The sequence below is a fragment of the Ambystoma mexicanum genome, chromosome 6p (genome assembly GCF_040938575.1).
Source record: "Ambystoma mexicanum isolate Mex_15411 chromosome 6p, UKY_AmexF1_1, whole genome shotgun sequence".
Classification (NCBI taxonomy): Eukaryota; Metazoa; Chordata; class Amphibia; order Caudata; family Ambystomatidae; genus Ambystoma; species Ambystoma mexicanum.
The window spans coordinates 1453509813-1453798170 of NC_090935.1; the positions used below are offsets into that span (position 1 = coordinate 1453509813).

General features: G+C 45.5%; 1 protein-coding gene across 1 annotated transcript; it reads left to right on the top strand.

The window, feature by feature from the left end:
• The first annotated feature begins 4018 nt into the window (after positions 1 to 4018).
• Positions 4019 to 195787, top strand: LOC138510845 (zinc finger protein 25-like). The gene is made up of 10 exons (XM_069626520.1): positions 4019 to 4544; positions 9570 to 9625; positions 23010 to 23096; positions 29598 to 29724; positions 86965 to 87051; positions 145307 to 145414; positions 154321 to 154431; positions 155977 to 156093; positions 161723 to 161812; positions 194444 to 195787. Exons 1-10 carry the CDS (start codon positions 4019 to 4021, stop codon positions 195157 to 195159), a joined length of 2025 nt encoding a protein of 674 aa, XP_069482621.1. The 3' UTR covers positions 195160 to 195787.
• The last annotated feature ends 92571 nt before the right edge of the window (positions 195788 to 288358 follow it).

Genomic DNA, 288358 nt, shown 5'->3' on the forward strand with positions numbered 1-288358 from the left:
CTGACTTTGCCTGACCCGATTAGCGGGACATGTCCTGTACAATGTGTAAAAGTTAATGCTGTTACTCTCCGTCACTCTCTTCCTTGGCTTAGTGTTTGTGGAAAAAGGGGGCGGGAGGTTGGGACAGCAGATAATACTGAAAAATAGGATGGGATGGATAAACAAAATAGGGGGGAATACCACGTCTCATAATCAGCTGCCTCACCCCCGTCCCCGAAGACCCCCTCACCCAGGTGATCCTCCCACACTGGTCCACCCACATGGTCTGGATCCAAATGAGATGGCCGTGCCCTGGCCACCTGAGGGAGAGATCCCCGGGGACTAGCTGGTGAGACACTGTATGGTTTCTCACATTATGCACATGTGGAGGTGAAGATTTCTTTGAGGCAAGGGTCTAGGGGGGAGCCGGAAAATCGGCTGTCAGATAGTAGTTTGATTAACTCCCCGCTCGAGATGGGGTTGAAAGAGAATAAAACTGAGGGGTCTTCGAGGGCTGATTCTTGAGGAGTAGGTTTTGGGCAGGTGGTGAGGTTGGAAAGTGTTGAGTTGAGGAATGCCATGCTGTGAAGGGCTGTTTTGTAGAACTGTTCAGCAAGGGAGTTGCAGAGCGTTTGCGAGGAGGTGGTCGGGGCAGAGGTGCAAGAAGGGTTTAGGAATTCCATGATGATCCTATGGAGCTGTTAGCTGCTTCTGCAGCAGCTAAGGATTCTTTTATTGTAATAGGCTTTTTTGGCCTTTCGGATTTCTGATTTATAGTTTTGTTGATGGTGGGCAATCACTGAGTTGGCTTTGAGAGGTTCTGGAGGGTCACCATGTGCACTCAGGGGAGGGGTTTTGAGTTTTGAACTCCTTCTGGTCGGGGTTGAACCACTTGGGGTCGGTCCTTTGCGGCAAGGAGCGGAACTGGAAGGTGCGAGAGAGGAAGGAGTGAGTCGTTTGGCCAGGAGTCAAAGAGCATGATGGGTTGGCATCTATCTGAGGCCGGGAATGAGTGGAGGGTGCATAGAGGGCTTCTGCCAGGTCAGGTATGATCTTGCCCTTGTTCCAGAATTTGAACTGAGATGGAGGAATTGAGCAAGCCTTGAGAGGTGGGGTTGTGTGGAGAGAGAAAGATATGGCCGAGTAGTCTGTCCAGATGAGGGGTCTAGGGGTGGATGTGCAAATGAGGTTGGATGAGCTGAAAATGGCATCAAGGGTGTGGCATCGGTGTGGGTGTGTCCTGTGATCTGCTGGGTACGGTTGAGTGCCTCTAGGCTGTCGACCAGAGGTTGAGCCATGGAGTTATTTAGCATGTCAAACCAGATATTGAAGTCCCCCAGTAGGGTGATTGCTGGGTTGCTGTCTCGATCTAATGTCCAAATGGATTATTATACCTCCATCCCCAAGTACCAGTCCGAGAAGAGCAAACAACTTGCTGACCGGTTATTGGGGCCACAGGTGGCAGGAGCAGAGAACACTGGGTCCCGGGTTGCTGCAAGGGAAACGCAACGTTAGGTATGCAAGGTACAGGGACTCTACAGCTGTGTATAAGCAAATAGGCACAAAGACACCTACCCGTGGGGATGACCGATGGCAGCTCTTTACCTAACTGTTCCCCCTGAAAGTGTTGAGGGTTGAGATAGAGGAGATGGGAGGGTAGCTCTATTGTGACAGGGTCCAACGTGGTTTTGAAGGAATACAACGTGATGCTGGGAACAAAGTACTTGATTCCTGATTCTTGAATCCATAAATGTCAGGGCCAAAGGAAGTGAGAGAAAGCAATCTAGGTGAGCAAAGTCCAAAGGTAGCAGCAGTTCAAGTAGGCAGTCCAAAAACATACACCAAATCCAAAAATGGGCAAAACCAAGCGCAGCCCAATCCAGAAAACGAGGTCCAGAATCCAGAGATCGCAGTAAACAAAGCACAGAACACAGAAATAGGCAAACGCCGTCAGAATAGCTGGGAAGCGCCGAGTAACAGGATCGGGTTCCTTTTATCTCGCAACTTCCTGGTCACGTGACCACCTTCCGTGATGGGCTTCTATCACATTGCGAGGAACACGTGACCGCCTTCCGTGTTGTGCAGTGTCACATGAGCGGCTGAGAAGTGGGGCGGAAGTCCAGCGTGACTGCAAGCGCCATGGCAACCTCCAACGCGAATTGGGCCAACAGCGCCAGGGGTGCCACAGCACGCGGGACCCACCAAGCTGCTGGGCAGGCACGAAGACGGAAGGCAACCACGGTCCGCGCCACCCTAGGACTGGACTCCCAGTGTGCAGACATGCAGGTGGACCAGGTGATTGCTTGAGTCGATGCATGACAGTGGCTAACTAATGTGGCTGCTAATGAGTTGTATATGGTGTTGCAAAATGTCTGTCTTATCCGGGGGGCCTGTAGATGAGTAGGAAGCTGCAGGAGAGAGTGGTTGTGAGAGAGAGTTTGACTAGTAGTGATTTTCAGTTAGCTGCACAAGGCTGTGTTTCGGTGAAGGTGATGGATATGTGAGGCTTGTGGAGGATGGCTCCTCCACCGCCTCTAGAGTGTCTGTTGTGGGTGATGAGTGAGTAGTATGGTGGGAATGCTTTATGTGCGATCAGTTTCAAATCGTCCGAGAACCATGTTTCAATAACGAAAAATGTGCGGAGCCAAAAACACGCTCGCCTCTCCCTCTTTGCTTCATTGTTTAATCACTGTCTGGCTGCGGTGGACTCTCTTCTGAGGGTTTAAAGACAGCAGTGTTTTTACATGCGGCTCCATTGGTGACAGCTGTGATATATGAGCCTCTTGACCTGTGTTCCATTAGAGCATTCACTGCTCGCAGCATTACACTTCTAATTATCAGTATCTTTAAAGAGACAGTATTTGTTGACATTTCTGCCTGGGTCCCTGCGGCTCGTGTGAAAGCCGGTGGGGTGCTGCGGATCTCGCACGCCTTTGTGTATTTTACCATACCTGGGCAGCATTTTAAGCTTTCTACCCTGTTGTTGAGCAGCAGGGTGGGGGCGCACAGGGGTGGTTTCCTTAGCCTGGCTAATTCAGTTTGGCTGGGGATCCCTTCAGCCCAGGTTATCACGATATCATCCTGGAAAAAAAAAAAAATTAAAAATCAAACTCACTGGAAATAAGCCTCAAAAACGTTACAGTGGGGACTGCAGGTTTTTGAATCTTTGACCCACGTGTATCTTTTGCTGAGAAACAAGCCCCTTTAGGCCAAGATGTGTAAAACCTACAACTTACGCAGTGCCCCTTTAGGGGCTGATGCCATCGCCTCAATTCCTGTGGGGGAGTCAGTCTCACCCCGACTGAATAAGGTGGGGGGAAAGTGCACCTTTGAACGTTATAAATCAGGGGGTGGTGTCTTTACTCCACCAAAAGGCATATACCCTGCTGATTTGGAATCCCCCTTCTGTTCAGGTCTAACAGGGACATTGTGTGATGCTAATTCTGTAGTTGGAGCTTCTACTCCGTTCAGTCACCCACTGAAGGATAATTGTGCCACTAACTTGAACTATACTCTAACAATTCCTCAATGAAGAACACTATTGGCTCCATGTTCGCGAGAGGGGAAAGAGTGCAACCCCCTGAGGTTATGGGTTCACCAGAGGAAGCCATAGGTGCTCCCATAGGATTAGGGGTTTCACTGGTCAATGTTCAAGATGGGGCGGATGTACTCGATGTTGAACTCTTAGAACTGGAAAGTCGTGACATGATTGAGTCCTCCTTTACATTGAATACTGCACCCATGTCTAGAGCTCAAGAAACTGGTACCCAGTTCTCTGGTGCTAAATCTCCGGACAACCCGGTAAATCCTGAGGCCCCTCGTAAGTCCATACCGGTGAATACTCCTAAGGAACTAGTGCCTCCCACTATCATGGCTCTTAATTTTGTCCTAACTTCACTGGTTAAGGTTTTTGAAAATCTCAAATCTGAAGTGCAGCAGCAGGCTGCAACGTTATTGAAAATAACAAAAGACCTGGAATTGAGCGAAATATCCATGGTGGCTATAAAAAACGGCTCTGAACGAGGCAATTTTTGAGATCATGGGGGAAATACGTTCTACTGCCAGCCTGCAATCTACCAAGCTGGAGTATTTGCTTGAGAGATGGACTGACTCGAGGGAGGAGATCAGGGTCTTATCTGAAAAAATTGATTTGTTGTCTCAACAATCCCCTGCTGCTATTAGTCCTATCCCTGCAAATGTTCAACTGGTTGACAAAATGATTGACTCCCCGCTTTCAGCCTCAGTGATGGAGGAGTTTCTTCACCTGGCACAAGTGGTGGAGTCCGAACTACTCAATGATAGTTTGGCTAAAGAGGGTGATCAAATGTCTTTGTGGACTGGGGAGCTTGAGAAAGAGCCCAAAAAGAAGAAATCAAATGGGAAAACCAAAAAGCGAAAGAAAAAAGCAAATAAGCCTCTATCTGATCCTCTTCCAACATCAGGGGAGAAAGTGAAGAAGACAAACCAGAAAAATCAGTCAACAGATACTAATCGGTTCATTAAAAACCTGAAAGGGTTGACCACAATGCCAAAGATCTTTGATGGGTCAAGACTCCCACAGGCTGGTAAGGGTAAAAAGGTAAAATCTCCTCCAAATACTCAGAAAGAACGGCTGGAAGTACCATCAGAGACGGAGGCGAAACTAACAAGTGCAGTGGCAATTCAAACTGATCCTCTCGTCCCCCAATGAAAATAGCCCCCATTTTTTAAAAAAAAGTTCCTCAAAAAGCAAAGCCGAAGGAATCCTTGCTCAAATTGGCTCCTATCTTTTTGTAAGCTGCGTCTAAACCTAATGTTATGAATTCAAGTTTACCAGCTCAGTCTACGGCTGAGGATAGGATCTTGGGGTGGCAGCCTTAAATCAACCGGGGTTAACAATCATTTGCCTCAGGGTGCCTTTGGAAGTATTCCAGGACAATTACCTGCAGCAGGGCCGGGTATCAGCTGGCCCAATGTCTCCGATCCTCAGTCCAGCCAACAGAGGAAAGGTAATCCCATTGACTTTCGACAACCAGCCCCAAAATCAGCTCTATAAAAGATGGATCTTAAAGTCTATCTTTCAAGAAAGCTGCCGAATGTTCCTGGCAACTTTCCTTTAAATCGTTTGGCGATTTGGAAGGATATGAGATCTGTCCCTTGTCTCAAGTATTTTTTAACAGCAGACATTAAATTGGTTACTTTTACATTCAGTCATAATACCAATATAGCTGAACTGCAGTTAAACTCAAGATTGGGGAAAGAAATGATTATGGGTGCTCAAGAGGATTGGAATCAGCTGCATATACTTGTTTCGGAACTGTGCCCTCAGATGATGAATGCAAACCGGGGTGTAGTCCCTGAATTAGGACCAAGCTCTTTTGCCAGTTGTCCGGTTGCTTCTACCTCGAATACTTGGGATCTGGTTCCAGAGATTATCACCCAAGTTCTTCTCAAAATGGGTATCTCTCAGCACAGACTCTAGTCAATCGGCAGCTTACTTTACTTTCTTGGAACTTTAGGGGTTTTAATTCTCTCTCTTCTGACCCCATGAGATTTCGGACCATCCAAAGTGCAGATCTGATATTTCTCCAGGAAACCTGTCTGATGTATAATGTGGGAATTGATGGTTTTTCAACTTTTCAACAGCTGGTCCAGCAACTGGGGGGGGGGGGGCAGGCCAGCGGGGGGTCTGCTTGTCGCATGTAGAAATTATGTTTTTGTGTCTTCCAAACTGTTATCAAATGAGAGACAGGGTATTCAGATTGTGAGAGTGACCATGTCGGGTGTTAAGGTAGATGAGCACTGGTTGGTGGTTAATTTGTACTGGAACCCTTTGGGCTGCAATCATTGGGAGTTTTTACAGGACTTATCGGATCATCTTGTACAATATGTCTCCTTATTCCCAGCAGACCAACTCATAATAGCAGGTGATCTAAATTCCCAATGTGTTGATGCCTTGGATAGAGCATCGGGCCTTAGGAAATCCAGCACAAGGAATGGGAAAGTCTGTATAAAATTTATGAGGGAAAGGGATCTCTGGTTATTAAATGGAAATGTGTTGGGTGATCTCTCCTGTGAACCCACGTGGCATAAAGGTGCCTGCTTTTCTACATTAGATTACTTTTTTGTATCTGGAATGATCTTTGATAGATGCTCAGAATTTGTTGTGACAAGAGGAAATATAGATGATCATGATATATTGATTGCCACAATTTCTCGAGAAAGGGCGTTGGTCCAATTAGTTTACCAGCCAGAGGTTGTAGTAAACTCTGCAATAAGAGAATTTGATAGAGGGGGTGTGACTCTCATAAATAACTTGTCTGGACGAGTTAAACAGTTATCTGACAGAGAGCGCTACTCTTGTTGCAACCCGTCAATTTTCAAGCATTCTTGTGGGAATTGAGTCCTCAATGGGTCACAGTAAAAAAACCTGTGACCCATAAGCATGTTTTTGATTCACAGTTTCACGAGTGGTCATTGGTAGGCTCGTGGGATGGCCTAAAATCTGATAACCAAGAGTCGATCTTGCAGGAGCAGGTGTGGGTCCGGCACTTTACAGAGGTTTATGGTGATTCCATTACATCAATCCAAAAAACGGATTTGGGAGGTGCATGGGCCTTATCCTTCTCATGTGAGTCTATTGAAAAACAGATTAATAAATCGTCCAGTTCTAGAGCGGTTGACCTTAGTAATAGTATTCTAGAAAGGAATCCCTCCCTATAGGCACGGCTTTTGAAACATCTATTCGATAACATTCTATTGACCAAAGAATTTGTGGAATCCTGGAGATCTTCAGTGGTGATCCCCATCTTTAAAAGGGGGGATGGTTTGGCTGCCTAGAATTACCGTCCGATATCTCTTTTAGATGCGGACAGCAAAATCTTTGTGGGCTTGATCTTGGCAGAAATGGAGATCTGGGCCAAGTCAAAGGGCATCATCCCTAAACAACAAACAGGGCTTAGAAGGGGGCTGTCAACCTCCCTCAATGGACTGGTATTGAGTTGTCTCTGTGCTCATTCGGGAGGGAAAGGTGGGTTGCCCCTTTTTGGAGGCTGGATTGACCTATCCCAGGCGTTCAACATCATTAATAGAAATTTGCTTTGGAAAAAATTGAACGCCTGGGGTGCACCTCCTCATCTCCTGTCCATACTCATCGAACTCCATGAGAACACTTCTATGCGAGTTAGATTATCAAGAGCTGGTGCCCTTTCGGACCCAATCAAGATAAAACGAGGTGTCCGCTAGGGATGCTTGATTGCCTCCTTTCTATTCATTCTTTTTATCTCAGACTTGACCCTATGGTTGCATGACAGGGGTCTGGCCTCCCCAAAAGCTGGTGATCTAAAAATTAGTTGGCCTGCTTATGCCGATGACGTGGTTGTCTTGGACCACACTCAAGTGGGTCTCCAGCATCTGTTGGCCCTAGCAGACTATGCCAAGTGACTCTGGGCGAGTGTGATTCTGATGGGAAAGAATTGTGTGGGGGCGGTGGTTTTGGTTGTTGATGTGCCCAGCTCGAGTGTGCGTTGGCAGTCGGGGTGGTGTTTGGAGTCTGGCTTGGGTGTGTGACTGGGTCGAGGCGGAAGGGACAGCAGTGCTAGGCCACTCCATTTGACAGTATCAGTAAAGGGGTGAGTGCCTAGGTTACAGATCTAGCAGTAATGAGAAACCCCTAGAGGCGACACACAACGGTAACGGAACAACAACCTAAATTTGAAACATGCCCGCAGAGGAAATACTTAGAAACACCTAAAATTGAAACATGGCGGTAAGTAGGATGGATAACCTACATTTCCAAATGTACCAGAAGTGGTAAAAAGCCTTGAATTGATGCAAGCAGTTGTGGGATGAACAACCTGGAATTGAAACACACTATCAGGGGGAAACCCACCTAGAATTGAAAAACAGTAGCAGTAGGAGAAATGCCTAGAATTGTAAAGCATTAGCAGTAGGAGAAAAGCCTAGAATTGAAACACATTAACAGTGGGAGAAATGCCTAGAATTGAAACACACTAGCAGTAGGAGAACTGCCTAGAATTGAAACACAGCATTAAGAGGGGTTTTGGGGGTGGAATTAATCAAATTGAAACACACTAGCAGTAGGAGAAATGCCTAGAATTGAAACACAGTAGCAGTGGGAGAAATGCCTACAATTGAAACATAATAGCAGTGGGAGAAATGCCTAGAATTGAAACACAGTAGCAGTGGGAGAAATACCTAGAATTGTAGCACAGCAGTAGAGGAAGAAACGCCTAGAATACAAATAGACAAGTAGTGGCAACAACTATAATTGGAACACAGCAATAAAGAGGGAACTAATTACTAGCGTTATAGTAGGTAGTCAGAGTGGTGGGGCTTTACTGGAGTACAGTAATGGCTGTACTCCCCACCCATACCACAGTTACCGTCCCAGTCACTGCTGGTTGACTGCGGCAGGCTTCTCAGTAGAACATGGGCAAACATGGACTGGTTCTGCTTCTTCAGGAGCTGCCCTTTGCCTTGGGCCCTTAGTCGAGGGCTGCCCGGGCAGGGGGGCTGCCCTGGGTGCCTCTCTACAGAAAATGACACCAGGCCCAATCAGAGGTCGGGGTGGTGGGCGGGAGTTGCAGAGGGAAACCAGGAAGAGGGCTCTGGGAGGTGGTGGAGCACAAATGGTCACCGCAGAGCGAGAAAATACAATTTAAAAAGCTTCCAATATAAGCAAAGTCACACAGCAGTAATGCCAAAGCAGGCACTCACCAGGTCGGGCAGTGACTCTAAAATGCTGCAAGGAGCGCAACAATGTAGTTTGGGTTGCTTTAATATGTGATGTGTAGTTTGCAAATAAAATTAGCAGAGTGCTCAAGTTACCATCCCATGCATGAGAGGACCATCAAGTCCTGGATTCTGGCATTTGAAGTTTTTTCCCCACTTGGAATTTAGGAGAACTACAAGTTCCAGAATTCCAATCAAAAACAGGACTGGATGACTTTCGCACAAATGGTCATGGGAAACTTTAGAGCTCTCTCTGTAAGGCACTATTAATGCAGTCTTTGAAATTGTTACGCTCACCTGGCTCCCACAGGGGCGTTGGTCGGACCCGGACTGCTGCGGTTTCCACCCACGTGATGCGTAGTGCAGCAATGACTGACTGGATCTGCCCTCCTAATCTTGTCTGCTTAACCCTTAGAAATATTCTCCTGCAAGTGGAGAGATGGATTTAGCCACTTGTGGATTCAAGTGATGGCACCCCCACAGTCCTCCCCAACTAATCACCTCCGAAATGCCCTCACAGCAATCTCACCTTATATTCTTGAAAGATGAACTCTCCATCCTGCGTGGATTTACAGGGGCGCGTCGATTCCAGTTACTTCACTGGTTTGAAGGCTCGGGAGAGTTCCGGAGAGTATTGACTCTTAGGTTCCTGGTGAGGACCAGTAAGTATTAAGTTCATAGAGTTCAATATGTCCGATGTTCACTCTTGTTCCCCCCCTTCCTTTCTTGTCTTGCAGCTGGCTCGTGAAAAGATGCTCTTGTGGCAGCTGGTGGCGCTCAGGTAATAGTCTGTATTACCTGGCGCTGTCCGGTAAATGTTGCACGAGGAAAACGTGTTGTTTTGTCTCTCTTTACAGATGTGGCACGCGAAAATATGGAGAGTCACAAAAGGATGCCTCCGGTGGTAAATCAGGTAAGTCTATGGTTCCCTCGGCTTACCTTGTGGTTTTTCTTTTGTCTCCTAGGTGCCGAAGTTCGGCGAAGAAATGATGGAGGCAGCGCCGACCCGAAGGATGCTGTGAAGACTGGTGATTATGGTGCGGCGCTGCAGATGGAGGTGCGGCGCATGCAGAAATGATGTTCTTTACAGGTCCGGAGACAAGATGGATCCAGAATCAGGTGTGGAATAGAAATAAGTTTGTTTTCTAACATTGTCCCTTTCTTTCCTCTTTGTTTTAGGAGCTCCGGATTCAAGGCGAGAGTGGCAGAAGACTGTATGCAGGCTGCAGGCACGGTGAGTGTTACGCTGCTGGATGCAGAATAACATGAAGCGTGTGTTGCTGGTTGGGTGTGGTTTAAATAGCCTCAAAAGTAGTCCCAGGTAAGAAGTCCCTAGAACCACACCCGAGTAAAAAATAGTCCCTGTAGAAAAATAGTCCCTTTCAGGCTTCATGTTGGATTGGAGTCATTTGCAGCATGGTCTGCCTGAGGTAAGTAATGACTATGAGCCTGGTGCCTTAGGCGCCAGAACTGATTCCTACTATGAGCCTGGCGCCTAAGGCACCAGGACTGACCCCAGATAGCCCCTAGCCGGGGCTGCTGAGGTTTTACTAAATGTCTAGATGCCTGCTCCCGGGGCTGATGGACTTGGTCCGGATGCCTGGGGGTAGGCATCATGACAGAAATACAACATGAAACTATTTTTTACCAAGTGCAGCATGAAAGGTAGGCATTCTAGTGCCAAAACTGTACAGTGGGTTAAAATTTCAGCTTCACTGTTTTAACAAACTGTGTGATCCTGGGCGAATACTCTCTTCTAGTAAAAAGCAGTGCCCTGAGCAGAGCCAACATTAATTTCCTCCCTTTTTTCTGCAAGTCACCAAAGTACATGAGTTGTCCAGATTACTGCCACACAGGAGAATGAGTGAATCTCTTTGATATGCCCTGTTATGCTATGTCTTGTACAGCACACTGTCTAACATTTTCACTTTTTCTCTGAATTTCCGGATCTGCAGGAGGTGGTGTATGGGCTAACTTAGCAGTATGTAAGGTTGCTTTGTAGCAATGTTTTATGAGTGCAGATTTGAAAAGAGAGGGCTCTCTGTGGTGTGTACGTTTTATTCATTTTTGTCTGGAGCAGTAGATAATGTGTGCTCAAGGTTGGTAATGTAAATTGTTTGTCTGACTGTAGTGCATGCTGGACTGGTGTTTGAGGAGTGTGGAGGATTGAGTTTGTGCATCTCTCATGAGCTAGGGTACTATTTAGAGACATTTAGTGTGGACACATACCTTCTGGTGGTGTTCATTCCATTGTGTCACCTGTTGTTTCTGTGGGGGAGTTAGGTTTAGAGAGGAGTTGCTGGTGAAGGTGGGATATAGAACGACTTTCATGTGCTTACTGTTACCATATATTGCACAACAGACCACCTAATAACTGTGGACAACCTTTTTCACTTTGACAACATCGAGTTGGGCACATTTATCTGCTTATGTCCATGCCTTGTTATGCCATATAGAATGTTAGGCTAACCCTTGCAAAATCAGGTCATAAACCAGTAAGCCATGGTGAAAAAATTTAGGGCTCACAGTTTCTATTCAGTTTCCCAGGACCTCTGTTATTACTGCGCACTGACTCTTCTGACACTCCAGTTGTAGCACTGCATGCATGCCAACATGCCCCACTGCATGCAGTCCCAGTTTTAACTTTGTATTCTGGCACTTTTACTCCTAGATTTATAGTATGTAAATCCGGGTCTGCAAATCCCAGAACACAAAGTTAAAACCCGGACTGAACTAGTTTTTCCCCAAATGGAATGAGGCATGTTCGCGAGTATGTCAGCGCTCTGGCGGGGGAACGCGCCGACGTAGGAGGCATGGCGGGCACTGCCCCTTAGTGGGGGTTGCCCAGCCAACCTCCTCCCCCTCCTCGGTTACCGGGGAGTGGGCTCCTTAAACAGGGGAAAAGCCCGCCCCCGGATGAACTAGGGAAGGTCGCTGGAAGAAGGGCGGGGCTGGGAACCGAGGGAGAGGGAGGCCCTATAAAGGGTCGGGGCACAGCCAACACACTCTCTATTCCTTGGCACCTGCCCCCGCCCAAGAACGCATTTTGTTTTTTCTGTTCAAAAGAGATCCTTGGAATCGTGTGCAGCTCAAGGATGATGAGGGTGTCCGGGTTCCCGCGGCTGGAGTTGCAGGTTCCAGAGGAAAGGAGTACGTTGTCATTGGAAGCGATGCAGCAGAAGGATCGAGGTCGACGTAGGATGGGGTTGGTTGAGTTCGTAGTGCGGAATAGAAGGTACGGTCGTCGAGGCGATGCGAATCTATGAGCAATGGTGGAGGCTAGGGGAACGCGGGTAGTGCTTCCGGCGTTATGGGGAGGAGGGGCTATAGCGTGGGCCTTGTATTAGTGCGGCTATTATCAGGATGCCAAGAACGGCCACCATGACTTTCGTGCAAACACATGTGTCGGCCGGTAAATGTTGAACATTATAGTCATACGTATTAGTTTACTCCATATTTACCCGTGGGATCAAAGAGTTGAGGGGCCAGGGCCACCGCACGAGTGAGGACGCGTTTGGCACTACAACCCCTTGGGAAGATCACCCGTGCTGTGCTTGCTTCAAGGTAACAAAGCATTGCCGCAACATACTTGGGGCCAATGGCGGGAAGCTTGAGCGAAAGGGTGGGGGGGGGTGGGGGTTAAAAGGTGGTCGGGTCAGGTAGCCGATAATGGCGAGCAAGGTTCAGCCCAAATGAGAGGGCGCACATGTATATGATATGCCATTGATCTGGCATGTATAACGCCCCGACACACAAGCAGGCCAAGATTGCTTGATGCACGCATAGGAAACATAGCGCCCAGGTAGTGGGAGCATCAGTGGCGTCGGTTTTCAAACAGAGGGAACTAGCAAAGAAAGGGCATTTTGGTCCACTGGGGAAAGGGGCTGCCAGTAGGGCAGCGCGCGGTTGTGTAACAAAGGCAGCAGGCATGAGCTTTGGAGCGTTTTTGAACCATAGGAAAGGTCGAGGGTGAAGCCGTAGTACTGGGTTGGTGAGGCCTTTCCGTGCACCATTTCAGTGGCTTTGGCAAGCGCAGGAATGGTGAGGAGTAAGGGGGTGGCTGGGGGTGATAAAATGAGGAAACGAGCCCAGGTGAGCATCTGGCTTTGAGAGGCGGAAGCGACTCACGATGCGGCCACTACAGTTCAGGAGTTGGGGGGGGGGGGGGGGGGTGCGCAGGAGGGAGGGCGGGGGGGTTGCGCGGGCTGCCTAGAGGGTAATGGCGACTGTGCCTATTGACGGGGCCACAGCGCCACCACAAAGGGGGCGGGGGAAACGACAGGGAGAAGCACATAGGGCCAATTTAAGGGCAAAGCAATAGTTAACCAATAATCGGTATCACTCGCTTGGATCATCATTGAAACAGAATAAATCACCTAACACACGGCAGGGTTTAAGAGGTAGGGTGGGCAGGGGGCCAAGGGAGAGGCATGGGAAGTAGCTGCGGCATAGCCTGGGTTGCGGTCGAGCTCGGGGAAGGGGTGTTGGAATTCCGCGCGGCTGTGAATGCCAACATGACCCCTGAATGGCGTCGGGTAGTATACATGGGCAGGGAGTGCAGGGCCCTCGGTGCGCAGCGATAAATATATGCACATATTAGGTATAAGCAACATGGGAGGAGGAGGGGGGTGGGCAGCCTCGTGGTAATGGCGGCGGAAGGGCTACCCATGCCACACGATATAGCAACTAGATGACGACTTTGGGTTTGGTGCGGATTAACCATGGTGTTGTGTTGGGTTTTCTTTGCGCTTTCAGTTAAAATATATAAGGCCATGCAGGAGTAGAGTGGTAGACGAGTATTCAAGTTGAGTAATGTCGAAATGCTCTTCAGGCGCTTTTATCACACAGGTTTTTCATCTACAGTTGGTAGCATATTACCACGAATGCATAAGAAATGTCAACCGCAGCCGTAAAAATAATGTGGGCCTTCAAATGGTACTTGTATATCATTCTGACTAGCGCAAGAATGAAGAGGGTAAGGGGACTTAACGGGGGTATACGTCCTTAATTTTAATGCTGGAGGGCTGTATAGCAATCTATGGGATGTGATTGTGGCAGGGTGGGGGGGACGGGGCAGATATTCTTGATCCCTTCATTCTATTGGTTTGGTGGAGGGGAGCCCCAAAGATGTCCGTGCCCAGGGCCCCAAAAGTGCTTAAGATGGCCATGCCTCCCCCCCGCCGCCTTCCACCCTCTCCGCGCAGCTGACGCCTGGCAGTGCTTCCAGGAGTAAGGGGACTCCGTCCTCCCTGTTGAATGCTGCCTTTCATACAACTTCTAAACATTCAATATTAAAGGAGACATCAGAGGATGATTTACGGCCACGGAGTAATTCATTAGCCGTGGATGGGGAGCCTGGCAACTAAATCGATGGTGCATTACAGTTCAATGGTCGCTTACTTCAGCATTTCCCAATTATACAATTATAGACGCCTAGGTCAATTGGTATGCGACGACACTGTTTGTTATACGAAATGTGTGCCGGATTGCGCTGGAGGACACTTCGATGTCCCTCTAGACCCTCTTCACTTATGTTCACCAACAGCTACTGGGGACCACTAGGAGGCAAAACAGCATGTACTGGGCAATGCGATCCAAGGTTGTGGTAGATGGGTACAGGGAAGCCATTACCACCTTGCGCAACACATCTTCCAGAATATCTTCCTTTCTAAACATTGTCAGGCTCGGAAAGGGGATAGGTGCACCTCGCAAGTCAGGTGTACGAGGAAAAACGACAGAGGGTGGCTGGCGGGTACATTTTCGGAAGCTAGACCATACGGAGCACCACACATTGGTTTCGAGCCCCCTCACCCCAAGCAGAGAGTGCTGGGGAGCGGGGTGCTCGGTCCGATGGAGCGGGGGGCGTAGTGAGGTATAATATTAAAGGGTACGGAACTGGGCACCGTGAATGGGGGTTGCAAGGATCAGGGCTCTAAGAACACAGCTAAGTGTGTCCGGTATGGCGCGCACAGTTCGAATAAACCAACACATTAATTAATTTTCTTAAAGCAACGCTACCATACGTGGAAGTGCGGTTTAATGAAATGTTCATCTCCTTGTAGGGGGCATAGAGAATCTACCATAACAAATTTCCAACCCACAAGGGGGGGTCCTAGGAAGAAGCCAGAAGACACAGGGGGAAGAATACAGTAAGCCAGCGTTGGCTTCCGGACAAGACATTGGAAAGGGCTAGGACAGGTATTGCCTCCCTTACTAATCAGTGATTATTCCTCAACTTTGCACAGTGGACCAACCAACCAGGCCCATATTCTCAATCTGGTAATGCGCAAGGGCATTAAATAACTGAGATCGCATCGCAAATTTTAAGGGCACCCATCCCTCTACTTTCCCTCGCCGGTATATCATATTCCCAAGGGCGTTCAACCAACCAGCGCCTTGAGATCATACCAATGATACTAAGGCCCTATATAAATGCAAAACACATGTCGCTTTAATCACCGAGCATTGCAGGACTATAAATTCAAGGGCAATATGCTAGCCTTGGAAGCAAGATGACATGAGCCACAGTAGTGGGTAAACTATTAGTAGGAAAAGTAAACAAGTAGGTTTGCTACATTTGGCAATGCAGAAACGGATGGGTCTGGGCAATTGGGGTTAAAATAGGGCGGGTAGGCTCGATCCCCCTCTCCCTTTCAGGGGAGGGGTGCTCTGGCTGGCGTACGAGGAGGGACAAAGGAGGGGCATCCAGGAGGGGGCAGGAAACGGCAAACAGTGGTAGGGCGCTGGTCAGGAAAGTGGCGAAGGGAAGAGTGAACAAATGGGTGGGGGAATATAGAAGGTAACGTTGCACGCGGTTTACACCCCGGTTGGCGGACGCTTTGCCCTGTTGGAAGCAAGACCACACAGAGTACCACACATTCCCTTCGAGCCCCTGCACCCCGAGCAGAGAGCTGCTGGGGAGTGGGGTGCTCGGTCCGGTGCAACAGGGGGCGAGGGAGGCACAATATTAAGGGGCACGGTACCGGACACCGTGATTTGCGGTTGCAGGGGGTAGAGCACAATAACGCATCTAAGTATGTTCAGTATGGCGCGTACAATTCAAATGCGGGGACACGCAGGCGGGTACAGGTGTGGAGGACCGGAGGACGAGCAGCGAACATGAGCGCTGTAAGAGGAGCGACCTGCGCAGGCTGGGGGGAACTCTCCGCCGCCAGAAGCAGACAGAGAGTCTTGGAGGAGTCACAGGTCGATCCCTCTAGCAAAGTACTGGCAGGCCCATAGGGGAATGCTCAGCCAACAGATTAGATCTTACGGCGCCCCAAGAGTACTAGACTCAGGGGAGGCCCTGGGAAAAAAGGGGAGGGATTTAGGGGACTTGGAAGCCATTTCCAACCTCAAAAAATGGGGGGGCGGAGGAAAGAAAAAATGGAAAAACAAGGTGAAAACAAAGATCTACAAGGGAAGTTGGGGGGGGACTGAGATGAAGGTATAGTGGCACAAGCGGGGTTGTCTAAGAAACAGGTGGGGGGAAGGGATAATGGAAGGAAGGATACAAAGAGGAATGTGGGGGGGCAACGTTGGGCTCGAGGGATGACAAGAGGGAACCGGGGGGGCACAAGGTTCAAGAAGGTGAAGAGGGGGGAAAGCGCAAGGCTGGGGGGCAAACAGATGGGGGTACTTGGGGAAAAATGAGAGAACGGGGGTGGGAGTCTTCAGGGAGAACTGAGCACAGGGAACTGTAGGGGGAGAAAGTTGGGGGGGGCCCAATGCAAAAGAACATGGCACCGCGAGAGGGGAAGAGCAAGCTGGGGGGAGGGAAGGTTTAGGGCTAGGTTTACGGAACCTGTCGGGGGTGAGGGTGCTGGGTAAGACCTTGGACGAGGGCCCAGGGGGAGGGCACTGGGAGCACGGGTATTAAGGCGATGTCCTGCCCGGGGGACAGTAAGCCGGTATGTGGACACCTGGGGCCCGAAGCTTGGAGGTAGGGCTAGGGTAGAAGTGGCACAATTGGGGACGGGAGCACAGTGTAGTGTAGAAATGTGCGCTAGGACAGCTGGACATCGCAAAGCGATGACTGTAGAGGCAGGTAGAAACGTGCTAGTCGGCACCGGAAGGTGGTGTCGGCTAAGAACGAATATGTGATGTGGGGTAAGAGTTGTGTTGGGGCACCGAAAAGTGGTGACTGTATAGGAACCTACGTAATAGCGTGGCACCGCGTGGCTGCCTGTTTTAGCTAGAACTAGACATAGGACACTGTGCAGAGTGTCTGGGGGGGGTTACTAACAGGTACCTTAGAGCAACGGGGGTATAAATGTGAAGAAGTGTGATACATGGGAACAGGAAATGTCAAGAAGTGTGAAACAAGGGAACATATTGAATGGCCATGGGTAGAGAGAAGTTGATAGCAAGGGCCGGGCTCAAACTGAGGCGTCCAACGGACGCGGACGGTGGGGGGGGGATGAACAAGGGACGCATACCTAGGTAGCCTCACACAGCGTAGAAAACCTGTGGTGTGGTGAATTATGGATCGCCTGTAAGATAACTTTAAGACTTTATACAAATAAAGCTGCTGTGGCATTAACACTTCCAACCTTTACAAAATTGTCTGGCGTGTTCTTTCAGGTGGTTTCGAATTACTGGCTGATGCTGGCCGGTGGTGGGGGGTGGGCTGGCCCGAGCAGGGCAGGTTGTACGGGTCAAGGAAGGAGGGGGAGATGCAGCATTGGGATGCCCCCGCTAAGTCTTACATGAGATAATGGTAGAATGTAGATGGATTTTGACCATCAACTAGCAACTGAAAAAGCCAACAAGGCACCACATGCTAAGCACCAGAGAAATGATTGCACAGAGGAGAAACTCACAGGGAAGACAATGACCAGAGATCTGATGGACCACGAACCAGAGGACAGCAACCCGCTGAGGACCAGAAGGGTGACTGACCAGAGGAAAATGACTCACAATGTAGTCAAAGATCAGAGGCGTGACAGACCAAAGGAGAAGCTCACAAGGGAATAGCTGCCCAGTAAGCCCTTTTCAAGCCTGATGATATGAGCCAGTCCTTGGTTTTCACTTGCATTCTGGCAGGGGCGCAGAGTACGGGGGGCTACGGGGCCCGAGCCCCCCCACCCCCGCAAGTCGGGGCTGAGGCCCCCCCCCGCCAGAGAGAAGTTATGCAGCATCGATGGCCCTTTCCATCGATACTGCATCACTTCTCTCCGGCCGGGTATAATGGTGAAAATGTGCGACTAAGCCCTCCCCTCTAGGACTCATTGGCGTAGGGTCCTGGAGGGGAGGGTTTAGCGCAGCGGTATTCAAACTGTGGGGCGCGCCCCTCTGGTGGGCCACAGCCTCATGCCCAGGGGGGGCATGCATCCACAGTTTGAAAAGAAAAAAAAAGAGGTTAAATGACCAAAGGGTCGGGCTGTTGCTTCATTGACAAGCAGCAGCCCGATCCACGGCCCCTGCCACACATGCTTAGTGCGACAGGGGCCGGGCCTTTGTGAGGTCTCGGGCTCCATTAGGAGCCTATTAATGAAGACAAAAGAAAAAGCGCACACCTTCTTTTGCCTTGATGATGGTCATCACGGCAAAAGAAGGTGTGTGCTTTTTTTTGTCTTCATGAATAGACTCCTAATGGAGCCCGAGGCCCCACAAAGAACCGGCCTCTGTCGCACTATGGGTGGTGGCAGCAGGGTCGGATTGGCCCCTGGCCGGGCTGAAATCGTCCCTGGGGAGTAAGGGCCGGTTTCAGGCCATGCTTGGGTCGGTTTGAAAAACATTTTGGGGAAAAATTCATTTTTTTCAAATTCATTTTTTCATTTTTTATTCTTCAAAAACCTTTCATCCTTCTTGGGTCGATATGAGTACCAACACAGGTTGGGTGATATTGTATGCATATTTGTTCTATAAAAAAGAGCTTAAGGCTAAGTGCTATATAATACCATATTATCATGTGGCCTTGGACTTCTGCTTGGAGTCACAGTAATTTGACAATATGGATCTATACACACAGATATTAATGATACGTATGGTGATCCATTCTTGTATGAAATGTATATCACCTTAGTGAAATCATAACCATATTTTTCGTAATGTAGTTTACATAGGAACAATGCTATTTGATGCCACTTCCTATTTTGTCATGGGGTGAAAGGTTGTGTTTAATCGCTTCCCGGGATGTCACTTTAGTGTGGGGTCAAATTACATCACTTTCGGTGATATCATCAGAGGTCAAGTGTCGTGAGGCGAGGGGTGGCCCACTTTTTTGAGGCGAGCAGTGGGCCACTTTTTTTTGTTTTTTTGGGTGACCGGCCCTATTTCTTGTCCCAGTCCGACCCTGGGTGGCAGCAGTGGTATGGAACTGCCCAAGTGTCACAGAAGTGCTAGAACATATTTGGGCACAGACACCTACTGTTTTACAAATTAAACACTTGGTATACACATGCAGTTGCAATTTAATGTTCATTAAAAAAAGTATGCCCTGAAGAGTATGCTATCACAGAGAAACGGGGACCCCAAAGCCAGTTCAACTACCCACTCCCAGGTGTGCTACTGAACAGGTAGATGTAAGTCGAGAGCCAACCAACCTCTTTCTCCTATCTGTGCTACTGTACCATACAAATAAGGGTGAATTGCTCTCCTGCAGCCTCTCTCCCAGTCAACGATTCTTGATGATTTACTGGTGCAGTCACAAAAAAAAGATTTTTTGGGGGTTCATTTTGTTTACAAAAGTAGCGCATTGCTAAAACCCCCTGGCTGCCAGTTCATTGTCCTTCGAGCGTCCCAGGCTCCCTACCCTCTGAGAGCCAACAACCTTGGGTGCTGTTTTATAACAAATGAAAGACGCAGACAGAACAATAACTATGTGAGTCAACTGAGAGATGAATGCACTCATGCTCCATTCAGAGAGAGGCTTTGAAAATGTAGCTCTGACAAATCAGAGAATCAGGGGGGCAAAGAAGCACTGCACATCTCCGCTCCCTCTTCATGGATTTACGGTTACCACCTGAAAGGTTGCCAGCAGCTAACCTGCCATCCTGTCCCAACTCCATGCCTCGTGTGCTATTCCCTGGTCAACCAAACCCTGTGAACTTATAGGCGCATACAACCCACAGAAGTCTTTTTACCGCCCGTCCTGAACGTCTGTTTCTTGCACTAGTGCTATTAGCGCGTGCATCTCCAAGGTATAATATTAACAACCAGTGTTTGTGGGTAAAGGGCCGGCATAAAGTCTCTATTTCAGAGCCAGAGTCAAATGATAAGGTGCTTGTGGCAGTATGGAGTTCCAGGCCTCTGCTTGGACGCCGGGTTCTGCAACCTTTAGCTCTGCAGATGTGTTGGACTACAATGCTCATCAGCCCCAGCCAGCATAGCCAATGGTGATGGATCATAGGAGTCGTAGTCCAAAACATATGGAGAGCCACATGTTTAAGACCCCTGGCTTTAAGGAACAGGAAGTAAAATAATCCATGAAAGTAACAGGAGTATGACGTTCCTGGATCTACATGGGTAGAATAAAAGTAGAATAGAAGATCAACAGCCTGGGGGCTTCAAGTTTATGTAGGATGGAATGGTGGGGGTCTGAGTCACCTGAGGAGACAGGGGTATCTTACGGGTCTGAAACCTGGTAATCCACTTTACAATAGTTCTATTTTGGGCGGTATGGTGGAGGAAATACCTCCAGCTTTTTGCTGGAGGATTTTCCTCCACCTTTGCCCTCAAACTCATAGTTGGGCGGTGCAATAATGTGGCTCTATACGGTATTACCAGTGTTGCCAGTCAGAACTCATTTACCTCAGCAATGTATTCAGTTCTCTCTTTTTTGTCCTGACGCTTAAAATGTGCGATTTGCATTACAAACTGTGTGCCGCAGACTGCTTCCACTCTAAGCGGGGGAGAAGTTAGGACTGTGGGGACTGAGACGGCAGGACTTTTCAACCTTTTGACACGAGGGGCCTTCACTGAGTCTTGGGGGGGTATCACCTCCCACGGGATATGGGACAGTATAATTACCTCATTGCTTTCTAACACTGGTTACTCTACATCAGCCTCTTGCTGACATAGAATGGTTTATAGCTGTTCAGTGGGCATTCAGTGGTTAAGATCTATGCTGGCCTGCCATCTTGTGATAAACGGCAGCTATTAACCTTAAATTTGTCGCCATTGCAAGTCTCACTTCTCCCACAGCAACAGCAGAGCCCGCTTGCCAGTGCCTGATAATCCCAAAATTCTCTGTAATTTTATGCAAAGCTGCATTTTATTTTTATAAGGTTACCTTACTCACTGAATGCTGATCAAGTGTTTTAAGTCTGGACATTATTAACAGGGTGCTTGAAATTGCAGCACAAGCACTCTCTACACTCTAAACTAGAGGTGTGTTTATAATGTTGATTGTTCCAGAATACATCTCCTAGTATGCTGCTTTGGGTCAGGTGGCCCCCTTTAAGCTGTACACAATGATACATTGTCTGGTTGACATACTATGTGATTTGTGTATTTTATAAAGGAAACTAAGACCACTAGAACTCACCACCCCAGAAACTCCCAATCCCACCTTTGGGGGCATTCCTGTGGACATGGGAACACAGAGAAAAGAATTAATAAAAACGTATTTGCCTTCAAGAGGAAGCTAGACCTTTGCAAATGAACAGTTGGAGCCGGGCAAGCCACCTAGCAACATTAAGGTCCAGCTTTGATGAATACTTCCCTGAAATAAATGCTGGCATTAATGACTGGGTGATGCAGACTTTTCTGGCAGAGGAGGTGGTGCATCATCCATTTGATGCCCAGGAAGAGCTGATTGAGGTTCAGTCGGACACTACTCTGCAATCTGAATTTAGGGACATTGCAGTGGGTGAATTTTGACTGAAGGTAATCCTGGAGTATCCTACATTGGCATGGTCTGCTATACAGTCGCTCTTACCCTTTGGGTCTTACTACTTTTGCGAAATAGGCTTTTCAGCATTGGCTTTTTTACTGACTCCTTCATGTTTTGAATAAGGGGTGTTTCAAATGAATGTTGAAAACCCGGAACGTGGGAGTTTTCAAAACATGGAGACAACCATGGCTGCAACATTTAGACGCGAGTGCTTCCATCAGTCCCAAACATCACCTGGGTGCAGGCTGAGACTGGGTAACTGCTTTTTAACATTGTACACTACTTTACCAGAATTTCTGGTAAACTACAATGTTAAAAGCAGTTAACACTCTTCCCCCCCAAGTCTGAAACCACACTTGATTGCATTATACTTCAGCCAGGATTGCATTATAATTCAGCCAGGATTTCATTATACTTCAGCAGCACATCTGATGTGTCCACTGAAAGGTTTAAGATTAAGCTAAATCCCTAACTCTATCTGGTTACCCAGAGGTAACATCTTAGCAAATGTCACTTGTGGCTGGCCAATCTACAGCAGCACTATTGTAAGTTTGAATTGTTGATGTTTTACTGAACTATGGCACCACACACGTCTTGCTTGGTACTTTTTAATCAGGAAACGTCTTTACTTCTCGTTTCCCTTGAATTGGGAACTTTTTTTTTTGGTGGTGGTGGTACTCCACCTTGCAGCTGTACCTTCTGTTTAGCAAGCATTTCATTCTCCCATCCTAGTTGTGTTGCTGGGCGATTATAGAGCGGTGGAGTAGGGGCAGTGATGTCTTACTGGAATGCAACTCGAAGGCTTAAATCTCCTTCTTTCGTGACTTTAGTATATGCAGTGCATACTAGCCAATGTTTCCACTGTTCTGCGCTGCACGCACCAACACACGCCCCCCGTTGCAACAAGTTGGCGACTACATGCAAATTTGCAGTCATATAACTGCCAGTGATGTCACTTCCTGTATTTGTCTCCCCCCCCCCCCTCCCCCCGAAATTCATAAATCGGCTCCCCTGCATGCTGGTCCTTGTAGACCATTTCTATGATGGTAAAAAATGGCAGTCCAGCATTCAAGGGAGATGCTCAGACTGGCCCACATTGTCATACACGTGGGACTTCCAGGGAACTATACAAGGGAGCCTAGGACCAGAAGGGTGACGCACTCAAGAAGCTGAGTACCAAAGGAGAGCGACTCACCAAGGAGCTAAGGCCCAGTTGGTTGGTCGACTGACCAGAGAAGCCAATGATATACTTTTAAATAACATGTATTCACGAGAAGGAAACAAGAGATACTAAATGTCAAAAAATGCAATTACAAACAACGTTCTTATTGTAATACACGATGTCTGTGTTCTCTCTACATATGTTCATGCTGTTGTGCTATGTTTCTTACTTTTGAGACCAACCACTGCATTTTAGGGGTGCGCTTGTTTTTTTCTGCTTATTTGAATTGGGAGGCAGCTTGTTTTGGGCTTGTTTTTGAATGGCATCCAGCTTGTTTTTTCCTTTCGACCTGGCAACACTGAAGAGAAGAGCGAAGGAGATGAGGTCAGAAATAAAGGAGTTAATTAATGGACTTATGTGTGTGCGTCGTGGTGTAACAACATCCTTAACTTTCAGTCCCCTTGCAGTTTTCGGAACGATAGCCGTGCTGGCCCCTGAAGGGCTCAACCTTTCAGATGAATGTGAGTCTTTTTCGCATCATTCAGCGTGGCGCTTCCTTTTAAACGTAACCTGTGAGCAGTGTCTCCGGGTCTGGGCATGTACGTGCATCACGCTCTTTTGTATTTCCGGTGGGTTTTTTTGGCCAATGATACGGAGCTGTGTGTCGTGGTTCCGATGCCCACGCCTCACCTTCTGCTGGCAGGGATCTTGCACCCCCGGAATATTCAGTCAAGGCAGGACGAGGGAAATGTCACGGCAGCGTTTACAAAAAGTGAGTGGCGCCCACGTGGGTTTGGTACCCTGTAGCAGCATTCAAAACACAGAAACTGTCTGTAATGCAGGGAATATGAGAAGTGTTTAATCATGATTTACAGCGAGAACCTGGACATCGCCAAAAAGTCTTAATTATCGCGACTTCTAGGTGGCGACGCTAAGAAACGTGTATTATATGTGGTTTACAGGTGGTTGTTGAAGTTAACGGTCGCGAAAAAACGTGTAGCACGACAAAAAGGCGTTAAGCCTGGGATTGAAATTTGCAATGTTTTAAGGAGGTGTGGCAAGGACAGCAGGATAGAGTAATGTTCCCCTACTGAAAGTTTTGGCTTCTAACAAAACAATGTTTTAAGTAGAAGCGATCAAGGGGGCTCCCGAAATCAAACCCCAAGAATTGCAATTTAGCAAGCAAACTAGCAAATTTCGGCAGCTGCCAGGGGAGCATCCCCCACCTCATAGATGTCCAGTAGTGCCTGTCCCCCATCTTGTTCCTTTACTTTCCCCATTTAATACATGTGGGGAAAGCAGTAATACAGCTTTACTGTTAGACCTATCCACCGTGTTCGATTTAGTCAATCGCCAACTTTTGGTGGATAGACTGATTACAATTGGTAAATGCTCGTGTAAAGCATCAGCTTGGTTCAAATCATTTTTGGGTCCCCGAAATATGAAGGTAACGAAGGACAATGCTCCCTCTTTGGCATCTCTATTATTATGTGGTGTCCCGCTGGGCTCATGCCTTTCGCCCTTACTTTTTAATATTTACTCACGTCTTCTCTGTTCCCATCTGTCAGCCATGGGCATTTATTTCACCAATTATGCTGACAATACGCAGATTGTTATTAAACTTTCTGGTGCGTATTTAAAATATTTGGAGCACATTAATTACATTTTTGCTGAAATTCAGAAATGGATGGTGTTAAACTCTCTGGCTCTACGCCAAAACTGAGCTGTTGATTCTAGGTACTCGGCAGAGGTTAAAGAAACTGGATACAAAATATGACAACTTCTTGATTGGTCAACTTGTTGTTCCTATATCAAAATCTGTAAAAACTTTAGGGGTCTTTTTTGGCTCTCAATTGTCTTTTACTCGACAGACTAATTATCTTAAATCCTCCTGTCACTATTATATTCAGCTCTTGAGGCAGATACGTCCATACTTGTCTAAAGAAAACCTGGCTATGATCGCAGCTGCGATTGTGAATTGCAAGTTAGATTATTGCAATAGTCTCCTGATCGGTACCTCGCAGGCCAATCTTAAGACTTTACAGGTAATACAGAACAGAACAGTGCAGTGCGAGCTGTAATATGACTCTAGCGCAATATGCATGTCTCCGATGCCAGGCGCAGTTTACATTGGTTGCCAGTCCAACAGCAGTTACAACATAAAGGTTTGACCATTGTATATAAATGCCTGTATGGTAAAGCTCCACCATATCTTTCCGCCAGGTTAAAAAAGAAATCGGTTAGTCGCTCTTTGCGTTCAAGTAGCGACACTATCCCGGTTCAACCCTTGTTCATCTTAAAAAGATTTGGAGGAACAAGTTTGAATTCCTGGTCCCCGGCCTTATGGAATTCTATGCCTAAACACCTTGCTAACAGTGGTTCCTTGTATCTATTTAAGAAACAACTAAAAACCTCCCTGTTTGTCAAAAGTTAAGGTTAACTATCCCCCTTTCATAACGCTGGTGCTCTGAATCCTGTATCTCACTGTATGTACCCTTACATCGATATATTGTGAGTTCTAGATGTACATGGTTCTTTCATGTTTTATGCTTTTTTTTCCTCTTTCTTTCTTCCTTTTGAACTTTCCATGTTATCTGTTGTCTGTCTTTTTCTTTCTCTTGTGTGCGCCCTGAGGCCTTCGGGTTAGTGGCGCAATACAAAAATTTAGATAGATGTAACCACGTCTGCCTCTCCCTGCTGGGTAAGTGCACCATGCGATTAACTATAAACTTTGTCTTCCTTGGTCTGCTACAGTTGCTGCTTGGGCATCTGGTGAATCGGGGGTTGGGAAGGCACATGGATTCCTGAATCTTTCCGCATGATTGTCTCTTGGCTAAAGGGTCAGTTACATTCTGTGGGTAATGTTGGGGAATTCTTGCGGCTTTCTGTTAAAGGGCCAGTAATACTCTATTGTGTTGGGAGGGTTGAAGATTCCCTGTCCGTTGGAGGGGACTAAGTGGGTGCAACGAAGGGATTCTCCATGTACTGCCTTTGGCCCCATCCTCCAGTAGCTTGGTGAGGCTTCTGGCCCTCTGAGACTCCCCCAAAAAAGAAAGGGCGCTTTGTTGTATACCTCTCCATCTTCTAAGGAGCCCATCCATAGCTCAGTAATGTAGGGATGGGGGTTTTACCCAGGTGGTTTGGGTTACATCCCTTCAAGGAATTCCAAGGGTCTATCCTTAACCCGATTGGCCGGATGGGATCCCCTCGCCTGATCCCCTCCCCTGGTTATCACCTCTGTCTGCCAACTCTTTTACTTGGGCCTGCCCAAACAAGTGTTAAAGTGCATGCAGTAAGTCTGTTCCTAAGATTATTTTTCTTCTTTTCTGGGAAGGGCAGCCATTGGTTTTAAACAGAGAAATCCAGTCTGGCCTTGGTATTGACTGCCCTATACCTATGGACACAGGTGGTGGGGATCAGACTTTTCTAATGTACCTGTACTGCGAGTAACAAGTTAGACTGGGCAGCTGTTTGACGATTTCAGAGTCCAGTATGGCCTTGACCTCTTGATTCGCGATCTTGATTGAGAAGTGATTACTTCAACCTGGCCTCCCTTGTGCTAGTATTTTATTTCCACTGCTATTTCAAAGTTCTGATATTCAGGGGCAAGACATCTTGTCTTGGCTGGTGTCTGCTGTCTCCTCTGGAAGGGATTGACTCATGTCCATCGGTTCAGGTTGGGAAATGTTGGGACATGAACTATCTGTATGGCTAGGTTTCACGCAAGCGTGTGGCTTCTGTGCCATGGGACGACATTGGATTTTTAGTTTTCCCCTCTTGTTGATGGTTTCCTTTGTGAGTAAGGTAAATATAAACTTTGGCTTTCTTTTCTGAGCTTTCCTGCATGACTGTCTTTCAAGTAAAGGGCTAGTAACATTCTTTGGGGAAACCGAGTTTGGTAATTCTTGAGGCTTCCTTTGCGACTATCATTGAACATTATGGCAGACCACATTGTTCATTTCTGTTGTACGAGCATGTGTGTAGAAACTGTCCTAAGCACCCGAGGTTCTCCCAGGGGTAGAGCTGGACACAAGCCCCAAAGAGGTCGTTTTAAGGATGAATCTGACTCGCCCTCCCGAGAAGCTGATTTTGACGACCGATTACTTCTATTGTTTTTGCCGACATCCCTATTTTCATCTGGCAATCCTTTACATCTTACCACTGATTATGACACAATGATGTCCATTCTAAACTGAGCCGTTCCTGCCAAAAGGACCATGCTGCTTTGTGGAGACCAAGCTAATCACGTGACTTTCGACCCTTAGTTGAGGTACCCAACAATGTTTCAGCAAAAGGTTCATCTTCTCAGACTCTTCTAAGGATTGAGACGTCCAGCTTCATCTGTCAGCAGTCCGACCATTCATGAATGTCAGCAGCACAAGTAAATTGGACTCAAGGGAACGGTTTCATGTGTGTAAAAAGAAGATGCGTTCACGGCATGTCCAACCTTCACAGAACGTCTTTACCAGGCAGGGCTCCCGAAAAGCAACCACCCTGCTTATTTTACTCCCTAAAATCAGAGAAATACTCCCAGCAAAGAAAGTTAGACAATAGAAGGTTCGCAATAGTTTGGCCTCTTAGGAAACCTAGAGTGCTGTGCTCAGATCAGTGGCATGAGCAGCACATTCCACTGAGAGAACCTCGGCTAGAATGCTAACTGATGAAGACGGACTATAGGATATATGTTTGTCTTCATTTATAGGAAGGGCAAGCTACGAAGAATGTTTGAAACCAAACAGAAATGGCTAATAAAAAACGTGACACTTTGACACTGTCCTCTCACCTTTGCAATAGGGGCTGCTGTTGGAGACCTAGCCACACTCTACCTACTTTCGTTTTGGCAAAAAGACACACATGCATTTTATCACTCCTTTCATTACATCTCAGCTCAGACTACGGTCTTCCAAAGGGCGTTCATCGAGTGCAGTGCTTCAATGCCATACCAATGGCAGCAGGTACTATAGAAATATCACCTTATATAGCATTTATAATGCTCCTGTACACAAGGTTTCTAGGCAAGACCAGGCAGGGAAGAGAAGACAAATGATCTTGCTAGGTCATGTGACATTCAGATCGTGCAGGGGAACGAGTGGGGGAAAGTGCAAGGGAGATGGTAGGGGGAAGTGCGGTCAGGACTTGAAAGGCTCTGGGTAAGTGCAAGTCAGCAGAGGGGCTGCAGAGTTGACAGATTACAGCCCCTAAGTGCGCAGTAGGCCAGGTGGCAGTGCAAAGGAGGACTAGCCGTAGAGGAGCCTGGAACCCAATGAGTTTGAGGGTACCAAGCAGCCAGTTGGTGCATCAGACAGGACGGTTAGCAGGGGAGTGAGAGAGGGAAGGCAGAGGAGAACATGAGGGTCTTGAGTTGCTTCCAGAACTTCAGGTGGTCTGGCTCAAGTCTGAGAAGGGCAGAGAAGCCGTTCCAGAGGGAGGCACCATCAGAGGAGAGGGATCTACCCCTACTCTGTCTGGAGAAGCGTCTAACCCTTGGAGAGTTGGAGGTAGCCGAGCGAAGGGCTCGAGAAGGCGGATACTTAGGCAAAGAGAGTTGGATGTAGTGCGGGCCCCAGCTCCAGAGAAGCTTTGTGGACAATGCAGAGGGTCTTGAACTTGATCCTTGCAGCCACCGGGAGCCAGAGGAGAGATTTCAGGGCTGGAGGCCAGGGATAAGACTTGCAGTCCAGTTCTGGATTAGTTGTAGAGTGCACTGAGTAGAGGCAGGCAGATTCAGAAAGAGGCTGTTGCAGTAGTCCAGCCTGGAGAGAACCAGATTTCTGGAGAAAGTGAGCTTCTGGGGGAAAGTGAGAAAAGGTAGAATACGTCTAAGGAAGTGAGGCTGGAAGTAGGCCTTCTTGGCAAGGTCTGTGATGTGTGGAGTTGAGGTGATGCCAAGGATTTTGCCTTACAGGAAGGCAAAAGTAAAGGGCCCAAGGAGGGCGGCCAGAGTGAGAGAGGGAAAGTGGGAGCAGGGGTCCCAATGAGAAGGATCTCAATCTTACTGGCATTAAGGCAGAGATAGTTGGAGGAGCACCAATCCTGAATCGCAGACAGACAGACAGGAATGAGCGAGGAAGGAGAGGTGGCTGAGGTAAGCCTGAAGGAGAGATGAGTGTCATCCGGATAACACTGAAAGTTGGAGATGGTGGCGATCGGGTGGCCCAAAGGGGCCAGATAGATATTGAAGAGCCAGGGTGAGAGGATAGATCCCTGGAGACACCACATGTAGAGAGTGGTGGTGGAGAGGAAGGAACCAAGTTGGACCTGGGAGGGTCAGTCCGAATGGAAGGAGGTCAGCCTTGCGAGAGCCTGATCCATGATGCCCAGGTTCTCACGGAGTCGCTTGATAGGGGTGAAGCGATTGACCTTGTCGAAAGGAGAAGAAAGGTCAAGGAGAATGAGGACAGAAGGAGAGCTAAAGTCAAGTGTTTACTTGCCTCGAAACACGCTATTCAAGAATGAGAACTATGTATTATTTCTAAAAATGCCTTTTCTCCCAACTTCTCAGACAAAGGAGTAAAATACACTGTCAAGTTCCTATCTTGATCTCTCTGGTCGGTATTGGGTAAAGAGAGCGTGGATATATTGGTAAACCGGGACACAAAATGTGCACCTGCCACACCACTAGCCATTGCCTAGTGATATTGGACTCTTGGCGATTTAAGAAATGGTGTGTTTTGCGTATGTATAGCATTGAGGTGGTGAGTGTCTTTTTTAATTTTTTTTATTTTATTGCTGGCTAGTAGCTTGCAACATGACTTGCACTGTGGTAAATACAAGAGCTGGGGTTGAAAGATGGCACAGTGTCTCCTGTTTTTGAATTAATATATTTCCTTTTGCCATTATGGATGTTTACTAAAATAATTTTTCTAAAACGTCCCGTTTCCTCAGGTACCAGCTACATTCTGCGATGTCGCTGCCTGCTTCTCAGTGGAGGAGAGGAAGCTGCTGCATGAGTGGCAGAAGGAGCTGTACAGGAACGTGATGAAGGAAATTCACCAGGCCCTGAGTCTGCTGGGTAAATATAGAGTCGATGTTTAGGCTGCCTCTTCTCCAAAACACGGGCTTGTTCCTGGTGGCCGTTTTTTGCATGTTGAGGATTTCCTGTTTTTAGCTAGTTTTGTGAGCTCTGCTGGTGTTTCCAGTGAAATGCAAAAATCTTTTTTTTTATCAGTGTTTTCCCCGTCCTCGGACAAGAACATACCTGCAAAGGCAAAGTTGCTTTGATTGTTGAATCTATACCATGTGTCATTCTTTTACAGTGGAAATATCACAGATTATATGCAGGTCTTTGTGCTGCAGAAATATTACCGCACATATTGGAGAGGGGTAGAATGTGTGAGATCACAATGTTGGGAGCTAGGCAGAAAACAGAATAGACGGAGACGGAGGAGAGATTGTGAGGAGGCACAAAAGGTACAGAAAAGGATGACCAGAACTAGTGAGGGAGGGAGTGAGAGAGAAAGAGGGGGAGAAGGAGAGAAACATAGATGACTGGTTTGCAAGAGGGAGTTCAGGTTCTGCAAGAACATCGTCATTGGACGGTGCATGGTTATATGGATACCACACTTCCAGTCTGACGTTTTCCTTTTAATTATCACTTCCGTTAATCTCATTGGTTTAATTAACGCAGCCCAATTCCCAGAATGATGTTTGTTTAAAAAACAAAGACCCAGCTTCCAATAAGTGTGCTTCATCTGGTCAACCTGCACAGGAACAGAGTGCATCATGTTTGAAACTCACAGCCCACCCACTCCTCTGCCCTCTGCTCATCAATAAGACCGTGCATTGCACTAGGTGACTAGGAGTGGGAATAGAGAGGCTGCAGACCCCATGAAATGTTCAACTCTGCCGGAGTTAAGCAAAGAAACATAATTGCAAGGAACCTTAAATTGCTGCAAATAACAAGGGTTACTATTACCCAACTCAATAGTACTCTTTATTAACCTCAGTAGGATGACAAGCTGAGTTGACAAAACCAGACTACAAACATGTGGGGATTGCACCCTGATATCTGCATAACCCCACAGATTGCAGATTGTTGTTGGGCTGCATGAAGTATCTGAACTCCTGCAGTGAATTTAATTGGCAACAATTAATATTTCTCTACCCTCACGCAATGGTTATCTGCATGCAAATCACTAACGCCACTTCTAACTTCATACTCTGTTCTTAATAAATAGGCAGACAAAGAGTGCTCAATTCATGTTCTCCAAAACCAATTGTTTTGTCTTCTAAATAATCGTGCTAGGTGTGGAGTTTTTAATGAACTCACGTTCTGAATGTATGACATGCCATGTTTGGTGTTAAGAATCAACACTAGTACCCTTACTCCCGTGAAGTAATGAGCTGTAAGGGACAAGAAGACTGTAACCACAAGGAAACAAGGGGTGCATTAAAGTAATGACATTGAATATTTGCGGAATGGGCCAGGCTGCTAATAGAAAATTGTTCGATATCAAAAAAGATGGGGTAGCGGTACAGATTGCGTTTATACAAGAAACTTACCCTACACTAATAGACCTCAATAACGTGAAAGAGAGTTTGGGAGAATTGTACATGGTATGACTTATTCATCATTTTCAAGGGGGGCCTATTACTAAAGGAGTCCCATTACAGATATCCAAAGTACTCAAAGATGAGGAAGGGAGAACACTGATAATGCTTGGTGAATTGGATGGGAAAGAAGTGTGCATGGTCAATTTTATGCCCCCTACATAGACAATGGCACATACTTCCCTGGGATTACTGAGTTGATAGGTCAGAGGTACAGGGAGCTTATTTGGGGTGGCGAGTTTAACTGCCTGCTCGATCTACACATTGATAAATGTGACATAAAAAACGCCTATAAAATCTGAGCATCCAGATCTTTAAATCAAATAGTACAGGACCTAGATTTGGTTGAATTGTGTCAGGAACATAAAGGGGATAGTAGAGGGTACTCTTTTTAATCAGACCCACATGGGACGCACGAGGATTGACTATATTTTGGTGGCAAGAGATCAATTTCCCGGTCTTAGCGAAGGGAGTACATGGGGGAGACTCTCTCCGACCATTCCCAGATGACCGCTATAATGGCCTGGAGGGACTTTTGAGGGAGGTGGGGAGGAGGCAGGTGGGGGGCAGCATACCCAGCCAGAGGCTTCGGGCTGAGGCTCTACTAGATGTAGCCTACAAAGACACGCTTCAACAAGCCATTGAAGAATACAGTTTATTTAATGAGGTGTCTTTGGAAGATATAGGGGTTGTTTATGGGGAGCGTTCACGTTTACAATTGGAGGGTAATGCCTGGGCACCACAAATGGGGTCTGGGCGACGCTCCTGATAATGCCCAAGGAAGCAGAAGGGAACATCCACGAAATTGGAAATGGTGAATTGATCAGGGAGCGTATGCTACTGAAACAGGCACAAGAATGGTTAGGAAAGCGTGATTAGATGCTATACACCGGGAAGATCTACAGCACGGTGGATACATCTGAACGCCTGCTATTCTGGCTCCTGAAGACAGAACAGATGTAGGTCATCGTGCAGATGCAACAGGTGGATGGTTCCCTTGCTATGATGCAAAAAAGGTAGTGTTAGGGAGTATTCTCATATCCGTTCTAATTCCCTTCAACTCTAGAGACCCCCAGCTCTTTTGCTGGATTTATGGACTTTTTTCATTTTAACCTTGGAGCGAGTGAGCCTTTTCCTCACTCTCACGTGTGTTTTGACCTCATTTTGGTTATGTGTGTCCTTTGTTTTTTGAGTCGGACAAACTCGATAGGCATCTACTTTTTGTATGGTGACGCACAGCAGCTTCAGTGCAGTGTCACAGAGGAATCCTTTAGATTTCTCATACGGTTTAAATACCCTTGTATGAACTACTGTTCCCAAGAATAGTAACGTGAAATTAACTTTACTTACCTTTTCTCTTTGTAGGTCCAGCACACACCATTTTATGTGGAGTGCTGGAGGGTTACATAGTAGCCCCTTATACTACCTACCTATGTAACATTTTATATGTTGCCCTCAATACTTTAAATGGCTGGTGGCAGTGGTATAATTTTCCTACCATTGTGCTTTTCTACCACAGGCTGAATCCTCGGCTGCAGTATCGCACCCATGGGTGACGATTTTGTCAAAATGGCCCCGGTCTTTTTTCACAGTTTTTTCTGTTTTTGAGGCCCTTCTTTGGTTTTACTCTGTGCGCCAAGCCAGGTTTGAGCCCTTTGTTCGTATTGAAAACCGCCTCTGGCTCCAGTTTGTCTACAAGGGCAGGATGTGAGGGAGGTGCCCAAAACTGTCCTGTCCTTTGTCTCTTGGAATGCCTGAATGCACCCAGTCATGATTGGTTGCTGGCTGTCCTGCTGTTTGAGTGACAGCCTAGGCTGTGCATGAATGGGAGAAACGTGTTTAAAAGGCAAGGGTTTTGGGACTAGAGGCAGTCGACCACTGGTAAGAACACCCGACGAAGAAACTGTGAACAAAGCTTGCTGCATCCTCCTGGACTTTTGAATTGCCCGGTGAAGTCCTGCTGCTGTGCTGAAACTCCTTTTTCTGATCAACAAGAGAAACTCCGGAAGGGACGACTTCTTCCCTTGGGTTATTGGGACAAACTAACCCCAAGACGAACTCCACTTGACCATCTTCCTCGACTGGCTATACTTTTGCTGCTACAGGAACAGAGTGCCAGGAGGTGAGAAATCCGTAGTCGAGTGCAACGTCTGCAATCCAGCCAGAAGCTCAAGGAGTCTCTCAAGGACCCTCCAGAAGCAGGACGACCAGAGCTTGAGCCCCCTCGCCAGTGTGCAGCGCTCGAGGAGTGAAGGAAGCCCAACCAGTATCCAAGATCCACAGAGGTGCGATTTGTCGAGCGCTGAAACTACGAAGTGCCGCTGATCCGAAAAGAGCCTGTAGCTGCTGCCGACCTCCAAATTGCTGCTGCAGGAGTCGTCCAGACGTCTCCCCTCCTCCTTGGTTTTAAACTATTATTGCTGGGGAAGGTTTTTGTCTAGACTTCATTGGAAGATTTAAGTACTTGCATATTCTGAGAACCTTTTTTTCCTTCCCTTAGCCTTTCCTTTCTACAAACTTCAGAATCTACAAAGTGTACCACTGATATATAAATGCCATTACTGTCCTTGTTAGTTAAGTCACCTAAGTGTGTAAAAAGCATCTCTAAAGAATATCTACTACCTTTTGTGTTGAATCTGGAGTAAGTATATTTGGTTGTTACATATATTGCCCTTTTTAAAGAATGCTTATTTAAAAACTGATTAATTATAGCTAAAACCTTCAGTGTAAGTGTTACTTGCCTACTTGTATTTTGCGAATTCCGTTGCTACAGCTCACGTTTACCCCTCTTTAAATAAGCCTGGCTGCTCAGTCACACTGAACAGAAGAAATCCAAAATATGGAAAACTGTGTCCCCTGCACACTTTCTAAAAGGCCATACAAGCCTAATGAAGGTAAAGATAATTGAGCAAAGATTTACAAAAATTGTTTACACTTTGAAACCTACGTATAGGTAATTTCCATAATTAGCTTAAAGAAATTCAATGATTCCTTTGTGTTAAAAGAAACCATTTTTTCTTATTTTTTTCTTAGTTGGCCCAACGCGTTTCGAGTTAGATATACTCTTCATCAGGGGCAGCATATTCAACAAATTTAATCTACAAAAAAAATTTGATTCATCATTTAGATTTACATTTTATTTTTTTAAGTGCTCAAATAACAAAAACTTAATAATTGGCAAAGATCTCAGATTCTTAATGACATCCTGTCACATATATACATTAGATCAAAATTCAAACTCAAGATAGGTAGGGAGCTCAAGCTAATTAGGACTACACTCCGTTCTATTTACTCAACAAAATGATCCAATCATTGTAAAGTCATAATTTTTGGCAATGACCTAGTTTATCTGTCAGATTTGAAGAGAAAGGTATGTATATATAGATTGCTCAATACGAGTTTGGATCTTACCTAAAACAATAGAACAATTAATGAGGAAGTATGTCTAGTCATGAACATCAAAATAGATGGAAGCTAGTTCCAGGGCCAGTTGTACCTAAAATCAAAACAATAATTGGGATGATTCTAGTATCCAAGACTGTAGTATGATGGGGAGATTAAGGCGTGTTAAAAGAATAATCTAAGGTCATGGGAGCAGAGGGGTAATTCCAGAAAGGGATTTACCCAAACTACAGGATAGAATAGATCAGAGCTGTAGAAGGCTGGGTAGATGCACAGTTGTACTGGTTTATAAGGAAGCAGCAAGAGGGACCACGGTCACCTCGCGTTGTAGCCTTAGCAATTCCTGGTCACCCAATCTGAAAGAAATGAGTGACCAGATATGTAGGGAGAAACAAACTAATAAAGCCTAATGTCGAGTTACTAATCTGATAGTACTTACTTGAGGAAAGAAGTTCTGGACGAAAAAGCCCATCTGGATGCGGTCATGAGCCGCTGCTTACTGCCCTTACCTGTTCTTGGCAGTATTTATGTGAAATTTGGGGGCATGACATCATCCGCGCATGCGCGGTAGACGTAAACAATGACAAGCGGGGAAATTAAGTAATTTCTCCTCGCGTATATGGCATAGATGAAAAAAATAAATGAATGAAATAATGATCCTTGACACTACTCGTAGATGTTTGGGAGACATCAATAGTGTTAAAGGCAGATGATATAATGAGGTGGGTAACATCTAGTGTAGATTACGTGCTGTTGAAGGAAAGAAGGGAATACCTAATGCAATTGGTAACCTCATGTGTTAATGGAAAAAAGGCGGAAATGGGTGATATATCATGTAAATGACGTAATACATTTACCCGTATGAGAAGTACAAATGCTGGCGGCGGACATAACAAATGGTACACCCTCTAGGTACCGAAATGGGTAAAGCCAATTCAAAATAGATGGTACTCTCCATCAATACAAATGTTGGATTCCAAAAAAAGGGGGCCAGTTATGTTGTATAGAAAAGGAAGAACAGTTAATGGTATCAAATTGGTGTTAATGTAAAAGCTTCCGAGGTAGTATAGGTAAAATAGGATGTGGGCAGAAATATGCCATATCAAGTGACATTTTGAAAACTGTAATGGTCAGTCACACTACCAACTTGTGCAGCACAGGCCTATACCAAAAGGTGGGTTACCTAATACCAAGAGAACAAGGGTTGTGTAGTCTCCCACAGGGTTACTACATCAATTCTTGCCTAACGGGTATCAATGCCTTTTATGACTATGAACATACTGACACCCAGGCTCAAACTGTTTGAAGGGACGCTACCAGCATCCATGAGAGACATGCTTATTGTAGTGATACAGAAAGGTGACATGTTGTTAATCTTATTGCCCCATCTCTCTGAACAACCTAAAACACAAAAATACTAGGTAAGGTCCTTGTTAATAGGTTACTAAGGAAGGTTTAACATTGAATACACCCAGACCAATTTGGATTAGTCTGGGGAAGCAATAAAACTATGAACCTGTGCCGTTTGCAGCATATCGTAGACATTGTGCTAATGAGAGAAGAGTAGATGGCAATAGTCTTACTAGACGCTATTCAAGCGCTCAACTCCTGTCAAATAGGCTCTTTCGGGTGTTAGAGAGATATGAGATTGGTACTAACATACCGACTTGGGTCAGACTACTATACTACAAACGGTCAGCAAGAGTGAAGACGGGCAGAAAAGTCTCACCATGTTGGCAACTAGAGAGGGGTACACAACAGAGCTGTCCTGTCTCCTATTCGCTTTGGCACTAGAACCTCTGTCAAATACTTTTAGAAAACAATTCAAAGAGGCAGACATGCTGATGCAGAGGTATCCACATGTGATATCCCTGTATGTAGATGATGTGCTTTTATATGTAGTATACCTGAGACAGCCTATCCCATATTTGTGGTAGATCCTGGAAAACCTCTGGAACGGTCAGGCTTTCAAATCAACTACAAATCAGTGGTCTTCCTGCTGGCAGTGTATGATTTTAGAAATCATTTTATTTCTCCTAATAAAAAGAACAGAGTGACCATAATATATCAAATCAGAAACATGTGACAGTTCAGAGTACAATATAGTTTTTTTTCAGTTACCATAGTAAGTATATTAGTAACAGTACTCGATTTCCTATCCCTAAAGTTAGGTTGGGGTTTCCTTGTGGGTTCTTCTATTGGTGAGTACAAAACTTTCAGATGGTCTTCATCACTCATCCCGTAGGTGGAGACCAGCAGAGAGATGGTACTGCCCCCACAGGACACTCCTCTCGATGTGGTATAAATCCCAACCAAAGATCTACTCTGCATTTCCATGATCCATTTAGATTGCACATTTTTCCTATCCACCGTTTCTTATACCACGGCCAAGCTTTTACATCTGGCAATGTCACAAAATGAGTCTTTAATTTCTAATATGCTCTGTACAATAATCCGGTTTTCATAAAACTAAGTTAATATAATCTAATACAGAAAAACAAATTGGCCACAAAAAGGCTGTAAAACTATGGGGCTGGGGCTACCACCCGTTTGTAGTAGCTTTCACACACCCATGTTCACTAGCCCTGAACATTCACAGCTGAGTCAGAAGTCCATAGTATCAGGTAGGGCCTTTTCCACCTTGGTGCTAGAGCAGTCTTTCTCTGGTGGACCTTTATCAGGACACTGTTCCTGGGTTGTAAGGAATGACCTGGAGAGTCTAGTTCCTTTGCAGAGCAGTTTGAACCTCACTGTGAATGAGACTGACGGAGGACATTAGTGTCTTAATATATTCCATCAATCCTCTAATTGCAAATTATCTGGTACACTTTTCATAGTGGTGACCCTTGTCTATAGGAGCATAATAAATAACAAATAAATCAATCTTCCATAGAGGATTTCGTATGGACTCAACTGAGTTTTCCTGGAGGGTGTGCATCTCAAGCTAAACCGAACTAGTGAGAGGTCCTCTGGACACTTCAACCCTGTTTATTGGCATAGGTTTTCCAATTTTATTTTTCAATGCTCCATTTCATCCGTTTTGATAATATTCATTTTTCTTTATTGTGCATTTGGTTAATATTTAAAAGCTTTCACACAGTCAACATATGTACATCAATTTTACACATTAAAATGTAAACATTATTTATACATTATTTAATTTAACAAAGTACATCTCAAATACATTTAAGTACAGGTTAAACATTTCATTTTAATTCAAGTCAAGGGATAAGATTTTTTCCAAAAATTTCAAAATTGCAATTAAAAGACTTCATTCAGACTTAAAATGCTGATCCATAAGTGATCCTCGGGTATAACCCTGCGGTTGTAGATACATCTACCCAACTTCTCATGTCGGAGTTGGGCAATCCTGGGGCATTCCACACATAAGTGCAGCCCTCCAGATATGGTGCAGATCAGGCCTGTTTATGCACATAAATCTTGTCAATAAGTCTCTTTTAATTATTCTTTCTGTACCACATGCAATTTATGGCATCACCCCCATAAATCATGGAGCTCACTGGTGACAGCCTGGCTAGCAGCAGCTTGTAAATCCACTCTTTACATTAGTAATCAACACAGTTCCTTGAAATCAACTAGGAGGAGTTCTGGTCTGTTTAATTTTTTTAACACTCTCCTTTTAATTATTCTATCAAGATAATACTTTCTGAGTAATGTAAAAGGGAATTTTGTTTTTTTGTTAACTTTGTTCAACTGCCTGCACTTTTCAGTTTACAGTGTTATTAAAGCATCTTGAATCATGAACATGCGTTTCCCTTTGCTTTATGCCACAGGTAGTATTGTGTAAAATTAAAATTGTCTTAAACAAGGACTGCTTTCTGCTTAATTGGCTTTAATGGAGGCAGCGCAGTTGCAGCAGCATGGGCATTTCACAGAAGCAGACCAATTGCTTAGCTAGGCATGTGGTCTGAACTTTAACTCCCTTTCTGACCATCCACCGCAAGCAGGTATAGTGGATACAGGTAGAAGCAGTGCTGTTTATATTTTCAGTGGCACTGATTGTACCCCCCCTCTACAGGACTGCTATATATTCAGGCAAAGTAGCCTAATTTATCAACAGAACTTCTATACTGTACGCATGTCATTGCACAATGTCAAATATTTACAACAAAGCTGATAGCAGTCCAGCTAAGAAGCGGTGGCATGATGCAATGTTTTGGGACAGGACCTGAATTTCTTATCAGAGCTGCTGTTAAGAAAGCACGCACATGTGTTGAGATTTCTGCAGCGAGCTAAAGTACAGAGCAACTACAGTGTTTGAGCTCTTTCCACCAACTTCCGACAGTGTGAGAAGATGGCATTGCTGTCATATATACTTCAATCCCTTCTACTCGATCTTGCGCTTTTCAAAACTTCTGCTTCTCCCATGTTCGATTACTGAGTACCACTACCAAAAATCTAGCACATTTCAAAGCCTCATTATGAATCTCCTGACTAATCTAGGATAGTCCACAGGCTTAGAGATTTTGACAAGTCATTTATGTCAGGCAAGCCTCACATGGAACTGCAGTGCCCTAACCCTACGTGCCTTTCAGTGTTAAAAGCCTGTTGGGCAAGGCAGCTCAGTGGGTCAATAACCCTGCTGCAGAGATTATTGTGTGACCGGTTAGTTCAAATCATTTTAATAGGTGAGTTAATGAGTCTGCATCAGAGCATTTGAGATGCAGGTAACATTCAACTGTAACACAGTTGACTTAACATTCAACTTATTAAAAGGACTACTAAATGTTCAGTGATTCAGAACACAAACATTTAATCCGTGATGCTCTACTTGTAATGGCTCCTAACGCACAACTCATCAGAGCTGCTATACCTGTAATGGCTCAAAACACGCAGCTCTTCAGGGCCGCTGTGCTTGTCATTCCTCAGAACAGACGCATCTCATTTGGGCTGCTATACTTTTAATGGCTCAGAAGAAGCACATCTCATGAGGACTGCTATATGTGTGATGGCTCAGAAGTAGAACACGCACATCCCATGAGGACTGCTATACTTGTAATGGCTCGTAACAGACACATCTCATCTGGGCTGCTATACTGTTAACAGCTCATCACACAACCCTTCAGGGCTGCTATAATTGTAATGACTCAGAATACACACCCCATCAAGGCTGCTATACATGTAATGGCTCAGAACACACATCTCAATATGGGCTCTGGTACTTGTAATGGCATACAGTGTTGCATCTGGTAAGACAATTCTATAACTATAATTCCCAGCCTAATGGCCAAAAGAAAGTTTGCACGCATCTAAAAAGGAGCACCCAAAGGTGAAGCTGCACTAGATTTTTAAATAGAAAAGGCATTTTCAGCTTTTTGGATATGTATTGGTGCTATGTTAAAAGACAAACAGAAAAAACGAGGGGAAGAGAAACTCTGAACCCAAGCAATACAAAAGAACAAAGGTGTGGCGGGGAGTGGGGCAAAGGGACAGAGAATATACTGGACAATCCAAAACAGGAATTCGAGCAACAGGAAGAGAGCAATGAGCTACATGATAGGACAACAAGGAAACCGAGCGTATGACATGATATTTTATTTGTATCGCGCTCGTACACAAGTGTTTCGAACCGCAACTAGACAAGGGAGGGGAACGGGAGAACACAACAAAATAACAATCTTACTAGGCCCAGTGACATTGAGAACGCGCAAGTGCGTGGCAAAGGGAAAAGTGCATGGAAGGGGGAGAGTTGAAAGTGCGGAGCAGAGGAGAGCAGATAAATAATAATAAATACAAATAAATGGAAAATGGAGGCAATAAACCGTGGTAGTGCAGCCAGAAGTGCTGTGATTTAAGGCAGCAGACTGGGTAAGTCTGATAAGTGCAGAAAAAGAAGAACATGGGGGCTAGGGGGCTGTATGGGTACAGATACAGTCCCCAGTGCAAGGGGTGGCCAGGAGGCACGGTGAGCAGGTAACCTGGGGACAGAGGGTGGTCAGGTGCACAGTGCCAAGAGAGAGCAGATAAGCAGGGGAGAAGGGCAGCAAAGGCAGAAGCGAAGAGGAAGGTCTTGTTTCTCCTCCAGTTCTAGTGGTAGGGAGGCTGTTCCAGAGGGAGGCCCCAGCCGAAGATGGGGATCTACTCCCAGCTTGTTTCTTTGCAAATCGATTGACCCGTAATAGGACAAACGCACAGTAGGAGTGAGGGATAGAAGCGGAGCAAAAGAGACATTTGAAGACGGTAAAATAAAACACATCTCAATGGCTGGTGGGGAGTGATGGAAATAGAAAAGCAAGACTAAAGAAGGGCAGGCCAATAACATAAGACAGTGCAAGAAAGATAATCAAAAGGAGTAGCAACCACAAAAATGAAAAAACAGATATAGCCAGAGTAATGACATGAGAGAGGAAGAGGAGTTATATCAACCGATACAGCGAGATACAGGAGGGTAGAAAGCAACAATAGAATGCAGAGATGGGAGATCCATAGTATTAGGGCAACAGACCGCAAAATGTGGCATCTCACCACTTGAGGGTGAGAGGCAGAGTGTCATAAAGGGAGAGACAGGGGAAACAAAGTAGCAAAGGGAAAGGGAAAAGTAGCAAAAACACAGAGTGGCTGTCTAGAAGGTAGTGCCAGGCAGCAACAGTAGGCCAGAGAGGCTGCGGAAGTGATGCTGGTTAATTGAGGGACTTGATTTATCCATCACCCGATGTAACTAGCTGGCATCTGAGTAGTATGCATCTACAAGGTTCTTGTGTGGAGAAAATGTTTCCCACCGGTGCAATACATTATTTAGAACCACTTTGAAATACAGCTGTTTTGTCACTTATGGTTTTGAACGAAGTTTTAATTTTACGCACAAATGACAACACTTTTCACTCTTGCGAATGGAGGAAAATAATTTTTACTCCCTTGAAATTGGATTTACTCTCTAATTCTAAAGATTGGGAGTAAAATACTCACTCCAAAGTCCTATCTGGAGCACTGCATAAGTGTTTTAATGATTCCTGCACCTTGTTACAGAAACATAATCTGAAACAGGGAGCCAGGCTTTCTCGTGAACCTTGGACCTCCTTTGTCAAGTACAAATTAAATCTTAGTCTCATGTCCTTCATTTGGAAGTCCCTCGATGGGTGTTTAGGAAGATGGGATGTTAAATATCTTTATATTGTGCTAATTGAAACATCGGTAATTCATCAGAATAAGTAGTTTTTTTTTTTTAACCATTCATTAGTATGTATATAGCTTACATTTCACCTTATTAGTTAGTTCTGCAGCTGAAGAATCAATCCTTGTTAGTATCAGCTCACAATTTACCTTCCAGGCCACTAATGGTTCTATGTACAAAGATACATTTTCCATTTAACCAAACAGCCAGCGGGCAGCAGACCCAATTCATGCCTTATCGCTGCCATAGAAGTGAATTGGGCAGGTACAGGGGCCTTCTCCAGAGGAGAGCCTCTAGTGATGACAATCTATGGCAACTCCCAAGTTTTCCACGCCAAAAATAAGACCTGGCAAGATATTTTTGTCTGTACAATTTTATCATGGGCAGCGTTGAAAAACGACCAAATTTGTTGTCAAACAGTCGCAGCTGAGATGCCGAAGCCAAAAAGGATGTTCTAAATTTCCGTTTTTTATAATATTAACAAAATGTGTTCCTTGATCAATGTTAATCATACCAATATCCCAAATCGAGGCACAATTTTCGCGACAGTCCCTGCATCTGACTTTCTACAAGAGTGTGCCCACACCCATCCTGACAAAATGTACCCCATTATTAGCAGGTATTGCCCGTGATTACATTTTGGACGTTGGAGAACACCAATTTGTAGCCCCACAAATGAGCCATACAGTGGAGGGTGTGGCCCGGGTTATTTTGTTAACATATTAAACATCTTTGAAACTATTCTTAAGCCATCGTTGTAAGCGCTGGTGCATTGTCCCGCCAGCATTGTCATTCCATCTCTACCAACATGTTTATCTCAACAGTCATCATAGAATCAGCTGCCCTTTCTTATCCATTTGTCTTTTTCCTCTATAGGCACATTCTCTTGCATTTGCTCAATATCCTCTAGCATTTTATATCATGTCCCCTCCTGTACAGCTTGCACCAGCAAGATTTACGCATAATTGCCCTCTAAGGTGGCAGCTAATTTGGCAGTCTGATCAGCAAAATAATTTCTGCAACTAATGGGATCATCCAGTGCCTGGTGGGTGGCACATTTGATGATAACAATCCGCTCGGGTACCATTATGGCAACTAACAATGCTAACGCATTGGGTGTACCAGTTGAAGTCATGAATTCTCTCTGCTTCCAGAGATGACCAAAGTCGTGGGCTACGCTAAAGGCATATCTCAAATCGGTACAAATAGTAAGAGATTGCTGAGCAGCCAAACGACAGGCTTTCAAAAGGGCCACTAGTTCGGCCATCTGAACTGATGTTAATTGCAGCAATTTCCCCTCTCTCCACTACTTCTCCAGGTGCACATACTGAGTAACTGGAGACCACTTGGCCATTCTGATTTCTGAGACACAACCGTCGACAAAATACTTGAGATCTGGGGCTGACAGTGGTACATCTGAGAGGTCGGCTGGTGGCATTGTCACCGACAATACAATTTTGTGGGGTGGAATTGTGTGGCTCCCCCCTCTAATGGAGTTGGTAACAATGATGCTGGGTTTAAGACCGGAAATCGAGTCAAAGGGATATTTGAAGAATTTAACGGCATTTCATATGTGCTTGCCCTCGAAACTGACATGTTTCATTTTGGTTTTCAATAATATTGATACTACTGTGTGCGGGACGGCTGCAATAAAATATTTTCACGTTAGTCCACTACCAAAGCTGCTGCAGCTACTGATGGGAGGCAAGGCGACATTCCTGTCGCAACTGGATCCAATTCTTTACTGTAGTATGCTACGTGTCTGTGATTTAATACTGTTTCTGGGTAAGGGCCACTAAAACACATCCTTTCTCTCATGACAATACAAGGTAAATACCTTTTTTATATTCTGGTAAACCCAACGTTGGGGCTTTAGCTAATAACCTTTTTACTCTTGTGAAAGCCTCTTCTGCCTCTGGGGTCCATTGCAACGATTCAACCGTATATAATCGGGTATAATCTTGTAGTGGCTTAGCTATCTCAGCAAATCCTGAAATTCATTGCTGCAGTACCCCCACAGCCCAGAGGAAAGCTTGTATTTGTGTTAATGCTTTGCAGTTTTGCTATGTTGTAAACAGTCTTTCCGGGAAGCGGATATCATTCGACATCCCATCACAATGTCTTGTCCCAAATAGTGCACTCTAAGGGCGCGTAACTCTAATTTCTTTTTCAACGCTTTATGCCCTTTCGCTGCCAATGCTGTTAGTAGGACCTTAGTATCTTCTTTACAAGCCTGGTATGACATATTGCTTGAGCACAGATTTTCCTGGTAATTTTGTCATCTAAATAGTTAACTGTTGTGAGAAGTGTTGGACTCTGTATACTCATAGGGCAAACGGATCCATGTATACTGGACCTCCTAAGCAAAAGTGCAAATAAATACTGACTTGTCCTTTTATATATGGGAACTGAAAAAAAAGCTGAGCATTAGTCGACCACTGCAGATGAAGGTATAGCCACAGCATTAAAAGCACATAGATCCTGTACAAAATGATATACATTCTTCCCAGATTCTTCACAGGATAAATTGCAGTATTACATATACTTCTGGTCGGAACAATAATTCCCTGACTCAAAAATGATTTGATCTCTGGGGTGATCCTCTAACTCCGGTTCCAAGGGATACTCAGGTGTACGGGGCAACCGTTTAAAAGGATCTACTTTTATCCTTACTGGTTCAGTTTTGTGTACATATCCTACTTCATTGTAGTGGGTGGCCCACAAACACCCAGGTATTGAATCAATCAACTTCTGATGTCCTCCGACCATTGCTCCTCTATCTGTGTCTTCCTTTAGTGAGACCATCATTGTCACTGCTTTATCTGCAGGAACACTTGGAAACACCCTGTCTGGAGTGCATTATATTGTGCATCTCGTCTTGCTCAGCAAATCATTTAACAAATTCTCAGAGAAGTGGAACTTAAAGAAATGCATGTTGATCGTTAATGGGACCCAATGTATCAGAGAGTGGTTCCATCACCTGGTGTATACAGTTGTATTCGATATTCAAACCGCTCTTACTGTCCCCCCAGATGTGGGGGTCATGTGAAAAAGTAATTCATAAAGCGGATCGTTTTGCCCCTGTATCTACCTGAACCTGACACTACACATACAGACCCTCTTGGTCAATTTGGATAATTAGTGCTTCCGTTGTCCCCTATCCCTTCTGATGGTCAATACCTGATTAGAGGTACCCCTTGCCCTTGTGGGATCCCAGGGATGAAAGGATTGGAGTTTGGGAACTGTCCCATGGGTGCAGTCGGTCCCTGGGCCTATCCTCCCTCTGGTTGCATTTTTGTGTTACTTGGGCCAGGTCACCCCAGCATCTTTTGTCTTACTTACAGTCTGACTGGACATTTATTTTTCCAATGGCTCTCCTACTTAAAATAATTACAAAAAAGTGGGTTCACTGCCATAGCTCTAGCAGCCTGCTGATCATTCCAATGCCCCTGCACCTGGTGACCGTATCCTCCCCACGCTTGTTGGTCAACCTGTGCCCATTGTCTCTGTTGCTGCGGCTGCCCCTTACACTCCCTATTGGTTCTTGTATATCTGCAGGGCCATTTGACCTCCATCTCTAGGTCAGGCCGCTATTTGGACTTGATTCCCCTGAAATATTCCCATTCCTTGCTGCTGCTGTCTCTGAAGACGGCATCTATAATGTCATAGGATTGTTTTCAAAGCCCTCGCAGGACAAGGCTGCGGTGTTGAGCGACGTAGGTGCACAGCACACGCTGCCCGATGAATTGTAGCATGTTTGCTACGTCCACGCGCCTGCCCCTATAAGAACCGAGGCACAGACCCTCTGTGGCAAAACCCTTGCAGGACCAGGCCGCGGTGTTGAGCGATGCAGGTGTTTGGCGGCAAATGGGATGTGGCGCAGAAGACTCCTCTCCCTCCTGTCTGTGGCTGCCAGTTAAGAAGTTGCGGGAAGAGTTCTGCTTGCTTTACTCCATGTAACCCCCTGACCTGGTGCCCCCTTCTCACCCTTGCACTCGCACTGTTGTATCCCCCGTGACCTGTTCCTGCCCCCCCACCCTCTCTCCCCTGTTAATTTCGCCTCCTCTCATTCACTGATCACGTGCGGTCACTCGCACCCTAGGCCGCACTTGCTCCCTCTCTACTGGGGCCGCATGCACTCCCTTGCATTTTAGGTTTGCATTTGCTCTCTCGTGAACTTGGTCGTGTACGTTCCCATGAAACCCTAGTCTGCATGCGCTCCCCGCTACCTAGGCCCCATGCGTTCCCACGCATTCCTTGATTGCATGTGCACCTCGCTTCCTCGACCTTGTGTCCCCTCTTTCCTTGCTCGCATGCCCTCCTCCCTTCCTAGGCCGCATGCTTTCCAGCGCATCCCTTGATTGTGCAGGCTCCTTGCGTCCTTGGTCACGTCCAGTCCCGTGCATCCCCTGATTGCGTGTGCTCCCTCGTGTTTTGGCCATGTGCATCCCACGCATCCGTTGATCGTGTGAGCTCCTTGCGTCCTTGGCCGCATTCGTTCCCACGCTTTCCCTGACGGCGGCGCTCCCTTGCACTTGGGCCCTGTGCGCTCCCTCCCAACTCTAACCCTCCTCCCTCTAGGTTGCTTGCGGTTTGTCTTTCCTACTAGGTTCCATTGGTAGTTGTCCCCTGCCTTGAGTTGGTTTTCTATTCATGGTTACTTGCTTACATTGTATTGCCTGCATCCTTGCTGTTCTTTCTTTTCTAGATTCTCTGGTTGATTGCTCTTTTTTGTGCGTTTTGTAGCTCCTGGTTGTTTGTTTCACTGTTTCCCTGCTGTTCATTCCTCTCTAAGGTTCCCTGGTTGTTTGCTCTGTCTTGACGGTTTTCTCCTGGTTTGTTTGCATCATTTTATTGCCTACATCTCGCTGTTCTTTCCTTCGTTCAGGTTCCCTGTTTGTCCTTTTTTCTACCAGCGTTTTTGCTCTCTGTTGCTTGTCTATATTTGTATCTGATTTTGGTCGTTGTCTGCTTTGTGTCCCCCTCTTTCTGTCCTCCCCTCATCCCTCATCCTAGTGTTTCTCCCCTGCCTCCAATCTGCCTCATAGCCCAGCCCTCAACCCCCTCACTTCACCCTTCCTTATCGCCTGCCTCCACTCTGCCCTCTGCACCCTCTATGGTGCTCTCTGGCTCTCCTATCTTCTCCAACTGTTTCGCTATCGACTGCCATATCCTTCTAAGTCCTGGTAGGAAGAAGTTCAAGAGGAATATCCTAGTCTCCAACCCAGGCCTCCCTATCGCTAATATCTACACTAGCGCATCCTCCAGATAGACCCTTACCGACATGCTCTTTGTCGTTCCGTCTCTGCACCTATCTCTGTTCTTGCTCCTTTTTCTTCTTCACCCATTAATGGTGGCACCCACTGGGATGCCCTCCTGGCCCCCTTTCACTCCTACAAGACCGACCATCATTAATGTTTACTTAAATGGCGCAGTCTTGGTCCAAGGCCCTCGGGCCAACCTCCTCCTTTTTGATAGACGCTTCCCGCGCCTTATGAACTTCCTTTCTTCTCCTGCTGTCCCTTCTCTCCCTTCTTTGGCTCTTCTGCCTCCCTCCTCCTCTGCCACTTCTACAGCTGCTCCTGGTGCTTCTCTGGCCACCCTGTTGCCTCTTCCTTCTGCCACCCCTGTGGCACTCTCCTACTCTTCCTTTGCTGCTTTGCCCTCTCCTCCTTCCTCTTCTGCCCACTCTCGGGCACCTCCAACACTTCCTCAGGGCGTACCTCTGACCTGTACCCCTCCATGAAGTTTTTCAAAGGTGACAACCTGCTCCACATTGCCACTCTCACAGCTGTCAAACACTCCTCTCACATCTGCCGTCTCCTAGAAGAACTCGATCTGGATGTCCTTGGTCTGACCGAGACATGGTTCACGGGCAGTTCTGTCACAAGCTTTGACACACTCCTTTCAGATGGCTACAAGATCCTCTCCGTGCCCAGAACCTACCTTCCCGGTCGGGGTGTAGCCTTGATCTTCCGGGTGTGGATCCCTGCGTCCATCATTCCTATGCAAGACTACTCCTCCTTTGCATGCCTGGTCTCCAGTCTCGCTCTCTCTTTCTCTCTTTCTCTCTTTCTCTCTTTCTCTCTTTCTCTCTTTCTCTCTTTCTCTCTTTCTCTCTTTCTCTCTTTCTCTCTTTCTCTCTTTCTCTCTTTCTCTCTTTCTCTCTTTCTCTCTTTCTCTCTTTCTCTCTTTCTCTCTTTCTCTCTTTCTCTCTTTCTCTCTTTCTCTCTTTCTCTCTTTCTCTCTTTCTCTCTAACGGTGGCCATTATCTACCGGCCACCCCACCAGTTAGCCACCTTTCTCTCTGAATGGGTAGATCACTCCTCCTCCCTCCTCACCTCTACCTCTCAACCTATCCTCCTGAGACCTTAACATCCACCTGGTTACTACCTGTCTTTCTGCAGCACTCTTTCGCAACCCTGTTCGACTCCCTCTCTCTCTATTCTTCCCTCTGGCCTGACTCACTCTGCAGGACACACCCTGAATGTTCTGATCTCCTCAGACCTCCCCCTCTCACCACTCCTCTCTCCTGAAGTGATCACTTTCTCTTTTCCTCCCATCTCTCTCTCTACCCCCAGGCCAAGCCGATCCCAGCACTGCCACCTACCTTCTCGATCATTCGACCAATGAAGAGTGTGTCAGTTGAGGGTTTTGCTGCTTTCTCTCCTCCTTCTGCACCTTTGTCTGACTCGCATCCTGACACAGCCCTCTCTAACCTCCATCTTTCTGTCTCTGACCCTGTCATGAGGATCTGCTTGAAGCCTATATCCAAGTGCAACTCTTGGTACGACTCCGACCCAGTCACCATGAAACGCAAGTGCAAGTTGGCTGAGAGGAAGTGGAAGGCTACTGGCGCACCCTCTGAAAAACTGGCCTGCTGGCTGCTCCAAAGGCAGTACAGAGTCTCTGACCTCACCAAGAAGAGAGCACACATCCAAGCCTGCGTTTCTGCGGCATCTAACAAGGCCAAACTCTTCAAACTCTGCAAGGAGCTGGCCAACCCTGCTGCAGTCTCTACCTCTCCTGTTCCTTCCGGGCCCTCTGCATGGCCCTGGCCTCTCATTTCATCACTGAAACTCAGCTATCCACCCGCTCTTCCTGCTCCTCCTTTTACGCCTGGTCCACCTGTGGCCTCCTATCCTCCTACCTTCTGTTCCTTTGCCCTGTTCACCCTAGGCGATGTTTCAAGAGAAGTCTGATCTATAAAAGTCTTGTCAAAACAGGTTCTTCCCTGTTCTTCTAAAACCATCAAGGACCACATTGATACTCTTGCCCTGGCTGATTTCTGCAATCACTCTTTTGCCACTGGATCTTCCCCTCCCCCTGAAGCACTCCCTTGTGCACCCCCTCCTCAAGAAGCCTCAGACGATCCTTTCTCTCCGGCTAACTAGAGCTGGATCTCGATCACTCCTTTCCTGTGCCAACTCTTGGGAAAGCTGGAAAATCTCCCAGCTAAACCTTCACACCAAATCTGTTGGTTGCTTCCATGACCATCAATCTGGCTTCAGAGTGGCCAGAAGCACAGAAACTGCTCTCCTGAACATCTGTGAAGACCTGCTCTCCAACCTTGACTCTCCTTAATATTTCCTATGCTTTCGACACAGTCAACCATGCCATTCTGCTCAAGCGGCTCCGTGATAACCTGGATTTCACTGATCAGGCCCTGGCTGACCCGACTGACCCTCTCGGGTCCAACTGGGGGCCTTCATCTCTTCTATCTCTCTCTACCTGTGGTGTTCCCCAAGGGTCTAACCTCTCTCACTGGCTGTTCAAACAATACTTGGCTCCTCACGCCTACCTGCTCTCTGCTCTGCTGCAACTTTCAATGTTATGCGAATGACACCCAGCTCTTTTTCGCCCTTCCCTCGGCCGCCTCGTCTCCTCTCATTCCTAACAGTCTGTCTGCAATTCAGGAGTGGTGTGCTGCTAATGATCTCTGCCTCAATGCCAGTAAGACGGGAGATGATCCTCATAGGAACACCAGTTACCTCCTTTCCTCTCTCTCTCTGGCCGACACACTCTGGGTCCACTTCCTTCTTGTAGTTGCGAGGCTAAAAACCTTGTGGTCATCTTCGACTCCACCCTCTCCTTCTCTCCTCACATTTCGGACGTCTCTAAGAAGTCAGCTTAACCCTTTTTCAGAGGTATTCTTCACTTCCTGTCCCCTCCCAACCAGAAGTTCACGGTCTCCAGACCTCTGGTCCTCTCAAGGCTTGACTACTGCAACAGCCTCTTTCTAAATCTTCTGCCTCTACTATCCGTCCTCTACAACGTATCCAGAACAGGACTGCAAGATTTGTCCTTGGCCTCAAGCCCAGAGATCATATCTCTACAGCTCTGAAATCTCTTCATTGGCTCGCAGTGGCGGCAAGGATCAAGTTCAAGACCCTCTGCGTTGTCCACAAGGCTTTCTGGGGCCTAGCTCCACACTGCCTCCAACTCGCTCTTCCTAAGTATCTGCCTTCTCGAGCTCTCTGCTCATCCACCTCCAACTCTCTGGATCAGTCGCTTTTCCAAGCAGAGAGTTGGGGGCAGATTTCTCTCTCTACGGCTGGTGCCTCCTCCTGGAACAGCCTCCCTGCCTCCTCAAGCTTGAGCAAAACCATCTTCGGTTCTGGAAGCAACTCAAGGCCTTCCTCTTCGCCTCCGCTTTTTCTCTTCCTCTCCCCTGCTGATGACTCGTCTGTTCCACACACCTGGTCGTCTGGCCACACTCTGAAACTGGGTCCAGGTCCCTGCCTGTTTAGCTGTACCTCCACTGCCTCTTGGCCCCCCGAGCACTTTTGGTCTGTATCTGTAGTCCTACAGTCCACCCACTCTCTGCACTTATTAGCCACCAGCTGGCTGCACCCTCTGATTACTGCCACTTAGCCACCGGTTGGCTGCACTCTGTTCCTGCCCTTCTCCCTCTCACCTCTCATTTGCACTGCCCCATCCCCCACCTCCCCTTTTGCACTTCCCCCTCCCTCTTCTTGCGCGATTTGAAGTACACCAGGCCTTGTAAGATAGTTGTTTTGTCCTCCCTTTGTTTCCCCCTCCTTGTCTTGTCACTCCTAGAAACACTTGTGTACTGGCATGTTACAAATGCCATATATCATAAACATCTCCTTTTCCTGATCTTGGCAAGTGACGCAATAATTTGCCTCCGTCAATGGCTTAGTCTGCCATCCTATGCGAACGTTCTTCAGCTGCATTTGTACTTTCAGGAGCAATCCAGCAACGAAGAGTTGGCTATAGCTTCCTGCGCTGTTATTCCTAAAACAAATCCTACCATGGTCTAGCACCACTCGGGCGACCATGTATCAGTCTTAGACAATCTCCTAGGGGGGGTCTGGATCACTATGCCCCCCCCCTGCTTTTGTATTTTAGGGCCTATGTGCACTGTGTTACTCCTAGATTACTTACTCCTATCTTACTCCTATGGACACATAAACATAAGACACAAAGAAAACACATGAATCGATTCAAGCAATAGGAACACTTTTATTCATACAGAACAATGCATGATGCAAACACTACTAAAACTATGCACATCTCGAATTTGCACCATTTTATGCTTCTGGTGCAAATCTAACATGCAATAACTATAAGCCTTACAGGCTTCTAATGCAAGCCTGTGATTAGCTAGATTTATCGTGTCTAATGCAATATACATATGGCAAGTGCCAGCATTCAGCATTCCTCTCCATTCCACACCCTACTTCACCTTCTCTCTCTAAGACAATCCCTGTCTGATTTCCCAAACCCAAAGCTCTTTGTGTGAGGGTCTGCCCTAATCAATCAATCAGTTTAGGCCATAAACCATACTTCCCATTTGAGCTTCCCATGGTCTCATCTCAAATGTGTCCCATCTGTTCCCTTTCCAACTCAGCTAAGTTTGGTCACTCAAACTGCCGTAAGCCTCTGCCAAGCTCATCGATCTCTGCCAAGCTGGTCTGCCAAGGCTGCATCACTCTACACCAAACGCCACTCTCTCAATCTCGGCTCCCTCGATCTTGGAACTCCATCTCCAACAACTAGCACCTCGAACTAGCGCCTCTCGATCTCATGCCAACCAGACGTCTCTCTCTCATCGAACTCTACTATAATTTTAGGCTTCCAGTTATAGTGTCAATTCAAGTCACACTTTCTCCATGGTTACATTAAGCATTCCTTTGTTTCTCTGTATGTCGGCATTCTATATTTGAGCCGTGCCTAAATGTCTGTTTTGCATGTTCACTTTGCAATCACTCCGTGTTCTGGTTAATCACTGCGTGTTCTTTGTCAATGTGACATTTCGGCCTATCTATATCCTATCTATCTACTGTCTGCGGTACCATCTATTTCTCCATTCATATCCATGAAATCCCTCTCTCCTCCTGTATGCAAAGCTCTCCCTGCAAAAGCTCCACTCCCTCTCCCCATGTGGCGCTGCCCCCACCTTTTCTCTCTGCGAACACCAGCCCAAGGCTGATTAGGCCTCCTTCTCCTTGTCTCTACTAAGGCAAAGGCAACCTCTTATCAACCAAACTGTTTACGAATTCCTTCTTTACTCTATACCATAACAACTTCACACAGAACCAAGTGGCGCTTCTGTGTGTCTCCATTCAGTGGAATGGCTTTATAATGCCATAGGCCTCATTCTTTCTAGCGTTTACTCTTTCTCTCGCAAATCCAAGCGCTATCTATAATTCTCAATGCATGTTCTAAGTGCAATGCATACGTGTCTCTCTACATGCATACATAATACATACCATCATCTCTACATGTGTCTCTACAAATATAACAATGTGTCTCTAAATGGCACTTCAAATACAACAGTGTGTCATTCTATAAGGAAATGGCTACATATATGTGGCAGAATAATGTGGATAGTCTAATGATGCTACTTCATAATGTATAACTAAACGGGATACAATGATGGGTAATGATTCCATAACAAAGTAATGATGCCATAATGATAACAACCCAGGCTTCTCCATACTATCAGGTTTTACAGTGCTGTTTCTTCCGGCTTACTGAAACCCAAGTGCTGAGTGAACACCACTATCCGTCTAAATCGTTGGTGGGTGTTTCGCCATTATTTTGATTGCAGTTTGATTGCAGTTTGATAATTCTGCCCAATCCGTTTTTTTTCTAGGGCACACTTCCGCAACCATCGTCACTATCCTATCTCTTGTCTGTGTCATTGCGGCCCCTGTGTCGGGTTCGTCGGCTGGCCAAGTCTATTCTGTTATTCGCTGCTTACCTTCGGTGGCATCACTAATCTCATAAATTGATACATATCTGCCCACGATGGGTTGTTACATTGTCTGTAATTAATCGCTGTGGTTCGTCCTTAATATTTGAGATCTCTTGCGCTAATTTCCTAAGATCTCCTAGTGTGCCTGGTACCTGGACTGTCATCAGTGCCTGTGGTTTTCCCCCCATCTCCCTATGCAGATGGTACTTATCTGAGTGGAGCTTCAAATGTATGTGAATCCTTTCTGTATTTCATACCTCTCCTTGTTACAGAGGGATCGCATTCCGGTGGCGGACCCATGAGTTATGGCACCCCATTGGTTCTCCCTCCACTCAGCCACAGTGCCCCTGGTGCTGTGAGTACTATCGGGGAATTATCTTCTATGATTTGGCCCTTCCCCCTAGTTGCCGTCTGTTCAGGCTGGCGAAAAACAGAGTATATCCTCTGGTGTCTCACTGTCAGGGTTCTCTACCTTGTCCGCACCAATCGATCCCTGATAGGCAATAATTGATGTAGTAACCATGTGGGAGACTACACAACCCTTGTTCTCTTGGTATTAGATGACCCATATTAATATTAGATATAACCCATATTAGATATTAGATATTGGTATAGGTCTGTACTACACAAGTTGGTAGTGTGACTGAGCAGCCAGACCTATCTCAAGAGGGGTAAATGTGAGCTCTAGCATTGAAATTCATCAATACAAGTATCCAAATAACATTTACACACCAGGTTTTCTGGTAAATAATGATTTAACAGTCCATTTTAAATAAGCATTCTTTCAAAAGGGCAATGTGCAACAATAAAAATACACTTCAAAATACTTTCTCAGAATCAAGGCAAAGCAAGTACATACTCTTTTAGAGATGCTTCATACACACTTTCTACACCCTGAGGTGACTTCACTAACTAGGACAGTAATGGCATTTATATATCACTTTTGCACTTAGTAAATTCTGAGGTTGGTAGATTGGAAAGGCTAAGAGAAAGAAAAAAGTTAAACGGGTTCTCAGAGCATGTGAGCACTTTAAATCTTCCAATGAAGTATAGATAAAAACCTTTCCCAACAATATTAGTTAAAAACCAATGTATCACCATTGTGGGACAGTAAGAATTAAAGTCGATGGAATAGAAGAGTCTGCAGAGTGCCAGGACAGCCAAAGTCAATTGGAGCAAAGTACATGGAAGTCTTCATTTTTAAATGTTTTTTTTTTATTTGATTGATTTTGAAACATAGGGTCGCGTAAACAGGTACACTTATGTTATTTTCACATTGTTACATGTGTATAACATCATTATATTTTAACAAGTACCATGCATTTATCACAATTAAGTTTCCTTCCCTTTTACGTTAAATTAGTCTTTACCCATTCTCTCTCCCCCCTAGATTGTCTGGCGTTATCACAAGTTTCGTTGGCAGGAACTTAGTCTGTATTCAGTGTCAACTGGCACATTTATTTTAAGTAGGTAGCATGTGTTCATGTTGTGCGACAGGACTCTTCACCTATATGTTGGTGGGTGTTGTCCGGCTCTCGTGTAGATGTGTAGCTTTAGGAAGGTTCAGGGTTTTCGGGTTGTCTTCGTATGTGGTTTGAAACGTGTAATGTGGCGAATTCACTCCAGGTTTCTTCGTGGCGTGCTGCTTTTCCATAGAGAGCTGCTGTGATTTTTTTTTCCATCGTATATATATATTTGTGGCAATGCTAATCCATTCTTTTTTTGTTGAGATGTGTGGGGATTTCCATTTGATGACTAGTGCGGCTCTTGCTGCCAGTAGCAGCGGGGATGCCAGATCCTTTATCCTGAGTAATTTGTTGTCTTCTTCTACTAAGCCAAATGGAGTCGTGAGGGGAGTTGGGTTCCTTTCAAAGCCGTCTATTTGTTTGATCCATCCCAGCACCTCGTGCCAATATATGCGGGCTTTTGGGCAGTCCCACCACATGTGCCAGTAGTTGGCATTCATTCCGCATTGTCTCCAGCATTTTGGGCTGTTGGTCTGATACATTTTCGATAGTCTATGGGGGTCATATTGCCATCTATGAAGTCATTTTATTGCGTGTAATTTATATTGTGCCGTAATTGATATTCGTGCGGGTGTTTTGCATATCGCGTCCCATGCCTGTTAGTCGAATTCTCTATTGAAGTACTTTTCCCATTTTTCTTTAATTCGAGTTCTGCCCCCTACTGATCAGGGCGGTGTACATGCGTGATATCAGGCCTTTATTCGCAGTGGTCGTGTCAAGGATTTTCTCGAACGCAGCGAGTTCTCTGCATATCTTGGTGCTCCATTCTCGTTTGGACTCCTTTCAAATGTAGATAGAGGAAGATCGGTATTGGATGCAGTGGAGGGTTTCCTCCAATTCTGTGATTGGTATGAATTTGTCCTCTCTCCAAAGCTGTCTTACCCTTTCAAGTCCTGCATCGAACCAGGCTTGATACCTGGGGTGTTCTGGAATTTCTTCTCTGACCCCCGGGGCCCATTGGTGGCTCAGGTGGGGCAGCCATGTGGTTACTCCCGTCATTCCTTTTCCTTCTCTCCATATGTCCCATATCGTCCCCAGTATGGGATGTTCTCGTAGTTTTCGTGTGAGCTTTGGTCTGGGGACCCATAGCCATTCTGAAAGGGTTGTGGGGGTCAGATTATCATTGGCTAGTTGTAGCCACTGCAGATCTTTTCTATCTCTTAAGTGAGGGATGAGGACTCTTAGCTGGACCGCCCGGTAGTATTGCTCTATATCGGGTAGGCCGACCCCCTCCCCTAGCCCCCTTGGTCTTTGGCTAGTATGAGTGTTTCGTAGGATATTCTGGGTTTCTTTCCTGCCCACAGGAATCAAATTATCGCTCTCTTCACTTGTTTGAAGAATTCATCTGATATCTTCACGGGGAGAACTTGGAAAGGATATAAGAAGCGTGGGAGACTCCCCATCTTTATGGCATTCAAGCGTCCCATCCAAGAGATCATGAGGGGTCGCCGTTTTGCGAGGGGCGCGTGAAATGCGGCGAGAAGTTGGGGAAAGTTGGCCTCGTATATGTCAGCAACGTCTCTCGTCAGATTGATGCCCAGATACCGAGTGTCCGGCCCCCTGTGGTGAGGCCTAGTTGACGAATTCAGCATTTTGATGCGCGGTGGGTTCCTGTAATGGGAAGAGAATGGATTTGGTTCTGTTGATTTTGAAGCCTGATGGTGCTCCATATTCTTCAATGAGTTGAATCGCTCGGGGGATTGATGTCATCGGATTTTGTACATGGAGTAAAATATCGTCCGCATATAGGGCCAATTTGTATTCCCTTCTGTGCACACGCAAGCCCTCGACGCTTTAGTCTCTTCTGAGTGTTTGAGCCAGTGGTTCCAGCGATAGCGCAAATAATATTGCAGAGGGGGCATCCTTGCCTGTGCCTCTGCTGAGTGGGAACCAGCGAGAGTACTGAGAGTTCAATGTTACAGATGCTCGAGGGGAGGTGTATACTGCTTTGATTCCTTGTCGAAGCGTCGGTCCGAGGCCTATTTTCTTTAATGTTGCTTCTAGAAAGTGCCATTTGACCTTTATCAAACGCGTTCTCCGCATCAATTGAGAATAGTGCGGCCATATTTGGTATTTTCTTGGCTTTGTGTATAAGGTGGTGGGTCTTGCGGGTGGAGTCTGCTCCCTGTCTCCCAAGGATAAATCCAACCTGGTTTTTGTGGATTATGGAGGGCATGTGCGTTTCCAGCCTTGCAGTGAGGACTCTTGCGTACATTTTAGCGTCTATGTTTAGGCATGAAATGGGGCTGTAGGATGCGCACTGCTTGGGGTCTTTGCCTTCTTTGGAGATCACCGTAATTAGTAATTAGGAGAAGGATTCGGGTGCGGAACCGGTCTGAAGGATGTGGTTAAAAAGCTCAAACATAAACGGGAGGAGGGGGTCAATGAAGGTTTTGTAGAACCCTGCTTTGTAACCATCAGGGCTTTCCCTGTTGGGAGCCTTTTGATAGCGTCTCCTATTTCTTTGTCAGTAATGGGGGCGTCGGCGTCGAGCGCATCTGCTGTTTCCTGGGAAAGACTTGGGATAGTTATCCTGTTCATATATTCTGTGATTACCTCCTGATTTGGTATGACATTAGAGGTGTACAGTTTCTCATAGAAGTCGGCAAAGGCTTCAGGGATGTTGGTGGGGTGGTCTGCTTGGGGGTCATTCTCATTTTCTATGGCCGGCACCCATCTTTCTTTGCGTTATCCTCAGAGTCTGGCTGCCAGCAATGCGCCTGCTTTGTTCTCATAGTGCTTCTGTTTCAAATATTGGAGTTTGCGCGCGGTTTGGTGGGTTTCTAATTGACGCAGTTCTTCTCTCTTGCTGGTAGCTTCCACTATTCTCTTTTCTCTGTCTGTGCCGACGGATTGAGCACTGATATCCAATTGTGGTATTTCGTTTCTGAGCTTATTTCTATCAAATTACGCTCCCTTTTCTTTTCCGCGCCTTCTTTAATCAGTATGCCTCTCCACGTGGCTTTCCCTGCTTCCCATACCGTGTTTTTCGAGACTTCGCCTGTGTTATTTCGTTTGAAGTATTCACCAATGTCCTTTGCTAGATGGTCTTGGAACATCGGGTCCTTCCAGAGCGTTTCATTAAAGCACCATTTGGAGCTTCTGTGGGGGAGTGCCATCCTACAGAGGGTGACCGTGACCACGTCGTGGTCCGACCAGGTTTATGGGGGATATTTTCGATGTGGACAGCGCCTCCGTTAGGTCTGGTGTCAGGTGTATATATAGTCGATCCTAGTATATGTGGCGCGGAGTAGAATGTAAAACTTGTCTGTTGAGGCTTCATGTTGCGCCATGCGTCATTGAGCTTGTAGGTAGGTATTCATCATGTCTATTACATCTGAGCGGCCAGCCTCACGTTGGTTATTTGCGCGTGGGTTGCCAGCTTGTCTGTCCAGTGCTGGGTCTGCCCACATATTGAAGTCGCCTCCTAAGATCACTTTGCCTTCTGCTTCGATCATGACTTTGGGGATTATATGTTGCAGCAATCTGGACTGTCCGGTATTGAGAGCGTATATGGAGGCAAGTGTGATGGTGGTGCCCTGTATTTTACCGACCAGCACGATTGCTCTGCCGCTTACATCTGTCCAAGTTTTCAGCACTTCAAATTGAAGTCCTTTATTGATCAGGATGCTGACGCCAGCTTTCCTGAGTGGACTTGAGCCCCAGTGTTCGGTATTGGTTCTGGCGTACAGAACCTTTCGTTCTTCTCCTTTTAATGTATCTGGTTTCCTGAAAGCAAAGTATGTCTAGGTCCCCCTCCTTTTGAATTCCCTGGTAGCTAATGACCTCTTGGTAGGAGAATTGAGTCCCTTGACATTCAGTGTTCCGATTCTGATTGTGCCGAGCCTGTCGCTTACAGTGTTGCTAATGTTGGTCATTAGAATGCGTTCTTTGTATGTTCACCGGGTCCCATTTTTTTCCCCTCTGGGTGCCAACGACGTTAGAATATTCTGTTGAATATGCCTGACCGTCTTGAGCTTCAGTGTTCTTACCTCCCCACCACCTCCCTCCCCTCAGTGTTCTTCAGTCTAATGTCCCTTTCCCTCTGCCCTAGTTTTCCTTCATTCCCCTTTCTGTCGAGGTGGTGTCTGATTTGGACTGAGTGAAAACTTGTCAGTCCAGCGTCGGACCACCGGTGGGAACCATTACCTCACGGTCCTTATCGCGAGCACAATCAATTTAACGTTTTGATCCCCCCAGCCCCCGCTATGCTTAGAACACAATAACTTTTGTAAAAGGATATACGGTGGTACATGCAGTTATGTGATCCATCGTCAGCTGATTATTCCGCCCCTCTTCCCGGGGGGGGGGTCTCACCAAAGAGTCTGGCCCCATATCGAAAAGGTATGGGTCGCCTTGTCGTTGATGGTTACTCACGGTGCGTTTCCCAGATTCCCGTCTCTTGGGTACGGACCATTCAAGAGTTATTTTCATTTGTTGTTTTCTGGTGTGGTGTTGCCTCGCCTGTACTTTTTTGATCCCTTCACTCTTTTTCTCCTTGGTCCCTGGAGTTCCCATCGCATTCTATTTTGTTTGGGTTCTTCTCTGTCTCCCTCCCTCGGACCCATTCCAAGGAGTTCCGCAATGCAGTCCCGGATCTCCTCTGCTGTATCCTCTTGCTTCCGTGCTCGAAGGTAAGTGAAGGGGTATCCCCATCTATATCTGATGCTTTGTTCTTTGAGCCATTTCGTCAGCGGGTTACAGAGTCGTCTCAGTGCTAGGGTGCGCGAGGACAGGTCCTGGAAGATGGTTATTTGGGCACCTCCAAGGGTGAGGGGACCTCCGGACCTGGCTTTCTCTAGAATCCTGCCTCTGTCCTGGTATCAAAGGAATTTGGTAAGGACTGATCTTGGGCCTCCAGGTGGATCTCCAGCCCTGTGTATTCTCTGTTTTAGGCTCATCGATATCTTCATCTGCCGTCAGGATTTTAATTATCGTGAATTGTCTTTTTGAGATCTTCTGTTTCACCTTCGTGTTCCGCAATGCCGAAAAAGCGTAAGTTGTTTCTTCTCTCGCAGTTTTCTAAATCGTCCATTGTTAGCTGGAATTCCTCCTCCCTTTTCTCAATTTCACATATTCTGAGGTCCATTTGAGTTGCGAGGGTATCTATGGAGGCTTGATTGTTCTCGACCCCTTCTAGTCTTTCCTCAATGTTGATCATTTTCTGTGTTATCTTATCTATTTTGCCGCCCAGATTGGCTCCCATATTTTTTATCTCGTTCAACAGGGCTGCGATGTCGCCTTTGGTGGCTGCCGCACCTATCTCTGAGGCTTCCATTATTATTCTATTCTTGATTTCTGAGGTCGGTAACGGTGGGGTGTAGGCGTATCTGGCCAATTTCACCTTGACGTTCATGGGGTGACTTCTGTGGTAGAGGAGGCACACGCCCCTAAATCGGGGGCCCAACCCTCTGCACCACAGAGTGCACGGATGGCTTCAGAATGATTCCAGTTGTTGGTCGGTGATCAGAGCCACTGTATGAGTAGGGGGCAGGTGGGAGATGCATAGGTCTCTTTGGTTAGCCTTGGACACTGTTCGGGTGACTTGTGGTAAGGGGCTAATTCGGCGACTTTCTGATTCCTGACTCACTAGTATGTTTCTGTCCTGCGGGGATTTGGAGCAGGATTTCATTCTGGGTAACCTTGTCGGTTTGTTTGAAGGCTATATTTTGAGGCCAATCTCTCTTCCACTCTGGTGTTGGGCAATAGAATGATCCACTGTTTTCCAGTAATGTTATGGGCTCATTAGTGGGGCTGTGTGAGGGGGCGTATGGATCATGGTCTTCTTCTTTTGTCAGCTCGCCCCACTGGACCTGCAACTGGGTGCGTATCTTAGTTATTGGGTGTATGTCTGGTAATCCTGGTGGTATTGCTCTTTAAGGGCACTGTTTGTTAGAGCATTGGAGGGGCTTTGATCGGCTGTGCAGGCTTATGATCTGCTATCTTTCCGTCGCGTTGTGAAGTAAGGTGCGCCGGGAAGCAATTGCGTAGGCTTCTGGATTCCGTTTTGCTTTGCAGGGCTGGTGGTGTTATGCCATTGGAAATACCATGGTCGTCTGCTGGTGTTCCGGCCCCTCTCATCACACCGCACCGGGTGCCGCGGGAGGCTGACCCTGTGTCGGCGCGCCCACCCACGGGATCAGTGGTATTCTGGTGGGGGGGTACTGCTGCGGGGTCCCCCGGGCCTCCCTCTGGGTCGGAGGTGCCTGTCCGTGGGGCGATTCGCCTCAAAGTGGCGCGGCCTCGCAGGCTCCGCTGTTCTGTGGGTGTCGTTGGGGGGGGGGGGGACCCGCTTACCGTGTGTTTCGGGAGGGCCTCCTCCGGTTCCCTGAGGTGCGAGGGCTGGAGTCCACCGCAGGGATGGTCTATTCAGCTCCTCGCTGACGCAAAGTTTTAGTTTTGTTTGACCGCCACGATGGGGTGGCTCATGTGGGGGGCGAATCGGGGATGGTGTCCCGTGCACCGCTTGTCCAGGCGACTGCTGTCTCCGGATGTTCAATTCGGTGTACTGCATAGACTTCCCAGGACTTGCTTTTGAGCAGTCCTGTGGTGCTCCCCTTTCGAGGACGGTTTCACCCCTTTCCCAAGTCCGATTTCGTTCAGGCTTTCTGCTGGAGGAGGGATGGTGGGGGGTCTTTAGACAGCTTTTCCTTGATTTGTTTTCCAGGGGGGCATGAGACGGGGTCCCAAATCTCGTAGCGGTCCTACAGACATGGAGCTCACACTGAGTTAAAGCTCATGCGTGCACCCCATGGTGGCCAGTACTGAGGCACTTCTTAGATAGTAAAGGTCTTGCACAAAGTTAGTTTGTTGAAGAAAAATCACTGTCGGGTCACAAGCTGTTACACTTGCGAAAGGTAGAGCTTAAATCAACTATAGGAAGCAGCTACTGCAAGTCCCAACTGAGAAGAGCAGGACTACAGATAAAGAGCTAAGTACCCCAAAGTCAGAATAGTATCTTTGGTTAGAAGAAGAGGATCCAACTGGCTTCTGTCTGGTTGCAGTGATGCAGGACCTGGGTTCCTGGACCTCAGTCGTGTGGACAAAGGGAGGACGTCTGGAGGACTCCAGCACAGCAATTCAAATGTTGGTGGCAGCTACAGCATTATTTGGATCAGCGGCACTTTGCAGTTTCAGCGCTCGATAAACGGCACCACTGCGGATCTTGGAACAGGTTGGGCTTCCTTAAGTCCAGCACTCTGGTGAGGTGACTCAAGTTTGGGTCGCCCAGCTTTGGGAGGGTCCTTGAGGGGCTCCTGGAGCTTTTCGCTGGCTTACAGACGATGCACTCGACTACCAGTCTCAGGGTTAGTTGGTCCTTCTAACCCGAAGGAAAAATTGGTCCTCTCTGGAGCTTCTCTTGTCGATCAGAAAAAGGAGTGTCGGCACAGCAGCAGGGCTTCACCGGGCAGTTCAACTGTCCAGGAGGATGCAGCAAGCTTCGGTCACGTTTTTTTCGTCGGGTTGTTCCCAGTGGTCGACTCCATCTTCAGTCCTAGAAGCCTTGCCTTTTTAAGCAGGTTTCTCCCATTCATGCACAGCCTAGCTATCACTCAAACAGCAGGGTCGGGACTGGGTGCATTCAGGTAACCATGGAGACAAAGGACAGGCGATCTTCGGGCATCTCCCTCACTTCCTGCCCTTCCAGACACACTGGAGCCAGAAGCGGCTTTCAGAACTGAAGCCCTCAAGTCAATACGAACAAAGGGCTTAAACCTGGTTTGGAGCGCATAGTAAAACCCAAGAAAGACCTCACAAGCAAGAAATGGTGAAAAAAAGACCGGGGCCATTTTGACTCAATGGTCACCCATGGGTGCTATACAGCAGCTGAGGATTCATCCTGCGCTAGAGAAGCACAATGGTAGGAACATTAAACCACTGCCACCAGCCATTTAAAGTAGTGAGGGTAACATAACAAATGTTACATGAGTAAGTAAGAAAAGGGGCTACTAAGAAACCCCCCAGCACTCCATATAAAATGGGGTGTGCTAGACCTACAAAGAGACAAGGTAAGTAAAGTCAATTTCACTTGACCATTCTTGGGAACTGTCATTCACCCAAGAAGGTATTTAAACCTTATGAGAAATCTAAAGGATTTCTCTGTGACACTGCACTGAAGGTGCTGTGGCACCATACAAAAAGTATATGATATGGAATTTATAACGCGCCTATACACAAGTGTTTATAGGCGTGACGAGGCAAGGGAGGGGCCACAAAGGGAGGACAGACAACGATCATACTAGGCCAGGTGTCATTCAGATCACGCAAGTGCATGGGATGGGGAAGGGACAGTGCAGTACATGGGACTAGAAGTAATTGCCAGCAGGTGGCAAGTGCAAAGGTGAGTGCAGACATCAGGTGTCCAGTGCTGGTAGTGGGACTGAAGGGAAACAAGACAGTCCCCAAGTGCGGGGGATGCCGAGCAGGCAGTTCAGGTGTGAGTGACTGGCAGGGGAGGGATCCGGGCCCAGGATCAGAGGGTGGCCAGGTAACCAGTGCAAATTCCAAAACAGCCAGGAGGTCAGCAGGGAAGAGGAGGAGAAAAGGCGGAAGCAAAGGGAAAGGTTTTGAGGTGCTTCCGGAACCGAAGATGGTTCTCCTCAAGGTTCAGGGAAGCTGTTCCAGAGGGAGGCCCCAGCCGAAGGAGATCTACCACTAATTCGTCGCTTGGAGAAGCGACTGACCCTGAGGGAGTTGGAGGCGGATCAGCAAAGAGCTCGAGAAGGAAGATATTTAGGAAGAGAGTTGAAGGTATTGAGGCCCCAGAAGGCCTTGTGGACAATGCAGAGGGTTTTGAACTTGATCCACGCAGCCAATGGGAGCCAGTGTAAAGATTTCAGTCCTGGAGAGATGCGATCCCTGGGCTTGAGGCCAAGGACAAGTCTTGCAGTCCTGTTCTGGATGAGATGCAGAGGGCGGAGAGTAGAGGAAGGCAGGTTTAGAAAGAGGCTGTTGCAGTAGTCCAGCCTAGAGCTAACCAGAGCTCTGGAGACGGTGAACTTCTGGGGGAAGGAGAGGAAAGGTAGAATACCTCTGAGGAGGTGCAGCTGGTAGTGTGACTTCTTAGAGACGTCAGAGATGTGAGGGGAGTGTGGAGTCAAAGATGACCCCAAGGTTTTTAGCGTCATAGGTTGGAGCAGGAGGAGGGCCAAGAGAGGCCGGCCAGAGTTTGACAGTAAAGGAGGGAGCGGGTGTGCCGATGAGGAGAATCTGTCTTACTGGCATTAAGTAGATGCCTATGGAGTTTGTCAGACTCAAAAAAACAAAGGAAACAGACCATCCAAATCAGATCAAAATGCATGAGAGTGTGAGAAAAAGGGCTTGCTCTATCCAGGGTTAAAATTAAAAAGTCCTGCAAAAGAGCGGGGGGTCTCTATGGTCGGAGGAATCCAGCACTAAAATGAAAATTCTCCCGAACACCCTCCTTTGGCACATTCTCCCCACCAGGGAGTCCCGGCAGTGTGCCAATACCTCCCCGAAGGGAAAAGCTGTAATGCAGTCCAGCTGCAACTCCAGGACGGTTGGAGGTGATGTCCCCGGCCTTGGACATTCATGTACCATGTGGGTGTACCGTCCCCCAAGCACATGGGCAGCTCCAGGAAGCCGCGGCAGGATCCCCATTCCTCCCCGGAGGTGTCATCTGTAACGTAGCACAGCCAGAGGTGCAGCCTGGGCTTGCAGACGGACAACCCACGTGGGAGACATCCGCTCCCAGAGAAACACCAATCTTCTGCTGGCATGGGGGGCAATTTGTGGCCTGCCCCTGCAATTGTGTCCCAGCTCACCAAAATATCTGCCCAGACGGCCCATTCACACCCACACCACCAACAATCCAGCCCCAGTCTCACCCACACCACTGACAGTGGGCTCTAACCATAGAATAATAAAAAAAGTTACTTGCATAACGTTGCAGCTGAAAATGGTAGGCTGCACTTTAGGGGGGCTGAGGGACACCCTAAACCGCCCGGGGAATTTTGAAATGTAAAGGGGGGTGCACCTCTCCATCCCCACCCCAAATGGAGGGGCAGGCCATCTCATGTAGCGATCCTGGGGGGCAGATAAGGGGGGGGCTGTCATGCACTCCTCCCTGGGGTCAGGTGTCCCTTCCTAGGAGCAGATATCTGCCCCCATGGGAGGGCTGCACAACATGGCCCCCAACCCCTTCCCATTACTAAATTCCCCGGCACTTTGGGGTTCCCCACAGCCACCCAAAAATGCTGTCTACCATTTTCACGTTTTTGCTTTGTTTACCCAACTCCCCTTGGTGCAGATGGGCACACTAGTGTGCCATTCCACCCCCAGGGTGCCCTAAACCTACTGCACCACCCATTGGGGGGGCCTGTCTGACATTTTGTGGAGGCCCTCTCACTCCCCACCCCAAATGGATGGAAGGGGCACCTCATGCAAGCCTCCCTGGGGCTCCGTCGAATGGCTGCATGTGGTGCCCCCCCTCCATTTGGGGTGGGGGGGGGGTGAGGGCCACCAAAAAACATGGAATAGGCCCCCCCAGTGGGTGGGGCAGTAAGGGTTGTGCCCATCTGCGCCATGGAAAGTTTGGTAAACAAAGAAAAACATTTAAAATGGTACACTAAACTTTAGGGGCGGGGGGCTGAGGGGCACCCTAAACCTCCGAGGAATTTTCAATGTAAAGAGGGGTGGCCCTCTACTCCCCCCCCCCCCCACACCAAATGAAAGGGGGGCCATCTCAATCAGCCCTCCCTGGGGGCAGATGCCCCTTCCTAGGAGCAGATAACTGCCCCCAGAGAGGGGTGCATACCCTGGCCCCCAGTCCATTTTGGGTGGGGGCGGGGAGGGACACCCCCTTTCCATAAAAAAAACACAATTCCCTGGTGGACTAGTAGTCCCCAACACCATCCATGTTTTTCCGTGATTTGTTTTTTCTTCTAAGGCCCTAAACTGCACGCCCCATCCTTTGGGGGGGCTTGCCCACACTTTTCTTTTCTGGTGCCCCCCCTCCAATTGGATGGGGGGTCACCTTATGTACTCCTGTCTGGGTGCACAAATCTGCCCCCAGGGAGGGCTACAAGGGGTGCCCACTTTCCACTTGGGGTGGGAGGGAGAGGGCCACCACCCTTTCATATAAGAAAAGACCTGATGGCTAGTGGGACCCCACCCCCAACCCACCCCTGTTTGGTTCCCCTTTTTTTTATTTTTTCTTCATTTGTCCCCTTCCCTGGGGGCAGATGAGCATTATGCTTTTTCTTTATTACTGCTCACACACCATTTCAATTTTAATAACTCAAAATATGTTTCTTGTCTCACAGCAGCTCATCCTGAGCTGAAAACAAAAAAGGGAAATCCCTGAGTAAAAAAAATGTTTAAAACTACAAATCCTTGTGTCTCGCATAGTCCTGGGCTGACCCTTCTGCCCTATCAGGTTCTGCATCTGCATATAAATAATTCTGTTAATGCAGCCAACTCCTCTTTCTTTGGCCGCAAACTCCACCTTCAATCGAACATCCACTGTCAACTAACTCACAACAGAACAAATGCAACTGTCTCTTGTGTCGAAATTGCAGCTGTGCTCCTGTTGACGCAGAAGAGACTCCTTGCAGAACTGTAACTGTTGATAACTGAAACTGATGATCCTCACAGCTACTGCTTAGGTAATTTTCTGTTCGTCCCCTGAAAGGAACAGATATTATCGTAAGGGGAAGGTCAGGAGGGGGGCTGGGGGGAATACGCTGTGTCAAAAACTCTGTGCTTTATGTCTTGTCCAAGTATAAGGAATCAACTGAGCATGGAAGCATGAGGATGTGGCGATGTAAAGTGCAGGTATTTTTGGCAACAGCGGACATATCTAATGAGATGTTGATTCAGAATCTGAACATGGATTAACACCCGAGATCAATGTTTGCAGTGCAAACATCTAGATTCATATCAATCTCTAAACAAAAAGCCGCAAACACCAGAAACATGTGACTAAATTTCCGGCGGCGAAACGAGATTTATTCCTAAAATTCAGATTAAATATTTGGCAGACAAATGAAGTTCTGGACAAATGGAAATTAATCCCAGTAGAAAAGATTTTTTTGCCGCTTCTTTAGAAACTCTGAAGAACCTGAAACTTTAGTACATCTCATATCCCAATGCCTGGATCTGCAAGAAATTAGAATTAAATATTTCAAGCATTTGTTTGAAGGATATTGGCTGATTACTGCTGAAAGTCCTTGGAATTCTCTTTATAATACTGATGGGAATTCAATAAGACCTGCGATAATTAACTTTTTACTAGCATTAAAACTGGAAGTAGTGCCTTGAAGTCTAGACACATTTCTCTCAACAACATTTAGTGTGTCAGGATAATGGTGTTAATGAAATAAGACTGACTATATATATATATATATATATATATTGTCAATTCTACCTTAGGGTAGCCAAGTCGAGCTGCACTCTCCATAAAGCCATGCTTGCCCAATTTCCACCAAACAGCAAACAAAGGAGGGGGGGGGGAAGTAAAACTCCACACCAACCGCTTTCCGTTTTGTTAATTTTCTTCTTTTATTGATCCACACGGGAAAAAATATTTAAAAATCATGGAAATCCATTTCAGAAAGTAGAAAGTATGACCCCAATGTGGGTCCTCCCAAGTGCAGCACTCGAGGCGTGACGCGTTTCGCGGCCAACTCGCCGCTTTTTCACAACAAACAACCTCTCCACCATACACCACTTTAAAACATGAAGCTAGGAGGAGTAGAGAGGGAAAGGAGGGGGTAGAACGGCAGGCAACATAGAAATCAAAGAAGGCCTCATTTAGTGATCTGCATTACGTGCCTAAACCATGGCAGACATCTTTGCCTAGTAAGTTTGCCTGACAGACATACATTCATGCGAATGAGCATTTTGATTCTAGAGGTAAATTTAAAGTGCGTTGTGCATTAGCAGCTGGGGGGGGGTATGAAATATTCACCACCCAAGTTTTTTACTTTATTTCTTCCGATTTTAAAGTGACTAGTGCATAATTAAAAACGTCTATAACTACCTTGCTGGGGTATAAATAAGTATCTAAAACCCCAAAACATGGATCTCTGTAGCTCACCCTTAATCTGTTAGGTCTTTTAGTCACTATAATATTAGTGTCCAAGGTATAATCATTTATAGTATTAGATCTCTGCTTGGTCACTTGTTTATCTGTACTTAGTGCAAAACCATGGCAGACATCTTTACCTAGTGAGTTTGCCTAACAGACATACAATCATACGAATGATCATTTTTTTCTTAGAGGTAATTTTAAAGTGCATTGTGCATTAGCAGCTGGGGGGGGTGTGGAATATTCACCACCCAAGTTTTTAACTATATATATATATATATGTCGAGAATTATTAATTTTATTAGAAATAAGAAATATTTTTAAAATGCTTGAGAAATGTTGCATATGTTTTCAAATTTTTGTTGAAAAAATTGATGGATTGTATTTTGTTTTCTGATTCTGTAATGAAATATATTGAAAAGTTAATTAATCAACTAAATCAATAAAAAAATAAAATCATTTATACAATCTCTCTGCATGTCCCACCTGCGTATTCAGGGTCGGGAAATAATGCTCTCCTCTGTCTTTAATAGAATCCCTGCGCTATACCTTTAATAGAATACCCTGCGCTATAAGCATGGGCAATCTTCATTCTATGTCAAGACAAAAGGCGAGCATTATGCTTGTTCAAAGCTTTCTACCACTCTATTCGCAATAGGCTTAAAATAGAAGGTCTTAAAGGTTGATTTGTTAGACCAATCAGCTGATTTCATGATATCCTGTAAAGGTACTCCTATTGCGAAGGCCTTCAAAGTCATTGTGCCCCTTGTAGAATGCGCGCCAAACTTTGATAAGTCTATGCCTGCCCAATTCATCACCTCTCTGACCCACCTAGCAATCGCGGCTGTAGCTACTGCGCGATAGGGCTTCCTACGTGCAATTAAGAGCTGAGTCCCTCCTCTTCCATGTGGCACCGTAGCTCCTAACGGTGGAAGGCGACCAGGTATCTCTGATGCAGTCGTCAGCGAATCGCGAAATGCCTGGCAATTCCCTTCGTGCCTGAAACCCTGCATGTCATTAGGTGCAGACTGCCCTCCTCCATTAGAGGGTGAAGTTGCCTGCTCTAGCCCTGCAGAATGTTCTGCTTGTGAGGCAGTATCCTCTGGAAATACGCGGAAAGTTTCATCACTACTGGAAACCACGGTTGGGACTTCATAAGTGGTATCACTAACACCAGCTCTGCTCGGTCCCTGCAAACTTCCGCCAGAACTCTCGTCAGCATGACGAATGGGGAAACGCGTAGTGGACTGCCCCTGGCCACTATTGCAAGAACGCGTCCGTTCCCGCTGCTCCCCGGTCTATCCTCTAGCTGAAGTACCTGGAGGTCTGGGCGTTGAGCCTGGAAGCAAATGAGTCTATGCTGAGCGGGCCCCAGATTTCTTGAATCTGTGCAAATATCCATGAATGCAATTTCCAGTCGCTGGAATCCTCTAGATACTGTAAATTCCAATCTGCCACTGTATTCTGTATCCCTGGCAAGTATTCTGCTGGGTAGGTCACCTTTCTGACCTGCATTTGACCTCAGACAGGTCAAGAGAGAGGGGTCTTAAATAGAGTATACCCCTATTAGTAACCAGAATTAGAAAAGCTGGTATACTTTATTTTGTATGTAACTATTTGTTTCTAATACAATGTTACCTACACGTGTGATACTTGAGCTTACATGCTGTCCAACATGGTTATGATGGCACTACTTATTAACTGGTGCTTCATATACACAGTAATGAGTAGTCTTTCATGTATGGTAACATGTTTTGTACATTTTTGTACTATTGTATGTGTTGCGTGAAAAATGACAAGGGAAAAGAATTTCAAAATATTTGATTTGAATAAATTGTTCATAAGCTAAATAATTAATACTGCAATCGAATCTAGAACATTTTCATGGTATTTGCATGTTGGCACCAGCAGATACAAAGTCATCTTTGTTAAGGTTGTGTATGGGCTAATTAATGAAAACCCTCTCCAAAGAATTGGCTACACAACTTTAAAAACGTACATGGATAGAATGCAGAAATATGTGGCAGGACGCCCCCTCTGTATCATAAAGTATTCTGCTGAGACTGATATCTGCTACTGCAGCCAGTGATGCCAAAAGTCTTTTGCAAGTTCTGCTAGCATCCTGGAGGAAGTCCCTTCCAGCTTGTTTATGTATCGGATGGTCGAAATATTGTCCATCTTGAGCAAGACGCAACAATTGGCTAGCTCATTGGTGAAGGCGCGAACGGTGAAGGAACCCACTAGGAGTTCTAGGCAATTTATATGAAGACTAAGCTCTTCTTCAGACCATTTGCCCCCTGTTTCTAGGCTTCTGCACCGTGCTCCCCAGCCGGCTCTGCTCGTGTCTGATTCTATGACTAGGTCTGGTGTAGCTCCAAAAATCGCTCAGCCGTTCCAGGCTTCCATGTTCTGAAGCCACCAATGCAGCTCCCTAAGGGCTTCTTGATCTAACGTGACAAACTGAACATAACCCAAGCCCCCTCTGAGGTGCCTGATCTTCAGTCTCTGTAGAGCTCTGTAATGAATCAGACCCGGGAAGATAGCTTGAATTGAGGCCACTAATAGGCCCACTATTTGAGCCAGATTGCGAAGCGAAAGAACTTTCTTTGTGATAACCACCCTCTGTTATTTCTTTATCAGCTTCACTTTGCTTGTGGGTAGCTCGAGGGTGGCTTTCTTGGTGTCTGTGATGAATCCTAGAAACTCTATTCTTTGCGCGGGTTGCAGATATGATTTTTCTGTATTCACGACAAAACCGAGGGAGGTAATCGGGTTGCATACCCAACTGGCTTGCTCCTGTAAAATGGCAGCGTTCTGGCCCAGAATCAGGATATCGTCCAGATATGATCATTCTGATCCCCCTCTCCCGAATGGCCACTGCCACCGGGCGCATAATCTTGGTAAAAGCCCACGGAGCTGACGCCAGCCCGAATGGTAGACATGTGAACCTCCAGATCTCTTCGCCTCACCGAAAACGTAGGTATCTCTGATGCTCTATTGCTATCAGAATGGCGAGATATGCGAGATATGCGTCTTTTAGATCTAAACGGACGAGACAATCCCCTGTCCTGAGTAGGTTCCGCAGAAGGTGAATCCCTTCCATCTTTGAAGTGCCTGTACGTTATACATTTGTTTAAACTTTTCAAGTTGATCGCTGGTCTCACTTTCCCCCCCCTGTGCACCAGGAACATGTTGCTGAGAAAACCTGGGCCTTCCTCTACCTCTCGCTCTTGTACCTCTCGCTCTATCGCTTCTTTGTCTGCTAGGATGTGCAACTCGCAGTAGAGCTTTTCTTGCTCCCCTAGGGGCATGCACATAGCTGGGGGTTCTCGCGGCTGGGAGGGGTTGCCTATGAACTCCAAGCGTATGCCCGAAATCGCTTGCAGCACCCATGCATCGATGGATAGCTCGTGCCATTCGTGGAAGAACAAGGGCATCCACCCCCCGCCCCACACTCGCGGGGTGTTCGCCCTCTGGGCATTACCACCGGTAGCACTGTTGCCTGTAAGATCCTATTCCTCGACAGTTCCTGGGGAAAAGGGTATTTTGTTGCCTACTCTCCCAGTATTCCGCTCTTTGGGGTCTACGCTGCATTCCGAAGCGACCGGACGACCGATGCCTATGTCGCCCGGTCCCTGCGAAAACCCGTCCCGGGAATATTTTTCATATGGAGCTCTGAGCCTTCTCTAGTGCTGAATACGTTCCCACAAACTGACATTTCCTTGGTGAAGGCTTCCCCGAAGAGCAAGCTTTCCCCTGCCTCGTATGAGGCCAAATCACTGAGCTTGCTGGCTACCTTCAGCAACACTCCTCTCCTCCTTTCTGATGAAAGATTCACGTTGCCTAACGGGCAAACTGCTTGTTGCGCCCAGCGCCTGAGCGTCCACGGGCTTCCCTGTATCTTTGGCCTTCTCGGCCAGATCCATAATTTTTGTGAGAAGGCTGGCTAGATCTAAGAGTTTGTCTTGACAACCTCGCCAAGCCGGACTACTCCTTTTCTAATAGCTTTGGCGTCTTGGTGACAAAGGTTACCATTTTCGAATCTAGGTCCGGAATTTCGGTCACTCTACCTGGGAGGCCTGGCCTCGGACATTCAGCCCTCATTCTGGACTGGACTTCTCTGTCCAATGGCTTCCGTATGTGCTGGGATGCATATTTCACCACCCTGGGTGACGGCACCCATTCTGTGGACTTGGGATGACTAATCGCTTCAGGGACAAACCTGACGCTAAGACCCTCTTCTTCCTCCTGGAGGCGGCTCCTCGACATTGGGGTTGAGGGGGGACTTCTCCTCGTCCTCCCCTTCTTCGCCATCTGGCAAATATCCTGGATTTTGTTTATTTGTAGCGCGCTCCCTCAGGCCCGGAGGCATCAGGGCGCAACTTAGACAGGTTACATAGCAAACATACATATATTCAATAGGTACAATGCAAAGTATTCAGAACATACAGCTATATACATAAATTACAGAATAAAGATTAGCGCGGGCACATTGCAGACACATAAGCAGTCAAAGTTTCAGGACTGATTGAAGAGCCAGGCTTTTGTTTTGGCCTTGAAGGCACTGAAGCATTCTTCCGATCTAATGGTGAGGGGTGGAGAGCATTCCAAGGCTTGGAAGCCAGGATGGGGAAACTTGATCCACCCGCTTTTTGTAGTTTGAACCTGGGGATAGTTAAACAGTGGGTCTGGGCGGTTCTTTGAGGGCGGATAGGCGCGTGGCGGGTTAGCCGGTTGCAGAGATACGGGGGGGGCTTGGTTGGCTAGGCATTTGTGGGTAAGGCCTAAAGCTTTCAGTGAGATTCTCTGTTTGACAGGTAGCCAGTGTAGATTGGATCGGGATTCCGAAATGTGGTGGTTTCTTGGGATATTTAGAGCCGCTCTAATGGCGTTGTTCTGAGAGATTTGCAATTTGTGAAGATTCTCTTGGCTAGTTCCTAGGTAGAGGGCACTACCATAGTCAATTTTGGCCATGATGAGGGTTCTGGCCAGTGTGACCGTGTTTGGCGTGGTCAGAAATGGCCTGCAGGCTGCAATGAGTTTGCAGGTGTATGCAGAGGCTGATCTAACTGCATTCGTTTGTTGGAATAGGGATAAGGTGGCGTCAAGGTGAACGCCTAAGGCTTTTGTATCTTTCAAGATTTGGATGGTGTTGCCATCGATGATGAACGATTGGTAAAACGGTTCAAGTTTACTAAGACGTTGCGTAGTGCCCAGGATGAGGAGCTCAGTCTTGTCATCGTTGAGGCATAGTTGGTGTTGTGCCATCCAAGCTTGGATGACTAAATAGACATCATTCAGGGCCTTGGTGTCAGCCAAGTAGTCTCCAGTGATGGGAATGAGTATCTGGGTGTCGTCCACGTAATTCGTATAGGAGACACCCAGATAGTCAAGTACATCAAAGAGCGATTTTGTAAAGACATTATAGAGAGTTGGCGACAGACAGGAGCCCTGGGGGACGCCACAATGAATAGGAGAGGGATCAGCAGCTGCAGATTGAGAAAAGACCCGCATAGATCTATTACTCAGAAAAGATTTGATCCAAGCTGTAGCTGACGGGGAGAAATGGGCGGCAGAGTGCAGATGCTTGCATAAGATTTGGTGATTGACCAGATCGAACGCCGTGGAGAGGTCGAGTAGGAGTAGCAGGGCCAGTTTGCCGTTGTCCTTTAGAACTTCAATTTGAGTTTTTAAGTCTAGTAAAGCTGTCTATTCCGTGTCTGGGGGGGGAAGCCGGATTGTCTGAGACCTAGGAGATTAATGGCTTCCAAGTACTCTTGGATTTGCAGGTATGCTGCGCGGTCAAGGATTTTTAGCAAGAACGAGGCAGTAGTAATCGGTCGGTAGTTGGTGGGTATGCTCGGGTCCAGGGAGGGTTTTTTGAGCAGGGGGGGGGGGGATCACCCATGCGTCCTTGAGGTTGTCAGGGACAGTTCCTGTTTTAAAGGAGGCATTAATGAAGGATGTGATGAATGGGGCCAAATCATGAGCCAAATCCTTAATGGTTGGGGCAGGACAGGGATCATCCTGGCAGTTGGATGGTTTGAGCCTCGGGATAATATTTCCCACCTCTGCGATGGTCAGTGGAGCGAAGGCAAACCATTTGAGATTGGGTAAGTCAGGGGAAAGGGCCCCAGCTGGAATGGGAGGGCGATTGTCCAATTTCAGGCTGTCTTGCTTAGCTGTAATTTTAGATTGGAGCGTGGTGATTTTGTTCAGTAATGCTGCCTGAATGTCAGAACACCATTTGCTATCTTTGATGCAGGTGTCGGGGGGTGGAGGGGGCTGCGACGGGATTTTCAAGCTCTTTTAGGATCTTAAAGATTTCCTTGGAATTGGAGTCTGCTTGCAAGATGCGATTATTGAGCGACTCTTTTTTTGCCTCTATAATGGCTGCTTTGTAAGTAAGTGAAGCCAAGAAGAAATCGTCTTTGTGTGTGTCAGAGGGGTGACCTTTCCATCAATTTCCGGCGCAACATTTGGTTTTGAGGAGTACTCTTAGCTGTGGTGTGAACCACAAGTTAAGGTGTGCCCATGGTTTGGCCTTCCTCAGTTTGATAGGGGCGATGACGTCTATAGCTGTGAGCATGCTGGAGTTGTAAATGTCAGCTAGAATGGTGGTGTCATTGCTGGAGTCAATGGCAGTTTTAAGTGAAGGGAGTAGCAGAGGGAGGAGTTTCTCCTTGGTTATGTCCTTTTTGTTTCTGGTCAGGGGGGGGGCAGGTGCTATCAAGGTCGGGATGCGAGGGGAAGCTTCAGTATTAAAAGTGATAATGTGGTGGTCTTCCCATAGGCATGGGGTATTAGCCAAGACATTAATATTGCAGTTAGAGCTGGCTAGCCAGTCAAGGGTCCTACCTTTGGAGTGTGTGGGCTCTTGGATGTGCAGGGTGAAGCCAGAGTTAGAGAGGGTGTTTTCCAGGTCTAATGCAAAGAGGTCTTTGGGGTCGCCAAGTCCTAGGTTGAAGTCTCCAAGGATAATGATTTGCGAGTTGGTTTTTGCGTTGTCAAGGAGGAGGGTAGATATTTCGCCGACTAAGGAGGGTGCGGGGCCTGTAAATTAGGTGAAGGGTGGCCGTTTGATCAGGAGTTAGTGAGAGTTTGACTGATAGTAGTTCAGCGGACTCGAGTTTGTTGTTTGTCGATATTCTTAGGTCGAGAGTAGTTTTGTGGGTGATGGCTAGGCCACCACCTCTGGTGTGTGAGGCAGCAGTGCGGTCACATCTCATGATGCCGAAGCCGGGTGGTATGGCAAGGGATAAGGAGGGACCAGATGCCGCATGAAGCCAAGTTTCAGCTACGGCAATGAAGTCCAGATCAGAAGATATTATGAGGTCTGCAATATCTAGCTCGTGTGCTGGGAGGGATCTGGCTTTGGTGAGGGCACCCTTGATAATTGGCAGTTTCACCTCCGTAGAGGGGGATTTGCTATTGGTGGGTGCAGTAGACGAGCACGGTGGAGTGTGTTGTGTTTGTATGCGGAATCTGGTGCCTAATCTTTTGTTTCTGAGAGACAAGGTGCACGGTTGATTCTGAGTAGGTTTACTAGCGAAGTGTTTCAGCTAGAGGGCTGGGTCATTAAAGTATAGGTTAATGTCAGTGTTGAGGTGCTGAGGGGCTATGGTAGGACTCATAGGTTCCATTGTGGGGGGTCGCCAAGCGCAGGGTTTGGGGGACAAGGCTAGGGCGAAATAAGGTGGCTGATGGCTGGGGGTGTGTTGACCGTATAAATGGCTGGGTTATAATTGCTGCTTCAACAGGCAGGATGTGATACAGTATGAAGAATGCCCTAAGGAGCATGGTGGGTAGGCACCTAGGAGGAGGTGCGTCGTGGCAGTAGGCAAATAACTAAGGCGGAGCAAAATCAACAGTAGGCAGGTTAGAGTTTAACTAGGCAATGCAAGTCAGCAGTATAAAAAACACAGGGCAGAGCAGCACCTAGATTTGACACAGCGCAGTTAGGCTAAAAAGCACAGGGCAGAGCAGGACCTAGATTTGACACAGCGCAGTTAGGCTAAAAAGCACAGGGCAGAGCAGGACCTAGATTTGACACAGCGCAGTTAGGCTAAAAAGCACAAAGCAGGGCACCATCTAGGATCTAAAATGGTAATATTAGATAATGTATCTAGGCGGTACATATCAACTTGCACAAATAATCAGCAGGAATTAACGGAGGTTCAAGGCAGGACAACACAAGTTAATATCAAATAACAGGTGAGCTTACCAATGGTACAGCCATGGGGGCAGGCGATACAGCGGCGTGATTTAGCACACAGGTATTAGGGAGTAAACAGTACAATGCTTTTGAGGCACAGAGTGGCCGTAAGGGACAGTTACGGGCAGTTGCTCACCGAGCTTCGCAAATGTCCGATGTAGTTGGTACGTGCCCATGCTACATAACCCAACGTTCACAATTGGACACCCCCCACACGCTCCATGGCGCGAACAGGGTGCAAACAGGATCCTCCTCATCCCCTTCATTAATCACCCCTGGGGCAGGGGGTTGAGGGTGTGCCACTGCCGCTGTCAGCAAAAAGGCTTTTTTCAGCCTACTGACTCTGGGTAGACTGGCTCTTGGGGTAGTGTGGCTTGCGGGGGGAGGGTTGCGAGGCTTCTTACACCCCTCCTTTATCAACCCCCCCCCCCCCCACGGTAGGGCTGAGGTTCCTTCTTGAGGTTCTATCTGCCCTCCCCTTTTTGTACTGTCCTGGCCTGCTTTCTGCTTGTTCAGCATGGCCTCTAATAGATCCAGTCTTTGTGCTAGGGGCTGCACCCCTTCCGACACTGCTTGGAACAATGAGTCCCCTAAGACCCGCTTGAAACTGAGGGAGAGGTCCTCCTCTCCTCCTGTGGGTTTCCTCAACCCACTCCTCGGAGCACCATTCCAAGGAGGTACTTTGGGACATTCTGGGAACTTCACAATGTGCCATTTCTCATGCTAGTCCTGGCGAGCTGCTAGGGAACTCAGCCTTATGGGTCTGGGCAGTGTCTTGCAAACGTTACATTCACTTAGTTCGTTCTATTTTATTTATATATTTTTATAAACGTTCTAACCCTGTGAAGACGAGCACTCAGGAAATGTGTTTGCCGTTACTGAGGCTGTTCCCAAATATACTGCTGTGTATGCCATTGCCGGGATGCAGCAGCGTGAATTGTGCTTCCGCAGGGTCCAAGAGCCCCACTATGTTTCGGTCTGCACTGCTTGCAACAAAGCAAAAAACTGTCAGAGGGGGCTGGGACGACTGACTCATGCGAGTGGGTTCACTTGCGGCTCCGCCCCTGCTCATCTCCACGGTACCTACGTGTATTCGTGCCACTGAAAACGGAGACATTCCTAGTATACCGCACCTCCCCTTCCCCCCCACGTCAAGCTACTGATTCCCTGTCTGATACAGCGGTAAAGCATGCGCTTACATTATGTATACCTGGGGTCTTTCGTATAACATTTTATGCAATGCCATAAACTGCGGACGCAAAGGTAAGATGCACTTATCTTTGAGCAGCAACAAAGAAAGAGGAGTTTGCTGCAGCAAGAAGCTTATTTATACGCATAGGCAGAACCTGATAGGGCAGAAGGGTCAGCCCAGGACTACCCGAGACACAAGGTTTATGGGGATTTGTAGTTTGAAAATTTTTTTTGAACTGTGGGATTTCCCTTTTTTGTTTTCAGCTCAGGATGAGCTGCTGTGAGACAAAAAAACGTATTTTGAGTTTTTAAAAATGTTGAAATGCTGTGCCTGAAATAAAGAAAGCATAATGCTCGCCTCCTGTCTTGACCTAGAACTGTAGACACATCAGATCGAAGTAGCCCTTCCCAATTATTATTGAAATAGCATTAAGGCTGCTGTCAAACCATACGAAAGTGCACCCACTAGGCCACCCCCTTCAACTCTTCATACCTGCACTGATGTAACTGGCATAACCTGCATTGAAGACACCAAGCTGGTGACACGCTGATAAAGTACATATTATTTCATAATATGCCCTGTAGGCCAAGAGTTGCTTTTTCATATAACGCATAGAGCCATGACAAGATACTTGAGCATTATATAGGCCCTAAGCGTAAATGAGTGCCATAGAATGCTTGAGCGTAATTTTAACATGGAGTTTTATTTTAACATGTTCTTCTTGGCAGATATCTGCACTTTTGAGAAGTAATTCAAATCAAATGTAGTCACTTAACTGTCTTCATATGATAATATGCCATGTGCTTTTAAAACTAACATGAAAACTTTGAGTTTAGATTCTATTTGTGCTGGGTTAAGAGCTTGTTCATAAGGCTGCTCAAAAAGGCTGAGGTGATGTCAAGGATGTACTGAGAAGCAGGAAATGTAACAAACCACCTGCTTCACAAGCGATTGACGGAAGCCTTCACTTTTCTACATAAACACAGATTTCCTTCTATAGCTCATAGTTGACTGAATGACGTCTCCATGATTAGAAGCCTGCATATAAATATATATTTATTCGTATTTTGGTTTGCAAAAACCTTTATTCAATACAAGATACATTTTTTTGAAACTATAAAGTTGATCAACTCATAACTGCATATTAATACAATAGAAAACATAAAAATAAAGCTCTATAGTTCATAATACAGTATAATCTCAGGCACTTATTCCCTTCTCGCTCTTCACAAACGGGCAGCTCTAACCCAAACATTTTGCAGGATTTCATTAAAGCACACCAGTGCAATGGTTAGCTTTATTATTGTCACCCATCAATAATCGTGACCAAAACTCCTGAAGACAAGAATTCATTTGGTGGTGCCAGACCAGACCCAAGGCAAATTTTCAAAAAATGTCCAAGGGCAATATTCGAGTACACTGGCATTTTATGATGATCTGTAACCAGGACTCTAAAAGTCCCTGCTTCTTAGATAGACGGCAAGCTCTTTGGTCCTTTGCAAGACCCCTTCTAGGCCCCCAGGCCTCTAACATATGAAGCTGGTTCAATCGAAAACACACGCTATAAAACGCAATTTGGGATCTGGGAACTGTCATATTTCCTAATAGTCTTCGCATATTCCTATAAAGAGACTAAAGAGATATAGTTTTGGGCACCCTCCGTGCCTCACTCAGTCAATTTCTCGTAATTTTCATTTAACCCTGACTGAGTTTGATACTAGTAGGGCTTCCTCACAACCCACCTCCTGTAATACTAAATTACTATAATCTCTATAGGAGTTAGGGCTGCTGATGATACAACAAGATTGTTTCCTTGCCTAAAACTTTTAAATTAATTACCTTATCACAGTATGGATGTAGGGCCACATTACGAGTTTGGTGGTAATTTGGCAGTAAATCTGCTGAATTACTGTCAAACTCGATTACTGTTACCGCCACTTGGTCCCATTGGTTTATCACAGCAGTACAAATGGTGGTGTAATTCCCCATTTTTAGAGTCCATAGGACTCCATAAGGATTTTCGGCGGATTTACCGCTGGCAGACTTACTGCACAGTAAATCCGCCAATTACTTTGAGGTACAGTGGAGAATTTAGTTCCAGCTTTTTGCTGGAGGTAAATCCTCTACTTTACCCCCAAATGTATAATTCAGCAGTGCAGGAAAAATGTCAGTAATTCTGTTACCGCCAAAAAGTGATGGTAACAGAATTACTGCCACTTTTTCCTGCACCACCAAACTTGTAATGATGCCCATAGACTTTGGACATATTAGTTAATTTCTTTGAGAAGCATCAGCAGTTGAATAGACTGAGCTGTTAATTTTTTGATATGTTGAATTTTCTGATCACTTTGAGTAATGACTTGTTGAATGTTTGCTACCCAGCGGTCCAATCCTTGATGGCACCGTTTGTGTCGAAGGGCAAGACAAAGTATCAAATACACACGGGAGTTCGGCAGAGGCCAGTCTGCAGGAGACCTTTGACAAGTGAGGCGCTACAGCGACGGGCTTCTCTTCTTGTGTCTTTTTTTTTCTGTCGATCCTGGTGTTGGTGTGGCTTTAAGGAAAAAAAGCCCAACCAACCTTAAAAACCACGGGAACGCGCGGAGTTCGGCAGAGTTCAGTCTGCAGGAGAGGAGAGGTGAGGTGAGTCGGATCATGCAAGACGTTGGCCCACAAACGCGCCTAAAAGCTAAAAACAACCGGGGTAAAACCCAGGAATTAGCTCCCCTTGCCATGACACTGGAGCTTTCCAACTCCAGTGTAAACTACACCGACTCGCACGAGCTGCTCACAAATATGCAAACACCAAGCTCATCTGCCTTAACAAATAGAAACCCTTATGGTAACTCTCCAGGTTCGCCCACTCCAGACTCACGTACAACATGCACTGCTATGCAAGCTCTTAGTCAGATGCCAGATGACAATTCGATGTCCATCGATAGAGCACAATCAAATGAGACACTAAGGGCGAAAGAGGGGAGGGGAGAAGAAAATGCTGAGAAGATTCAGCGGCTCTCGACATTAGTGATTGCGAGTTTGAACACCTGGACCCTTGACAAGCTTGCAAGTAAATTCACTGTTTCTAATGAGTCTAATGACCAAACTCCTCCCAGTTCCTCGAGACTCACAGACCAACCTGTAAAAGACATTTGCTCGAGCACACAAGCGCCTTGAGTAGAAACGCAAATAGACTTGGACCAAACTCAAGAGTCAAATAATGACATGAGGTGCGCCGAACTGGTAACATCCAATGGAAAAAATCAACTAGACAAAACTGGTTCACCACGGCCCTCTAGGTTAGATAAATCAGACAGAGAACTGTTAGAAGTCTCAATTGCCCTTTCACCGTTGACACGGCCAAATGGAAGCACCCAGGAGGCGTGAAAATGAGCAAACAGCGCTGTACTAGAAGATGAAAATTCCCAGGGACAAGATTGCCTTGATAAATATAAAGACAACATGGAAAATGGCGATTCCTCAAACCCAGCAAGTAGAGATCCCATTGTAGCAAGAAATACATCATCCATCCCGAATATATTGCCGACAAACACAAGTACGATCGAACGGCTAGCCAAGATGACAGCGGCAAAATCCAAATGGAAATTGGATTATGAAAGAGACATCGCCTCTCCTGCAAATAAAACACAGAATGTTGTCAGTGATGAAAGGATCTCTAATGATAGACTGATGCAAGAACCCACAGCACATGTCGCAAAAATTCTGCGACAAATGCAAGCGGAGGACATGGGCACATGCCCACCAAAAATAGATCCGCCACTTACAACGGTATGTATTCATAACGTGACTCAAGAAGAAGCCGCAAGGAAATCGCAGCTAATGAAGAAAATGAAAGAAGACTTCGAACAAATGAAGCAAAAACTAACAGAAACCCATTTGAAATTGAAAAAAAAGGACAGACGCACCAGTAGTAATGACTGGGAGCTACATAACTCTTAACATTCTGGAAAATAGCAGCTTCACACATCCAGCACGTCAATGTACACAATCATCTTCACAAAAAAAGGACAAGCTAGTGTATGTAACAAATACAATGCCAAAAACAAACTTAAACACAAGCATGGCGGAAAAGACTTTTGATACCACAACTGCAAGCAAAAATCATAACGATTCAAGTGGCTTAGCTAATAACGAAGAAAAAACAAAGGCCACCTCCAAACCAAACATATCAATGGCTGCTGCTATTCAAATACAGAACAATGTGCTAGCTGCCACCTCCTTGGCCCTCATTCCTTTCACCAAGCTATATGAATCGCTTGGTGACGGGATCACGACACAGGGCTCCATGCTAACCAACATAAACGAAACAAAATGGAAATTGAAAATGGTGAGCTACTAGCACGCATGGAAAAGGAAATAGAACAAACAGCGGCTTGGCAATCAAGGCTAACCGATCTAGCAATGCGCGACAATCATGAGAAGGAAATCCTGATGAAGGCTGTGCTAGAATGTATGTCATGGCTGCGGTACAGAGAAGATAAAAAGGAAAAAAAGGAAATTCACGGTACCAAAGAAGCAAAGACAGCGGTCGTCAGGACCAATGACACGACCGGGCATGCAGTTGTAGCCCCCTACAAAAAATGCATCAGTAAGCACACAAACCTCCATAGAACCCGGGCAGTCATTACAGTTGGAACAAAAGGCGGCAGGAACGAACGACAAATTAGCAACACGGGTCGTGGTAGTGGAAAGTGATCACAACCCCCAACAAGTGCAAGAACCAAACATCCCACCTCAAGCAAGTCAGCTCCCGTCGACTTCGAACCATCAAAATCCAGTAAAAACTGTCCTACCAGCCTCATAAACTGATGCGCATGACCCGACTGGAAAAAAAAATACACCCTTGACGTTCGACATGTTTAAAGGTCCAGCGAAGTCGACTTTATTCATTCTAAGCAAAGAAACTAAAGAAAAGGACGTAAAGACAGGAAAAAAGAGCACAAATACTAAAAAGGCAGGAGCAAAGAAGCATACGACTAGTTCCAGAAAATTCTTAAGAAATCTGACGACTCACACCAGGTCTGGTTTGTTTGACCGTGAAGTTTTAAAACCGACAGCCCATGCAAAGAAAAAGCAAAAAGTTTCGATGATATCAATGAGCAAACGGTACCCGATAAAGGAAACTTGAAAAAACAAGCTCGTCGTGAGTCAGAAGGTAGTGAACTCAACTCCACACCTTCGTCAATCGATCTCGCAGATCCATCCACCTACTCAGTGAGTTCGGAGGACGAAGCTAGTCAAATGACGTCGTCGAGTCCTGACAAAAACAGAAGTCAACACCTGGCAACTACGTCTGAGCAGACAAACCAACAAAAAAGACCAAATCGGAAAAGAAAAGACGAAAACTCAGACCTAAACCTGGGCCCAACCACAAAAGTAGTAGACAAACAGGCACTCAACAATCCGGCAAAGTCCCCAAGACTCAGCAGTAATGATGGCTTTCAGCAGGGAAAAACCCACAAGCAAACTGCTGCTGGGACGACACCAAACGCACACACCAACTTAAACCCAAATCCCAAATTCACAGCAGCTCAACGATCCAAAATAAATAGAAGTGTGCACATCGAAACAAATAAGGAGACAAATGAATCCGTGAGTAAACTGAGACTCGAGAATGTACTGGCAGGCAATGATTCAATGAATCTAAATCGCCGGAACATCCTAAATTTACTGCAGAGTGTTCCTGCTCTACGGACCATAACTACAGATGACATCAAAATTGTAGAATGTGTCCGAACGCAGCACCGACATAGTACTGCTGCATATAAAATCTCACGCAGTGCGCCAAGCAATTCTGGCGGCTTCAGAAGAACTTTTGTTTTTTGGATTTGAAGTAAAACGAGAAGCGGCGTCGCCAAAAAATTCTCCAAGAGACAACCAAAGATCCTCCCCAAACGAAAAAGCTAAGGATCTGGTAAGAGCGAAGCTCAGGGAAACAATGAAACTTTCTACAAACCCCTATAAATTCAGAAATAATGGAGACACGAAGAGAAACGGAAACACCTCTGCCACAAGATTAGGAAAGAAATCCAGTTTAGCAATGAATGGACGTAAAGAGAGATCACTCAACACTTGTATCCTGGAATACAAGAGGTTTTGACCATCTTTTCAACGAGTTCTCAATAGACCTAGAACTGAATCTGATCATATGTTTGCAAGAAACTTGGTTGCGTGAGACACCCATGAGAGATAGCTTCCTAGTTCTCGCAAACCCTGCAATCAAAAACAGGCTGGGGCGCCCATTTTCTGGGCTGATAACGATGGTCAAACAAGGAAAAGGGTGGGAAGTGATCGAATCAAAAAATCCAAACCCATTTGTACAAAGCACACTGTTACAACTAAAAGGTCACGCAGCTGAAGCAAGGAAACATATGTTGTTAGTTAATATATACTGGAACCCAGTTAAGATTTCAACTAAACATTTCACTAATTCAATAACAGCAATAATATATCAAGGACAGCTCAAACATAATGACCTGAAGATTCTAATATGCGGCGATTTAAAATCTTGCTGATCTAATCGATACACCACTTCGATCAAATGCAAGCTTCACTACAGGAGAAATTGGTTCAATCAGATGTAAAAAATGGACTCAGGCCATGCAAATGAGGCATGATGACAAATGGAAACCTAACATGTGACTTCCCGCCTCATCATACGTGGCATAACATGGGCCTACACAAAACCTTGGATTACATCTGGGTCTCTGCAAATCTCTGGGACCAAGTTCTCGATCTTTCCTTGCATACAACGAAAAGAAGCGATCACGATGCGGTAGTGCTTCTTTGGCAAATGGACCAGTTCACCGCTGACAGGATTTATACTGGTTCCCTCGAAACAAATCAAGCTGGCAATCGCCTGAGATTAAATAGAAAACAAATCTCAAATATGACTGCGAAACTACGATCGGAGAATGACGAGGAAGTACCTCTGGTAAACTATACGCCTCTGCTGATGCAATTTCATTTACCCAAAGGAAGGAAAACAAGTAACAACGTACAACATAAATATAAGTGGAGTACACTGATCAACGAAAAAAAGAGGTACGGAAAGACATAAGAAAACTAAAGAAAAACTTCGGCCCACAAACTCTACTGCTGATTAAAAAAAGAAAACAACAATACCATAATTGGAAAAAATCCTTTGCCTCAATGAGAGATCAGGAAAGAGGAGCTCTGATGTTAAAATTAATAGTAACAAAAAATTCAAGTGAAACCCTGGGCGATCTTGAATAACGAAGCTCCGTTTCAGAACTTAAAGCTGGCTAATGGGGTAGCCGAGGCGACTTGGGTAGACCATTTCTCAAAACTATTCTTCACCAACAGTGAATGCACAGACAATGACAACTATATCACTCAAGTAAAGTGGGATACGTCTGAGCAACTTGAAGACATAAACAAAAAAATCTCAAAACTCAAAAACTCTAGAGCGGCTGGACTAGACGGAATTAGTAACGTAATGCTAAAAAAGAATAAAATAGAATGGTCCTGCTTCATTGAGATTGTATTTAATGACATCACAACGGAAAAAAGTCCCTCAGTCATGGACCACGGCAATAATAGTGCCAATCTATTTAAAATAGGCCTACGCGAGGACCCCTCCAACTACCGACCAATCGCGTTGTTAGACACGATTGGTAAAATAATGGCATCCTTTCTGCAGCAGAAGTTAGCAAACTGGGCCGCGGAATCAAACCGCCTGGACCTTCGACAAACTGGGTTCACCAAAGGAGTGGGGACCGAAGTGAACCTAGTAATATTGAACTTGTTAAAACTAGAAGCGCTAAAACAAAAAAGAAACATACACCTAGCTTTTGTCGATATGCGTCAAGCGTTCGACTCGATAAACCGTGAGCTACTGTGGAAGAAATTGAGGAGCTGGGGCTGCCCCGAAGAGATCTTACAGCCTATAATTGCTCTGCATACAAACGCCTCAATCAGGGTACGACTGAACCAACAAGGAGACCTGACAACTCCCATTGTGACAAACACGGGTGTGAAACAAGGGTGCCCTCTAGCTGCGCTGCTCTTCAAGCTCTTTATCGCTGATATCCCAACTGCTTTAAACCAAGTAAATTGCTTTCCTCCGAAAGTAAATGGCCATCAAATAAGAGGTGTCACATACGCTGACGATATAGTCCTAGCCGACCAAACGCAGATTGGCTTGCAAAGGCTGCTAACAGCGCTTGACAATTACATGCGCAAAAATAAACTGCGCATTAACACAGCAAAGACCAAGATTATGTCAATTGGTTCGACGGCAGGAAAAAGGAATAACAACTACAAACGGTCAATTGCAGCGGAAACTATAGAAAAAACAAAAGAAATACGATATTTGGGCATTTTATTTAACACATCAATAAGAGAATGGGCATGGTCAAAAGATCTAATACAGCGGACCCTGACATTTGCACTACAAGCTACAAAACTGCATAGACTATACGTGAAATTTACGATGCTACCCGTACGGGAATTTTACCAACTAAAGGTAACACCGGCACTAACGTATGGCGCAGAATCCGCTTGGAATGTACATCACAGAATATGGCCATACCTAGAAGGTAAATTTTGGAGAAAGGTTTTGAGGCTACCAAATTACATCTCAGTGATCAAAATTCGAAATGAGCTGGTATCAGACTCCCTGCAAGGAACAGTCCTATGGAAATCAATATCACTCCTAAGGAAAATTAACTTAAGCCCTCCAGAACCGGCCTACGAAATCTTCAAAAACTGCCACAGCGAGCACACGAGTTCTCTGATAAATGATTGGAAATAAAGCGTTAAAAAAATACTAGTCAGCGCAGATATCACCTTGGAGATGTTGATAAATCGCCCTGAAACTGCAAAAAAAAATAAAACAATGGCAATGGATTCTAAACACAGAACAATACAATAACTTAGCATCTGCATTATACCTGGGACCAGCCGCAAATGGGCTAGACTCAATACCGGCGTACATAAAACAATTTCCATCAAGACACCATTGTGACAGTTTTATGAAACTGCGTCTAAATGTCTGCAGAACAAAAGATCAACTATTCAGAACACACGCCAAGGATACAGGTGACAACCTATGCAGAGTATGTAAGGGCGAAGTAGAAACTACCAAACATTTAATAATTGAATGTGCGGACCTTAAGAGCCAACGAACACTACACCTAGGGAAATACGCCCCGAGGAACTCAAATATGGAAGATTTGTGGTTTTATATCCTTGGAGGGAAAAACGTACCGCTGACCTGTCGAATAATTGACTATTTGGATGAAATCTTGAAAGACGATGTCAAAGGGGATGCTGAAAACAAAAAGACAATGCTAAAGTCTGTGACAAGTGATTGTGTTTTGTATCTTGTGGTAAAATCTGTGAGAAGAGTTTTTTTTTTTGTTTTAAAAAGTTTGTAAACCAAACTATAAAATCACAAAATAAAAAAAAAGAAAAAAAAATACACATGGAAACAAAGGAAACCACACAAACTACATGGCTTAGCAACAAAGCCAGGTCAGTCAGAGGGCTCTGCTGGAACACAGCTCGGGGGCCAAGATAAATAATGCTTACACATGCAACAGTTTGAAAACTCCAATTACTAATCTCTGTTTTCCTGTGTCTGGCCTAAGAAAGTGGAATAAAATGACGACTGCATATTCTGACATCACAATTCTGGTGTTGACATGCATTTTTCATAACGATAATGTTACTGATTCTGCAAAGCTTGTGTGCAATTATGAAATATAAATAAAATGAATGCTTAAAGCTTGGAGCGCCAATTTCTTGTTCAGAATAGATTTTAGTCTGACCAATATTAAAATACTCTTATTACATCTCTTGGAAATTCAAGCTAACTGTGTTCAGGAACATTATATATTTTTCAAATCCACTAGTAATTCTAGTGCTTCAAATATCTCTATGGATAATTTATTAATTCCTGTTTACTTTTATTCACAGGTCCTCTTATCGCCAACTCAGTTTTTTCATTGAGTGCTGGAGCCGACCATGAGGACTTTGAGGGAAAACACAATAATCTGTTCCCAGGTGAGATGGGCAGAACTGCTGAAGTAGAGGTTGACAGTAAAGTATGTTAGTATTATCTGTAAAATTCTGTGACTCTCCAGTTATTGTGGACTACAACTCCATGACCCCATGCCATTTCTATGCTGGCCAGGAGAGTTATGGGATTTGTAGTCTGAAGAGCCACTTGTTGCAGACCCCTGCCCTCCCCGCCACCCTGAAAAATGACAGGAACCCACACATACACAATCCCTCTCCTACAGTTCAGTGGATTAAAGCGGATAGCTGGTTTATTTGAGCTGTTGGCATAAATGCATGGTGTGCAGGTCACCGGGTTTTTTTTTTTTTTATTTATTTGTTTTGGTAGCAAAAACTAAGTTACACCTTGACAAATAGTACATAGCACATATAAAACATATATCATATAAAAGTCATAAAAAAAACAGCCAAAGTTAGTCAATACTTGAGTAACTAAAAGATAATAAAAACACTTGAGTATATTTCCAATATATCATCAAAGATCAAATATCACAAGTGGAGGTCTACAACAACAGATAGCCTGCCTAACATAAGATAACAATGATGGTATGGCATCGCTACCCTCCACCAGCTTAAACACTCCCACAAACAGTTGGCTAATACCATCAATCATAAGAAAAACAAAATCTCAGACACCCAAAATTTACCCACTCCAAAAGGTCCTATTGAGTGACAACAATTGCTCCTCAATTAATGTAACAAGTCTGACAGTTGCTAGTATGATGGAGTTTGAATCTCCCTGCATACATCTCAGCCATACTAAATGACATTCATACAGAGAGAAAGAAGTAAGATATGCGACCAGGCAACATTGCCTCTGTTTGAGAAAAGTTGCAGTACATAAAGAGATGTTCCAGAGTTTCGGGCTCAGATGTGTTTAGGCAAAATCTGCATCCCTCCCATTTTGCCAAAGCCCTATAACAATCCCAATTCCTAATACGAGCACCCGTGTGGATAAGGTCCAGGCGGAAGCGCATATAGGACCTTCTTGCTACTTTGTCTGGGAAACATAAGATATATGGCAACCGAGGTGCAACTGCATGCCTGAAAGTGGCATATTCAGTAAAGGAGGAGTAGCTTCCAATCTGATCAGAAATATGAGCCCAGGAATTTTTGAAAAAGCGCCTTTTGACTTTGGCAGGGGTATTTATCAAATCATCCTGCGTCATATTCAATGAACTTAAAATCGCATGTGTCGTCTCTTTCACCTTGAGGATCGAAATTGGACACTTTCCAGCAAGCATTTCCTGAAAGTCCTCATAGAGTGAGTTTGGGGGTGGAGAGATCATTTTAGAAAAAGCAGATACAGTCCGCCAAAGGTATTTGTCTTCTAATGGATATAAGCCCAATTCATGTATGATTATAGCGTTGGGTAGATATCCGGGAAGCCCCAAAATCTTCTTCCAGAGTTTGCCTTGTAGGAGATTTAAGAGGGGCCCCAAGTTCAGAAGGCACATGTCGACTGCATATATGAGAATGGGCTCTATTTTCATAGTATAGTATTGTATGAGAGGCAGGAGGGAGTAACGACAATATTTGGTAAAGATAATTCTCATTTGGGCCAGGAGTGGGTTAAACTTTGCGTTCAACACTGTACGCCACTTGCTAGCAGACGTCCCATTCGATAAGTGATAGCCCAAATACTGAATCTCTTCTTTTCTCACAATCGGCTGGGCATTTATTGTAAGGTTGAATCTAGGAAGCTTTTTTTTTTGCAGTGAAAACCAATATATGTGATTTAGCTGAATTAATGGTCATATTATTCAGCTTACAATATTCGCCAAACAAATTTAGTTTATTTTGGAGTCCAAACGGCACTCTATAGAATATTATGATGTCATCGGCAAATGCTAGCCAATGGAGCCGCATAGAACCCAGTATAACCGGGAAAGAGTTGGAACCCTGCCAAATCTTGTCGATATCGGCAAGGTAAAGATTGAATAGGACTGCAGCCAAATTGCAGCCCTGTTTAACACCTATGTACGTAGGTATGTTGTCAGTCAATAGCCCTTCCGCATTAATACGGATTCCGAAGAAGATGGGCTAAAATAGAAGCATTTAGTTGGGTGCCCATTGCTCTCCGAAAACCAACCTGGGCTTTTGACAGAATTTTTAGGTCGTGTATGTAGACTTCCAATTCTGACAGGATCAATCGTGCAAAAATTTTCCCAGCTGTATCTATAAGGGCAATCGGCCTGAAGTTTAGAGGATTATTTAACGCACCCTTTTTATGTATTGGAATAATTATGGCGGTCAGCCATGATGTCGGAATTTTGCCAGTTTTGTAGATCAGTTGGTAGCAAGGAAGGAGATAACTGGCCCAGAAATGAGGATCGTCTTTTAGAACACAAGGGGGGAGCCCATCTGGACCAGCTGCTTTTGAAAACTTCAATTGGGAGATTGCCCATATAATATCTTTTATGTCCCAGGGACAGACTCGCGGAAAGGGCAAATACATATTTCTACTTTCTTTTTTAAAATGCATAGTTGGCAAAGCATATTTTTGGGAAAAAAACTTCTCCCATTCAGTTCCCGAGATGGTCGCCACAGAACGAGTATCCGCCTTACCTGACGGGTTTCTTAAAATGGCCCATAATTCTCGAGTTTTTTTTTTGCAGAGCAGACTAATCATATGTTGATTGGCGAGGGTGTAGGCAGCCTGGCGGAGATGCTTTATTTGGTGCTTAAAGCCCCTAATGATGTAATTTTTTTCACGATGATAGATGATAGGACTGAGTGACATTTTTCTTATGTTAGCCAGTTCTCGATTTTTTTGCTTTTTTAAGGTTGCTATCTGATTCAAATTTGGATGGGCATCTAAAAAAATATCTTTACCCAAAGTGTCCTTCAGTAAGGATATTAAATGTGTCTGAATCATGTTGATGTTTCTTTCGTTAATTTTTTCAATATTCGCCAGCGATATGAGGTCATCTTGGCATGATATGAGATCTCTATTCACCAGGAACGCCAGTTTCCTACACACGACAGGGTTCCAGTTGACAGAGATGGAATTTCTGTCGGGAGCCGCCAAACAGACAGGAGGTGAAAACATATAGACATCACACCCCATATGGAGTTCAGAACACAGCATATGGTGGTCGCTCGGGCCCAGATCCAAAATTGAGACTGGTTCAAGCAACCCAGAACACACTTTGGATGCAAGGACATAATCAATGAGGGATGAGGCATTGCCCCGTGACCATGAAATATGTAAAGAGTGAGGTGCCAAATGAATCGGGTAAATGCCCCATTTCTCAAAGAAACTTGACAATTGGTACCCTCTATGAGAAGCTTGTTGAGCATAAGAGGAGGAAGAAGTAGGATAGCATAGTATATTAGAAAACTGGAGGTATGAGTTTAAATCACCTCCGATCACAATTTCATGATTGTGGCATGAGACTGAAGCATGTCCCAAAATTCTGTCAAGATCCTCCAAGAGAGAAGGGAGGGAGACTGACCTAGGATTCCAATACAACGACATTAAAAGCAAGGGCAAGACCTTAGCGTGTTCAAACGACAGCTCCACTAAGATGCATGATGTGGAAGTATCCAGAATAGAAGCCACTGTTTTTAGACCATTTTTAATAAGAATAGCAATACCCCCAGAAGGACGGCCTGCAAGTAAACGGCTAGCTGGAACAGAAAAACTGGAATACCCGTCGAGAGAAATCTCATTTAGGCACATTGTTTCCTGAAGGAAAAGTATGTCGGGTTTCTTGTCAGGGACAATCCGCTGATGCCATTCGACCAGGTTGCCCAGGCCACAACAATTCCAGGATGAGATAGTCAGACTGGCCAGTTATGAACCTGGAGAGGGCCCCTTAATGGCTGCAGCTGTTTTTATCAGGGGTTCCAGCCAAGCTAGCCCACTCAGTACTTGGGTTAGTGATGCTAGTTGAAGTGATAATTGAGTAACCTGAGAGTCAGACGAATCTATACCTAGCCCCACTGTACATACTGGCAAAGTGGGAGGTACCCAGTCAAGAAAAGCCCATGCACTATCCATATCCGGAAATAGACATGGTGTAAGACCAATGGAGTGAAAATCCTCAGCAAACTCCAACAGCATTTTAGTTATAATCTACGATTGGACTCTGCAGAGGGCTCTATGGTTGTTATGGGTTGCCAATTTGACCCAGTCGAGGTCCTTAGATGAGAGATTCCTGAGAGCTGGAATTTGAAAAAACAAATTCATCAGAAATGACCTGTTTATACGAGCCGGGCCGTTTGTCTCTAAATTACTAGTCCAACCAAGGATTAGTTTCATGTCCTTTGGTGTATGCGTAAAGGACAAGGCGTCAGGAAAAGATTTTCCAACCGCTATATGCGGGAGGTGCATAGCCTCCACATTGGGAGGCCGTGCTGGAGACGCCAAAATCACAGGCGCTTCTGGAAGCAGGGGAAGGACAAGCGCGATCTTCACTTACGGCAACAGGAGGTGCTAAAGGAGTAGCAGCTACATCCTTACCGACCAAAGACCCTTCCAACTGTACGGGAGCACTGCTTGGGCTCACAGCAAGTATCACTGTCGCCTCAGCTGGAATCATAGTGCTCGCCTTTCTAGGTTGGATGTTAGGAAAGAAGGAATGGAGCTGAGATTGCAGCTTGACCGTGGAAGTTCCTTGAGGGCCACGAGGGGCGATCTGAGTATTGTCATTTTTCAAGGCTGCAATTTGTAGATGTTTCCTGCTTTCCTCGTCAAGATCACATAAGGCTAAACCAAGGTCGTCGTGGCAATTCCCAATACCCACATTTACTTTAGATTCAGAGATCGAGTGGGCACAAACCGGCGTTGGTGTTTTAAAGATAGCTTTCTTTTGACTAGCCTTAGTAAGGTTTAGGCGTTTTTGAGCTCTAAGGAAGGACTTCCTTGCTTTACGCGAGACAAAGTGTCTTCCTTCATGCACCACAGGTCCTTCCTCCAAGTCTGAACATAAATCTGCCACCGTCGATACAGGACTAGGCGGGGCCTCGATAATGTCAGGGCGGAGGGACTGTCCGGAGGGGCAGCAAAACCTTGAGTACCAACGGATCCCTCTCTTGAGGAGTCTATTGGGTCCAGTTGATGTTGGGTTACAGCTAGCTTATAAAGAAGCTGCTCTACCTGTAATAGACGTTCATGCTGGAGTTTAAGAACCTCCACCAAGTCTATAACCTCCGAATTTGCATGCTCCAACATAACCGGGTTTTCCCCTTTCACGACCTGGGAGCAAGAAGTCTGTGGGGAAACTATGGAACACATTTCCGGATCAGTCTGGGAACCTTGGTTGAAAGTTGAAATAGAGGTAGGGATCTGAGGTGGTCTAGCTGGAATATTCTCCAGCATTTTTTCCAGATGGACCAGATAGAAGGATCTGGAATGTTCTTCAGCTAGAATAAAGCCTTCCAGTCTGGCCATCTTATCTTTCATAAGAGATAATGAAGACTGCATCTCTTATGGAGCAATGTGTCAGCTCATGCCCCTTGTCCAGCAAGTTGAGAATACGTGAAATTACTGGAAAGTTGAAGGGTTCATTGAGCTGAGAATGTGAGCAGAAGTCCTCTGGGGTAGAGGCCGATCTAACTTCTCCCTTTAGAGCTGCAAGGTCTGCCTCTTCATTCACTAAAGAGAAGGGGACTGCACCTCCTACAGAGAAAGGCCCTACCGACATCTCGTCGCCAATCTGAATGTTGTCATAGAGGGAGGCGGGGCCCCCTTCCAAAACCCTTTCACTGTTAGTTTCTGAGGGGAGGTGAAAGTGAACTTGTTCACGAAAGGGAAACGCAGTCGACGCAGGAGACGAAGGTCCCAAAGAGAGCCGCACTCTTTTACTTAATTCGCTGACAATGGTGGGTGCCAAAATAGACGTGTCAGTGATACAAGGAAGGCCTCGAAGGCCTTGTATGGAGGAACAGTCTAAATCAAGGCCGTGGCTAGTCACAACACCCTCATCTCCGACAAAGTCATTGGCTTCTTGGACTGAGAATGTTGACACAGCCAAGGATGGAGGCGGTCCATGAGAAGAGGCGGGGATGACCAATGATGGTACCGCCGATATGACAGTCTCGTTACACCCCACCTGGCCCAGCCCAACCCCCCTCTCTATTAAGAGGTTTGACATAGGTAGTGAAGGTGCAGATGCTGCCAGAAACAGGGGAAGAGGAGTCAATTGGATGTGAGTAACAGACTCTTTAGCGGGTTCTGGCGGAGAGGAGACGGTTTTACAGCCACTTCTTAAAGTCGGGCTCATACTCAACCGCTGAACACACCCCAAAACCAAACAGTAAAACCCACCCCTTTTTGCCCAAGGAGAAGGGTAGTGCCAAACAACAAAATGCCAGATACAGTAATAACACAAGCCCACACTTCAAGAAATGTCCTCTGTAAATTCACTAAGAGATTTACCAAAGGGTAAACATAGCCTCTAAACACATAAAAGTAGCATATTAGAATTATGTCAGAGTTGTTACACATATGACTCGTCTTGGAAACGATGAAGAAGGTGCCCCACACAGGGAACCTCCGCAGGGACTATCTCCCCCCGGTTCTCAAAATGGTAGACCACAGTATCAGAGTTCGCAGCAAAAAGTGTCAAATGGATTGCACTGTGTTTATGAAAAAAAGGATAACGGAGCACTCGCCACACTAGGCCATGCAAGACGCTGCAGGAAGCCTGAAAGCCGCCTCCGCCCTCCCCGCGAACCGCGAACAGCCAACAGTACTTAGATTGTACTTGGCAGGTGCGCGAGGAGGCTGAGTTTTAACGAGGCTTCCTGGGCGTCACACGGCACGAGGGGGCGGGGCCTCCTCTGAAAGGAAAACCTTTCCTCAAACGAGGGCCAGGCAAACTGTGTGTAACACAGTGAGACGTCCTCCTGGCTTTCAGGGACTCCAAGCCGTACACACGGCAACCGGAGGCAGAAGCGCGGTGCAGCGCGAAACAAAGGCGGCGCTGTGAAGAAAGAGATCCAAGGGACAGGGCAGTCCAGTCCAAGTCCACAGCCAACAGTACCGGGTTTGTTTCCAAGGGGGCCAACACATCGAGGATTGAGTGCCATTAACTAGTCAGTAGTTGCACCTCTCATTTACAGATCTAGCAACATGTGATAAGTGCTGCAATAAAAACACATTACTGTTAAAACCACATGTGCCTGCCGCAAATCTTTAAAATATGAAAGTGTGGGACGAAAGTCAGATTATTTCTTTGCTTCCACTCCTCCTTCAATCACAACTCCCTAATTTGCTGTAGTCCAGACCAATTTATTTGGCTTGGTATGTAAATTAGGGCCCAGTGAGCAAATATTGGTAGGTACCGTATTCCCTATGGGATATTAATGGATGGGGTGAGGGAGCCCTGTTAAGATAATTGATCCTGGTTTCTTTGCCATTCTCAGTGACCGCCCCAGTGAAAATGACTTCAAGGTGTGTATTTCTGTTTGTGAGATAAGTAACAGAGAAATGCAATGGGAACTTTTTCTAGGTTTCTGTGACGTGACCATAGTGAAGTGAGTAGCTGGGGTGGTGATGAAAATCTTGACAGATTTTCATTGCCTTGCCCACAGGATGGCTTGCAGATGTTTAACAATATGTATTATTCCATTTTGTTTCTATTTCTTTTCCCATGAAGAGATTGGTTGTTTGGTGCTGTAAGATGGCTCTATGACTTCTTCAGAGTTCTTTGTTTCATGGCAGACCTGTGTTGGAGGATTCTTCTCATTTGTCTTGCACTTTAAGGTGCTTCAGGGACCAGAGTTTTTTCTACCTCTATGCTCTCCCAGTCTGTCCTGACGTTGGCACTATAAGTCTAATTCCTTGGTTCAGTGTAAAGGCCGCCTTCTTGTCAGGATAAGCCACCTCGCTCAGTGGGAAGACTAGATGGATGCCAAGTGTAAGGAACTCATGGTGGCAACAGTAAAGACAGACACAAGTAATCACAGTTCAAGGGTGTTTATTAAACTGTAAGCAGGTTGGAAAAACGCCTATTCTAAACCCAAATCTAAGATGGGAGCAAGCGATGACCATAAAATGAAAAATAAGGCAGTCCAAGTGTCGTTGTGTCAAATAAAGGGGCCTATACTAAGAAAACCTATTGCCAATCCTTATAACTAATACAAAAAGGGTGTGGGATAGTTTTCAAGAAAGGAAAGAAGTGTTCACAAATAATGTCTGGTTGCGGTAGCCTGGGTCTCCGTTCCCTGCATTTCTAGCACAGGGTAACGCAGGATCTTTGAGCACAGTACACTCTCGAGCTTCCCCAGTACGAGACGACAGTTCCATTTTTTTATTGGCATTTTTATATAGGCATTTACACATTTGTTAAACGCTTCTTTTTCTTGCAATATGTTGTGCCTGTATGCGTAGCCACACAGTTCTAAACAAGTTAACATAACAATAACACACATTTCCTTCACTTATTGGGCAACCTTAAATATGAAGCATATCACAATCTTTTACAGATGGGTAGGGGTGTTGTGCACTAGTTCCGTTTACACCTGTTGGAGAGAGTCGCCCTGGTCAACCACTGTGGCACAGAGACCTTTATTTACATTCTTATTCAGCTAGCGTTTAGATGACCTGTGGTCATTCATGGGGTATATCATCCGATGGGTGGAGCATATCCCATACCAATGTTTTCCAAGCCTCAAAGTTGCCACAAGCATCTTTACTGATCTAGTTACTGCCTCATTCCACACTCTGTACTCCGCCTCAGCCCACCGTTCAAATTCCCTGTACCAGCGTGCATATTGTGGGCCCCTAGGTGATTTCCAGGTCATTGCTATGGATCTTTTGGATGCCATGTCAATGAATTTTACCACCTGCTTGAACTTAGTGTCCCTGTGGTATGCTCCGAGCAGACATTCCTTCGGGGTCCACTCATACCATACTATCCCAGCCCTTTTACAGGCCTGTTCTATCTGTGCCCAGAATCGCTGTATGTGCACACAACCCCAAAACATATGCATCAACCTCAACCCTGCTCCCGCCGCACCACACCAGGGGCACAGTGTTTGTGTGTTTGAATTTGGCTATGCTATGTGGTGTCATATAGGTGCAGTACAGGACGTTCAGTTGGATTAGTCTGAAACAAGAGTTCCTGGACACTGCTCGGGGGTACAACAATATCTGTTTCCATTCCCTTTCAGTTATTTCACCCCCCCCCTCCCAATCGGTCTCCCAGCGGTGCCTTCAGCACTGTGCTCTTGGGGTTAGGCCTATCAATCATAAGTCCATACAATCTGGACACTGGTTTCCAGCCATCACTCAGGGTGTGCATCAGAGCCAGTAGGGGGTTGACTGTCGGCTCCTCGCGCCACTCCGCCCACTTTCCTTTAGCCACTCTCCTGATCCTCTGATACCACAAAAATTGCCCTTTGTGTAGCCCTTCTTTCTCAAGCAGGGATCCGAACTCCCTAAAGATACCTTCATCAAACATGTCTCCCCAGGTGTAGATACCCCACCTTTCCCAGTGTCTCACCCTGGCCAGGTCTGTGCTGTCTTTACCGACATCCGCTGCAATCGGAATCTCAGGGGAGTAGGGACGTTCAAGTTTCAGCAAAGTCGGGCCCAATTCCATACCCGCCACCCCAGCGCCACAATCGTGGGCCGGTCATTCAAACACTTCAGTGGCAGCCATAGTACTGCCTTTAGGTGTGCTGGGACCGTGAGACTTCGAAGCAGCGCTGTCTCTGAGCCATCTAGCTATGAAGCTAAATTGCGCAGCCAAGAAATATCCCTCCAAGTCAGGCAGTTGTGATCCCCCTTCATAGGGTAAGCAAAGAGTTGAGTGCTAATTTGTGTATGGCCGCACCCCATAGGAATCCCTGTAGCAGCACTTCTAATAGGCAGAAGAATGGGGGTTTGATGTAATAGTGAGCATTATTGAAATAATACAGGAATCTTGGTAACATTATCATTTTGGTGATAAGGATCTTTCCCATTAGGGACAAAGGTAACTTCACCAAGAATGTTATAGATTTCAATTTCCAGTGCTACGCTGATGACACTCAACTCATTTTCAGGCTGCCCTCGGCCACCTCCTCCTCTCTCATCTTTGAGTGTCTAACTGCCATTCAAGATTGGTGTGCCACAAATGACCCATGTCTGAATGCCAGCAAGACGGAGATCCTCCTCATCTGCACACCTCCACCATGCTTTCCCCTCACTCACTGGCCGGCCTCTCTTGGCCCTCCTCCTACCCCCACCTGCGAGGCTAAGAACCATGGGGTCATTTATGACTCCACACTTTCCTTCTCCTCCCACATCTCTGAGGTCACTAAAAAGTCAGACTTCCTACTGCACCTCCTCAGGGGTACTCTGCCTTTCCTCTCCTTCCCCCAGAAGCTCACTGTCTCCCAAGCTCTGGTTCTCTCCAGGTTGGACTAATGTAACGGCCTCTTCCTAAATCTACCTGCCTCTACTCACCGCCCTCTGCAACTAATCCAGAACAGGACTGCGAGACTTGTCCTTGGCCTCAAGCCCTGGGATCGTATCTCTCTAGCTCTGAAATCTCTCCATTGGCTCCCAGTGGATGCAAGGATTAAATTCAAAACCCTCTGCATTGTCCACAAGACTTTCCGGAGCCTGGGTCCAAAATACCTTCAGCTATCCCTCTGTAAATACCTCCCCTCTCGAGCTCTTCGTTCCTCTACCTCCAACTCCCTCAGGGTCAGTCGTTTTTCAAAGAAACAAGCTGGGGGTAGATCTGTCTTCGGCTGGGCCTCCCTCTGGAATAGCCTCCCTGGCACTCTCTAAAACATGAGGAGAACCATCTCCGGTTCCGGAAGCACCCCTCTCCCCTGCTGTTCTGCTCTGTCTTGGCACTGTACACCTGGCCACCCTCTGTCCCCTGGACCCAGGTACCTGCTCACCCTGCCACCCTCCTGCACTGCTACCTGGCTACCCCTTAAAATGGGGACTGTATCTGTACCCATACAGTACCCCACCCTCCCCCCTTTGTCTTCCTTTCCTGCACTTATTTAGACTTACCCAGTCTGCTGCCGTAAACACTGCACTTGTCACTTGCTGGCTGCTCTACCACTGTTTATTGCCTCTATTTATTTGAATTCATTATTATTTATCTGTTCTCCTCTGCTCCGCACTCTCCTCTGTCCCCCGCCCATGCACTTTCTCCCCTTTCCCTTCTCCTGTGCACTTGTGCGTTCTCAATGTCACTGGGCCTAGTCGGATTGTTGTGTTCTCCCCTGTTCCCCTCCCTTGCCTTGTTGCGCTCTGAAACACTGGTGTATGAGCGCGATAAAAATAAAATATCATATCGTATATCATATATTTCCTTAATCCCTTCACCACTGCTGCCGTTACTGTTGTGCATTTTCTCTGGCGTGTGCCCTATGTTCATCCCCAGATATTGAAATGATTCCAGCTGCCACTGGAGCCCCACACTCGGCAGTTCATCTTCTGTCTTCCCTTTTAGGCCTGCCAATGGGAATATACAGGACTTTGCCCTACTGAAGCATATTTCTGACACCTTTGCATAGTTGTCTTGCACCTCCAGTATTAATGGCACATTACAGTGAGGGTCCCTCGGGTATAATAACACATCGTCCGCATAGAGCGTTATGAGATGGCCGACTACTCCCACCCAAATGCCTGCATCCAGGAATTGCTTCCTGAGATAGGTTGCCATCGTCTCCAGCCCCAGCACATACAGCATAGGTGACAGCAGGCACCCTTGTCTCGTGCCCCTGTGTTATGTTCCAGGCCACTGAAACCAACCTCCCCTATTTAACCTTTGCCAACGGTTTGGTATATAGTATCCTTATCCACTTAATGAAATGCTCACCAAACCCAAACTCCTCAGTACCGCTATGAGCTACTCCCAATACAAGGAGTCGAATGCTTTTATTGCATCAAACAAAATGATCGCATATGGCTCTTGCGAGTCCGCCGTTTGCGCAACAACATGTTGCAGTCCGTGCAAATTCATGGTAGTGCTGCAGCCCGGAATAAATCCATTCTGATCCCCATGTATCAATTCACCAATCGCCCTGGAAAGTCGTTTTGCCAAAACGATTGTAAGTATTTTCATGTCATAATTTAGCATTGCCAATGACCGATATGAATCGCATTTGTTTAGTGGCTTTCCTTGGCTTCGGAATTGGAATCACTAGGGTTTCCCTCATGCTCGTTGGGATTATCCCCCTGTCATAAGCCTCCCTGAACACCTCATGCAGCACTGGGAGTGGACCAGTGCGTACGCTTAATAGAACTCTGGGGGGAGTCCGTCACTCGCGGGAGACTTGCTAGTGGCCAGCGACTTAATTGCTTCACTTAATTCCTCTGCCGATATTACCCCCTCTGGTGCATCAGATTGCGTCTTACCCAGCCGGGTCAGGCCTATTTCCTCAAGGGTGCCCAGTATATCATCTTGGGGTACCGGTTCTTCGTGTCTGTAGAGGTGGGAATAGAATTTGGTAAAGGTCTCATTAATCGCCTGTTGCGTCTGCATTGTGTTGCGTTCATCATCTGAGTTATGTGGCTAAATGTCTCAGGTTTTCCCTTTTGCACAGCCATGACAGTAGTCTACTTTGCTTATCCCCCTCTGCGTGTGCCGTGGTAGTGTTGACCGTGTAATCTAATTTTTCGACAGCCTCTCCCAAGCATCTTGGCAGCCACTTCTCGCCTCAGCCAGTCGTGACTCTTCATCCCGGGTGCCAAGTGTTTTGGCTTCCAACCGACCAATTTCTTCCTCTTTTCTGCATTTCCCCCTCTTAATGTCTTTCGGATGCCCCCCCACACTAGCCATAACCTCCCCCCACACCACCATTTTCAATGCCTCCCACACCGTGCTACAATCCTTCACACTGCCCACATTTCTCTCCAAATATTCCTCTGGTTTCGTTTAGGGCCCATCTTTAAAAATGAGGTCTGTCGGAGCATCTGTGGGCATGCTCCACAGTGGTATAGGGGGCCTTGAACCTTGCATCATCCAGTCTAGCAGAAGTGGCAAGTGGTCTTAGATTGATCTGCCCAGGTATTGTGACGATTCAAATTCCGCCAGTTGAGACCTTCCACAACTAGGTAGTCTGTCCTAGTGTATACGCAATGGGGCCAAGAGAAATATGACTAACGCCTATCACTAGGGTGCTGTTCCCTCCATACATCCACAAGATCCAGGCTCTGTAACAATGCATTCAATGCTCCGTGGGGCTTCCCCAGCCGGTCAACAGGTGGGATAGATCTGTCCAAATCATGGTCACTAACACCACTGAAGTCGCCCCCTATGAAAAAACAATCCCGAACGGTGTTATCTTAGTGCACATCATATTATGGTAGGGTGGAATTCCATGGTTGGGGGGGTGGGGGGGAGGAAATGGGAGTTAACTATACATGTTTCCACTTGTTCTTTGTGACCACGTAATATCAGGTATATCCCTTCTACATCCAGTTCCATCCTCAGCAGTCGGAAAAGGTACAGCAGCATTTATCTAGGTAAAAAACCCTCAAGCGCATTTGGACTATGCCACCCCATACCTCTGCCCCACCCCATAGCTCTTTTACCCTTGCCAGTTCCCCCTTAGTGAGATCGGTTTCTTGTAACAATGCGATGGACACCTTTTTTCTGTTAAGAGACTTCACACGGTTTCTGCGCAAGTATGTGTCCAGCCCCTGTACGTTCCATGTTAACACTTTGATGTTACCCGCCATGATCACATATGACTGTTTTCACTCGTTCTCCCCCTGCTTCCACCCAGTCGGGTTGCGCCCATGTGCCTGTCCCTGCTGCCTGCTCCAACGTTCCCGATTTCCCCTCTCCATCTATCACCCAAAGTAGCAATTCCCTTTCATGTGCCTTTTTACGTGAAGAACTTACAACAAACCAAACAATAACCAGAACAAAACATTTGCGCCCAGCTGCTGCTCCAAACATGCAGCGCTCAGGTGCCCCAGCACTGTCTTGGCCCATCCAGGCCTTCTTATGCAAGTCTGAACTGCATCAGCAAACGGCCGACTGTGACCTTCGACCGTGACCTTTGCATGGGTTAGCCCTGTGAGCCCAAGGCAAGTGGCCAGACGTCGCTCCCGTCTTGCTTAGGATTCATTAACGCTATTTCACTTAGCACGCTTTCTGCGTTTGCACATCATGGTAAACGGTTCAGTAAACTGTGTAGTTCCGTCAATCCCACCCCTCTATTGAGCCAGGTTAGCGCTCATGTGGCAGCTTCCTCCCCTCCATCTAAATTGTTGTGTTCTAGCCACATGGTGGCCGCTGCCGGAGTCTCCCAAGAAAACAGGACGGCCTTTTTGCATCACTTTTAACCTAGACTGGTACATTAGCATGTACTTGATGTTTAATTGCCTGAGTCTGGGTTTAATCGGCACAAATGAGTTCCTCGCTCATTTGGACCGCGGGCGTATAATCCGTGTATATGGCTATAGCAGAGTTGTCGCGCTGTATCTCACCTCTTTCCCTTGAATATTTCAGTATGGTTTTTCTCAGGGCCGTCGATGGCCAAGTCTTGTTTCTCCTGAAAATCTCTTGCCTTCGAGGACCTGATGTACTCGCGATAAAAAAATAAAAAAAATGTCCTTTAACAAATGATAGTTCGTATTCTTCTGACATTTAGGATGAGGATTTTTCATCCCTGGGTCCCACTCTTCTGGGCGCAGACTCCTCTCAATTCTCAGCCTCCCTCCACCTGGTTCATTATGGCTTTTCTCATTCATGATTCTCAATGTCTTTACAAACCGCTCCAGTGGACGTCCCTCTGCTGGGTTCACCTTTGTCAACACACTGTTTCTTGGTACTTCAGACTTTGCTCCTTTTCGTCCGCCTCCCTCCACCGGGTTCACTCTAGTCCATTTCACATTCGCTTTCAATGCCTGCGGGATTCACTTCCCTTGCTTTTGATGCAGTTCTTAGGTCAAAGGCTTTCAATTGTACCGGGATTTTGCTAGACCCCTGTATGACCTCTTTGCCCTGTCTTGGCATCTCTACAGATGTATCACTGTGGGATGAACCAGAGTCTCTCGAGTAGCACCCACGTGGTGCCGGTTCCCTCTGTAGCTGGCCTTCCCTTAACACTTTATAGTTCTTTGAACTCTTCTTAATATGCCACTTTTGCGAGTTTCATTTAACACAGTTCGGTTCTTATCGGCTTTCCCTTCGAGTCACCGGCTGTGCTGAACCGCTTGGCTTTCCTTGTATCGAGAGTCAAGGCCGGCACCACAGTAGCAGGAGTTCCCTTGGCTCCTGCTTATCAGCGTCGGCACGCTCTGTGTACCGTTTGCATCTGCTGCAACACACTTGGGCTGTTGTCCTTGGTCTTACAATTCCTTCTGCAGAGGCTTTGCGGGTCTGCGTCGAAAAGGGCAAGGTCGTGTCTCTCCTGGTTAGCCTCTCGATATTCACTGCCTTTCTCCTCCTCTTGATCTGCTATGGTAGATTAGCTGCCTCGTCATGCAGTCTGCCTTGCTTGTACTGTGCTCTTGCGCCACCTTTTATCCCTGTGGGGAAGGGAAAGGGCCGTCCGGTGTGTGATTCTGATCAATTGCCTGACTTTGCCTGACCCTTGTATTGGAACATGTCAGGTAAACAGCTCTGGTGTTAGTCCATTCTCGTGTGTGTGGTGCGAAAGGGTTCGTGTCGGAAAAAGGAGGGGGGCAGTGTTTTTGAATGTCCTATGTGGTAGGATGGGGGGAAAAATCTTATAAGAAGGGGGATACTGTGTCTCACCTGTGGTGTCCCACTCACTGAGGACCCCCACCCCCATCCAGGTGATCCTCCCTCACTGGTCCACCCTCAGGAACTGGATCCAATAGCGATGGCCGTGTCCTGGCCACCTGGATGACAGATCCCTGGGGACTAGCTAGGGAGACCTTCAGGTTTCTCACACAGGCTGAAAAGAACTGTACTATGGAATTATGTCGCGGCCTGTCTCCTGGGAGGGCAGTCAATCCTGAGCCTCTCCTGATAGCTTTGCATTTTCAAGTAAGCCATATTAAGGGGCGATGGCTGTCCTGTACCCTGAATGTTAGATCTGCCTCTGGCTGGGCATGCCCATACAGAGGCTGTGGCTGCCTTGTCTATCATATTTGGTTCCTTAAGACGAGTAGGCGGTCTCTGTTGCGTTGCCCTGTAGTGCCTCACAGCCTTGCCAGTCTAGTTCTACATTCTGGGAGACTACGTTGGTTCCCTCTGTGTAAAGTAAGCTTGCCTAGCGGTCATAGGGTTTTTCGTTTGCATTGTTTGCTGGGTGTCCCTGGTAGCATGATAATCATGCATAAGTGTGTCGAATTGGGATTGCTGTGCTTCATGACATTTATGTACATTTATTGTGGACTGTAAGTCCAGAACTTTTTTTTTCTTTTTTTTTAAATACTACTTCTTTGGTGAATCAGACTTGGTGAATCAGACAAGTTCCTTGATGATACTTTGAAATTGCCCCAGACCGGCTTGGCCTTTTGAGGTTTAACGGGCACGATTGAGACTAGCAAGAACCAACCTTCCATGGGTCTTGTTTTGCACCTTTTACCTCTTAAAGAAATGTTGTGACTGAAGTCTGATGTGCAGGAGATGAGCCAACAAAGTTCCTCCCTGAAGCATCTCATACATATTTGTATTCCTATTATTATTTAACCTACCTCTGGAGCAACTGAACCCTGTAAATGTCATGGAACAACATTGCTAGTGAGAATTTAACAACTCGAGTAAGCATTAGCAGGCCTTGCACATTTTTAAAATCCCACTAGACCTGCAGTGCGAGTTCCTTAGATTACATACTTGACCTAATAGAAATGCACTCGTCCCATGGTGACAGGTGACAAAACATTTAACAGTGTTTTTTGTAAAATGATGCATATCTCCATAAGCACACTTTATATTTGGTGAAATGCTGCCACTCAAAGGTAAGCCATGCACAGTGAAACTTATTTGCCATTTACTGCAAACAGTTTGTTTGCAGTAAATGTGAAATAAGTTTCAAATTTCAGCATGCAAATGGTACTTGCACTTCATAAAATATCCTCTCCAATGCAAGTGAGCTAGAAGATTTTGCAAGCCCACATTAGCAATAACTATCACAGTATAATAGAAGGAGGGGGCTGTCCACACGGTAGCTGGAATCTGTTGCACCAAGGTATTGTTGGATGAGCTATGTCTTCGGTTCTTTCCTAAACTGATGGAGGTTTGGAACAATCCGGATTGCCATCAGGATGGAGTTCCAGCAGATCAGTGGAGGACCATTTCCCAGTTTTCTCCTTGTGAGCCAGTCTAGTTTCCAGTCTGGTGATTGTCTTACTGTCAGATAGCACTGTGCTGCCTAATGTTTTTAGTTTGGCTGTTTGGTAGGCCGGCGACCTAGCAGTGATTGACTTGGTGCGTCATGCAGTTTTGAACCAGATCTAGCTGGGATGGGGAGTCAGTGTCATTAATGCAAGGTGGAGTAATGTGGTCAAATTTCCTAGAGCCAGAGTTGCAGTGAGTCGCGTTGTGGAGGCCCAGTTTGAGATGAGCCGGGAGCTCTACTAGGAGGGTTTTTACCCCTGTTGATATGTGAGATCACAAGGGCCTGCACTACTATTCCAAACTCCTGAGAAGGGAGGAAAGGCTTTATTTTGCGGAGTACAGAGATCTGATACCAAACTGTGTGAGCCTTTTTTATGATGTGTTGCTGGAATGATAGATTTCTGGCCACAATGAAGCCTAGGGATTTTGCTGAGTGGGTGAGGTGAGGGTTGTACCACTCTAAGCACATTTCGTCCAACCACCTTTGAGTGGGTTCCTTGTTGGAGGTGTGGGTCAGATTGGTGGGGTTGCATTTTAAGTAGGTTCTTGTCATCCACACTTGAATGCTTGCAATGTGTGAGTGAAGGCAAACCGTATTTTATGGGCCCTTGACCTTTAGGTACAACTATGTATCTGCGTGATATGTGGGTTCCTTTAGGTGTAAGCCCAGTAGCTTCATATGGAGGTTCAAGATGACCTGGGAGAGACTGGAACCTTGATGTACTCCACAAGTGACAGGGAGGTATTTGGGCATGCAGGAGCCCATCTGGATTGCCTGTTTTCTGCCAGATAGGAAGGATGTGAACCATTTCAGGATGGTTTCAAGGAGGCTCACCCTGTGTGCAAAGAGGATGAGTAGGGTGTGATGGTTGACCTTGTCGAATGAAGCAAGTCGCTTGCCGATCCCTGGCCAGATTCCTTATGCTGTTTCCCACCTCCCTTCACCTCTCAGGTGCCAGCAAGTGGAGTTATTTTGCCTAGCAGTGGTTGAATTTGATCTTCTGAAACATAAACCAAAAATGTGTGTCTCAAAGGGGTAGGAATAGAACACCAGGACAAGTAAAGTAAGTGAAGAAAATGTTTTATTCCAGTAACAAAAAAGAGGGTAGTTGTTGTGTTTGTGGTTAGAATATTTGTAACGCAAATGAGGGGAGCCGGGCTGGGCTTCAAGAAGTCTCCATTCTACTTCCTAGAATCGTTACGAACAAAGGTGAAGAATGGAGAAATTACGCTTGTACAATTTAATCTTTATGGTCTTGAAGCCATGATTCTAAACCTTATATATAACAAGCCATCTCGACTTCTCTACAAGTGTAATAACAAGTGTCTTCAGGGATTCTTCGTCCTGAAAATAACTCTCACAAGTTGCTTTTCCTGAGGGTTTTAAATGATATGTTCGATGTATTTCTCCTATGAGGGCAGACTTCACCAGCTGTGGCCCAGGGTTGCAGCCTGTCATCCTCCTCTGTGTTGGAGGAACACCACTGCCACCTGAGATCTGTTGGCTGTCATGCGAGTGGTTTGCAAACACCCATTGCTTCCTGGGAGTGGTTGGTCTTTGCTCTTTGCTCTTTACTGGAGCCTGGCCAATATATATATTTCTATTTCCCCCACCCACGCGCATTCGTATTGAGACTAATAATGATAAAAGGCGCAAAGTACAATACAATGTGAGCAGGCCACCCAGGAAAACCTCCTGCCCTAGGAGCATCACAGCTATATAGGGGTGACTCTCGTTCTCTCACCCAGACTTTGTGTCACTTCCATCAGCTCTCTGCTTGTATTGGTGAGCTTCATAGTCCTATCACGGTCGGGACCATGGCTCCAAAGTAGCCCCTCACCTGACTCTCTGGGTCCTTACACGTTGTGTCCAGGTCGACAAGGCACGCCCCCTGCTCTGCCCCTATAACCTGGCTTCTCTACATTGTTTTTTCCTGCAGATCTTGCTACGTGCCTCTTGGGACCCTGTCTCCAGCACTAGCCCTGTTGGCTTAGATAATTATGGTTTCTACACGTACCTCTGTCCTCCGCTTTTCTCTATCCTCCGCCCCATCCTGACCTTACTTTCCCTCTTCCAATCCAACCTTTCCTTTTCTCTTTCTTTCCTCCTCCTTCATATAATAATTTCCCTATTGCACCTTATATGTACCTCTTTCTACAGATCTTGTTTTATCTCCTCCAGTACAACCCTCAACCCCCCCCTCCTCCTCCTCTGTCATTTGTTCATCTGCCTTGTCTGTCCCACCCTTCTCTCTGCAACACCAACTTCCAAGAAATGTGTACTGTCCCTCTTCCATTTAGTGCCTTATTTAATTTTTTGGGTTATATTGTGATTCGGGAAATAACACTCTGATGCTACCCTGTTCCTTACTGGGTTTCCCTGATTGGCTCTGGGATCTTGTGCCCACCTCCTCGCATTGAGTAAGCACTATCCTTCATTCCGGGTGAATTGTTTTCTACAGGTCTAGGTCATTTTTCCACCATTTTAAGGTCCGACAAAAGTGTCATACCTGCTACCTGTTGTGCCTGGGATGTTTGTGTGGAATTGGCTCTTGTGTCACTGTTGGCATACTTTTACCTCTCATATTCCTATCTGTTTGCACTGCGGTTTTCGGATGACTGGGGCTGGGTTAAGGTAAGAGGTCTATGAGGTACCTCCAATACCCTACTTTTATTACAGTGCAGGAGGCATCATCTTGCCCTCTCTACCTGTTTGCAATAAACGAGATTGCCACGTGCGTGTTGCACCACCCAACAGCATAGTGAAGAATCTACTTTTACTGAGAGAAAGTATATTCCGGAACTTTGTTTATAAACGTAACATGCTGGTTTCCTCACCCTGAAGAGCGCTTAGCCTTATGTGTTATCTGCTGAGGAATGGGTGACCGCGGTTCTTCACGTAAAGCATTCAAGCCTAGCTTGCGTATCATTCTTGTGAGGATTCACGGCTGAGCTACAAAAAGCTGGAATGCACTCCCCTAAGGGGTTAATATTTCGTGGCATGCTTCATCCGACAGAGCAGTGATGAACTGCAAGTGGTAATTACCTTCTTCTGACTGCAGTGTCAATTAGACATCGGTCTATTTTTTCAAGCACCAAAATCACTAAGCAGCTTTCTTAATTAAGCACATCCATATCTACAAATGCAATAATCCTTCTCCATTACTAACAGTACCACTATGCATATGTTGCTCTGTATACTGATTGAAATTGGTCGTGTATGGCTGAAAATTAAGGTCATTTGCACAAGGTGGACTTGCACATTATACTTTTCTTGGTAATGCAGAGCTCGCTATGTTTTGATCTACCGACTTACATTCTGTTGTATATCTGTCCTAGATGGTGGTAGCAGTCGTTTTGGACAAGTATTCCTTAAAAACAATTTATTTTATAGACAAATTATCTCTTTACAAGCAATTTCATGAAATCTCATTCTAAAAATATTCAGAATATAACAAAATATGCAAACTCAATAAAAAATAAATACAGATACATATTGCTCAATCTTCAGCATGTAACGACAAACCGAATTCCCATAGCAGCACCCACATATTTCTCCAAGCCCCAGAAAACCCTACAATTGTAAGCCATCATAAAATAAATATAAGAAGCTCTATAGTGATGAACATCCAAGCAGTTCTAGCAACCAAAGTCATTATTTTTATAGAGCGTTTGATAACGAGGACAAAAGAATAAAAAGTGTGTGTTCGTCTCTCTACACACGTTGTCCACAGAAACATGCATAGTCATTTGAACTAGCCCAGGTAGCTCTATTACTTGCTGGAGGCAGTTGGTGAACTATAGAGCGAGTGAGTTTATGCTCATGGCAGTTAGCTACACATCCTAAATACGTGCCAGGTCTTGGATGTACATAAAGACATGGCATATAGGCCTTCAGTGTTCACTTCTTTGATTCTGCCTCCAGAACTATGGGTTTGTGTCTATCGTGCAAAGCTTTTCGAACCCACTCTTTAGCTAGTATAGGCAGGCTAAGATCATCATAAATTAAGTGCGACACACCCACCTCAAACAACCAGGAGCGGACATAAGCAACCCATCAACATTTTAAGCCAGTATCCATCAAGAAAATGTAATTCATAAATAACATTGTCAAAATGGGTTTTTTCATTAGGCCAAGTCGAAATCCATAACGAAATGGGGGGGCTATTTGAATTATTAAGGATGGCAATTTAGCACCAGTTTCTAAATAGTTATTCTTGCACTCTAGATTACACATGGTGCTCAGAAACCTGTGATCCTCCTTAGCTACTTGATCATGTTAACTTATGCCCCAGACACCGGTAGCATACCTTACCATGCCGCAGGACTTGGCTTCATAAACCTTCAATGTCAAAAGGACTACATTTTCCCCCACATTTCAGAACACCGAAGAAATACCCTTAAGGGTTGGGAAGATTGTGTTGTTAATTTATCAAAATGCCCTTTCCAAAGAACCAACACATTCCAATTTGGAACCCTTTATTTAAAAAATAGGCTTAGGTTTTGTTGCCATATTGTAAAACCAATACCTTCGATTTGACAATATTTGTAGACCTAAAATGGTCCAACATAAATGTGTCATAACTCTTTACCAGCTACTGCAAGGCAGACTGAGTACACCCTATTGGGACTACATTGTCCGCAAATGCCAATAGCAGGATCCAGTGCCTTGGTATACGAGGAACAGCCAAGAGTGACCTCATTTAAAAAGGATCCAATCCATTTAAATGTAAATCGAAAAGTAATGGAGCAATAACGCACTCCTGGTATAATTAAAAAGATTGCGTGCATTCTCCATTCTTCCCAAACACCACCATAATTCTATTCAGCAGTCCTTGTCTATATCCACATCCCTAAAAGTAGACCAGAGGAGAATACCGTTTACTTTGTCAAATGCATGCACAAGTTATAAAGGCCACAAAGAATGGGCCTTTCTAACCACATGATACTTATCAGCGATTGAAAACAAATGTAAACATTGCTCAGTTGGCCCTAATGCCGATCTGAAGCCAGCCGAGTATCGGGGAGTACATCGTTATTCTCCACTCGGGTTACTTATAGATAAATTGCCCTATCCTGATCTTTAGGGACAAATCCCTCAGGTATGTAACAAGTTGGGGTAATTTTGCTGACTCCTTATAAAATGGTCACTATCGAGCTAGTAGTCCATTAACACAGAACTAAAACATTTTTGAAGATGGACAGGAGCAAAAGTGCCCACAGGTTAATCTTATAGATCCCCATATACGCCATCTGGACCTTTTTTAATGAGGACCGTGATGAATATGGTTCTCATTTCAACCATCTCCACTTAAATTACATGTGAAACCAGACTAGGAAACGCCACAATATCTTCTTCCTGAGGTGAAACCTCACTACCGTATACTGAGTCATTTGGCCTCCATGACAAGGTAAGGAGTGATGGAAAAATGGGTGGTAATTCTGGTACTTTCACTCTTTTGGAGGTAATGGCATTATCACTGTGTTTCCCCATCTCTAAACTACAGGGTGACCTTAAAGTGGACGATTTCCTCTAGTATCATGCCAACAGGATTACAGCAGCAGAATTAACACTCGGTGGGGGCGGGGTGGATGGTTTTTGGGGGTGGGTGCCTGAGGGGAGATTCTAAGTGAGTTTGGCCAAATTTACCACCAAACTCATAATGAGGCATATTGTCTCAGATATATTTCCCATTGATGTGCCATCCAATGATTTCTCTGTGGCGCGTTTAGCCACCATCTTCCCAACCTTGTAGTATCTTGGAACGTGGTACATGTGTACTTTAAATCTCACGCCTTCTGTTCATCTTGATGTTTAGCTTTCATTAAATTTCCTCTGCAATTTGTCAAGCTAAAAATCAATCCAATATGGAGGTCTTATTTTTTAATACTTTTATTATTTTATTCTTTGCACAATGATAACCTTTATCATACCAAGAGTCTTTACTTTTCTCAGTTTAAAAATTACTTCATGATGGAAACTAACTCTTTACTACACTGTTAAGCTGATTAAAGTGTTTGATAATTGAGGTACCCAGACTATCCTCCGATGGACAAATCCTTAAATAATATGGCTCATCTTCCTTGACTTTGGCCTGAATTACGTTTGTATTGACTCAGTCCCATTTAATTTGATGACGATTGGTGGCTACTGATCTAACTTGGGAGGCTGCTTTACATGAGTACTACCACCCCAACTAAATAATTGCCAGAGGATAATGGTCACTTTCAGCTCTTTCAATAACCTTCATGTCTACAACTCTCTACCAATAACAGGGCATGGGAACAACTCTCAACCTGGGGTTGGAAGCATACCAGGCTATTTACCAGTGAAGTCCTGGCCCAGAAGTCTGATTTGGGAGGGTCCCTGTCCCTTATACCTGTGGCTACCTGCATGAATACTACCTTTACTTGCCCCATGCTTGTGCTGCATGATGCTGGCCTTTCTCTTTTCTAGTCCTTCAACACCCATTATGCCTCGCGGTGACAGAACAAGAGAACAACTTGCCCAGGAAAGTGACAGCAGGATCTGCTGTGCCTCAGAGCAACCCGATAAGCAGCCCAGCAGAGCAAACAAGGTCAGCGAAATGAACCAGCACAAGAAATGGGACTCTAGCTCTAGCGAGTATCTGGAGTGGACCACCCAGCATCCAGTAATCTCAAAACACACTAAGACAATATTATTACCTGCAACTGGGCCACAGAACAGCTCCCCTGCCAAATCGGCATCTTAAACACTCCAGACAAACCCCCACAGAGACTAGGACATTGACTGTGATTACAGCAGGTTGGCAATGCCTCGAGCAGGCAGACCCCTGTATGAGGAAGGGTGGGGTTTAAGACCCTTGTGTGTTTGCTTATCTGTAACACCTCCAATATGGAAAGGAAATACAGTGGTTTTCCGGAGACCCAATGAGGGCGAGAGCCAATGGAGTGGGAAGGGGGGAGGATGAAAGGGGACAAAGGAAACAAGAAGGTGTGTGTTATTTGGATGAGGTCAAGGGAAGAAAAGGAGGCCAAGCGGAGTAAGAATGGAGCAGGAAAGTGGAATAGGATTGCTGAAAGAGTGGGCCAGCCAAAGTATTTTGTATGGTGGTAGAGAGCGATACCTGGGAATGATTGTGCATGCAAGGTCTGTGAGTGGGGCTAATGGAGGGGAGAGTAGGCAGTGAATGAGAATATGATGGAGGGAGTGAAAGGAGACTTATTGGGAAAAGGTGTTGGTGCAATGTAGCAGTAGTGTGTAGTGGAGTAATAGTGTGGAGAGGGGTATGTAGGAGTGTGGTAGGGGAGTATAGTAGGAATGCAAAAGGTGAGTAGTAGTTACGCAAAGAAGGGAAAGTAGTGGCAGGGGAAGGTGGCAGAGCAAGATCGGGGGCATAAGAGAAGAGGGAGAGGCAGAGAGTGCCAAACAGAAGGGGTGGAAAGTAGGTTGAAGTGAGAGGAAGGATAGAACATCAGGGCAGGGAACACAAGGGTGTGAAAAGTAAGGACCAGCTGGGGCTTGAGCTTTGTGTTACACTGCATAGGGGACCTAGATTAAGGCCCATCTAGATTGTTCAGAGAAGGAGATAGTTAGAAAGTGTGTTTGCCCTTATGCCATCACCACCAGACAGGTAAAATCTTTGACTGTAGGAATTGCAGATCTCTAGAGACCGCCCTTGCGCTGAGGGAAGCCTTGTCTAGGGAGGAAATGGCCTGAAGTAGACTAGATTAATAGGGACATCCGTAAGTGAACCACTTTATCATTAGTCAAATAAAAACACCTGAACGGTCTTTAATATTTGGGGTCATATTCTGAGAAATTAGTACAGAGAATGCGCTTATTTAATCTGCGCTCACTACTGAAATGCTCATGTCCCCTTATTCACAGTGGTGACCTGAGCATTTTTTATTGGTTTTTATTTATTGGATATTTGTAAGGCGCCTATACTACAAATGTGTTTCAAGGTGCCACAAGATTAAAAAAAATAACAAACAAGAAGTGCATGAGGTGGTGGAGGGCGGAGGGGGTGGAGAAGTGCCGGTCTGCGCAAAAACCAGAGTGCTCAGGTGGAAAGAGAGAAGGGGAGAAGTTCTAAGAGGAGGCCACAGGACAAGTGCCGGGAAAGGCAGGTAAGTGCAAGGAAGGGGGGGTGAACTGGGCGAGTGGGGGGGGGGGCTGGGACCCTGTAGTAATCGGAGGAAACAGGCAGCCCGTTACTGAGGCAGAAGGTGTTAGCAGGGGGCGAGTGATGGAGGAGGATAAAAGGAGGGTTTGAGGAGCTTCCGGAACTTGAGGAGATCCCGCTCAAGCCACTCTGCTCACACCGAGGGACAGTGCTGTAGGCATCCTAGCAATCCTCATGGCCTGGAGGCCCTCACCACTGCTCCATGCTGCAGTTTACGAAATTGCTGCAGCACAGGTAAGCCCAGATGGGCTTCAAAATTGGGCACTAATTCGATGCTCTTGTATTTTTTGGGAAAAAAACAAAATGTTATTTGTAATTTGTCTGGAGCATTGGCTGGTGGCTTTCTTAATCAGGCTTTGCATACTGGTGTGATCTGCTGGCCATAATAATCTGCAAGCCCTATTGGGGCTGCAGTACTTCATTGTGCGGCATTCACTCCAACATGGCCGACCGGATCGTCCGTCATCACTGCAGTGCCTCACCAGCCAACCCTGCCCTCCCTGTGATTGGCCGGCCTGGGACTTCAACATCCAATTTTGGAACCGGCAGGCTTAGCCGGCCCCCAGACGAAAGCCCCACTACTAAGGCCCCTGTTTGTGCCTGGCTGGGCATTGCGGGCGCCCGTAATATACCACAGGCAAAGAATGCACCTAGATGCTATGTAGTCCATCCCGTCCATGCACCCTTGCACTATGGCAACCCCACACCCCCTACTTTTACGTGAGTGCTGATATGGCAACCCCCCCCTTCTGCTATTACGTGAGTGCTGACTGCTTGCTCAGTTTTCCTGCCCATCCATCCTTAACTCTGTGCCACCCCTGGCACTCAACGTTCTATCTCAGCTGGCACTTCTCTATACTTCATTGTCAAAAACGCTTACATTCTCTCCCCTTCCTAAGCTCTCACTCCTACTGCTTCCACTTCTGTACTGTTGTGCCGCAATACTTGTGACAACACTGAATTTGGTGTGCTCACAACCTGCATGTTTCGTGGTTTAGTTTAAAAATCGTATTTAGGTATGTTCACATCCTGCATGTTTGTGACTGTTACACTAAAGATCCACCTGGCCACCTGAGAGTTAAGGTCAGAACTCTGCACTGCTGCACCGCCCACTTCCTTCACTCTTTATCCCTCTGCCTTTGCTTTCTTCCTCTCCCAATCTACTCCCAACTGCTACACTATCACATATCCACCCTCTTTCCCAAAATCTGGACAGAAAAAGCATTAAAAAGACGTCCTTGCTGCAAACCATGGCCTCCCAATTGTAGGCATGTCAGTGCATCCTCCAGGGAAATATTCACCAACATCCTTTTCTCTGTCCCATCTCCAAACCTATGGACTTCTCATCTCTACTCTCTCTTACACTACCATTAATGGTGGCACCAAGTGGGAAGACTTCTTGGTGGGCTGCTTCTATTCTCGCTGCTGCATTAATGTCTACTTCACGGGCACAATCCTGGTACAAGGCCCTCAGGGCAACCTCCTTCTCTTTGACCGGATCCTGCCGTCTCATCAACTTCCTTCCTTCTCCTGCCTCTCCCCCTACCCCCCACCTGCTCCGCCACCTCTGACAGAAGTGCCATGCCCCTGTACTCCACCTCAAAATTTCAAAGGCAGCAACCGTCTACACCCGTCAACTCTCAGCGCATGCTCAGGCAACAAGCCCTCTCCTTGAAGACACTGACCTTGACATACTCGCACTTACTGAGACATGCCAGCTCAGTCACTTCCTTTGACTCGCTCTTACCTGACGGCTTTAAGATCACCTCCAAGCCTCGACCTCACTGGGCTGCCGGTAGGGTTGCCTTAATCTTCCCTGAGCCTATTGAATTGAATGACTCTCCTAGTGAACTCTAAAAGTATTAGCACTGCTTAAGAATTTTTGTGGCCTCTTGTGTTCAATAATCTTTGACTTATACCAACTTTTAAAGAGTATTCTGAACGCCAACAGTAAGGTATTAATGTCCCCAGGATCGGATTGGCCTTTCGCCCCGTGGTCGGGCTGAAATCCTGGAGAGTGGGGGCTGGTTTCTGGCCATGTCTGGGCCGGTTTGGAAAAAAAGAAATTGAAGTTTTTTTTTTTCTTTCAAAAAAGCCTTTCATCCTTCTTCTTGGGTCGATAAATGAGTGCCAACACAGGCTGGGTGATATTGTATGCATATTTGTTCTATTAAAAAAAAGTAAGTGCTATACAATAACATATTATCATTTGGCCCTGGACGTCTGTTTAGATTCACAGTAATTTAGTGTACTTAGGAACAATGCTATTTGATGCCACTTGTTTTGTCAAGGTGTGAAAGGTAGTGTTTCTATCTCTTCCCGGGATGTCACTTTGGGGTGGGGGTCAAATCACTTCTGGTGATGTCATCAGAGGTCAAGGGTCGTGAGGCGAGGGGTGAGCCACTTTTTTGCGGTGAGGGGTGGGACACTTTTCTTTGGGTGATCGTGCCTATTTCTTGTCTGACCCTGCCAGCACCCTTGTTACTGAAGTCCCCTGTGGGCCTAGGATGTGTCTCTGGGCCATCCCAAAAAGGCCTTGTCTGATTAAGAAACTCAAAGTGTACAGTATTGAAGTATATTTGTGTTACTATTCTATTGCCCCCTCTGAAGAAGGCTTTATAACTGACTAATAAATACATTATTAATTGTTTATGCAAGAAACCTTGAGTAAGTTTATATGAATACCTGTAACTGTGAATCTTTGTAACTACACTACAGCTCACATTTCCCCTCTTGAGATCAGCCTGGCTGCTCAACACGCTACCAAAACTGTGTAGTACAAGCTTATACCAAAGGTTGGGTTGCCTATACCTGTAATCATAGTTGTTGGTAGTGTTCCCAGAGGGTACTGCATTCAAACCTTGCCTAACAGTCACCAGAGTTGCAACTCCATGAAGGTATCTGCCATACAGGTTGCCCCTTGCTCATCCAGAACCATCAAGGACATTTCCTCTCTCGCCCTTGCTGATCTTTTCCATCCTCCCTCAAGCATTCCCTTGTGCCCCCCTCCTTAATAAAGCCATCAGCAGACTTTTCCTGCCAGGCCAACTATCGCCCCATCTCAATCACCCCTTTCCTGGGGAAACTGCTTGAGAAGTTGGCCCTCCCCCAACTAAATTCCCACACTGAACTTGTTGGTGGTCTTCACAACCATCAGTCTTGATTCCGACAAGGCACGAAAACTGCTCTTCTGAATACCCGTGAAGAACTGCTTGCCTACCTTGACTCCAATTGCCCTGCCGTCCTCATCCACATTGATCTCTCTTCTGCATTTGACACAGTGAACCACTCCATCCTCATAAAAAGGCTCCAAGACACCCTTTGTATCTCGGAGCGGGCACTGGACTGGCTTACCTCCTTCCTCACTGACTGCTCTTCCAAGTCATACAGGCCACCTTCTCCTCCCCTACCTCCTCCTCCATCTGTGGTGTCCCTCCATTCTTTCACCTTTGCTCTTTAACATTGATCTTACTGTGCTGGCACGCCTCATTTCCTCCTTCTCCCCCAACTTCCAGTGCTATGCTGACAACACACAACTCTTCAAACTTCCTACAGATGCCCTTGCACCCTCCTTCATCACTGACTGCCTCTCAGCCATCCATGCCTGGTGTACGTCCAATGATCTTTTCCTCAACACCAGCAAAATGGAGATCCTCCCTTTTGGGACCCCGGCACCCTTCTTCTTCCCTTCACTCTGGCCGCCGCCTTTGGCCTCTCCCCCTGCTCCCTCCTCGGAAGCCAGAAACCTCAGTATCCTCTTCGATTCTTCTCTCTCCTTCCTTGCTCATACTAAGAAGTCCCACGTTCATCTTTTTCTTCTGAAAGGAATCCTACCTTTCCTCACCTTCCCACGCTCAATGTTACTCGGGCTCTGGTTCTCTCTAGGCTTGACTATTGCAACAGCCTCCTTCTCAATCTACCTTCGTCCACTCTGCAACCCCTCCAGCTAATCCAGAATAGGGCAGCAAGACTTATCCTTGCCCTCAAGCCCAGGGGCTGCTTCTCTCCTGCCCTACAAAGTCTCCATTGTCTCCCGATTGCAGCACATATTAAATTAAAATCCTGCGTCATCCACAAGGCTGTCTGGGTCTAGGGACCACTCTATTTGCAAATCCTTTCAACCAAATACTCCCCCTCTAGACACCTGTGTTCCTCTGGCACCAACTCCTTGCGTGTGAAGCGGTTTGCTAAACATAGAGCAGGTGGTCGATCACTTTCCTCAGCGGGCCCCCTTCTTTGGAACAGCCTCCCTCTTCGTCTTGAGCAAGACCTCCTTAAGTTCAGTAAAAGTCTCAAGTTCTTCCTCTTTACCTCTTCCTTCCCTCCCCTCTACTAATCGCACATTAGCTTGACTGGATTGCAGGGCCCTTCTTCGTACTCGGGAGGGGGGGGGCCTCTGACCTCCCATATCTTATCCCAGCTGCTGTCTATCCTCTGCACTTGCCTAGGCTCACCCTCGACCACTGGAGGTAGAACTTACCTTTCTTCATAGCACTTCACCTGCTGCTCTCCATGATCTCCACAGCACCTATCCCATACCCCTCTCCCCTCTGCACTTGCATGTTCTGAACACTCACAAGGCATAGTAGGTTTTTCTTCCCCTCACCATTGTCTCTTCTTGGTTGTATTTAATTATTTAACATTGCTGTAATTGCATTTATCATCCCATGTCACCTCACTGTTGCCCTGTGGGCACTATGATACAGTATTTGCTTCCTGTATAAGTGGCTAACAAGTGAATAATAAACTAACGGGCGGACAGACCATTCCAGAATAAGTCTTGCAGTCTTATTCCTTATTAGTTGAAGGAGACAGAGTGAGGATGAAGGAAGATTGAGGAAGAGGTTGTAAACAGTAGTCCAGCCTAGAGAGGACCAGACCTTGTGGGACATTGAGTTTCTGGGGAAAGGTGAGGAAAGGGAGAATACCTCTGAGGAGGTGCAGCTAATGGTGGGCCTTCTTGGCAAGGTCCGCAATGCGAGGAGAGAGGGGAATCGAAGATGACACCAAGGTTTTTAGCCTCAAAAGAGGATGAGGGGAAGGGACCCATAGAGGGCAGCCACAGGGAGGGAGGGAGGGAGGAAAGGTGTGAGCCGGGGTCCCTATGAAAAAGATCTGTCTTACTAGCATTAAGGCAGAAATCATTGGCAGCGCACCATGACTGAATGGCAGTCAGTCTGGGATGAGAGGAGGGAGGGGAGGGAAGCTTGAAGGCGAACTGCGTGTCTGCAGGAGAGAAGGAAGCCATCAAGAGGGCAAGGTATATGTCAAAGCCACGGCAGGACGATAGAACATTGAGGGAAGTCACAGGTGGAGAGTGTGATAGGAGAGAGAAAAGGGCCCAGCTGAACCTGCAAAGGTAGATTGAGAGGAAGGAGGTCAACCAGTCCAGTGCCAGGCCCGTGATGCCAAGAGTGTCAGAGCCGGTTTGTCAGGGTGGCATGATTGACCGTGTCGAAGGCAGAGGAACGATCAAGAAGGATAAGAGCAGAGTCAAGATTAGAGAGCAAGTGATCACGGGTGTTCCTTGGAGCAGTTTCTGTGCCTCTGGCAGCTCTGAAGCCAGACTGGTTGTCGTGGAGACAGCCGACAGATTTGGTATGTTGAGTCATTTGGGAGATGGCACACTTCTCAAGGAGTTTGCCAAGGAAGGGGGTAATGGAGATATACCCATAGTAAGCAGACCAGGAGGGGCAAAAGAGGGCTTTCTAAGAGGGTGGGGGGGGTGCACAAGGGAGTACTTGAGGGAAGGAGCCGGTGGGAAAGGAGTAGTTACAGAAATAGGTCCCATCCGGATGGGATGAGGGAGGCAGGCAGTGTTGTCCTTGATATTTCTAGAGGAGTATGCAAACACCTGTTTGGAGGAGACTTTCATAGAGAGGACTAGTATAGAGACCTCATCCGGTGCTATGGGAGAGAAATGTGGAAGGGACAAATTAGTCACAGGAGGAATTGCAGCAGAGGAGGGAGATGGTGAAGGAGAGCAAGGACAGAATATTCTGGGTTTTAGAAAGAAAGTGAGAGGGTCCGGGACGGCAGGGGAGATGTGGAGACTGCTGAAGGATTGGTGAGTTCCATGCAGATTATAAACACTTCGCCAGAGTTGTTAGTGGACCCAGAGATGCAGGCTTGGATGTGAGCCCTCTTCTTCAAGCGAATGGAGAGGCTGTATTGCCTTTGGAGCAGGCGACAGGCCAGTTTGTCAGAGGATGCGTCTGATGCCTGCCACTTCTGCTCAGCCACTCTGCACTTGCGTTTCAGAGAGGCTATGTCGGAGTCATACCAGGTGCTGCGCTTGGAGGCAAGCTTCATTTGGATCCTCCTGACTGGGGCAAGGATATCCAGGGTGTTGGTGATAGAAAGGTGAAGATGTGTGCGGGAAGAGTCCGTGTGGGAATCCTTAGCAGGAGTGGGACGGGGAATGAAAGGGTCAGCAACGGCATCAACTGACACTCGCTTCATCGGTCGAATGACTGAGAAGGAGACAGGCAGTGCAAGAACTGTGCAGCATTTCATGAGGAACTGGACAATAGCGCAAAGATGTGCTATCCACCACCCTTCCATAAATTCGCGTCAGGAGCATGCTCCAGACACTAATGTATGACTGTCTCGGTGAAATGACGATATTTAAAAGCAAATCCCGTTTGTGAATTTGGGATGTGCTTTTAAATGCACCGAAAAAATGTTTTATTTATGCAATTGCGCAAAGGTGGCACATGAATTAGCGCATCCAAGATGTGCTCATTCAGATGCCCTTCTTGAGTTGGGTTGTACCTTATTTGGGCCAAGGCAGGAGATGCGCTAGTGCCAAAATAGGTTTTGAGAATCTGTCCCTTAGTGTATTCTTGAAGCCATCTGTGACCATAATCCATTGTACTAAAATTGTGCGCACAAAGGTTCCTTTAGCTTCTTTATCAGAACTTAATTCTACACGGATATATGTGTACCAGCAGTCTCTTTAAACTTTTGCCCTGTTCATCAACAAAAGAAGAGTTGGTCTCCATTGATGGTGCCCTCCAAATATTAATATTCTCGGAGCATAAATATCACCTATGCGCCCATTAAAATCACTACAAATTACAATAAATAAAGCAACCACATTAGATGTATAGTTCATTTCATATAAGTTGTTATATATCTTTCCTAGAGAGTCCAAAGTAAATGAGATATTATCTCCCCCTTCATAGGTATTACAAACACTTAAAAGAAGACATTTCACCCTCCACGGTATCGTAATCTGCACCTCTCGAATAGTATTCAAGGATGTTGCATCTTGCTCAATGGTTAATTGGAGGGAGTTTGAAATCCAACATGTCAATCCACGTTTTGCTCTCCCTCATTTAGATGGTTGGCCAGCTTTATGGTTTTAGGATGAAAACAGACAGATAAATGGATTACAAGCCCACTTTTTTGGCATAGAATAATATCAAACTGTGAAACTGTTGGGAAATGGAGACCATCTTCCCACACACCCAAGCGGTTCGAGATAAGGCAAAAGCTGTGAGATGTAATGTTAGAGACCAGGGGCGAGGGGGGTGCTCTCAAAGTCCTCTACATGATTACATTATTGCATGCTTGTACATGTAGTGCGCTTACACAAACAAACGTCATCTTGGATATTAGCAGCCATATTGAAACGCAAGGCCCAAACGCGGTGCAGCAGCCACAGGCCGCGAACATGAGGAAAGCAATAGGTTGTATCCCGGGCACTGATGAGAAAGGCCAGAGCCGCAGAGACCCATAAACCCTGCATTGTCTTAAAAGTTGTCTGCCTCTGCTCTGGGAAGAATGTGCCCTGCAACGCCACAGGAGGTCTGAGCATCTTTCTATTATACCATACCATCCTTATACCCCTCTTACAGGGAATAGGGAACACAGCCTTTGCCTAAATGACAAAAAGACCAAGCTTTTATTACTCGGCACCACAATGAACCTCAACAAACTGAGCTCTAACTACACCACCTTCAATATCGATGGCAACACCATAAAAGTGGTAAAAGAAGGTTTCTAACTTGATTCCACATTTACTTTCAACAAACAAGTCAGCGCCATGGCATCCTCCACAGCCTACACCTGTAAATTTATACGAGGTTGCAAACCATATTTGTCCAAAGAAAACTGCACAACCTTAGCAAGAGCACTTATCTTGTCGAAATTGGACTATTGCAATGCCCTGTTCTTGGGTGCAAGCAAATATATCATAAATAAAATCCGATTTCTGCAAAATAATGCACAGAGTGGCTCATGGCATACCAAAGAGAACACATCTCGCATCTGAGGAGACGGATCCAACGGCTCTCTACCAAGGACAGAATTACGCTGAAAACTTATCACTAACACACAAATGTCTCAATCAAGCACCCCCTATTTACCTCTGAGAGAATAACCAAAAAACCCACTACACGCCAGACTAGGACAGCCAACTCAGCCCGCCTAGTTGTGCCCAGATTTAAGCTAACAAAAAGCAGGAAGAAGCTGCTTCCCTGTCATGGCAGCACAAATATGGAACTCTACCTCCCACTCTGAGAGCCAACCAACCCTTCTCCATGTTCAGAAGTAACACCATAAAGTGACTTATCACCAATAATGCAAAAGGTTAGCCTGATTCCTGTACATATGATTATCTCTGTACACATGTTTATCTATGACCTCTGACCCTTAGGGCCTCTCTGTTCAACCAGTAACTCTTTGGCTACGTTTCTTTTGTATATATCACTGTTAGGCAGAATCCTGTGCAGTTCCCTTAGGGAGCACTACAGAAGATTAAGACTACAGGTATATGCAAGAAATCCCCTTTGATATCGGTCTGTACCACAAAGATTTAGTTGGTAGCTGTGGCTAAGCAGTCAGAATTATCTCAAGGGGGAGATGAGCAGTATTCAGGGTTTACACATTAGGGCTTCAGTACTATGGAACAAGGAAACACTGACCAAAGCTTTGTATCAAAAAGAATATATATATTTATTTACACACACTGATGTTCACATACAAATCACTATTAAAGCAAGTTAAATCAGTCGAGAAAAGTATACACAACTCCCAATTTAAATTGTAGACAAGTTTGAGCAAGAGTGAAAACTGAGCAAAACGGCACAGTGAAAACCAATTAGAAATGGCACTCTAACAATTTCTCAAAAGGGAGGGAAAGGACAAGTTATACAGGTTTAGACTCTTTAACACACCAGCAACACTTCCCAAGTAGATTGTGAACAAGTTAGGCAAGGCAGTACTTAAGCATATGCAATACTGCGGGGACAACCGAGCAAAATGAGTCTTCACAAGTTTAAAAAAAAAAGGGAAGGAAACAGGTGGTTATAAGAGTTAGGTGCACCAACACATTTCTAGGTGAGAAGCAATTTAGAGAAGGCAGTTGTAACAGATTTAGCCAGAGTCAATAGGCCTGTGCCAGTGTCAATGGTACAATGTGAGGTGCCCAGGATCAAACTGTTCTAGTAGCTGCAGTCAAGTCTTTGTTTAACGATTCGAAAAGGCGGTTGCAGAAGGTGAAAGACAATGTTAGATGATAGGGGCGGCCAACCCAGTAGGTAAGTAAAGGATTTAAAACGCCTTTAGCAATACCCGACGAAACAGGAGGCCTGGCGAACAATGTACCTTTTAAAGTAGCAGAGTCTCCTACGGTGGCGGTAGTTCCTGCACGTAGGGAGATCCAGCAGAGGAAGAGAGGCTCTCGTCGTGGAGGAAGGTTCGAGTTGCTGCACTGCCCAGGGATTAAACCAGCCGCAGTGCTGCCAAAAACAAATAAAAGGTACGCTCCTTTAAATCGCGGTGCTGGTGGATGGGTGCCTGGCTATCTGTCTCAGAGTGCAGGGCACTGGCGATTCGAACAAGGCAGGTCCTGGAAGGCGATTGGCGAACTGGTTGGCCCCACCAGCTCAAGGGAAGAAGACGCTTGCAGAGAAAGATCTTCTCAAGTCATTGGAGGAAAGTGGTGAGGATCTGCAGCAGGGCTTCACCGGTGGTTCAGTCATTGCAGATGTCTTCAGCTTCTCTCCTCTTCGGTTTCTTAGTTCCAGTGGTGACGTCTTGTCCTCCAGTCCTCAGGACCCTGCTTTTATGCAGCAAGACCCCCATTCATACAGCCTAGCTGTCACCCACACAGTGGGTGTAACGCTTACCTTAGGCTCCGCGGGAACACCTCTACTACTCTTCTCGGGGTGCGTGGTTCTCTCACTACTTCCCTGTTTAGAGTTCTATGAGTTGAGAATCTGTGGAATTGAACAACCAGTCATCAATGGAATCTAAGATAACTGAGAATTGTCTCCTCACCAACCAACACTCCTTCCCACTGAGTTCACCCTGCTCACCTCTTTGATGTGCTATCCGTCCTGCATCTGTGCAGGGGCGCAAGTCCTGAAGATGGGATTGAATGAGAGTGGGAAAAGGAACCAACTCGAAATGGAGGGGCTACGGTATTACTAATGCCTCAGGGGGTAAGTTGCATGCTGGAAAAGGTTCAATGACCGAGAGACGCTGGGTGCCAACAACATGAGGAGAAAATCACTCCTAATCTGAAGGGAATGTCACTGAAACATTTACTAGAGAGTGCGTTGCTCATACACACAATGTTAACCAGACACCTCTGTCGGGCAATGCACCAAGCCAATTATTTTCCTCCAATAACACCAGAGGGACTCGGGGAACCAACAAGGTGGTTCTCTACATGTACTGTATGTTCCTACGTGTGTGTGTGTGTGTGTGAACAAACCATGTAAAACTGAAGCTGCTGTGACTAAACTGCCCAACTACGGAATAAACAATTAATGTGCTATACCACAGCCACAGTAAATTCCTAGTGACACGAGCAACTAAAAGTTTGCTTACTAACCAAACAGGCTAACAAGAAAACTAGATGCCAAAATAATGCTTCACAAGAAACTGTACTTGCGGTGAGAAGAAACAACACGGACAGCTTCTCCTGTTAATTCCTGACAGAAGAACGCTCCTCCTCACCGGACACTCGGAAACTGTGAACTGACGGAATTCAAGTGTGAACTAGGAAATCTACAACAAATGTGAACTGAGAGTGACGGAAGCACAGGAATTTTCAATGACAAAAGGGAAAACTAAGGGCAAGAAATTCCTGTCAGAAACGAGCTGAGGTAAGCGTCCGCTAACAGCAAGAGGACGCGAAGCGCAGCTCCACCTAGGGGAGGGGCTTAAATACTCGCAGAGCCTGTACTACTGGAATGCTCCGCAGGATTCAGGGACAGCCGCCTGGCGGCCATGTTGAGTAAAGTGGGATAGTCTGTATCACAGTTGGCCACTGGGTTCTCCCTACTCATAGCCCAGAAATGATGCACAGCAGCCCAAGACCTTTTTGGGAAGTCCTATGGAACGGTCCTGTGATCATGACAGTATTCCCCTCCTAAAACTGGAGCCTCCTCTCTTGGGTTTGCATGGGTTGTTGCGGTGATAGGCCCTTAACAATCTGGGGGCATGAATATTTTCCAAAGGCTCCCATGTTCTATCCTGAGGGCTGTACCCCTTCCACTCCACTATGTAGAACAATTTGTTGCGTATTAACTTGGAGTCCAAGATTGCCTTAACTTCATATTCAATTTGATGATCTTCTACTTCCACAGGAGCTGGAGCATCAGGGATGCGTGTGTTTGGATGAACTGGTTTCAAAAGGGAAACATGAAAGACCGAATGGATTTTCATAGTCTTTGGAAGTGTTAGTTTCACAGCGACAGGGTTGATCACTTTCTCAATGAGAAATGGCCCCAAAAATCGTGTAAGAAATTTTCGTGACCCTTTTAAGGCCAGATTCTTGGTGGCCAACCACACCAAATCCCCCACATTATAGTCTGGAGCATTGCATCTTTTGATATCCGCACATTTTTTGTGTGACTCTTTTGTCAAAGATAATTGTTTTCGTGCTTGATCCACTGCCATTGTAATTTTTTCGTACAGAGACTTCACAGCTGGCATTTCCAAAGTTTCAAGTGGGTCATAGGCCGACGTACGTGGGTGTCGGCCATGCAGAGTGTAAAATGGGCTAAATCCAGTAGAGGCATGGACAGAATTGTTATAGGCATATTCAGCAATCCACAAAACATTTAACCAGTTGGTGCAGCATACATCTCAGATATTGTTCCAAGGTTTGGTTGGTTCGTTCAGTTTGGCCATCTGTCTGGGGATGATGGCTGGTGGACATGCGCACATCGATTCTTGCTAACTCACAACATCTCTTCCAGAATTTGGAAACAAATTGACTTCCCCGATCCGAAATCACTATTGAAGGGAAGCCATGCAGCTTCACTATGTTTTCCAAAAAGGTCTTTGCCAAGACCGAGGCGGTTGGTAATCCTTTTAATGCCACAAAATGTGCCATTTTGGAAAATAAATCCACCACCACCAAGATAGTATTAAAACCTTCACAATTAGGTAAGTCTGTAATGAAGTCCATGGAAATGGTGTGCCAGGGAGCAGGTGGAACATTCAAGGGTAAGAGGAGGCCAGCACGTTTCTTTTTGAGTTTTATTTTGTGCGCAATTACCACAGGTCTTCAAGAATTGGACAACATCCTTTCGCCAAGTAGGCCACCAGTAGGATCTCTTCACCTTCTCCAAGGTTTTGGTGATAACTGGATGTCCTTCCAACAGAACTCCATGATAATTAGCGATTACTTGTGCTTGCAGCTGGGAGGTGGGCAAATACAGACGTTCCTGATAAAACGGCAATCCATCCTGTACTGAAAAACATTATCCCTTTGACTCCCACCTAGACAATTCCTCCTGAGAGATGTTAGATTTAATCTGATTTCTCAGCTCTTCGAGGGTCGGGTCTGAAGAATCCATGATTCCCAGCACCTTCTCTCTGGAAATTATCTCCACAGGATTCACAAGCACATAAGCTTCTTCCCCTTTTCCAATGCGGGAGAGGACACCTGGTCGAAAGGTAATGACAAAGTCGTATTCCACAAAGAAGAGAGCCCATCGTAGCTGCCTAGTGGATTGTGCCTTGGCGGAGCGTAGATATTGCAAATGTCAATAGTCGGTAAAGATGGTTACCGTGTGCCTTGCTCTAAGCAGGTGATGCCTCCATTCCTTAAGAGCACATTTAATAACCAATAGCTCCTTATCCGTAATCGTGTAGTTCAATTCTGCAGAGGAAATTTTTTTTGACCAGAACGCCACAGGGTGCAGTTCTTGGGTGTTCGGGTTACTCTGGGACAAAACAGCTCCCATAGCCACATTTGAGGCATCTGTTTCCACCACAAAAGGAAGATCAGGTTGCGGGTGTTGAAGCACCGGTGCTGCATTAACCGTTCTTTTAGCTTCTCAAAGGCGTCATTAGCATCCTTCGTCCACTCAAACCTTCTGTTCTTTCTGAGCAAGGTGGTGATGGGATGGACCAAATGAGAAAAGTCCAAGACGAATCGGCGATAAAAATTTGCAAAGCCAAGGAAACTTTTAATTCCTTTAATCGAAGTGGGCGCTGGCCAGGTAAGGATAGCATCAACCTTTCTGTTGTCCATATTGATTCCATTTGCCGACAGGATGAATCCCAAAAACTCCACTTCCGGAACATGGAACTGACATTTTTCTAACTTGACTTAGAGAGTTGTCCTTGAGGGATTGAAGTACCGCGGTCACATGCCTTATATGATATGAAAGGTTTGAGGAGAAGATTAGGATGTCATCCACATAAACCACCACACAGATGTCCAACCGTTCTCTGAAGATGCCATTCATAAAGGACTGAAAAGCCGCTGGAGCGTTGCAAAGCCCAAAGGGCATCACTTTGTATTCGAAGAGGCCGAATCGCGCTCGAAAAGCGGTCTTCCACTCATCTCCCTGTTTGATTCGAATAAGATGTTAGGCGCCATGGAGGTCTAGCTTGGTGAATATTTGAGCCTGTTTCACCTGATCTAGCAAGGTAGAAATGAGGGGAAGAGGATATCGATTCTTCAGTGATCTTATTCAATGCTCGATAATCAATACAAGTTCGCAATTCACCTTCTTTTTTGGGCACAAAAAAGAGCAGCAAGGCCACTGGAGACTTGGATGGCCTGATGAATCCGTTGGCCAGATATTGATCCAGATAGTGCCTCAAATTGACGTTTTCCTTTTTCGTAAGGGCATACATTCTGCTACACGGAAGCTGTGCTCCCAGCATGATATCGATTTGGCAATCATATGGCCTGTGTGGGGGCAAGACTTCAGCCTGCTTTTCTTCTTGGAAGATATTCTGGAATCCACGATACTCTTCTGGCAAGGAACCGATGAGACCTAGAGTCATCTGTGTACTTGGATCCGGCTGCGACAGTGTCACTAGGTCTTCTGAGAGCATACAGGTATTTTGACAACTTAGAGGCTCAGGTTAAGGTTCGGGAACGCCAATCAATTAGGGTATTATGTTTTTCTAACCAAGGCATTCCCAAGATGATCTGAAATTGTGGGGCTCGAATAAGGTCGAAAGAGATCCTCTCCTTGTGTCCTTCCTGGTAGAGCATGATGAGATTATTAGTGCACTGCGTCACAGGACCTGACACCAAGGGAGTGCCATCGACCCCATAGACATTCTCGGCTTCTAATTTCTCCCTTAAGGGGAATCCCAATTCACTTGCCAGATTTAGATCCATGTAATTGTCAATAGCTCTAAAGTCAATGTAAGCAGTTGGTGCATTCTTCTTCGTGGGAGTCTCGGAACTAAACAGGACAATTGAGAACACAAAGTGTGAGGTCACAGCAACCTTTTTCATGCTCGACAAGCTGACCTCTAGGCTTGTCGGGCACTGGAGTTTTCCGCCACCTGATCCTTCTTATCTTGATTTACACCCCCCAACGGTTTCCTCGTAGGCTTAACTGGACAATCTTTTAAAACGTGGCCAGCCTTGCCACAATACAAACGCAACTTGAGTTGACGTCTTTTCTCTCTCGGCTTGGGATATGGGACCACGGATTCCCCCCAACTGCATAGGTTCAGGATGCGGGTCTAAGCCTGGTTTTAACAAGGGCTTTTTTGGATGAACTAAAAACGCTTGGTCATCTTGACGAGCTCGATCTGTTCTTCTGCCCTGTAAACGGTGATCCAATTGTATGGTCAAGTCAATGAATTCTGTGAGGTTTTCAGGCGGATTATACTACCTGAGCTAACACATCTTTCAACTCGCTACGTAATCCACGATAAAATAATGTAGTTCTTTTTTCTGTGGGCCAATTGGTTTCTGCCACCAGCCTATTAAAAGTGGCCACATATGCAAGCCGTTCCTGGTTACCCTGCTTAAGCGACAGCAATTCATTGTCCAATGCCTGTCCTTGCGTGTGACGAGCAAATAGTTTTTCTAACTCTCGTTGGAATTCTACAAAGTTCTGTAACACCGGGTCGTCCCTATTAACCAGGGGAATAGACCAATCGGCTGCACATCCCCCCCCCCAAATACGACAATACAAATGCTACCTTGGATTGGTCTGTGGGGAAAACCCTGGGTCTACACAAGAAATGCAATCTGCACTGATTCAAGAAGACTGCACATATTTTAGGATCCCCTGTAAAATGCTCTGGGGGTGCCAGAGGAATATTCCCAGGAATGACTACTTGAACTGGAACCGAGGATGATGCGGAGGTGGAAGCTTGGGGATTACTTTGGGGTAAGGGCACTTGTCCCACTTTACTATGTAATAATTGACGAGCCAGCTCCTCAGTGCGCTCTCTATTTACCCCCAATTCCCTTCTAAGGGCACTGGTTTCGGACCAAGCTGCATGGACTTCAGCCCTTAGTTCCCCCAGGAGTTGGGTTAATTGATCTACCTCAGAAGTTCCCATGGAGTTCAGGCAGAGCACTTTTCTGTATGGCTTCGCGTTCTGTAACGCTTACCTTAGGCTCCGCGGGAACACCTCTACTACTCTTCTCGGGGTACGTGGTTCTCTCACTACTACCCTGTTTAGAGTTCTACGAGTTGAGAATCTGTGGAATTGAACAACCAGTCAACAATGGAATCTAAGATAACTGAGAATTGTCTCCTCACCAACCAACACTCCTTCCCACTGAGTTTGCCCTGCTCACCTCTTATTATGTTTTGATGAGCTATCCATCCTGCATCTGTGCAGGGGTGCAGGTCCTGAAGATGGGATTGAATGAGAGCGGGAAAAGGAACCAACTCTAAATGGAAGGGCTACGGGAGTACTAATGCCACAGGAGGTAAGTTGTATGCTGGAAAAGGTTCAATGACTGAGAGACGCTGGGTGCCAAGAACATGAGGAGGAAATCATTCCTAATCTGAAGAGAATGTCACTGAAACATTTATTAGAGAGTGCGTTGCTCATACACACAATGTTAACCAGACACCTCTGTCAGGCAATGCACCAAGCCGATTATTTTCCTCCAATAACACCAGAGGGACTCAGGGAACCAACAAGGTGGGACTCTACATGTACTGTATGTTCCTACGTGTGTGTGAACAAACCATGTAAAACAAAAGCTGCTGTGACTAAACTGCCCAACTACGGAATAAACAATGTGCTATACCATAGCCACAGTAAATTCCTAGTGACACGAGCGACTAAAAGCTTGCTTACTAACCAAACAGGCTAACGAGAAAACTAGATGCCAAAATAATGCTTCACAAGAAACTGTACTTGCGGTGAGAAGAAACGACAGACAGCTTCTCCTGTTAATTCCTGACAGAAGAACGCTCCTCCTCATCGGACACTCGGAAACTGTGAACTGACGGAATTCAAGTGGGAACTAGGAAATCTACAACGAATGTGAACTGAGAGTGACACAGGCACAGGAATTTTCAATGACAAAAGGGAAAACTAAGGGCAAGAAATTCCTGTCAGAAACGAGCTGAGGTAAGCGTCCGCTAACAGCAAGAGGACGCGAAGTGCAGCTCCACCGAGGAGAGGGGCTTAAATACTCGCAGAGCCTGTACTACTGGAATGCTCCGCAGGATTCAGGGACAGCCGCCTGGCGGCCATATTGAGTAAAGCGGGATAGTCTGAATCACAGTTGGCCACTGGGTTCTCCCTACTCGTAGCCCAGGAATGATACACAGCAGCCCAAGTCCTTTTGGGGGAAGTCCTATGGAACGGTCCTGTGATCATGACAGTGGGGTGGCTCTCCTGGCGGGAGAACCCCCCAGCCTATCAGGGCAGAGTGCGACTTGGGTTGTGTAGGCAACCCTGTCCAGGGTGCCTATTCCCCCTCCCGCACATCTTGTCTACCCCAGACTCAGTGGCGCCGAGAGGAGGGCTTCTGTGCAGAAGCCCGCCAAAAGAACGAACAAAGGATCCCCGACCTGGGTTAGGATTATAGAGAAAGACACGAGAAAGAAATATTATTAAAGTTCTGGCAATAAAAATCTACTGGAGTAAAGTTAATAATCCGGCGGTATGTTAGAGAGAGGTCCTAGGGGTCAGAGGTCAGATAAACATGTGTACAGAGAAGACATGCATTACTTACCGTAATAGCATTTCTGATGATTGGATCTGCTTAGATTCACATGCTGTGCATATGGTCTGACATCCAGTGGTAACTGCGGAGTATTGCATCTTGTCTTTCGGGGACCGAAAGGGGACACCGGCATAGGTGTGTCTGTAACACTATCCCTATCGTGACGTATAGTGTACCCAAAATCCCTCATACGCCGAGGTCCCTCTGATTGTTTTTTTCCGCCCAGATAACTGGTCGCCCTATAGCGGAGCTCTTACTAGATACATTGTTTATCTTTACCGAATTGTGGTTTATTCCCCGTTAAGTCACTTCGGCCACAAGAACATCTTCGACGAAGACTACAGGGGATTAGTCTACGGCTGTGGATTTCAGCGCCTAAAATCCGGCGGCCGGATTTTCCACATGGTCTGGCCCTCTGGCCGACCTATACAGTAGGGAGAGTGGGGTCGGGGTGGCCATATTGTCGGTATGTCTTTTCTCCTTTTCCCCTCTTTTCCCTTTTGGTCTGGTCATCCTTCCCTTTAGCTATGGAAAGGACTCCTTTTAGATTCTGCCCTAAGTGTAGGCTTAGATATCCTTGGAAGGACGAACACAGGACATGTAACGCCTATCTCCCCCTAGAGCACGACGAGAAGCGGTGTGCGGCCTGCAAACTCCTTCAGCCTAAGACCCTTAAGGAGCGCCGTGTAAAGCGGTGGGCCGTGCGCGGTATGTCGCGGGTGGAACCCCCTTCCCCCACCGCCACACCTGCTGAGAGTGACGGGGGTACTTCGGATGAGCAAACATCTGTTGCGGATGTTATAGACCTTGAGACGGACACTTCTAGGTCCGCCACGCCCGTGCCCGACCCTTTAAGGCCTGACTCTGGTCTCGCTACAGGGACAACACACGGGGGCGTACAAGTGTATCACACTAAGCACCAACCCCTACACCGTTTTTGACATCTTTGTCGAAAAAGGTGAACATGCTAGCAGGGCCGCCGAAAACTTTGCTGGTTTCCTCTGATTGTTCAGATCCAAAGCCTTCCCTGAATCCGCAGAAGCGTCTTGCGACTGGGCAATCTAAATCAAGTAAGGGCGCTACTTCGAAAACTGCACACGACGAAGTGCGGAAATCCGACGCTTTGACGGTCCAAAAGGCGCGGTAGGCCCGAAAACTACGGCTAGGCCTCTAACCGTAAAACCAACTGCTAGGCCCTCTAGCACCGTGGAAGGTAGTACACCTACCGATAAACCATCAGAGCCACTATCTCACGCCGATTCGGCGTCTATCGAAAGCAGCATCGAAAGAATTGTGGCAGTGGTGGGTCTTATCCCGGTTCTGCCCGAAGTTATGGGACCCGCTGCGGAAAAGGTTTCAGATGCGGATTGGGATCCCGATTCTTACGATGCTTACGAAGATAGTCGAGAGCCTCTTTCCGACACCCTAAGAGACTGGGTCCACTAAATGGACTACAGAGAAGTTCAAAGGGTGTATGGATCGGCTGGAGAAGATTATCAGTTTTTCTGATCATCCTCCCCTGAAAAGGGCTTGGGTGGACCCTAACCTCCAAATTCAAGAAGATCAGTCTCATGCCTTTCAGCAGGAAGACGTTGTCCACATGGACACATATAGGGACATTTATAATGAAGAGGAAGCTTCATTTCTACAAAGTTATGAGGAAGAACAGGATGCTACGGACAACTGGGAAGAAACCCAGCAGGAAGGTCAGGACCCATGGACACAGCAAGATCAGGACACTGATGTTTTGTGCCTGGATTCTCCTCTGTCCACCCCGGCTCGCCAGGCCTCTCCTGTAGATAACCAAATGGCATTCAACTCCATGTTGAAAAAAGCAACTGAACACTTTAAAATTTCCACTCAAGAGGCTGTGCCTCAGCAGGATTTTGTAGAGGAAATCCTTAAGGAGAAACCTCCATCCAGCCAGGCCATCCCCCTCCTTAACTTTGTTGAGAAGGGTGGCCCCCTCATTGGTATCACCAGCTCACACTCGGGCAGTGAACCCAAGAGTCGAAAAATTATTTTGCCTTCCCCTTCTGACCCTCTATACATTAGAGGGCACGCCGGCCCAGATTCATTGGTAGAGACTACCACTCGGAAAAGGGCAGCGGTACTCCTTGCCACGGGGGAAATCTCCAAAGGACAAGGAATCCAAGCGACTATGCCCTTGGCAAATGTGTCACGTCAGCGGCCGCATACACTACGTGGATTGCTAATAATACAACACTATTGGCAAGCTATGCTGACACTCAATGGAACTTGCTCTACGAAGGCCTCCAAGAGGTTCCTGAACCGCCAAATCAAGCTTCTCTCCATTGTAATGGAGGGAAGACAAGTTAACCAGCATGTGATCAAAAACACCCTGGACACCGCGGAAACTGCAGGCAGGTCTCTGGGCCAAGGAAACTCAAGCCTCCCTCATCAATAAGCCCATTGAGGAATCCAACCTCATCGGGGAAATCGGTGGATGAGGCTTTGGAAACCGCCAAGAAGGACCATGAGACTCTGAAGTATCTGCAACTGATAACACAGAAACCTTCCACCCAGAGTGGTAATAACTCTCGTGGGTCCTTTGGAGGGCAAGCCCGTGCTGGTCAAAACAACTACGGCACGGGGAACTTCAACTCAGGACAACCTTCTGGAAACCCTGCATACTACCCGTCAAGGGGTCAGAAATGCAGCAGAGGTAGAGGCCCCAGTCCCAGAGGAGCCACAACCTCTGGTCAGAAATGGCCACCAAATCCAGGTCCCCTCCCATGTTATCCCGGTCGGAGGGTGATTAACCTCTTTCCTCATGGCATGGGATAACTTCAGACCTGTGGGTCATCAAGACGGTTGCCCACGGTTACTGAGTGGAATTCGCCCGACCTCCACAATTCAGATCGCCCTCCACAATTCAGATTGCCGCGCTCACGGCGCCTTTCACCAGACCATCTGGAGATCCTGAATCAAGAGGTGGAAGCACTGCTGGGAAAGGACGCCATAGAAGCTGTCCCTATTCTTCAGGTAAACAAGGGTATTTATTCAGTGTACTTCCTTGTACCCAAAAAGGATCTCACCATGCGCCCTGTTCTAGACCTGTGCCCAGCGAACAAGTTTATAAAACCCCAGAAGTTTTGCATGGTAATACTGCAAGAGGTGATCCCATTGCTGAAACAATGGGACTACATGGCAACATTGGACATGAAAGATACATGCTTTCATATTTCAATGTTGCCATTGCACAGGAAATATCTAAGGTTCATGATCCAGGACATGCATTACCAATTCAAGGTACTCCCCTTCGGCTTCGCCTCAGCGCCAAGGGTGTTTACCAAAGTCCTGGCAGTGGCGGCAGCACACCTGCGCAGACTATCAGTCCCAGTTTACCCTTACCTCGACAACTGGCTCATTACGGGGGACTCGTTCCACGCATGTTTTTCGAACACCCAAAAAACAGTAGATCTCCTGTTCAGTCTGGGTTTCTCAATCAACGAAAAGAAATCTAGTTTAGTCCCCAGTCCAAATAAAATTATTTCTGGGAGCTCTAATTCTGACGAAGGACAGTCTCGTCTTCCCCTCCAACAAGAGGGTTCAGAACATGCTTTCTCAGACCCCTCAATATGTAGCCAGTCGGGAGGTGACGGTGCGCAAGGCCATGCGCTTGCTAGGAATGATGGCGTCATGCATATACTTGGTTCCCCACGCGCGGCTGTGCATGCGTCCCATGCAAGAGTGGCTCAACAGCCAGTGGTGTCAGGCCAGCGGACAATTGGAAGATCTAGTAGTTGTCTCGCCAGTCCTCGTTCTCTCTCTGCAGTGGTGGTCAAGGAGGGGATGACCTTCACCACCCCTGCAGCGAAAGCCACTCTCACTACAGACTCATATCTCACAGGGTGGGGAGCTAGTCTGCTTCAGCAGACAGCGCACGGAATTTGGTCTCCTCAAGTAGCGTCCAACCATATAAACCTACTGGAGCTATTAGCGGTGTTCAAGGCTTTGAAAGCCTTTCAGGTGCAACTGCAAGGGAAGATGGTGCTGATTCTAATGGACAGCATTACAGCTATGTATTACCTGAACAAACAGGGGGGGCACTCAGTCTCCAGGGCTATCCAAGCTGTCCCAAAACATTTGGATATGGGCTCTCAACATGTTTTTGTTGTCCCAACATGTTCCAGGGGAACTCAATCTTCTGGCAGACTTACTCAGCAGAGATTTTTCTCTGCCCGAAGAATACGAATGGCGGCTACACAGACATTGTGTCCAACGTCTTCGCAGAATGGGGCTTCCCAGAGATCGACCTGTTCAGGAGAATGCCCAATGCCAAGACTACGCCACCAGGTACCCCCTGAACTGATCAAGGGGAATGGTCTCTGGATAACATGGTCAGGGAAATTTGTCTACGCTTTTCCCCCGGCTCCCCTTCTCAAAAAGATAGTGCACAAGATGCACCAGGAACCAGTTACCATGATACTGGTGGCCCCCATGTGGGCCCGCCAATCTTGGTTCGCTCACCTGATGGAAATGTCCCTCTCCCCACCAGTGAAACTGCCCTGCCCGTACAACATGTCTCAAGACAGGGGGAGACCCTACACCCATGCCCACAAACTCTGAATTTAGCAGCATGGCTCCTGAGGTCATAGAGTTTGGACACCTACAACTCCCTCAGAGGTGCATGGATATACTCGGGGAAGCTAGAAAACCAAATACACGTTACTGCTATGCCAGCAAATGGATACGTTTTGTTATCTGATGCAATTCCAAGGGAGTCAATCCATCAATTGTTCACCCACACACATTGTGTTGTACCTAACCCATCTGTTGGACACTGGGTTAGTCTTCAATTCCTTAAAGGTTCATCTGGCTGCTCTAGCCTACACCACGTCGCAACAAAAGGTACTGTGGTGGAAAATACCAGTGATTAAAGCCTTTATGGAAGGGGTTAAGAGGATTTATCCTCCCGTTTCTCACCCGGCCCCTGGATGGGATCTAAATGCGGTTTTAACCAGGCTCATGGAAGCTCCCTTTGAGCCTATGCATAAGGCAAGTTTGAAAGACCTAACTCATAAAACAGCCTTTCTAGTGGCTGTCGCTTCTATCAGAAGGGTTAGTGAACTACAGGCATTTTCTGTTCTAGACCCCTTTGTTACAGTCCACCAAGATAAGGTAGTTCTGTGCACACATCCCAGATTTGCGCCTAAATTCATACCAAAGTTCTATGTGAACCAATCAATCGAACTACCCACTTTCTTCCAGAACCCTACTAACACGGCCGAAAGAAGCCTACACACACTAGATGTGCGCAGGGCAGTCATGTTCTACCTGGAAAGGACTAAACCAATGTGGAAAACAAAACAATTCTTTGTTTCATTAGCAGCTGGTAGAGAAGGGGATCCTGTCTCTAAATCAGCTATCTCAAGGTGGATTGTCAAATGCATCACACTATATTACACTCTTGCTAAGAGAGAACTGCCCTTCAAGCCCAGAGCACATTCTACTCGGGCACTGGGGCATCCATAGCATTCATTGCAAATGTTCCCCTTGAGTCCTGGAGTTCTGTACATACCTTTACAAAACACTATTGCCTAGACACCCATTCTAGGTCTGCTTCTCAGGTGGGACAAGCAGTACTAAGACATGTTTTCTCTACTGTTCCTTCTCACAACCCACCTCCAACTCTGGGTACTGCTCGCTAGCCTATGCACAGCATGTGATTCTAAGCAGATTAACAAGCATCCGAAGACATGCATTACTTACCGTAGTAGTATTTCTGATATTTGTATCTGCTTAGATTCACATGCGCCCTCCCTACCTCTCCGCTCGGGGTGGAAGGAAGATAGACGTCTTACTACTTTCTCTCTTTATGAACTCACTCACTATAGCCTTGGGCTCCCTCATGGCAGAAAAAATACAATCGGGGGGGACCTCGGCGCGTGAGGGATTTTGGGTACGCTACATGTCACGATAGGGATAGTGTTAGAGACACACCTATGCCGACGTCCCCTTTCGGTCCCCAAAAGACAAGATGCAATACTCCGCAGTTATCACTGGATGTCGGACCATATGCACAGCATGTGAATCTAAGCAGATACAATCATCAGAAATGCTATTATAGTAAGAAATGCATGTCTTATCTCTGTACACATGTTTATCTCAGACCTCTGACCCTAGGACCTCTCTGTTCAACCAGTAACTCTTCAGATATGTTTCTTTTGTATATATCACTGTATAATTCATCGTATCTGTTGTATTATTGTACTTATTGTAACTAAGCTGAAAGTATACCTGTAACTTCCTGTTTGAGCGGCTCCCAGATACCCTTTGGTTGGGTGCGCCATCCAAATAAATGCACAAACAAACCACAATAAAGAGGGCATGGGCCTCCGACACCCACCAGTCCCAACTCTAATTTATAGCACCCAAAAGCTTTAGCCTTAAGACCTTTGAATTCCAAGGTACTAGCCAGCCCCAGACCACAGATCATAAACCTGCTAGTCACCTAATTGATCAAGAAAGATCAGAAAGCAGGGCTTTCTGCCTTAAATTCTGGGTCATGTGATTTGTGCTGCAAGATTCAGGGAGGGATAAAATTATAGCCCAGAACGAGTGTTGAAGACCTTGGAAAGGTGCCGGCCTGTCTGGTATCGGGTGAATTTTGTGAGTTACTATGACCTCAGCTTTTCCCTCGGGCCTCTTGTCTACTTGTACCAGATGCACTGCTACATAGATGGATGTATTGTTTATTTTGTGCATAATTGACAATTAGCCACCATTTCATGATCGATGACGACTGCAGAATCACCCGCATACAAGGAGAGGACAGAAGGGGCTGGAACCAATGGCCTGGCATCCCTTATGTAGCAGGCAGCCTATGTATAGTGTCTCACCAACCCGCTTCGCAGGGTTCTACTGCATGTGATGTCACTGATGACGCTATGCACCTACTTAATTTGCTGCTCGTGCAGATTTTGCCAGAACGTTTGGTAGCAGTAGAGCTCATTGCTGATGCACTCCTATTTTTTTGGGAATAAAATACTTCTCCTTGCAAGAGGTGCCTTGGGCCTTTTTCCTTAGTGGGTTGTATTTTTTTGTTTTTTTAATATGGTGTGAGCGTTGAAGGTCTTTCCTACAAAACAAACATACACCATTCCAGAACTTGAAGTGTTGGTTCTAAAACTGCAATATTTCATGGAATAAAGGACCATGAGCATTTTTCCTTGGTGGGAGGGAGTGATTGAATCACTGGCAGACCTATATATCCCTTTGATATTAACCTGAGGAGAGACTTAAAATGCTAATGGTTGAAGGGGTTAACTTTAGCTACATCCCATTGTTATCAGATAAGTTAAAAATCTCTCCTGACTTCTCATCACTAAGTCTTCTTCCTCTTCCAATGATGAGAATCTATTGGAACGTGGGTCAGTAATTAAGGAGTGTTGGTGAAATCCTTTTGTAGAGGGCTTTCTTATTACTGATTTGGAACTAGTGAGTGTGTCTCAATGAATCCCTGAAGCACTGCCCAAACACCAACATGTGGCGGTTACAAATATTCCAGTAAGACTACAGAAACTAGATATATCTTACAACTTGACCTTAATTGGTGAATACATTTTATCAAAAAGGCAGATCTAAATGTTTGTTTAATGCAATCTCCCTTACATTGTTTTCCTTATGTGCCCAAACCAGGGTGGCGGTCTTACTATCGAAATTGATTGGCTTATAAAAGACCAGTATTCAACCAATGGAAACATTTATTCATCAGAGAGGAAGTAGATTCTGGGGCACATCTTTTTCTTTTTTTTTATAGCAAAGGCCCATTCTTAAGAATTAAAGCATAAGGTGTCCCAAGAGGATGGGATTAATATTAGGTGAGTAACCAAAACCCTTACTTTGTTGTTATTGATAATGAGTTTCAGAATCGAATTAGCTGTTGGCTGCTGCTAGCAGCCTACAAACTGTTTATTTAATTCTTGCTTGGCAGTAGAACTATCATGCGCACAAGAACCACTAGGGGTTCTTTGACAAAAGCATGATCAATTCCCCATTTACAACTCTGGCCTATATACATATTTCTAAAGGAAAGGTATGGTAATCCAAACCTTTTCACTATGAAGAGGGACAAGGTTGTCAACCGAAAAGAAATAGTGCTGTAGTATCTGAATTAAGGACTTGCACATTGTGCTCCATTATGGAGCCTGAAGGGATAACTTTTTCTCTTAAAGTCAAATAGTGTACATTGGCACCCCACTCCCACCCCCCCATTGCGGGTACTAATCTGCATGCTTCAAATACGAGATGAATGTCATGATTTTAGCCCATGTTGAAGCGAGTTGAGAACTCGATAGACCTCTGTTGCCATTTCCTCTCCCTTCCTACTACCCTAAAAAGTCCCTGCTCTTCGCTCATACCCACCCTCCTCCTCCATACCTCTCCACCTCACACCATAATCGCCTTTCGCCCGCTGGCAATCTTCAGCTCTCAATCCGCCTCTTGTAACATGGCCAGCAGGGAAATTGAGACAAGAACACAGGTAGTTCCCTTCTCTTTGTTTTTCCTGGCAGCTATTTTCTTTTGTAGCCCCTTTTTAGTTTGGGGTATTAGGTGGCGCTGAAAGCGCTACCTTTAAGCTAAAACTATTGCCATTAAAATAAGAGCTTCAAATGTGGACTTTGAATAAGGGACTGTAATGCTTTTCCAATCACATTTGAGATGGGAAACCGTTTTTAGGTCTGCCCCTAGCCATGCTAATCCCTTTGGCTAATCCCACCTATTCCTACCCATCTTGGAACTCTTTGAGCTCTTCCATGGAGGCAGACGCTGTCTCTAAGAAAGCTCTCTGGAAACAAGCCGAAACTAGAGGCCATCTTTGAATAGGAAAGATGCCATGCATCTTCCAAATAAAATGACATTGAATCATGTGATTATAATATTTTTTTAAATAGCTAAAGTAATTTACAATATTTTCGAAAGGAGTCATTATTTCTGTCCTTTCTGCACTTCGTTTCCTTGTGTTTTTTAATATAGCTAGGGCTGTTGCTTCTTTTAAAATAAGTTTTAATATTTATCAATGTCTTAGAACACAATCGGCAATGTTGTGATACATGTCATGTAGTGCTCAAGCCCTTACTTGCTCAATGATTGCCTCTGTTAGCTGAGAAGTGTCACGCAGATGCTTGCCCTGTATGGTCTTACAATCCCGACTATCTGGCTTGGCTCACCTCACCTCCATTTCTGTCCTTCAATGCATTCCCTTTCTGTTCTTTTCCTTTCCCGTCGCTTTTAAACTAACTGTAAAGTGTAAGACTTGAAACCCCACATTGCTCACGTCGGATAGGATCTCTGGGTCTTTAGCCCCAAGATCCTCTCCAACGTAAGCACTGTCTTCTGTGTGTTTGCAGGATTTTGCTCGCATTCAGAATTTCTACGCCGGCAGCAGGGAGCTAGAAATCCAAAGAGCGAGTAAAATCCTGCGAACACACAGAGCACATTGCTCCCTGTCATGTGTGTTTGTGGGATTCTGTACACAAATTGCATTGTAAATTGATAAGCAAATGGATATTTCTCCTCTGCGAAGGGTGCATTGAGCTAAAACGTGGTTGAACACCCTCCTGAGTGTAAAATTCCGTAGAAAAGGGTATTTGACCCTGTAGAGGGGGCTCTTGCACTTCCTTGTCACATTGTTAACTGAAATGACAAATATATAAATACTTGTGTGAACCAAAAATAATATGACAGTAGCTTTGTTTTCCCTATTTGGAACAGTATATGAATGGAAAATGAAGTCAGCCTAAAATAATCTTCTATGCGTTATGCAGCTTTTCATTCAAGTCATAATGAGACGCAAAAACAACTTTGTGGAAATGCCATCTGTTAGTAAACATTATGGGCCTGATTTGAAAAAGAACTCAATGGGAAAATCAATGTCGATGCTTCCAGAATAAATTAATTGCTTGTAGAAGTGCTTTCTTACCGCTTGGGAACAGTCATTTAAACATTCCACTTGCTTGAGAAATGGTAAGCAAGTATTTCTATTGGTTTAGGTCAATTCTGATCCTTTTCAGCAAGTGAGTGTGTTGGCTAGAGCGGCTCTTTACCTGTTCTGAATCGCAAAGACCACATAACAGAGATGCAAGGTGTGGCTGGTGAGTACTGCAGGTAGGGCAGGGCAGCCCCAGGACATATTTGCAAGTTACGCTTGATTTTGTGTATCATTGATTAGCCACCTTCTTGATTGAAGCAAAATAGAGCTTAAATGTTCATCTTCTCTTCACCACCTGATGAGCAAGGTGTGCCTCCCTCCCCACCCCCCCAGGTGACTCTAACAAAGGTTCTACGTGATTTCATCGCGGCACTTTTCATCGCGGGGTTTTTTGCCGCAATTTTTTGTTCTCGGAAAAAAATCACATTTTTTTTTTTTTACATTTATTTTTTGGGGGGGTAACCCCCCTAACCCCTTTCTTTTTTTTTTTTACATCCTGAAGACCCAAACCCATTTTTTAAAAAATTAACCCCCCAAAAAATTCGTTTTTTTTTTTTTTACAAAAAAAAAGTTGCGGCAAAAAACCCCACGATGAAAAGTGCGGCGATGAAATGGCGGTATACCCTAAGAACCTGACAAAGAAATAAGGTTGAACTCTTGTGTCTTCGCCTGAAGACACAGGAAACTTGAAGTCTCCTCCAATACCCTCCACGGGACATTAGAACAGAATGCCAGTAAGTGTGCAGGCTCAGCTCCTGGAAAGTATTTCTGGGTCAATCAAAGGTGATGAAGGTATGCTTTATGCCAGTTACCTGCACTAACAAACTGCAGTGAGACTTGCCCGTCTCCCTAGGCCCCCCAATCTTATTGGCTTGCTTGTGCAGCAGTGGTCTCTGGTGTAGCGATTTCCTGGAAGGGGCACTTTTAAAGCAGGCTCTACATGTCTTTTCTTTTCCTTGGCAGGAGAACACTCAGGATCTCAGGGTTGCTTTTGTTCCAGTCAGCAGCCATCGCTGGCCAATTTGGAGGCTGTCCAGCATTTTAGTCTCATGTCCAACCCACTTAACACCAGAATAGAATGCCCCCATGCTATATCTGCACCTTCGCTGCTGCGTCAAGGCTGCACCCTGATAAGTGGACATACATAGATAAGCAAGTTCAAAAGGTCTACGTTGTTCAGGTGTATTAATTCAGTATGTTATATGTATGCCGGCTGCCAGAACCCAACTACGACTGATATCCCCCTAATCAGTCAGAGTACAAATTGGACTGAGTGAGTTCTGCACCCTTACAAATTGGAATTAAACATATATGACCAAATAGATTTTGTATTCTTAATTTAAAAAACCTTATTGTCTTTGGGTGCAATCCTAGGTTATGTCTAAAGCTTCCTTAGCCAACATTAACCAAATGGTAACACGTGGTAATGTTGCACCCCGTTCCGGGCTTTGCCAAGGCGTAGCAGTATTTATACAGCAATAGAAACCAAATGCACTGTTCCAAATCACAGGCAATTGTGTTAGTAACGTTGTGTATAACATTCCATTAGTTAATTCAATATCCTGAAAGAATTAATATATACTATTCGGATGTTCGCACCCTTGGTTAATCAGATTTTTACCTGCATTAGTAACCCGCATTAGTATCCCATTGTCGTTATGTTACATTAGTTGGTTGTTATTCCTTACAATAAGTTCTGGTTTACATACATGGTAGGCCACTGCCCATCTTAGAAATAATCCTTGAGAAGTCTCATGGACAGCGTGGTACAGGTGAGGTCCTATTGTCGCTGCATGTGTCTTTGTGACACTGCATATTAGTGGGTCTGGATAAATACTTAGTCTTGAAAGCATCAAGCTTTTTCTTGAAAATTGTCAGTTGCTTGTGTATATATATATCCTCCTTATTAGGGAAGTAGATGGCTCAGTGCATGGATGGTGGTGCTCCGCTGGTGCATTTGCTCCAGTCAGCAGGCATCGCTGGCCAATCTGGAGGCTTTCCAGCGTTTTAGGCTCATGTCCAACCCACCAAACTAACCATGCAACTTCTCTGCTGCTCCAAGGATGCACCCCGATAAGTGGACATACATAAAGGACAACCATCATTGGATATTTTTAAGTGCAGGTAGGCAGTAAGGCCAGCTGCGCTTAGGATGTGACCATGATGTGTGAAGTGCTAGAGTGGAGACAGAGGCAGGTTAGAGGGGAAGGAACACAGGTTCGCTTTGCTAGCTAGGTTAGATGTTTGGGTTGAGCGAATGCTGCTGACTGAGCACAGAATGCAATTGATGCGTCACATGTTTGAATCCCATTGATGTGGAATCAGGATTTCATCCCTCTGTGACTGACTAGAATGAGGACAATCACATTTTGGGATCATTTCTTTTTAGTAGCACAGAGCTGAAACCTATTTTTTTTCTTGCAGGCGTAGTGGCAAATGCTATTTTGGCTGCTAGCTTATCTTGCAGTCAAGCAGAGTCCAGAATTGATTACTTGAACTTGTGGGCTCTTCCGATTTGGTGCATTTTGTTGCATCTCTTCAGATTGTGTGAATACTGTATGTTGGAGACGACACAACGCTTGTAGCGGTTTGGTTATTGGCCCACCCATTGATTGAGCATTTCTATTAAGTATTAGGCATTTTGCATGTACTGCTGTTAGATGCCCACAAAAGCCCAAACTGTTGGCATTTCCAATGCTTATTTACTACTGAAACAGCTACCACAGTTTCACAAGTAAAAACAAAAAAAGATTGGCATGCTAGTTGGCCCCGGGGTACCAATAGCAATCATACCCCTTCCCGTAGGCTTCACCATCCGGTAACTGTGCTGTGGCCAGTGTTCAGGCCCTTGCTGCTGCTGAAGCCACAGGAAGGCGCATTATTGCTTAATTAGAATATTGCAATGTTGGAAGTTCCGTTAGTACCCGGCGAGGGCGCAATCAGAATGAAAGAGCCATTCTGATTGGCCCTTGCTGAGTCGTTACCAGGCCGGGAATCCCTCATCGGGATTCCACGGCCTTTGTCCCCAGGGGTGGGGCGTGGTTGCCCCTCTGCCAGTGAGGAGGCTCAAAGCGGGCACATTCCCGCTCCGAGCCTCCCCAGCTGAAAGGCTGCCTTCGCCCCCCGCCAGGGACTCTGGTAAGTCTTTGGGACACAGGTACGTGTTTTTTTTTTTTTTTTTTCTCCCTCTTCCCCCTTCACACTCCCGCTGTCCCAACCCCACTTGCCTTCTTTTTGATCCTTTTTCGGGAGCTTGTGTTCCCAGCGCGTCCACTCCAGATGGCCGCCATGGAAAGGGAAAACGGACTCAGTTTTCCCTTTCCATGGCGGCGGCCATTTTCTTTCTCAACATTTTTTTTTTTTTTAATTAATTTTTTTTCTCCCGAAACGCTGCAGCGTTTCGGGACAAAAAAGCATTGTGCCCCGGTCATGCACATAATGCAGGCCGAGGTACTAAGGTACTAATAGCAATATGACCCGAGCGGCGGGGGCATTACCCACTGAGGTAATGCCCCGGGGCCTTCGGTAAGGCCCTCGCTTCGCTCGGGGCCTATACCAATGGCCCCGGAGCATTACCTGAGTCGCTAATGCCCCCGCCGCTCGGGTCATATTGCTTAATGCACAGACAGCGGGCAATATTAGCTGGTATGTCCTTTTGTCCCAACATTCCAATGTTTCTCCGAGTTTTAAATTGAACATTCTTTTTGAACGTTCCTTCTCTAATTAGTTGGAATGCTATAATAGCAATAATGTCCCCCTTCTTGGGACATTGCCATGTGGTAACTTCTCTTACCCCTCATTTAAAAGGGACTGCTTGGCTGAGGCCTTTAACTTAGGTCGAGGGCTTTACCACCTAAAAGGTCCTTGGGTAATGTGCCAGTGTGGCTCAATTAGCACCCAAAGTGGATTATTCTCATCTTGCAGGCCTTATGGCCAAAAATCACTGGATTAGCAATGATTCCTATGGTCGTCAGCATGTCACTGGCCGCTCTAAGTGCCACATACCCGATTCCTATCCTCCTCACTGAGCTTGGATATCTGAAAGTCAATGATGTACAGAAAAATGCATAGACGGAAGAACAGATTCAAATAACGTACCTTAAAAAATGTTGAAATCTTTTTTGTGAAGCTGGATAGGCTGAAACATCCAAAATAGTAAGTAGGTCTGAAATTGTTGCAGAAATTGAATAATGTATCTGAATCTGAAAGAAGAATACACAAATTACCCACCACAATAAAGATTAAATATACATTCTGAAACAATGGAACTTTGGGTCCCATGCTATTATGTTATTGGGATTTATACCATGCGCTGCTGCCATTTTGCATGGTCTCCAGGCACTTGTGGAAATGAAAGGGTAAGTGGCGCGGAGAGAGGTTAAGGGAGGAGAGGGAAAAGACGAGGGGTTGTGCTTAACCTCTGGTGTGTGTAGAACCAGGAACAACTGCTGTCGGTGGGTGTGTTTTCCAGTTGGATATGGATTTTTGCAACAGAGGTGTTTTTGTTTCCAGAAGGAAGACCTCATGTCTTTGCTTTGTCAGAGTGCTTTAGCCTATAGGTGAGGTATCAAGTTGATTTGTGACATTTGGAGTTTAGTATTTTGGTAGGATTGGGGTTTTCATCTAGCCAATTCTGTTGGTGAGCATATGCTAAGTGAAAGTGGTTGAGCGAGAGGAGGTTATTGGATTGGGTTATTTCGACCAGTAATTCTTACTGGTCAAGGATATGGAGAAGTTGAGTGATGATCGCTTACCTTTGCTCTGATTTTGTGGCATTGTGGGAATATTGGTTGTCTGGCTCGACAGGCTCCACCTGTATGGCAAGCTAGTTCAAAGCATTTTGTTGTAGGTTCCGTTCCCTGCCCGCTTGCTCCTTGTTGCTGTTTGCATTTTCTTGTTTTCAACCAGGTTTCAGGTTGTCCATTAATGATGCTAAATGGACTGTGCATGTGTGGCATGCTAGCGTAGAGCAATTGATGCTCAAGCGATTAGTTTTTTGCAGGCATATTCCTTGTTAAGTGTTCCTTTTGTTCATTTACGTGGGATTTTTGCTTTGCTTGTTGGGCAGGTGTCGGGTCTTCTGATGTTGATGGTTTATGATTTCATGCTGTAAATTTGTTTTTCTCTGTGCTGGTTGCCTTCTACCCTGTTGTATACAAAAGCCAGGTTTTTAACACTTTTCTGAATACATGAGTTCTATAGTTTAGCTAAGTCTCTGTATTTGTTCTCCTCGTAGCTCTTGTTTTCGATTAACATAGATCTGAGGATCCTTTGTTTGTTAATAAGTGGCGATTTCAGATTGAAATAATTCTTTTCCCTGCTTGTTTAGTGCGCTGTGTGCCTGGATCATAGACACTGAAGTGGTTTAAAACCCTATAAATAATATACCTAAACATTGGATTGTCTACTCTTAAAACTCATTTTATACCTGGTGAAATATGTAAATGTTTAACCTGCTGTACAGGATTTCCATGTTTTAACGTTGAGAGTAATTTGAGGCCGGACGAAGCGTCAAGTACACAGTTCCTGGATCAGCCTGCTTCACGAGTAGGAGAAAACATCCCCAGGGCAGGTGAGTTTACGTAGTCTTGGTGTCTTGCATCACTGAGATTGGCCAGTGAGTAGGATTTACTACAATATGGAACTTATTCTGGTTAGTTATTGTAATTCTGTGGTTAGCCATTTCAATCAGCTTGTCTCATTCAGCAACTCTTGTGAAGAAGCAACCATTAGAGTTGCACAAGTTGCTTATGAGTTTCTCTTACTCTTGTCAGCTCCTGATTAGACCTGGTATCAGATCTCCCTAATGTGAACTGGCCCCCCCTATTGTTGTGCACAAGGAAAACCCGAGAGCTCGTAAGGACTATAAGATGCAGTATATTGAGGGGACTGGGAGTGGGGGGCAACATGGCGCACACCAATTGGATGATTTCCGGGCCATACAAGCTGATATGGCTCTGAAATCCCATAATGGGTTCTCATAAAGCTAGTTCCCTGCAACCCCTCCAGGTAGATTGCCATTTTCCCAATTTTTTCCTTCCTTTACCCCAGGTACATAATAGCTTTATAGAACACATGCGCGGGCGTACCTGGAATTATCAGCCCTTGTTAAAAGCCATTACTGTACTTGAGTCTCTAACTCGTCTTCAGGGCTAGGTCTATAAAGCTGAACACCCATGATTACCCAGCCACCCACACTCATGGGCTGTAACACTGCTAACGCACTTTAATCCAACCTCAGCACTCTTACTACCGTCATCTCTACTCACCAAGGGTATCACACAGGCAACCATGCATGCCTTCCAAACTGACATAATTTTTAAGAAAGGGCGCCTGGTTACGTCCCTGCTCTACCCTGGTGGGTGAACATTTATAAGTACAAGTGAGCAAGGTACTATTAACCCACAACACTATTTTTAATAGATTTTTATTGATTTTTCAACTCAAACAACAATACAAACCAAACAGCAGTGCAATGAACAATATTCCAATAAACATTTAACCATTAGTGCGCACTACTCCCCTGATCCCTCCCCCCGCGAGCCATTTCCCATGTCTTGTTCCGCTTCTGTTGCACATGAGCGAGCATCGTCATCATCTGGATCTCCCGAAACCCCTGTCCCGAATATGCAGGATATCAATGTCTTCCATGCCATCAAAGAGCCCAGTTCCTCCTCCCAAGACATACAACTCGCCTCCTGCCACACCGCTGTCTCAGCCTCCGCCCATTTCTGTAGGTCATTCCACCACACCTCAACCCGTGGCTTGCTACATTTTTTCCAGCCCATGGCTATTCGTCGTTTGGCCAGCACATACGCTAAGTCTTTCAGTTTACTTACATGTTTCTGCTGCCGAGGTCTGGGAAACCCACCCAGAAGGCATGCCCAGGCGGTGTCTATGGCAAGCGTGACCCCTCTCTCTCTCAGCTTGCGCGCCACCTCCCTCCAGAACCCCTCCATCACTGGGCACGCCCAAAACATATGCGTCATGTCCGCATTTTCTTCGTCGCATTTGGGGCACGCCTGTCTGCCTGCATTCCGAAATTTGGATATCCTCAGAGGGGTCATGTACGCTCTGTGCGTGACGTACAGTTGTATTTGCTGCAGTCTGGCATTTCGAGACACTTTCCTGTGGTACCCCAAAGCCTGTTCCCACGTCCCATCTCCCATTTCGATCCCCACCTCGCTCTCCCATTCCAATCGTAGGCTTGTCAGTTCCTTCCCAACTTTCGACATCACCATCTCATACAGCCTAGAAATTTCATGTCCCCCTTCCGTTGTATCATATATCCCTGCCATCGTAACCTCCGAATCATCTGCCATGGTATTCTCAGGCCACAGTTCCCGAATTTTCTTCCCCAATCTGTGGTATGTAACATATTGGCCTTCGTGCAATCCAGTCTCCTCGCTAAGTTCTACAAACCCCTTAATGGCACCCTCCTGCCACACATCGCCCAATGTCACCAACCCCACCGATTCCCAGTAGGTCCTAATAATCCCCCTCAGCTGTCCATCCACCCCCGCCAGGGCAACCAGTGGAATTTGCGGAGAACACGGAAGTGGGTCACCCATCATTGTACATGCCCGTCTCCACACCTTCCACCCCAGCTTCACCATCGCCGGGTACCTTCTCGTGACAGCCTCGGGCAACCAAATGACCTCCTTTAGGAATAATGGGGCACAATCTTGCCCGAATAGTCTGAGTTCTGGGGTCTCTTCATCGGACAGCCATTTAGACACAAACTGTAGTTGGCTCGCTATGTAATACGCCTCAAAGTTTGGGAGTTTGACTCCCCCCTTTTCATGAAAGTTCTGTAACTTCCAGAGCGCTACTCTGTTACGAGTACCATGCCACAGAAACTCTCTGCAAACCCCATTTATTTTAGTGAAAAAGCCCTTAGGGATCATGTATGGGATGTTGCTAAAGTAATGTAGCAGCCTAGGCAGAACTACCATCTTAATCATCGCCCCACGCCCCATCATCGCTAGGGGCAACTTCTGCCAAAAGCTCATACATGCGCGTATCTTCTCAACAGCCATCTCCGTGTTGCACTTGTGTTCTTCCTCCACCGTGTGGTAGATATCTATTCCCAGGTAACGGAATGTATTGACTGACCAGGGCACCTGGAGCACCGGCAGCCGCTCCGTGGGAACACCCCTATAGCAGCCCAACGGGAAAATGTACGATTTCTGGGGGTTGACCGCTATGCCTGACAACCTCGCATATCTCCCCATCACGTCCAGGATACATTGTAAATTCTCCTCCGGATGACTCAAGTACAATAACAAGTCATCCGCATACAGGGATATCAGATGGTTTTCTCCCCCCACCTCAATGCCCACGATATCATACTGCTGCCGCAGGTACAGTGCCAAAGGTTCCAGGGCCAAGATATACAACATCGGGGACCAAGGACACCCCTGTCTAGTGCCTCTACTAAGCTGCCATCTCTCGGATATAATCATGCCCGTCCGAACTCTAGCCAGCGGAGCGCTGTACAGCAGCTCCGCCCATCTAATATATCCTGGTCCCAGTCCGTATTCTCTCAAGGCCGCCAGCAGCCACTTCCAATTAACCGAGTCGAAGGCTTTAACAGCGTCCAACGACACTATCGCCATTTCCCCATCACTGTTAGATCCCATTTCAATCACCCGGTGGAGTCGTCTATGGTTTTGGGCAATGTTCCTCCCCGGGACATATCCCGTTTGGTCCGGGTGTACCAGTTTGCCTATCACCCTCCGCAGTCTGTTGGCCAGGACAGCCGTTAGTATTTTGCTGTCCTGATTCAGCATAGATATTGGTCTGTACGACCCACAACTATGCCCGGGTTTATTAGGCTTAGGGAGCGGTATAATAATCGCTTCCCTGAGCGGTTCCGGCAGCCTCCCCTTCTCGAACGCCTCATTAAGCATATCAAGCATCGGGGGGAGTACTTCCGCTCCAAAAGTTTTATAAAATTCACTGGGCAGGCCGTCCGTTCCTGGGGTCTTGCTAGTGGGTAGCTGCCGGACGACCGCCTCCAACTCCCCTAGTGTTATTGGGGCATCTAGTTCCTCTCTCTCCTCCGTGCTTATCCTGGGCAGCCCGATATCTTGCAGGGTCTCCAACATTTCCTCCCGGTCGCCGCCGCCCGGATCCCCATACAATGCTTTATAGTAATTTACGAATTCCTCATTGACACCCTCCTGGGTATCTATCTGCTCCCCATCTTCTCTAATTATTGTCCTAATCGGGGGACTCGGGGTTTCTCTTTTATATAACCATGCCAAAAGACGACCCGTTTTATCTCCTCCCGCATGTTGCCTCTCAGTATACTTTTTGTAATTTAGATTACAGAGCCTCCCCCAATGTTCTGTACACTGCTGCTGCAGTTTAAGCACCAGCTCGTTATCTATATGCTCGCTCTTCAGCGCCTTTTCCAGCTCTCTCTCCGCCTTCTGTAAATCGACCAGGGCCCCATTCTGCAAACCTTTCGATTTAGCAATCGCCACCCCTCGTACCACAACCTTAAAGGCCTCCCACAGAGTTCCCGCCGAGTCAACGCTGCCAGTGTTGGTATCGAAATAGCTAACTATTTCCTCCCGCATGTCTTCCCTAAAAGCCTGGTCTTTAAGCGCCTCTGCGCGCAGGCGCCACGTCGGGATCCGCGCTCTGGGGCGGCCATATTGCCATCCCACCACCATAGGCGAGTGGTCCGAGAGGACCCTCGCTCTATATTCCGCACTAGACACATCCACCAAGACGTCCGACGTGGCAAAAATATAGTCTAGCCTAGTGTGCAACCGCTGCGGGGCCGAGTAATGCGAGTACTGTCTCTCATTGGGGTGCTTGGTCCTCCACACGTCATCGAGCTCAAAGTCCCGCAGCAGCGTCCGCAGCGCCCGGGCTGCCGGGGCGGGCCTAATCACCTTATTGTCGGATCTGTCCATCCCCGGGTCCAACACACAGTTAAAATCCCCTCCCCAGAACACCGCACTCCCCACACACCAGCTCAAGTTGGTACTCATGGTCCGGAAGTACTCTGCCGTGCCCTGGTTCGGGGCATACGTGTTCACTACACACATCTCTCTGTTCTCGACTACCCCTCTCACCATAGCCAGACGCCCATCAGTATCCACAAGTTCCTGCTGCAGTTGAAACGGGACATGCGGCGCCACCCAGATCAGCACGCCTCTTGTTCCGTTTAAGATAGCTATTGAGGCCCCTGACGTTCCACGTCAACAATTTTAGCTCCCCCATGATGTACTGATATCTTGCACTCTCCCCCCCGACCATCCCCGCTCGTTCATGCTATCCAGAAGTCTCATCCAAAATCTTCCCTCCGGGCTCGCGATCCCATTCAAACCTCCCAACACTATGTACACCCCAACTACCCCCACACCCCCCATTCCCCCTGCCCATCCCCTCCCCCCCAACTCCCTCCCCAACTGTTGCCCAGCTCCATCCCGGGAACTCAGGCCCCCCCACATCTAGTTCCGGCTGTTACACACAGAGCCCAGTAGGGTAAAGTCGCCCTAGCGGCCACTTAACTAAGAAATACTAAACGGGGGTGAATGGACCGGCCCCGAAAGGCTCCCATGTATGACAACAATTACAATGCATTTAACATCCAGTTCCAAGCCCGGCCTCCCCAGGCCACAGCAATAACTATAGTCAAATCCCATAGTCTCCGGCAACACCCTCTCTCGTCGTGGAGCACTTATCTCTCATTGCCACCTTCATCCGCCTGGACCTCCGACTCCTGGGGGCTGCCCTGCATGTCCAGCCAACCCATGGCTTCCTCCGGTGACTCAAAAAACAGGGATCTATTATTGTGGATCACCTTTAATTTGGCTGGGTAGAGGAGCATATATTTCTTCCCTGCCTCTCTGCCTTCTCTTGACCGCCCCGAAGTTCATCCGACTCCTCTGCACCATCATGGTGTAGTCTGGGTAGGCCGTTATAGTGGCCTCCCCCCTTTTGATGGTTCCTCCTTTACGAAAATGCTCTAAAATCCTTTCCCGGTCACGGTAGTTAAGGATTTTGGCTATCATTGGCCTGGGCGGACCGCCCGGTGGAGGCCTCCTAGCCAATGCTCTATGTGCTCGCTCCACCGCAAAACCCTGCGACAGCGCACCCCCGGTGATCTCTTGGAGCAACATATTTTCAATGAAGTCCGTGGGGTTATGACCCTCCAATCCTTCCGGGATGCCCACAACACGGATATTGTTCCTTCGGGCGCGCCCCTCCGCTTCTTCGGCCCTGTTCTCCAAGTTGCGTACTTTCTGTTCCAAAATATGCAGGTCGGCCTTGTGCGAGGCACAATCTGCCGTGTTGGCGCTGCCCTCCTTTTCCAGACTCTCTGTGCGCTCCGATAGGGCCTTCACATCCTGTCGAAGCAGGTTCACCTCCTCCCGAACTTCTCCGACTTTGAGGTCGAGCGCTGTTTTCAGGTCCGCCACCGCCATTTCAAGCTTGGCCTCCCAAGCGCTTTTCAAGTCCGCTTTCAGTTCAGCGAGAGCAGCTAGCACGTCCTGATTTGGGCTAGCCGCGGCCATGGCTGGCTTCTCCTTGGTCCGAACACTCTCTGGGCCCGTCGGTGTCTTGGTAAACTCGTCCAATGTGGGCTGTTTTACTCTCTGTCTGACGGCCTTATTCGCCATTCCACAGCCACTGTATGCCGTGGGCCCGTACACGCGACCCCGTCGTAGGATCAGCCACTATCCGGGTGTCCCCCAAAGGTCAGGGCCAAAGCACGTGGTCCGTTACACCGGTCAGCTCAGGCGGGTCCTAGTGCCGACCGCCGACCGTTTCCCAGGCCCACGTTGGGTCATCGGTGCCCACAGAGACGCGCCGACGCTCTCCCAAAGGCTTATCTTTATCTCCACGGCCTGCACCGCCCACGTCGCCGCCGATCACCACGAGGGTGTACCTTTCAACGCGTTTGTGTCCCCTCCATTGTCCGGTGTGGCCGCCATTTTCTCTCCGTCCGGTCCGCGACTCCAGGAACTTCGATGGTATTTATCTACCGTTGCCGGGCTTGTGGAGGTTTCAGCTCTTCAATAGTTGTGCAGCTCACATTCATGGACGGGTACTCTCGTTTCTGGCCTGCGGGAGTTAGTGCCAATGCACTATTGCACAGGATGAATGTAGGATCTCCGGGAGCTCTCCCAAGAGCGCGTCCTCTCACATGGCTTCCAAGCCACGCCCCATTAACCCACAACACTAAACACTACTCCTGACAGTGGAGCTTCGTTTAAATGGTAACAACGAATCGGGTTTAATACATCAGAGCATATGTTACAAGTACATGGAAAGAACATAGGACATTCAATAAAATATATACAACGTACATACAACAATGACTAAATGCATGTGCCAAAATAACTACTTTTGGACAAGTTTTCAATAGCAATTACAGTCTTAGTGGCCTCTTGTGATGGATTCCATAGGGAAAGTAATGTGATAGATAGCAAAGAAGAACCACATTGTTCTTTGCTATCTAGGGTCCCCCACCACCATATTGAATACTATCTTTGTTACAGCGATCCATGACGCACGCTAATAATTCCGGATCTGACTGACCGACCTTTTACTGATGAATTGAAGAATGTCTTTTTAACCATTGTGCTATATGATGGTGTGCAGTCATAATGTCGACATCAATAATGTCGACAGTCAAAATGTCGACAAATTAATGTCGAAAATCAATAATGTCGACATACAAAAATGTCGACATTTTACATTAATGTCGACATTTTTTCGAAATGTTGTATAAATAAATAAATATATATTTATTGTTGTGTTGTATGTGTTGAGTATGAGGGGTGGGGGGTGGCAGGGGGTATTGGGTGAGAGGGGTTGGGGGGGACATCCCCATAGTAAATAATATTCTTTTTATTTATTTGTTTATTTATTTATTGAATAATAAATAAATAAATAAATATATAATTACTATGTGTTGGGAATGAGGGTGAGAGGGTGGTTGGGGGGGGTGTGGGGGGGTGTCAGGGGGGTGTTGGGTGAGGGGGGGTTGGGGGGGGACCCCCCCCATAGTAAATTAGACTCTTTTTGGTTATTTATTTATTGAAAAAATAAATAAATAAATAAATAATTAGATTGTGTTGAGTATGAGGGGTGAGAGGGTGGTTAGGGGGTGTGGTGGGGTGGCAGGGGGGTGTTGGGTGAGGGGGGGTTGGGGGGGGACCCCCCCCATAGTAAATGATACTTTTTGTTGGTTATTTATTTATTGAAAAAATAAATAAATAAATATATAAATAATTAGAATGTGTTGCATATGAGGGGTGGGAGGGTGGTGGTGTGGGGTGTGGGGGGGGTTGCAGGAGGGTGTTGGGTGAGGTGTTGATAGTGTTAAGGGTTTATAGTCATATTGTCGAAAAAAAAATGTCGACATTTTTTTTTCGACATTATGACTTTTTACATTAAAAGTATAGAATGTCGACATTATTATTTTCGACATTATTTTTTCGACATTTTTGTCTGTCGACATTTTTTTGTCGACATTATGACTATAAACCCTATATGATGCCGTAAGATCCGTTATCTCTAGAGTCTTTCTTAGAGAGTCAAGCATTAGATGCATTTAAAACTGTTTTCTTTTACTCTTTGAACCTCGCACACTTCTGACTCATGTTCTCTGTCTATTACGTTGACATATCACGTAGGACCGTCTTGTTCAATTTTCGCCGTCCTGATGAAGGCCGTCCAAGTTACAGCCACACAAGTATTGCTGTGAGGCCGAAACACAGTTGTGTAGACCTTACGCCATGTCACATCATCTCCACACATGAAGTATTGAATGCACTGCGATTACATTACTTTTCCCGTGGTATCCCTCACAAGAGACCGCCAAGACTGTAATTGCTATTGAAAACTTGTGCAAAAGAAGTTATTTTGGCACATGTATTTATTCATTGTTGTATGTACATTGTATATATTTTATCGAATGTCCTATGTTCTTTCCATGTACTTATAACATATGCTCTGATGTATTAAACCTGATTCACAGGCATTATTTGTTGTTGCCATTTATATGTAGCTCCACTATCAGGAATAGTGTTTGTTGTTTCCTTTTTGTTGTGGGTTCATAGTACCTTGCTCACTTGTACTTCCACACTGACTTGCCATGAGCATGTTTTCACACCAACGCTCCGAGCAAGCTCTGCATCTCTACATCCGCTTCTGTCACTACCCTACGGCACCATTCGTTGCAGCTGACACAATGGGGTAGAGATGTTTTGACTGTAAGTTCAACCTGGGATTACCAGAGGTTCGGCGTTATGAAGCTGTGCAGTTAAACAGGTGGCCTATTTGAATGTTGGAGAGGTGCAGGTGTTGCTTTAATTGTTTAAAGCCACTCCTCATCAATTGTTTAAAAGCGGACCTCCACCAATTCAAATCTCTAGTTAGGCCTGAGCCATCTATTAGGGTGTGCATACTTCTGTATAATTCAATAATTTGCCTACATTTGAAACGCAGGACAAGAAATGAATACATCAGTTGTTTCATGCTGCATAAAGGAGGAAGGAGAGAGATATTCTGTGGATCAATATGGCAGTAAAATAACAAAAATCAACCACAATCCAGGAGGTGAGTTAATGTCTGTACATGTTTAAGACCATCAAAACATGAATGGAAATATATGGGCACTTGACAGGTTCTTTTTAATGTCACAAATAGCCTGGTATTAAATGTCACATGCTTAATCACTGCTCATCAAATCAATTATTAGTACTTTTGTTGTACTAACTCATTTAACAACTTACTCATTTTGGTACACATTTTCAAAATCAAACACAGTAAAACTAGTCTTTCTTAGCTTGTGACCCTATTCTCAGAGGTGACTTGCACATTTCTGATGTCTTAACAGCACAAAAGATGCACTGGCCAGCTCCTTTGCATACATTTGTGTTGGAAGCAGGTTCCTGACACAATCGTATTACAAGCTCTAGCACCCATCTGGGGCCTGGGACAGCATTTCAGAGCAACAGGCCCTTAGTGGGCCCATCCCTGTGAAATCTTTATAAAAGATTAAAGCATTTCTGTGACACAGCAGCGGTTCCCAGAATAAGTATGGAAAAACGAGCTTACAGACCTTCGATTCATAAAGGTTGGAGAAGTTTGTGAATGAGAGAGAGAGACTTGTAACCATTATGTGCATGTCTCAGTTTGGTCTAGAGCAGCATGAGTACCCCCCAATTAACCCTTCAGATTATAGCGACAGCTGTATTAATGATGGTGCTGCAACAGTGCATTGTAGGAAATTTCCCAGGACTTCATAACAAAGATAACTACATAAACCTGATTCGCATGGCTGCATTGTAGAAGGGCCCCAAACTGCAGATTTGCTGCATTATTTACTTGACACAAGGTTAATCAAACATACAGATTAGAAAGGATGGTTACAAGCATTGCCTTAATTCAGCCAGATGGCATTCAGGGAAAAGAGAACTGGAAAATTTGGAAGGACGTTCTGTAGTAATATAACACTATTTTAATGCAGAACAGTCTGGTGTGCGCAGATGGGCACTGAAAGCAGCTGAAGGACTAATGCATGCAGTCATTCAATAACTTACTCATTTTGGTGCACATTTTCAAAAACAAAAGTTAAACTATTCTTTCTTAGCTTGTGACCTTATTCTCAGAGGTGAATTGCACATTTTGGGGAACTAATTTGTGAGTGAGTGTTTTTGATAGCTTTCAAATATAATTAAATGGTACCAAAATGACAGCTTGTTAAAGAAGGTAAAAACTGGAAAAATGTTACTACTCAATCTCATTTAAGGACATAATAATGGCAAAACATTGGCCCAACCTTGTTTAGTAAATGTTATAATTGAGGTTGGAATGTCCCGATATAAAGTGATGTACAAATGACCGCTGGAAGAGGTGAGTGAGATGAGAGAGTTGGAAATTATGGAGTATGATGCCACACATTGCATAGCGATTAACATGATTGAGATTAATTAAACTTTAAGAGATTAAACCAGCTCTCACTATAGAAAAGAAATAGTACATCCCACAAAACTTTTCAAAACCCTGTTCTCGCTTGTGAACAATATTGTTAGTTAAAACAGTATATTCCATTAAAATGATGTTAATTGTGAAATATATTACAGTTCTTTCCTTTTTCAGCAGATTTTCCATTGCTTAATGATGACTTCTGTTCGAGGAAGGAACAAGAGCCAAACACAAGTTTGGTGGAACAGGTTTTTATATCTCAAGATGAAAACAGCCCAATCACTGGCTCAGGTATAGGAAAATACTCCTAAAATGCTATGTTGCTGAACAGTGAGTGGCCTTCTCACTGTTTCTGTTTCCATGTATTTGGTGGCCCAAATCCTGGTAATGCATGCCTAGATTACAAAGAGTAATCCTGAAGCTACAATCCTTCATTTTCCTCACTGTAGAACACTTTTTTCCTTAGACTCCAGTCCCTCCACACAAGAGTACACCCCCCTCACCTCATCCGAGGCCAATAAAGAGATACTTGCACCCCAGTAATACCTGCCTTACCCTAGACAATTAGACCTGTCGACCACTGTTCTTAGAGGCGCACAGCTCCACCTCTCTGAGGAGGCCCGACTAAGCCGAAACACGTGTCTGGGGTTGCTGTTGGTACTCTTGTTCAGAGAATTGCCTAGCATTTCTGGGCGAGACTACCCCTGTGCAGGATAAAAACTGATATGCAGGGATATTTCTCCTCTGTGAAAGGACAGTGAACTAAAGACTTGGTTAATACTCTACCGGGGGCCATAAACCCAAGATGAAGGCAATGGGCTGTGTTTGTGCTGGTAGAGGGACTCTCAGAAACCCCTCTTGTTTTGCATATTAAGTAATATTGGGTTTCACCCTAATTTACCAAGGGAATCCAGATGTGGACCCCTTGCTCACTGTTCTTAGAGGCACAGCCCCACCTCACGAATGAGGCCCGACTAGGCCGAAACACATGTCTGGGGTTGCTGTTGGTACTCTTTTTCAGAGGAGAATTGCCTAGCATTCCAGTGCTGGACTGCCCTTGGGCAGGACAAAGACTGATATGCAGATGTAAATTTCTCTTCTGTGAAAGGGACCGTGAGCTAAGACCTGGTTGAGATTCTCCCGGGGGCCATCCACCCAAGAACAAGTCAGTGGGCTGTGTTTGTGCCGGTAGAGGGACTCCCAGAGCCCCTGTTGTTTTGCAGACAAGATAGTATTTTGGCATGGGTGGCTACCAGGTTCTCTTGCCACTCTTTTAAGAGATTGATGTGGTATAAATGGACCTTATGTTTTCGGTCCAGTTGGGCTACTGTAGAAGTGCAGGTTCCCATTCTTTCTATTATTTCATAGGGTTCATGCCACTTGGAAACAAGCTTGTTTTCTGAGGTGAGTAATAGGACCAGTACTTTTTGTCCTATAGAAAACGATCTTAGGCTTACTTTCTTATCATAATTGGATTTTTGTTGGCTCTGGGCTTTTTCCATCTGAGTGCTGACTAGATCTGTAACAAGTCTCATATGTTCTCGCATTCGGAAAGCAGTTTGCTAGATGGGAATAGGTGACTCTTCTCCTTCTTCCCATGTTTCCCAGACACTGTCCAGGACATCTTGGGGCTCTCTGCCATAAAGTAGTTCAAAGGGGGAAAATCCCATAAAGGCCTGTGCGGTTTTACTCACTGCAAATAATGCCCATGGGATAATTCGGTCCCGGTCTTTCCCGTCTTTGTCTACTCATTTTCTCAAGGTTAATTTTGTGGTTTTGTTGAATCTTTCTACCAGGCCATTGGTTTGGAGATGGTATACCGAGGTTCGTAAGGTGGTAATATGCAGTAGCTCTTTGACTTCTGCTATAAGCTTGCTCATAAAATTTAAACCTTGATCAGATAATATTTCCCTGGTAAAGCCGACACTGGAAAAATATGGTAGGTGTTGTTTCAGGAATTGCTGTGTGGTATTATTTCGCACTGGAATGCTTCGGGGTATCTAGTTGCATAGTCAACTATAACGAGGATGCATTTATTGCCTTGTCTGAATTTTTCTAGAGGTCCAATAATGTCCAACCCGATTCTTGAAAAAGGGACTTCTATGATGGGTAAAGGATTCAGAGGGGTAGGTAATGGGATTTGTGGACTGTTTTTTTTTTTTTTTCTTTTTACATATTTCACACATCTGGATAAAGGTCTTTATATTGACATGGATTTCTGGCCAGTAAAATTTCTCACTAATATGTGCTTAGGTTTTGGACTGTCCCAAGTGACCCGCTGTAAGATGGGAATGCGCAATCTCCAGCACAACCTTTCGGTGGTCTTGGGGATTACCAGCTGCGTTTACATGAATCCTTCAGTATATGTCTCCCTTCTGTACAACAATCCCTGTTTTAGGAATACAAAGGGCACCCTTTCTCCATCAAGTCTCCCCCGGAACCACCTGTAGAAAACGATCAGCGAAAGCTTGATCATTTGGTTGGGCGAAGGCTAGGTCGGGATAGATGGTAGGCTCTTCTCCCTTCTTTTCTTCAATGTTAAAAGGGTTTATCCGCTTCCCCAAAGCCTAATGTACCTCTTTCTGTTTGGTCTTGCTTGCTTTCTTTAAACTGAGGGAATAGTGCTCTTTCAAAAATCCCTTGAGCAATTTGATCTCCACAATGAACTTCAAATGGGATTTCACCATGATTCTGTAAGAGAACCTTTACGTCTCCCTGGAAATCGGGATCGATGACTCTTGCTAAAACATCTATACTGAACTTCCATGCTAGGCCAGATTTTGGGGCTAACCTTATGTAACACCCCGGAGGGGGTATCAAAACCAGATCTGTATGAATAATTCCTCCTTTCCATGGGGGGTGACAGCTTCCCTACTGCTAAATATATCAAAACCTATTGATTCTTTTGAGGCAACAGAGGGGTTAGAAGCTCGATGACTAAGCTTTTGAAGTGTAGGGTTCCTGAATTGGTTTCAATTGAGTCAGATCCCACTCTGACACCATATATAAGTAACTCATGGTGGCAACAGTAAAGACTGACACAAGTGATTACAGTTCAAGGGTGTTTATTAAACTGTATAAATGGGTGAGAAAAAACGCCTAATCTAAACCTAAATCTAAGATGGGAGCAAGCTACGACCATCAAATAAGGCAGTCCTAGTGGTGTCTTGACAGATAAAAAGGGCCTATACTAAAAAAAACTATTGCCAATTCTTAGCACAAAGTTACAAAATAGTGTGGGATAATGTTCACCAGAAAAGAAAGAAGTGTTCACAAAATAAGTCGGTATGGTATGACTGGGGTCTCCCTTCCCCACGTTTTTAGCACAGGACAAGGCAGCACTTCTGAGAATAGCACACTCCTAGGCCTCGCTAGTACAAGGTTACAGTCCAGTTCCAAAACATCAGGGCCTTCTGTGGCCAAGTCTGTTACACAAAGTCCCTTGCCTTAAAGGACCTGACGTGTCAAAACAAACAAAGTTCCTTCAATAAAGCTTTCACGTTGTGCGATTAACTTTCGCCTTAGGCTTCCCCTCTGTCTGGTTTCAATCCTTCCCTCAGGGTTGGCCTCCCTCTGTCGGGTTCACTACGGCCAAATTCAACAATCATTCTCTGTGGACAGCCCTCGGCCGGGTTCACTCTTGTCAGATACACGGTTCAATTTGCTTCATAACACTACGGGATTGACTCTCGTTCGCTTTCCCCTTGGCATCCCTCCTTCGGGTTCACATAACCGTTCTATCACAATGTTAACACTCTCAGAAAGGAGGGGGGGTTCCCTTCCCCTAGCTTTCTCTTGACAATGGGTCACAGATTTTCGATTGTACAAAGGATTTGACGTGACCCTTGTATGACCACTCTGACACCTCAGATCGGCCTCTAATGGTATTTGTAGTTGTACGACAAAGGGGCCAGCCAGAGCACTTCGAATGAGCACTCCTACGGCGCCTGACTACTCTGCAGCTGGCTATTCAGTGGGCTTTCCAAAAGTTCAAACACGCACAAGAACTTTGTCCACAAGATGTTGCCGATTGCAACCTTCAGCTCAACACAGCCCGGCTTACTATCCGCTCCCTCTGACTCATTGGCTGTGTTGAAAACTCTGGCGTGTCTTATCTCTGGATTCAAGGACGTTACCACGGTAGCCAGCTTGCCTCCCGCCTGGGTTATCAGCACGGGAGGCCCCTGTCCACCGTTGACATCTGCTACTCTGCACACCAGCTGTAAATCCTGGTTTTATGATTCCTTCTAGGGAGGCTTCGCGGGTCTGGGTTTAAAAGGGCAATGGCACTTCCCTCCTTGTCGTCCTTTCAGGCCTCGCCGCCCTTCTTCTCCGTTTGAACTGCTGGTCCAGGAAAGCTGCTTCCTCGTGCGGTTGGCCTTGCTCGTAGTGTCCTCTCTTGCTCCGCCTTTTATCCCTGTGGGGACGGTAAAGGGCCGTCAGGTGTGCTTAGTCCTGTCAATTGCCTAACTCTGCCTGACCCTTGTATTGGGACATGTCGGGTAAACGGCTCTGGTGTTAGTCTGCTTTCTTTTGCTGTGTAAGAAAGTGTTTGTGTCTGAAAGGGCGGGGGGGGGGTAGAGCTTCTAAATATCCTACAGGTAAGTGGGTACCTCATCTCAACCCTCGGTGTCCCACTTCCACTCTCCCAAAACCCCTCATCCAGGTGATCCTCCCCCCACTGGTCCACCCCCAGGAACTGGATCCAATAGTGATAGCCATGTCCTGGCCACTTGGACGACAGATCTCCGGTGACTAGCGGGTGAGACACCTTCAGGTTTCTCGCAACATCCACAGAGAGCCTTTCCATTTCATGTGTCCAGGATCCATGCCTCATGCTGAGAGCGACCTGCGCCACTCTGGCTACGGTTTCCTATAGTGTCATTCTCTTTGGCCTCAATCGAGACAGGCCTTGCCCTCTCCATGTACTCTTGTCCTGGCCGCATCCAGGTACAGTACCCCTTCCACCGCTCCTCTGAGCCATGACATGGGTCACGGTGGGCATCACGTTTGCAAACCCTTTCCGCAAGGTGCCTGCCACTGACGGAGCTTCCACATGCCTAGCTATAGGCTTGCCCTTGTTCTCTTTGTGAGACCTACATATCAGGAAGTGCTATAGATAGTTGTGCTGAGTGAGAGGTACTATCACAGGGATGGACTAAGAAAAAGTGTTCTACAGTGAGGAAGGGAATACCTCATATGGTGAGTAAGGTGAGGAGGGAGAGTATCTGAAAGTAATGGGAAGTTCTGATGAACCTGTGCTTCCTGAAAAGGGCATCTAATAGACTCCCAATGGGTGAAACAATCTTCCTTTTATTTTTGCCAGTTCCTGATTATTCATTTTAATTGCCAGGTCCATAAAGTGTAAACCCATCTCCTTTTCGTCCAGCCTACCTTCTTCTGTGACATTTGTAGGTTGTGCATCATACTTATTGGAACAAAAAAGATTGCCCTTGACAACTGTGGATGGCAAATGTGCATGAATACTTATCCACTTCAGTGATGTCTTTGTTCCCTCCTTTTGAATGTTTTTGCTACAGTGATTTACTTTAAGATGAACTTTCTGCATTTTCCTGAGTTGCAATTGGTTGCCTTTGCTATCAGTTTGCTCTATTTTTTTGTTTGTCGTATGTGCCTGTGTTGTGTTAATTACTTGCATGATATCACTTATAATGGCTTGTGCCTTATTGCTGTCCTATCACGGCAAAAGTTAATTGTGGCCTTTGAAGCGACACCAGGTATATGATTGCTTTGACAATTCTTGTTGCAAAAGTGTAGCATTTTAAAGATGACCTGGTCCTATGATATACATATCTAGTTATCTTTACTTTCCCCTCATATTTGCTTTGATATTATATATTTGAAGTTGAATGATGTACTTGACCTTTTTTTGTAAATTGGAGCATATTCTTCCCATTAGTTGTTCGCATCCGCATAAAAGACGAGGACTCTGCATATTTCATAGACCATCGGGACGCTGAGTGTGTCGACCGCATCAGTGGCACAACCGGTGAGTAAAAGTACTTGGGCCACAGTAAATGGAAAAGTTAATTGGAAATGGTACCTTCATATAATTTACCCAAGGGATTTGTGATGTGCATCCCCAAATATACAATCTTGTCCCGTACACAGTAAAAGGGGAAATTCGTCTTGGGTCTGAAATTCCGCCCATGAAGAAAAGTAACAACTTTGTGTAGTTACCTTTGAAGCCAGAGAATGTGCCATAGGTCAACAGTTCCTAAGTATTGAGGGTCAAAGGGTTTGGCTAGTTGTCAAACATATAGGAGTAGGTTGTCCGCAAACAATGCAAGTTTGTAGTGTATCCCTCAGTCTTGGATCCTGCTTATCTCTGGGTTCTCTCTTATTCATGCAGCCCGGGGAGAGGTGATGGGAGGTTGGGGGGGGTGGAGGGGAACCCTGGCAGGTTCCCCAGCCCAGAGAATGGAGTCTGATTGCACACTGTTCACCAATACCTTCGCATATGGGGAGGAGTACAGCATTTCCAGCCAAACAAGTCATCCAGGGCTGAAGCCAAAGTTCTTTAAGACTCTCGGTAGTAGGCCTCAATCGACCTTGTCGAAAGCCTTCACAGCGTCGATCAGGAGGAGAAACAAGTCCTGGACCCAAAACCCCACCCCTGCACATCCCCTTCCTCAGCAGGGCCATTAAATTGAGGGTCTTCCACGTAATGTCTGCTCCCTGTCTGTGCTTCACCGACCCCCACTTGGTCAGGATTTACAAACTGCAGAAGGAGATCCTCTGACTTCGTGACCAGAATTCTAGTTAAGATTTCCGAATCGAGGGATTGGCCTACATGAGGCGCAAAAAGATGGGTCCTACCCCTCCTTAGTCAGTACTACAATAAGAGCCTTGAGGAAGGAGGGTGGAAGAGCTCCTGCCGATATAAAGCTGTTGTACAGTTTTGTGAGGAAGGAAGTTAAGGACGCAGTGTATGTTTTTATAAAAGAGGAAGGAGAAGCCATCTTCAACTGGGGACCTTCAAGTTGTGAGGTTCTTGATGACATCAGCAACCTCCTGATGTGTGAAAGGCCTATCTGGTCTCAACTTTCATCAGTCTGATCTAGACCGGGGAATGTGTTTGTGTTTTTTTGTTTTTGGTAGCTATTCCGTGTGATCTTCTCCCGTGTTAGTCTTAACTAGGCTATATAAGTCCCAGTACAAATCTGGAAAACAGCGGGATATGTCTTTGGGTTGGTCGTGCCATTGGTCGATCATATTTCGAAGTGCTTTCACCGGTCTATTGACTGCTCTGTCCTCCTTTTCATAGTATTTTTGTTTCAGCCCCGCACCCTGTAGACCTAATTAAGTTTCAGTATCCCAGCTACAATTTTTTGGCCTGGATTTCGGCAACTATCCCTTCTTGCTCGCTTTCTCCTGGTTTCAGTTTTCCCCTTAGCGTTACCAGCTCCTCCATTAATGAGGCCTCAATTTGCTTACCCAGATTTTTAAACTCTTGCTTCCTCAGCAATGATGAGACCACTCGCCATGACTTTGGCCACCTCTCAGACAATATCCAGTTCCATTGTCCCATCATCAGTGATAATAAAAAAACTGCTTACTCTCCTCCCCAGTGAAGTATATAAAGATATGGTCCTAAACAGAACATTGTTACATTGGCACCTCGCTTCTCTAGATTTAATCCGGCCCCCAGCGATCTCGATTTTTACCATGTCGTGGTCACCCCCCACCACTGCGTCTACCGGCAGGTAGTCGAACCTTGTGAACTATCTTTGGCAGCTAGAGAAGAATGTACATCTAATCCCCACCTCCTGGCTCATGGTGGAGCTCCCTCCTAGTGTCACACCAATCGTAATCCTTGTCTCCTTTGTTTAGAGGATGCTCAACGAGACACAAACCCCCCCCTCCCCCCGCCACCCCCCTCCCCCTCTCCCGGCTACATCCCCAACCTGCCATCTCGTTTTCGACATCCAGTCGAGATGGGAGTACCTGGTGGTGTGAAGTTGCCCCCCACTTCCCAATATTTTCAACCCATCACCCCAATCATCAAGTGTTCGAAAAGGTTCTTTTTTTAATTTTATTTTTTTATTTGGTTAGTTGAGAAAGTCAACTTTTCAAATATATTCAATAGAATTTGACATTAGCAATTATCACATAAAAAGAATATGAATACTTATTAGATTTGTTTGCGTGACTTCATATTACAATTTCTTTACATAAATTAAAACTTTTAGAATGTTTTGTACATTTTCAGATTTTAAAAGTCATCCTCCCCCCTCATTAGAACTAAAGAAAAGGAAGAATCAGATTAGCATAGTCCATTCATCCTCATAATTACAATGATTAGTGTTTTTATAAGAATTCTTAGTTATGGTGTTCGAGAGAGGAAAAGGCAGCATCCAAAATATTCATGGTTGCAATTCTGACTGAGATCTTACGTGTAGCGAATATCTCATTCCACAGTTCTTTACTACTTCTCCTAATATACATTTGCCACATGCGAGCTATCAGCATTAAACGTTGAGACAAGAAGGTTTTACATTGTGATGATATGTTGAAGCGTTTCTTTGTGTAATTCTATTTTGCAGAAGCGACAATAAGCTACTTCTTTTTTAATTAAGCCTCTTCTGGCCAACATTTCACTGACTGGCCATAAAGTGAAGCGAAATCTCAGAATTTTTGTTCTTAATTGGGCCGAAGGACATTTAATGAGATATTCTGGCATGGTGCGCAACCTCTTGTGACCAAATAGAGTTCTATCAAAAACCTTTTAGCTTGAGACATTTTTCTTGCATGAGCGACCAATCGGCCTGATATAATTTAACCTTGGGCCTATATGGATTTGTGAGAAGATTATTGATGGAAATACTCGCAACTTCCAATGCGCCCAAAATATGGGTTCGCCATTTCAATGGGAACGTCTGATTAGAAGTCAACAAGTGATTTGCTAGAATGGCAAGACTATTTCGGTCCGTCAGTCCCAATAGACATTTAAGCAATAAGGTGCACATTTTCCATGTTACTTTTACATGCATTGATTGCAAGCTCAGTTCAAACCTAAGTAACATGGAAGGCGTGCCTTTTGGCAAATTTAATATATTTTTCCATAATTTAGATTCAAATTTATCCCAGAATTGTTGAGATTTCGTTAAGGTTGCTTCTGCTCCATAGATCACAATAGGTACAACTTTCTTTTGGTAGAAAGGCATTAAATGTACACAGGTAAACTTGCCATATTTGTGCAAAAGAATTTTCCCTTGAGATGTTAGGGTAATTGTTTGGAAGTCAGTGTCACTTTGTGAGTTTTATCAGATATGGAATTGCTGAGCATCACTCCTAAGTATCTATATTTTGATACAATGCTCAGCGTTTGATTTCCTATTGTCCAGTTAAACTTGTTTGAGAATTTTGATTTTGGTTTCCCAAATTCGATAACTTGTGTTTTGTCATGATGAAGTTATTCCTGGACGCTTATTGAACAAGTTGGTCAAGCAGCTTTTGTAATCTACTAGGGGCCTGAGACAGGATCACCAAGTCATCAGCATAGAGTAACCATACTATTTCCTGATTATCTAATTTTAGTGCGTCCGCTGAAACTGCAACAAAATCAGCCTCCCATATCCAATATGAAAAGGTTAAAAAGTGTAGAGGCGAGTATGCAACCCTGCTTAAGGCCCTGTTCGGTCTTGATGCTATTAGATAGGAGGCTTTCCATATTGATCTTAATTTGGACTGAGGGGTTTGTATGAAGAAGAGTCACTATTTTCACGAGAGATCGAGGGCAGCCATATTTAATCAGCTTAGTTTGGAGTAACTCCCTATCAAACGCCATGCGGAAGTCAATAAATGCCATATACAGAGGTTGCTTCCACATGGCGTATGTCGACTTCAGGGTATTCAATAACGATATGTTAATTGCAGTGCCTAGCCCAGCCACGAAACCCGTTTGAAAGGGGTCTCTTCTGCTAGAGGCCAATGACCATGCATTGAGATCTCGAAGCACCAAACGGCAATAGATTTTTCCCGGGGCATCTAATAAAGCAACTGGCCTGTAGCTCATAGTATTCTGTCAATTCCCTTTTCTTATAGATTGGAACTATGATCGAATGTCGCCATGACTGTGGTAATTCTTGGTTATGTTGTATTATCAGAAACGAGGTATAAAGAATTGAGGCCCAAAGGTCTGGATGCTTTTTCAAGATGGCATTAGATGAGCCATCCGTACTAAAGGCTCTAGATGAACTGGCCTGTTGATATAAATTAGAAGATCATCTCTATCAAAGTCCAAAGCAAACCAGGAGGTTAATTCCATCGGCCTCGAAGCAGAATGGGTCAATGGAGCTGCATAAAGAGACGTGAGTGATCCAGTTTTGTTCAGTGACCCAATTAATTTGAGAAGCTAGTTATGACGAATTACTGATAGTTTAATATCTTCCAGATTTGACTTGTATTTTTATTGTGCAACTCTTTCAACATCAGTTCTCCATCTTTCTGGTGGGTTGAAATTTTGTGCTTGCGAACCCAATTCTTATAGGAGGTTTTAAGAGAACGAAGAGCAGTAGTTCTTTGGGTCATTGGTAGCAGATTGGCCTGTCTCTTTTTTTTAATGTTTCTTGAAAAGGGTTTTCCTGTTTTTAATAGCATGGTCATATTCATGAGTCATGTGGGATCTGGTGTTCTGAATTGTGGCAAAGAGCTGCATTTGGTCATAGCAACCCAGATTATCAACGCAATGTGTTTCTGTGAAACTCTTGAAAGTCAAATCCAAGTGCTCTTGGATAATGTAAACGGGATTTCTCAGACATCTCAATCTATTTAAACAATTATTTATTTCAATCATGCCTGGCATTACACTCCTCTGAGACTCCATGAACATCATGTTTACATTTAGCTTAAATGTGAGAGAGTTGTGATCACTAAGATTTGTTGGTATTACAAAATCAGATGTACAATTGAACAGATTTATAGTCACATAAGCATAATCTATTATGGCGGTCTGGGTTCCTCTATGCCAGGTGGCATGTGGCGGGGAATCAAGATTGTTGGGGCCATTCAATAGTGTTAAATACCAAGTTTTAACAAAGTTGTTCCACAAGTATACTCGTTCATTGTTTTTCCAGTGTTTTTTATCAAACAAATGCAAGTTCAAATCTCCTACCACAATAATATGGACAATGCCAAGTGTTACCATAATATTTTCCATTAGACCATTTAGTTCTTTAAAAAAATAGCTTGTTTGAGATGCCCATCGTATTCCAATAAAGATTAACACACGCCACCTTCAATGAGCCAATGGTTAAGTGTATGAATTGTATAGAGGAGTTAGTGCTACGTTGTGAGCCTGATCAAATAGTTAGTAGCTGTCAGTAACCCAGACATAGGTCTCCCCTTTGTAGCTCGTTAAGCAGGTTGCAAATGGATATCATAATTATTCCAGATGGGTGGAATCATCAGCCACGTTTCCTGAAGTAATATGAAATCCTACTCTCCCAAGATGCTTTGGGGATTATTAACCAAATGTCTGAATCCACGAGTGTTCAGCTAATTAGCTAGATTGTTTGCTGGTATGTTGAGACTCCTAATTACACTCTCGAAGTCTGGTTACATTCTCGAAGTCTGGTTTCTTCCTCTAGAATATTGCGCTTGGCCATTGTATCTGAGCGACTGAGTTCTTAAGACAGGATTTTAAGTTATTATCGGCTCAATGTTCGTTGTGATCCGAAAACCTAGATCATACAATGCAGTTTTAGCTGCCCAGATTATGTTTGGTTTGATTGATGATTTGAACCACATTAAAGCTGTTGCTAAATTTTGCTCACTGGGGAATTCAATTTGATCTAGATCATTTGATGCAATATCTTCTAAAGTCGGTGTGTCTGCAAAAAGCATTAGGATGCTTTGCCTGTTCATAATATAATTTGGAGAGGCATCTGCTCGGCATCTGATTAACAAGGAGTGTCTTGTTTTTTATCTTGATTTTACTGGAGGTATCATAGATTTTATTGCATTCACCTTGTGATGTTGCATGGTGGTTTGTGGGTTAATTATCTGTGAGGCTTTCAGATGATTGCTAGAGCTACCCTGTATTATTGTAGGAGATCTGCTTTTAGAGTGAGCTTCCCATAATCTGGCGAAAGAATCTCTAATTTCATCTAAGTCCTCAATTTGATAATTATTGGTATTCTTGGGGCTTGTCAGTCGTTCATACGCTTGCAACTCGGACTCAGCAAAGGATACCTTTTTATTAGGAGGGTCATTAATATTATTGGAAGAAATTTGTGGTGCAGGAGAGCTAGCCAATAACGCTGTGCATTTTGCCGACCCATTTGTTAGGATGGGTGGGCAAGGTGGTTTCATTAAACTGTTGCATGTAGATGTCTATCTCGCGTCTCAACGCTGCTCTACCATCGACCACTTGTTTTGATGATGCGTCACCCTAATTTTCCGGATGAGTTTGGAAGCTGCTCAACGGCAGCAGGGGGAGAGTTCTTTTCTGAATCAAGGCAGCAGTCTGAGTTTCTTCCGCTATCTTGACTAGTTCGTCAAGTGGAGAATGAGTTGGAATGACCAAGGGTGGTGCATGGCAATCAAATCGCTTGGATTTGTTCACCTGAGCCAAGGTGACATATTTTTTCGTTATAGCAGTAGAAGCTAACGTTAATCTATTAGTTGGTTTGGGCAGATTTTTAATGAATAGTCTAGTGGACGCATTTACATCGGTTTTAGACGTTTTAATGTTTTTATTTCCTTTCCTGAATTTTTTTCACTTTTTGTTTCTGAGCTTGAGGATAGTTTAACACTTTTTTTTATAAAATACATGGTAAGACACCTTAGAGGCCCGAGTGTCTTCTTGAGTCTCTGCCATCTTGTCAGCAGTATGAATGTCCTGTGTAGCAGAACTTACTTCACGTACATCAGTTTTGTCAGTTATTATACCGCTAACAAAGGGCAATGTACCGACTGGCAACGTGGCTTGGTTATGCGGTAATGTGGATGCCAGAGTTGTAGTACCTGGGGACCTCTACTGTGGAACACAGACAGGAGGGACAATCATCTCTACATGCTGATTCTGATTCTGGGCCAGAATTGTAACCATATCTTTTTGCCAAGTTAGTAAAAGTTCAAGTTGTTTGGCAATTCTAGTCTGATTCTGTGTCATAGCTGAGGACATATTTTTTTGCCAATTTGTTATGTACTCAAGTTTGTCAATTTGGTCTTTTAATTTGCTGTCTAATGTTTCAAATAGTTTGGCAAGGGACATCAGTGCAACATTCATTATTTTTAACGTAACTTGTGTTGACTTAGTCATTGATAATATGTCTGATGCAGGTAAATTCGTACTCGGTTTACAAGGAGTGGGTGCTATGTAGGAAATAGCAAGAGCTGAGATGTTACAGCTCGAATGTTGTAACATATCGTGGGAATTTGAGAGATCATGATTATATTCTCTGGCCGAGAAACAGGAGTTTATCGAGTCAAGCTCAATGACCGCTTTCTCGATAGCCATTATGTTTGAGGTATCAGGGACCACAATAACCGGCATGCCCGATTGAGCATTGCGAAGCACCATGCTATCTGTAAGTGAAATGTTGAGATTTACAGTATTAAAATTTGCAACTTCAGGTTTCTTAACTCCATTAGCAATTTCAAGCTGCTCTCGTTCCAACAGGTTTGTTGATGTTCGAGTTACAGAGCCCTCCATTCGTACCATGGATTCCTTTAAGAGCGGTAATGCAGATGGAGTGTTCCCAAATCCATAAGTACGAATGTTCGCATTATTTGTTGATGTTGTCTGTCTTTTTTTTAGATTTCGTTCTTGCATGAGAGGTCTGAGCAATTGGTGTTGAGCAAGTGTTAGTGACCATGCCTTCTCTAATAGCCTTCTTGATCAGGTTGTGACTTGGACATTATGCGTTAGACGGCGGCATATCAGTCGTAAGGTGATAAAGACCTTTTTGTCTAAGCGCCATGCATGCACCTGTTAAACATTTGTGCCGCAAAGTGATTTAGAAATGAGGAGCTTACCGTTGCAGCTAAAGCGCTTCGAGGAGGCACTACACCCTAAGCCCCAGATGCCGCAGCAAAGCGGTGTTTCACGGGTGCTTCCTCGGTGTGCGCGCGCTGGGGCACAGATTTATACGTAGACATTTGTGGGCATGGCTTATTTCTCAAAACAAGCTAAATATAAAGAATTGGAAATGTTTAGGCTCACGGTATGAGTAGTATATAAGATGAGCCACAGGTTATCATCGGTTTGGGACTCCAGATACTGTGAAATGAACCGTTGCAAGTATAATTGCAGAAAAGTCCTCGCAGAGATCCAAGGGGAGCGGGCAAAGTGGTGCTTCGCGGGTGCTTCCTCAGTGCGCGCGGGTGCCCAGATTTATACGCAGACGTTTGTGGGCGTGGCTTTGTTCTCAAAACAAGCGTGAAATGATCCGTTGCAAGTATAATTGCAGAAAAGTCCTCGCAGAGATCCAAGGGGAGCGGGCAAAGCAGTGCTTCCTCAGTGTTCTTCAATGAATTCCCACTGGCATTTATTCAGGGCATAGAGGGTTGCTAGTGTGATCTTCATGTCCATTATTCTGCCCTTGACCATCAAACGTCTCACTTCTGTGTCATGTTTAACGTGCGCCTCACGATGATCCCCCACCCCTCTTTTCTTTGCTGGGGCCAAGAACCAGAAGTGTCTTCCATGTATTTTGGATTCCTCTCCCTTCCTATAATGAGTTGTCTGCCCAAAGAGTATCCATATTTCCTCTTCACCTCCCTCCCCAGAAGAGATTGCTTCTTTGGTGTGTTGAGACCCATGGCATTTAGGGTGACTATCCTAATGCTAACCATTTCTCAGAACGGAACTTGCTCGTTTGTTGTGCGTCTTCCTTCCAGCTGGGTTGTTGAGGATCTTTCTCTCAATTAAGCCTTGACGACGATCCTCCGGTGTTGTGGCATCCTCTGATCCCCTGCCCTTTAATGTAACCATACGTACGTACTTCCATAACCAGTGTATAGAACATCAACAACTGAATATCTAAGAAAACTGTAACGAGGGTTATCCACTTGTATGGCTGCCTGGTAAAACCTAACCCACAAGTGTACAACAGACCCCACCCGCCCCCATTACCCATGTACAATATCCCAATTTAGTGTTGCCCCATCTACAGTTTTCAAGGATTTTTAATGTGGGAGTCGTATCCAGCTTGGCTTTTGCTCCAGCCACTAACGTCAATGTGTGGATTTCGTCTGTGCGTCCACCAGTTTGCAGAATTTGCGAGACACCGACATCTTCACTCTTGAAGCAGTCCCGGAGAAGGCCTTTAAGAACTTTTCTTGTTTCACCATCTTCTGAAAGCTCTTCGATGGTACTGTTGATCATGTATTCCTCCGTGATTCAGTGGTCTTTTTTCCTCTATTCGAGGGCATTGAGAAGGGGAAAGTCCCATCTAGACCCCTTTTTCATCCAACCCTCAACTCTGGCTCCTTTGCTCTGCTGCATCGGGTACAGCCTCGGCCCCCTGCTCCCTCTTCTCAAGGTCTCCGTGTCTCTGGGGTCGGCGCCTGTGGTCCCTAACCCCATGGATGGTGGGTGCACCCCTTTCTCCCACTGGGTCAGGGATGGGACCGGAGGGAACGCTTCAGTCGGCCATCTTATCAGTGCCCTCTGGTGGCCTCTGACTTTTAGTTTTAAGCTACTCTTTGCTGGAGTCTGAACTGCAGAGCTACACCCACCTTTAGTTGGCCACATTGCTTTGCTTTGGTACATTTTGTGCAGTCATAGAACGGCAGGGAATGAAAAGCCCCTGTTTTAGCAAATAACCTGACTTTTTTGCATTCTTAGTGTAACAAAGTTCTATTTCACCCTTAACCAATACCTTTGCACACAAACTCTATGTAGTTTGCAAAACAGAGCACAGCCCTCTAAATGTATTCAGTTTCAGCTCTTTTGATGGGGTTCTGCAAGGTTTATTGGGAATGCACAGATGGGATTTGAAAGGTTCATCATTCCCCTTGGTTTACCTTCCTGAAGCCCACGTTCACTGCCCTACATCTCTCCAGCAATATGGGACAACCAATGTAAATTTGAGACCAACCAACCCGGTCTGGCCCAATGTAGTTATTCAGCATACAGGGAAGTACAAAATGATGCTACAAGTCGCATGGTGTACGCCTACAGTGATGGCAGGTGTCTAGGAGGTTTGAGTCCTACTTACCCTCTGCATATCCCTTATTGTACAAGTGTCTTCATACCAATCTTAAATGTGGCAAACCATTGGCAACTTTATTTGGGGATTTGGTTCTGAAACCTCTCCAACCAGTAATTGCATTTGCAACAAGAGGATCACAGGGTGACTAGAGGTCTGTGCCCAATCAGCAGTATTTTGCCCATGAACCAGATTATACCATTTCAAAAGAGTGCACAGGGTAATGGGGTAGTTATGAATGTGAATGCTGGAAGTAAAAATGTCGGCATGCTTGTTTACATCTCTGCCACACCTCCATAAAGGAGGGAAATGGAAAATCAAATGGATGCAGCGTTCCGGGGGTTACCCTCGTAAAAAAAGGTAAAGCTGCAGAATCGTTTTTACTGTAGGCATTCTAAACATGGCATGATCATGTAGGTCTGATTCTGCATACTGTATTACATGCTGTCTTTGCACTAGCACAATGCTTAGCTTGGACACACACTATGCATGCAGTTGCAGTGTGTGGGTGGTACATTTATTCAATGGCCCTTTAGAGATATATTGGAGGTTTGGCAGGACGCTGCGTGATATGGATTTTCTCACACCCAGCAGTTCACATTGATAGACACCAACTACCCCACTACACTGTGCCAGAACATAGTCCGCTACGAGGCCAGCTAAAGCGTGAGGAGGAGCCAGAACCACACATCGCTCCTGAGGCTGCAAAGAAAGCACAAGAGCATTACATAGAAGGTAATAACAAGAGCAGGGGTTTAAAAGGAATACGTGTACCTTACTGAACTGAGGGTGGAGTAGTGTCATGAAAACTCTGGCTGGGTGATGAGCTGGGTAATCTCTGAGCAGTGCAGCAAGCAGAGGATCTTGACAAAGAATGGTTTTACGCTGTCCTAGTCCAGTTATTAAATCACAAAAAGGTCAAGTTTTGAAGCTATCTGTTGGACTACCTCTAAATAGTACCCACAGATGATGCATTGCATTTGCTTATGAAATCCCATCGTCTTGGTCGACTGAAATGAGTGCCAAAGAAACACAAACTGGGCAGTTCTTTCTTAATGAGGAAAGGGAGAATTTTTAGAATAAAGTTTATTTGGTTAAAGAATGGTATGCATGGTCTGCAGACCATTTTTATCTAAAGGGCCAAACATCCGCCAGAAGGGAAACGCGTAACAGTATTCACTGAATGCAATCAAATTTCTAGTGGTGCTGAGAAATGCACTTTAAGAAAGCACACCTTATGCACACAACGGTTGAACACTATATGTCCCCGTAATTGGGTAAAAACAAAAATGGGCTTATGTTCTAAAAAATGTTCATGTCCTTTTGGAAACCTACAGAGATTAAACACGCAATTGGAAAGCAGGATGTCGTTTGCATTGACCTCACGCAGAATAGAGGTGTGTTTTGCAGCCTCTATGTAGTGTCGGGGCTCTGTAGGGATTTCAAACAGCTCATTAGGTTTTCTGACTGACGATGTGACCACTACAGAATATGTTAACCAGGTTTAAATGGTGCGATGCCCAATGCTACTTCAGTATGCTTGAAGCTTGATAATGGCTGGCTTGCTTACATACAATGTGGCAAATACAAAATGTATGACCCAATTTTTTAATGGTGCACCCTCCGCTGCTATCTGTGTGCCCCATGCTCGATAATGGCTGCCAAGATTGCAAGACAAGTGTATTGTTTATTAGTACCCGGCAAGGAACAATCAGATAATGATATATGATGTGGCATTTATAACCCGCCTGTACAGAAGTGTTTCTAGGCGCAATGATTGTTTCACATGATGTGATTGGCCATCGCCGGGTCCTTATCTGGCCAACAAGGCTCCGTTCAACGCTGCGGCCCCAGGTTTCTTTTGGTAGTGGTTGCCATGGAAAGGGAGAAGGGACTACATGTAGTCCCTTCTCCCGGATATGTGGCAGCCATATTTTTCTTCTTTTATTTTCAGTTGCGAAACGCTGACACGTATCGCAACTGCAAAAAGACTATTAGTACTCTGGTCTTGCAGGACGGAGTACTAATAGCAATAAGCCCCTCACAGGGGTGAGGGGGCATTATAGCTTCAGGTAATGCCCTGGGCTGCCTGCCCTCTAGATAAGGTGCGTTTCAGGCCTTATTTATTTTATTGGCCATTTTGTAAGGTGCTTATACATCTAAAAATAGCGTTTCAAAGCGCCACAAGGGAAGGGAACAATCGTAACAATGAAGGAAAAAAATGAAACAAGACACAACAGTCCTACTAGGCCTTGTGACATGCAGGGGGAATTAAGGAGGGGGCGTAAATGAGTGCGGGAGGACCCCCAAGGGAGGGGGGGTTGGTCATGGAGACCATTGCAGAGAACAGGTAAGTGAGAGGCAGAGCCAGACCAGGGAGGGGATGCCAGCCGCCAAATCAAATAAGTGCTAGCCTATTGCAGCACCGCAGGTAGATGAGGGCCCGAAGGCAAGTGTAAGGGGGACGGATGCTGAAGGTGATTGGGCAGAGGGCCAGGATCAGGCAGAACTCGGAAGGTACTTGGCCGCCAATCTCGGCAACTGAGGGGAGTTAGCAAGTAAGGGAGTGAGGGAAGGAGGCGAAGAGGATTGTCTTGAGGAGCTTGCAGGACTGGAGGGGAATCAGACTCAAGACTGAGGGGGAGGCTGCTCCAAAGGAGAGAGCCAGCAGAGGAAAGAGATTTGCCACCAGCTCTGTTTGGTGAAGCTTTTGACCAGCAGAGAGTTGGAGCCGGAGGATCGTAGGGATCTAGAAGGAGAGTATTTAGTAAGAGCAAGTTGCAGATAGCGTGGCCGCATGACCCAGGCCTCGGACAAACTTGTACTCTTATACACAGAAATCTTGTAAATGCAGCCCTTTTAATTCTTCCTTGTGTACAGCTTACGCAGGCTATTTACGGCAGCACCCCACAAATCATGGCCTTCGCTGGTGACCGCCTTGCCAGCAGCAGCTTCCAAACCCACTCTTAGTAATCCGCGCAGTTCCTTGAAAGAAGCAACTTTGAGTCATGCTCTCTTTATTTTTCATCACTCCCCTGTGGATAATTCTATCAAGATAATACTTTCTGAGTAATGTAGTAGGACATTTGTGTTTTGTTCAACTGCCTGCATTTTGTACTTTACGGTGTTATTAATGCATTTTGAATCATGAACCTGCTTTTCACATTGCTTTAGGACACATGTAGTATTGTGTACAATTAACATAATCTTAAACTAGGGCTGCGTTTTTGCTTCATTTCCCCCTGTTTTAATAGGCTTTAATAGAGGCAGCGCACTTGCAGCAGCATGGGCAATTCATACTTTTTTTTTCTTTTCATCACAGAAGCGCATCAATTGCATTTAATGGCTTGATGGTTCTCAATGTCTTGAAGTTTTAGGAGAGCCTCCCAGCACGCAGTTGTTTGGCATCTGTGAAAAGCTTTTGGTGTCTTTATATGAAGATGTGATTTTTGTTGTTGGTCTCAAGATTGCATGTCTTTGCGTGCATGAAAGGGCGCTGTACATAGGTGTTGTCTTAGAAAGCAAGGAACAGCTGGGCTTGTGGTCTGAACTTTACTTTAACTCCCTTTCTGACCACCCACTCACCGCAAGATGGTTTAATGGATGTAGGTAGAAGCAGTGTTGTATATATTTTCAGTGCCATAGATTGTACCTCTCAACAGCACTGCTATATATTCAGGCAAAGTAGCCTAATTTATCAGCGTAGCTGCATGTCATGGCACAATGCCAATTATTCACAGTAGGGCTGATTGCATCATGCCCACATTTTTTTAGCAGGACGGCTATGTTTTGGGACAGTACCTGAATGTCTTAACAGCTGCTGTAATGACAAAGCACAAACATGTGTTGGCATTTTCTGAGCAAAAACAGTGTCTGAGCTTTTCCCACCAATATCACTAAAAAATACTGAATCCCGTTACTGTGAGATAGAAAAATGTGCATGAAAAACAATGAATATCTACACACAATTAGATGATGGGTAGGCGGGGATGGGTAGATGGGGTGGGGTGTCTCCCCCTCTCAGTAAACAGTGTGGTATTTTCACGTAGATCCTTCCCACCATCCGCCTGAGCTGGTGTGATGCACACTGGCGGACAATGTGGGAAGATGGCACTGCTGTCATATACTTCAATCCCTCCTACTTGGTCTTGCGCTTTTCAGAACTTCTGCTTCTCCCTTGTCTAATTAGAGTGCCACTTCTAAGAATCTAGCACCTTTAAAGCTTCATTATGCATCTCCTGACTCTTGTAGGATAGTCCAAACAGGTTGAGGGCTTTTGACAAGCCAGTGATGCCAGGCAAGCCTCATATGGAACTGCCAATGCCCTAACACTGTGTTTTTCCAAGTCAAAAGCCAGTTGGTAAAGATAGCTCAGTTAATCAATAACCCTGCTGCAGAGATCATTGTGTAACCTGTTAGTTCAAATTCTGTTGATAGGTGAATTAATCCGTCTGCATCAGAGGTATGTGTTTAAAAAGCAGGTAACATTCAATTGTAACAGACCTGACTTAGCTTTCGACTTATCGAAAGGACTACTAAATGTTCAGTGATTCAGAACATACCTCATCATGGCTGCTATACCTATAATGGCTCCGAAGTAGAGAACACACATCCCACAAGGGCTGCTATACTTGTAATGGCTCAGACCACACACATCTCATCTGGGCTAATATAACTTGTACTTGCTCAGAACAAGCACATCCCACAAGGGCTGCTATACCTGTAATGGCCCAGAATGCACATCTCATCAAAAGAAGGTTTGCACACATCTGAAAAGAAGCACCCAGTGGTAAAGCTGCACTAAATGTGTAAATGGGAAAGGTGTTTCAGCTTTTTAAATATTTATTGGTGCTATGTCAAAAGATAAAAAGGAGAGTAAGAGTAACTCTAAACCTAAGGAATACAGGAGAACACAGTGTGGGTGGGAGGGGAGTCAGAGAGACCAAAGAACTTATTAGACAATCTAAAAACAGGAATTCGAGCAACAGGAAGAGAGAGACCAATGAACTACTTAAGGGAGCAACAAAGAAAGTGATGAGGGAAACTGAGGTCACACACACAGACGCACAGAGAGACACACACACACACACACACAGAGACACACACACACACAGAGACACACAGACGGAGTGAGGGATAGAAGCAGAGCAAAAGAGACATATAGGGAAGATTAACCCTCTGCGGGTCACAGCCCCTCAACTTCCACCCGATTTGCTTTCCTTGGCCAAGGTGGGATTGCCACGCGCCTCTATCAAGGTGCACCTTGCTGCCCTATCCTGGTACACCAGGTCTCCGGGTAGACCATCCCTGTGGTCGCACAGATTTGTCAGAGTTCCTCAAGGGGCTCTTCAGGACTTTTCCGCCGGTGAAGGCGCCAGCTCCGGCTGGGGAACTCGATGTAGTACTGACTAAGCTCATGGGATCTCCTTTTGAACCTATGCATCAAGCCCCACTCAAATATTTCTCATGGGAGGCTGCTTTCCTCGTGGCTATCGCCTCGGCCAGGAGGGTTGGGGAGATCCAGGTCTTGTTGTGCAATCAGCCTTACTTGTCTTTCTGTGCTTCAAAGGTGGTACTGCATACACACCCTACCTTTATGGCAAAGGTTCTCATAATTCCACCTCAACGAACCTTTGGTGTTACCTGTCGCCTTCCCTAATCCGACTTCGCCAGCGGAGAGGGCCTTACATTCGCTGGACGTTGCTTGTGCCTTCAAGTTCTATGTGGCATGTACGAAGAATTTTCGGAAGACTTCTGAGTTGTTTGTCAACTTAAGGCCTGTAAATCGTGGGAAAGCCTTATTGAAGGCTTCCATCTCCATGTGGCTCTCTGGCGGCATCATGCACTGTCATCGACTGGCGAGCAGGCCGCTGCCAGGACAGCCGAGAGCCCACTCCACCAGAGCCATTGCAGCAAAGATGGCGTTTCTCTCTGGTGTGCCCCTGCTCGATATTGCAGGGCTGCTATGTGGAGATCCATGCACACGTTAGCGAGGTTCTTCTACGCCGACAGGGATTCCAGGGAGGAGTCCAGAGTCTGCTAAGCGGTGCTATGCAACCTGTTCACTTGAGGTGAGTCTGTTCCAGAGGGGAGTTTTATTGCTTTTGTTGAGCCTTGCCACCTACCGTGGTTGTGCATATGTACCCCTGTGTAATCGTTATTCATGAGCATGTGAATCCATGCTACACCCCATGTTGGAGAAGGTTTAAGTTACTTACCTGTAACTATTGTCCTCCAGCATGGGTCTGGCATGGACTCACATGCAAACCCTCTATCCTTCCCCTCTGTGGCTCTTCTTGGTTCATACTGCCACTTTACGTGCTTACCAAATCTGAAGATGGCCACCAGGGGTGAAGCTTAGGGCGAGGACTGCCATTGGATGGTGCAGAATGACAGAGGACAGTAATTGGTTTAGAGGAGAAACACAGTTTAAAAGTGAAACTGTTTTTTCTTTTACCGAGTATTCTCAGCCTGGCAACGGGGACTATTCGTGAGCATGTGAATCCATGTTGGAGAACAATAGTTACAGGTAACTAACTTAAACCTTGTAAGGGCGACCACGAGCGACGAGAAAAGTAACTGTCTCTACAACTGCCTCACAGACATCTACAACTGGATGACCATGAACAACCTCAAACTCAACCTGGCAAAAACAGAAATAATGGTCTCACCCACAGAAAACAACACAAATACCCCTCAACTGGACTGGCCGGCTGCATGGGAGAAAACCAGAGACTTCCAACATAGTAAACAACCTAGGAATACTCCTGGACAATAGACTATCCTTGGAACCGCAAGTCAACGCAATTGGCAAAAAATGCTTCTACCTCCTAAAACTACTCCGAGGATTTCTCTGGTACCTCTTCTTTCCTCCCAGAACCCTTACAATAATATCTCTGATACTTGAATTGACTACGCAAAAAGCCACTATCTAGAAATGCCGGAAAGTCTCTCCAAAGGGTGCGAAACACAACAGCCAGAATTCTATGTAGACTAAACAGAAGAGGCCACATCTTTCTAGCTCTGAAAAACCAAAACCTAAACTCGCTACTATTTAAAAAATAAATAAATTTAAAAAAAATGCATTAAAAGCAAAGCACTCTGCATCGCCCACAAACCCTTACACAGACAAGGAGCTGAATTCCTCCAAGCCAAGATCAGCCTCTACCAGCCAAGAAGGGACCCAAGATCAAGCGATGACCTACAAACGGACACAAAACCGTACAAAAAAGCAAACTCTAAGGAACAGCATTTTTGCATTAATTGCTAACCTTTGGAACACCATGCCCAAAGAAATTAGAACCGCAGAAGACCACATCGCCTTCAGGAAACTACTCAAAACCTGGTTATTCAACAATCAGACACTGACTCCAAATCGACATTGGCAGCAATAACATTGTGGACAAAAAACACTAAGGAACACGGTCACAGATAATAACTGCAATATCATCGAGGACCAGAACACTCCGCCGCACTCCTCTACCCCCCAACCCCTCACCCCAACCCCAGCAATGCCCAACATCTAGAGTGATCAACGACAAGTAGGTCGCCCAAACAGACACTCCACACACAGTTTTGCACCAATGAAAACTCGGGTAAAGCATTAAAACCTACGCATCACCCTAACTGGCCCACCCACTCACCTAGGACCACCAGGGTAATCCACGCAGCTGTTCATCAGCAGACCAAACAATGGGTCAGCAACAACGGCCACAACTAACCTGGACGAGGCATCAGGAACACACTAGGTACAACTGTCCATCTGCCACTAAAACCCACGGGAATTCAGCCTCCTGACCTGGAGAGGACGCATGATGGTCCAACGAACCACAACCAAGAATGTCAGTAGATACCATTGAGCAGCAACCAAAGACCAACTCCAGATGCTTCGCCCAACCGACTAACCCATTTCCCCTTCCTTCCTGCTCCTCCAACATATCCAGCGCCACTACACATGACTCGGTGCTAGCCACACTACACATAAAAACACCAAGGAATAATCCAACGTCTGCACCCTACCAACTATCTGAGATTCTGGAAACTACACTAGAGGGAACTCCCCGACAGTCCATAAATCCATCAACGCTACACAAATACACACCAACACAATAGAAAGTCATACATCTAACAGCTATCTGCAACTCTGGACCCTTTATGGATACAACTAACCAGTGTGCACGACCACAACCCCACCCTTACATAACAAAACACCAACACAAATAGAAACCAAAGGCACTGAGTCCTCCCGAACCACCTCCCACATGAAAGACAACGTTTGCAGACGCCAGTTCTTCCTGGTTCTGAGCCACGTGAGCAGCTGGAGACTACCCTTGGATGGTAGCAGTGCACGGTATAAATCAACATAACATGTGTTGGCAATTAATTATGTTTCACATAGTTGGTCTGATAACTAATATTTGATTTTGTTTATAGATCCTTCTGGTCCAGGTGCTCTCCCTGGGTTCATTGCATCAATAGCTTCATGAACTTCTTCAGAAGTATAAGATGTTCCATGCGCTCTTTACTTCGGAATGAGAGTTTCAGTACATTAGGACCTTCAAAGAAATTTCCAATTTTCTCCTGTGTTTTTAATTCATATATATGGCTTTATAATACCACATGATAGCAGATGTTCTTTTGTTGATCATTTTTCTTTTTGTAGTTTATTCTGCTAATAGGCCATTTTTTCAGCCTTCCACAGTTTTCTCCACTCAAACATATTGGTGGGACTTTGGTAATTGTTTTCTGTCTTTTTTTTTATTGAAGACGTTCAGGATGTATTTGGCTTGAAATATCTTTTGGGTTCAGCCCATGTTGGTCGAATCTCTTTAGGTTTGTGGAGTTTTTCTACTTCAGACACCTGTGACACCATGCTCCCTATCATTCTTCTTTTTTTTATGGCTTCATGGCTATAGCTTGGACATTTATATGGCCTGGGGCAAAGTCTGCACTCTTATCCCTAGAACCTAACCTGCAATATTACCTGCATGGTAAGCACTGAGTGTAGAGGGTTGTGAGCTGCTGCTGTGCATGAGTTGTACTGCTCACAGTGTGCAGAAAAATGAACACACTGAAAAGGAACAGAAACAGAGTGGAGCTGCACATCCATATTCAGAGCTCGTTTACACTTGGAAACTCTTTTATAAAGGAAATCACTCTGGTTATGTGCAGAATGATCCTGCAGCTATAAACAAACATTAATGAAGTAAAGGGATATCTGAATATGTCCAGCTCGGACACGTGCAGTAGGCTTGAATTGACATCTGTTGAAAGAACCTGTAGCACATTTATTTATAAATTGCATAGTACCAAAACATGTGCATGTGTCAAACAATGACTACAAGCAGGTGAATGTCACCCACGCTGTTCTGGTCTGTTTTTACATCTCATAGTAGTGGTCTATTTTAAGTCTGATAGTAGTGTAACTCATAGGGTAGTTTGCAGAGATCTCGCGTTATGCCATGTCAGGCATAAAATAATTGACCATTTCTGGCTTTTAGGCTTACATAGTATTGCATTCTGCTATATGTAGTCCTACATTCATAATGTGCCCAAGAATTCACAATGTCCTTCACTGTTAGTGATAAGACTTATCAGTGGCGGCTGGTGAATTCTTTAATTGGAGGGGCGTGAATATTTGCCAAAAATATGCTTGTGCAACCGAGCGCAGCATGGGAGCCCGAACCAACAAAATGGGGCTGGGAGCTTCTCCCCCATAAGAGATTTTTTGGGATAATGGGTTAAAATTGTGCATTATGCAGCACACTTTCTTTGAAAAATTGTGTAGAAAGTCATACAGTTTGCAATCGGTTTTGTATGGTGACCCCTGAAATAAAATCCAATCAATAGAAATCCCTAACAGTGCTCAGGAGCATTTCCCAATACATTTTCATGATGCCGTTCTCCACAATATGTGCCGATGTAAAAAAACATTTCCATGCTGGCTGCACCAATATATGCCAGTATTCCATAGTTGCTTTGGGCGTAATGCCAGTAATGATAGTATTAGAAAACATGTCCAAGCTGGCGCTACCAATATATGCCTGTTACGCTCACCTGGCTCCCACAGGGGCATTGACCTGAACTGGACACATGCGGTCTCCACCATTGTGACGCGTAGTGCCGAGATGACAGACTGGACTGGCCCACCTAGCTTCGTTTGCTTGGCCCGTAGGAATATTCTTCTGCAAATGGAGAAAGGGAATTAACTACCCATGGAGTTGAACGTTAACCCCCCCACCCCCCCACTCTCACTGTTCTCCCCACTGATCACCTTTGATGTCCCTTCTTATAGTCTCATCTGATGGTTGGGAAAGATGAGCTCTCCATCCTGCATTGAGCGCAGGGGCGCGTAGATAACCAGTTGCTTCACTGGCTCGAAGGAACTGGTGAGTTCCAGAACAATATTGACTCTGAGATTCCCGGCAAAACGCCGTAAGTATGTAGTTCGTAAGAGTTCAAATGTCTGACTTTCACTCTGTCCGATTTCTTGTAGGGTTGCAGCTTGATCCTAGCGAAGAGTTCCTCGTGGCAACCAGTAATATTCAGGTAAGGATTTGTATTATCCAACACAGTTCGATAAAATGTCAATATGTAACCTGTTGCTTTGTCCTTTATTCGGGTGCTGAGAGAAAGAATGAAGTCTCTGGAAATAATGCCTCCGGCGGTAAAATCAGGTAAGTCTATTGTGGTGAGGAGGTTTCCCCTTGTTTGTCCCTTTGTTTCACCTTGCTGTCCTTTTGTTTCCCCTTAGGGGCCGGGGTTGGGCGAGGATGCAGTGGAAGCTGCGCCGACCCGTGAAGAGGAATAGTACCCCCAGTGGTAAAATCAGGTAAGTCTATGGGGGGTAACTAATATTGCCTCTGTGTATTCCCTTGGCTCACCTTGCTGATCTTGTCTTCCCCTTAGGTGCCGGAGTGCGGCGGGAACATGCAGAAGGATGCAGTGGAATGTGAAGATGCTGCGAAGGCCGGTGAGTTCAGCGCGGTGCTGCAGCAGGCGAGGCGACGCGCATAAAATAACTTCTTTCTTCCAGCTCGAAGGCACGATGGATCAGGAATTCAGCTAAGGATCAAAGGTATTGCTCTTGTTCTAACCTTTTCTCCTTCTTTCTCCCTTTTTCTAGGAGCTCGAGGCGGGCGTGGCAGAAGACTGGATGCAGACTTGCAGGCACGGTGAGCGTTACGCTGCTGGATGCAGAATAACGCAAAGCGTGTGCTGCTCTTCGGGTGTGGTTTAAATAGCCGCCAAAGTAGTCCCAGGTAAGTATTCCTCCCCAGCCCCACCCGAGTAAAAAATAGTCCCTAGGTAAAGTAGTCCCTTCCAAGCCTCTTTTGGCTTGGAGCTCTTGCAGCATGGTCTGCATCAGGTAAGTTTGCAGCATGGTCTGCATCAGGTAAGTTTTAATCTATGAGCCTGGCGCCTATGGCGCCAGGACTGACTCCATATGAGCCTGGCACCATAGACGCCAGGACTGCACCCAAATAGCCCCTAGCAGGGGTTGTTGGGCTTGCTTGGAATAACTTGATGCCTGCTGCAGGGGTTGCTGGACTTGGTCTGGGTCCCCGGGGGTAGGCATCATGACAATGCCAGTATCCCCATGCAAGAACATGCATCGCCTGGCTTTGCTATGCCACAATAAGAAAACATGTCCCAAGTGGCTGCACCAATGTAGGCCAGTCTAAGCCTGTAATAACACTTCTCATGCTTGCTTTATCATAGATGCCCAGTAAAAAAAATATTATTCCACAGTAAAACATGGCTAGACTGGATGCACCACAATGCCAGTCAAGCCATATAATACTTGTCATGCTTGCTTTATCATAGATGGCCAGTCTCCCTCCTGCCCAAATCTGCGCCCTGGACGGCACAAGCACACCCACACATTCACCCACTCATTTACCCACTCATTCGCTCAATTACTGGCGCCCCCGTACACCATACTCACTCATTCACATGCGCACCCATACACTCGCTCATATACACCTGTGTACATGCACATATAACAACATACACATTCATACTTGCAAAATCAAACTCTGCTCTTACCTTCGGTCTCAGTCCGGATCCTCCTGCTACATCTATGCCTCCTCCCATAAATAGGGCCTTCCGGCTCCTGCACCCAAGAACAGGAACCAGGAAGCACAGAGCGCTTTCTGGTTCCTGCACATGCATGCAGGAGCCGGAACGCTCCAAATTGAGCACCCGAGGCAGTCTGTGCAGGGAGGCAAGGGAGCGACCCCTACGCACTTTCAGGGGTGCAGGTCAATAGCTTGCATGTCCAATGGGCCATGCAAGTCTGAGGAAGCAAAATGCCCCCTGCCTGAAGTGTGATACAGCATTCCATACAGGTATACCAAACTTGCACTATAAAAAGAAAAACCTCACCAGATGGAGAAAGCGATCATCATCATAAGGTTAGGTTACGAGTAACTGCTTGGCAAACAAATGCACTGATGTACTATAATGAGGTGATAATGTTCCTGGTGAGCTGTCCTGCCTGGTTTCGGCCCACAGTCCCGAGGTAATGGGCAGAGTAAAGCAAAGCAAAGTTACCAGAGGCCAGGGAAAAAGCCATGGCCAGTTACCTCACTGGAGCTTTGGGAGGAGTCCGAAGGCCTTGTACAGGCCACAGGCCATGCCCAATGGATGCAGTAGGTGTCTGGGATGTGCCAAGGGTAGGCAAAAGTGCATGCCCCTGGATAGTGACCACAGACATGTCTAGCTGGCAGTGTTGGTATATTAGCACGTATGATTGAAAGAAATTCAATGAACTAATCTGGTTAGGTTTACCTTACAAAAAACTGAAATTGAGTGAAAAATGTAGGTTATAGGGATTGCTTTCAGCGAAAAACAACAAAACCTCTCAAATCAGTCTGTTATGATTCCTAAGGCAACCATAAATCAGTTATGTGATTTTACCGAAGGTAAATTTCAGTGTGGCCAAAATATTATTTTCGGTAAAAGGCCTGGGTACCCCATAAATCAGCTGATCATGAACCACACATTCCATCACAAATGACAAGAAGGTATCCACAATTCCCATAGGATATGAGAAGCAAAATGAACTCCTAAAACACAATACAACCATAGTTATGATTCATTTTAATGTATTTAATTTGAGTTTCAACATAAATAAAGCCTAAAATAGCTTTAAAGATTGTTTTGAAGAGCTGATTTTCCTTGTGATTGAGCAAAATTTAACATGTCAAGAGCAGTGACTGGTGGTGGCTGAATTATGGTTGCTTTAGGAACTAGAAATGGTGTATTTGGAGAGGTCTTTGTATGCTGACCCCATCAACCTCGATCACCCCTTTCTTGGGCAAATTCATGGAGAAGCTGGTTATCCCCCAACTGACCCTCCACACCGAAATGGCCGCCGTGACCACCAGTCCAGTTTCAGAGCAGCTAGAGGCACTGAAACCGCTCTCCTGAATACCTTAGAAGACCTACTCTCTAATTTAACTCTCCTTCTGTTCTGATCCTCCTCCATCTCTCCTCTGCTTTTGACACTGACGACCACTCCATCCTCCTAAACCGTCTGTGACACCCTTGGCATCACGGACTGGGCACTGGTGTGGCTTACCTCTTTAACAGACCTTCCCGAATTCAAATGGGTCAGTTCCTCTCCTCCCCCTCACTCCGTGCCCTGGGACGGAATGGGGTGTACAGGGATTCCGAAAGGGGGTGGCATTGGGTGGGCATGGGGGGGGTTCACAGGGATATCCCCTGGTTCACCCTCCACACTTCTATGAATCTAGCAGGGACTTATCAGAAGGGTCTAATTGACAACATAGTGTCTTTAAGAGACAAAGACCAGTCTCTTGGACATCTAGAGGAAACACCGGAAACATTAGTGGGCAAACAGTTTCCACAGAAATGAGAAATCTGACAACCCATTTACCCCACCAAGGTTTGTGAACCTGGTGCCCAAACACGTCCTTCCACAAGCATAATTATTAATGAAATGGGAAACATTAAGAATCTGCCGCTGTGTGGAAGAGACAGTGCACACGCACTACCAAGATGGCACCCAACGCTGATATCACTTTGCTTTGCAGTATCGCGCATAGACGGGCAGAGTCTGTAGGGTGGGCCAAACGCACATTCAAAGGCACCAGTCCTGTACAACAACCAGTTATCGCATACTTCTGAGGGCAATAGAAGAAAGGAGGGCCAGAGTTGAGGGGCAAGGCTCCTATAAGAAGGTCCTACCTGTGACAGACTAATGTGGGCGTTTGGAGGCAGTGGTGCTAAGGACAAAGCTTTCTGGAGGTGAAGAGGAAATTACTTTTGCGGTGGCTGGAGGGGAGGTGGCACGGAGAAAGGAAGAAAAGGTACATTGGAGGAGTGCAGGAAGGCTTGGCTGGTAGGAGAGGTGAAGATCAGCATAAGGAGGTCGGAGAAAGGAAGACCCTCAGAGATTTGGGTGAGAGTGACCCCAGAGGTTTGGATAAGGGAGTCTCCAGAGGTTTGGAAGAACCTGGTCATCGGGGGAAAGAGGAAGCCCTGAGTTTGGAGAGAGAAACTCAGTCAGGAAAGATGGACACCAGAGGGTGGGGGAAGAGAGACTTAAGAAGTTGTGGTGAGAGACCCATGAGATTACATAAGCCCAAGAGGCTGGGGAAGGAACAGAACGGCATACCCCCCTGGATAAGGAGGATAGGAAAACCAATTAACTACCCAGTGGAGAAGCAGAGGGGAGATCCTGAAGAGCAGAAGGAGCTGGGGACAATATGGGGGCAGGGGCCAAAAGGGAGAGCAAAAGGTCAACCCAGAAAGTGGACTGAGAGAGGAAGAGAAAGAAGTAAAGATGAAATTCAGAAAGGAAGTTGAAATAGTGTCTTGAGGAGAAGCCGGAAAAGGCAGGGACAGAAAGGGAAGGTGCCACAGAAACACCCTACATTTGCTGGACTAGTGTGGGTGGGAGGAGGTGCTAGCATGAGATGGCACATCAAGGGGGTGATAGTTCAGAGTAAGGAAGGAGGGAAGTATTGGAGAGAAAGGAAAATAAGACATAAGAACAAGACTGTTATGATGGTGGTAGGAGAACAGTATGGATTTCTAAACTCTGAACTAGTGGGCAGATGTTTGGGTGGCCCTCCTAGTTTAGCAGAACAGGGGAACCTTCTGGACAAACCAGACCAATCTACGGTAGCTTGGCAGGTGGTCATGACTAAGGGCCTGATCACAACCTCTGCGGTAACTCTGTTAGCGCAGGGGCTATTAGTGCGACCGCCATAGCCCCCGGCGCTCATAGCACGGGATCACGAGTTGGGCGGACTTGGAAGTCCCCATTGAGCCCATTCAGGAATGCCCCATTCCCCATTGGGCTCAATGGGGAAAATTTGCGCTCTTACTGCCGCCGGATTTCCAGCCGGCAGTAATAGCACGAATTTTCGGCAGATTTCCCCCCAGCCAAGAGCTGGGGCGAAATCCGCCAAAGCCCTGATTCGGCGGACCCTTAAATCCGGCGGTAATAGCGCTACCGCCGGATTTAGGGGTTACCGTTGAGGTCGTGATCAGGCCCTTGGTGTCAGGAGGGGGTGAGAGTGATCAGAAGCCCACAATGAGACACAGTTAAACTCCACAGATTACTCTTAGACTGATGTATGTCAATAATACATTTATTGTAGGTCTTTATAATAAAAACACAAACCACAGTATCAAGAAGAATAGTTACTACACAGGCTTATTCACTATGTAACATATATACAAAATGTGTTTAACCTAATGCTGATGAAAATTGAGAAAATAACCACAACCTGCAACAGAAAGGGATAAGTTCAACACAGATATCGCATTAGGCAGTTCTTTGCAGTCAATCCCTAACTTATGCAGTCCAGGTCTAAGAAGTGAGGAGCCTTATGCTCAAAGTACAGCAGTGCATTAACAACACGCGGTTGTGTGTAAAACAAAAAGCGGGAGCTGTAGCTTTTCAGGAAGGGGGTTTAGGTGATGAAGAATAAAACCCTAATCCTTGAAGAGGGCCTACCCTTACAGATAGAGCGACGTTCGGCATTCAGGAATAGCTGGAGAGCGCAGGCTAGTCCAGCCAAGGTGAGGATCTTTTCACAGATTCTCATTCATAAAAACAGGTGGATGCGCAAGGAGGCCACCGGTAAGTGATGACCGTACTCACCGACCCTCGACACAGTACGGACACAACCTTGACACTCTAGTCCACTTCACTTGTAGGTTTCACCTCTGCAATTACAGGACGATCCGGCTCTCGGCGTCTGTGGGACGGGACGATTGTCCGTGGCAGGACAGTAGCTTTTTCTCAGCTCTTTGAGAAGGATAGTTTTGGTGCAGCACGTCTCAGGACACGGTGGTGCAGGTCTGCAGGCACTTACAGTGACGGTTGCCACAGCGGGACGACACAGGGACCGCAAATGCTTGTGGCGTGGTGCACTCTCATAAATCGCGGCCCAGAGGAGCTAGAACAACTGGCGGGAGAGAGCTCAGGACCACAAGTACGCAATTCCCAAAGTCTCGAGTCTCAACTCACGACGGCGGCATTCCTGTGCGGTACCCCATGTTCGAGCTGGTCAGTTCACTGGATAGCCCAGGAACACTTCCGAAGAGGCTCTTTGCGAGGGTAAGTAAGAGGTGCCGAGAAGAGTAGTTCCCACTACTCCAAAGGGTCGAAGCGCCCTTGCTGGCCTTCTTGGTATGATGCAAAAGCAGGGGTCTGATTGGACAACAGTGGGGTCATGGTGCCAAACCTTCTAGCACATCTACGGAGGTTCCTCAAATCTGCTCTTTCGTTAAGGATACTTGGCTCCTTCTGTAGTTCGGTGTGAACTTCAGGTGATTGATCTGGAATGGATGCAGAGCCCCTTCTCTTATCCAAGATTAGTTTTGCGCCCAAATCTTAGATAGCCAATGGAAGATCTGCTCTCTTGCGTGCATGCCAGGTGTGGTCCAATAGTGGCCAACAGTTGTTCCAGTCATTCAGGCCTACTAGAAATACTGGCACAAGTAGTGTGGATTGGGACCAGACATTCCCAACCCTCTTCCTGGGACCAAGCACAGGTGACCTGCTGGAGCCCACGAGATGCGTTTTTTGCAGGAGGTTGCAAGCCCAAATAAGGAATACCTGGGGGAAGGCAAAAGGACAAAATGGCAAAATGGAAGGACCGAACAAAAAGTTTGTGGCCCGGCCATTTTCGGCACTGGCCAGTCTTGGGTAAAACGCGGTATGGTCCATAAAAACGTAGTAAAAATACTTTAAAAATAAACTGCTGCCAGCAGTTCATCCTAGGCACACTTGTATCAACACCAAAAAATCTTTACAGGGTAGCTAGGGCCACAAAACAAAAGGACCCCTATGCACAGTACTGTAAGGTACTTTGCACATAGATAAAAAGTTACCAAGAAATGGCAACATAGTTTCCCAGTACTGACCGCCTGAAGGACGTGTTGGTTTCCCCACAACAAATGAGCGAAAGCCCAGAGGAGTGCAGCTGAAGGCTGTGCTCCACTGGAAAGAGTCACGTAAGGTGAGCCAAACAAAAGCAAACATTTGGGGGGTACACAAATGGAGCGAAAATTGCACCTAAGGGAAATCCTTCATAACAGTCTTATGGGGAAATGGGCAATAGTCGGCATATATATGGACTGTGTCAGTGTGCAACCTCTGGACTTAGATCTTGCGAGCCAGTAAAGAAGAATAGCCTTACTACTACAGGATTTGTGGAAAGAAGTGTTGAAGGCACTTAAAACACCTCACACAGTGAGGGACTATAATCCCCTGTAAATTGCTGGTGTAGGAAAACAGACTCTAAGACGATTGATTCCCGAAAATGCCATTTGTTTACTTTCGGAAACCTGAAGAAAAGAAAACCTTTTATTTGCTGGCCTTTTGTTTCTGCTGCTGCTGCTGCTTCGTCCCACAAGCCAGCGATTTTCTATCTTTAATGATTGTTTGTGCCTGCATCTCTCATTTGATGACTTAGTCTAATCTGGTATATTTCATCTGTCTCTCTGACATACTTACGAATAATCTTCCACTGACAACCAAGAGACATCTTATTCTCTGTTAACATATCCATAACACTTCTTAACGTTGATTCGGTTATTACTCATTCTAGCCTTCAATAACTCTCCCTGCTCTTTGTACTTTTCACATAGCGGCAGATCATGCACAAATGTTTCTGGCCTTCTTCTCTCTTCCCAGACTTCGGTTTTCCAAACCCATCAGAAGTCATCCTCTTTTAGTTGACCTCTTCACTTTTATTGCTTTCCATATAAAGCCTCTTTTAATCTGCCCCTCTGTTCTGTGTGTCTCGTCTTTGACTCTAGGCACAGTGTCCACTGGGAATGGCCACAGGTCCTTTTACTCTAGCTATTCTTCCTGCTTCTCCTCATCTTTTTGCTATCACTTTCCCTTCTCCTCCAACCTTATCCACCCCACTTCTGTGTTCTCTCTTCCTGTTCTAATTTTGCACCATCTCTCTAACTCCATCTCTCGGGATTGCTGTCCTCTTCCCCACAAAGCTAGTGAAGTAATTCACCCTTTTTTTTACTGTGTTCTGAATGTCGTCCCATTCCTTCCTGCATTTCCCTAGTCCTGATTGGCCCTGTCCCCATGTGCCCACTTCTACCCATTGTGGGTAGGCCTTCCCCCCTCCTGAACTCCAGTTGAGTGGAGCTTTTAAATTACTTAGGTTGTGTCCTGCCAAAGCCTACCATGTTACTGTCGAGCAGAGTTATCATGAGTGCATCCTGAGACAGTGCTATATTTGCCAAGCTCTTGGGGAAATGGGTCTCCTGCATTGAGCTCCGCTCCCCGCAAATTCATGCATGCCCAAAGTTTTGGCTTTTGGCATCAGTATACGGCCCATTCATGGGCTGGACCAACTGACAGCTGGGGAACTTGTACTCCGGCTCCACACATGAAATCACAAACATAGCACAAAGTATTCAGGAAACACCTGGTTGGCTACTCGGCCACTTGCAATTGTTTCTGGGCATGGAATTATTACAGTTCATCCCATAGGGTTGCCGTGGGGATTCCTGCACCTGTTCCTAGATTCTACCAGAACCTATAAGGGATCTTTCTTTTTCTGGGTTCGTTGAGGGTCTTCGTCTGGCATGAAAGATTGATGTCTTTCTCTCAGCCAAGGGGGAGTTCTAGGGGATTGCCCATTTACTGTCTTCAGGAGTTGCATCACATTACGAGTGACCCTCCTTTCCCCCATAGTTCCCTAGTCTATCCGCTGGATCGACCCAAGTGATTTCATCAGACCTCCCCTTTCATCTGTCCCCATAGCTTTCTGGTTCCCCCCTCTTCTTCTCTACTGTGTGCTCTTTCGGGGCTAGACCACTTTCCCATAAATTAAATAAAGGGAGGGGTGCAGCTACCTTATGGAATAGATAATCTTTCCTATCCTTGGAGGCCGCTGGGAGGAGTTCATAAGCCCAACCCCTTTTCTTACAGAAAGGTTGCTGAGTGCCTTTAGGAAAATGTCCAACAAAGCCACAGTCTGAGTGAAAGTGAACCTGCACACTTCTTTGTTGATGTTGGTGTCTGGACCTCACTCTTGTCATAGCTTGTCTTCTGTGCTTTGGCTGCATCATCTCCTAGATGGTGAAATGGCATCTGGTAGTAGTTGTGGGCGGGTCAGGGGTGGGGCGGGAATGGGAAGATGCATAGTTGCCCTTCCTGCTGTATGGGCTTCCTGGGCCTTGGTGTCCAGTCAGAGACAACTCTAGTATGTATCCTCCCCCTGTACCTCAGGATGGTGTGGGTAGAATTTCTGTCCCCCACTGCCTGAGGCCTATATCTAGTGTCTGGGGTAGTGCTGATTCTCTGTATATTTCAGCAATAGTATGAACCCTATGCTGCCTTTCTGGTGGTGCCTGTCCTTTGGATTAATTGCCCCACTTACTCTGCTGATTTAGGGGATATAGCTCCCTGACTCGCCTCAGCAACCTGTGATGAAGTCACAGCTGAGAGGCGGATGGACGGAGTCCTTTGCTGGCCCTTGAGGCGGTATGAAGGGGATCCCATGGGATTCCACCTCATTGCTACGGTCGTATCCTATGTGTGCCCGAACCCCGAGAAAATCCCTTCTTGTTTAAATACATTAAGCTGGGGAACTGAGAAAAGGAGCAGTAAGACTAGGTGTTCATCAGCATTTGGTTGCATGGTATGGGGGACATCAAGTTAGCATTTATTCATCCAGAATAGCAGCACTGTAAAAGTGCACAAGCGTACATAGCTGATTTTCCCACAGGACAGCCACATGATAATGCTATACAACATGTGGTCGCTCACAGAGAGAATTGGAGCCAATAACATGGGGGTTGAAGTAGCTGTCTAGGCCGTCATTGTCCGTTAGTCTGGCAGTCATGACCGACAAGCAGTCTGACTTCAAGAAGGCAGATAGGCTTTTCATGACCTCTTCTACAGGCCCTTGACAGCTTGTGTGTTTGTAGTTCAGGAGTCTCCACCAATCCAGAGGCCCACTCCCAAATAGCTACAGTTCTACTCCTGATCACAAGCCCCATTTCAGCCCTCAGTACAATATCCGCATGGGGATGTCCAAAGTGTGGGTCGGGAGTTAAGACTGTCGGTGACTGTGGAGCGAGTTAGTGAAGAGGATGGTGCGGCAAGGAGGGGGGAGAGTAGCAGCAGAGCAAGGGAAAGCAAGAGAGGACATGGAAGACAAAGGAAGAAGTAGAGAAGAAGGAGGTAAAGAAGGGGTAAGGAGAGAAGAGGTGGTGATAAATCTAAGAAAAGGGGGAAGAGAGCAGGAGGGGTAAAGGTCGAGGAGATGTGGAGAAGTGGAGGTGAAAGAAAGATATTTGAAGAGAAAGGGAGATGAGGTAGTGAAACGTTTGAAGAAAGGAAAGAGGGAAAACAGTAGAATATATAAAAAGAGACAAAGTGTAAGAGTAGAAGCAGAAGAGGAAGCTGATAAACTCCTAGAAGAAAAGAAAGGAGAGAAAATTGGAGAAGAAGCCTTAGGGTAGCAGAAGGGAGAGTTAGTGAAAGAGGAACAGATGGAAAGCAAGGGATGTGTGGGGACTGAGAAGAGGGAAGCAGGTATTGGAACATGAGAAAAAGTGTATCCTTTCAATGCATGTATCAGAGACCTACTTATGAATTGCTGGAAAATGGGCAGAATTATGCAAGAGAAGCAAGACATGCAGGGGGCAAATGAGCTACTGGTCATGGCTGTAGGCCATGGCAATTTGCCACTATTGTGACCTTTGGGAGTCTATAGCTTAGTTGAAGGCCATGCCCAGTGACCACTTTGCCCCAGACATGGCCTGTGACCATGCCTACAGCATCAACTGCTATCCATTTTTGTATCACTGGGTCTGGGGTATGACCTTTGACCATGCCCCAGTCACCACCTACATATCCAGTGTGCCCACAGCACTTGCCTCAGGCCATACCCAGCGGTCACTTTAAGCATTCCCATGGCATCTCCTAGACATACATTGTCTCTGTTGGGCTTCCAGGGGGTGTTGTAATCTTTGCCTGTAAGCAGAACTATTACCATAGGAAGCAAAGCTAGGAGAGCAATGCCGTGTGAGGAGAAACGCACATCCTGTGGGTGGTGTTTGGCTTTTTATCCAACCATTGAACACCCCTGGCCATGCTAGTCCTTTTGGTTATTCCCACCCACTACCTTAACCATCCCGCCTGAACCCCATCCCTCACCCATGAGTCTGTTATTTTAAGGGGATGCTAAAGTTTTTTCTACAGTCTTCTGAAAAGTAATGGTTTAAGTGCAGCTGTAGACCAGCTCCAGGTGTAGTAAACATGTCATAACCTGGTTGGCTTTTATCTATTTGATTTATGAGCAGTATGTGTCCCCTTGCATCTCTCCCTTGCACAGAAATCCGATTAAAACAGATATTGGCAAAGCCAATGGTTTTGGTTATTCTACAGGCATTGGCTGGCCTTTTGCCAGGCACTGCAATAATAAACTCTGGTTATAACACCATTTGCCAGCTTTTACCATCTTGTGAGAATGTAGGAATATTATGGCAAGTTCTGGAACATGACTATCCCATGCCTACTCTAAAGCCAAAACTTGCCTATGCCAATCCATGTTTTTAATTGTAATAGTAATATTGTTACTACATTCTGCAGAATGTGATTTCTGTTCTGCATGAACACCGTTAAATTGGCCGGTTGTTTGATAAACTCATGATTTGGGTATTGTACAAAAGAGCTAATGGGGTGTTGTATTTTGTAAGTTTTTTTTTTTTTTACTATCTGGCATGTATCATACTGGGAAATGTGTTTGTACTAAAGGTGGATTTTGGTGTGTATTGCTGTACCTCTATATCAATGTTTTAAACAATGATAAATGTTCCACCTAAAAAGCTATCTTTGAAGCTATAACTATCAAATTGAATGGAATAATATTTGTAACAAGGTTTTCCTACATGTGCTGTAGAGGTCTAATCATTTGACTTGTGTTTATGCCAAACAGATGATCGAACTCTGGAAAAGAATCCTCAAGATGCAAACCCTGTAAAATACCTAAGCAAAACACGACCCTACACAACTTCATCAGTTGAAAATGGAAAGATGCCCTTAACGTCACAGACGCAAGCATACACCAGAGGCCAGCTATGGCCATCAAATCATCGGCAATTGGAAACACAGAAAAGTATGCAATCCGAACATGGCTTCAGTAATGCAGTAGATCTCAGTGTGCACCAAAGAAACACCAGCTCTGAGGGGAAATCCTGTGAATACCCTGAAAGTCCGAATAGTGCTGGAAAGGAAATGCTTCCAAAGACACCCCTTAACCAGATACCAATCTTGTGTAGGCAAAATGAGGGTACCTTCAAGCACAAAGGAGAGTTTGTTACATTTAAGAGAAGACGGAGACCACGTGAGAAAAGGCATACGTGTACTCACTGTGGGAAACGATTCTGTCATAAGGGTGATCTTAACAGGCATCAGAAAACGCATACGGGAGAAAAACCATATACATGCATCTATTGTTATAAAAACATCAGACGAAAGGGTGATCTTATGCGGCACCAGAGAACACATACAGGAGAAAAACCATATACCTGCAATGACTGTCAGAAAAGCTTCAGTCGTAAATATGTTCTGAATGAACACAGAAGAATACATTTGGCAGAAGGGAAAAATACAAATCCCATGAATCCTCTGGGTTGGAAACCCTCATCTTGACAACAGAAGGTTGAAAGATTTGACTGTTCCGTTGCTAAAAAAAAATCATCACCTCGATGTCCATACTTGGGACAGAGCTTAATTCATTTCATTGAATGGATGTCGCAATGTAAACTCAACTTGAGCTCAGTTGCACTTGGTGAGAAGAAATGTAAAAGGGAAACATTCTAAAGTATCGACAAGCAAAAAGCCAAATGGGATCGTGAACTGGAAAAAAGAATGGTGTGATGTTTGTTGAGCAGACAAAAAAATGATCTCAACTTTCCCAAAATTATAGCATGGTTGTAAAATTCACCAACACGCAGTGATTGTGATCTTCCCCAAAAAACAGGCATTAACGATCCAAACGAGAAATATTGTGCTAACTGCTAGCGGGCATGCTTGTGCATTGGAATTTGTTGGCATGGACTCGCTACTCAAGTGTTCTTCTCTTCTTTGGGCAACATTTTGTAATAAGAGGATACCTTTTCAAAAGGTGTAGCCCTGCCATTTAATGGGCCAGCTGGAAAGTATTCTAATAAGAACAATAGATCTAAATAAACAACATAAAAGAAATGCAAGTAAAAAAGCAAAGGATGCTGCAAAAAACAAATTCAAAACAATAAAGTAAAAAGAAGATAAAATAGAACTGGTAAGATTCAAAATATTAAACGGCAACATATTGAGCCGAAACATACTTTCCATGTTGATGAAGAATGGGTAAAGGAGATTAGTTTAACAGTGACCTAAAGTGTAGACCTAAATGGTTACAACTAAGTAAAAATGAAAAATGGTATAATATTTTCAGCTACTGTCAGAGTGCGTGGAATTGGAAAGCCCTTTTAAAAAAAAAAAAATTATTCAAGCACCAGCAAGAGAGTGAGGAAACCGAAGTGTAATCCCTAAGAACACTTCCCAGTCTTTGGCAGGTTTGCTGGGGTCTTCGAGGAAATTGCTGTTATCTCTTGCTCAGGGGTTCCTTGATTAACACCCAATCCCTCTGTAACACTTTTTTTCTTAGGGAATACAACTCTTGTCTTCAAACCTTGATCCATCTTTAATCTGAACTACTACTGGCTACTTGTCGCTTTGCAACAAGCACAAATAGCCTCCCTCCTATACTGTTCACCCAATGTAGGGCACACTTGGGACAACTTCCTTCTTCCTGCATGCCTGCCCATGCTTTCCTTCTAGTCTCATATTCTCTACTCTAATTCCTTCTTCAAACTTTCTTCTTTGTTCCCCACTATCCTCCCTCTCACCTCTTGCCCCTGCTCTTGCACTATTCATCTGCTATTTCCCCCCTTGGACTGCCCCCTCTTTTTTTTTGTTTTGTTTTATCCTTAGCTCCCCACCTTATTCTCCACGCTCAGGCTCCGGGTTCTCGCTGTCACCAGTCTTCTGGGACTATCTTCTCCCATCCCCCTGATGTTTTTCACCTCCTCCTCCAACGTCCTTGGCCCTTTTCTCCCCAGCCTCCTGGGTCTTTTTCTATCCCCTCCTCACCACTGTCTCCTGAGTTCTTCTCTTCCCAGCCTACAGGGTCCTCCTCTGGCCACCCCCTCCTTCTGCTCTCCTCTCCAGCTGTATCCAAATGAGATTCTCAAGACTGTCGTAGCCTTCTGACCCACAGCCTTCTCCACCTTGCAGACTCTCACTGACCTACGGGGGCTCATGTGTATCTCCCTATGTGATAGAATGGAGAATGGTTGATGGGCCCTGCCTCTAGAAAATGACTTTCAGTTTTGATGTGGGACTTTGGGTTCCTTGGTCTCTCTTCAGGGGCAGTCCTTTTCTCTCTGCTCGCCACACCATGGCATCGCTCTCAGGGATGACTTTAGCCTAGCAGGTCCTAGGTGTACCCATGTGGAGACCTTTGTAAAGTCACCGATTAACTGCTTGAGTTTTCTTTGTTCGTTCAGGTCCCGCTCCTTCCCCCTGTAGTTTGGATATGATTTCTGTACCCACGTGAGGGAACTGGAGAGTGCAGGTGCTGTAAGCTCTGTGCCCTTCCCTCTCCTCCCCCATAATCCGTTCCTGTAAAAGGTGCCATGCTGACATTTGGCCCTTGTGACAAGTTCCTGCCAAGCTCATGGGAGAGGATGGGGTAAGCCAGGGCATCATCGCTACACTGTTTTCGAGGCACTGCAGCTGGTAGCCGGTGGCAGTACCCAGGTTCCTTGCTCACCACATCCTGATCTCCATGACCCAGACAGGCCCCTTTTCACACTTGGCAAATGCTCTATATGGATTCTGTCGTAGAATTGACTTAATCTGAAGGTTTTACAACAGTATTTGTAGTGGTGGATTCATTTACTAAAATGGCACATTTCATGTTAAAGAAGCTACATAAGCAACCACATTATTGTCACAAGAAATAATATGATTACCAGAATGTATCTTTAACCGATAGCTGATCACAATTCAGATCTTAATTGTGGTCAGCCATGTGCAATTCATTCGAAATTTCTTGTTACAATTCCATTAGTAACCGCCCAACATCTGATGGACAAACAAATGAGTCAACCCATCTGTGGAACAGCTCCTAAGGTGTTTTGTTATGTAGTTCCAGGATGGTTTGGCAAAATGGGCGCCACTAGCTGAGATTAGATATAGTAACCTAAAACATAGTTCATCAAAGTTCTCAGTGTTTATGCTACCTATGTGGTTTACCCCAAGATGTTTAAAAATATTGTTAGAATACCAGAAGTCCAGTATTGCTAGTACCTTAGAGGTACTAAACGAGACACATCAAAAAATGACAATACATTTTAGAGGCAAAACACTAGCTACAAGAAGTTTGCAGACAGAAAAAGGACACAGAGCCCTCAATATATAATAGGCCAAAATTATATCTATCCACAAAAAACATAGGTATTCAAAGGTTTTGCCATAAATGTGCTGCACATTTCTTGGGTTCATTTGCAATTCTGAAAAGGATAACGTCCTGACAAAGAATTGGCGTATTCACCCTGAGCTCACGTTTTGTTGCTGAAAACAGCAGATGCACTTGTCATGGACCTAAAAGCACCCCCACCTATAGTACTAGAAAACAGTACTGCGTTTGAGGTTCACAAAGCCAAGTGGGAGCAACACCACACAGATGGAGAAATGAGAACTTAAATTAAATGCATGTTTATTCCTGCTGGCTATAGTGCTGATTTAAACAAAGCAAAGGAACAACGCCCACATCTCCTTTCCTGATCTGGGAATACTCAATGGGGTAGTTACTTTTTGGACCAGCAATCTCCCAGTTTTTACAAATTAATATATCTTACCCTAGTTTAACATCCAGGTTTCCTTATCGGAAAATCTTCCTAGGAGGTATCATCAATGAGTCTAATAAACATATAACTCACTCACATAACATTGCTTTATGGTCTAATAAAAAACACCTCTGGACTTGTAATCCTGTTCCACAAAGTCTTTAGGTTTGCAATCCTGCCCCACCGAGTCTCTGGATTTCAAGGTCTTTTTAATGATTTCAGTTGGTCCAGGGGCCATCTTTCTCTCTCATTTAGAAAAGCACCTCTTCCCTAATCCAGGTGTTCCATAATCCCTGTGTTAGTAGCTATCAATTATTGACCCCTTACGGTCTAAGCTCTACTTTATGATGGTAGTGAAGACCTAAAGGCCACATGCCTTTTCTGTCAAAACTTCCCCAGGAACTTCCTAGAATGTCCCTGCACTATGCAAGCAATATTAATCAAAAGGGGTATTGGACACTGTCTAACTTTGGGCCTGATTCATGGAAGTGTTTTATAATGGCGCAATCCCATAGGAAAACATTCTGTGAATCGGGCCTTTTTGTCTCCTTTCTACCATGTCCACATATTGTTCTCCCCCTCACTTCCCTGATGTTCTCCTCCTCAACCCACCGCTACTTTGTCTACTAAATTCACCTTCCTCCTCTGTCCCTCCCTTCTAAGCCTTGCCTCAACACTACTACTCCCTCCTCCACTCATCCTCCACACTGCTAGCCTCTCCTCCACACTACTACTCCCTCCTCCACACTACTACTACCACTATACCCCATCTATTACTAAGACATTGCCTTTTCACGCACACTTCACATTCACTGCCTACAAATTCTCTCCGACCCACACTTGTTACTGCATTGTGAGTGTACATGAGATAGTATCACTTGCACTTGCTAACTAATACATCTGCTCCAGAAATCACCTTCACACAGTCTTCTCATGTCTTTCTCCTGCTGGGCTCTTGGTCTGCCACCTCCTCCTCCTCCAGACCCCACTCAAACTGCAACTTTCTGCATCCAGTTGCCCCCTTTACGCTCCCTCTTCTCTTTCTATTGCATCCAGTTGCCCATGCCAATCTGGCCCTGTCTTGCCTGCCCGGGAGGTGTTACAAACAAAAGCATAGAGTGGCTTAATCCCTGCTCCTTTCTCTGTGCGGGCGGCTGTATGATCACAGCCTGCCAGGAAAAATGTACAGGTTCGTTTTGGGGTGGGGGGGGGCTTTGGCATAGCCGTCCCAAAGGTAAGCATTGTCCCTTTTGGGGGTTTCGGGCCCCTTTGTATGCCTCTGGTGGTCTAGGGGTTTGCCTGTGGTCTCGCTGGAGTGCACACTCCAGAAAACCAGGCATTGCATGGAAACCAATAAATACTGATCCTGAATATGTGGGTAACTGGGTTAATTTCAACTGCCACTGATCTGCTGCTCTGGAATGGGACTGGCACTGGATTACACCCGGGTATCTATTCCACCACAGACTGAGCGGAGTTCCTACCCCCTCTTGACAAGGTCAGGTTTCTAACCTTATCACAAAAAGCAAATTCAGGCCCTAAAATGTAGAAGCAAGGCTACAATTAGAATAAGGGGGATTCAAAATGCCAACTATTTAGAACCATGAGGCTGATTTTCTCTGCCCTGCTATTTCTTACCCAAGCCAGTCGGTTTTCTCAGCTCTGCCCCACATGAAGTCTACTTGCTAGGAGTTCACAAATCTCTGTTTTACTGCATCGCTTTGGCGGTTAGTATACAGGGTTGGCTCAGGCTTATCGAAACATCACAGCGCTCTCAATGAACTCTGTCACAAGGTGGCCTGCCACAAAGAACCATGCTGACTCCAGATAGCAAGTTCAAGGGTGTTTATTAAGATTCTTTATAGATGAGATAGCTGTAGATCCTGTGGTGATGATATCTCGGCCTAGCCGGTTTTGGGATATTTGGCACTAGGGCCGGCCATCTCTCTGGTTTACCCCCCAGCCTTGTCTCTGCCTCCCTAACCCAAACGTCCCTATAGGGGATGTTCGTAACACTGGGATTGGTAACCCTTATCTGTCTTTCACTTCCTGGGCTTTTTGTGTTTTCCTTAAATCGTTGGCTCTCTGACTCCCTGGGGAACTTATAACTTTCCCTCTCCTATCCCTGTGTAGTATTCTCAGGTACTAATGAATGTTGCCTTCTTTCATCCTGCATCACTTCTCGTCCCTGACCCATCACTCTACTGATCTTGTAAGCAGTTCTCTTCCCACCACGTCCCTGTCCCTCCAATCTCTCACTCTGCCTTTCCACCTCCAGCCTTCGATCTTACTACCTTTCCTACTCCTGTTCTTATTAACGCTTGTACCTCCAACTACCTCTGTTGTCTTCACTTCTTCTTGCTCATACTCTACTTCCCTGCTTCATACTAGTCTTTAGATATAATCTCTGTTATCTGGCATGGATTCACATGCTCATGAATATTCCACGTCATCAGACTGGGAATCCTCGGTAACAGAAAAAACTGTTTCAGTTTCGTTTCCAAACTGTCTTTCTCCTATAAACCAATCAATGAGCTCTGGGTTATACTGCCCTCAGCCGATGACTGCCCTCTACCTAAACACTTCCTCTGGCAGCCATCTTCAGATTTCTACCGCACGTTCAAGTGTTGGGAATCCTCGTGCTTTTCTCTTCGAGCTTTTGCTGCTTTTTTTGCTTTTTTGAGGGTTAAACTCTATTTTTCGGTCAATCGAGCCTGCGTGCTCCATCGATCATCCTTCCGACTAACTGGGACCTGTTTTTCAGACTTTTCAGTGCCCCTCAAGGGCTGTTTTCGTCGAGTAGTCTTCTTGTGCTTCCAGAAGATTCTTCAGGCCTACACCGCGTGGATCATGTCAGACCAGAAGGATGACGCTTCCCTCTTGAAGATTTGCTCTGACTGCGGTTTGCGGAAAATGTACATGGATGACAAGCATTCCCAGTGCCTGTACTGCCTGCACACTATACATAAGGCGCACGTTGAAGGATCAACACCAACGGTTGGAGTTGTGGCTGCAATCTAAGGCCTCTGCCCTGGGTGTCACCCAGTGGCATGCCTCTGGATCCGGCAAACCTGAGCGGGCTTCTAAGCCCTTTGAGGGTACCCCACCTGTGAGCGCCCAACATAAGGCAAACACTGTGAGTCTGCTTCCGTCGGGGTCGCCGCCGCTGCTGCAAGTCCCGTGACAGTCAGGGTGCGATCGTAATCCCCATCAGCATCGATCTCCAGGCACCACTCTGGATCTTTGTCCAAGAGGAAGTCCGTTACACCGGGGAAGCTGAGAGAGAATCCGGAGAAGGCCAAACAGGAGAAGGCCAAGCAGGGTGCGGTGCCCGACCCACCCGCGACGGAGAAGGCCAAGGTAGACAAGGGTTTCCAAAAGGCCCTGAAGGAGAAGGTGTCTGACACGGCCAGGAAGGAAAAGGCCAAAACCGGACAAGGAACCCAGCCTTTCCATGAAGGCCCAAGGGCACCAGGCGAAATTGTCACACTCCCTCAAGGTGGTGTTGGCGTCTCTTTAGTAGACTGTAGAGGCAGGTGCGCAGGGTTCCCCGACAACGGCCAGGGTGTCTCTTCCTTCCAGGAGGGAGGCTTCGAGCATGCCAGTTGAGAAAACCACAGAGAAGAGAATGCCGGACCTCAGCCCGAGACCAACCCCTGTGGACCCGAAGAAAGGGAGGTGGGTGATGTTTAAGGCCTTCAGGAAACATTTCTTCGGCTGATGAATGAGATAATTTCCGTCCAGTAGGGTGATGACTAGGAGGGAAACGCCGGGAACTAACCCCAAGACTGGGGCAGCGTTGACTGGATTACCATCTATGGAGGCGATGACGATGGGCCCCAGGACGAAGAGGGCCCTGAAACTAGCGCTCCTACTCCCCAGATACCGCCTAGAGACCTTTCACTGGACATCCTCTTGACCCTCCACATGCTGGTGTCTGAGATACAGAGGAGGACCCACCACCCGCTTCTCCGGCGGCGCCAGTTCAGGCCGCACCACTGACACCGGGGAAACCGCTGGCCTCATGCCACCCGTCGCCCCTCTCTCCCGGACACGGTGACAACGGGCACGGATGACGACTGTGGGATGGGGGACCTCCCGTCGCCTGCGCCCAGAGCCTCTCCGCTGGAGGAGGTGGGGTCTTTCTATGCAATGATTGCCCCGGTGTCGGAGCTGTCCCAGCTCACGCCGGAAGAAGGAAGGCTTCTTGTATCAGCACCGGGAGGCTGAGAGGAAGACCATCCTTACGGTCCCGCTTCTGGATGATGTTTGGGATGACGGGCTGGCTCTGCTGAAGAACCCCCGCTACCACCCCAGCGAAGAGAGACCGGCTGGAGAAGACGTACAGAGTGCCGGACTCTCAACCGTTGCCGGACTCTGTGGCCGCCAGGAAGAAATAGTCGGCGTCGTCTTCTTCCTCCACCCCTCTGGACAACGAGGGAAAGAAGTTGGATTCGATGAGTAGGAAGGTTATCTACACGGCGGCGATGTCGGTCAAGGCTGCCAACGCCCTTGCGATCATGGGCAGATAGGACCGGGAGCTGTGGTTTAAGTTAAGTTGGCTCCGTTACTGGACTTCCTCCCCGATGACAAGCGGGTCGAGGCTTTGTAGATCCTTCAAGAAGGTGAGATGGCGTCGCACCACGCCATCAAAGTTGCCCTGGACATCGTGGACACAGGTATCCGCCAGATGGGAAATGGCTGTCTCAAGGCCACCAACTTTAGACAGGCGGTCCAAACAAGGGTTTTGGACAGGCCCTTTGACAGGGACAACCTGTTTGGGAAGGCTGTGGATGAATCTCTCCAGGCCGTCAAAATGGACACAGAGACAGCACGTGCCCTAGGCACTATACAGGAACGACGACTGTCCTTTTGTTCCTGAGGAGGGAAGTCTATCTGCTCTTTGAAGAGTTTCGGCGGGGACTCGTCCTCTTACCGCCAGCCCTCCCATCCCTCAGGGCAGGAAGCCAACAGGAATTGCTCCAAGGCCTTCGGGGGGCAGACGTCGCCGTAAGGGACTGCAGGGCGGCCTGTTGACCTCCAAGCAGGATTGAACCGGCCAGGACGTCGGGCCCCCACCCATGCACCCTGGTGGGAGGGGGGGGGGGGGGGGGCTGGCGAACTTTGTTGGCGTGTGGGAGACCATCTCCACCAACAGATGAGTGCGGGACGCTCTCGCCAACGGACACACTTTGGAGTTTCATCGAAAGTGTCAGCGAATACCACTGGTGGCCCGGCAGGTAAACCACATCCCTCAGCTGCCGCTGGAGGTTCAGGCTATGTTATGAAAGGGGGCAATAGAGCTTGTTCCACAGGGACTCCGGGGCTCCTGAGTATACTCGAGGTACTTTCTCGTAAGAAAGATCGGGAGCTGGAGACCCATTCTCGACCTACGACGGCTCAACAAGTACATAACTTCCCAGAAGTTCAGGATGGTCATGCTACAGCATGTGCTCAGCCCGCTGGAGGAGGGGGACTTTCTGTTGTAGTTGGATCTGGAGGACGCGTACTTCCACATCCCCATACACAAAGGACACCGCAAGTTTCTGCGCTTCATCGTTTAGGGGAAGTATTATCAGTTCAAGGCTGTTCCTTTCGGACTGAAGTTGGCGCCCAGAGTCTTCACCAAGTGCTTGGTGCCGGTGGCGGCCCCTCTGCGACTGCAAGGGATCCACGTTTACCCCTACCTGGACGACTGGCTCATCCGGGCCAAGTCAAGGGACATCATCGTCGAACACACGGACCGGACCGTCCAGCTGCTGACGGATCTGGGGTTCTCTTTGAATTATGCAAAATCCTGCTTAACTAAATCGCAGGACGCTCTGTTCCTTGGATCCAAGCTCAACACAGTGTCATGCCTGGAGTCACCATTGGAGGAAAGGATATCGGTCATCTTGGACAAGGTGCAACGGCTGTTGGCACTGAAGATCGCCACAGTGAGGACCATCAAGTCGCTGCTCGGCATGATGCCGTTGTGAATATACCTGATTCGGTTCTGCAGGTTGCAAATGCGGCGCTTCAGGAGTTCCTCGACGCCCTTGGTTCCAAGTGTCCGGAAGCTTCTAGGACAGATTGTGCTTGACTAGGAGTTCTGACGAGCGATCAGATGGTAGGGCGTACGCTTCAATATCACCGGGGACACGGATTTCCAGAGCCCCCCACCCCCGTACCAGGGCACAGTCACCACAGATGCATCTCTGGAAGGATGGGGAGCCCACACCAGACCTCTTCACACCAGAGGCCTGTGGCTGCCAGAAGCGAAAGCGCTACTCATAAACGTACTGGAACTACAGGCCCTCAAGTCATTCCTGCCGTCCCTCAAGGGCAAGGTGGTGAGGGTCTTCACGGACAATACCACCACAATGTTTTACATCCGGAAGCAGGGGAGCACCAGATCCCCAGCGCTCTCCAGGGAGGCGCAGGACTTGTGGCCCTGGGGCGTTGCCCAGGGGATGTTACTCATTCCATTCAACCTGGCAGGCGTAAAGAACACCGTCGCCGATTCGCTTGGCAGGGAGCTCCGCTCTTGCCACGAGTGGGAGCTTCGGCAGGACCAAGTGGACAACCTGTACGGCAAATGGAGCAATCCCCAGATCGATCTGTTTGTGACGGCGACGAACACCAAGTGCCGGAGGTTCGCCAGCAGGTTTCTCCAGCCGGGGAGCATGGGGGATGCATTCTCATTCCCCGGGGAGGGTCTGTTTCTTCATGCGTTCCCTCCGTTGCCGTTGCTTCTTCAAGTCCTCAATCAACTCAGCCGGTGCAGGATGATCCTTGTTGCAGCAGTGTGGCCGAGGCAGATCTGATACCCAGAACTTCTCAGTATATCAGCGTCCAAACAAGCTTCCAGTGGTCGCGGATCTTCTCGCCAGGGAAGGAGGCGCAATACTGCACCACGACTCAGGATCGCTGAAGCTGAAGGCCTGGCTGCTGCAGCATTAGAGTATGGGGGTTATGAGCGGACTGCAAGGAGGTGCTCGCCAGGGCGTCGTCTACTTTTTAAAATGCTACGGACACAAATGGAAGAGATTTGCATTTTGGTGCTGTTCGCAGAAGATCGACCCTCTGAGGGTCACGGCCCCTCAAGTACTTCCATATTTGCTGTCATTGGCTGATCGGGACTGGCTCACGCCTCCATCAAGGTTTATCTGGGGGCTATCTCCCACTACACCAGATCTCTGGGACGGTCCTCATTGTGGTTGCACCATCTAGTTAAGGAATTCATCAAGGGACTGCGTTTGTTCCCGCTGGTGAAGGCTCCAGGCCCCAGTGTGGGAACTCAATGTGGTGCTTACTAGGCTCATGGGAGCTCCATTCGAGCCTATGCATTATGTTCCACTCAAGGTTCTGTCATGGAAGACCACTTTTCTCATGGCCATCACCTCTGCACGACGCCTAACTTTCCACGAGACGAGGGTGGTGCTGCGGACGCACCCCTCATTCATGCCCATGGCGCCGTTGGACTTTCATCTAAACAAACCTTTGTCGTCGGCTGAAAGGACTTTGTGGCTAGAGTGTTGCGAAGTTTTAGGTGGCCCGCATGAAGAGTTTCCGGTAAACTTCTCAGCTCTTTGTGAACTTTTGTCCTGTGAACTATGGGAAGGCCCTGTCCAAGGCTACCATTTCCAGGTGGCTCTCCAACTGTATCACTCACTATCACCGGTTGGCAAACTGACCGCTGCCTGGCAGTCCGAGAGCCCATTCTACCAGAGCGATCGCTGCTACAACAGCGTTCCTGTCTGGTGTACCCCTGGAAATCTGCAGGGCTGCTACGTGGAAGTTGACTCACACCATCACGAGATTCTACTGCGTCGATAGGGATTCCAGGGAGGAATCCAGAGTCAGCCAAGCAGTGCTGCACAACCCGTTTGCTTGAAGTTGAGCCTGGTGAGGAGGTAAGAGATTGCTTCTGTTGAGCCTTGCCACCTCCCGTGGTTGTGCATGCGTGTACTGCTGTTAGGGAGAATTCTCTGTTAAGGTTAATTTCCCAAACCTAGTGAGTCCCCCAGCAGCTTTGCTGGTTTTTTGGGGTTTATTTGTTTCTCCTGCTAAGAGTGAGACTCTTTTTCTCCCACTCTTAGACATGATTTGAGATATCCTTTGACTTTGAAATGTGTTTTATGGGCTATGGGGTCTTTTACTTCATAGGGTTCCATGTGTTATTGGTAAGTGTGTTACACAGCACCCTCAGTGCAGTAACACAAGGGTGTCATAGTGACCCCGAAACATAGACTCCATACCCTGGGACTGACTACTGTCTCCCAGGGCATGTAAAGTCACCATTGACTTTACTAGTTTTAAATTGTGAACAGAACCAGTACAAACCATCATATTGTGGAAATACTGGTAGGGGGTAATTGGATTGCTCCTGGGTCTGTTTTTCGAGGGGGCACTGTGCAGTTCCCCCCTCGTCGAGTTTCTGGCTGATGGCAGTGGTTACCACGTGAAATATTCCACCAAAATATTTCCTATGGGATTTTCCCATTCATTTTAAACGCACCACTTTTTGGTGCAATGTTAAAGATACCGCTGAGTTATTTATTTAATATTTATTCCCCGGTTGGGTCTGTTTGCCAGGACTCGGTTTTAAAATGGCGTTTGTGTTCACCTCTGTAACTCCAACCCCAGTCGAGCCCTTTGTTCCACTTTTTGGCGGGCTTCTCCACAGTAGCCTCCAAAAGGGGTGCCACTCTGTCTGGGTCTACAGGATGTGTGGGAGGGGGGGGGGTTTAGGCACCCTGGACTGAGTTGCCTCGGCAACTCAAGTCGCACTCTTGTGTGATTGGCCCAGTGGTGAGCCGCCCGGCTCACCACTTAGCATGTTTGAGTGACAGCTAGGACTGATGAATGGGGGTTTTCTGCATAAAAGCAGGGCTTTGGGGACTGGAACTTCAGAAGTCGCCACAGGACCAAAGAATCCGAAGAGGGAGAAGCTGAGCCGACCTGCAACGACAACACCACCGGTGGAGCCCTGCTGAACCGTCTCACCACTTCCCAACGACAGAGAAGATCTTCATCCCGGAGAGTCTTCTTCCTCTGAACTGGTGGGGATAACCAGTTTGCCCTCTTTTCACCTTCCTGGATCGTCTCGTGGTCGAATCGCCCGTGCCAAGCACCCCGGCGGCCGGATAGCCACGCTTCACTACTACCGCAAATAAAAGGGTAGTACCTTTTAACCGGGAAACTCCGCGGCTGGTTTCTTCCCAGGCAGTGCAACGACCTCCAACTTTACTCCACGTCGAGATCTTCTCTTCCCCTGGATGAAGCACCGACTTGCACCCACTGCCAGGAACAACTGCCCCCGCTGGAGCTTTCTCACCATTTCAGGTACTGTGTCCCGCTTGGTCTCCCTTGCAACACTGTCCAAGGTGTCCCGTAAATCCTTGACTTTCTATCCTGGGGCGACTTGGGACCTCCTAACTAACTTTTCCTGACTTGATCCAACCCTTGTTGAACTCTCTGCAAAGACTCTTGAAAAGTACTATTCAACTGTGTGATCTTGGACTCATTCCGCCTTGCTCTCTCCAAGAGTGGGCCTGGCCTATGACTTTCTTGCTCCTCAGTGGACTCTGCCTTTTCTGACTTGCTCTGGTTCTCCTAAAGAGTTGGTATTGTGTATGTTCCTAATTCTGCCTTTTCCCTCCCTTTTTAATTAACTTATTGGAGTGCCATCTTAGGTTAACCGTTCACCTCTGTCTGAAAATAAGTGGTGTTTTAACTAAGACTTGTTCAATAAGTGATCAGGGATGTATATATATTAATAGTGACTGTGTTTGAACTTGCTTGCCATATTAGTGTTAGTGTATTTTACAAAGTGTGTTTTTAAATAAATAAGTATATACTTGTATACCCAAGCTCTGGTCAGTGTTTGCTTGTGCTACCGTATTTTGGTACCTATCTTGTATACTCTATATACTGTCTCTCTCTTCTTGAGAGAAGTCTGGCTGCTCAGCCACAGCTACCAGGTAAATCTGGGTGGTACAGACTGCTACCAATTGGGTTTACTGCCAACACCTATAGTCTTAAGCCTTTTGCAGTGGTCCCTGAGGGAACTGCACAGGTTTCTGCCAAACAACTGCTATGTATTCTTTATTCATGAGCATATGAATCCATGCCAGACCCCATGCTGGAGAAGGAACAAGTTACTTATCTGTAACTGTTGTTCTCTAGCATGGGTCTGGGATGGATTCACATGCGAACCCTGCCGCCTTACCCTCTGCAGCTCTTCTCTTGGTCTTACTGCCACTTTACGTGCTACCAAATATGAAGATGGCTGCCAGAGGAGGGATTTAGGTGGAGGGCAGTCATTGGCAGGGGGGGGGCAGTATGACCCAGAGCTCAGTGATTGGTTTATAGGAGAAAGACAGTTTGGAAACAAAACTGAAACAGTTTCTTCTGTTACCAAGGATTCCCAGCCTGACGACGGGGAATATTCATGAGCATGTGAATCCATGCCAGACCCATGCTGGAGAACAACAGTTACAGGTAAGTAACTTGTTCCTCTACTCCAGTATCAACTCCTATTCTTCTACTCACTGTCACTCTTCCCACTCTCCCTCTACTTCTGTTCCTATTCTGCTACTACCACTATCCTTTAATTCTCCAAGACACTCAGGGATATGGTGCCCTGCTCACCTCTTCGCTAGCCCATATTCATACCCTTATGGACTCTTGGGGATATGATGCCCTGCTCACCCCTCTAGTATCGACTACCACTATACTACTTACTTCCTTCACTCGCTAACACCACTGCCTACTATCTTTATTCCCAACTACTACTCTATATCTACTACTCACACTCTTCCCCTCTCTCACACAAACACTCCACACCCCCCCCCCCCCCCTCCTTACAATAGCCTCCAAACTCCTTTCACACACGCCTCCTCTGGTCTCTAAGAGATCCTCCATCTTCTGTCCTCGCCCAACTAACCTAATCTGCACAACTTTCATGCACCTCCATAAATAACTAATGAATGCTTGGAGCAATTTGAAGCCAGAACCAGCTCTACACGTCAGCAATGTTGAAATAATTTATATGCCAATTGCGTGCGCTGTGGGTGGTCCTGAGATCAGGACCCTATCCCCCAAGTGTCCTAAATACTAGACCATCAAACAAACACAGAAACGCGTGCTACACTGGGCCCGACACAATTCTTTGACAAGACTACATTTCCATCCAGAAACCAGCCGACAAGTGTTACGACCTCAGTCTTTTTCCAGGCTAATATTATAATGCAGTAACATTAAACACCTGTTTCATATCATATTACACACATTAACAAAGAATACAACATCACAATTGCAATATTGAGGGACAAATAACTCACCAGTCCAAACAATCAAATCAGGAACATAATCAGTATACAAAATCATTCATTGTTTGGGCCCACAGAGTCAGATTACCCCCAGGTTAAATCCAAAACATTAACATTAGAAGGATAATTTGATGGGGCTGGGGGCAGGACAAAAAGGAAAAAGGCATTTAGTTAAATTTGTAAACTGCTTCCATGGACAAACAAATGCCATGTCTCACTGTCAGCATGCTGAAACGTGCAAGTAGGCAAGTGCCCCCACACCCTGATGTGTCCATTTATTACAAAACCATGTCTATATTCCTTATGAAAGGTGCCAAATCCGCATGTTAGATGGCCATTCCAGTTTAATACAGAAACAACTTCAATGATTAAATTCAACTGAATAAAAAAAAACACCCGATTATGCATTGCAGGGAAGGCCAATGGCTGTGCTACTGTTAGGGTGAAGTGCACGACGCTGTAAATCAGCACAGCTAATGTCCAAACCAAATATAATCTGTCTGTGCATGCCTGACGTCATTCTAAAATTCACAACCACACGCTGGGTGAAATTAAACCAACGGAAAATGAAAAATTAAATATGCAGTACCACAATACAGATAGTGCTTGAGGTGAACATACCTGCAGACTTGTCTATGCATACCCGCCAGTGCAGTAAAAAGTCATATTCACCAGCTACCATAAAACACAAAATGCATATTATTAAAACCAATCTACTTTGTCAGACCATGTAATTACAATGCATACCATTGTATGTTCACAAATAATTCATATTTAATACCCACTACTAGTGAGCATAGCTTCGTTGTGTCGGTGCATCCCTCGATATCTGCAATTGTTGCCAGAAATTTCCCTTAAGACGCTGTACGAAGCGGGAAGTGCTTTCTTCAGTACACCCGTCTGGCATATTGGAATGGAGACCAAAACCTAAAGCATGTGCCATTTAGACCCTGCAATGTCATACCAGACTGGGGTTACTTAATTCAGTTCACATGTGTTTACCTAACACTAGTACACTGAAGAAAGAAGGTAAGTGCAGGTTTTTAATAAGGAAAATGATACCTGGTTTATCTGCGTCCCCTGCCATATCTTACTCCATCAGCCCGATTGCCATCTTGGAGTCTAATGCAGATATATTAACACAATACGTCAGAAGACCAGTATTCTTTAACACCGACAATTTGTATGCTGGCGTGATCGGAGTCTGTTGTGCTCACGGGTATTGGCTGTTAAGCTGGACCCATAACTCTAAAAACTACCCATTGATTAGATGAGATCATTCTGCTAACCCTCTTCCCCCATTATTCAGAGGGACAATAGCCCATTAGGGCAAACCAGCAACAATTAATGCCAGACAGCCCCTGTAATTTCAAACGGACCGTTATTAGCTAAAGTTAACGTGTACTCTTATATATTGTGCTCAATATTGGCTCAGATGTTCCCTTTTAGTAAACCTCATTTTGAATATATGTCAAAAACATATTGACGGCACAAATGTATCTCTTGATCCTATTAACATAGTAGCTGGTGGTAAGGTTTGGGTCGAGGGAGGGTTTGTTCGGGAGTGGCGTGACCCAGGTTTCTGTGTCTAAAACTGGGTACTGTGTTAGAATCGAAGGAGGCGTTGACAATGGTGGGAGTCGGAGGGTCAGCACACATTTTAACAAGGTGGACTGGGGCAGCTGCCCCTGCTGACTCAAGGCCTGGAGGCCAGAATCTCTCCATGTATGGGGGGTGGGGCCCCTGTGTTGGGCAGGGGTGCGACCCCCACCCCCCTTCTCTCCTTCTCCCCTTAACTAGGCCACAACACTGGTCCTGTCACAGCTCCTAGCTTGTCTTGGTTTACTTTAAATTGGATTATTATGCAGACAATGGAAGTGATTGACGTTGTAATGACATCACCTATAGTGTGGATCCCGTCCCATAACCTCTGAGCTGCTTATTACCTATACCTAACATGGAGAGTTATATAAACAACTAAATGATTCCTTCCCATAACCTGCCGGCAGTTTACTACTACCTATTAACATGGAGAGTTATGTAAATAACTAAAGAACTGACTGACATTCTCTAGAGGCAATTGACTTTACAAAATTGCTGAAAAGCTGAATAACGCATTCAGCCATTCTTGAAATAGAGAAATATTAATAAGCCAAGGGAAGGCTGCATGTGTTAAGAGCATCAAATTACATGTGCTTTTTGTGACAAAGTGCCCTGCCTGGTAGGTGGTGGGGTCTCCATAGCAGACCACAAGGAGAGGATCCCAGAGCTGACCCCACCATGCCACCCAGGAAGGTGGTGGTCTTCACAGAATAATTGTAGCTACTCTGGGACCTTTTAAGAAAATCGAGGAGCAGTATTTTTGCGATCCAGCCTGCGCCCATAAGCATGGCTTCTCCTCATTCAGTTGCTGAAACTACTCCTGAATCCATCGAACGAAAGAGGCAGGACTTGAGGTAGTCCAAGGGATCCCAGGCACAATCCCTTATCCCAGTGGCATAGATGGAAAGAGGTGCTTGGGAACTCTAATGTGGTGAACTTTTTTGTCAAAACTCTTTTCCAGACCCAGAAAACTATGATTCCCATGTTCCATATATGAAACCACTACACTTGATTCCCATTCCATCAGTGGAAAGCTGGAAGGAGGGCCACATCCCTATGAAACCTCAAGGGCCAAGTCAGTAGATTGTGAATATAGGAGGAAGATATTATTAGTTGCTGGCTGGAGAGTTGAATAAAAGCTAGATGAGGAGATGAAGGAGCAAAGAAAGGAGAGTAGAGCAGAGCCGTTGGAGTCTGGTAAGAGCAGGAGAAAGGAGGTTGAAATACAGAACGCTGGAGTAGGGAGGAGACCAGGCCCAATAATCTGGGTAAAGAGAGATCCTAAAGGGAGGGATCAAGAGACCCAGTGGGCTGGATGGAACAAGAGCTAGAAGGATGGGGAGGAAAAGGACAATGAGGTTAAGAGGAGATTGACACTAACACCATCATAATTCCCGTCCCTTCAAATCTATCATGTGGACATCTGGTGGTTAAAGACTTGTATATAATCTATCCATCGCCCCATGTACTTGAAATGCCATTGTTATCAAGGTGCGCAACCTGATTGACGAAGTTAACCAACATGACTGTATCGAAACAAATTCCTCTTTAATCAGATATACAAATGCTTTAAAAACATCTTAAAGTGACTAACGCTCAATAAGGTGACTAAAGTGACCAGTGCAAACCACCTTGTGCATAACTTGAAGTGTAAATGCAATTTGTCACAAAGATATGAATCAGTATGATAAAAAAGACTTCTCAATGATACCACATATTACAAAGCACAACTGCAATGGCGGGACCACCTTATTTAGGCTTTTCATATACATTCTAAAACCTACTCAATGATACATGTATACGTTTGAATTCCATAAGCCTATAAGTGGGTATACTAGATATTCATGTTAGAACAAAACCATTAATTGGAATTGTTCCAAATGACTCTGAGAGGGGATTGACCCCGAGGGCCAGATGGAGAATGGCCTGGAGGAGTGGTGGAAAGAAAGTATCCAAGGAGGTGAAGACTGAGAGACAGAGATATAGGGGAACTAAAAAGCCTGAATTTTAAGATTGGTGCCCAAAAGGGGTGAATAAGGTGCACAAAGAAGTGAAGATGGAAAGTGAGATGGCAGGAAATTGGAAAGCCTGAATTGTTCTAGGGAATGTGCTCAAAGGGGTGAGGGAGGAGCCCAAAGATGTGAAGAAGGCTGGCAAGATAATAGACAGCTGGTGTGAGAAAATAGTAATGAGAGATGGATAAGAAAAGTAGAAGAGATAGACTAAAGTGAAACTAAGGTAGAACGGAAATGTTGAAAGAAGTGGAGGAGTAGAGAAACTTCAGGAAGGTGAAAGAGGAGGTGACGGAAAGATGTACGAGGGAACCATTGAGAACCCTAAAAGAGGCAGTAGAGAGAACTGACAAGGTAAAGATAACCAGGAAATTACAACGGAAGGGGGTAGTACAGATAGATGTTGAGTGCAATGCTATTAAACTACTGGAAAAGCCTGTGTACACAGACTAATGTGCGTAAAGGAAGATATTCACACAGTGTAAATATATTGTGTGGTGTAATTTATGTTAATAGCAAAAAAAATGTTTCAAGGATCTTGCTCCTCTTACATGGAGGAGTAGTAATTGAAAACAAAATCTCACAATCTGTTGAAAGTTCAACACTGTACATACGGCCAATTGTTGTATCTGCTCCTCACTGTCTTTGATTCCACTTATGGGTTTTGGACTCCAATATATAATGCTGACGGATGTCTGAGTAATACAATTCACATGCAGCATGATTCGAAGCGCACCTGAGATCATAAAATAAAGTAAATTTAAGTAAAATGTTTGAAACATATATGAAGAATATTATTGATATAATACATACCAAGAAATATTACAATGAATAATTACATAAGTACATTAAAAAAGGCATTCATTTTGTTAGAGAGATGGTGCTTAATCAAATGAATTTTTTTCTTTTTTTTTTTAAAAGTATACATTTTCTTAGTGGATACAATTTTGAAGTATGCTGATAAATTGCTATCCCTGTCTTGGGCCTTTTCTGCAGCCAATTGTATGGTGGTGTTGAAATGCACATTTTGTTTACATTGAAGATGAACTTGAAGTTTTATTGTTTACGTAAGGCAACAGCTCCCTCTAGTGGTAATAACGGGTGAAGCGGGCAGGACGGCTTTCAACAAACTTACATCTGGTCTTTTATTATATAATATATATTTCTGAGGCTTGTGGAATCTGCTTAGATCACATGCTTTGCATAGGCCGACATCTAGTGGAAGCTGCAGAGTATTGGTTGTTTTCGAAATTCGAAAAGGGACGTCGACAGGGAGTGCCAGTAATACAATCCCTAGTGTGACGTCCACTGTACCCATGGTCCTTCAGCCGTCAAGGTCCCTCGGATTGTTTTTTTCCACCATCGTAGACGGACGCTATTTCACGCAGTTCTCCTTTTAGCATACCGCTATTGATTTATACAAATTAGAGAGAGTTTCTCTTCCTATCCTTTTATATTATACATCACCGAAGCGGTGTAGATACGACTGTGGAAGACTCCCAACGACTCTTCTGTCCGGCCTTGGAAGGCCGCTTTGGGCCACACAGTAGGGAGAGAGGGGGAAGGACATTTCAGGATGTATCTACCCCTTTTCGTACATTATTCTCACCTAGCTGCCATGTCTTTCCATTATGGATAGAACCCCTTTCAAATTGTGCCCTAAGTGCAACAAAAAAATTCCTTTGTGTTGACAAGCACCTGGTGTGCAACCTTTGTCTCCTTTGCGACCACGTTGAAGGTACCTACCAAGCCTGGTATCCGAAGGCGATGGGGATACTTAGTTTCCCAAGCGCAAGACCAGACCCCACCAGACAGGCCGGTGGCCCTTTTATGGGGAAGACACCCGATGAAGTGGCTCTCTCACAACCCCTTCCACTAAGCACACAACCCACGGCCGACACGTTTGTCGAACAAAGGCCCACGCAAAACGTCTAGGGAGAGGTCCAATGAATTACTGTCCTCTGGGCACTCGAGGTCCCGACAGGCACAGACTGTTGCGACAGACGTTGTGACTAAATCTATTCCCGAACGTTGCACGTCTGTACACGAGACTTCGGATCATTCCATAGCCGAACTTCGACGTTCTTCGTCAAAAACTGTAAAAAAAAAAAAAAAACCTTATACAGGCAGGACTAGCCCATTTGGTTAAAAAAACACATCCCAGAAGGCTTAATAAAGGGGAGGGAGTCCAAGAAGAAGACTTCTAAGACCCCCCCACTGGGAAATGTCACTTAAGGATAGGTCCCCACACAAGGGTAGAGACTCACAGATTCCTTATTTACAGCCCTAAAGAAAAAGGGTCAACCCTCACCACAAGTCCGTCACTCCTCAGGATCAGGGGTTTCCATTGGATCATATTTCCATTTCTAGCTCTGCCCAATAAACGTGAGGATATCGATAGGGTCATGAGAAGGATGACCTTCATGGCAAACTTTTTTGAAAAGGACCCCAACTACTTCCAGTCTTCAGTCTACCCCACCCACAACAGCGCTCTCTAGTTCTCAGGTCCCTGTATCGGCCACTGCTTCTCAACCCCCCACATTTTGGGGGATAAAGAGGCTGTCACTCAGTTCATTCCCCTCCTGCAGTCTATTCAGCAGAAGATCCAACCTTAGCTGGAGATGCCTAACCAGACCCAGGCAGTTAATCTCTGCATCGAGAAGCTCTTCCGACCCTCTATATCGGGGGACAGCTCAAACCTGACTCTCATGTAGTTACAACAACCAAGAAGAGAGCAGGAACACCCCAAAAGCTCCTCCAGACAAGGAGAGCAAGAAGCTGTACACAATGGGGAGGAAAGTGGCCTCGTCGGCTGTCTTTTAGGCAAGGATAGCTAATAACACTGCTCTTCTTAACTGCCATAAATGGGATGAAGTGTCAGCTTTGTTATCATCAGCCACTGGACCCCTTAAGACACAACTGGCCCTTGTGGCTGCAGAAGGCAGAGCAGTTTCAAGCTGCATGTCAGAGTAATCTGGACGCCGCTGACAACATGGGCAGGATTGTTGCAGAGGGAATAATTATTAAGCGTTATGCCAGTCCAGCTTCAAGCAAGAGACGCAAACCACGCTTCTTAATATGCCCCTTGAGCCCAACATACTCTTTGGAAAGGCTGTTGAAGACACCTTAAACTGCTAAAGAAGAATATGATACTGTAGTCGTTGGGCCAGCTGACTAATAAACCCACTGGCCAAAGAGACAATGGTAATTTTTGTTACGTGGAAATAATTCACAGAAGGGTTCAGGCTACAATCAGAATTAGGGAGCATCCTGGGGTAACAATCAAGGCCAGCCCTCACAGGGTTACCAAAGGGGGCAGCGCAGATCCTGTGGCCGGGGAAGGTCCTCCTCGTCTAGAGGTGGTACCACACCTCCAAAACAAGACTACCCGCTTCAGGATCCCCTCCCATGTCTCTCCAGTAGGAGAGCATATTTCAAACTTCACCCAAGCATGGGAGGGAATCATCTCCGACAAATGGGTGCTATCCACTGTGGCAGGCTGTTATTGTGTGGAGCTCATCCAGCGACCCCGGAACCATCCCCCGCGCCAGAAGACTCACTCGAGGGAAGACCAACGCATCTTACTCGAGGAAATTGCAACACTGCTCCAAAAGGACACCATAGAAACCGTCCCGGCCAACCAGGTAAGCAAGGGTATTTATTCAACCTACTTCCTTTTGCCTGCCAAAGAAAGATCTAATGATGCGTCCAGTGTTAGACTTACGCACTGCAATGAAATATGTCAAGCCACAGAAGATTCTTGCGGTTCAAGATAGCAAACCAACACTACCAATTCAAAGTGCTAGCCTTCGGTATAGCATCCGCACCAAGGGTATTCACAACGGTACTGGTGGTGGTGGCAGTGCACCTGCGCAGGGAGGCAATCCTAGTGTACCCTTACCTGGATGACTTGTTGTTTACCGGGGAGACACCTCAAGTTTGCAGACAAAACAGTCTCATGCGACCCATGCAGGAGTAGTTGGTGAAACAGTGGTCTCAGGCAAGCGGTCCGTGGGAGGATCTAGTGGTCGTTTTGCCAACACTAGTACAAAACCTTTGCTGGTGGACAAGAGAAAATCTGTTGAATGGAAAACCCTTCCATCTGGAAGTGCAAGCGATTGTCACAACAGACACCTCACTCGCCGGGTGGGGAGGCTCATTACCTTCATCACACAGTACAAGGTCTGTGGACTCATGCTATGGCACAGACACACATCAATCTGCTGGAACTTCTGCTGGTGTTCAAGGCCTTCAGGCGTTCGAGAAGCACTTAGCGAACCAGTCAGTGCAAGTCCTCAGTGAGGCACACCTTCTCCAAATGTGTCCAAGCTAGCACAACAGATTTGAAAATGGGCACTCAGAGGGAAAATATTCCTATCGTCACAGCACATTCCAGGGGAACTCAATTATCTGGCAGACTCACTGAGCAGAGATCCCCTACAAGAGGAACACGAATGGCAACTAGACACAGGGGTCGGGGTCGTAGAGTTCCTCTTCTCTCAATGGGGTTTCCCCACAATAGACTTGCTTGCTACAAACGAAAACAGACAATGCCCAGACTTCGTGTCCAGGTTCCCCCAGCCTGGCTTCAATGGGAACGCCCTATGAATGACACTGGTCAGGGAAATTTGCTTACGCTTTCCCCCCGACTCCTCTCATGAACAAGGTGGTGAACAAGATCCACAAGGAACACATAAAGCTCATCCTAGTTGCTCCTATTTGGGCAAGACAACCTTGGTATCCACATCTGCGCATACTGGCGATGTGTGATCCCATCAAGCTCCTGTGCCTGATCAATCTAATCACTCAGCACGGGGAATAAACAGTGCACCCTCAACCTCACTCATTGAACTTGGCAGCATGGCTCATGAAGTCAGAGTTTGGACAAAAACTAGACTCTGTTATTTCGTCAAGTGGAGGAGATTTGTAATTTGGTGCCAATCGAAACAGATTAACCCCATAGAATGTACCCCATCCCACATTCTAAATGATATGCTCCCCAGTATGGTATCATGGTGAAAAGTGCCGGTCATCAAGGTATTCATTGAGGGAGTAAAGAGACTCCACCCTCCAATTTCCTAAGCTCATGGGACCCCTTTCGAGCCGATGCACAAGTCAAGTCTAAAACACCTGACTTACAAGATTGCCTTCTTGGTGGCTATTACGTCCATAAGAAGAGGTAGTTAATTGCAAGCATTGTCGGTGCAGGATCCTTTCTTTGTCATACAAGACAAAAGCCGCCCTTTGCCCCCCAGACATGTACAAATCAATTCTTAAACAAGGAAGTCCCATGGAATAGCGCAGGAACGTCCTGAACCTTTCAATCGCGACAGGGAAAATGTCACAAGCCTTCAAATCAGCGTACATCAGGCCACTACTTTAAGACACAGCGGGACCTCTCCAACATCCTATCCACAGCCAACCTGCTTGAAACAAACATATACAAAACGACCCACGAATTCATAGAAGAGCACTGCCTACTAGACCAGGCACAAGTTAGTTTCAGACCAATGAGAGGAACGGAATCCGCTATCCTCTCGATATGGGACGACCTAAAAATAAATGCAGACTCGGACAACAGCACTGCCTTGAAACTCCTAGACCTATCTGCAGCATTTCACACAGTTAAACACAACATCCTCATAACCAGTCCATTGAGCTTCCGGCTTTCTTCCTGAACCCAAAACGCTCAGCTGAGGTAAAACTGTAAACACTAGATGTAAGGAGAGCGGTCCTTTACTATGTAAACAACACCAGACCGCTAAGGAAAACAGACCAACTGTTTGTCTCCGAAGCCCCAGGCAGTGAAGGGGATCGCATTTCCAAGAATGCCATCTTCAAATGGATAGTCTGGTGCATAGAACTGTGCTATTCCCTGTTGGACAATACACTGCCTTTCACGCCAAGAGCTAACTCCACAAGGAGCTACTCTGGCATTTATTGCAAATGTCCCCCTAGACAGCATTTGCAAAGCAGCTACATGGAGCACAGTACACACTTTCACTCAGCACTACTGCATTGACACACATTCCAAGACAGATACACAGGTGGTACAAGCGGTTCGAAGACATCTGTTCCCCCATGAAACTTCTCACATCCCACCACCTACTACTAACACTGCTCGCTGATCTATGCACAGCATGTGATCTAAGCAGATTCCACAAGCCTCAGAAGGGATACATTATTCACTGTAATCATATTTCTGATGCTGGTATCTGCTTAGATTCACATGCACCCACCCTTCCTCCCCTCGGAGAGAAGGTGCATGGATGCTTTTGAGCTTGTCCGATACATATCTGCTTGGATACATCTGTACTCATCCTACACTTCATGCTACCTCATGTCAGAAAAATAACAATCTGAGGGACCTCGATGGAGGAGGAAAGACCCTGAGAATTGTGAGAAATTGGGTGTGGGAATCCTTAAACATGGTACTGAAACCTTAGGTGAAGAGACCCATAAAACAGACATAGGGTGTGTGAACCCTTACAACTCGAGAGCTGTGACCTCACAATGTATTGTATGGATTTCCTGGGAGATACCCAGCTCTGGGCAGAACTTTTGTTGAAAACTTTTTATTTTCATGAGACACTTTTTTGGATACATTTCTCCAGAGCATTCATTACACCACTGGTTTGGGGAGGGGTGGGGGGTGGAGGTTGTAGGAGAACCATCCTGCCAACTTTTAGTTTAATGCAGACTTGTTTATTTTGGCCAGTCCTGGGCACATTTATTAATAAAACCCTTTGTTACCCCCAATTCCTTGCTTTAGCCTTTTTGTTGATCAATGTCGGCTGTGTGACATCTTTATAAAATATAAACATTGATTTTAATTGTATGCTATACGGGATCAGAAAATGTAAGGCCTCTGCCCTTTGGCATGCAGCCATCCATTAATTACCTTTCAAAGCAGCTCTAGGGCTTGGCAGGATTCTTTAGTTAAAAAACATATGGTGTTTGTTAAACAAAATCTTGCTCAATTTGAGGCACATTTTAAAAATGGCAATATAGAGTTAAACTGAATAGTGCTTTCAAGCTATGTACACATTTTTAAAGTGTGTGTGTGTGTGTAACATATTAAACCCAATAGTCCTGTGTACCTGACGGCTTAAAATTAGCCTCTAAGCCGTTGAACTCCCTGTGGTCATTTGATTTTTAGAATCCTCAACATGCATGGTTCCAGTGGTGCAGTCCACTGGCACTGCTTCTTGTGCTGGACTCTGTGATAGCCCTTCACCAGGGTCTTGGAAACCCTGCATGTGCTTGCACATTCGGCCTAAGTAGGCACAAAAGATCAAACTAAGCTAAGCCCTGGGGCTTCTACCAGGAGGATGGCTACATCTGCGTGTGTACAGGCTGAATCAGGCTATGCACTTCTCTTCCCTATCTTAGGGTCATGGCTCTAGGTCGCAACACTCCTTGTCTACATCTTCAATGATTTGGAATGGTCTTCTGCATAAGGTGACCTGTACTTCTCCTCGCCACTGTACTCATCTCCCAACTCTTCTTGAAGCTCATTGACACTCTGCCACATGCTTTACCTCCAATCCCCCTGAACCACATCTTTTCAAGTTTGTAGTGTGCCTGCTCCTTCGCTCCCTTGGACTGTCCTCGCCGGTCTCACCTAGCCCCCTCTTCGCTCTCCCCATTTACAATTGCTTCCTTACAACTGTCCACATATTCCTCCTTAAATTCTCCTGATCCAGCTCAGCTCCTTCTCCTGCTTCCACGCACTCTCCAAACCTGTGCCTTTGTTGTCTCAAACATCAACACTCTACTGGAGATATCTGCCCTTTTTTTTAAAGTACCTTGAATCCTCCTCCCCGTAGCTCGCCCCACCTATTAGAGAACCTCTGTATTATGTCTTTGTGTGGATAAGTTTAGGCAGGCCAGCCCTGGGAATTACCTGTTTTAGTTACTTTTATTTCATTTTACTTGGCTGCCAAGTTGTTTGGCCACCATCTTGGATCTTGAAAACTGCAGTTGATTATGCATGGAACAAACTGCTTATCCATTCCCTCATCTATCTCCCTTGACTTGGATCTCGCTTACCTCAGACACAGCTACCTCCACTTGTGTTTGATCTGCAGGTAGTGTGAGAGTTGGGATCCTGATTTTGCTCATAATGTAAATGTGCACAAATAAAAGTCAGAAATATGCCTTCATAAGCCTTTTGCCATAAGGTTGCATGAGGTTTAGTATTGTACCCATGTTTTGGAGCCATGGGACCACAAAGGTGCTTGATTGCTGGATAATACGGTACATGGTCTTAGCGCCACTTATAGGGGAATGTTCTGTGATGAGACCCTGCCAGCTGACTGGGGCATGGTGGGGTATGCTAGGGGCTAGCCCTTGCAATGCCCTTTGGCACAGGCATTGGTTCGTGGGATGGCTTCACCTGCCCCGTGGCTACTCTATCCACTATCCCAAGAGTGAGGTAGCCTCTATGGTCATTACTGTACATCTCTGCTGAGCTAACTATATTAGTGGTTCATAAGGATGATAATACCTCTCATTGACTCCACAAAACTGCATGTCCACTCCCAGGTCTCTGTAGACATCCCTGTCCAGCAGTTGATGTTGGTGTCCACGTCCCTGGGAGAGATTTATCATTTTCTGGGCTCCCAGTTCCTCTCTTGACTCTGGCCAAGACCACTCATCGAATTGCAGAAGGTGGGTCTCTAAAATGACATCTTCCAGGGTACACGCACCATGATGGCTGTTTCCGCTTTCATATGGAAGTTGTACTATGCCTTAGGATAGACCACCAGGTCCCTATATTGATGGTATGGACTTACTTTGTTAGTTTATTTAGAGCATTTGTTGCACGCAAACTGTGCCCCTAAAGGCTCGTGGAGCGCTGTACAGAAGAAAAATTATATAGAAGAGTTAAATATAGAAGAAAACATCTACAGAAAGCGGAAATAACAGTTTCACAAAGGTTTTCATAAAATCCCACGAAAAACAACCCAACTAGCTTTAGAATTATATTTGAAATAAATTAGTTGTAAGACCTAGATGAAAGGTTAAACGTGAAGAAGCCTGCCTTAAAGGTGCATGGGAGGGAGTTTCATGCAAGGACAGCCACAAAAATGGCCTGATTCTGTGTTTTGACTTTTTGCTACATTAGGAAGAATATTAATTAACTGGTCCTTACTATGTGAGGAGCCTGTTCCCCCAAGAGCTGTAGTTTAGAAGCTAAATAACCAGGTTGAAGTAGAATCAAAGCCTTATAAATTGGGCCACCCAATTTAAACAGGTACTTGATTAAAGTAGTAGCCATTGCACGGCTGCCAGCAAAAGAGCTATGGGATCACATTTCGGAGCCGCCGTTATTAGAGCGGCAGCTGAACGCAGCACCGATTTGAGGGAGACATCCAACTTCTTTAGAAACCCAATCAGGAGAGCATTCCTCCCATCGATAAAGAAAAGTACAAGCACATGTACAGCTGAGAAAAAAAGATAAATTTGTTAAAAGAAAAACTTTAATTTTCCAGAGTCAATGTAACTGGAAATGTGCAGAGTGAAATTGTTTTTGGCGCATGGGAGCAAAAATTGTTTTCTTTTTAAGAGAAAGCCAAGTGATCTAGCAGCTCCAATGAGTGCAGGTGTGATGAGCAGATTTTTCTGGGCAAAATAGAAGGAACTCTGTTTTAGAGGTGTTAAATGGTAAAATGGCCTGGGTCATCCAAACCCCTGATCACAGAAAGACACCTCCCACCCCAGTTGGTGGCCATCCTCAACTGTCAACTCTTGAAGCTTGTCTTTTGTGTCATCAGCAAACCAATAAACAGGAATACAAAATCCAGCCACCAAGTTTCCCAATGAATTCATGTGAAGATTGAAAAGAACAGGCAACAGGATAGACCCTTGGACTCTCTGCATCATACGGTCAGAGGGGAGGCTTTAGTGGTAACCACTTGGGTTGGCTTGGATCCGTCTGAAAGAAAGGTCTTAAACCAGCCCAGGACAACCATTCTGATGTCATACAGGTGGATAAGATGGATAACCAAGTCGCATGGTCCACTGCATGTAAAGCCGCCGAGAGATCCAGCGTATCAGCAGAGAGGCCATTGGCATCAGAAGTCTTCAATTTTTTCGGTACAACATTTATTGTTATTTGCTTCCTGGGACTGACAGTCATTCTTATTGTTTTCTTTTTAGGTGTTTCTGTGAGCTCAGATAATGAGGGTGGGACTGGGACAGAAGAGAAACTATTTTCCCATTGATGTACAGAAAAACAAAATATTACATTTTTCAATATAGGTGGGCTTAGCCTGACCAGTCAGATGAACTGATTAAGGGACCATCTCAAAAGTTACAAGAAAGTGATCTGTCCCATCACAGGCAACTGGCCAAAAACACCCCCACGCCCCTGTCTCCGCTCCCCCCCCTCTCTTATCTTTTCTCCTGTATTACTGAGTGTAACAAGCGCCCAGATGCTATCTGGCTTGGCAGGCTGATATAAATGCCTAAATAAAAATAAACATGCAAGAGAGAGATGTCATTAAATCATTCAGAAATTACCTTTTTGTATGAGTTTAGGAATGTATAAACTGATGAGAACAGTATCTCAACATGAAATCCTAAAATTGTGAAAGCATAAAAACACAATTTCTGGAATACACTATTAGAATGTTGTGTGAAATAAAGTCTCAAAGGTTATCCAAAAAATTAGGATAATTCCCGGGGTGACAATAAGTAGTGTGAAACTGCCCTTTTCCTTCTTGGTGATTTTGGTTATATGTTCATGGAGAAGGCTTTGAGATCGTCACTGGGCACAAACCTTTTGCAGCAGAGCTTCAAGAACAACCTGGGTATGGTTGGGTGGAGCTGCAGCATCCTTCACGTGACCCAGTACTGCCAACGTGCTAATTACTCACTTGTCTAAAATTGGTTCCATCAAGGACTCTGCTTGCTGCTGCCCATTCTCTTTTTCAGACCCAGGTGCTTCCATTGACTCTTCTTGAATGAGGTCTGGTTCTTCAGCTTGATGGAATATTTATTTTATAATAATGGTGTCAACATAGATATGTCCCTTTCATCTTTGGCACCCCATAAGCTCTTTTGGGGATGGCTCCAGCAGTTGAGGCTTTGCTAAGCAGGTCAGGAACTGTGAATACCCTCGAGATTAGAACTTGCTTGCCTGTCAATCAAAGGCTCAGGCTTGGGTGATATTTTCCTTTGGTGTAGCTGGATCTTAGGTGTGACCTCCAAAAGCATTAGTTGTAGGGCCAGTGCCACTGGTGTCTGCTGCATCCAAGGCCCCACTGGTCTATCAAGTCTTCTCTAAGGCATTGAGCAACCATTTTGTTACTAAGTTTGGCTTCCACTAGCAGAGGAGGCCTCATTGGTTGAGCCTGCTGCTTTCCCAAGCTTATACTTAGGGGCACAGATCCAGTGTACCTGTCTGGATGGTACTCCCCAATTTGTTCTAATAAAAGTGTCCGTATGGATGTTTTTGTTCGAACTTGGGTAGTACTGTTTGTTCGCAGCCTTATATACCGAACATGAGAAATGGGGGAAGCAGGGGTGTACCCTGCTCCCCATATTCAGTACATTAGGCTTTGGGGGTTGCGTGGGTATCCCCAGCTTCCTTGACATAGGAAGAAGGGGACTCGGAGAAAAAGAAAAGGGGACCCTCCGCGTCGGCTCTGGCCGATGTTTGAGAGACGAACTGACGCTGCAGGGCAGTGGAAGAAGTACCGGCGGCCGGTCAGAAGGTAAGTAGGGGAGGGGGGATTAATATAGGGCTGCTTCAGGGCCAGGAGGTTGGGGTTGTTTGACTGAAGGGTCAAACAGAGTTGCGGTGGAATCGATTACGATCCATTCCGGTGCAAACTGACTTCGGTCAAACAACATACATACGTCTGGATGGGTCTGCCAATGGGTGGTTGATCCCTAACACCAAGTGTCAAAAATTTGATTGGGATAAACACCACAAAGGCACAGAAATTAGGGATTCTATTTATTTAGTACAGCAGTAAGTCCGGGTTAAAAGAAGGTAAAGGGAAATGATCCACAACTCCCTTTCCTGATGCCTAGAACTTTTCTCTGGCAACTAACAGGAATACTTATCTGGGGCCTAGAAAATGCCCTATTTTCCTAAATCAGGGTGGTTCTCACTAGTTGAAGCACAAAGTTTCTGAGTTTTGTATTTCTACTTCCAGACCCTTCTCGAGAGGTAGAAGACCTACTACAAATATAACTCAATAATCACATACCATTGCAGTCTAACCAAACCAAAGTCTCGGCTTGAAATCGGGTCCTATAAAACTTTGTATGATTTTTAAAAAAATAACTTTTTGGTTCAGATTTTCAGCATTGCAATTGGACTTGTAAAATGAATTTACTACAAAACATCCTCCTTCCTTTAAAAACCTTGCACTTCAAGAAATGTTTATCATTAACAGAAATACAATTATTTTAGTTTGCTAGAGTTCCATCATAGGAATAACTTGCTGCATATGTGGGAATGCACATAAAAACTAAACTGCTTTAATTATGTAAATGCAATCATTACTCTATACAGTATACTGCTTCTAACTGCTTTGTTTGCAAGATAATAGTTCTGTGGTGTAGATTTACATTTCTTCGATGATCACAGCATTGTATTCCATGCTTGCCAAACTAGGAAAAACTCTCAATGTGTCTCTACCCTCACATCTGCCTGTCATCATCTGATGACTATGGTCTTTGGAACATTTGAAAGCTATTTTTAGGAAGCCGCCAGGCGCACTGGTGGCAAGTCCCAATCTGTGGGTGTTTTTGAGTGCCTTGGAAGTACGGATCTTCCAGGATGCGGTGGATAGTTGCTCATTGATGTTTGTTTTGTGACCATGCGGTTAGGTGCTTTCCTCTAACCACATAGTTGCGTCCCACAATACCGGTGGGACCCAGGAAGTGCATTATTTAAGGAAGCCACAGCCAAGGACCCGCGTTCTTGCAATGGTCCTGGTTCCAGTGCCTGTGGACTTCAGGTTAGTTTTAGCTCAGGTATTTAGGAATTGGAGATAGTTACTTCTATCCAGGTATCCAGTTCTGTTATCATTACCTTCAGGTTCATCAAGGGCAGTTGCTGGTTTTCACGTACTACTTCCTTCATCCTTCCTGTGTTCTTGTTTTTTATGACTCCATGCATGTGTTCATTGTTCTCGCATTTCACCCCTTCTGCAGCTCCTGTACATCCACGTCTGGTTAACAGCGGGTGTGTCCAGTAGCACTCCCGCCATAGGTAAACTTCCCCACAGTATTGTGCCCTCAGTCTGTGGGTTGTTTCCTCTGGGGTAGGGTGGAGTATTGTCTTCAATGCCTCTGAGGGGGTCCTTCCTTCAGTCTGCACTCCAGGTGCTGACAGATTGCATGGACCTCCCACCCTCCTGGGTCATGGAGGCAATACTAAAGGATTTAGCATCTGCTTTGCAGAAATTGAAGGTAGATGTGGCCTCTTCCTGCCAGGAAAATGCTGTACTAGATCAGTCCATGTCTGCCCTACTAAGCACTGTGGAAAAGATGGCCAAGAAACCCTTTCCTACTAGTAACCCTGGCTTCTGTCTATGGTCAGGCATCGGCCTCTGGCATTTCCTTCTGTATGGACACTTGACCTATACTTACCTCAGCTACCTTACTCACTTTCAGTATTCCGGCCCTGCCCATGCCCACCAAATATGGTGAAGATCCTAAGGATTTCAAGTCTTTCATGACGCAATGTCTCATACACTACTTCATTAAACCACAACTATATTCAGCAGATCAGGCCAAGGTCTCATTCATCTTGTTCAATTTGGAAAAGACTGCCCTTTCTTGATCCACCCCTTTAATCAACAGTAAGTCTGCTATTCACTGACTATGATGGATTCCTTGATTCATTTCAAACCGATTTGATGGGGGTAATATGCCGCTCAATCAATACAGAACGAATTACTGGAAATCCAGCAAGTGAACTGGGATCTCCTTACCTACATAGCACAATTCCGTGGGTATGCTTCACAAACCAATTGGCCAGAAGATGCTCACCGCACCATCTTTCAGAAAGGATTAAGGGAAGACGTCAAGGATGCATTTTGCCAAGTCGTAGCCCCACCCGATACTCTTCAGGAATATATCTCCCTATATATCTCCCTGGTTATAAGACTAGATCAGCGCTCTACTAATCGAAAAGGAGAAATAAAACATGAGAATTTAGGAGATCCACCGTGAAATGGGAAAAGGAACCTCTGTCCAACAAAGAAGCTGAACCCATGCACTTAGGAAGTACCCGAGGCCCTGTATCTCTTGAAGAACGAGATTGAAGAAAAATAATGAACCTCTGTTTTTATTGTGGTAAATCTGGTCATTCTGTCCATACTTGTCCAAGAAGATCATCCCACCCCCCAATGAATATTGGAAACAAAGCTGTTCGTCCTCAATAGGGAATCCCAAGACGAGTGGGAATACAGGGTATCCCCAAAATATAGTAAAGCAGATTATGCCAAGCCAGTCTCCTCATTTTTTTCCATTAATTTGTACTGGGGACATCAGAACTGGGTGGGAGTCATTGCACTGATAGACAGTGGAGCCACGCGAAATATTATAGACATTGTCTTTGCACATCAACAAGTACCCCTTATGCCCAAGACTAAGAGTGAACCTATCATTTCTGCTGATGGATCCCCACTGATCTCTGGCCCTCTCTCATTACAAACCCATGGTTTATTGATGGTATGTTCTACCTACCATCAGGAATATCTGACCTTTTATGGCATTGCAGCACTTAATTTCCAGGTAATACGTGGTATTCCCTGGCAGAAGTACCATAACTCTTTTATAGACTGGAAAAACCAAAAGCTCACGGTCCAAGGGGTATCCATTGCCCCCTTCATGTTCCAAAGTGTTAAGGCCTGCAGACCTAATGTTTCAAGTTCACAGGATGTAAGAAATCAATTCAATGCACCAAAAGACGCCTTAGTCGCCCAAGGACTGCTCCCTCCAGAATATCAAGATAATGTATTCGACCCCAAGGAGGGTGATAAACTATCCCCCTCATAGAGAATTTGATTGTTGTATTGAACTATATCCAAACTCCAAAATACCCTATAGAACAACCTACGCCCTTTCAGAAAAGAATTCAATACTAAAACAGTATGTGGAGGATAACCTCGACAAGGGCTTCATAAGACACTCCACTTAACCTTCTCGAGCCCTGATCTTTTTTTATACCCAAGAACAATGAAATGGAACCCGGGCCTTGTGTGGATTATAGGCAGTTAAAAACTTTCACGGTTAAGAACCAATACCATTTGCTATTAATTCAAGTCCTACTGGATCAAGCTAGAGGAATCCAAATATATATGAAACTTGACTTTAAAGGGGCTTACATCCTCATCAGAATGACAGATGGTGAAGATTGGAAGACCGCATTCTGAATTCGTTTTGGACATTTCAAATATCTGGTCATGTCCTTTGGTGTATGCAACGCCCCTTCAGTCTTCCAACATTTCCTTAACATATTTCGTTATCTATTGGATGTCTTTGTGGTGATTTAATTGGATGACATTCTAATCTTTTCATCTTCTTATGATGTCAATGTACGTCATGTACTAGAAGTGCTGAATAGACTCTGCACCCATCAACTATGCCAAAATCTCCAAATGAGAGTTTCACAAAAAAAATTACATATTTTGGATATATGTTAACACACGGATGCATAGCAATGGGTTTCATGTCAAAAACGTGCTGCCAAAAAGGATTTCACAATTTTTTGTGGTGAAATGGATGTGGTGTGGCCCTGCAATCCATGTAATGGATGTGGTGTGGCCCTGCAATCCATGTAATGGATGTGGGGGACACCCCTGCAACCCCCGGACCCATTATACCATTCAAGGGGAGCAGAGACACCCCTGCAACTCCTGCTCCACTTGTGCGGTATAATGGAGACACTTTTACCGGGTCTCATCACAGCCTTTTTGCTGCAAGTGCTTGTAAAATCAGCTTTTTTGGCGGAGACCTTTTCAAAGGACACCTAGAAATTGGCACCAGAAAGATCCCTGCCATACTGGAATGGCCTTTTTCTTCCTCCATAAAGGAATTGCAGAGACTTCTTGGTTTTTCTAACTTTTACCACAGATTTATCCCAGACTACTCAGAAATAGTTTCCCTGACCAAGCTGTTGAGAAAAGGGACACCTTTTGAATGGGCCTCCGACATGGATCAGACTTTCAACTCATTGAAATCCTTATATATTTCAGCACCTGTCTTACGCTTGCCCAACCCAGAATTGTCCCATGTAGTGCAGTCCTCCTGGCTTATTGTAAAATTAATAATTATGTTTCTAAAACAACTGAGAACGTTATGGACTGCTCTTAGTACTGAAATGAGGAAGAGGGGTCCAGAGTTACTAGACTGTAGTGTGCGGTCTAGTGATTGTAGTGACGCACACCTGAGCGGGATCTTTACACATTTAAAGGCCCTTCAGGTGCGGACCATGAAGGAGAAGCAGGAGGAGGCAACTGTCTGTGCTGCTGTTTTGCCAATAGCGGGATGCTGTACAGAGAACGTGGCAGAGGTCAGGTACCTAGGGGATGAAGAGGGCACGTAGCGGGAAGTAGTATTGAGGCCAGCTGTCCTGAAGGAGAGAGACTCGGCATGTCCTGCATCTTGCCCCCATGTGACGTTTGGAGCAGTGTGTGCTACTTTGACAGGCAGCGCTGACAGCGGAAGGCTGACCAGAGCTGTCAAATGCCAGGAAAGACCTGACAATTGAAGAAGCAGAAGCAGCAGCAGGGAGTCGGGAGATGCCAGGATATACCGGTGAGTTGGCAATTTGAATTTAGCAGTCCCCAAAGTTATAAACCACATTGCTAACAGCCAATAGGTTGTATAGAAAGACATCTGAGACTGCAGGAGAAAAGCCCTCCTTGTAGAAAGAATCAAGGGGGAGGGAACTGTAACCTGCATTGCTGATGGTAAACGGATCCATGTGAGAATCATTATTCTTTTGTACAGCATGTTTGTGGAAGAAGCTGTAAGTCAATTGTGTTGCAAGTCAAAAGTCTTACCCCAGAAGTCGTTATTGGTTCACCTTTCCCCATTGAGGATTTAAGGGTGGAAAGTTTGGAACAAGACTCCCCAAACAGTACGAATTGTAGAAGTGAGAGCTTTATCCTGGCAGGCAAGTACACCAGGAAAAGGGCAAGTAGTGGTTAGACCTGGCAGGCGAGTGGACCAGGAAGAAGGTGATTTGAAGTACTGTGAATGTAGTGGAAAAGAAGTGGCAATTTCACTGCTGTGTTTTGATGAACTGTTGTATAACCATCCTGACTAAGGTGTTGCTTATGAAGAAGAAAGGCGATGTGATCGTCCCTGGAGGATAGCTCAGCGGCAGCGTGCTCGCCTTGGAAGCAAGACGACACGAGGCAACACAGGTTCAATCCCCAGGTCCGTGTTTGGAAACCTCTAGGTATCAGGTGCGTAATAAGTACGCAACTAAGACATGTTCCATAACAGTGCATCGATGCCCCCGGGCTGTGTGAGCACTTTAAAAAGGCCAAATAAATAAATAAAAAGTGATTGATTTTCAGGGAAAATAATGTTTACATTGACTTTCTATTTGATCTATGAAGAAAGTCTTTTTGGGTTGCCAAGCAGAAGGTTGTGACAACTTTAACAATTGTCTTAAGTGTGAGAAAACGTGTTGAGTTGCCAAGTGAAGGACACCAGAACTTGAGAAGTGAAAAGAACTTTCCTGAAATTGAATTTTGGTTTGAAACATCCTGAATTGATCGAGGGGAAGGGGGGGGGGGGGTCCAACACTGGTTACAAGGATTTCTTTTTTTAACTTATATATTTGAATGCTTATGTTATTCTGTGGAGTTTGAATAGCCAAATAATTCCTGTTTGATTTCGTTGTATGTATCAGTGTGAGGGACAGATACTTTTGGACATTAGGTCATTTTCCTTTAGCCTTACTTTGATAGGTAGAGAACTCCTTGTTAGGTTAGGGAAGGATGGGTGTTTGTCTCACCCTTTCTCATTTAATAAATGGTGACTTGTGAGAAAACTCCACCTATGTGTTTGTCTCCCATGTCTGACTCCTCATGCCAGACACACTATAACCGTCTATATAGACCACCGTAATTTCGGCTTCTTAAACACTGCCCAAGCCATGAACCAACATCAGAATGGGTCGATACACCTTTTCTCTCTTCAATTTTCTAATGACCTTCAAACCAGGAATGAAAAATACCAAGGCTGACGCTCTATCCCGTGCTTATGTGGGGACTGAGGAGGAGGTTCAAGGAATACCCTTCATCTCTCTGGATAAGATCATCTCAGTAGTAGTACCTCCCCTGTCGTGTTATGTAGATGTTTTGAGTAAAACATATACGCCACACGTGAAGATCTTTTTCGAAGATGAGTCACTGCATACAGAAGAACAAGGATTGTTATTTCATAATCAGAGGGTCTGGTGACCCACAAGAGAAAGCCAACATACATTGTTGCATTGGTGTCATGATCTCTCAGGCGCAGGTTATTTCGGAATCCAAAAAACCCCGGAGATGATAATGCATGGTTGGACTCCAGGAAGCAAGACACTGCTGATTACATACTGCGATACGGTGTCTGTGCACAAGCTAAGACCCATCGAAGGAAGCCCATGGGAATTTTGCATCCCTTGCCCCTATCTGACCAACCCCGGAAAACATGTTCAATGGACTTCACTACAGACCTACTGAATGATGGAGAATACAGGATTATTTTATTCCTACACAAAGATGGCTTATGTAATTGCATTGAAGGCGATACCTTCAGCCTCCAAGTTGGCTCAATGTATCCTTCAACATATAGTGCACCTTCATGGTGTTCCCAAGACTATCATCACGGACCAAGGGACTCAGTTTGTATCTAATTATTGGCAGGAAGTCTGCAAAGAAATTGGTGTAAAATAGAATTTCTCTTCAGCTTGTCTCCCACAAAGCGGTGGCCGAAGCAAAAGGGCGAATCAGACCATCACACATTATCAAACAGTATTTTGGTGTTAATTCATTGAATACAAAGAGGGTTGGACCAAATAGCTGAGTTTGTGTATGATTCATATCGTTCCTCTATCAAGGATGCTCAGTTTTATCTTTCCACTGGGATACATCCATGCTCTGTTCGCGTAGCTCAGCCCATGCAGCAAGCAAATTTATGTCCACACTCATGAAAGAACTACTGAAAGCAAGGAGCATTTCAAGAAGGCTCAAGAGCAATCCTGACAGTTTGCAAACATGCAAAATAGACTCTTGCTGCTCTCAAAGGTCCATGGCTTAGCCTGGTTGTCCACGCAGCACATCAAGCTTCTTTCTTTCTGTTCAAATCGAAACCACAATTTTATTGTGCCCTCCCAGTTCACTTAAGTAATCAATCCTGTGGCTGTGGAAGTGAAACTCTCAACCCAGTATAGGATTCACCCTGTGTTCCATGTGTCACTTCTGAAGCCAGTCCAGGAATCTTACTATATCCACACCCTGTCGCCCTTATATTCCCCACTGTAGGACCACAGGAAGAGTATGAAGTTCAAAGCATTGTTGATTCCTGTTTCCACAAGCTCAGGTTACAATATTTGGTGCATTGGAAAGGGTAAGCTCGGAGCTTCCAGGACTCGTCAGATAGTCTTGCATTGATGCGTGTTACGGGACCACGCAGTGCTTTCCTCTAACTGCGTGGTTGCATCCTGTGCTGCCATTGGGACCCAGGAAGAGCATTATTTAAGGAAGCCACAGCCCAGGAACAGCCTTCTTGCTGCGGTCTTGGTTCCAGGCCCTCTGGACTTCAGGTTAGTTTCAGTTCAAGTATTAAGGAATGAGTTACTTCTATCCAGTTCTGTTATCGTTACCTTCAGCTTCATCAAGGGCAGTTGCTGGTTTTCAGGTACTACTTCCTTCATCCTTCCCCCTTACAGTGTTCTTGTTTCTTGTGACTCTGTGCCTGTATTCATTGTTCTCTTGTTTCACCTCTTCTGCAGCGCCTGTCCATCCAAGTCTGTTTACCAGGGGGTATGCCCAGTAAACACTCCTGCCTTAGGGGGGGGCTTCATTCAGTCTGTGGGTTGTTTTCTCTGGGGTAGGGAGCAATGTGCTTGCCCAGCTTCCTTCTGGGTGCCGCGGAGAAGAATTTTAGACGTGCATGCAGACCATTCCCACATAGTCAAAAGATTTAATAAGGCAGAAGCCACAGCAGGTACCTGATATTTGCTTTCCTCAAAATAAAGCTGTTATTAACTAGTCTTGATATTCTGGTGTAGCCTATTTGCATTGCCCTACTATGTAAGCTTGACCGTAAAACCCTAAAAATAGAATACACTCACAAGAGGTTAAAAACTAATATGAAAAAGTGGCTCCATGAACAGAAGTTATAACTAAAATATGCCTGACAGATTAACTATTTTATCTTCCCTCCTCATCCAGGGCTCCTATACTTGACTCCACCACACTTCTACTGTATGACTCGAACCTCTGCCGAAGGCCACATTCAGATATTACGAGACAACATTGACTCTGCCTTCGGTTACCAGACTTGTACCTACATCCACTTGTTTTATGGTTGTTATAACATTAATGACATTCAAGCACAAGAAATTCTGATACTCATGGTGCCTCAGCAAAAGCGTCACCCAGACTATGTAACCCACTGTCAGTTGAAATATCAGATACTGAAAGTAAGTAAGAAGGCTACTTGGATGTGTACCCTAATTACATGCTTTCTATTCTTTGTCCATGTCACACATGCACTTTGTAGCAGCCCCTTGCAAGTTTATGCATTATAAAACTCAAATATGAATTTGCCCTCTAACGATTGTGAGTAGGCAAATGTAATTTTCAGCATTTTCCTACTTTAGCATTGCTAACGTTACTATATAAGTGGAGAGCAACATTGCAATATTATTTACTAGGCTTGCAATGGATACTGGGTATGGGATATGCCTGGCATTATTTGTATATATGGTATTCGGAAAATATATATTCAGTTAGCTAGAATGCTTTACACACAATCTGCAACTGTTCCTCTAAGTTTTCAGAGTTCCCTGGTGCATAGACCTTAACAAATGATATGGAACTTGCTGCTATGCAAAGACCATTTCACTGAGCACTTGTATAATCCTACCCAACAATTGAAAGTTGGGGGTATGTTGCAAACAATCTTGTATGCACTTCACAGTAAGTGTGCGCATGCAGAACTCGTGACATTCTCCTACACTCCACATAATATCATAGTGAGGCTTTACATTTGTTTTGATTGAAAAGTATTGTGGGTATGCAAATATCCCAGTTAGTGTTTTACTCCTGCAATCCCTCACATTATATACAGAACCCTGTGAACTAGTATGGGAAGGCAGCACAGGAGCCAGGGAGGGGTATAGGTGGAGGGGCAGGGGGGAACACTCCTTTGGCCTGAAGAAATCAGCAACTTTCAAAACCAAATTGGATGTTTTGGCAGTACAGCACAATAAAGGAAATGTGTTTGCTAATGGATGGGACGCTCTAGTAAGAGTCTACGAAACTGCACCTTTTGTTTCTTTCTATGTTCAGCTGCTGAGGGTGTTTCAATATATTCATGTGTTCTGCATGTATTGCCACTAGCATCCCTGTTCATCTTGTTCAACTGATGAGAGTGAATTTCGGTAGAGGGATCCCTAGTTAAAGATGGCAGCACACAATCTGTTGTACCTCTGAGCATTGCTGCTATTGACATAAAAGGCAAATATGTGTGATTTTCTTCAATGGAGCTCCAGGAGAAACCTCAATTGTTGAATTTTCTGTAGGCTGTGGTCAGAAAGGGTGGACAAAACTGTAAGCTGTATTCTGTACCCTGTCATTTCACTTTCTATATCAGGGTTCAGGCAGGGTTCTGATACAATTTTACTCCATACTTGGAAATGATTTTGCAGGGAGTAATAAAGTAATTAGCTTTGCCAGTAGGGATATTCCATGCTTAGGAAAATGTTTCCCCTTACAATTTCTCTTGAGATTGTACAGTAATATTACACATTTTATTTGTATGTATATAGTTCATAAGAACTTTCACATACATCAAATAACCATGAATTATATAATACATATATCTTTTGTATCACCATAAAAACGTTCCAATAACACGTTCATTTCATATATACAAATTAGATGAATACATCAGATAACATGATATACAAAAGAAGAAAAGAAAAGAACAACACAACATCAATCACTAAGAAGATAAAAATCACTAAAAAGGAATAGTTGATTTTCCACAATTCTTATCTGTTTTAACATGTTTCTCTGTGGCCATCACACCAGGCCACACATGATATAGCGCAATGATTTGTTATCTGTATTTAAACACTAACACTAAAATGAATCGGTTTTAATATTGTCGGGGTTCCTAACAAAATATCCTAATAGTCTCAGGTAAAGAGCGCCATGCCCGCGACATTCTCCGAGGAGATGGTGTGAGGTTTCCATTTTTCCTGCAATACCACAGAGGAGGCATGTCCTAAATATTTGGCAATGTTGAGTTTGGGGCCAATAGATGCCAGAACTGGTCATTTGTTCACAGAAATCTGTGCAACGCGGCAGATGGGCATATTTTCAAATAGCCTTGTGTTTCTTTTAAATGTATGCACAAGATTCTCCATTGTATGATATGGCATTTATAACGCGCCCATACACCAGTGTTTCAAGGCACGACGATGCAAGGGATGGAAAACAGAAGGAGGACAAAAGACAATTATCTTACAAGGCCTGTGACATTGAGATTGTGCAAATGCAGGGGGGAACGGAGGGGAAAAGTGCCAGGGGAAGGGATCAAAACAATAAGTGCAGTCAACAAGTGGCAAGTGTGAGGGTTAAAGTGCAGACAGCAGGTATGATATATTTTATTTGTATCATGCTCATACACAGGTGTTTCAGAGAGCAACATACGTGTCAGATAGTGCAGGTAAGGAGACTGTAGTGTTACAGATACATGTTCAGGGGTTGCTAGGAGGCAGTGCGGGTGTGCAACTGGGCGGGCAGGGACTTGGGCCCGAATTCAGAGGGTAGCCAGGTGACCAGTGTAGTAATCGACAGGAGATCAGCCGGGGAGAGAAAGAGAGAAAGCAGAAGCAAAGAGGAAGGTCTTGAGGTGCTTCCGGAACCAGAGATGGTCCTGCTCAGGTTTCAGAGAGGCAGGCAGGCTGTTCCAGAGGGAGGCACCAGCTGAAGAAAGAGACCTGCCCCCAACTAGTTTCTTGGAGTAGCGACTGACCATCTAGGAGTTGGAAGAGGAGGAGCGAAGAGCTCGAGTAGGAAGATATTTCCGAAGAGAGAATTGGAGGTATTTCGGCCCCAGGCCCCAGAAGGCCTTGTGGACAATGCAGATGGTCTTGAACTTGATCCCTGCAGCCACTGGGGGCCAATGGAGAGATTTCAGGGTTGGAGAGCTACAATGCCCGGGTTTGAGGCCAAAGGCAAGTCTCGCAGTCCTTTTCTGGATGGGTTGTAGAGGGCAGAGATTGGAGGTGGGCAGATTTAAAAAGAGGCTGTTACAATAGCCTAGCCTATAGAGAACCAGAGCTCTGGAGACAGTGAGCTTCTGGGTTAAGATGAGGAAAGGAAGAATACATCTGAGGAGGTGAATTTGGTTGTTTGACTTCTTAGAGACATCAGAGATGTGAGGAGAGAAGGAGAGTGTGGAGTTGAAGATGACCCAGAGGTTCTTAGCCTCACAGGTGAGAGCAGGAAGAGGGCCAAGGGAGGCCAGCCAGAGAGTGAAAGGAAAGGAAGGTGCCGGTGTGCCGATGAGAAGGATCTCTGTCTTGCTGGCATTAAGACAGAGCTCATTGGCGGCACACAACTCCTGGATTGCAGACAGACAATCTGAGATGAGAGAGGGAGAAGAGGCGGCAGAGGGGAGCCTGAAAACAAGCTGAGTGTCATCCGCATAGCACTGAAAGTTGGAGTAGAGAGCAGCATTGCGGTGGGCGAGAGGTGCCAGGTGGTGCCATGTATTGGCTGAACAGCCAGGGAGAAAGGTAAGACCCCTGGGGAACACCACAGGTAGAGAGTGAGATAGAAGAGAGGAAGGACCCAAGTTAGACCTGGGAGGGTCACTCCAAGAGGAAAGAGGTCAGCAAGGCCAGGGCCTTATCAGTGATACCCAGGTTATCGCAGTGCCAGTTGAGCAAGATGGCATGGTTGACTGTGTCAAAAGCAGAAGAAAGACTGAGTAAGATGAGAACAGAGAGGTGATTAGCATCAAGGTTAGAGAGCAGGTCTTCACGGATGTTCAGGAGAGCAGTTTCCGACCTTCTGGCTGCTCTGAAGCCAGACTGATGGTCATGGAGACAACCGAAGGATTCGGTGTGAAGATTAAGCTGGGAGATGGCCAGCTTTTCCAAGAGTTTTCCCAGGAAAGGAGTGATGGAGATTGGGCGATAGTTAGCCAGATAGGAGGGGTCAGCTGAGGGTTTCTTGAGAAGAGGGTGCACAAGAGAGTGCTTCAGTGGGGAGGGAAAGGTTCAAGTGATGAAAGAGTAATTGCAGAAGTCGGCCAAGGCTGGAGCGAGGGTGTCAATGTGGTCCTTGATGGTTCTGGAAGAGCCTGTTTTGACGAGACATTCATAGATCGGACTTGTCTAGAAACCTGATCTGGGGTGAATAGAGGAAAGGCTGAGAAGGGAGGAGGAGAGGTGGCCGAAAAGGAGGCCGGAGATAGAGGAGAGAGTAGAGGACGAAGGAGGAGAGTACGAGAGGGTGGACAGGATGTACTGGGTTTTACAGATGAAATGAGAGGCCATGGCCGTGTAGAGGGAATGGGGGGGGGGGACAGGAGAGTTGGAGACTGCAGCTGTGTTGTTAGATGCCGCAGAAACGCGGGCTTGGATGTGAAGAACTCTTAGTTGCTTTTAGAGCAGGCGGAAGGCCAGTTCATCAGAGGATGCACACGATGCCAGCCATTTCCTCTCAGCCACCCTACACTTGTGCTTAAGGGTGACGGGGTCTGAGTCGTACCAGGAGTTGTACTTGGCTTTGGGCTTCAAGCGGATCCTCCTCACTGGGGCAAGTACATGAAGAGTATCAGAGATAGAAGAGTGGAGCATGGAAAGGGCTGTGTCAGGATGCTAGTCAGCCAGAGGTGGAGGGGGTGGGGAGAGAAAGTGGCAGCGAAAGCCTCAACTGACACGCTTCATGGGTCGGATGACTGAGAAGGTGGGTGGCAGGGTGTGGGTTGGCTCAGCCTGAGGGGTAGAGAGAGTGAGATGAGGGGAGAGGAGAAAGAGATCACTCCAGGAGAGAGGAGTGTAGAGAGGGGGAGGGCTGAGGAGATCAGAACATCCAGAGTGTGCCCTGCAGAGTGAGTCTGGCCAGAGGGAAGAATAGAAAGAGAGAGCGAGTCACAGAGGTTGCGTAAGAGTGCAGAGGAGGGACAGGAAGCATCCAGGTGGATGTTGAAGTCACCAAGGAGGAGGAGTTGAGTGGTCGAGGCCAGGAGTGAGGAGGAGAGGTCTGCCCACTCGGAAAGAAAGGAGGTGGTCTGACCAAGTGGCCGGTAGATAGTAGCCATGGTGAGAGAATAGCCATGAAAGAGAGAAAGTCTGCAAACAAAGCATTCGAAAGAAGAGTAGCCCGCATAGGAATGATAGAGGCATGAATCCACTCTGGGAAGATCAAGGCTACACCCCCACTGGAATGGTTGGATCTGGGCACGGAGAGCATCTTGTAGGGATCAAGGTAGAGAGTGTCAAAACTTGTGACTTAGCTGGCCGTGAACCATGCCTTGGTGAGACCAAGGACATCAAGGTCAAGTTCTTCCAGGAGATGACCGATGTCAGAGGAGTGTTTGGCAGCTGAGCGAGAGTTGAGAGTGGCAATATGGAAAAGGTTGCCACCCTTGAAAGACTTCCGGGGAGGGGTACAAATCAGAGGTACTCCCTGCAGACGTGTAGAAGCAGCTTGCGGGAGAGCAGAAGAGGAAGGAGGAGAGGGCAAGATGGCCAAGGAGGAGGATGAGGGCACCAGAGAGGTATGAGGCAAGGAAGCTAACGAGATGAAAGAAGGGACACTAGGAGAGGAAAGGAAATTGATATGGTACGGGAAGCGTCTATCAAAGAGGAGGAGGTTGGCCTGAGGGCCTTGGACCAAGATGGTGCCATTCAGGTAAACATTAATGATGACCTTAGAGGAGTGGAAGGCGGCAAGGAGGGCCTCCCACCGGGTCCCACCATCTCCTTAGCACAGAGACCATAAGAAGAGACCATAGGTCTGGCGAGGGAATGACAAAGAGGATGTCGGTGAGGATCTGTCTGGAGGAAGGATCTGTCTGGAGGAAGCACTGGTATAGGTATCAGCAACAGGGAGGCCTGGGTTGGAGACCAGGATATCCTTTTGAATTTCTTCTACCAGAATTAGTGAGAAGGGCATGATAGTTGAAAGAGAAGCAGTTAGAGAAAACTGGAGAAACAGCACCATAGAGGAGGTGGGGAAAAGTGGAGAGAGGAAGAGAGGTGGAGGTGAGGAGTGGGAAAAGAACGGTAAAGGGTGTGAGACACGGGGGGCGGAAACAAGGGGGGGTGCAAGCAGACAAGACAGAACAAAACAGAACAAATAGTAAAAGGTTAAGCTGAAAGAGACAAAGAGCCCGGGAAGGACAAGCACAGCAGAACACAGGGCAGCAAGGTGAACAACAATCAGGTTACCAGGGCAACAAGAAACAGCAGTCGACGAAAGAAAATCTAGAAGAGGGAAGAGCACAGCAGAACACAGAGTGATACACAGCAAAACAGAGCAGTCGACAAAAGGAAACCTAGAAGAAGGAAGAGCACAGCAGAAACTGGGCAATACACAACAACACAGGGCAGTTGATGAAGAAAACCAAGAAGAAAGAAGAGCACAGCAGAAAACAGAGCAATACACCAAAGGACAGGGCAGCGGCTGGGAGGAGGGATAGGGAAGGGGAGGATGCGGATAAGCCCCGCAGGGAAGCAAGGATGCTAGGGGAGCGCATGGGTGCTGGCAAGTTGGAGAAGGCATGGCGCGAGGCACGCATGATCAAGAGTTGCGAGGGGGCCATGTTGGCTATGGACGCGCAGGTGTGAGCATGGCTGGGATGGAAGGGGCGGAGGAACAAGCAATCAAGGAATGCAGGGGACCACATAGGCAGTGGACGCGCAGGCGGGAGCGTAGCCAAGGATGGAAGGGGCGCGGAGGCACATGTGATCGAAGATTGTGGGGGACCACACACATCAGGGACGCGCAGAGCAATCCAAGTCGAGGATGGAAGTGGCGCAGAAGTGCACACGATCAGAGGTTGCGGTTGCAAGGGACCACGTGGGCCGGGAGACACGTGCGCAACAGGCAAGGATAGAAGGGCATGGATGCAAATGCAATCAAGGGAATGTGAGGGACCATGCAGGGGGGGACTAGGATGGAAGGGGTGGGAGGGGACAGCGCAGGTAGAAATCCAAGGAGAGGGGTGAGCCCAGCAATGGGCAGGGGCAGAGGCGCAAGTCGCAGGGATGGGGGTGCACAGTCAGTGAAAGCGGCCTGTCGGGGAAATATTTTCAAACAAAGTGGCCAGTTCCTAAAATTCACCATGATTTGTGTGAAAAATGGAGGAACAACTCATAGGTTTTGCAATCCATTGTGTAAGGTAACTCTGGGGAAAAAACACAAATGCTAGGTCACCAACAGTGCAACAGAGCATTTGAAAATGCCTTAATGATGCTACAACCACACTATCCGCCAGCATTCCTATTGTAAAACACATTACTTTCATGATTGTGTGCACAATATATTTATTTATTGCTCGCTTGTTAGGCACTTATACAGTAAGTAAATCTTGTTTCAAAGCGCCAACAGGGCAACAGTGAGGAAACATGGGAATGAAACGCATTAACATACACAAAATATTAAATGCAGTGTGGGGGGGAGTAAAAGGACAAACCTACTATGCCTTGTGAGTATTCAGAATGTGCAAGTGCAGCAAGAAAGAAGGGCAGTGGGCGTAGGTGATGGAGTGTCCATGCTCGTGGATGAACCCCAGATGAAGTGCAAGGTATGGTAAGTGCTACACTACCTGGCGCTGCTTTGGGTGGAAAAGTGCGAGCCTCCGAGGGCGGGGGATGCCTAGGCAAGTGCTGAGGTAGGCAGAAGCTGGGGAGATTGGGTGAGGGAGATCAAGGTTTCAGAGGATGCATAAGGGCCCTGGACACCAATCACAGTACCTGTGAGATTAGCGAAGGAGGTAAAGAGGAAAGCCTTGAGGAACTTTTGGAATCTAAGAAAGTCCTGCTCTAGACACAGAGGGCGGGGGAGGCTGTTCCATAGGAGGGAGCCATCTGAATAAAGCGATCAACCTCCTGCCCTCTGTTTAGTGAAACGCTTTACACACACAGAGTTGGAGCCAGAGGAACATAGAGGGCTAGGGGGAGAGTATTTATTAAGAGTGTTGCAGTTAGTGTGGTCCCCGGCCCCAGGCAGCCTTGAGGATGTTGCAGAGGGATTTGAATTTAATCTGTGCAGCAACCGGGAGCCAATGAAGACTTTTTAGGGCAGGAGAGCTGCTGGGCTTAAGGCCAAGGATACATTTTGCTGCCCTTTTCTGGATTAGCTGGAGGGGTAGCAGAGTGGAAGACGGTGGATTCGGGAGGAGGCTATTGCAATAGTCAAGCCTAGAGGGAAACAGGGCTTGGGTAACATTGAGCTTCTGGGAGAAAGTGAGAAAAGGGAGAATTCCTTTGAGAAGGAAGAGCTGAAAGTGGGACTTTTTGGCAATGTCCTGAGTGTGCAGAAGGAAGGAGAGAGAGGAGTCGAAGATGGCTCCAAGGTTTCTGGCTTCAGAGGCAGGGGGAGAGCCCATGGAGGAAGACCAGAGTGAATGGAAGAATGAGGGAGCAGGGGTCCCAGTGGGAAGGATCTCAGTTTTGCTGGCATTGTGGCAGATATCAATGGGAGTGGACCAGGAATGGATGGCAGATAGGCAGTTAGGAATGATGGAAGGTACAAGAGGGTCAGCAAGAAGTTTGAAAAGGAGTTGCGTGTCGTCTGCGTAACACTGGAAGTTGGGGGAAAAGTAGGAGATGAGGAGTGCCTCATATATGACAGCATGGCCATGTAAAAAAAATGTCATCATACTTCCTGTGCTTAAATATAGACCATTAGTACACTGTAAAACAATGTCATAATGATGCACACAATATATGGCAGCATGACTCTGTAAAATGCTTTTTTGTGCCTCCTGTGTCCAAATATATGCCAGCATCATGCCAACATACATTTGGTGTGCAAACCCTGAATAAAACACACTTATATTATGTAAGAAAGCTTTAATACTGCACATAATTACTACCATAGTGGTTTCATAGCACTGAGGCTTGAACGTGTTTGGGATTTATGTGCCCATGCCAGGGGTATCCTGACCGTGGTCTGAGGAGGAAAGGAAAAGGGAGGAGGGTAAAGTGGGTGCAGGGTTGGACTGATAGAGTTTTGGAGAAAGACTTGCGCAACTGATCGCAAGAGTGATGCTTGTGGCTGTTTTGATGCAAGTTGATCCCAAAGGGTGGGTCAGAGGGTGGGCAGAATTAGAAGATCCAGTTGTATTGCCTCTGTACAAGATAGGAGGTGTTTCATGTATACATTTTCGAGGGATAAACTCTTAGAAGTTGTGCGATGGGCATGAGATGTGCTCAAGTGGACTTATGGAGTCCAACTTGTTTTGTTTTTGCATATTCTGACCCAAAAAGAAATCCAGAATCATAATTCCAAAACTACCCATCCTGGCTGCCAAAAGTAGCAGACTAAAGAGTAGACTGTGAAAAAGGAGAATCTGAAAGGAAACATTAAAGGAAGTGGAGAAAAGAAGTGGTTGGATTCTGTCCCTCAGTGTGCCTTCAGTGCTTGGCAACATATTGTATTGATGAGTATAATCCATGAAGGTGGGGTACTGTCTGGCCCGTTGTTAGGATGTTTGGCCGCAACTACTGTGCCTCAACATATCAGATATGGGCGGGAGTGGAAGTTACTCTGGGGCCATGGACTATGTGTTTCAGAATGTTTAGCGCAACCTGCCAGGCAGTGGCGGGTTGTTTAACGTCACTTTGCCAGAAGACCTAAGCAACATTAGACCTGCGTAGGATGCAGCTCATGCTCGACTAAACTCTGGTGAGTCGTGTGTTCTTGCACTCCTGTTTGTTTCCAATTGCGCTTCTTGTGTACTGGCCCTGCCTGCCTGCTGACATCTCCTCTTGGATCGTCCTGAATATGACGCTTTGGTACTGACCACACCTTTAGACCTCTTGTGTACCGACTCTGCCTGCCTCCTGCCAGTGCCTCTTGGTTCTCCCTGGCTACTATGCTTTGGCTTTTAACTTTTCCTCTGACTTTCAGTACCCATAATTGCACCTGGTCCTGCTTGCTCCGATCCTTGGTTGTTCAACCAGTGCTATTCTGGTGTTGCTGTTAGTTTCTAGAATTGGCTTAGACTTTGCCTTGCTGCGTCCTTACTTGATCCTTGGAATTGAACCCCAGGTCTGGCTCTATTCTACTGTTTCTTGCCTGGACCTTCTGATATGGGAATCTAGACTGTGTGCATCCTCGTGCCGGCCAGGAGCCCCCTGCAACCTTTTTTTTTCTTCACGTCCTCGTACCATTCGGGCTTGTTTTCCTTCCTGGACTGCTGGTTGACACATAACAGGGAGGTCAGACCTTACCTCATTAGGGAAATAGTGGGGTATTTTGTGCCTTGTTGTGTCTTTCTCTTGTTTGCATCTGTTAAGATGGATTTCTGAACTCTGACCTGGTGGGCAGAGGTTCAGAAGGCCAGTCTAGTGTCTTGGAACAGGGTAACCTTCTGGACAAGCCGGACCAATCAAGGCAGCATTGGCGGTGGTCAAGACTAGGTCTCAGATAGGGTGAGGGTGATCGAAAGCCACAATAAGCACACACAGTAAATGACACTACAAATACATTTATCAAAGGCTTTTTAAATCGTACACAAAGCAAATCTTAGCAGTAATATCTAAACCAACACAACACTACTAATAAACATATATACAGTCACCAATGGCCTAAAGTAATAGTACATAATAAGGGTCCACGACTGGTAAAGAAAGGGAGCATACAGTGCAAATATCGTTTAGGTAGTCCTTCTCTTTTCAAACCCTAACTGATAGACAGTCCAATCCCTAAAATGAGTGGAGCCTTGTGCGCAAAAGTACTTTCGGTGCTGTTGCACGTGTTCATGCGGTTCAGCTAAAACGGGGTCTCTTGCAGGGGCTGTAGTGACTCAAGAAGGTGGGTGAGGCAGTAAACAATACATTCCCACTATTCAAGGAGGGTCTCCCTAAGAGGGCAGAACAAGATGATAGAATTGGGAATAGCTCGGCAGCACAGGCTACCTCGATAAAGGAGAGTCTCCCTTAGGGAACACTTGTGCGTAAAAATGGCTGGATGCGCCAGGGGCCATCGGTAAGGCTTGCAAGTATTCACTGACCCTTGCGCACTCTGGACCAAACTTCGGCAGTCGAGTACGCTTTGTTTGCAGGTTCAATTCCTGCAGTTGTACGGCTCTGCGGCTTTCAGGGGCTGTGTTCCAGGGATGATTCTGTGGTCATACGGCCACTTCACGTGCTTCCAAATCTGAAGATGGCTGCCAGAGGTGGGGCTTAGGTAGAGGGCAGTCATTGGCTGTGGTCAGTATGACGCAGAGACCAGTGATTGGGTATTACTACGAAAGTCAGATCAGAAACGAAACTGATACTGGTTTTTTCTTTACCGAGGATTCCCAGCCTGACGACGGGGAATATTCATGAGCATGTGAATCCATGCCAGACCCATGCTGGAGAACAACAGTTACAGGTAAGTAACTTGTCCCTACCCTAGTATGCAAGTCCTTACACCATGGTCAGAAGGATAAATCCACTTGTGACGAAATTGTCCTTGCTGAGCACATGGAAAGTACACCCGGTTTTCTATGTGTCTCTCCTTAAGACACTCAACGAGAATACTCGATTACCACTACTTCCATCATCCGTGCCTGGCCAAGGTTCCCAGGAATATGAGGTCCATTCCATTATAGAGATATAATGTATTTGGTACAAACCATTTGTATTGATTGACTGGAAGGGCTACGATCCTGAAGATCGCTCATGGGAACCCCTGGAAAATGTATCCAACTGAAAATGCGTATTACATCAGTTTACTATTTAATGTGCATTTATAGCAGAAAAAATATGTAGATAACATGACAATTTCATAGCTTTAAAAAAAACATGAGTACGAAAAATCAACTGTAAACAAAACAAGGTTTATGTCACACAATACATATCCACAAAAAATAATTTGTGTACACCATTGGCTCCCTGTGGCTAAGCGTGTTCAATTTAAATCATTGTGTCTGGCAAAATTTAGCCCATATGTCCCTACTCGGTCTCTCTGCTCTGCCAATGCCTGCTTGATTACTGTTCCCTGTGCCAAATACTCCCGTATTGGTGGCAGAGCTTTTTCCATTGCAGCAGCAGTACTTTGGAATTCTCTTCCTTGGTCTCTCGGCTACATGGTTAATTATGTGCCAGGTTATGTGTTGTTAATCTGTTGTTGCAATGTGGTGAAGTGTGTGCGGATTGCTGTGCAGAGAGGTGGCTGTGTGAGTTTCTGTATGAGAAGTGTATGCAGAAAGTTGAGGTTTTAGAGTTGGGTTAGCAGGTTTTCCTTACCTCTTTGTCATTACGTTGCTGTGCTCAACATCTATGATTATCCTGTGTTTTTGGTATTGTAGTTTATCTGCCTATTTGGCAGGCATGTTGTGACAAATGACTAATCTCCATAATTCAATCTAAGTGAGACGCATAGCTAAACCTCACATTTCAATCTAAATGTGACGCATGGCTAAACTTCACATTTCAATGTAAGTGTGATGCATGGTTAATCTTCACACTTCACTCTAAGTGTGTAAACTATGAAAATCTTACCTAACAGGCTTTATAAAGCCATACATCTGAGGCAGTGCATAGGCTACACTCCCGATAAAATGCAGCACCACCACAGAATGAGGCAGCACGAACTGAGCAGCGAGGCCCATCCCAGGAGGGAGAGAGGGCTGAAGCGCGGCACAAAGAAACTGCAGCACACATACGGTCCAAAGAAACACTGAAACACCATGTACTACAAAAATAAATGGTCTATCAAAATACAAGAAGGCCAAGTTGATTCCTTGGTAAAAAAAAAAAGTACTATCACATTATAAATAAACACAATTATAACAACCAACTCAATACTTAAGGGATACAACCCAAAGTATAACCTGGTTAAAAACAGCAGTCAGCAGTTCAAGGTTAAGTAAACCTTGAACACATTCAGAATGAAATCAGCATTTCCTGAGGAGCAAAACCAGGCCACATACACTTTCCGAATACAGTCAGCAATTCAAGGGCAGCAGACCTGTCAGTCATGCAGTGACACTCAGTTAAGGAATGACCAAGCAAACCAGCCCTGTTACCAGGATACTTTTCTGAATAGTGGAACACACATTCATGGAACAGTATACACCAGGTAAGCGCAAGACCTAATGTAATAAACTATTACAGTTGATTTTCAGATCAGTGGAACACAGATTGAGGTAAGCAACAACTATCTAACTTATTTTAGGAAAACACAAAGCAGACCAAGGTTAGTAAAACCCTAACTGCATTCAGGATAACATTCAGTAATACTAGGGGAGTAAGATCTACGGTGTAATAAACTATTACAGTTGCCTTTCAGATCAGTGGAACACAAGCTAAGAAAGAACTTGTTAGTCTATTTTAGGATTGCTCCAGGCAGACCAAGGTCAGCTAAACCCACAGTACACTTATTCAAAATGACACACAGCTATGCAGGGTAGGTAAAACCCAAGGCAGACCTATTCTAAAGAGGCTATACAGCAAGTTAGGGGAAGCAACAGCCAGTTGGTAAATGTATACACTTACATTATGAAAGAAATAGGTGAAGCCAACGGCATTACTTTTGGGAAGAGAGGGACCCAATTCACAGGTGAGTAAAATAACCTTATATATCGCGGGTGCCTTTCGTTCCGCCAGGTCTGACCTGGAGGAATGAAATGCACCCACGAGCACAGCATGTCGGATGCACCAGCACCGTTTTAGACGGTGCCAGTGCATCCGACCTCCCCATTCCCATTGAGCCCTTTGGTGCTCAAATGGGAATGGGGAAGAATGTTTTTCCTGAGCCCAGTAATGGGCAAATACCGGGTCCGGCAAGGCCGTAATGACCTGGTAATTGCCCATTTCTGGGCACCGGAACAAAATGAATACCGGCGGCAAAGTCTGCTCCAACATCAGATCTACCTACCTGAGATCCAGGGTAACCCAGTAACCCTAATCAGCAGCTTGAATTTCAGAAGGAATTGTCATGGGGCCACGCCATGGCAGTTTGAGAATCCAAATGCTCGAACAGTTTACAGACCAAAACCAGACCGGAATCTAATCACAAAAGGTTTAAGAAACTCAACAAAGGCTGAATGTTCAAGCATGCTTTTTTGACGCTCCCTGGTGTGACTCTTGACATTTGTCTTCCTTATGTTTTCGCTATCAAAAATAATTACACTTGCATTGTGAGTAAATTTGTGATGTACCTTTATCTTCCTACCTTTTATGTCTGCCCCTTCCACCCATGCTCAGAATCAGCTTGTACTGCAATTTGGCCCCTTTCAAATTGTCAAATTAAATAAATATATAAAATTAACAATGAACATGTCGTGTTTTGGGAGGTGAAGACCTGCATCTGGATACATGCTGTATCCATGAAGAAACGCCTGGGCTCTCGCATTGCAGAGTCAATCGCTTAAAAGGCAGTGGCAGACCACCGACGAACGACATTCGCCAACTTGCATGTGGCAGAGTTTGCTTATCCAGAGTGAGTAGCAGACATGTAGACAATGTGCAGAGACTCGGGCAATACGCAAGCGGAGCAGAAGGAACCATGAAAACAAGATGGCATTCTGTGACAAAAAAACGGTAGGATTCTTCAAGTTTCAAAAATAATAATGTGATAACATTATAGGAAATAACATCGCCTGCCATACGGCCCTGAACAGAGATGGCTTTTGGGCCTTTGAATCTTTTCAATTGAATTGGCAGACAGCAGTCTTATAACACTGCGATATACGGCTTTCATTCGGGTCTTTAAATGTGCATTTTGCAGTGCGCGCAGTACAACTCTGCATTTACTAGAGCCCTTCAGAGCGTCACTTCCCTCGGGTCTCTGTGATTCCCATCAATGTAGCGTTGTTGGTCTCTAAATGGATTCTCATTGATCAGGATTATGCTTCTTTGCATATTTCAATCTGTCCCTGTCATTTCACTCTACATTCTATTTCGTTCATACAGCATTTCTCAGTTATAAATAGCCCCTAGGAGCGCCCTAGCTTTGAGTGATATTTCTCTGCACTCACCGGTCCTCAGACTTCCTCTCTGGCGGCTCCTTCCTTCCACTTCTGCTTCACCGGCCGCTCGCACTTCGGGGGCTTCTCTGCACTCGCCTGCAGCTCTGCTTCACCTCCGCAGATGCTGGCGGCACCTTGTCTTCATTCTCCTTAGTTTGCAGCTCCAGCTTCAGTAACAGTTTGAAGTAGGCATCTGTGGTCCAGAAGGTCAATGTTGTGGAAAGATCTAAAAGGATGAGTAGCCCTATTTTCTCTTGGTCCAGTAATATCAGCATGTTGGTTTGAGGATCAAGTTAAGCTCTCTCGGTGTTGTGATTCGCTCTGATACCTGAATGTTTAATGTGAAATCTAGAAGTAGTTTCAAAAAAGGATTGCAATTGAAGTGTGGCCACCTTGTCCAGTATTTTCCGTCAGAGGTTTGAATTAGTAATTGGTCTTACATTTTTCACATCTTTAGGGACCAATCCTACTTTCTTCACCAAAGGAGTTATGGTGACAATATTGATGGATTCTGGAACAGAGTTATGGCTGAAGGATGAGTTTACAAATCTAGTGAAGAAGGGAGTGAAGATATTTGTATTTTCAAGAACACTTTTGGCCAGAAGGATGTTTTCTCTGCAAGAGGTGGGATGCATAGAAATTAGGATCTTATCCATATCCAAACTTGTGATTGTTTTTAAAAGAAATCGGGGTTGTACCTTGATTTGTACAGGCAAGGAGTGGTGGTGGGGGGATGTAGCCATTTGGTCTACTGAGCCCTTCTGAAGGTCACTCTTAATCTTATCATGGGATAGTGCCAGTTTGTTGGAAAAGGCCAGCTGGACATCTTTACAGTCTTGGTCAGTGGGATGGATGGGTAGGGAGAGAGCTTACGGTCTTTCGAGTGATTTCAAAACCTTGAACGGTTTTTTAAAATTATTAGTGGCTCCAGTGATTTCGTCATTGAAGAAGTTCTGGCTGTTGCAATCACATTTGTATAGTTGCTTGAGAGTCTTCCAATCTGTCTCACCCAAGGACTCCTCATCCGCAATTGCCAAGGTCCCTCCACCCAGGTGATCCTCCCTCGCTTCTCCTCCCCCCAGAGTCAGGATCCAAAAGCGCGGCCTTTCCCTGGCCACCTGAGAAGAGGACCCAAGGGGAGTAGATGTGAGGGCACCCTCAGGTCCCTCACATTAGCCAACGGCACTTTACATTGTGGGTCTTTATAGTCTTTATAGTTTATTTTTCCAGTTTTAGGTATAGACTTACAAGTACCACATGCACAGTGCTACTTTCAACTAATTCCTCAATTTCTGGCTCTATAAATATGTTACAGCTGCCTAGTTGCAATGGGCAGGTGTGTTGATAGACAGTAAGTTGACCAGACTAAGACAAGGAAGAAAGATGGATGCCACAATCCTTCTCAGAGCTTCTATTTTTATTTATTTAACTCATTTATTTAATTTCAAATTGCCATTGGGCGCAGTCCTCATCAAAAATATAATTTATAATAAATCCACAGTAATATTAATAGTAAAGCAATAAAAATAAAAAATTGACAGAACCATAGGGAGGTGAGGGACAGACAGACAGACAGACAGACAGGCAGACAGGCAGACTGAAAGACTATGGTACTCGAGCCTGTGAGCAAACCTTTTCGTTTCTTTTGAAGATTCTCTGAACTTTTATCCAGTCCACACTAGACAATGAGATGTGTGTTGGTTAATGAACCCACTTTGTTGATTTGGAGTTGGTTGTTAATTCCTCTGCCAACACAAAGCGATAACGAAGCTAGCCTGGCCTAGCAATCTTGTTTTGAAACCCTCCTCAACACTTACATTAAATAAGGAGTTATACCTTGCATGGTCAAAACAGCCCATGTCTTGCCTTTCTCCAAAACACTAAGCCGAATCACCCAGAAAACTACCAACCAAACCCCAACACACAATTTACCACAAAAATACAAGAGAAGTTTATTTACTAACAGCTAAAGGGACACGTTGAAAGCAACAGTCTCTCCCGTTAATCACAACATGGTTTGAGACCAGAAAGAGGAACAGAATCCACACTGTACCCTATGGGACACCTTATAAAACAACATGGGTAGCAGCTTGTCTAGTGCACTCATCCAAGTGGACATCTCTGCCACATTGGCTACAATCAGCCATGAGATCCTAGTGAAAAGATTAGAGGACATTGGAGGAAAAGGAACTACTTTATGCTGGATCACTTCATTCCCCAATGACAGAACAACAATAATACACATGGCTCCCTTCAGGTCATGCCCCATCATCTCACTTGTGCAACATACCAAGCATACAGCCTGATAACTCTCATATTTAGCATATACTCTGTCGGATTTTACCACATATCTCATGCATGTAGACTCCTGGGGAATGGAACATAGACAAACTCAAACCAACCAAAGCTAAGCTTACTATTTGCTGATTTGCACCATCGAACTTCACACCAATTCTCCTGTCAAGAGCTCGAAGGAGGAGCATTCCCTACTAATCTAAAGATCAATGATGTCCATGAAACAGCAAGGAAGAGAGTCCTGCACACATGAGGGTGGGCGCTGTACATATAGCAGTGAACAGAAAAGGGCACGGAATGCAACTTGTGTACAGGCGCGTTATAAATGCAATATCATATTGTATCATCTAACTAAGAGAGACCTATGTGTTTCCCACTTGGGGTGTACATAGAATGGTTGCAGGGTTGCCCACAAATCACGGGAACATCTAACCTTCGAATAGGTTGCTATAACAGTGCCACCCACTGAATGCTCATGGGAATGACTTCTGTGTCTGGGCCCTAAGGCACGATACAGGAACAATACTCACAAACTGAAGCCAGTATGGGTCCAGCAAAAATGGAACAGTGAATGCCTCCTAAAACAGGAAATTGCACACTATTAACAATATGGAACAAAGGACACTACTGAAACCTGTCAACAGAAAGGGAGAGAGATTGCCTACTGGAAAACCCAACTGACAATCTCTGGACAGAGCAAGTACACAAGCACAAATGAGGACAGGAACAGTAACACAAACCTTCACAGAAATATGCAGGGAAAGGACAGGAAGTCAAAGTTAGCAAGGTTCAAGACAGGGACAACGAGTAAGAGCATAAGCAAGAGAACTGGAAACTGCATAAAAGGTACATTGGTTGTGTATTAGAAATGCAGACTGGAAAGTATGGAATTAAATTCGGGACACAAGGAACAGCAGATTGAACGGCAGACTAGAAACACAACTCGGTAAACGAATAACAGGGACAGAATTGCAGTATGGTAATTAGCAACTGAAACTCTGGACTGGAATAACAAGGACCGATTTATAGACTGGTAAGAAGGAAATTCTGCATTGGTAAGAAGACTACAGGCAGATAAGGACTACGGTCACAGAGCAGGCAACGAGAAATTATGGCAGAAAGAAAGGGGATACAGGCAGAGTACAAAGGACTGCAGGTAGAGGAGCAGAGACACTGTGGGGCAGAGAGCACAGGGTTGCAAAGATTGCAGGGCAGAGGGCACAGCTCTGCCGGCAGAGAGCACGTAGCTACAGGGCAGATGAGCAGGAATTGAAGGTGGAGAACAGAGGACAGCAGGCAGAAAGCACAGGATGTCTGGGTAGAGGGCACCGGTAGTGGAATTGAAACTTTAACTGGAGCAGTTACTGGAGGCAGGAGCAACAGGACACAGCAGAAAAACATGGTTCCATGTCAGAGAGTCTGGACTTCAATGCAAGAACAAAGTGCTCTTGCAGGCAGTTGCTTAAGTACTGACACAACAAGGGCTCACACAGACCTGTTGGCAGCACCTGTAACACCACACCTTAAGATAATCTGCCTCCTAAATCTCTGGGCCTGGGGTAGTGAAAACAGTGAAGGCCTTAAGGTCTTCTGCAGATTGTAATTCTTTGACTATTATGTAGGAATAGCCTATTTACCCAAACTACATTATGGGAACATTCGAATGCCTTCGAAAGTGAATGTTGTGCCAAAAATATTCCAGAAGAAATGGGATCTTGCCCTCTGCTATGACAACTGTAAAAATCCTTGGAATAATGGACGGTGAGCCCAAACTCGAATTTCAAGCTAACGTCATCATAAGGAGCCGCTTCTTTCAAATCTGAATGATCCAATGCATCCTGCCTTCTCTGACCATCACAAACAGAACTATGGCAATGATTGCACTAGTAACCTCGAGAGTAGACTCTGCCAACAGCTTTGCCTGAGGCTTCAAGACAACCTACTTAGCAGGCTACGAAGTCCAAAATATGGCAGCTAAGCTTATTCTGAGAGTTCAAAGACACAAAAACATAACTGCAGCCAGTTCTTAATTTGGAAAGAAAGAAGTGCCAGTGCCCAAATATTTTCTAGCACAGCTGTAATACTGTAGGGCGGAAAGTTCACCATCACTGTTGCCACCACACCCACCGCTGCTCCCCCCTGTGTCATCATATTTTAGCTACAACTTGCACTGTTTCATTGGGGTTGATGGGTGCGCTGACTACGGTGGAAATGTGATTTAAAATGTCAAACAACATAACATACAATACCATATTTGTTGTGTTTTGAAATGAGAGACATGTTTAATTGATTCTTTAAACACATACTCATTGTTTACACTTTGCTGTGATTCTATATGTTGCAAGTGGAACATATTGACTGTCTAACCACAGGAAAAAGAGCAGACATGCTATTCTGTGGTAAATGAATGCACAAATGCAGGCACAATAATTACTGAACTGATAAACTTTCCTGTCAAACACTACAGCAAGATCTCTTTGTGTAGGCTGGCACTCAGGACAGGTAATCCTAATTGGCAATGGACTTTTCACTGGCATTGCACCTGTTGTTTTGGTGCTGCTAGCTGCCCTATTATTGTCAACCACTCTGCTGTGGCACTGCTGCCAGTTATTACAGCAGCAGAGCTACATCAATGTCATGCAGGCTGACTGGAGCAGAGTGCAGAATTGGCCAGCGTGAGTCATTACGCTAATGAATTACAATGTGCAGGCCTAGAATGCAGACACTTGTGGTCAGTACACACTGTTGTTGCTTGTTGTGTGACTACTGCTGTCAGCATTCGACCTGGTTGATCACTCCATCCTCTGCCATCATCTGTCCACCACCGCCTCCTTCTCTCCAGACGTTACAAAATGGGTGACATCCTTCCTGGAGAACTGCACTTCAAGAGTCTTTGCCGACAACCACTCTTCCACCCCTAAGCAATCACCTGCAGAGTGCCCCAAGGCTCCTGTATCTCCCCAACCCTCTACAATGTATACACTAAACCCCTCTTTGACCTCCTTGACTCTCTGTACATGAAGTATACAAACTACACCAATGATACCCAGATCCTCAACCCCCTCACTGGTGATCACCGCCTGGACTCCCAAAAAATCAACTCCACATACCAAAGCATCTAAGCCTGGATGACCACCGACCGCTTATGTCTCAATGACGAGAAAACAGAACTCCTTCTCGTTGACAACCCCTCACACCTCTCCAAATTCAGCCCAGACTACAAGCTGTTCATCATTGATAACCACCCTATCCACATCTCGCCAGCTGTCAAGATGCTTGGCTTCTATCTTGACGCCACTCTCACCTTATTCTGCCACGTCAGTGGCACTGCCTCCTCCGCTGCATACGCGGCCAAGCTCATCAATGCGGGTAGACCCTATCTATCGACTAGTAACTGCCTAAACATTGCCAGGGCCATTATTGGCTCAAGATTAGACTACTGCAACACCCTCCTGGGAGGCACCTCAGAACGCAACGTGAACATGTTACAAACCATCCAAAACAAAGCCCTGAGAGCTGCTCTGGGGTTAAGCAAATATGACCATATCATTGCAGGAAGGAGATGCAAACTGGCTCCCAGTGCGAGAGCGGATCAAGTATAAAATCCTGACCATCACCCACCGGCTACCTCGACAACACTGCTCCTGGTTACCTGGCCCAGAGGATCCCCAAGCCTGCCACAGCTAGGCCCAAACGCTAGGCTTACGCCTACCGACTATGCACACCTAGGTTCAAGTGTGCAAAAGATGGAGGCGCCTGCTTCCCAGTCTCTGCGGAGAATCCCCTTTCCTCTACTTTGAGAGCTGAGCCATCCTACTCCTTGTCCGGAAAGAGACTAAAATCCCACCTGTTTCAGTAACTGTCTTCTGCCTGCTAACTGTTGGAACTACCTAAGATGTAACCCGCGCCTAGATGTCCAGTGGTTAAGAGCGCTAAACAAATGTATAAATAAATAAATAAAATAAATACATGAAAAATTATAAGGTTGCCAAAACACCACTTCATAGTCAAACTGACACTGAAACGATAGTGCAGGGGCTCAAAAATGAGTGCCAGTGCTGAGCCCTTACAAACACCCCCCTATATTAAGCACTGACTGCAGTTCTCTGAACAGCCCAATGGCTCCAGAACAAACAGAAGATTCACTTCAAAACTATATGCATTTTCCACCACACCTTCCACGACCCCAGAATCCACCACATAGCAATGCACCACTACAATCCATTGAGAACACTTCATCCAGCAACAAAGCACTAGCCATTGCTAAGCTTCAAACCTAAAAACCACAGAGAATCTTCCTTTCCTTTTCTCTTCTCTGAGCCAAACTCTAGAATTCTATGCACAACAAATGTCTGTTCACAGGCCAGTATCACCTGGCCTTCCAAAAATCCCTGAAAACCTGGCTGTTCAACTGACAAGAGCACAAATTGTGCCTAAAATACTGAAGCAACAGACGCCAACTCTCAGTAGCACTGATCAGACTTAACCTCCTTTCCCTAAAATCGCGCACACAGGCCACATATCTGCACACACTCCAACAGCCAGGGAAGAGGGAAGATGGGACTCTAGCAAGTCTGTGTCCCTACAAACTCAACATTGAATAAGACTGAAATTCTTACGAGCATTCAATGGGACAGCACACAACAGAACTTCCCGGACATTGGTATCATCTACAAGAGCACCATACTAATCAAGCAATATGCCTGCTCAGTGTTCTAGCCCTTTTACACCCCACCCCTGAACATCAGTGGATGACTAGATTGGTATATTGCTTCCTCTGGCTGATCAGCTTTAGGCCCTCCCTTCCAAAAGAAACACACCCAGGGATCTGTTGGTCACTACTCATTTACAATCACACCAGCACTTGGGAAGCAAGTATTTCTGTCTTGCAAGTATTAACACCACAGCATTTGCAACTGAATCCCTCTCTATCCCATTAACAACCCCTTCTCTCTTTTCATGCAGACCCCCACATAGTTGGCCCGCCAAAATGACAGAAATGCTTAATTGTGACAAAGTTCCATCCCTGCCTGACTAGCAAGAAGATGGCGTAGTTGTCAAATGGGCCATTTGGCACCACACTCCATGTGATGCTGGGCCTCAGGGCAGCATGGGGCTATCCCACAGAGGACCACGTGCACGCATCAGGAACTACTGCCTTGTTGCAGCGTTAAGGGACAGAACTAGGTGCATCTTATAAAACATAAATGTCCCTATTCAGGAGCCACGGTGTCCAGAAAGGATTAATATTTCCATTCTGCAAACACGCAATGAATATAGAACATTCACCCAAATCGGACTCTAGTATGAGCAGGACGTCAGTAAGAGCAGTTGTCCGATCATGGCACCAGTCTTTGGGAGCCTAGCATGTAGACTGGGTGCTCCACGCGCACGCCAGAAGGAGCGGGAGTCAGCATGAGCAGAGTTCTCTGTACAGTGATGCCAACAAATTGGGGATCCAAGATAGTAGCCCCCATACTTAATCACTCAGTCGTGATTCCGTAACATGGACGTCCATGGATCTACACACACGTGGAAAATTCCAACCCCAACCTGCTCAGCCAGTCAAGGTGTCCCACAGTACAAGTCTGCGTCTTCTCCTTTAGTCAAAGACACTGGGTGAACCACGTCACCACAAAACGAAGAAGGGCCCTTCCTCGTTTCGTGGTGGCGTGGTTCACCCTCTCCGACTCATACGAAGGGTAAGCCTTCGACCAAGGCAGAAGGACAAATGCCTTTTTCAACACACCCTATCCATTCAGATTTTGGTGTTGCAGAGAAAATTAAGGAGAAGCCCTGAAGGTGGCAGTTATTTGATTAACCTGAAGAAATAACAATAACCTAACCCTAAACACATGAAAATAGTAGTGTTTTCTACACAAGACAACTAACAGAACACAGATTTACCACAATCTTTCTTTGTCCTGATGAAGGCCCTGTGGATCATCAAATGAGAATGTCTAGGACAGTCCTATCTCTCTTTAGGGGCCGAAACACAATGTGTCGACCTAAATACCTGACAAAGATGTATACATGAGTCAGTTGGCTGTTTGAGTGTGATTTGGTTACTAGCACGACACGCCATTCTTCTGTACTAAATAACATCTGAGTTGAGTGTAAACATGCAGATCAGGGATTTGAATTACTCGCCTGCAGTACATGAAGCTTGGCATTTGTGTATGACAGTTCTAGCGGTAACATGTACCAGAAATAGTCGTTTGCTCTTTTTCTTTATTATGTTTAATAACGTCACAGTGGTATAGAGTCTTTTTAAGAATAACACATTGAGGTGTCTATGAGAGTCGACAAAGGGTTGACTCTATTGTTGTGTATGCTTACTGTGTGAAATATGTAATTATAAATGGTATGATGAAATATGAAATCGTTTTTAATGGATTTCTGGTTCATAGCAGTGTATTATTTAACCATTGTTGATTGGTCATAGCTGAGTATTGAATATGTGGAAAAGGGAGGGTAGCCTGTATCCGTTCTGTATTTTGAGTGTCTTGCCTCTTCCTCGTCTGATACAGGTTCCCTGTTATCAAGAAAAAGGTAGGCAGTATCCATATTAGATTAAATAATGCCACAGTACAAGTGCCATTGGTGTAGTGCCTATCCCAGTTTGATCACCAATTAGTCGCCCTTCTGTGAATCAAAAGAAATAGGCCAAATCTTGGCAGTGTGGCATTTGGCATTTGGAGATGGAGCCGGCTGGAGGAGCACAATGGAGCAGAGAAATTCTGAGCCGGCAGGTGGAGAAAGTAGAGAGGTTATCAGAAGGAAAGAGGAGCAGGGTGAGAGTTATCAGGAAGTAGTGGCGATCCATCAGGAGAAAGGAGGATGTAATAGTTATATCAGGAAGAGGTGGAGGGAAATATCAAAAGGGAAGGAGGGTGGTTGAGAGGGGCATTGCAAAGAGAGAGTGAACGGGTAGAAGGAGCTTCCTGCGGAAGATAAGTCAAGCCCTGACAAGTGAAAAGCAACTAGGCAAGGTATAGCGGTGAACCCTGAAGCTAACCAAGGGAATCCTAGGAAAGGTGGAGGAACGATCATGTGGTGGAGCATTGAGGCACTGCAGCTGAATGCAGAGGCCAGAGAGGAGAAGGGAATAGAAGGAGGCCCCATAAGTGCAAGCACCTGATGGGCCATCGAGGAGGAGATGGAGACTGAATTGGTGGGCAGAAACCTGAACCTGAGAAAAGGGATACGTTAAGTCAGTGGAAGCTTAGGGGTGGCCTCCTCTCTTCCAACTCCAGACCGGATTGGCTGGAAGGCGATCTCCCTCAATGTACTCAAGCCAATTACAGACACCGGAAAGAAATATGAATGACAGGAAAGACACCTATTTTAAGCAATTTGAAGGATGGGCTTGGCCCATGAAAACCCCCAGGTGGGGAATATCGAAGTGACATTCTATTTCATGCTTTTATCTTTTGGGTTTCCCCACTTTGCCTAAACTTGTACAAATCCCCAACAGGTTTTGTGGATCTGGATTTCTGTGACTTTGTTGGAACCCCTCGGCTTTGTGACTGTATACAAAACCTCTTTACATTACATTACGTCAGTTCCAAATATTTGTTAGAAAGTAATCCTTAATGTGGAATGGGCATCAGCACAATACTTAGTGCACATTATGCCCTGGTGGCCATTTCTATCCAGGTCACAAAACAGCACACTTCCTCGGTCAGGTATGGAAAGATACAGAAACTCTTCCAAATGTTGTGATAGTCTGATGGTTACGGCCTGGGTAGACATGCATCAACTCCTCATTTCAGACAGTCCAATGAAAGAATGCATTTGAACATGTTCATTTTCCCAGCACCTCAAGCATAGTCATACGAGATTCATGAGCATTTTGTTGAGAGATTTCAGAAAATTATACACATTGATACACTGCAACAATCAAATCACAAAATGAGGATGCATTGTGCGTCTGGTTATGTTCTGCCTCAATCTGACTTTGAAGGGTGTTCAACCCACTACAGAGATTATGATCTGTGTGTTGAATGTTTACATCAGAGTTGGCATTCATAGCATTCAACCCCTGGGTCATTGGTAAACATATGTTGTACAGGTATGTGCAATGCTACAGCATGTTTGTTTCTCATGAAGTAACCATTTCTTCTAAAGCATTTGCTTCTTCAGATTTCAGTGCAGCTTGCCTCTTTCTCTAGTGTGATGGAGTCTGAGAATGGCTACTGTCAAAGACGGGGCCCCCCGTCCCTCAAACCCCCTATTGGGCCTTGAATTTTGATACCACTTTCTAAGACCTGATGCTTTCCAGTATGTGCTCTGGCCAATGTTTTCTTTTTTGTGTTTTAGAACTGCAAATCGCAAAAGTCACCTTGGCACCACAAAGAAAACCCAGACTGGAACTGTGGGACCAGAATTTAGAAAAGGATTGGAATAGAATTGAGACACCAGAGTTGAGACTGTATATTTCTTCAAATAGGATTTCTTCTAATCTGATTTCTTCTAATCTGATTTTTTAAAATTCTAATTAGAGATGAAAAAATGTTTATCCCACGTATACTGTGCCTCATTACGAGGTTGGAGGTAGCCTTGCTGGTAATACTGGCCAGGCTACCTCCAAACTGGCAAGAAAATCTGGTATCTGTGAATGGGCAATTACCGGGGTATTCCGGCCCCACCAGACCCGGTAATTGCCCTTTTGCGGGTACCGGTAGATCCCATTCCCATTTGAGCCACATAGGGCTCAAATGGGAATGGTGATGCCTGTAGCACCGGCACGGTTCATTACCGTGCCGGTGCAACATGCTTGCTGTGCTTGAGGGTGCCTTTCATTCCGCCAGGCCAGGCCTGGCAGAATGAAAGGCACGCACGAGCACAACTCAGTTTGCCGGTGCGGATACGATACCAGTAAGCTTACCGGTACCATTGTATCTGGACCGGCAACCTCGTAATGAGGCCCACTATCTATTATAATTTTGAATTCCGTGCCACTCACCTCCAATTTGGTATTCCGTGCCATCAATACTTCCTTCGTGATTTACACAGATTTACTTCTGTATACCTATTCCCAAAATCTTGGGAGATACATGTGAGAATAGGTATACAGAAGTAAATCTGATTCAGCTTTACTTGGTGACCAATCTTGCGAGACACTAGCATTCGAGAATACGAATACCGAAGTATCAACTATTTCGTTAAACCGTCATTTGAAATGCAAGTGTCCTGTCAGTCCAAAGTCAGAGCATTTAGAGTGACAGAAGAAAAGTCAACTTGCTAAAATAATACGTGTAACACGGGGATTACTGTTTCAGTAAAAAACATTTCTATTTTCAATCGGATTTTGTACTTTTAACTATGGATTAGTAACATTTGTTTGTTTCATTGCACTAGGATTTCACCATGAAAAAGGCAAAATATATCCTTTCTACTAAAACCAGGAAGCAGCTTAACCATTTGGGTTATCTGTATAATGGTGATCGAAGGAAAAAGGAAAAAGGTTAGTGGAAGTGCACTGAATAGGAGAAAAACGACTGTAGGGGAACAGCGTGCACCTCAAACGATGTGATAATGTTTGTTAAGCAACATAACTATTGTTGGGTAGGAGTGAACCCCTAGGTAGGGTTAGGGCTACTGGGGGTCCCTGAATCCTGAACTCATGGGAGACCCAACACTTCCCTTATTTGCCAAAATGAATGCAGCGGGAGTCCAAGCAAACAGCAAGTTCAACTGTGGTTTTATTCTGGCCAGAAAACACACAGGGATCTGCGTAGAGGAACCAATCTAAACGCTATCTCCCCAGAGCCTGTCTGCAAGCTCTTTTTCTAAGACACAGTGCCCTGCTGACATCACAGCTTGGGCCAGTACCCAGGACATGTCTCACCCTGATTGGGTGCTGAGTGACTGGCCACATATAGCTCCCTTATAGAAATTATTTCATTGGTCCTACGTTGTCAGAGGGCTGGCCTGGCAGTTTCCCCATTACCGAATTCTTTAATGTTGCATTGTGAAGGTCTTCCCATCAGTTTAGCTGATGCCCCAGCCCTTAGACATAATTCCTTCTTAGCTCGAATTTCTCTCTCCAAGTAAAGGTAACTGTTTTCTTTCTGCGTCATAATTATGTGTGAATCAATACTGCGTTTTGAGTGTGCTCGCTTTCAAATGCAACATGCAGATGTTATTTGTTACACTGTTGTTGCAAATCATGTCTTGGCTTTGCAAAATTGTCTAGCTCTGCCTTTTACAGACCTGGGTTACCTGTATTTCATAAGAATTATTAATGCTGTCTGCACTTCAGTTCACTGCCGTTCAAAGAAAGCAATTTTATCTTGTTACACAACCTTCACTGAGCTGGAGTTTGCGGGGTGCATTCTTGTTGTACGCAAGAATCCCAACGCTGCTGAGACAAGTGTGCTTTGCTGTAATTTTCCTAAGCCAGTCATGGCTTTCACTGTGCCATGTTACACTGCATGAATTAATGAGTTATAGCGCTGTTAAGTGGTTAAAATACTTTTGCTTTTCTATAGGGTTGATTCATGTAAGCATCTGCAAGCCTTTAAGCAGGATTTCTTGTGTTTTCTAGATTCTGCATGGCTGTATTGCTGCATTGAGACTAGTGTGTAGCATGTCTTCTTAGCGCTTTTAGTCAGTACTTCTAATTGAAGTGTCTCTGCTAGCACCCCGAAGCTCTTCATCCACTCTGGGCAGGGTTTGTGTTGCTTTCCGGTAGCAGGGTTGGTGAAGTGGGTGTCTTTCAGCATATTTGTCACTCATGGGTGCACTGGAGACTGGTGCAAAATGGTGAGTGCACTCATTATTCATTCTCCTCATCTTTCTGCTCACGCATCTAGGGGGAAGGGGAGCAGGGGTAGATTTCGGCCTCCCCTCTTCACTATGATCCTAATAGCTGTTGATTTAATCAATAAAATGTTGTCTTTGGCTTCAATCATGGAGCTATTTCCCAAGCTAGCACGAGTGGGCAAGTTGTTAGAGAAATATTAGGAGAAATACCACCTTATATTGCTGGTCAATCGCCCTCCTCAAATCTTTTGAAAAGATGAATATTTTATCTCAGAAAACAGAAATCTAAAATGCCAAAAATCCCCAAAACCTCCAGTGAAGTCATAGTTCCTGAAAACTTGCATACCACCTTACAGGGAGATCAATTCTTACTATATGATAATTCTGAGCATGAAAACAGAAATATTATTTTTGCAACAAAGCAGAACTTGAAGGGACTGATTAATTCTCTTTATTGGCTAATGGATGGGACTTTTAAAACATGTCCCAAACCATTTGCTCAATTATTTTCCGTTCATGGTCAAGTAAATAATGATTTTTACCCCTTTGTGTTTATTTTGATGTCTAAAAAATCAGAATAATCTTACTGCCGAGTGTTCACGAAAATTAGAGAATTCATGCCTGATTCTTTCCAAGAGCCAAACTTATGTTGTCTGCATTTGAAATGTCAGCTATACAGAGTGTGAATCATGTGTTTCCTACTCCTGAAGTACAAGGGTGCTACTTTTATTTTTGCCAGGCCATTTGGAGAAATATTCAAAAATATGGTATGCAACATAAATACAGTACAGACAGCGAATTTCAGCAGCGTATCTGAAAGAATTCTGCACTCACTTTCCTACCACCCTCTGATGTTATCAAAGGCTACATGTCCATTATTCAAGAATCATACTTTCAGAGAAATGAGAATGAATTGTCTAGTTTTTAAAATTATTTTGAAGACATCTAGATTGGCGCACAAATCAGATTTGGTAATAAGCAGCTTAAAATTCAAATTCAGTTATGGAACAGCTATGAGTGTATTTTCAATGGATTGCCTAAAACAAATAAACTTGAAGGATGGCATAATCGTCTAAATGTTGCCATGGGATATACAAAGCCTTCTATTTGGAAATGTCTAAACGTAATACAAATTGAACAAGGTGTTCAGGAAAACTCTATAATGTGATCACTGAGTGGCCAAAATATGTATGAAACAAAACCAAAAAAAACAATTCAGAATCTGAAACGCCTAAAAGAAATTGCAGAGATATACCCCACTTTAACTATATCTGCTTAGATATCAAGGATGGCATTCAATTCATATTTTGTTTGCGAAATGAGTGCATTGTACCAACTCAATTTCGGAAATCATACTCATGTTCAATTTTCATATTTGCTTTTTCATACACAATATATGTTTTCATGCCTTTTTTGTCTATTCATTTTTTATACTGTCTCTCAAAGTAACATTGTCTGTTCCTAATTTTTGCGTTTTCTATATATAATAAATCAACTGTTAACTGAAGTGTCAGTGTGTAATCAATTTTAATTGATCTAGAAACAGCGATCCATGATGCGAATGCATGCCATGAAATTTGTCATCCAGACAACAATTATTCTGGAAGGTATTTCAATATGGGTTATTTTCTTCAATATCGGGTGAGTGCAGCTATTTTTTTTAAATATAATTGCCAATCAAACTATTGAGCCAATAACTGTTTACATTATTTCTGGCTGTTTCTTAACTTTTAATGTCATCTCTACACGTTTGTTTTTGTTTCACTAACCGCAATGTGCACATTTCATATAACATAATTGCAAGCATTTTCGAAGATATTGTTCATTCGGTAATATTTACATGTCCCCAGGGGTGTTGCTAGGTCTGGAAAAGATCCAGGGCTAGGCTAAAAGCCTAAAGGACATATTGGAGGTCATTACAACCCTGGCGTTAAGGGTTAACGACGGCGTTAACCCTTAACGCCGGATTCCCACTTTAACGCCTGCTTTTGGCAGGCGTTAAAGTCCATGTCGCTAACCCGCCATGGTGCTAATTACGCCGCCGTAATTTACGGCGGCGTAATTAGCGCCTTCCCCACTCCCATTATGCCCTATGGGGCAAAAATGGGAATGGGGAAGGGAAAATGGGGAAATGGGGATTTACCGCCCCACTCACCTTGGAATGGTAAAGTTGGTGCACTTAGCACCAAGGTTGTAATGACCGCCATTGAGTCATTCGCATTTCACATAAAAAAAACAAGAAGAAGGATTACCACAACTATGGAACAGAATACCCCTCAAGGGAAACTACAAATGTGGGACATGTATTAGCTGCCCCCATTCTGAAAATGCGGAAAAAAGCATCATTCTGCCAAATGGAAAAACAATACAAAATTAAGGACTTCATAAATTGAAACATTAAAACAGTGGTCTATGCCATCAAATGCATGTGCAACAAAGTTTATGTAGGAAGCCCAATGAGGAAACTCAAAACCAGTATTCAAGAACACCTAAGAGCCATAAACAGGAATGATATAAGATATCCATTAGGGTACCATCATCTGACAGAACATGCTTGTTATTTTATTTTCTAAGCACCTGTCAGCACCTGTCACAAGAACCATCAGCCAAATCAATATAGAGTCCACAATGACTTTAAAATGAAATAATACACCAATGCACAACAATACTATAGGGATACAAACTAGATCCCAATTCAAAATGGCGCACTCGCACAAAAAAAATAGGCAATGATAGGCAACCACTAAATATATGTTAACACACAAATAAGAAATATAAACCAATAAGATTACAACTATATAAATTCAAGCCAGTAAAAAATAATCGATAAAAACAAAAAATGAAAGTAATCTAAATGGTCCCGATTCAAAATGGAGGACTAGTGGTCACGTGGGAATTATTATCACGTGACCGCGATCCAAACTGAAACTAAATACGGAAGCAAATCCAGCGGCATGCAGGTTATCAAGCCGTTTGATCCTGCATCTGAAAGGATTGTTTACAAGTGGAGAAAGTAAGCGCAGCGAGAGCTCCTTATTTTGTTTGTGATAAACATACCAGCACAAAAACTAATTCAAATTTAAAACGTTAACTATATGAGGAACGAAGAAAATAGAGAATTATCTAAAATTCAGAGCCTTTCGTTCTGCTTCGCTCCTTCCGTTTACCAACCTGAAAACATAGAAAATGTGAGCGCAAGAAATGCTTTTTAAGGGAAATTCCTCCCATATACGAAACTAACCAAAAGAATTGCCAAAGAGTGCTTTAAAAGTGAGTGCCCATTTCATTATTGATTCTACACATTTATACTAATGATTACTTATGGTTATACCGTATATCCATAAAAATGTTATCTGTATTGCTACTGTTTGAAAACAAGATATACTGGTTTTGGCTAGAGATTTCGGGAAGTAACCAGTGCAGGTGCTTATAACACAGCAGAAGGCACAAAAGTAAAACTGTTAACCTTTTCATTTTTTCAGACAAATTTTGATGAATTACAAGCCGGAAAAAGGCTTTTTTTCCCCTCCTGAAGAACTGTCTGACATTATATAAGAAAAGACAGTGAAAAACGTGTGGAGGGTATATACTGTTTTGAAAGCAATATAAAAAAAACTACAGACAAATTAAGTAACCAGATTTCCTCTCTTTATTTACAACAACAAAGAAATGCTCTGAGGGCGCAATTTAACAGGTTTTTGTCTTTTCAAAGGACCATGCACTGATCTATGCTAATTTTGGGACTGTCGAGACTGGGGGATAGATAGCCTTTTTGGTTGTAACCCCTGAGCTTCTATCCAGGGCTACAACCAAAAGACCCTGGGCTATAGCCCACTCGGCCACCCCCACTTAGCAACACCTCTGCATGTCCGTTTTCGAAAAAATCTCCAATTCGAAGAATTGTATTCAGGAAAATCACATACATCCAATTGAGACTCTCAGCACCGACCTACCAGCCCCAGAAATACCCCAGGAGAATGATGGGGCAACAAAAAATTTACTAAGACTGCAAAGGGGTTGCAGCAAAGCAGTAGAAACACAAACATCTTTCCTAACCAAATTAGTAAGAACTCTCACCAGCACATCAAGGAAAATGAGCAGCCTGAGCCACTGGATGCTATCACACCATCTGTGAATGCAAACAAAACTATGCTGGAAAAAGGGGGTGGGCCTTAGAGGAGATTCAAAGCTTTTCAATTGTGTAATCCATCCCCTGGGGAAAACACAGTTACAGATTGGCCCATAGGGTCAGGTGAGCACTGGAACCAATGGAAGGGGAAGCAGGGAGTTTGAATCAGGAAGAGACCAGGGTATAAAGGGAGTGAATGAGAGATGGGTTGTTCGTGTGAGGTCAGGTAGAGTTGGGATTGTACCAAGAGACCAGCGAGATGGGTTTAGCAGGAGAAGAAGTTAGCGGAGGCGGTTGGAGTATAGAGTGAGACTAAGGGTAAGGTATTGTTGTGAGGAAAGAGTGGTACCAGTTGTATGTACTGTTATATGAGGGAGGAGTAAAAGGTGAGTGTGGAAGAGAAGTGTAGGGGAAATTAGAGAGTGAAAGTGAGAGAGTCTGCGTATGGGGGAGGGTAATGGGAGTAATGGTGTGAGTGAAGAGAAGCAAAAAGGGGGCCAGGTAGTGGTAAGGCATATATGGAGAAGTGAAACGAAGAGAAGCCCTCCTCTAGCGCTTCTCCAAAATTAAATGTTATAATATAGAGACTTTCTCGTTTTTAGGTTCCATTTGTCATTTTATTGAGAATTCAATTGTGCTGTAAACAAATAGGGATTCCTTTTTACATCTTGAACATAACATATAAGTTGATGGGAAGACAAAAGAATGCAAAATTTAAATTGGTTTAAAGTTTTTCGTTGAGTTCACTAAGTTGCTGTGTCCCACGTTGTCACTTGAAAGTTGCGAAGCCTTAGTATAATTCACTCGGCATTTGGGTTGATGGAGAGACAAAAGAATTCAAAATTTAAATTGGTTCTAAGTTTTTAGTTGAATTCACTAAGTTGCTGTATCCCACGTTGTCACTAGAAAATTACGAAGCCCTAGTTTAATTCATATGGAGAAGTGGGGTGTAGTATGAGGTGAGAATAGGTGTGTAATAAGAGCTGAGGAGAGTGGTTTGGTGAAAGGTAAGGAGAAGGGTAGGGGAAAGGTGAGGGAGAAGGCAAGAGAGGGATAGCGCAAGAGAGAGGGACTATGTGAAAGCCTGAAGGACAAAGGAGGAAGAGAGGGAGAGCAAGTAGGATGGAAGAAGGAGGGAGAATGAGTGAGTGGTGAGGAGAGTGTAAGGAGCAAGGTGTCTGAGTCTGCTATGATCTTAACAACATCATTTGATATTTATGGAAATGTTAGGTTACTCTTAGGAAGTGAAAACTGGGGGTTTGAACATGTCCTTCTGTGCCACTTATCCCTTGTGTGAGTCCCGGTTTCAGGAGACTTGCATGTATTACATTTGGATACACCATTCAAACCACATAGTGTGTTATTTAAACAGAACTGACATACCAAATCACATGTGTACCTCGTAATAATGCTAGGTTTAAAAAAGCTTTTCAAATTGCATTATCAATTCAATAAAGTCCCTTATTGTAATTCTTTGTAAATATTGTCCATTAACCACAAAAAAGAAAAAACTTATATCTCATGTCCATATTGTGTTATTTATTACTTCTTTTTTGTTTATTTTAGCCAACACATGTTTCACCCTCCAAGGGCTTCCCTAAGGCTATAAAGCATTCTTGATCAGGGTATTGATTAAAACTGAATATTGTGATCGAATATTTATTTTCTAATTTATTTCCATGAATTTTGTTCGTCCAGTTTGGTATCATAGAATTGTTCACTGTTACGCTCACCTGACTCCCACGGAGGCGCAGGTCTGGTTTGGAGTGTTGTTGCTACTTCTGTGGTGAAGCGCAGGACCCGGAAGATGGACTGGACCGGACCTTAGAATCTGGCTTGTCTGGCTCGCAGGAATATCTTTCTGTATGTGAAAAGGGGTATTAACAATCTGTGGGAGAAAGTATAAGCCTCCCGCTCCCTTCTCACCCCTCTACGAAACCCTCCTGCGACCCCCACGTGAAGTCTCACCTTAGGGTTTGAAAGGTTGAGCTCTCCATCCTGCTTCTCATGCAGGGATGCGTTGTATCCAGTTACTTCACTGGGATTTTGATTGTAGAGGGTTCAAGTTTTGTTTTCCCGGTATAGTACCGTAAGGATTCTGTTAATGAGTATGATTCCGCAATAATAATTGTTTGTTGTCTCTTTTTCAGGTGCGGAAACTATTCCGAGAAGAGCTGTGGAACCGAAGAATGAAACTCTGGTGAGCTTGATGAGAGTTCTCTCAGTGTCCTTGTATCAATGCGCTCACTAACGCTGATGTCTTTTTTCCCCATAGAGGCCGGGGTCCGGAAATGCCTGGATGCGGCACCGACCCGAAACGAAGCTCAATCCAGAAGAAATCAGGTAAGTCTTTAATGGGCGTTTGGGTAATGTCTTTTCATGCGCCCACTAACGCTGATGTATTTTTTCCCCATAGGGGCTGGGGTCCGGAAATGCCTGGATGCGGCACCGACCCGAAACAAAGATCAATCCAGAAGAAATCAGGTAAGTCTTTAATGGGCGTTGGGTAACGTCTTTTCATGCGCCCACTAACGCTGATGTCTCTTTTTCCCCTTAGGGGTCGGGGTCCGGAAATGTCAGGATGCGGCACCGACCCGAAATGAAGTTGGAATAACCCAACAGGTAAGCTTTGTAATGGAAATTAAGGTTTCCTTATTTTCTTTCCCCTCTCACCTTTATTCTTATCTTTTTCTCCCTAGGCGCGGTGATGTGGCTGCGAGTCCAGATGTCGCCGTAGAACGTGGTGGTACCTTGTACAGGTGAGTGAGATGCGGCGCTGCAGTGATCGATGCGATGTGCTTTTAAATGGATGTCTTCCTTTTCAGGACCGTCGGCGAGATGTCTCCGGAATGCGGATTTTACAGGTAAGGACTCTTCTTTACCCTTTTCTCTTCTCTTCTCTCTTTGCAGGTGTTCCAGGATGCTGGCAGGAGTGGCAGAAGACAGAATGCAGGAGCAAACACGGTGAGCGTCGAGCTGCTAGATGCAGAACAACGCGAAGCGTGAGTTGCTGCTTGGGCGTGGCTTAAATAGCCTTCAAAGTAGTTCCAGGTATGTATCCTTCCTCTCAGGTATGTATTCCTCTCCTGACCACACCATGTGGTTAAGTAGTTCCAAAGATAAAGTAGTCCCATTCAGGCCTCAGAAGGCCTGGCTGTTGCAGCATGGTCTGCATCAGGTAAGTTAACACTAAGCACCTTTAACACAAAGTCCCCTTTTATGAGCCTGGCGCCTATAGCGCCAGGACTGTGGCCCGATATGAGCCTGGCGCCAAAGGCGCCAGGACTGAGTCCAAAGAGCCCCTACTTGAGGCTGTTGTGACTTAACTTGAAGACATGATGTCTGCCACTGGGGTAGCTGGGTCTTGTCTGGCACCTTGGAGGTAGGCATCATGACATTCACGCTTATGCACATATTCGTATAGATGTACATGATCTCTTCAGTGTGAGTATTAGATTTTCCTTCGACCTCTTGTTATTGGTAATCTAAGTACTGTATTCAGGGATTCATGGTTCCCGCTCCGTGATACTCATGGCAGCGTGCCAAGCATTTGAAACTGCAGACTTGTCACACGGGTCAAGACTGTATATGTTTTGCCTTCCTTTAAGACAGTGCAACAACCACTGTCATAGCAAAACTCAAACCTCATGATGTGTCAACTGTTAGAGGCAGAATGAAAAGGAAGCTATGCTATTTTCACATTCTTGTCTTTAAAAATCCTAAAGTGTGCAGACATTCTGGTTATATGATGAGGCTTACTAATGCAGTTAAACTTGACAAGAATGAGCTCAGTGGCTGCCCTTTGAGATGAATCCAAATGCCAAACACTCTGCCCATAGAGCCATTTACGAATCCAACATTTAATGTATGTTACAGCATACCTTGACTGTACACCTGCAGGCTCAGAACAGACTCTATCCATGCTGTATGATAGATATACTTTCCCAAGACCATTATGTGAGCCTTAGCATCTTTTTTAAAATTCTAATGGTGACCATCTAAATGATCAATGGACATCAGCTCCACAAGCATTTCTTTTTCAGTGGCCATCATTGCAGAGTTTAACCATTCACATTCTGCAACTGTAGATATTTAGCAAACACGTTGCACGTTTGCAGAAAATTCAGCATCATTTGGGGACCAGTACATTGCTCATTGTATACAATGTAAATAAGGCTTCTTAAGGATTTGTTTGCAACATCAACATGCAATCTTGCTCTAATACTTATCTCTCCATATTCACAATCAACAGATTGCTGCATGTTGACAGCCATTTCTTAGTAATGGCAATAACTTCACATTACCTATAGTGACAATAGAGTTTTGAGCATCTATAGTAATAAGTGTCTGAACAACTGTTTGGCATTTTACTGGAGTCGGCTGGAGGAGATCACCAAAAACAATCACGTTTCTCTTCTCAATGTAAACTTACATTTTCCATAAGACTTGGTGCAGTATTATTATTCATACATTAAATGTTGTAAATTCAGTGGGGGAGGTCACCACACAAGCTATAGTAAAGTCAGTCTCCTGATGGACAAAAGATCTCAGGGCATGAATCACAAAACTGGTCCCTGCGCCAGCTTGCCCATTCCCATACAGTCGAAAAAGATGATACCCTAGCCAAGAGTGGATTTCTTTTTATTCCTTAACATTCATCACTTCTATCAATACTTTGATTTAACTTGTCATTTGCTCTTCATTAAGTTCAGAAACTAGATGAGTCCAATCAACATCAGAACTATTGGTGGCTGCATAGGATTTTCCAATTCAAACATGGCAATTTCTACATGGGACTGCACAACAGGGCCACCAACTGTATTCTGACTACCACTTGGACTCTTAGCTCAATTTAGAAGTCTCCTCTCCAATTTTTGGTGCAGTCAACTCATCCTGTTGACACACCTCCAACATTTCTATGGACATACAAATGTCACCAATCATATCTTCAAAATCTACCCAGTGGCTTTCCTATGCCCCAAGCGGCTCATCTTCAATGCACCAAGGTGTGAGCAACTGAAAAAGGCAAAAATAAAACAATTTCTTCTTCTCGGGTGATTGGCAAGACACCTATATGTGGTTGATGAGAGATGACTCTTTAGGCCACATCAGCCAACCAGGACATTCATGCAGATTAGAACATCCTGCCTTTCTGTCGCTTTCCACACTGTGGTACAAGTAGTGTTCAGCTACTTCATGCAAGCAAAGGTCGTCCATAATACTAGACCGTTTTGGGTGATAAGTTTTCAATCAGATTGTTTCTAGGATGTCTTTGCTATCAGGCATACGTTCTGCCATTTCATCAAGTTCATGGTGCAGTTTAAGCACTTGTTCCTATTTATTGCAGGACCAAACCTCAACCGTATGATGTTGATTCTATGGCCATTCAGAGGAGTGCTTGTTAATCTATCAGAAGCCTTGTATGCACCACACTCTCTACAGAGAGCATTTTGTTACTCAGGGACTTATTCTGAGGTGCATGCAAACACAGGAAAGTATTCTTCCATGAAGGAAGAACACTTCTTTTACAAGCACCATCTTCTGTTAAACCGATAATTTGGTAGCCTGGCATCAAAGCCAGCAATTTTGCATGTGCCACTGATGCACAAGTTTCTCCCACAGCGAGAGATTTTAGCTGCTTTTGCTGCAAGAAAGTATGACATCTCTCCTCTTCCATCCACCTCAGAATGTTTTACTTTCCACATTATTTTTATCATGAGCTCAGAATCGGTCCTGAACCTAAACGAGGTATTATCTGCTGTAAAATTAGATCCAAACCTCATTTGCTTACCTATTTTGAGGGTTGCTGTTCTCATTCCAGTACACATCTCTCTTGCCACTTTTTGACAAACTCCTTCCTCCACACCATACATGAACACCCCTGATGCCAAAACTAAACTAGCTGTGTTTTATAGCACATAGTTCTGCCCTTGTTTGGAGCTTAATGCTATTGAGAACACTTGTATACTGAGGACGGAGCTGTTCTCTGATTCGGTCATGGGTTGGTGATCATGCCACTGGGAAGGAGGCTGGAATGGGGTTACATTAAGGCCTGACACCATCTTGGGTTTCCAGAAGGGCCATGGACATGGGTGGAGTCTCCTTCCCTCCCACAGTGAACCCTCTTGTCATTGCCAGCATACGTTTGGGTCCCTATTCTCTCCTAGTATGTTCATCTGAAGTTCGACAAGGGGGCTCAATATGTGTCGGTAGCCCTCCGGCAATTCCGACTGGTTACCGGCAAACCCACCTTACCATTACCGGCACCCGATATCCAGCTATTATCTGGATATTACGGGTCCCAGGAGACTCCATGGAATTGGGTTGCCTCAACCACATGCACCTGTAGTGCCAGTGATTGCAGCAATTATTTGCCGATAGGGGCCTGAACTACCCGCAGGTCAGGCCTTCCAGTAAATTAGCGCCCCTACCACCAAACCAGAAATGTGCCGGTCTGGTATAAATGTCAGAGATGGTACTACCAGCATTTTTACCCACATTTTTACCACACCGGCACACTCATAATGAGCTCCAATGTCTTGGTAAGCATGGCAAGCTGCATTCTACATTTAACCTTCCTTCATTGTGGGTAGCTTGTGAGTTTGTAATTCCAGTGACACTAGGAGAATGAGATTTGTCTGTCTCTTTGCTTGGCCATTCCGTTTGAATCATTTCTTCTTTGTTCAAGGGCAACTTTGTAATCAAAGGTCTTCTCATTCACAAAGAGAAATTGTTTCTTCAGCAACAGTGCCGAAGAAAACATTTTATTTCTTGATTCATCAAAGACAATGCAATGTTATAAAATGTTTCCCTCAAAAGGAGAGGCTTCCTTTCCTGTGCTAGATGCTTGGGTCTGGGTAGGGAGCTTGAAGGACTTCTCTGAATGTGTTCATCTTATGCAAAGAAGATCCTTTAAAGGCTAAGGCCTCCCCCCTGTTTCTTTGTGACAGTCACTGGTAGGGGTAGTGGCAGTGGGACATGTGAGGGTCCACATTTGTATCCACTTTTTGGAACTGCATATTAGCACAAGGCGTACAGGTATCAATACCCTCTGTGACCATCCCCTTGGTGGTCCTGCATATCTGCAGGGGTGGTAGAGAGTTGAGCATCAACAATAAAAAAGGGTTGGTGGGAACCATTAAAATATGCTGCGGCATATAAAGTAGAAGTTTCCCGGATTCTCCAAACGTAATACCTAACCACTCTCTCCTTATTGCAATACTTTCTGGTACTGCTTATTTTACAAGAACATACAATAAACTACATTTGATGCAAAAAGTATAAAACTTTAATTTAGGAAATCTATTACATAATTCTCTCAATTCTTAAAAGGATACTCTGCATATAGCCATTCTGCGCTCTCAATTAAATCAAAATAAACAATATTTGCATTACATATGATGCTTGGAAAATGGAAAAAGACAAATATCAATATATGTGTTCCACTACTCCCTCCTACCACAACTCTGTGTATCACAAATCACAACAGACAATGCAAAAAAAGGAAAACTGGACCAAGTACTCACTGCACATAACTCTCATCCTATTGCTCCCTCTAAAATGCCAAAATGCACATCCCTTACCCCTTTCCATTAAAGAGAGACACAGGTGTTTAACAGTTTAAACTGCAAGAGGAAACCGAAAGGCTCATATCATCTCAATTTCCCCTCCCTCGACAGCAAATTGTCACCCACTTGACAACATTTGAATGTTGCATACCTCACACATCTACTCATTTGTATTTGTATTTTATTTGTATAGCGCGCCAAGCCCTTAGGCATCTGGGCGCATTTCTTACAGTTGCATAACAAAGTTAATTTACAGTTGCAAACATTAATTATTTACAGGACATAAGGCAGGTATTTACATGGTGAGGATACGAGGATACAATTGGCAGGTATACAGTAGGAATTACGCGAAGATATGGGTAGACTTGCAATTGAATATACAACTGAAAGCAATAAGGTTACAATAGGATAGTTCGCATGATTATAATACAGGGTAGTTGGAAGATGTAGGTGGGTGTAACTTAAGCACATTATTTCTAGGATTCGTTCAATGTGAGCTAGGTTTTTACATAATTTTTGAAAGTGTGGAAGTAAGGTTTGGCTCTGATAAATGCAGGTAGGGAGTTCCACATTTTGTCTGCTAAAACCGGGAAACTACTACCACCTGCATTTTAGAGCTTGAACCTAGGGATGACAAGGCAGTTGGAATGTGTGCATCTAGAAGGTCGAACCGAAGACTTGCGTGTGAATTTGTCACACAGGTACTTGGGTGCTAGAGTGTTTAGGCATTTGAATGTGAGTGACAGAGTTTTAAGTCAGATTCCTTGGTTAACTGAGAGCCAGTGAACACTACGTCCCAACTCTGAGATGTGGTGTGATCTCAGGTGGTTAGTCGCTGATCTAAGCGCTTTGTTCTGGAATGTTTGTAACTTTTTTAGGTTGTATTGGTTGGTGCCTTGGTAGAGGGCATTGCAATAGTCAATGTTAGATAAGACTAGAGATCTGGCTAGGGTGAGGCAATTGCCTGTCTTCAGTAACGTCTACAAGCGTTAATTAACTTGCACGTGTAGGCCATGGTGGAGGCGGTCGCATTAATTTGTTTTGTCAAACAGTGATATTGTTGCCGACAATATTCAAGGTGTTGAATTGTTTTTCCAGTTGGTTGAGTCTGGCTTGGGTGTCTAAAAGGAGCAACTCAGTCTTGCCATCATTGAGGCATAGTCCATGTTTAGGCATCCAGGCTTGGATGATGAGGTAAATGTTGTTAAGTCATTTGGAATCTGTGTTGTAGCCACCGGTAATAGGGATAAGGATTTGGGTGCTGTCCGTGTAGTTTGTGTAGGAGACACCCAGGTGATCTAAGTCGTCAAAGAGGGACTTAGTGAAGATATTGTAGAGCGTAGGGGAGGTGCATGGACCCTGGGAAACTACGCGGGTGACAAGGACTGGTGTGGCGGAAGCAGTCAGAGAATATACTCTGGTGGTCCTATTGATTAGGAAAGACTGAATCCAGGTAGTGGCTTCGTCAGAGATGTGGGCTGCAGATGAGAGGTGGTTACATAGGACTTTGTGGTCCACCAAGCCGAAAGCCGCAGATAGATCTAGTAACAAGAGGAGTGCTAGCTTGCCATTGTCTTTTATTATCGCCATTTGAGTTACTAGGTCTAGCAGGGCTGTCTCTGTGCCATATCATGGCCGGAACGCTGATTGACGGAGCCCAAATAAGTTTTTACTTTCCAGGTGATGCTGAATCTGTAAGTAAGCTAATGCACTAGAGGGTATATCCCTACTCTGTCAAGGACCGGGAAATCACTAAACCACAAAACAAAAAAGTGTCCTGACAGGTTCACTAAACATATATATAAATTTAATTTATAATAAACTTCTCAATACCAGAAATATGGCACAAGCTATCTAGTTTTCTGTGTCCACCTAAGTTTTCATAGGGATACATTTTACAAAAATCACCATTTCGTACTTCTGTTTAAGCATTATACAGAAGTGACTTTTTATTATTTCAATTATTACTCATAAGCAAGGTCTGTCAATTACCAAGCACTATTAACTCAACATAAATTCCAAATCAAGCACAATATGTACAAAAAAGAACCAATAAATATCCATGTTCATGTACACAGTATTTCATACAATGCAAAAGACAGTTATATACACACATTAGAAAAAAACATTTGAAAAAACTTTTTCTCAGAATAGTCAACACTATATAAATTTTGAAGTTGATAGGCCCCCACTCAGAGGTTGAAACCATATGTCTCTGGATTATAAATGTTCAGTTCCATTGGGGGCATTTTCAATTGGTTAGCTAAACTCAAGGTCTACTAGCTAAACTCGGGGTCAGAACTCGGAACTGAACATTTATAATCCAGAGACATATGGTTTCAACCTCTGAGTGGGGGCCTATCAACTTCAAAATTTATATAGTGTTGACTATTCTGAGAAAAAGTTTTTTCAAATGTTTTTTTCTAATGTGTGTATATAACTGTCTTTTGCATTGTATGAAATACTGTGTACATGAACATGGATATTTATTGGTTCTTTTTTGTACATATTGTGCTTGATTTGGAATTTATGTTGAGTTAATAGTGCTTGGTAATTGACAGACCTTGCTTATGAGTTATAATTGAAATAATAAAAAGTCACTTCTGTATAATGCTTAAACAGAAGTACGAAATGGTGATTTTTGTAAAATGTATCCCTATGAAAACTTAGGTGGACACAGAAAACTAGATAGCTTGTGACATATTTCTGTAAGTAAGCAGCCCTGTCCAGAATTTTAAGGAGGAAGGGCACGGTGGTGATGGGTCGATAGTTTGTTGGGATGTTAGGGTCGAGAGAAGGCTTCTTTAGGAGAGGCAAGACCCAAGCGTCCTTAAGGTTAGTTGGTACTGTGCTGGTAGCAACGGATGCGTTTATTATTGTTGTGATAAAGGGTGCAAGATCCTTTACGGTCTCTTTAATAATTGTAGCTGGGCAGGCACCGCCCAAGCATCTTGATGCTTTCAGGCTAGTGATTATGTTCTCTACATCCTTGGTGGTGAGCGGGGAGGATTTAAACAATTCCTCTTTGTCAGGTGGGGGTGCTCGGGTACAAGAAGGGACGCTTTGGTGTCCAGATTTGTTTTTTTGGTTTCAATTTTAGATCATAGAAGCTCAGTTTTGTCTGAGAGAGATTTCTGGATATTAGTGCACCATGTGAGGTCTTTAGTGCATGTTATGGGTGGGGTAGTAGGGGATTCTAGCTCTCTGAGGATGCTGAACAGTTCTTCAGTATTAGATTTTGCTTTGGTAATTTGGTCATTGTAAGAGTCACTTTTGGCTTGGATGATTGCTGTTTTATAGATAGAGGAGGCTGTTATGAAATGAGTTTTATTAATTATTGAAGGGAGGCTTTTCCATGAGGCTTCTGCAGCTCTTTTGTCCTTGCGCAGGGTTCTGAGGTGTGGAGTGAACCAAGTGTTCAGATCCGAACGTGGTTTGGCTTTCTGCATTTTTAATGGAGCGATCTTGTTAATGGCATTACGTATAGTGGTGTTGTAGATGTCCACTAAAGAGGTTGGGTCAATATTTGTGGTAGTGGGGTAATGGTGGGTTGAAGGAGGGGGAGTAACATTTGGGCAGTTATGTTGCACATGTTTCTTGAGTGTCTGGGTGGTGCCACAGGCCTATCTAGTGTGGAGTGAGTGCCGTCCTGCAATGTCAAGAGTATTATGTGATGGTCAGACCAGGCACAAGGGTGGTTGGACAGGATATTGATGTCGTAGTTGATGTCAGTGAGTGATCCAATCTAAGAGTCTGCCTTTGTTGTGAGTAGGTTTGGAAATGCGCTGGGTAAAGCCTAACTCTGAGATACTGTTGGTAATGGTTAATGCGTTGGCGTTGTTAGGGTCATGTAGACCTAAGTTGAGGTCTCCCAAAAATATCACTGGAGATCCTGGCTTAGAGGAGGCTGTGAGGAATAGGAGACAACTACTCATTGGGCCTCATTACGACCCAGGCGGTAAGTTACCGCCTGGGCCGTGACTTTACCACCATGGCGTAAACTATGTTTACGCCATGGTGGTTGGCGGACTTACCGCCCCATCCCGACCTTGGCGGGGCGGTAAGTCCCCAATCCCCATTTACCCTTCCCCATTCCCATTTTTGCCCCATAGGGCATAATGGGAGTGGGGAAGGCGTTAATTACGCCACCGTAAATTACGGTGGCGTAATTAACTCCATGGTCCCTTAGCGCCATGGATTTTAACACCTGCTAAAAGCAGGTGTTAAAACCGCCATGGCGCTAAGGGACCTCGTAATTGGCGGTAAGGGGTCGGCGCAGCTAACGCTGGCGTAAACCCCTTACCGCCAGGGTCGTAATGAGGCCCATTGTAGTGAATGAACCATCAATCTTTGCACCGTTTCAACATGCTGTAGCTGCCAATGTCCACCAGGGCTAGTATATGTATGTATTGTATCCACCATAGAATATCATGACCCATAGCAAACAAATGAGTCACTCATCAAACAGGAGCATAGAATCTCCTTTTAGGTCAACACAAACAGGTAAAGGCAGTTACTTATATAAAGACTGTATTTGGGTCAAATAGGCCTTAATAATTCTCGATCTATACCGTGCTTTGCATAGATAGTCACACATTTATTCTCAAATAGGACTTGGTCTTCTTAGCACTTACAGGGGCCTGGCTGAAGGACTTTGAGGTTCTGCCGTCCCAGCTACACTTCCAGAGGGAGTTACTATGTTTACTCCTAATAGATCTTCAGGCAGAGGTGGTGAAGTGGTCCTCTTGGCCAAAACCGCTTTTTGAAGCAATCCTATTTATCCACTACCTCCCATTCCCAGTAGTGACCTTTTAAGTGTCATATTCCTTACTGCCCTTCAAAACCCGATCTACAAAACACACTACAAATACCTAGATTTAAACAATCTCGTGGCCTTGGCTGTCCTGTTTGGTCTTGGTCACACTAGGTACTGGAACAATTTACCAGACAATCTCTGCGGCATAAACCAGCTCCTTGACTCACTTTCATTCCACCATAAGAGAGTCTGCACCAGCTGTGGCCACGCACCTCACATGCATTCCAGATAACCCTTCTGTTGAAGTGCCCTAGTGATAGAGGTTCTTGAAGGTACTGGTTGTTTGGGGTGACAGCTTTGATGAGTGAAGGATCATTCTGGACCAGCACCTTTTTTCAGTACTAATAGGTCTTACTTTGAAATCTCATTTTTTGGTTTTGGTTTTAACTCCCCCAAAAATCATATCCAAATCAAATTTAAAAAAACAGAAAAAAAGCATAATTTTGTTGTTTATCCTACTTTCTCTGTTCGTACCTACTTTGTTTCCTGCAACCTAGACAGTTCTTTTAAGAACCAAAACTGTAGTCAAAAGATAGATTTAAGTTACTTGTTCTATTTTGCATGTCAGATTTGTTTTTGTTATCGATATTATAGGCACTAAGGCCAGAAGGCGTCTAAGCGTTCAACCAAGCATCACAAAATATACTATAGTAAAGAGCAGAATAAAGACTCAATTCTTTAAGTTGTTGCTTGATTTACTAATACTACTTTAATGCCCTATCCCTGACTACTTCTGCTTGCCAATTTCAGTTTCTGTTTTCTGAGTGTTTCTCCAGTTTTTGTGTATGTTTGTTCTTGTCTCTTTTTTTATGTGCGCCTTCATGCCTATGGGCCCTTAGCCCGTTACAAATGAATGAATGAATAAATAAATACATACATACCTTGCACACTTCATCCCATTGTTTATGGAGGAAGTGCTGAGAGAAGCCATGACCAGCCTCTGGGACCATACAGTGGCAAGGGCTGTCTGCAACAACCTCCCACACAGTTTGCCCTTTATTGTTTCCACCTTCGCCAGTGACTGATGTTTGATATGATAGGTTATTTATAATGCGCTTAATACCCAGAGGTTTCTAAGCGCAAACCCGTGAATCGAACCTGCGTTGCTCTGTGTCGTCTTGCTTCCAAGGCGGGCACGTTGCCCCTTAGCTATCCTCTTCCAGTAGTCAGCCCTCCCTCATAACACGGCATGAAAGTTCCTGGGTGGACTCATAATATCCACCGAACCATATCCTCTTTGGACAACACCACCTGCTCATCAGTATCAAGGGGGCTCCTCAGAACTGCTGTTGCTGTTTTCCTGCTCCACAACATCCTCTTCTTGCAGCTGTACTAACTCCTCCTTCGTCTTCTCCATCGTGAATCACTCGTAGTGCAAATAAGAACAAAAGTCTCAAAAAATGAAACAGTGAACAGCCAGGAAACGGGTGCATGGAAAGCAAAAGTCGGGTGAACCGACGTCACGGTTTTTTCAGGACTTTCCTGGAATTGTGGTCTCTGTCCCCGTCCCGTTTCTTTTGGGAGGGGGGTCTTCAGTTGTTATTCTGCCGGTGTAACGTCTAAAAATGCCATCATCGAAAAATGCTTAGGCTGCTTCTGCGCATGCGTGAAATCCAATCACAAAGCAAACAGATTTTGCTTACCCGTCAGAAAATGCTTTGGGTCGGATTTTGCTTACGGGGCAGCGCTTCATTAACCCTATGTTACCAATGGTTGCTTACCCCTCAGAAAATGCTTTCTGTTCTATGGGGCAGCGCTACATTAACCCTATGTTACCAATGGTTGCTTACCTGTCAAAAATGCCTTATCTTCTACAGAGCAGCGCTACATTAACCTGTAGGCTGTAGGATAGATTCCTCCCAGTTTACTTTGTACCCATTGTAGTAGAACAATGAATGTTTTTGAGATTTCAGTGGAAGGGTCAAATATGTGAGTTTACATGCCTACCCTTCGTGCTAGGATCAGCCCTGTGGTGCTTCACGAACGTGATGAAACTGGTGGTGACCTTCCTCAGGTAACCAGGGATCAGGCTGATCATTTATCTGGACACCATATATTTAATGTGTCAGGACAGCCTATTGATCAAGGAACAATTAGACACTACTTTAGATCTCCTTCAGCGGCTGGGCTTTCTAGTAAACTGGTAGGAATCTATCTTACATCCGAAGCAGAACATGGGATGCTCAGCTTCAGGATAGATACAGTACAAGGGATGTTGAGTCTCACCTTGGCCAAGGTAAATGAAATCAAAAAGAGATAAGGAACACGCTAGCGAAAGAGTTGATGTCATTAAGGGAGATAGCGAGACACGTGGCATGCCTGGCATCTTCAATTCAGGTGACCTTCTCAGGTCTGCTTCACTACAGAGCCCTCCAGAGATTAAATAGTCAACATCTCAGGAGGGGCATATATTGTGAACAAATAATACCCCTTGCGCTAGAGGCAACGGAGGAGCTGGAGTGGTTGTTACAACACATGGATGCCTGGAATGGGAGGGCAATATTTGGCTCATCTCCAGGCCTGGTGATAGAGTCTGATGCCAGCAGTTGGGGATGGGGAGCCAGATGTGGAGACCTGTCGGCAGGGGGCTTATGGTCAGAGGAGGAACTGAGCCTTCACATAAACTGCCTGGAATGCCCAGCTGGCTCATTCACGGTGAAATGCTGGATGCAAGAGAGGGCACGTTGTTGCATCCTCCTCAAGATCGACAAGGTGTCAGCAGTCTGCTATATAAACAGACTGGGAGGCACAAAGTCAAGAATGCTAGCATTGTTAGTGAAATCATTTTGGTATATTTGCCTGTAGAGAGAGGTATCAGTGACAGCGGAGAATCTTCTGCGCCGTCAAAATGAGATTGACAACTGGAGCCCCAGACTCCTCAGGGATGCCAGCGATTGGAAACGGGACGAGTGAGTTTCCAGAAATTGATGATAAGATGGTGTCCATGCAGGACAGAGTTATCTGCGTTGAGATTGAACAGGCAAATTGCGTCCCGGGACTTCTCACCTGGGCTGCTCCAGCAGCCCAGGGCTTTTCTTCTGCTCCAGCAGCCCAGGGCTTTTCTTCTGCTGGCCCGCTCTGGCGGTTACAGGCCTTCCTTCCCTGCCCCGCCTGCGTTTGGTCGTGGGTGACTTCCTCCTCTCTCTCTTTACCTCCGGGCTGCCTGGCAGACACGGCCAGTTACGGCTTGTCTTTGCAGAGTCTTTCTTGTCTGGCGCTGGAGCAGGCAGGCACAGGGCACAGCCGTGTTGCCCCATTCAGACTGCATGGCCCATGTGACCTGGATGGTGCAACATCTTCTCTACCCGGCTGCCCACGCTCAAGTCCTGAGGGTTTGTCAGCCCATTCGCTCTGGTTCCTGGCCCGGCAGACAGCAGCCACTGCTCCATGGGTGTGTGGGCCCATAGTAGGTATGCTGGGTAGGCCCACACATGTGACCCAGCTTTCGATTGTCTTTAGGTCCTGGGGGCCACTCGAGCCCACGCTCCCCCAGGGAGCCCTCAATCATATTCCTTCTTGTCTCCTTTCCTTTTGTTTTTGTTTTCTCCAACCGTTCTTTTTTCCTAACATTTTTTTCCTCTAGAATCTTGTCTGCTGCACAGCCTATTCTTGGGCAGAGGAATTCTGTCCCTTTTTTCCCCCTAACAATCCATCCAGCCCGATGGTGGGCTGGATGGATCAGCCCAAGTAGTTAAGGTGCACTTAAAACACATACACACACTATACATACACTACACACCAGAGGGTTTCAGAATAGACAAGATGGACATTATTCATTATTTCACAAAAAGTGTTTAGCCGCATGCAGAAGTGAAAAGAAAGGCTAGTAATTATGTTAATGATATTATTGAGACATGTAGATAGTAATGTTCAGTGCGATTATTGAAGAGACTATTCATACCATGTTTGTTTATTATATTTTTCTAGAAATTGTCCCTGGAGATGGTCATTAGCACCGAAATACATTGGACACTCATGAAATAGGCCTTTGTCTCTGTGAAATAAAAACGTCTGACTTTTTATATGTCTATTTCAACAATTATTTTTGAAAAATGTCTTTATTGCTAATATGAACACATGGAATATGAAAAATGTAAAGAAACAAAATAGATATATGTAAACGTCAAGTGAAATATCACGTATAACCTTCCAGTAGTCGTTTGGGTCATCCAGCCCAAACAAATGTCCCCATCTAAGGGTGCTAACCCCCCTTAATAGCCATTCGTGGTAAATACAAAAAGTGCATGATTAAAATACTTCAAAAACCACCAGCTTGTCTTAGAGACATTGCAAAAGTGAGCAAAATGCCATTATATGAAAAAGACATACAGATACAAAATATCCTACCTGCACTTCACTGTAAGGTGATGTGTGCAATTGTCAGAATACAAGAAATTCACAAAGAGAGACATTGTTAGGGACAAATCGGTTTCCCCATAGAATACACGCCGATTTGGGTGGGAGACTCATGATTTTGTAACCAAAAATGGTGCTAATTTTTACTTTCTCTCTCCTAAAATATTTGTACCCACAATTCAATCCAATGGGAAATTCACTTCTGCCTATTTCTGTTACAAAATCTCCCTCTCAGCTGTGGCAAAAAGTTGCCATGTATGCCATCGGAATGAGCAAAAAGGCAAGAGAAGTAAAACAGAAAGCTTTAATTATCTCCAAAAGGCAGGACAGGGTTCAAAACCAGCAAAACAAAAGGGGGCCCCATAGAAGGCTATGGGAGGAAAGCAGCAAAAAAGAAAATCTTTCCAAACAATGGATACTCAGAGAAATTGCTGCTGGCTGAGGTCCCCCTACTAGATATACTTGCATCATCTTGCTTCAGGCCCTTGCAGCAAGGGCAGTAGCTTACACATGCAGGGTATCAAGGAATTGTCAAACTAAGGTACAGGTAAGGAGGAAATTTGTTTTGAGACAGTCAGCCTCTTTCTATAGCCATTTGGAAATGACCAGACAACTACTCAAATGTTCTCTTGTGAACAATGTCTTTCTTTTTAATGGAGACTACTATCGCCAGACAAAAGGGATGGCCATGATTGCTAACTATGCACCTGCGCTAGCCAACATATTCATCCACCAATATGAATCTACACATGCTCTGTCAAACAGAGCATTTCAGACCAACATTAGACATTGGCACCAATTCATAGATAACGTCATACTGGTCTGGCAAGGAATACAGAAAACCCTTCAAGAATGTGTGACTTACCTTAACACTAGCCAATTTGGTATTGAACTTACTTGTAACTTCAGTGCCATCAAGACTGAATTTCTGGACATTTTATTTTCAGATTTAGACCAAGGTTTACACACACAAACATTTAGAAAACCCACTGAGGTGAACTCGGTACTGCACGCCTCCAGTTGCCAGAAGAGTACAGTCATCAAAACATAGGGAAATCCGAATTGATAAGAGCTTATAGAAATTGCAATAGTCTAGCAGCCTAACAATGAAAGCAAATAGCTTACTCAGATTTTTTAATCACAGTTACACCCGGCGAACTTTGGACCAGGTGGACACAGCCGCATGCCAACTGACAAGATGGGCATTACTTACTCCCAAGACCAGACCGACTACCCAATGAATACCAATATTATATGTGTGACAAGATACCATTCTGACTACTTCAAAATATAAAGGATTGTAAAGAAACCCTGACCGTTACTCCTCATGGATAAGGACATTAAAGGTAATTTGAACACTTAGACGACACTGACATTCTGCAGGGCTCCCACCTTACGGTCCCTACTCAGTCCCTCTTTCATGCCATCCAGTTCTAGCTCCAATGTAGATTGGCTTACGAAGACACAATTTGTTGGTTGCTCTAAGTGTGGGTCTTGCTCAATGTGTATCTATGTTATGAATGCACAGAATGTTCAGTTAAAGAATTGCAAGTTTGTCATTTGTGAACACATCAATTGTCGCACGTAATTGTACGTGTCTGTGAAAAAATCTACAATGGAAGCACAATTAGGGAATTTCGAGTCAGAATCAGAGAACATATGAGTATGTTAGGGTCTCAGGAGACAAAACTCCTTTTGGAAACCCACTTGCAACAAGAACACCAGTAGAGCGACAAAAGAAATATTCAAATAATTGTACTTCAAACAGTCTCATGTGGCATCAGATGTGGCAACCGCAAACTGAAACTGAGGCAGCAAGAATCTGGACTGATCTGTTGATTCAGATGTGTGATCCAAGGACTGAACTCCGACCATGAATTTAATGGCTTTCTTTGATATGGAACCCTAAAAACCGAGAGTGGGTTGTAATGTCAGGGCATGAAGTCTGGGGTTACACATTTACTTATATACTTCGATAGATACTTTTCCATATCTACCAACAATTATAGATAAACCTAAACCCTTGGAAATATTGTCCCATTTTTTTTTCCAATACACAACATCACAATTGGTCAGAAGCCATGGTTTCAAACCAGGGACTGGTATTATATGCTCACCAAATCATACACCAAATGAATACATTGATATACAACCTCACAACACTGGTTGGATAATGATACCCCTTGATATCTCTTAGCTGTTTCTCAATTATGTATGCAGCCTTTTACAAACATCCTCATTTCATTTAATTTCTCATTTCATCCCAGTTTTCATTAAAGATAAACCCTGTACATCCCTTAAGCACATCTAGTATATTATGCATCACCTGGAGTGCCACAAATGCCATGTATTACCGAAATTACTCAGCTTCAACGCATGAATAATTAATTGTACCTACCATGCGTGTGGAAGCAGGCTTCTATAGACCAGTAATACTAACGGAACAACCACTTGATAGTCTGGTCTATTTTCTTGCATACAAATTGTTAAACATTTTACTTGGCTTTCTTTAGAGAAAATGCCTTCTATTATTCAAACGTATAGCGCACATTATGTACTGCAAAAGTGCCCCCGATGCCACTTTGCATGTGGGCTCAGATGACACTTTTTGAATGGATTATCTCCAACCTGACAATCAGCTGTTCAGCGCATGCATGTGAACGAGAAGTGACTGTGTGCTACCGCAGCGCACTACGAATTAACGATTAGTGTTCAATTGCTCAAACCGCGCACATGGGAATTAATATAAATATGGTCCTAAGAATACTACACTGGCTATCCATACAGGACGGTGTGCTGAGCCGAAAAGGTCCATAACCCATTTTGAACAGAAAGGCAGGAGGAGGACTGATCGCTAAGTCCCCTCCAATCTTCATTGTAAGAGTCCAGCCCTAGTCTCATGAATCACTTTATGCAATGCCACTCTCCTAGGCTGGATTTCAGAGGATACTTGATAGAACATTATTGACTTTCCCACTGAGATTTGCCTATTTATCCTGCACAGGAGCTTTTCAATGATTAGTATGTCTGCACCCCTCCCCCTGAGTTTTTCTAATGTCACTAAACGTGCTCAGTTTTTGCTAAAATTAATGACAACAATACAAATAATACTTCCTGAGATCTTCTGTCATAACTTTTTCAGATAATTGCCTACAAGCTCCACCTTGCCCTCTTTTACATACACCTTGCTGGTGCCCCCAACCAGCTGGGCCATTAACTGATAAACCAGCGTGAGCCATGCCTTGAATATTATTGAATTTCCATTCAGAGTAAGCACCCTATGTGTTATACTGCATTTCACTCTCTCTAGTGTCACGCATCCTTTCACCTGACACATGGTGATTTTTGAAAAAGATATTTTTATTGAAAGTTTACAACACTATTATCTCCCCAACGCCCACCCCCATTCTCTCCCCGAACCCCCTCCACCTCTTCCTTAGTCCCGCTGTGTGCCCCTTGTAGAGTCTTAGGAGTGTCTTTCCTCGTTCTATAGACTGGTTCCGGCACCCTCTTCCTTGCGATCAGCTTATGTTCAGCAAACACAGGAGTTGAGGACACCACTGTAGCATCTAGCTACTTTTGAGATACTCCAGTAGGTCTCTCCAATCTGTCCGGAATCTACCTGTGTCTCCTTGTAACTGATAGGTAATCCACTCCATTGCTAGTATGTCCCATAATTTATGTGTCCATTCTAACTTTGTCAGTGGGTTTGTTTGTTTCCAGTTCTTTGCTATTACCAACCATGCAGTAATCAATTGAGACATCATCACTCTCTTGCGAGGTTTCAAATTGTGCTCCATTCCGGGCTAAGAGCCCATATAAGTTTCCTTCCATAGAGAGTTCTTGCAGTTCTGGTATTTTGTTCTTTATCTGAGTGGTCACTTCTTCCCAGAATTCCCTTATTTTAGGGCATTCCCACCATATGTGTCTCCAATTCCTTAACCCCCTACAGCCTCTCCAACATTCCTGGAGAGATGATTTGTACATTTTATGGAGCCGTTCAGGCGTTTAATGCCATTGGAAGCATCATTTTGTACCGGGCTTCCCTTAGTTTTATCGATCTGGTTAACTTCGGAATATTCCTCCAAAGATCCTCCCACCGTTCCCTCCCGACTTCTGCCCCATATCGTGCCCTCGTTGCCACCTGATATGACCATTTCTCCCTTTCAGTGCAGCCCTGTAGAATTATGTAAATTCTTGATGTCAAATGCTTGTCTCCCAAGTGTGAATTTTTCAAAATCAGTCAATTGTCGCGTGGCTGCTTTTTGTGTCTCTGGTTGCTTCCACCAATGTCTTAGTTGTATATATTCAAAGCATTCAGCTTCTGTTATGCCCAATTGATCTTTGCAGTCCTCAAATGACGCTATCTCTCCACCATACCATGTCTACCAACTTCGTGCCCCCTAGCCTCCGTCATTGGCCAAATTTACCCTATTGAAACCCTGGGGTGAAGCTTGGATTGTCGAACAGAGGAGAGAAGGGGGAGGGGCGGGTTGAGAGATGTCCTTTCCTTAACCACTTATCCCAAATATCACAGGTAGTGCGAAGGATCATGCTACGTCGGGCGCTTGGGGTGGGGGGTCTATCTTTCCCCGGTAGCCATAGTATTCCAGTCAGAGGGGTCCCTGCTGCTGCTCCGTCCATCCTTGCCCATACTTTTCCCCTATTTTCTGTGAGCCATTGTAGTACCTAAATTGGGCGGTTTTGTAATACTTGAGCAAATTGGGTAGTCCTAAACCTCCTCTCTGTTTCTGCGCAGTTAACAGGTCCAGAGCTACTTGCAGGACGTTTGTTCTGCCAGATATATTTTGAGACCATTCTATTAATCTCTCTAAAGAATTACTGCGGGACCGCTATCAGGAGGGCCTGGAATCTATACAATAGACTGGAGCGCGTTACCATCTTGACCAACGCTATCCGCACCAGCCAGGAGATTCAGAGTGGTGTCCCATCGTTGCAAATCCTCCCTAATTTTCATAGTCATCTCCGATTAATAAGCTCTATACAAGGAAGATATTTTATTTGTTAAAGTGACCCCTAGATAAGAGAATCGCCTTGCCGCTACCTTGAAGGGGTAGCTCTTGGGTATGGCTTCTGACTGTTCTCTCTGCAAGCCCCATTCCATCAATTCTTATTTGGCCATATTTATTTTCAGTCCTGAGATCTGCTCTTGTTCGGCAAAAATTCTGACCAGGGCAGGGACTGATTTCTCAGCATCAGTTAATGACAACAGCATGTCTTCTGCGTACAAATGAGGTGACCGGGGACAACCTTGCCTCGTGCCTCATTCTATTTTTATTGTGTTCGAGGCTTGTGCGTCAATGGCGAGCATAAGGGACAGATTTGTGTGGTTGGCTTCCACCATGTGGAAGAAGTTGGGTCCGAACTCCATATGTTTCATTACTTGGAATAGGTACGGTCATTCCACCCTATCAAAGGCCTTCCCGGCATCTAGGGCTATCAATACTGCCGGTAACTGCTTAATCTCTGCTTCCTCAATCAGGTGGGGTAACCCCTCAGATATTCAGCACCAAGATAACTCGGGGTGAATGCTGCGCTCTATAAATTGTATTCAGAATAATAATAATAATAATGTTTGCCTGCCTGTGATGAAACCTGATTAGCCCTGACCTATGATTGTTGGTAGAGCGTTCTTGATTCTGTCTGCCAGATTCCAGT

Bases quoted from the DNA above. Each gene is read 5' to 3' on its own strand.
- LOC138510845 (XM_069626520.1), top strand. From the start codon at position 4,019: ATGGGGGAAATACGTTCTACTGCCAGCCTGCAATCTACCAAGCTGGAG. The intron at 23,097-29,597 runs GTCAGAAATAAA...CCGTTTCCTCAG, and splicing joins AGAAGAGCGAAGGAGATGAG to GTACCAGCTACATTCTGCGA. The intron at 29,725-86,964 runs GTAAATATAGAG...TTTTATTCACAG, and splicing joins CCAGGCCCTGAGTCTGCTGG to GTCCTCTTATCGCCAACTCA.